General features: G+C 38.9%; 3 protein-coding genes across 9 annotated transcripts; 2 read left to right on the forward strand and 1 right to left on the reverse strand.

The window, feature by feature from the left end:
* The first annotated feature begins 9,610 nt into the window (after positions 1–9,610).
* DUSP16 (dual specificity phosphatase 16) lies at positions 9,611–104,240 on the forward strand. 2 transcript variants are annotated; one of them, XM_072653917.1, is made up of 7 exons: positions 9,611–10,066; positions 57,972–58,572; positions 60,104–60,242; positions 84,755–84,918; positions 92,700–92,859; positions 97,714–97,837; positions 100,426–104,240. In XM_072653917.1, exons 2-7 carry the CDS (start codon positions 58,345–58,347, stop codon positions 101,591–101,593), a joined length of 1,983 nt encoding a protein of 660 aa, XP_072510018.1. In that variant the 5' UTR covers positions 9,611–10,066; positions 57,972–58,344; the 3' UTR covers positions 101,594–104,240. The 2 variants fall into 2 exon arrangements, with proteins under 2 accessions (XP_072510018.1, XP_072510019.1); XM_072653918.1 differs by lacking the exon at positions 9,611–10,066 and adding an exon at positions 10,773–10,973.
* A 12,343-nt stretch (positions 104,241–116,583) lies between these two features.
* On the reverse strand, positions 116,584–206,140 carry BORCS5 (BLOC-1 related complex subunit 5). 6 transcript variants are annotated; one of them, XM_072653922.1, is made up of 5 exons: positions 205,814–205,921; positions 195,863–196,003; positions 158,923–159,092; positions 150,784–150,941; positions 116,584–117,333 (listed from the first exon to the last, which is right to left on the reverse strand). In XM_072653922.1, the coding sequence occupies exons 3-5, from the start codon at positions 159,023–159,025 to the stop codon at positions 117,103–117,105; spliced, it is 492 nt and encodes a 163-aa protein (XP_072510023.1). In that variant the 5' UTR covers positions 159,026–159,092; positions 195,863–196,003; positions 205,814–205,921; the 3' UTR covers positions 116,584–117,102. The 6 variants fall into 6 exon arrangements, with proteins under 6 accessions (XP_072510023.1, XP_072510024.1, XP_072510021.1 ...); XM_072653923.1 differs by lacking the exon at positions 205,814–205,921 and adding an exon at positions 203,784–203,858; XM_072653920.1 differs by lacking the exon at positions 158,923–159,092 and having other exon boundaries at positions 205,814–206,140.
* Positions 206,141–224,983: 18,843 nt separating this feature from the next.
* Positions 224,984–247,577, forward strand: MANSC1 (MANSC domain containing 1). Its single transcript, XM_072653925.1, has 4 exons — positions 224,984–225,420; positions 232,619–232,955; positions 238,680–238,820; positions 244,865–247,577. Exons 2-4 carry the CDS (start codon positions 232,733–232,735, stop codon positions 245,824–245,826), a joined length of 1,326 nt encoding a protein of 441 aa, XP_072510026.1. The 5' UTR covers positions 224,984–225,420; positions 232,619–232,732; the 3' UTR covers positions 245,827–247,577.
* The last annotated feature ends 40,781 nt before the right edge of the window (positions 247,578–288,358 follow it).

Raw genomic sequence — 288,358 nt, forward strand, 5'->3', positions numbered from 1 at the left:
TTAGCTTCCATCTGCTCCATTCTAATTTTTAAAGAAATCCCTTCTTCAGTGAGCTTTTGAACCTCCTTTTCCATTTGGTCCATTCTGCTTTTTGAAGTATTCTTCTCCTCTTTGCCCTTTGGGTTAGTCTATTTTTAAAAGTGTTATTTTCTTCAGCATTTTTTGGGATCTCCTTTAGCAAGCTGTTGACTTACTTTTCATGATTTTCTTGCATTGCTCTCATTTCTCTTCCCAGTTTTTCCTCCACATCTCTTACTTTACTCCTATAAAATCCTTTTTGAGCTCTTCCATGGCCTGAGACCATGGCATATTTTTTTTGGAGGTTTTGAATGTAGAGCTTTGACTTTGATGTCTTTCTCTGATGGTAAGCTTTGTTCTTCTGCATCCAAAAGAATGGAAGAAAATACCTGTTCACCAAGAAAGTAACCTTCTATAGTCTTATTTTTTTCCCTCTTTTGGGGCATTTTTCTAGTCAGTTACTTGATTTTTGAGTCCTTTGTCAAGTGTAGGGTATACTCCAGGGATCTGTAAGTTCTAAGTTCCTCCAAAGTGGCACAATCAAGGGAGAGGCATTTCCTCCTCTCCTGGCCCACTGTGCTCTGCTCTCTGAGCAACTACAAGCATTCTTTTCTGCCCTGGATCTGTGAGTAGGATTCCTTCTCCACAGTCACCACTAGTTCCACCATGCCAGTGCTCTTCCTCACCCCAGGACTGCCTCTTAGAACTGAGATCTAGATCAGCTGCTTGATTCCCCCAGGGTCTTTACCTGAGGGCTCCAAAAGTGGATGCTGCTGCCACAGTGACTGCTGGCCACCCTGGGGCCAGGACCAGACAGCATTCCCCTCTCACCCAGACGAAGGAGCTTTCTTACTGACCTTTGAAGCTTTCTTTGGTGTTTGTGGGTTGAGAAATCTGGGAACTACAGCTACTACCCATGATTCCATGCCCTGAGGTCTGCTCCAGTTCTGGCAGTGTTGCATGCCAAGGTTGGGTTGCATTCTGCTCTGAGTCTGGTACAACAGACCTTTCCTGTTGGCCTTCCAGGCTGTCTTGGGCTGGAAATCTCTTTCACTCTGTTGTTTTGTGGCTTATGCTACTTGAGAATTTGTTTAGAGTCATTTTTTTACAGGTATTTTATGGGCTATGAGGGGAGAGCTAGAGTAGGTCCATCTTTCTACTCTACCATCTTGGCTCTGCCCCCCTAATTCCTCTTTTTTCTTTAATTTATTTACTTTTACTTTTTCAATTAAGAAGCATTTATTTTCTCTTCCTCCCACTCACTGTTAGTTTAAAAGAAAAAGAAAACTCTAGTAACAAATATGCATAGACAAGCAAAACAAATTTTCACATTGTCTATATCTAAAAATGTATGTCTGTATCTTGAATCTACTACCTTTCTGTTAGGAAGGTGGGAGCATGGATCATCATTAGTCATCTGTAATCATAGTCATTGCATCGATCAGAGTTCTTAACTCTTTCAAAATTGTTGGTGTCTGTAATTATTGTGATATAAATTGTTCTAGTTCTGTTCACTTCACTTTGCATCCGTTCATAGAGGTCTTCCTGGGTTTCTCTGAATCCATCAGACTCAAAGCCTAGATGTCATCCCCAACTCTTTCCTCCCTCATCCCCTCCCAAAGCCAAATGTTGCTAAATGTTGCTAAGATCTGTTATTGGTACCTTTGCAACATATCTTGCATATATCCTTGTGATAAGATTAATAGTTACTTACATTTTCCCTTGCATTAGGAGACTCACCATGAATTGCAAAGATTTACCATCATTGCCATCATCTACCACATGGATGTTGAGACTTGATTCTTTTATAGGTAAGGGGAGGGGATATTTGCTTTGGTTCTCCTCCATAGTCTTCTTCTTCTTTTACTTTTCCTCCTCTTCTTATTATGGTGATTCCTTGGGAGAAGTAGCTACAATTTTTCCCCCTATTTTATCCCCCCCTCCTTTTTTTTTTTCACCTGCCATGCCAGGAGGACTGCCAAGTAAAAACCCTATAAACATTTAATTGGTTGAAAGTCCTCGAGAAGATCCTTAGGACCTTGCTACCAAGGGGTGACATGTAATGGAACCAGTTGTTCTTTTCTCACACACTCTTCACTTACCTGAGGAGGCAAAGGGTCCTCCTCCTTCTTTAATAGTTAGGGATTAGCTTAGCCTAAAAGGAGACAAAGCTGTCCCAGAACCTAATTGGTTCCAGCTTCCCCGAAGCAGCTTCATGGCCTCCTAAAAGCTTAAAAAATACTATCTGTGGACAATTGGGGCTAATCCAACTTGAATTTCTGAAGACTACACAAGTCACCATGTCCTTCAACTGATGACCACAAACATTTCCATATCAAGAGAAACTGAGAGTCCCAAATACTATTGTATTCTTGTTGAATTGCAGTTTTAAGACCAGTCAAATTTTGTTTTTTGCCTTTGTTGATTGTTTAGTGATCATGTTCTATGATCTACCAATAATGACCTTCTTGCTGTTCTTAAACATGACATACCATTTTACTGACTCTGTACCTTTTTACTGACTGTTCCTCATACCTAGAATGCTCCTTCTCATCATGGTGGCCTCCTATTTTCCCTGACTCACCTCATATCAGATCTTCTGCAAGAAGCTTTTCCAGATGACCCCCAACATAAGTGCTTCCCTTCTGAGATTGTCTCCAATTTCTCTTGTATTTTGTATGTACATAGTTTCTGGTATACAAGGATTGTGTTTTTCCTTTTCTTTGTATCCTTAGCTCTACAATGTCTAGCACATAGAGAGTACTTAATAAATGCTTGTTGGCTTGGCCTGTCATTCCTTATGTCACAATAGTATTACATTACATTCCTATACAGTAATTTGTTTAGCTGTTCCTCAATTGATGGTTTATCTCCTTAGTTTCCTTCTACAAGAGAGTATTAATCTAAATCATGGATATCGTACAGATCTCTGGGGGACAGGTTTTTGTTTGTTTGTTTGTTTTTACTGAAGGCTATCGTTCCTTTCTGTGGTCTTGAATGCAAGTTCTTTTCAGACTAACTTGATTTTTTTAAAGACAATTTTTTAAAATGGCTATTTTATTTTTTGATACATTGCCAATAAACTATAAAAACTCCCTCCCCCAAGTACCTTCTCATGAAAAGCATTTATTCCAATAGATTGCATTAATTTGATTGCAACTGACAATATGTTTTCATTCATTTGAAAAGAAAATGACTCATGTTTTGAACTTTATGAACCTGTTGGCTTGTGAGGGTTGTGGTAGCTATCTTTGGGGAGTGTCAGATGCTCAGCTTTATCAATCATATGGGTAGGGATAATGAAACAGAAAAGTTAGAGGTCTCCAAAGTAGGCCTGAGATATTTCATGTAAGGCAGGGACTTTTATATGAGCTACCCTTCTAGTTCTAAGGTGTTATCATGGGGTCATATGGGGCCACTTAAGTGGCACAAGGTTGTCCCAGTGGAAGGCACTTAAGTGATAGGCCCTGTTTCGTGCCTCAATAGCTCTAAATATTTGTGAATTGCAAAGATGTTGAAACTCATATTTTGTAATTAATAAATGGCAAAAGAATCCTTCCTTTGAGTTAGGAGCTCCAAGATTAAAAACTATGCCATTTTTACGGACATTCAGTAACTTTTGTTGATGATCAGTCAGTTCAGAGGTTCCCAAACTTACTTGGCCTACCTCCCACTTTAAAAAAAAAATTACTCAGTAACTCCCCCCTTCCCTGAGAATCTACTTTCTTTAACTCTTTAACAGTTTTTTAAAAATTGCATCATTTAAAAAAATAGAAAATATATTTTTAAATGAGATATCTTAAATTTAATAATTTATTCTAAATTTGAGGTTTTTTCCCGCATTGAAATTTTGATGATAATATTGCTTCATGTAATCATATAGCATCATATTGTAAACAAATCATTACGTGCACATATTCCTGCTGTGGCCAGTTGCACTTCCTGACAACATGCAACAGGCTTGCCTCCCAATACTTGCTTATAAAGACCTATCCTAGGACTTGGCCATTGATGTCTTATAACTTGCATTTTGTGCAGTTATTTGGAAAATAATGTAATCATTCTGACTTTAATAATGTATTAATTGTGTAATATTTAATAATATTGTAATATTATTTAATAATAAAATAAAATAATAATGTAATCAGTCTGTTATACAATGGATGAAATACATACAAATGATTTTTCAAAATTTTCTTCTTTCTTTATGCTTCTACCATCCCTTATATTTATTCGATGCCCCCCAATTGCACCCAAAGCTACTGCTGACCCCCTGGATCATTCCAGCACCCCCCCAAGGGGTAGTACCACCCACTTTGGGAAACTATGTCAGTCAGTTACTCAAAAAGCATTGATTAAGTGCTTACCAAGTGCCATGAGAGATGCAAAGTACTGGAAATGTAAATACAAACGAAAAGAAAGAGCTTCTGTCCCTTACGCAACTCACATCTCATGGAGGAAGATGACATAACATAGAAGGGGGTGAAGAGGAGGCTGCCTGGAGAAGTCTAGATTATGGCCTGGTGAGAGATGAAGGGACCTTTGGCTTGAAAGCCTTCCTTAAGTGGAGGCTCTGGGTGGAGTCATTCAATGAGACAGGGACTGATGATGCTTCAGGAGAGAGGGTACTTCAGAGTGGTGGAGTTCCAAGGCTGAAGTGTTCTTCCCATGATGAAAAGGTTTCTGGGGTGTGGTGGAGAAATCCAGAGTTCAGTCTAATGAGAAATGAAAAGATAGCTGTCCTGGGCTCCCTCCATAAATGATGACACCAAGGAGAAGTAGAATTTGTTAACTGAGTAAAAACATTCCATGGCTCTAGAGGATAAAGTACAAACTTCCCATTTGATAGTCAAATCCTCCATAATGTATCTTTACAATCTTATCTTCCATGGTTCCCTAATACAAATATACCTCTCCATGCTGGCTATCCTCCTACTGTCCATTAAAATTGCCATACTTTCTTTAGTGACCTTTAATCCCTTATGCCAGTTAAGTCTGGAGAATGGGTCCAATATATTTTAAGGAAGAATTAGCCTAGCCTGCAGTGGCAGGATAGCCTAGCCTCTGTGGCAAGGTATGGTGAGATATTGTTTCTACTACAACATTTAATTAGGTATTACCTAGTATTGTTATTTAATTTTTAATGTGTATCTTTTTTAAATGACCAACTAGATTATGAGCTCCTGGAGGGTGGGATGGGGGAAATCATAGGATTACAGGTGTCCATTGGGAAGAACTGAAGTTTTGAATGCTGTGGATAAATTCATTTAACCTTGGTAGTGTACTTTCCAAGGATGTAAGCATTGACAATGAAATTGACGCACATACTGCCAGAACTAGCTCAGTATTCAGGAGGCTCTGAAGGAAAGTGTGGGTCAGAAAAGGTCAGAAGACTGACCACCAAGCTGAAGGTCTGCAAAGCCATTGTGCTGATCTCGTTGTATGCCTGTGACACCTGGACAGTACACCAGTGCCCTGCCAGGAAACTGAATTGCTTCTATTTGAATTGTCTTAGGAAGATTCTGAAGATCACCTCACAGGATAAGATATCAGACACTGAGGTCCTTTCTCAAACTAAACTGTCAAGCATTCACACTCTACTACAGAGAGTGTGGGCTGGCCATGTTTGAATGCAAAAAGTACATTTGCCAATTCACACATGGCAAGCACTTCCATTGTGGTCAGAAGAAGTGATACAAAGATACTCTTATGGTCTCTATTAAGAACTTCAGGTATTGATTGTGTGACATGGGAGACACTGGCATAGGACTGCACAGCATGGTGTGCCCTCATCAGAGAAGGTGCTGTGCTCCATGAGGAGAGCAGAATTGAAGTAGCTCAAAAACAAAAACAAAAACGCGAGATGCCTAAATTTATAGAATCCACCCCAAATGGGCTATCTGTGCCTGATCTGTGGTAGAACATTCTGAGCTCATGTTGGTCTGATCAGCCATGGTAGGGCACACTGTAACTTGACTCTAGCATAGTGATGTCATTTTGATCCTCTTTGAGAATGAAACAACCAACCAAGAGATCATCTAGTCTGATACCCTCATTTTACAGATAAGGAAACTGAAACAAGTGAGGTTAAATGATTTTCCCAAGGTCAAACAGGTTACAAGTGGCAAAGCCAGAACTTGAAAACAGGTCCTCTGTTTAGCATTCTAAGATTTAGCATTCTTTCCATCAATAATCATGGCCTACATCTTATATTTCTTGGCATTGGCTTGATAGCATCTCTAATTATTTGTTGAATGAATGAGGTATAAGGTTTAGGGTTCCAAGGAGTGAGCCAGTTAATGTAGGAGAGTCAGACCACAACCTATGAAGAGTGCTCCATTAATTTGTCCTGGCTCTTCCCCACATACTGCTTTCTTAGCTTTGAATGTTGTTCATCTACCTTAAGTTTATCAAGTGTTTGTCTTTTTCTGTTTCTGGACCAGACCTGTAGAAGTGGTGGGATGGCTCAAGTGCTATACTGGACAAGTCATTTAATGTCTTTCAGTCTCATTTTCCTTATCTGTAAAGTGGGGACAATAACATCTACTTAACTGAATTGTTGTAAGACTCAAAAGAGAATACATATATGTATATTTATTCACATATGTATATGTTTATATATATATTTTTATGGCACAACATTATTCTATTACATTCATATACCACAATTTGTTTAGCCATTTCTTAAGTGATATATGTGTATGTGTATATATGTATATATAGTATGTAAATAAAGATGTAGATACACATATGTAAAATATGCTTTGCAAATTTAGATCATGCTTCACAAACCTTGAAAGTGCTACATAAATGTTGGTTATTATTATCAGCACTTGCTTTGCAACTTCTATATAATTTTAGAGTTGCTTAGAGCACAGAGTTTCAGGGACTTGCATAGGGTCCCACAGCTAGTATGTACCAGAAAAGCGTTTTGACACCCATCTCTACACCTGAAACCCCCCATTTTCCATAGATCCTTACTTAACCTTTGTTATTACTGTTCAGTCCTGTCTGACTCTTCCTAACCTCATTTGAGGTTTTCTTCGTAAAGATATTGGAGTGGTCTGCCATTTCCTTCTCCAGATCATTTGACAGATGAGGAAATTGAGGCAAATAGGGTTAAGGGACTTGCCCAGGGTCACCCAGCTAGTGTCTGAGGTCAGATTTGAACTTAGTAAGATGAGGTTTCCTGACTTTTGTCTGGCACTCTATCCACTGCCCACTTCTTTAATCTAATGGATTTGAAATACATCTGTTTTCCAACCACTTTGTGCTGATGCTTGGAAATGAACAGGGCTGAAGAAATTCTGAACCAGCCTTTAGATCTGAGAGCTCCACAAGGTTCTCTATGGTGTACCTTTATTTCCACTTAAGTGAGGCTGAAGAGGCTACAGTGACATCTTCTGGCCACCAGGGGCCATGGACATGTCAGTCAACTTGATGGTCTTCTTCTCTTCCCCTAGCCCTGCTCCCCCTTTAAGTTAAGTTTTTTTTCACTTCCTGCCTAGGGAAGGACCAGGCCTTAAACCCAAATCCCTCTGGCTCTCACTGACTGGCCCAATAAGTTCCAGCCCAAGCCTCACTTGGTCCCTGGGTTTTGATGGCTCAGAATGAGTGTAAAGAGCAATTGTTCCTGTTTTGGCCAGAAGCTCTGAGGGTCTTCCCCTCTCAGACTGATTAAAATAAAAAAACTAGGTAAAATAGGCCATTGTCCCCTCTCCTCCCCTTTCCTTACCTAGCCTTAATCACTGAATGGGTGTTCTGTCAGACAAACTGAGACTTCAGAAAGACCTTAGCTTAAAAAGGTCAAGGTCTCCCCACTGCTCTGGAGCCATCTCCACTTGTCCTGGATGACGGCTCTGGAGCAAACAGTGAGGCTGGTGACTTTGCACAACCCCTCCCTCACTTAAATCCAATTTACTGCCAAGTCAAGACATCACCTTCCTAAGGTCATCCGTCCCCTTTGAGAGGTGACAAACACTAACACCACCGCCTAGGAAAGACAGTTTTGATGTTCCCCCAGGGACTGGCTCAGTTGTTAAGGACTAATAGTAACCATCTAGTCGGTGAGTTTATAAAAACAAACCTTTCCTTACTCCTTTGTCAGCCTAGTAAGTTTCTCAGTCCTTTCTCCCATTGAAAAAAGTCCTTTAGGGAGTTATGCCTAGGAATATCACATAACCAAAGATGTGCTTGAGGGCCATTATAAAGGCAAATATGTTCTATGAGCCGGATTTTCCCAGTATATAAATTCTTTGGGAATACAGTTGGCTTGCCTGGAATCCCCCGTGTGTCCTGGGGCACCCCTTAAGGCGCTAAAATGATACTCTGGGGGTCCGACAGCATTGCCGCACCTTCCCGAAAGTGCCTCACGTAGTCCTCGGGACGACTTTCCACGCCCGGCAGGACCTGGCTCCCGGAGCGGAGCGTCTCCACTCGCAGTGCGCTTCCCAGCCGTCCATCGCATCTCTGTCACTCGAGATCCAGGCGAGGACTCCGAAGTGCGCCGAGGTAAAGCGCAGATTGACCGACTGAGCGGTCCTCAGCCCGGGTCTGTGCCGCCCCGGCGGGTCTCCAGCTGTCCGAGGATCGTCGCAGACAGAAGGCAAGACAAGCCCATTTGGACTTGGTTGTCCTTTTTAAAAAGCCTGTTCTGGGGCGCTTTTGGAGGAGTCTGTGTGCGCGGCGCCCTCCGCCCGGAGACGGCACACCACCGGTGTCCTTGACGTTGTCAGGTGTATGCTTACTGCCTGAGGATCATTAAAATGTGTTACTTGCTTCTGCCCCGTGAAGGACAGCAGCTTGGGAAACCTGGGCTGGGGGTCTTTCACCTTACAAACAGCGGTGGTTTGAGAAGTTTGGCCGGGGGGGTCCGCAAATAAGAAAACTCGAACGGGAAGCAGTAACATGTTTGTTTTAAAGAAACCTTTGGGATTTATGGGTTTTTTTGGGGAAAAAAAGATCTGGCTCCCAAACGTAAACTTCCTTGGCGTTAAAGAACCCACTGAAAACACCCCTGGAAAACGAGGAGGGCAGGGGAACATCCGGGGACCATCCGTCCTCAGGGCAGGAAAGCCTAGGGGGCACGGAGGGCGCCGGGACGGAAAGGAGGAAAGAGAAAGGGAGGAAAGGAGAGAGGGAGGGAAAGAAGACAGAAAGAGGCGGGAACTAGAGGGAGAGAGAAGGAAGGAGAGAGGAGCGACGGATTTGAATAGCGCCTCATTGTGCAGACAGGCTCCTCCCCGCTGCCGCTTCGGAACCGAGCGGGGAAGGACGGGGCCCGTCGCCGCGCCCAGCCCGGTGCCGCAGGGGAGACGCGCCGCTCTCCTCGAAGCGCCGAGCCTCAGCCCTCAGCCCGGGCTCGGGCCGCGGCACGGGGGAGCCGGGGGAGCCGGGGCGGCCGTGTCCGCGCCGCGCTGCGGGCTCTTCCTCCGCCTGTCCCCTCCTTTCCCCCGGGCTCTGCTGAGTTCATTCACTGGGATTGGTTTCAAGTGACGCCATCGCTTTATTTTTAAACCAATGACCTCATCCTCGCTTGAAGTTTCCTGACCAGCGACTCTTTCTCTTTGCCCCTGGCCCTTCCCCTCCCCCTGCCTTTCTCCCCCACTTCTGGGTATCACCGTGTTTTTTTCTGGGGGAGGGAGATTTAATTATTTTAGGGAAACACTCTCATTGCCCACCGCCCCCTCCCCGGACTTTCTCCGCGAGTCTCCTTGGGCTCCCGAAGTTTTCACCCTCTCGGACTTCCCTCTGAACTCCGGGCAGGTTGGGGGGTGGGAGAAGAGGAGCTGCACGTTTCCTCCCTTTTCCCCCCTCCCCTCGCCGAGCTCGCGGAGGAGAAGATAATAAGGGAGAGGAGGAGGGGGGGAGGAGGAGGAGGAGGAGGAGGAGGAGGAGGAGGAGGAGGAGAGGAGAGGAGAGGAGCGGAGCCGGGCCGGCGTTGGCGGCGGCTCCTCGGAAGGGGAAGAGCCCCCGGGACACGGACGGGTGACAACTTTCGTTTCTTCCCCGGCGAGCGAGGGGAGCGCCAAAGAGAGGCGGGGGAAAAGTAAGTGGGGTGCCGGGGCAGACGGCCGAGGGGGAGCGGAGGGGGCCGGGCGGGGGGCCCCGGGCGCAGCCGTGCGCCCGGCGGGCGGCGCGGGCCCAGCCTGTGCGGCGCGGCGCGGCGTGGACCCCTCGGGGCGGGCGGCGCGGCGGCGGCTCTCGGGGTTTTCATTCACTTTTCCCCTCCCTCCCCCCCTTTTTTAGAGGTGTCGGGCCGGGGAGGGACCCGCAGGCCTCGCCGGGGGGTCCGCGGGGTGCTCGGCTCCCGGGGCTGGGCAGGGGCCGGGGAGGGGGGTCCCCTCGGAGCCCGCTGCCGGGAGGCGCCTCTGCTCATTTCCAGGCGCGCCTGTTTGCCCCGCGCTCCGGTCCGCGGGCGAGTCCCGCGTGGGTCCGGCCGGGGAGGACCGGAGGGAGGGCAGAGGCGGTCCGGATGGTCGCTCTGAGGGGACCCCCGGCTCAGGTGGCCGGCTTATGTAACAATAACCGTGACTCCCGTTTGTAGAACCCTTCGGAGATCGAGCTCCTTCCTCCCCTCCCTCCCCCCAGTCCTAGCCCTGGCTTTCCCCCCTCGGTCCATCGACCAGCCTAGAGTGAGGGCCTACTGTGTGCCAGGCACCCGGCGGGCTCTGGGGGGCGCCCTCGGGGAGCTCACGTTCCCCGGGGGTGTGTGGGGGGTGTGGGCACGCCAGAATATACAAAATATTTACCGTGTCAACACGAAGTAGTGGGGCTGCCCGGATGCAGGTCGGCTGCCCGTGATGGGGAGGGGGCGCGGTGGTGGAGCTGCGGGCATCGGCTTAGGCGCCCCGTAGGGGGTGGCATTTAAAGATTTAAAGCTAAACTTTGAAGGGAGGGAGCGATTCTGTAAGGCGGAGATGAAGAGTGCCTTTCGGCCGTAGGAGACCCACAGCGTGAGTAAAGACTCGGAGGTGGGAGATGGGTAATTTGGCCTGGAGCAAATAAATACGTGAAAGGGAGTAAGGTAATAATTCTGGAAAAGTAGCCCGGAACCAGGTGTTTTTGGAGAGATTCAGATGCTAAGTAGAGAAGTTTGTGTTCTAGAGGTGGATGTATTTGTAACTCTGACCAATGAAGAAGCAGAGGTGTTTGGTTTATTCTTAATGGAGGCTAGTAACTTTGGAAAAATAAGACTGAGTAGTCTAAAATATTTTGTTTTAGCAAGATGAACGGTTAATGAAAATCTTTTTTAAACAATCTATAACCTGGTCCTCACAGAATTTTGTGAGTTAGGTAGTGTAATAGTCCATTCATTTTTTTAACTGGCCAGGGGCAAACATCCTGGTGTTTTGAAGTCATCAGATGGGAATCCCTAATTTATTTTTTAAAGAAATCTCTGGAGCGGAGAACAACCTGTTGTACAACCTGGTTTGGAGAGAGTTCTGGGCTACACCAACCTTGAGTCTAAGGGGTATAAGAAAGTGCAGGATGTAACCTTTGAAACCTTTTGCCTCTCCAGGATTCTGTTTGTGATGATTTTTCACTTTGCCCTTAAAAATGAAGAAAACTCATTCAGAAAATGGTCAGACATTTTGTCTTACTGATTTTTATTTTAGTAGAACTTCATTTTCTAGAGGCACTTACACTGGGAAAACATGCTGGGAGAAGAATGCCTGCTTATATGTTGGAATTTATAGGGTTGATTGTGTGTATCATAGAAATACAACCTTTTCTTGAAAGTATGTAACAATGCCTCATCTTAGGTCAAAAAACCAGTCATTTTCCCATTCAAGTTCTAATTGAATTAACCACATTAGCAAATGGACACTAATCCAGACTTACAGGTCAGTTGATGTGACATCTGTGGATGCACAATTTAAGTAGTCATGATTAAGAGAAACTTACTGATTGTGTAATTGGCAGAAATGGTAGTCGGAAATAATTGAATTTCATTGTAAAGTGACTTAGCCGGAGGACTGCACTTTTTTGTTTTTCATAAAAGCATTTTTTCCTAAGTCGAGAAATTTATCAAGTACAAAGACTTTATATGAAATGTTAGTATTTTTGCATTTTTATTACATTTAATTTTGAGTTGCAGCAAAGCTTAAAATACAGTCCCTAAATGGAGTTTATAGATAAACCAGTCAGTGCTTACTGAATTGACCAAAAGTTCACAAAGGAAAAAAATAATTTGAAACTGAGGTCCTTATTTCTGTTGATAAAATAAGTAAATATAAATAAAGGAAAAAGTGATTACTGTACATTGACAAAGTCAACCCAAATATCAGCAGTATACATTCAGAGCTTAACTTATTATGATCATACTAATATAGTGTAGAAAAGTCTTCAGACTCTGGGCAGTGAGACAGTAACTAAAAGTTGAATGTATTGTCTTTTATTCTTGACAATATATATGTTTCATTTGGGTGTTTCTCTTCTAACTATTGGAATATCGCTATTCCAACAAAGTATTATTGGATAGGGAGAGGGAGAACAGAAGAGTAAAGTTTCACAGTTCTACCATCCTGGACTGAACCTTGGCATATCCTTGTTCTTTGGTGTAAAGATTCAATTCAATTCAGTAATCACTTATTAAGCATCTATTATAAGTCTTTGTACTAGATGCTGGGGATAGTAGACAAAACCGAAACAGACCTTGCCCTCAGGGAGTTTATATTCTGATTGGGGGATGGAACAGGTACAGATAAGTAAGTACTGGATAATTTCTGTCAGTACCTGATCTGAGGCTTGAAGGAATTCTAGGAATTCTGAGAGCTGGAGGTGAGGAGTGGGTGCATTTTAGACATGGCTTCTAGACATGGAGGCTAACTGGTAAAAAAGGATGGAATAATGTCTATTAAATTTATCTTACGTAAAGCCAGGAGTTTGAGAATTGGTCCTTTAAAAATCTTCCTGGAAGTATCTGGGGAAAGTCTGTGGAGCCCTCTTTACTATTTACCTTACTACCTTGGTTCTTTTGACTGTCAGTTTTTCCTCTTAAGTTCTAAAACTGTGTCTAACTACAGTACTGGGTTTGAGTTGAAGCCAAGGTCTGTATTTAAGAACAGAGTGGTTGCTGGCCTTGGTGAGTGACTGGGGGCAGAGTCAGAAGGGGTGTTTTGGGTTTCTTCTGCAGTAGTGATATCTTCCTCTTCTCTTTTCCTTCATTTTAAAAAATTGCTTATGCTGAGAATTTCATTGAACTTGAACAGGTATGTAATATGGGATGGTCTTGATCAAATAAATTTAAGGAGATTTCTAGCATTCAACTTATTTAACCACTAATAATTTCAGCTCAGGGTTATATAATTGATCCTTGGTAAAATGTAATTTTTGTTTTTTTAAAAAAAAAAATCATGTTTTTCCTGAACTATTTGGTAAATTTTTTTTTCTAACTTAGGTTCTCCATACTATTGTATTGGAGAACATCTGGCATACAGAAGTATGAGTTTTAGTGTTTACATGCTTGGGCTTGGATGAAAAATTTTTGACAATAAAACTGTAAATCAGTATAACAAAATGATTGAGATAAAAACACCCAGAAAAAGAGCTTAAAAAGACAAGCACAAGAGAAAAATGACATTTTAAGAAAGATTTATAAAATGACAAGATTGTTTTCTGTCTCTTCTGTTCTAACTTCCTATGATCATATTAAACAGATGGAGGGAACTAGGCAAAAAGACTTTATAATGTAAAGATTATAGTCAGCTCTTATTTTCCACTAATTTGATTATGTACAACAGATTGGATCCCATGTTACATTCTTTTCGCCAAACATGCTTCTGGACAACCTCCTCTTTCCATTAACTTGAATACTTGTTAATGGTAACCGACTCAGAACATGTGTAAGAATAGGTAAATATGTTAAGGAGAAAAATACTAAACTTCAAATCTATTACATTACATAAGCAGATTAAGGAGATTGTAAGATAGCCCCTAGCTACCTTTTATGACTTCAAGACACCAGGCTCCTATGAACTACAGATGAATCTTGCTTTGCAGAAGTGGACTAGACCTCCATGTAAATCACTTTTCTGTGTAATTTGAATTTGTCCTGGATGTGGGGAAGGGAGAGAGGAAGGCAGGAAGGGAGGCCTGCACACCATTCAAGGACATGTGAGGGTTGGGGACAGAGAAGGGACAACCCTGGCTGAGGGCCAGCAATGTGGGGGCCTGACCTGAACCGAGAGGTGGGAATGAGGGAGGTAGAGACATGTGAGGGCCAGACAGGTGAGGAGGGGTAATAAACATGTGGGAAGCTGGGACAGACACTGGGTACCAGAGCAGTGACTGAGGAAAGACATCCAGGGGCCAGCAGGCAGTTGGGTGGGCAGAGCGGGCAAAGTTCTCTCTGAACATGTGAGATCTCAAGCCAAGTCCCTCATTTGGCAGAACTATGAAGCTCTGTGCCCAAGTTCACTTGAGTTTGTTTTTGTTTTTGGTTGGGGGAGTAGTAGAAAGTACATAGTAAAGTTAACATTTTTTAAATTCAGACTTCTTTCAGAATTCTTTAATCATCAAATTGGCATTTATATATGGAGAACTGCACAATCCAGTGTGCTGAAGGAACTGTTGCATTTAATGTCCAAGCAATTGTCAGTGATTTGAAAGATCATGGAAAAGGGGAAGGAAAAAAGTTCAACTTGAGTCAACAATATAACATGGTAGCCAGAATAGCTAATGTTGATCATAGGTTTCATTTAAAGGAAGGATGACCATTGATAGAGTTCGTTAGTTAATCACCATAAGTTCCATGGGAGTTGGAACTGTCTTCTGCCTTTCTTTGTGTCTCACTCGATCAGTTAACATTATTAATTGATTACTGTGTGCCAAGTGCTGGAAAGGAAAAAAGCAGTCCCTGCCTTCAGGGAACTCACAATCTAAATGGGAGAGACACATGCAAGCAAATATGTGGAAAGAAAATAATATACAAGGTAAATAATAGTTAACAGAGGGAAGGAACTAGAATTAAGAAGCTTCCAGAAAAAGATAGGATTTAGGTTGGAACCTAAAAGAATCCCACCAGAGAGGTCTGTAGATGGAGAGAAGGAGGGATAATTTATGTTCCAGTCATCAGTGAAAGAGAAAATGCCTGAAGATAAAGAAGACAAGCTGTCTTGTTTCTGGAAGGCTTAGGTGGTTGTCTCCGTATCTCCAGCCCTTAGCATAGGACCAGACACGTAGTAGGTGCTTAATAAATTCTTGTTGAATGGACAAGCATCCCAGATTTACAGTACTGGGAATGAATGGGCATGAATTAAGTGCTTACCATATACTATGCACTGTGCAAATACAGAAGTGAGACAGTCACTGTTCTCAATGAACATTCTAATACAAGAGACTCTATCTAGGTGAATGATGACTAGGAAAGGATGTTTTGGTCTGGGAAAATGCAGGGACAAAGTGAGTGGAATAATTGGGCAGTCAGATAGAGTGAGGTGTTACCAATAAGTATAGCCCAACACCAGATCAGGATTTCCATAGCAGGGTCTCTGTAAATTCAGTGGGAGGGTGTAAGAGCCATGGTGGCAGGTTGGGAAATGCCTGCAGTGGAGGAGTCTGGTCACATCTGGAGTTTAACAGAGAAGTTAATGTTTACAGGCCACCTAAAAACAGTGTAATTTTTAACAGCCTTTGTCCCTTTTTCCTTACTCCATCACAGCAGAAGCAGAAAAAATTCCTTAGGATAGAAACCCTTTTCTTTTTTTCTTTTTCTTTTCTTTTGTTTTTTTCTTTCTGGAGTATTCCATGTTCAAAGAGTTCTTCACTAAGTGGCCAGCCTGCTAGGGGATGAGCCGGTGGGTACTTAGCCAGGCTGGTCCTTGGAAAGCAGATGAAATTGGTTGCCAGGACCATACTTGAAATTGCAATAGCCTCTTAATTGGCCACTCTACTGTAAGTCACTCCCCACTCCAATCGGGCCTTTACAAAGCTGCCAAAGACATTTTCCCCAAAATCAGGTCTGGCAATTTCACTCCCCCTGAATGCTTCATGTGACATCTAGGATCAAAGACAATCTCTTCTTTTGACCTTTTAGGCTCTTTGCAACTCAGCCTCTTCCCTGATGTTGGTCTTCTTGCATCTTTCTCTGTTCTTGCACTCTACCATACGGTTCCTTCATGGTGGCTTATTTGATGTTCTTCACACTCAGTGCTCTATCCACCCATTTCTGTGTCTTGGCATTATCAGTTCCCCATGCTTAGAATGCTTTTTCTCTCTTTACCTCTGCTTTTTTACCTCCCTGCTCTGGTTTCCTTCAAGAAACAACTCATGTGCACTTTCTGCAAGAGGCTTTTTCTAATCCTTCACCCCCAGCTCTCAGTGTTTTCTCCTCTAAGGCTACCAGGTATCTACTTTATATGTCTCCTGCATATATCTGTTTATACACTAGTGATCTCTTCCCTTAGAAGGTAAGCTTTAGGGCAAGTTTTTTTTCTTTTCCCACTTTGTTTTTGTATCTTCAGTACCTGACACAGAAAGTTCCTAAATGCTTATGGGTTTGAGAACCCAAAACCAGACACTTGATGTAGTGAAGCACTGAGAGGAACACTTTGCAGAGAATCTGTAGCTGAATGGAAGGGTGGTTCACTTCCTCTTGGAAAAGGGAGTTGGCTTTATCATGCATCTAAATGCAACAAGAAATATCATTTTCTGGAACATTTGGTCATCTCATGTTGCAATGCTCGTTGTACGCTTTTTCAGAGTGATCACCACAAAGATAATTTCGGCTGGGACATCAACATAGGTAGTGGAGGATGATGAGATAGAGAAATTTCCTGAAGACTTTTATAGGACTTTAAAAATTAAATCAGCTTATGCTTTTGTACTTAGTATACTTGTGTGGGCTTAGAGGAGGAGGATGAAAATGTTATGAAGCATGGTTAAGGAATAAGAAATGAGATTCTTTGATCCTGTGTCATGTGATACAAGAGACCAGAGGCTTAGAGACTACATGCAGAAGCCTCCTCAAATATACATACATACACATATATGATGATTTATAGATATATATACACATATGTGTATATATATAAACACACACATACATAGATATATACATTATTATGTATATATTATATGTAAAATGATTTCTTCAAGAAGAATCAGGAGGTGTTAGGTATGCTGAGTATCCATTAACACCACCAAAATTACTGATTACAAATGGAGTTATTTTTGAGTCAGTTGTCTGTACAGTTATCTCTTCCACATTGCAAGGGGTAGGGAGGGACTGTTAGGGGCTCAGCCAGAGATCTGGAAAAGCCATGTTAAAGTTTTTGGCCCTCCCTTCATACCAGAGTGGAAATCTAAAATATGGTGTTAAATATATATATCCATATATATATATGTTGATAGAATACAATACTTTACATACGTTTTGTGCATTTCTGAGTTTCTAAGCTTTTTCTGTGTTGTCTGCTGGCCTTTGTGTGTCATCTGTAGCTTCTGCAAAACTTCCCCAAAATTCCCATTTAATTTCTTATGCCAAACTGCAATATATCAAAACCATGATGAGGACCGTTGTGATGGGGAAGGAACAAATGTATATGGTAAAGACACCGTCCTGTTAGAGGAAAGAAGAAAAAATTACTAAATTAGGAGAAAGAATAAAAATGAGAAACTGTGTTGTGCAATTGAGGTATCTCCAGCCTGACCTATTTAAATGAGTAATTGTTACTGAAGAATGGGAAATGGGTAAATAAACAGGCATTGACAGTCTATCACTGTTTCATTAGGAAATTTAATTAATGTAAATTAAATGCCATAGTAAGGAGAAAAAAAGAGCTCCAAAACTACTTTAATCAGCAAATACTTGCATCTCCTTGCTAAGCAAAGAAAATTGGCAGCCAAGGGCAAGAATAGTTTAGAATATAAACTCATTGGGACAATGTCATGGATAACTACGTGTGGAACATTATGAGCAATATTGCCTCATGAAACCGTGTGAAGGGAAAAGTTTACTGACAATTTGACAGGGAACCCAGTTAATCCAGGTCATCTCCAAGATGTGTCAGGATAGAATTATTAGGGAAACAGACAAAAAAAAATGGCTGTTTTAATAATAATTTTTATAGCTGATAACTTTCTCTTCGACTCTTGACATCCCTTTCATGAGAAGGGAAAGGAAAAGATGGAAATTGCTTTTGGACCAGACCAGTATGCATATTGGTCTGTATGGAGGCAAAATGTGGGTATTGAAGAATGTATTCTTAAGCTATCTGAAAGAGGAGAGAATGCCATGTGTGGAAAAATATTGGGTGTTATTACTGAAAAAAATACAGCAGACAAAATCTTTTTAGCTAATAAGCCATGACTACTTTGCTTTCTCTACAAGATTTTTATCAGAATAATCTAGCAATCAATTAACAAGGATTCATTAAGCTTACTATTTACCAGTGTGCTAAATGTTGGACATACATGTAAGTGAAGCCATGTCAACATGCTTTCATTAAATGCCTACTATGTGCTAGGCACTGAGGATATTTAGGGGAAAAAAAGACCTGTTCCTAAGTAACTTTGTACCAACAAGATATAGATAGGATCAACTGGAGATAATCCTAGAAGGAAGACACCAATATTAAGAACTGGGAAAGATTTCTTGTAGAAGGTGGGATTTTAGCTGATACTTTAAGAAAGGCAAGGGAGACCAGGAGATAGTGATTAATGAAGACCTGCACCAAGGTTGAAACTGTTATCAGAGGAGAGAAGGGGATGTATAAGAGAGATGGAATCAACAGGACTCGGCAAGAGATTGGATATTGGTGTTGAATGATCTTGAGAAGTAGAGGAGACCCCCTAGGTTGTGAACCCAAGTGACTGGGGGAATAGTGCTACAAGATTCAAGATTGGGAGAAAGGTTATGGCTGGATGAAGATCTGAGAATCATCTGCATAGCAGTGGTAATTGAATCGTTGAGGACTGATGGGACTACCAAGTGAGATAGTTGGTAGCTTATAGGGAGTAGACCAGAGGGTCCATCAGAGACCCTTCGAGGACATCCAGAGTAAATCAGCGTGAACTGAATGAAGATCCAGCAAAGGAGACCGAACAGGAAGAGGTAAGAGAGATAAGAGGAGAGATAAGAGAGAATGAGGAATATTTAAGAGAGAAGAGGGTGATTGACAGTGGCCAATATTACCAAAAAGTCAAGAAGGATGAGGACTGAGAAGAGGCCATTAGGTCTGGCAATTAAGGGATCCTGGTAACTTTGGAGGGAGCAATTCCAGGTGAATGAGGTTGAAAGCCAAACTGCAGAGAGTTTTTGGTTTCTCTTGTTACCCTTTGACTCTTCCTCTAGCCATTGCTGCACAGATATCCTGAGACTAAGTGTCTTCAGTCTCTTCCAGCACTGTGGGATTTGGGGAATCTGGTCTAGGTCTCTGCCCAGAGTAAGTACTGGGGGAGGGGAATGGTGCCAGCTGGGTTACCATTCCTTCCCTTTGGGCATGATCTTTCCTCCCAAAGGGTTTATTGTTATTATTTATTTATTTATTTATTATTATAATTTAGTTGCTTTCCCTTTTTATTTCTACATGGATTGACCGAAACCATATCTGCTGCCTCTTGTGGGAGTTGGTGGCATCCTTGAGTTACTACCATGGGAGTCGTGGAAGGGGATTCCCGCAGCTGAACCCTAAATCATAGACCTTCGAGGTTGCTGGCAGTGGCCAAGCCCACCATGCTGCATGGTTTGGAGGCTGAGGATTCCAAATGGGAAGTGGAAGCATTACAGTTGTCTTGTGTTATTTTGTGAGGTTTTTACCTTGTGTGGAATTTCTGTTTACCAAATTATTTCCATCTGCTTATCTTGTGGTTTTTGCTTTAGTTATTCTGTATCTGGTGCATAATGACCATTTCTGAGGTTTCTGGTTTGAAGACATTTGCAGAAAGCAACTTGACACTCAGGCAATTCCTAATCCCTCATTTTATAAGGAATGGTACCTATAAACCCCTGATAGAAATGAACTCATTGTTAAATTATTTCCAAATATTATGTTTCTCCATGTACTTAGACTTCAACGAAGTCTGACTATTCACTAGTTCAAGGTACTGTATCAGACTATGGGAATACAAAGTAAAAATTAATAATCCCATTTTCTTAAGTAGGTGATGGGTACAGTAGATATAGTGCTGGTCCTGGAGTCAGGAAGGCCTGAGTTCAAATCCAGCCTCAGATGCGTATTTAGCTATGTGATCTGGAGCAGGTCACTTAACCTTTGTCCACCTCATCTCTAAAATGGGGATAATAATCGCACCTACCTTCCCAGGGTTGTGAGATAATAAATAATAATGATAAAAATGAGAAATAAAAAATAAATGAGATCATAAACTGCAAAGCCCTTAGCACAGTGCCTGGCACAAAAGTAGGTACTTAATAAATTCTTGCTTCCTCTTCCCTTCCCTCAAGGAACTTAGATTCCTTGTATTGGTGGGATTTCACCTGTACACAGGTAAGTAAATGCAAGGTAATTTGAGGAGAAATAGAAGACTAAAACATGAAGGGATTCAAGGAAGGCTTCCCAGTTGGTATCTGAACAGAGCCCTGAAGGAAAATAAGGATTCAGAGAAAGATAGAAAGGGAGGGGGAAGGAGAGAGACAAAAAGAGGCGGAGGAGGGATAGGGAAAGAAAGACGAAGAGAATGGAGGGAGAGAGAAAGCTCGCATTCTGGGCATTCTGAGACGTGAGTGAATACACAGAGACAGGAGATGACATGTCAGGTTTGGAGAACAGTTAGTTGTCTGTTTGACTACAATGCCGAGCTCTTGTGAAATCAGGCTGGAAAGGTAGATTGGAGCCAGATTGTATAGGGCCTTAAATGCCAGGCGGAGGAGTTTGTGTTTTATCTTGGAGGCAATAGGAGGCCTCTCAAAGTTTTGACCAGGGAGAATGACCTGGTTAAACTTGTACCTTAGGAATATATTGTGTGGGTATTTCTGTGGAGGGTGGATTGAGGAAGGCCTGATGTTGAAAGGAAGAAGAATGTGAAGCAGGACGTCAGTCAGGCAGGGGTTCATTAGAACTTGAATTATATTGACCTGTGCTGGTGAAGAGTAACAGGACAGATGTGAGATGTTGTAGAGACAAATTGATGGGATCAGCCTAATGGCTGGCTCTATCAGGGGAGAGAGGATGAAAACTTGAGGATGAGTCTAAGGTTATGAACCTGGATGATTGAGGAGGATGGTGATGCCTTGATAAGAAATAGAGAGATTCAGGCAGGTTTAGAGGCAAAGAAGATGAATCCCTTTTGGATATGGGGAGTTTGAAATAAAAATAGACGAAGAGTTAGAGGACATAAATTCAAATCTAGCCTTATTCATAATATTTGTGACATCAAAAAATTATTTAACCCTTCAGGTCCTCGTTTTCCTAATCTGTAAAATGGAGGTAGGAAGAGAATTGGACTAATGTCCCTTTTGGCCCTAAGTCTATTGCCCTGTGAATCTGTGACTTATTTCATAATAATCCTCTTCACAATCTCCTTTGAGGCAGCATTTATTAAGCACCTATTATGTTTCAGGTACTGCTGGGTATTGGCAATACAGATACAAAAGCCAAATGACTTTTGACCTTGGTAATCTTAGATTTTTGTCATAAGAAACAACCCTAAATAAGTGCAAAATGTATTTTAAAAAGTGGAAAGTATTTATACAGTGGCAGAGTGGGGTAGTAGATAGAGAGTTAGCCTTGGTCAAGAACTTAGTCCAGATTCTGGCTCTGTGACCCTGGGTAGGTCATTTAACCTTGAAGTGCTCTAGGTAACTGTCTCAGACTTTTACTGGAAGAGAAGGTGCCCAGTCTACACAGGCAAGAGGGATTGTCCTCATTTGGGAGTCCCCTAGATCAGTGAAATTCCAGGTCCAATTCCTAGCCCCATGGACTTCCTATTCCAGCCAAACTGACCTGCTAATGCTTTCTTGAATTCTTTCTTTGCACAGTTTTTTCCTCAAGCTTAGAATGATCTTCCTTCCAAGCTCAGCTTGGGACATCATCTCCTGTGTGATGTCTTTTCTGATCCATTCCCCTGCCCCCTCAATTACTATGTACTTAAAAAAAGACAACTCCCTCTCCTCCCTCTGCACACACCCCAAACCCTAGTCCTGTGGTCTCTTCAGCTTAGGGAAAACATGGTGAGAAGCATCTAGCCTTGTAAAACTAATTTTTGGTAACTTAAAGTCTTAGAGATTTACTTAGATTACTACTGAGAAGTTAAGTAACTTGCCCAAGAAGACTGTATAAGAAACTGGAAATAAATAGATGCCCATCCATTGGTGAATGGCTCAACAAATTATGGCATATGAATGGAATGGAATGTTACTGTGTGATTAGATGTGGTCACCATGAGGAATGCCGCAAAGCATGGGAGTACATAGGAATTGATGAAAAGCAACATATAGTCAACCCAACAAAATATGCACAATGATTGCCACAATGTAAATGGAAAGGACAACAGAAATGGAATATTGTGCAGTGATCAGGATCTTGATCTCAGAGAATACCTCGCTTATTTTATGTGTGCAAATAAAATAGTTATTATATTTTAATATGGCATAGTAAATCAATATATTTTGATATTTTATATATATGTATTCATACATATATATTTTGTTGTTGTTGAATTATATCTGGCTTTTTGTAACTCCATTTTGGGGTTTTCTTGGCAAAGATTCTGGAGTGGTTTTCCATTTTCCTCTGTACTTCATTTTTACAAATGAGGAAGCTGAGCATACAGGGTCAGGTGACTTGCCCGGGGTCACACAGCTAGTGTCTGAAACCAGATTTGAACTTAGGAAAATGAGTCTTCCTGATTCTAAGCACAGCACTGCATCACCTAGCTACATATATATATTTACACGTACAGTACATTTTTGATTCTGTGAATTGAATAAGTCATCAATAATGTAAATATTTGTTTGATAACATTAAACATTAAAGATCTTGTACAGGAAAACCTTCAACCCATTTCCCTCATAAATCATCAAAAATGTTGAAATAAAAAGAACCAAACTACTGTTGATTCAGTTGAAAGATTTGAGTTTCATGATCATTGTTAGTGGCAGTTTTAACAGAGGTCTAATTGTAATGTTGGAAAATGCATTAGTTTAAAGAGATATGTTTGGGAAATTTCTGTTTATTGAGTGTTGAGAAGGAATGAAATCCGTTTGCCAGAAAAAAAGCAACAAACAACTTTTATAGCCCTCTTTAGTCAAAAGGATTATGAAGGAATTAATGGAAACTTTTGTTACGGAAAGGACCTTTTAATTCTTTCATTAAAATAAGCCGGTCAACTCTGAAATTTTTAAGGATATATGTCCTATATTTTTCTAAACAAATTCCCATTTTTGAAAAGAAGTTATCAAAATCAAGAAATAGGCAACTGTGTGGGATAAACATTGTAAGGGATTCAAAGAAACATCTACAGCCCTCCAGCCCTTTATGGTCTTCAGCATCATTGGTCACTTTGCTTTTGGTATTAAAATAGCTGAACTGAAGCCCCCAGTCAGATATTTGCTTCCTCTATACCATCTTAAAAATAGGGACAGTAGTAATTTGCCTGTTGGGCTTCAGAGGGCAGAACCAGCAGCAAGTTGTAAAGAGGCAGATTTGGCCTGGATGTTAGGAAAACCTTGCTTACACTTAGATCTATTCAAAAGTGAATGAACTGCCTCATTGCTTTTTAAGGAGAAGCAAGAGGACTGTTTATCGGTGTGCTGTAGAGGGACAGGGATTCTTTTAGGGTTATGAGTTCATGTTGTTGTCGTTAGTTGTGTCTGATTTTGTGATGTCATGGACTGTAGGTTCATGGGATTTTTTTTTGGCAAAGATACTTGGAGAGGTGTGCCATTTCCTTCTCCAGTAAGTAGATTAAGGTAGAGGCTGCTGGAACCAGCTTCAGTTGGCCCATTTATTAAATTTTCAGTTATAAGTAATTATTCCTCAGAAATCAGCAGATCCAACAAATCAGGGCTTGATTTATTGTTTTTTTGATTGTCTAGACTTAGGAAAGTGATGAGGAAAATGTTGACAAGGCCAGTTAAATTTAAAAGTGTGTCATGAATACAGGTTCTCCACCTAAAGCCAGTTGTTAGACATTTGCTCTGTTGGATCTTTCCCACCCAGATTGATTCTTTTATGAAGGCAAACTAAGCCATCTTTTGCCTCAATTCTTACCTTACCTTTAATTACTGAATGGGCGTTGTCTCAGACAAACTGAGACCTGGGAAAGACCTTAACTGAAAAATTAGGCCAAGGTCTACCACTATGTCAGAGGCCTCCGCCAGTCATCTTTGACCTATGTCTTGCCACTGGACTCTGATGAGTCTGATGACTTGGCATAACACTGCCTCGCTTAAATCCAATTCATTTACAAGTCCTGACATCCTCCTCGTGTCCTTGGTCCACCTTGAGAGCAAAGGATGAACAACTGCAGCTTGATGGATATGAAATGTGTCTCAGGATTGCTTTTTCATTATCCTGATAATTAGTGATTTGGGAAATTTTTCTTAGGTTAGTCTCATTTTATTGATGAGGAAGTTGAAAGTCCTTAGAGGTTGTAACTTTGTCCTACAGCTATCAATGACAGATTCAGTATTCGAACCCAGATCCACTTTCTTCAAATCCAGAGTGTGGTTTTCTTTTCACTTTTTATTTATCATGATTGTTATTTGTTACTTAATTTTTATGGTCTACTACAAGACACTGGGTCTGACTTTTTGTTCTCAATCCCAGGTATTGTCAGACTGAAGATCTTGCCTATCAGTCTCTACCTTCCTAAAGTAAACTTCTTTTAGGAATATATCTGTTACCTACATGTGTCCCAAGATATGGTAACAAGAGATGGTGGCTTGTCCCCAAGAGAGTTCCTGGGCCCTAAGGTGTTCCTGGAGAGGCAGTAGCATAACCTCTTACTCCAAGAGATTACAATGAAAAGGGGAACTATTTTTGTACCCCAGTCTTCTAGAGGAGTTTTCTAGAATCCAGTTTACTGGAAAGACTAGCATGGGATTTCTTGCATAATGCCACATTATTTTCACAGGTTCAGATCTCAAAAGTTTTAGGCCCCCTGAACCTAGTGTTCCAGAGAGAGAAGGGATATTTCCTGGACAGCAGCAAATAGTTGGGGAGAGAAGGGTACTGTGCACATACCTGGCCCTTCAGCCATGATATTGAAGAGCAAAGACTTGGTTCACTTTGACTGCTGTTGGAAGCTATTTGGATGATATCTGTCCAGTAGGAAAGGAAATTGTCTCTCTTACAACCCCAAGTTCATTTTCTTTTTTGAGGAGTCTAAAATCACTGGACAATAGCCTGAATCCAAAAGCCTGAGTATATTACCTGAATATCTTGGGATTGTCTTTGCCATAATCCAAAGGTTGTTTTTGTTCTGAGACCAGTCCAAACCACAGGGTGGCACTATGAGTCTGGATAATCATATAGGTCCTTGGGGGGGTTGTGGGGGGGTGAGGTTTATTAGAGAGGGAAGAAAATTGTATTGATTATTTATGGGCCCTTCCAAGCCCTTCTATTTTCTTCTTTCTGTCTGAGGGGTAAAATAAAGACTATCCTCTACTTGACAGCTTACCTGGGAACCCCCTCATCCATGTCTATGGAAACCTATATTCCGAGTTTCCCAAAAGAAAGTAGGGTCAAAATAAACAGGAGGACCTCTGATATTGAACCCAAACTGTATAAAGCCAGAGAGCTTTGGAGGAGGGGAGTAGGAAGTGTATTATAGATTTACTGATTTAGGGTTGGATAGGACCTTTGGCCTTATCTAGGCTGAGGTTCTTATTTTAACAGATGAGGAAATGACTCAGATTTAGAAGTGACATGCCCAAACTCACTGAGTAGTAAGTTTCAACTGGGATTCAAACCCAAGTCTTCTGATTGCAAATCCAGTGCTTGTTCTGTTACCTTATTATGTATAATTTTATATGTTTGATGTAAGGCATCTAGCGTAGTGCTCTAGATAGAGTTGTAGGTTATTAATGTTGGTTGATTTTTCTTTTTTGTTTACTCCAAACTTTTGGCTCCTTTTCAAACACAATAGACAGTATGAACTCGATTCTTTCTAATTTAACTTGATTCAGTTTAACAAATATTTATTAAGCACTTGCTATGTTCGGGCACTGTTTCAGGCGGTATGGAATACAAAGATAAGATCAGACACAGTCTGTATCTTGAGGCAATTTATAATATAGTAAATGCCCTTGATGATAGAGGGACAGTCTTTCTTTTAAGCAAAACCTGTGTTGAAGTACTGCTTCAGCTTACATATCTTTTTCCATGGGCAAATCATATAACAATGATAGATAACTTTCTAGGATGAAAAATTACTGGAAAGCTAATGACCAGCACTGGTGGAAAAGATTCTTAAAAATAAATACGACTCTTATTATTAAGTACAAAGGATAGGTCCATATAAAATATTGTGACACATCCAAGGAAAGAAAGTTTGTGTTGAGTGGGGATAGAACATTATTACTTTTTAAATTAATTTATTTTTAGTTTTCAACATTCACTTCCATAAGATTTTGAGTTTCAAATTTTCTCCCCCTCCCTCTCCTCCACCTTCCCAAGACAGCATTCAGTCTGATAGAGGCTCTATATATACATTCATATTAAACATATTTTCACATTAGTCATGTTGTAAAGAAGAATTAGAACCAATGAGAGGAACCTCAAGAAAGGAGAAACAAAACATCAGAAGAAAAGGAGAGCAAATAGTGTGCTTCCATCTGCATTCAGATTCCAAAGTTCTTTCTCTGAATGTGGATAGCATTTTCCAACATGAGTCATTTGGAATTGCCTTAGATCCTAGCATTGCTAAGAAGAGCGAAGTCCATCAAAGTCAGTCATCACACACTGTGGCTGTTACTGTGTACAGTGTTTTTCTGGTTCTGCTCATTCCACTCAGCATCAGTTCAGGTAAGTCTTTCCAGGTGTTTCTGAAGTCTGCCTGCTCATCATGTCTTATAGCACAATAGTATTCCATTTTATTCATATACCACAACTTCTTTGGTGATTCCCCTGATTGATGGGCATTTCTTCAATTTCCAATTCTTTGCTACCACAAAAAGAGCTGCTATAAATATTTTTGTACATGTGGGTCCTTTCCCCATTTTTATGATCTCTACGGGATACAGACCTAGAACTGGTATTGCTGGGTCAAAGGATATGTTTGTTATGCAGTTTTATAGCCCTTTGGGCATAGTTCCAAATTGCTCTCCAAAATGGTTGGATCAGTTCACAGCTCTACCAACAATGCATTAGTATTGGGATAGAAAATTATTAAAGATCTCTGAGAAAAGAAGAGGTTATTTCAGTCTTTGCATTCTATTCCCCAGTGTTTGGCACATAGTAGGCACATTAGTAAATGCTTATTGATTGGCCCAGGGAGGCTGAATGAACAGGCCTACCAGTTTTAGTCATACTGGCCTACTTGCCATTTTTCCAATTTGCTATTCCCGTCATTTGTTTCTTTGCCTTTGCGTGTTCGGAATGAATTCTTTTCTTCCTTTTGGAATTTCTAGCTTCTTCAAGCCTTGGGTCAGGTACCAGCTCCTCTGAAGAACCATTCCTGATCCCCTTATTTGTGATTGCTTTCTCCCTCAGGTGCATATATATTCCATCCATTTCCCCACTCCTTATGTAATGTCTTTGAAGACAAGAAATTTATCGTTTTATCTCTGAATCTCTAGAATCTAGCACAGTGTCTTACAAATAGTGGATTCTTGTCAAATTGCATTGAAATAAATGAATGAGTGAGTGAAGGAATGAATGAATGAAATCCAACCTCACTTGCTAGGGCATCTAGGTGGTGCAATGGGTAGACCACCAGCCTTAGAATCCGGAGGACCTGAGTTCAAATGTGGCTTCAGACACTTAATTGTGTTGTTATCCTGAGCAAGTAACTTAATCCTGTTAGCCTCACTTCCTCATCTGTCAAATGAGTTGGAGAAGAAAATGGCAAAGTACTTCATTATCTTTGCCAAGAGAACCCTAAATAGGGTCATGGAGATTCAGACACGACTGAAGCAACAAAATCAACCTTGTTGGATTTTGAAGGAAGAGAAGAATTCTACCTGGCACAGATGGAAGGGATAGATTATTATGTTCTAGGGATAGAGGATAGCATGAAGAAAGACTTGGAAATGGGAGAGGGTAGCAGGGTGGAACGAAATTGGAGCTTTTTGGGTGTGGAGGGAGGATTGTCTTCATACCTTTTGATTTATATAGACAAGAAGGGAATCCACCAGCTATCCTACTCTTACTCCTCATACACTTTTAGCTCAAATGAATATGGCATGTGCTACCTGACAGGGTCCTTTTGTTCAATTTTACTTAACTGTTTCTCTTTTTTAGAAATTGGGGTTTGATGGGGTGTATATCTGGAAATGAGCGTGATGTAAAAGACAAAAGGCATCAATAAAAAACTTATTTTAAGTGGTTCAGGAAGCAACCATTGCTTTGGAGACAGGAAGACCAAGCAAAGTTGCTGTTGCTGAAAGACTCTTGGGAAATGGAATTAGCCACACCATCTCTGAATTTTCCTACAGCTGCAAGGAGAGATAGGCAGGTGAATGGGGAAAGAAGAATTCGCAGGTGTCTGGGTTGGGGAATGTGATTGCATGTTTGGGAGGATAGTAGATTACATGGGCAAGATGGTGAGGAGGGAAGGGAGTGGTAGTTGTTTACTGGATTTGAAATCAGAGGACCTATGGTGCATTCCAGCCAGTCTGCGACTTATTAGCTGAATGATCTTGGACAAGTAATTTAATCTTTCTGAGCCTTGGTTTCCTTACTTCTGAAATGAATAGATTGGACTAAATGATGTTTAAGATTTCTTCATGCTATAAATTCTGTGTCTCTTAGGTCCTTTACAGCTCTTAAATGATGATATTTATCAGAATAAAGTCTCTAGATCTCATGTTACTTTTGTTATCCTGATTAAGAAATTGGTATAAAGTGTTACCTTAATTATCCTCTGAGTTTTGTAATTTTTCCTGAATTACAGTATACCAATGGCACCTCACCTTGAGCATAAAAAGAGACCAAATTCTTCCACTGTATCATGTGTCATCCCTGTAGTGCTGACCTGTATCTTGCCTTTAGACCCAGATATCTCTGAAGGAGAGTGAGGCTGGTGACTGCACAGCCCTGCCTCACTTAAATCCAGTTCATTCACAAGTCATGGCATCACCTTCCTGATGTCATGGCTCTCTTAGAGAAGGAAGGACAAACACCGACAACAACCTTGAGCACACAGTTCATTTGTTTTAACTCTTGTTAGAGATGAGTCATTTAGGAAGGTGTGCTGTAGTTAAAGAGACCTGTACTTTACCCTGGAGATGAAGAACAGGTTGATTTTTTTCTTTTTTTTTTTTGGCCTACGTACAGGCCAGTAAAGTAAAAGCCAAAGTCCACTATGTCATGTTAGAGGGCTTGGTGTGCTGGTTTTCCTTTGATTTTTAAAAGTGGTTTAGACCAGTTGGTTTAGTTTGGAGTCCCCTTAGACTAGATATGTTCCTAATTCTTAAAACCAGCTTCTTAAAATTTTCATTGATTTTTTAAAAAAAATTATTCCACCAATTCCTGATATAGCTCCTCCCCTATTCTTTCCCCTAGTGAGCCAGAACTTTGAAAAAGAAAGCAGAAATAGATGACGTATACAGAGGTCTACATCCAAAGAAGGAAGGAAAGATAATTTTCTCATATCTTTTTTGGGGCTAGTTTTGGTTATTATCATTACACAACATGTTGTTTTGTGTTTCTTTTTGTTTGTTGTTTCTGTTGACATTGTTTAGTCATTGTATAGGTTGTTTTCCTGGTATTATTGACTTTATATTGGTTCATATAATAAGGTTGCCCATGCTTCTCTGTGTTGTTCAAATTGTTTCTTATGGTACAATAATATTATTCCATTACATTCATATACCATAATTTTTTGGTTATTCCTCAGTCATTGAACTTAAATTCTTGTTTTTTGTTAGCACAAAAAATTTCTATGAGTATTTGAATCTACATGGTACTTTTCTGAATTTGAACTTCTTGGGGTATTATAACAGTTGGATTTCTGGGTCAGAGAGTATGGATATTTTAATCCTATATTTAGCACAATTCCAAGTTGCTTTTGACAGTTATTGGATCAATTCACAGCTAGACCAACAATATGTTACTTAAAATAAACTTTTCTTTTTTTAATTTTAATTTTTTATATTTTAATTTTTTATTTCCATATAGGTTTATTTTTTTTCTAGATACACACAGATACATAGTGGCTAGAGAAAATGCTGAGTACTCTGGTATGATACCCACAGAATGATTTTTAATTGTTAAAATTTAGAATTTAGTTTTACTTTTTTGATGGAATTTGTACCCCAGGTACCACCAAGGAACCTAGACTAATATGGCCCTAGGGGTTGAGGGGGGAGTGGAAGCATCCCATTGTCCTTTTGGGGAGATTTGGGGGTTGTCAATGGGTTGTGAGGGCACATGAATGTGTGTATGTGTGTGCGCGCGTGCACATGTATGTGTATTTTTCCCTTCTCCCTTAGAAAAATGCTTCTCACCAAACTCAGCTACCACCCCACACCCATTTCAGTAGTATTTTTGCCCAGCTTTTCTCTCCTTCATGATCACCCCAAGTGGTTCCATTTTTGTTTCTTTGGCTCGTTGCCACCACTTGGAGTTACTTCAGGAAACTCCTAATAGACTTAGGGTAACTCTTCTCTGTAGGTTTCCCTAAGTGTGAACAAAAAGTTCCTTAGTTCCTAGGCTAGCATTCAAGGTACAGTGTAGATAATTAGGTCCGGGACAGCCTTTATTTCAATGATACAAAAAATGTTTGAAAGGTGCAGAAGACTTTCTGGAGTTCATACGCAAGAAACAGAAAACAAAGCACATCAGCTCTCCTTGGAATGAAACTGAACTTGGGCTTGCTATCAGATAGCCCTTTTAAGATACTGCTGAGTCTCTCTTTCCCACAGAGCCCTACACAGGCTCTCTAAGACTCATAGTATCACTGTGTGGTTTAGCCTCCTCCCGGAAGGTAAACATATTTTGAGGGCTGCTAAATAAGCAATTCCCTTCCCATATGACCCACACTTTGAATAATTCCCTGGTTCTCATCTCCAAGTAGGATGCTATGTAGTTATGATGTGAACTGCCCTCTTATTTCTCCAAGGAACATGCTGCATCAGGAAATTTACTTCTTTCTCTAGAAGGTGCAATCCCTGCACTCTTGACCTTGGGCTGAGTGGACATGTGTGTGTTTGACTCTGCAGGAATTCTGTCATGGCCCTGGCTGCCAACCATGGCTTAGACTGGGGAAGTCTGCTCTCAGTTCTCCTTTCTCTGGCTTGTGCTTTTGTGAGGATGTACCCTTTCTAAATTTTAGTGAAATTGAAGGTTGAATTCTCATCATTTTTAAAAGCCCTCTATATTCTTAGCATTCTCCACTTCATGATCTTAAACAGTTTCATAGAGAATTAACAGATCTTTATGGTGTGTCTATTAATTTATGTCATAGATCCAAAAAGTCTCTCAACACTCATAGTATTCAGCAAATTCAAACAGAAGTGGCAGAAAGGGGAAGTCATGGGCCACATCCCCTCGTTGTCAAGTACTGATTAAAGTCTTAAAAATGCCCCTGAGTAGAGATTGCTGAGGAAACAGAACAACTTGACTAAGAACTATGGTTATTGAGAGCATTTTACAAATATGATAGATAAAGGAAATAGACCTCTTAAATCCAAAAGCTGAAGAAAATAGCTAAAAAAGAATTAAGCAGCAGGTATATAAATGATTCAAACATTGGTTTCATTTGTGGTCAAGTCAATTCAGGTTGTTGTCCTTCCTTCATATTTGAGTCTGAGACTGGCCAATTTCTTCATAACATGTGAGGGTATGTCATCATCGACCAACACCCTTTTTTTACCCTGTAACCTGTGGTGTTTGTGGTTGTAAGCTACTATTTGCAGAATCAAGTGCTATTTTGGATTTTAGATTTGATTTTAATTGACTGTCCCCAAACCGTTGCTCATCACGTGGCATATGGTAAGCACCAGACTGGGAATCAGAAATCAGTTCAGGAGACCTGAATTTTAGTTCTGATTTTTCCACTGGCTTCCATTTCCATTGAGTTGCTGTGTGACTTGAACCTTATTTTCTTCCCCGTTTGGACTCAGTGAACTCTAAGGTCTGTCCAATTCTGTCATTCTCTGACATTGTGATCCTTTAAAGTCATAATGTACAGGGTAAGACTGAATAAGAGACAGAAGATGTTAGTGATATTTGTTGAGACTCCTCATGACTTGGTTGGCATCTTTAAGACAGACGTTCGCTCCCGTGGTTGCATGGTTTTGGATATGTGTGCATTCTCTCGGCTTTCCATCTGAGCTCTGTTAGTTTTTGGTCAGGTGCCAGCCCCCGAAGTTACTCTCCATTCCTTCCTCTTCCACACATGACCAAATACAGCTGTTTGTGGGAGTAGGGAAGTTAATGAAGGGATAAGAGAATGGTTCAGAGAGCCTCTTGGGGAGTTGCCAAGATATTCAGAGCTGCCATTGGCCATTTTCAACTTAGATAATACAGTCAGGTTAGGGGCTGATACACTATTTGGCTAACTTTTTAGTGCCTTAGCAAAAGATTCCATGGGCAAGGGATTACCTAAATCCTTTGCATCACTTCCTCATTCTCCTTCTGACTACTGGTTTCTTGCCATTTTAACAATTTAACATTTTAACAATCCTCTCTTGTGCTTTACTTTTCTTGGAAGTAAAAAGATGAAACTGTAGCCAGCAGTCACTAATGTGGTTATGGGTAGATAATGAAATTGATCACACTCATAATTTCTCTTCTCCAAAAAATAATGTGATTCATTAGTTATATTGATAAATTCTTGTTATTTACACTTTAATAGTTTTTTATGCATTCGTTTGTATGGGAAATCTATTATTTCTATTGTGTAATATTTTAGGGTTTTCAAAAGATTTGATAATTCCAGTTATAGCATCATTACAATATATAACTTTGTTTTGGTTCATACTTGCTGCAAAGATAACACAACCGCTTCATTTTTCACATGGGGAAAATGAGGCCTTCATGTGATGGACTTATTTTTACAAGGACACACAGGTAACAGGTAAGGTTCAAATCTTGTCTTCTTACTTCAGTTTGAGGGCTTTTTCCACGCTGCCCTTCCATTTGTGAGTAGAGAGACTTGATTGCTGTGGCAGGGGTAGAGGTGAAGACATTATCCCTATCATAAATACAGCCTTTCCTGACGATATTCTAGCTAAAATTGATTTAAGCTGAATTCCTATAGTACTTTGTATCTCTCTTGGGGCAACACAGACTTCTTGGTACTGCAGTTGTTTCCTAACATCTCTTACCTCTCCCTATAAACTGAGGTCTTCGAGGTGAGGAGGGCCTATCCCTTTATATGCCCTGTTATCCAGGCATGTGCTGGAACCAGCTTCAGGTGGCCCATTTGTTATCTTTTCAGTTATGAGTAGTTACACCTCAGAAATCAGCAGACTCAACAAATCAGGGCTTGATTTATTATTTTGTCCAGACTTAAGAAAATGATGAGGAAAATGTTGATAATGCCAATTAAATTTAAAAGTGTGTCATGAATACAAGTTCTTTACCCAGAGCCAGTTAGATATTCACCCTATTATTATATCTTATGGTGTCTTACACATAGCAGGCACTCAGTGAATTTTTGAATGATTGAGACATATACACACACACATAGACACTCTCATGTATAGGGAGAATTGAGCTTAATAAGCATTTTCTACTTTGATGATTCTAAATTAATCTTCAAGATGAGAAAATACTTGGCTCTTAGAATGCTATCTTTTATATTTATAGCCCCAGGATTGGCCTGGGGCCCATTTTATTTTCCGGTGTCACTACTTATCTCTGTTGAAGTTTCAAACAATTATTTTTGAGGGAGAAATTCTAAAGGAACTGTATGTCTTTTGGATGCTAATTCATCCTTAAAAAAATTCAGTCCCTAGCCATGGCATTACTATAAACTTCTTTTAAAATGAGATGAATGCCTTCTTTCAACATTTTATTTTCTTAACAGTTTCATCTTTTCTAGATTCTCTTTTTGGCAAAGACTTGACTTGGTGTAGACTCTTAAGGAATCTTTAGAATAAGTGCTTTTAAGAGATTGGCTCAGGGAGAAGAGACAGAGAAGCCTGACCTTGAGTTTTTGGGAAAGGAAGGAAGTTTTGATATTATAAGTTTTTCTTTCTTTTTAAGTCCTTGGCTATTTTTGAATTATTATATGACCAAGAGTCATAGGATCCTGCTTGCATATTTTTAGGAACTAGAAGTTAGGGATACAAGAAATAAATGTTCTTCAGATGTTATTATACCTACTTGGAAAGTAAAAAGGTTCCTCAACAACTCTCCTGTTTTGTTAAACAACAATAAAAGACAAATTAATCTCTTATTATTATACTCTCTGGTTGTAAGCAGTTGTCCAAAGAATATTCCAACGCTTTCTACTTGGAACAAAAATTCTGAGAAGAATTTTTCTTTTAACTACTCTTTTGAAAATGTTGACTGACAGATAAAGGGCTACGGTTTTTAGTGCATGAATTTGATCCATTATCTAAGATGCATTAGACTTGAAGTCTGTCTTGGCAGTGTGGTGAAATGTATGAACATCTTCTAAGAAAAGAAAATTTTTTTGCCTATGTTCATAATAAAAAATAAAATTTTAGTTAAAGGTTAGTAAAAATGAATATGTAACTTCCCCCCTCCCCCATCTGAGTTCATGGATCCCCTTCCCTGAAATCTGTCCATCCACCCCTTGGTGTTTCACGAACCTCAGGCTAAGGACCTGTTTTAGAATTTTGTAATAGTGGGTGCTTGGTATGTTAGTATATACTGATGATACAGGAATAGGTAGGAACTTGCTATTTTCAGATTTTCCTAGACTATATTTTAAGCAAGGAAGGAAATAGGCATTTATTAAGCACTTCCTAGTGCCAGGCACTGTGTTAAGCACTGGGGATAGTGTTGTTGTTCAGTCAGGTCCAACTCTTCATGACCCCATGGACCACAACATGCCAGGCCCTCTGTCCTCCATTATCCTATCTGTCAAAGTCTGTCAAAATTCATACTGGGAAGACAAATACAAGCAAAAAAAAAATACCCTTGCCCTCAGTGGAGGACATCACGTAATAAGGGGTAGATAGGATAAAGGTATCCAATGCCTGGCATGCTTTTGAAGTCTGAAAGTTATGAACAAGGCTGGGAGAGAAGTGAAAGTCCACAAAATGGCAGGCCTAGGAGCTCACCAGTGGGAGAAGGGGGCAGGTTTTGCATATTCCAGGTTAAGAAGGCCTTTGGGGAAGGAGGTTGGATGTTCCTGGGTGAGGAAGGAGGCCCTCGGTGCCAAGGGAAGTTCCAGAACAAGACAGTAGCTTAGGAGCATGGTTTTAAAGCCCAAAGTTAGGAATTGGGCCCAGATTGGGGATTAAAGTGGTGGTTTCCTGTATCTCTTAACATTAGCTTCAGAAAAAGAATCCAAAAGCTACTGGAGGGCATATGCATCTAGAGGGTGGGTGGGGAAAGCTTGGAAAACTGAGTTGCTTTAATTGCTAAGTGTATTTGGTAAAATCATAACCTGTCCCCCAAACACGCACACCCACTTGTTTAGCGTTAGTAGTATTGAGTAGTCCTATTTCTTTGTTAAAGGAGCTTCAGAGGTGGTCTTAGCACTGAGAACCAAATGCATGGCCTGAGAGATAATTCTGTTTATCTACTTATGGCTAATCCATAATAGATAGGACCTAATCTTGACTGCATCTAGAACTTGAAATGTCTAACAAAGATAATAAACTACTCTTCCTAATAAAACCTTAAAACAATAAAATGAATTGAATCACTGTTCTCTAAGCCGTATTTGCTCTTAAAAGTTAACTGTGCTTGTTAGCCTTTTCCTTCATACTTTGACAGTGGTCTGGCCTTTGTGACTTCTTGGGAGAAAGGAGGGGGAAAAGTCCCAACAAACTTCCATCTGAATGCTCATTAAGCCATTGCTAATACCTTCTTACCCCTGTGAACCACATTAAACTGACCTGTTTGTTGACATAATGAAATAAAGAGATAGTCTATATAAGGATTGAGAGGTCCAGGGTAGGCCCTTCCAGAACGCCTTCAGGGGTAAGAGGAGGAAATAAGCCATTATATAGTGCCTGCTGTGCGCCAGGCACAGATATTAGTGCTGGAAATACAAAGAAAGGTAAAAAACGGTCCCTGCCTTTGAGGAGCTTACATGGGAGAGACAATATGCAAACAACTATGTACCAAGAAGTTATATATAGAATAAACTGCAAATAACCACAAGAGAGAATGCACTAGAGTTAAGAGGAATAGTCAGATATAGGACTTGAACCCAGGTATTCTGTACTTGGAGGCCAGATCCCTGTCCATCATGTCATGCTGTCTCTCTAGTCTCTGGGACTAAAAAGGCATAAATAAAGCAACTTGCTCTCAGAAAGCTTACTTTCTTCTGGAAGGGGTAAGCAGATTAGTGGGGAACAATTTTAAGGGGTGGGGGCCTGGGAGAAGCAGAACCACAGGGTAGTCAACAAAGGTTTGATGTAGGCAATGACTTTTGAGCTGAGCCTTGGACAAGGCTAGGAATTCCAAAGAGCTGATGTGAAGAGAGAGAGAACATTCCAGGTATGGGCAACAGTGCCAAGGCTTGGAGATAGGAGATGGAATGTGTGTGAAGCATCAGTGATGCTCTAGTCTGGCTGTGGTGTAAAGTGTAGGATGGGAGGTAATGTGCACATAGTCTAGAAAGAGAAGATTGAAAAGGATTTGAAAAGTCTGAGAGGAGTTTGCCTTTTATCCCAGAAACAGGAGGGAGGTGTAGGGGCTTTAAAGCAGGTTAGTGACATAATCATACTGAAGGTTGAAACATAACAGAAATTGGACAACTCTGTGGAAGATGAATTGGAGAGAATCGGCTGGGAAGCCAATTAGGAGGCTATTGAATTGTCCAGGGAGAGAGGTAATAAAGGCTTGAACTGGAGTAGGGGATGACGACGACACGTGATTGGGGAGATGGGGACAAATGTGAGATATGTAGAGGAATATTGGGGTGGAAGGGGAAGCTTCATAGAGACAGAAGAAGTCATCAGTCTCCCCTGTTGATTTCCCCCACCATTTGGAAGCAAATGCATCTGCATGGGTGATTTTTACTGGAAGTCAGCAATCACATCAGGAGGATAAGAGGCAGCCCGTGTATTTAACATGGATCTGGAGTCAGATGTATTGGAATGAAATTATGAAGTGCACTTGACTGGTTTTTTGATTAGAAATGTGTCAGAGATCAGGATGTTCTTAGCTTTGGTTGGCATCCCAGTGGGAGAAGAGAATGATTTCCTCACTGTACACTTTTCCTACATGTGGCCTACATGATGTGACTATATACCTTTAAAATGAAAAAAAATTTTTTTTTAAATTTTGGATCTTTTTTTAAAGTAAAATTTAGTTTTTAAATTTTAAAATTAAGTTTAGTTAAGTTTTTTTATTTGACAAATAATAACAGTGTCCTTAACGATTGTGTCGTCAATAAAGTTTCACTTTAAATTAAATAAATACAATTCTCCAGGCATGTACCCTGGTGAAAGTGTTACACATGTCTATGACCATATTCTGTTCCTTTCTTTTCTTTCTATCCTATGATGGATAGATTTGGTACCTAGCTTTTGATTATGATCATAATTTGTTTCTATGCTTTTTTCAATTGTTTTTCAGTCACATCCAACACTTTGTGACACCATGTGGGGTTTTCTTGACAAAGATACTGAAGTGGTTTGCCATTTTCTTCTCCAGCTCGTTTTATAGATAAGGAAACTGAGGCAAACAGGGTTAAGTGACTTGCCAGGGTCATATAGCCAGTAAGTATCTGAGGCCAGATTTGAACTCAGGAAGATGAGTCTTCCTGGAAGGCCTGGCACTCTGTCTACTTTGCTGTCTAGCTGCCCTAGGTTACCAACCTGTAAAGCATGTGAATTAGGGCCAGGTCTTCTCAGCTTTTTACAGGTAAAACTTGTTTGTCCCTTTTGTTGAGTAGGAGTTCATTCTTTTGTGTTTGTATTTTGATACTAATTTTCTCCTTATATTCTTTATTCTTCTACCTAATGATAAAGTTGCTTATTCTACTGCATTCCAGATGTTCTTTTAAATAGTGTTTTAATGATGTCTTTTTTCCTTCCATTGTCATAGTTTTATCCCTAGGAACCTTCCCTCTCCTGCTCCCAGAAAGCTGTCCTGTATAACAGAGTATATTTTTAAAGAAGAACAAAAATCAGCACAACTGATCAGTACAGTGAAAGGGGCTGAAAACATGCAGTGTGTACCACCCGAGGACCTTCCATCTCCACAAAGGGATGGGTTGAGGATGTCCTCTCATGTCTCTTAATTTGAGTCATGCTTGATCTTTATAATTTTGTTAAATTCATTTTTGAATTGTTGGTGTGTAGTTTTCCTTATTGTAATCATTGCATATATTGTTTCCTGGCTCTGCTCATTTCACTTTGCATCAGTTCATGTAGATCTTCCCACTGTTTCTTACAGCGTAGTAATACTCTGTGACATTCATGTATCATAATTTGCCATTCCCTGATCAATGGGCATCTGCTTTGATTGCCCATTACATGTTCTTTTTTAAAAATAATCTTTCTTCCCTCTAAATGAAGGTCTATCTGTATTTACCTCAAATATCACCTTTCAAAATCAGTGGGACAGCTATTGCCATAGTCTGACATGTTTCTTCTCATAGGGTTTCTTCTTTTTCACTTTCTTTTCATTTTCTAGAACTGAAATTGAGGTAATTTTCAGGCTTTTTGGTCATCTTTTCTTCGCACCAGATCATAGTAGCTGTGTGGTTAAGCAAAGTTGTTGTGAAACATCTATGACAAGTTTCTAAACCCCACAGTTTTCCTTCTGCTCTTTTGCTTTTATTTGGGGCTCAGCCTCCCCGTACAGTCACTAGGTGTTATGCTCAAGAAGCTCAAACTCTTTTTTTAAATACTGAGCTAGTAATTGAGAGGAAAAAAAATATTAAAAAATAATGCTTCTCAAGGCATGTTGTTGGCCTAACACACTTTTACTATCTGTGATGTTCTTGCATTAATATTGACTAGGGACACCTAAGTGGCACGTTGGATACAGCACCAGCCCTGGAGTCAAGAGGACCTGAGTTCAAATTTGACCTCAGACTCTTGATACTTACTAGCTGTATGAGCCTAGACAAGTAATTTTACCCCAATTGTCTTGCCCTCCCCCTGAAAAATAAATCAAAATTTTTTGAAAAAAATATTGAGCTAATACTTTTCCTCCAAAGTCATAGAATGCAGGCCATAACCACATATGTATTTATAAAATGACAATTAGATCATCAGCAGTTTTGAATTACTTCTGTTATTGCATCCATTGTATGTGTCTTGATGGTAGGCTGTGAAACATTTTCTTCAAATTTTGCTTCTTTGGGATGCTTCTGAGGGCCTTCTTCCCTCATTCTGCCTTCCTTATCCCTTCCAGGCTTAAGTGATTTAAATACACTGATTTAACTTGTTATTTTTTCATCTGGATTGCAAATATTGTCATCCATCTAAATATCCTCAAAAGAAAGAGCCAAGACTGCTAGGCCTCTTTGCTCTTCTTGCTTTTCTCTTTTACTTTAAATTACTTCTTAAAATTCTCAGTATTCAGAATTTTTAATCTATCTATCCCTCTATACGCTCATTCATTTAACTCATTCAGTTTTTGTCTGTGACTTGCAACCTCTGCATCATACTCATTTCTTTACTTGTTTTAACCCCACAAATCTAATCTGTTGACAGACATTGTTGTTTGTACCTTCACAGTATCTTTCCACTTAAAAGAGCCAGTTCCGTAGTCTAGGCCTTCATCACCTCTCACTTAGACAAACTTTTTTTTTCATTCCCACCATAAGTGCTTCATTTTTGCACAATCTTTGCTCCTTTTTTTTTTTGTCCCCTTTAGTGAATACACCTCAAAGTCATCTTTTGACACCCTCCTCTCCCTCAATGACACATTTGTCCTCAGAATCTGATGGTGATAGGCCAGGACACTGAACCTTGCAAATAGCAATGGTTCTAACCCAATGTCCTTAACCATCATCCTTGGTGGTGCTCTCTATGAAACTGTTCCTATCACAAGACACAGATACTGAAGACCCAGAAAGGAAAGTTCTTACCATCAGAGACACTTGACATTGTCCAGTGGCTTAACATCAGAAAATGGTATTTTTTTTCAGCAGAAATGACATCAAAGAAGAGGCATTAACATCTATTTTGCTAATGCACCCCTAAGGATCATGGGACCTTTCCATCTGACTTGCAGCTGAAACCTTCCATCTGTATTGTCTCCCCATAAGAATATGGGCTGCTGGAAGTTTGCTATCTTTCTATTTGTATCCCTAGTACTTCACATAGGGCTTTTCTCGTAGTAAGAGCTTAATAAATGCTTCATGCAGTTTGCGGACATTTTCAGGTACTGCTCCAGCTGCACCAAGAACTCATCTTACCCTTGGGTCAGCAAAACACAAATTTGAATAAATTTTTGTTTCAACCCAGTTAAGGTCTCTAGGAACAGCAAAGTGAAAATCATTCTATGATTCAAAAAGTGCCACAATTATGGGGAGTGAGTTTACTTTCCTTATTTTGGGATACAATTCCAGATCTGTCCTCTTAACTCCTGATCCATCTTCAATACTCCTTTTAGAATATAACCACCAGCCATACCATTCTTAAACATCATCTATTTTACAGCTATACTTATTGACATCAAGGACTTAATAGAATAATTCTAGGTGCTGAAGTGGTGTTGTAAGAGTCGTGAAGTTTTCTTTACTATATACTCACAAATAATTTCAGTTTTAATGCTTCAACTGAACAGAAATTTGGGAGATCTCTGTATCTGCACATTGCACAGATACAAAGAGTTGTCCATCCTGTTCCTTACTCTAACTCTGTTCCACCAAATCTCCCTTGTTCTGTAACATCAGAATGCTTGAATTCAGTTGGTAATTGAGAAGTCCTAGCCTGAGGACAAGGCTAATTGCTGTCTATCAATAGCTCAGTCATCATGCATCACTGCGCCAACAATCAGCATGGTAGCCCTTAAAATATAATTGCGAGAACAAACTGCAAAGAGGCACGTGTTTGACTAATTTGAACATTTCTGTAGTTCTTGAAATGTCTGTGGGAAACTCACCTGCTGTTCTACTTCTACAAGACGTGTTCATATTCTTGCATAGAACAAGTCAGGTCATCGCATTTGTGAATCTTAGCATTTTTGGATTGGACCGTCCAAACTCCAAAAGCAGTTTTTACCTCTGTTGACTTTTCATGTGCTACCTGGCCATATGCATATATGTTGTTGTTGGCTCATTTGCTGATAACTTTATGTGAAATCAGAGTCAACTGAATGTCATCTCGTGTGATCAGCTCTTGTGGAGACATTTGTCTGCTGCAGAACCAGTCCCCCTGCCATCCTTTTTATTTCCAACCCCCATACAATTCAGTCTTCACTCTTCGTTTCATTTCCCTTTCTTCTCTGACATTTGTTCCTCTTTTCAACCTCTTTTCAGTTTTACATTTTTAAAGCTATTGCCCATGCTTGGAACACTTGTACTTTACATATGTTCTATTTCTTTTTCCATGTTAGGCTTCCTCTCCTTTTTTACCCTTTCACGTTTTCCTTATTCATGGCAGGTGTTCATTGAACATCTGTCTTTTGAATGGGTGAGCCAATGAATACCTCTTTCATCTTAGTAGTTTAATTTTATATATATTTTTTGTTATGCAAGTTAGTAAGGGTCTGTATTTCCAGGGCTTGGAAAAATAAACATCCCAGTATTTAAAAACGGTTTCCCATAAAAATGAATTCTGTGGATACTTAGCGTTATTGATATTATGATAGGGTCAAAAGAAATCTGCCATGCTTTACTATATTAAAATCTGTGCTATATTGCTAGAGGACTTTGCTATAAAGGCTATTATCTTTCTCCTCTTTCAGGTTGACATCTTTGAATTATCATCAAGTTTTCAGTCTTTATTCCCATTCTCGAGTCAGTTGTCTCATGTTGTTGATTTTTCCTCTGCAGTATCTCATATCTATTCCCGACTTTACGCTTACATGACTATGACCTTGGTTCCGGCCCTCCTCCCTTCTCACCCACACTATTACAGCGGCCCCCTAACTTGTCTCCCTGTATCTAGTCTCTCACTTGCCTCCACAAAGCTATCAAAAAACTTCTTTTTTCAAGCACTCATGTGACCTCCTTATTCAGGAAACCCCAGATAAGTCTCCATCTTGTCTCTCCTCTTTGCCCTCTGCTTCTGTTTCCAGGTTTCTTGAAGATTAATTACTCTCCTTGAGATGCACACTCTCCCCCTTCTCTGCCTCCTACAATGCCTAGCATCCTTCAAAACACAGTAATGCTTATCTACACAGGAAGCCTAGTCTCCTAGGAACCTAGTCCCCATTTCCCTAAATTTACTTTTTATCTACTTTGTATGTATTTTTATTTTTTTCTAAATGCTTACTGTTTCCCAGATAAAAAGCTTCTTGAGGGGAGACTGTTGTGCTTCTGATTTTGTTTTTGCATCCGCAGTGCCTAAGAGGCAGTGTGGTGCAGTGGATAGGGAGCTGTCTTCAGAATTAGGAAGACCTGGTTCCAAGCCCTGCCCCTGACACACAATAGTTGTGTGTTTCACAGACAGGTATATAAGACAGTTGTCAAGAAGTTGCCAATGCTGTATAGCATTGGTACTCCTTAATTCAACAAACATGTAGTAAGTAGCTGTTTACAAAGTACAGAGGATAGAGGGTCAGCCTTTAAGTCAGAAAGACATGTTCAAATCAGGGTAGTTGTGTGACTGACCAGTTCATTCAGCTTCTCTTTGCCCAATTTTTTTTAAAGAATCTAAGTTACTCGGGAGTTGTAGATATGTGGAAGGTGTTCCCCTATCAGTTGTTCTCCATACTAATGAAATCAGAGGTCTGGACCACAAAAAAAAAACATTAAAATATCTTTAGGACACTGTGTCTGTTTTCTGGGAATACTCAAGCCAAAGTTGAGTGCTCCCTGCCTTCAGGAAGCTTTTTTTTCAACTGGGAGAAATTCAAAATATACAAAAATATGTACATAGGATGTAATGCAAAATTATGGCATATTATGAGTATAGACATTTTATTTTTATCATTGGGTATGTGCTTCATAGTTTGAAGGCTCCGCTTGGGTCAGGGATGTTATTTTGTAAATTGCAGTATTAGTAAGTATTGGGTAAAAAATAGAAAGGAGCATAGAAGAATTTCAAGAAGATGCTTGAAAACAGTGAATTAGATTTTTGATTTCCATGTCTTTTCCCCTGCTGCTGAAATTGGGGGTAATAATAAATTGTAACCCTGTTGATGTGGTAATAATTTCCACCTGTCTTGTTAAGAGACTAGGTTTAATTAGTCCTCTACCTTCCTCTTCTCCTGGGTGATTTTAGTGATAAATCCGCATGAGCCGTGGCTGTTCTCTTTTTAAACAGTAACCTGACCACAAATCTTGGCAGCTGGATGGCGTATATTTTCTGTTGTAGCAATGTGAGCTGATAGAAATTAGGCAGTTTGCTTAATTTAACCTCATCTGAGAGGAGTGGGTATAGGGGGTTGACAAACTTTAAGGGCTATCATGTTGGGATAATTTAAAGAGCCTAGTCAGGAAAGTCCTGTTCATTAACATCGTTTGGAGTTTTTAAAACAGCCACATCCACAGGTACTTTGTCAGTCACCAAATCTCTTGGATTTATGAATTCTTTTTTAGGTTTCACAGCCACCAAGACCATCCCTAGACAACTGTAGCCATCTGTGGCTTGGTCCTGGTTTTCTTTCCTCTGTTATTTCCCTTTTCTAATTAATTTTCTATAGAACCAAGAGTGCATTTTCCCTCAATCATATTTTTTCTGTCATTCTTCTGATCAAGTACCTGTAGGGACTGACTCCCTTAGCTTGACTTTCAGGATGCACCCATCTGACCACCTCACTCTCTCCCATGACTTTTACCTTTTCAACCTAACTTCTCCCTATTTATCCCCCTCCCCAGCCCAGGTTACATCAACCAAGCAATTCTGGCATCTTCTGTATACAGTTTGCTGGCTTCTACCTTCATACCTCCATTTCTCTCCTCTGGAATTCTGTCTTCCTCTCAGGTGATCAATCTGTTAGTCAGTCAGCAAGCACTTATTATTAAGTGCTTGCTATTTACCAGTGACTGTGCTTGATGCTACAGATACAAAAATAAAAATGAAGCTATCTCAGCACTTAAGGAATATAGATTTTCTCAGTTTCAGGGGAGGGTGGGGGGCTATATATGTGTGTGTGCACATATTCATATATACATGTGTACTTCATGTATGTATATGTGCATATTCTTATGTTTAAAAAATCCTTAAACTCCTTTTAAAGGAAACCTTGCATATTAACCTGCTCTATAATCCTTTTTTATTCATTTTGCTGATTTTGCATAATATTTTATGTAGAATATAATATAAAATATATAAGTATATGTTATATTTATATGTATATAATGTCAATGCATATTATATTTATATCACGTATAGAAATGCTATGTTTATATTATATGGCATATAACATATTTCTATTTCTGTAGTATAGCATATGTACAAGTATATAGTATAAATATATACTATCTATCCTTGAAGTATACTTCCTTCCTAATTGCTTCTTTAATCTATTTTCCATAATAGTTGTTCCATACCTTCTGTTCTTTCCTTAGGTGTACCATAGTAGACCTCACCCTCCCACTCACTTGTCTCCAGACTCCTTAACCTCATATTTTACTGAAAAAAAAAATCAACACCATTTAATAAAAGCTTCCCCTTCCGCTCTCTACATTTTCTCCTCTTCATCTTATAACCCCTTTGATATTATCTCTCCCAGTTTCCTCCTTTTTTCCAGACTCTGATGATGAAAAGACCCTTTCTCCTGGGCCAGCCTCTCTACATGTACCCTTCCTGCCGTCTCCTTCCTCTTCTGTTCTTTTTTTCTAGCAAATAACCCCTATGATCACCCCCCTCTCCAATCACCAATTAATTCCTATCTGTTTCCTGGCTCCTTCCTTGCTGTTTACAAATACTCTCTAGGTACAGCTAGGTGGTGCAGTGGATAGAGCACCAGTGTAGGAGTCAGGAGGACCTGAGTTCAAATCTCACCTCAGACACTTGACACTCACTAGCTGTGTGACCTTGGGCAAGTCACTTAACCCCAGTTGCCTCATCCTGGGTCATCTCCAGTCATCCTGATGAATATCTGGTCACTGGATTCAGATGGCTTTGGAGGAGAAGTGAGGCTGGTGACCTGCGCAGCCTTCCCTCACTCAAAACAAAGTCAAGTGCAAGTCATGTCATTATTTCTCTGATGGCATGGTCTTCTTTGGCAACGAAGGACCAACACACACACACACACACACACACACACACACACACACACACACACACAACCCAGTTTCCTCATCCTTAAAAATCCAGACTTTATTCCTCAGCCCCCAGTTGTTATGTGTCTTCTCCCATTTTCCGTCAAACTCTTAGAAAAAGTTGCCTTCACATGATACTCCCAAGAAGCAGGTAGGTAAGTGTTATATTGGATAGAATGCTGGACTTGGAGTTCGAAAGACCTAAGTTCAAATGTGGCCTCAGATAGTTCACTTGCTGTGATTCTGGGCAAGTCATGGTACTTCTATTTGCCTCAGTTTACTCAGTTTTTCATCTCTCTCAAATAGAGTTTAAAAGCATGTTCTCCCAGTGTTGTTGTAAAGATAAAATGAGATATTTGTAAGATTTTGTATAAAATTTGTATAAATTCTAGCTGTCACCATCGTTATTACTATTTTTCTTCCTTTCCTCTCATTCTCTTCTGCACTGTGCAGTATGACTTCTGATTCCATCATTCAACTGAAACTGTTTTTCACAAAGACAGAAATGATTTTCATAAATGGCCAAAGCCAATGGCTCAGTGCAGTATTGATCAGAAATGACAAAATATTATCTAATTTTTTAAAAAAAGTAACATTTTATAACCTCCTATTTTCCCATACTTCATTTTCTTTTCTTCCTCCCACCCCCCATCAAAAAACCCCCAACTTCTTACTTAGGTACAGGAAGTGGTTTGGGGAGTGATAATTTCCACCACTTTACCTGTATATAAATTAAGCATCGGATTAACTTTAAAAGATTTTTTTCTCTACCCTGCCTTCTTTCATTTCCTTTTGATGTTTCTGGTTTGATCCTATTCTCAATTAAAGAGGTAAATAATAACTCAGTGGAGCCCCGAGGGTGGAAGGATGAACACTGTATAAGCTGTTGAGCCTCCTGGCATGGGTGGCATTTTCAACTCTTCAAAACTATAGAGGAAGGAACTCAGATTCTTGATGAAGCCAGCTTTCCCCACCTCCATACTTTCTGTTTCAAAATATCTGAAGGTTAAAATGTAAGCTTTTCAGCAAATGGATGTAGCATGAAAAAGCAAGAGAAATTATTCTTTTCCCAAAATACAGGAAGGCGCTTGGTAAGATGGGTCCAGAATCCTTCCAGGGTGTCCTTAATGAGGTAGGAAATTCCAGCTAATTACTTGTTAATAAGGTTGTCCTGACCTTAATGATGCCTCTGCTAACTCAACCTTGATTTTTCTAAGAAAAATGTTTTGTTGATATCTTCTGTTTTTTATAATTATTTGTAAAAATTGCAATTTTTACAAATTGTTTCACAATTTATCCCTCTGCCTTCCTCTTCCAGAGAATCTTTTTAAAATAAGAAATAATGAGAGGAAAAAAAAAACAGTTCAGTGAAACTAATCTAAACCTAAAATCTAATTTAAAACTAAACTAAACAAGTGTGACATTATATAGTGCCCTCACCCATAGATGGGTCTCCATCTCTACGAAGACGTAGTGGAGAAATGTTTTTTCCTATGTCTCCTTGGGTCCAGACTTGCTTTTTATAATTTTGGAGCATTCTGTTTTCATTGTGATGTTCTGTATATTTCTATTGTTACAGCCATCGTGTATATTGTTTTAATTTTTGAGACAAAGATAGCCCTCTCTATAAAAAGTAAAATACTAACTGTAATGAGGATAGGATAGGATGATGCAGAGAAAAGAGAGGGTAGAGTAAGAAAATAACCAATATGGAGCAAAAGGAATATAAAGAATGAGAGAAATACTCGGACATAAAAATCATCAGGTCTGATTTGCCAGTACCATTTGCCACTGGGCAAAAAAAAAAATTCCAAGGGATGATCAGAGGACAAGGGGAAGCAATTTTTCTACTATAGAGGCTTCCCCTTGTTAACAGAAGAGTATCATGGTGCCTAGCAGAACCATTTTAGGGCCAACTGGATTTTCTTCTGCAAAAGCAATGGAGGTTGGGAGGGTTGAGAGGTACTACAAAGGACCACTGCTTGAATACCAATCTAGTTTCTATAATTCTGCCTTTGATGATTGGGATTCCTCTAACCCTAAAAATATCATGAAAGGTGATAACTAAGTGTTGGGAAATTTTACAAACTGTGTTTCCTAGTTGTATCTCTGGAGTTTATAGATTATCTTATAGCAAAAATGTGAGTATGTGTTGCATTTGGGGACCACTTAGCAAAATTCTGTGATGTTACCACTTTTCCCATCTCTGATTTGAAGACAGTGAAAGAATTTTAATAATGAGACAAACCTTGGAGATAATATAGTCCAACCTATTCACTTGATAGATGAATGGCTCTAAGGCTCTCCATGAAGGGTCCATTTAAGTCAACAAGCATTTATTAAATGCTTACTATGTGCCAGGCCCTGGGAATATATATACAATCAAAAATAAAGACAGCACCTGCTCTCAGGGAGCCTGCCTTATACTAGAGAAAGGCAGCAAATAAAAGGGAGCAGAAAAGTTTGAGGGGGAAGGAACAAACATGAGGGGCTTGGAGCTGAAGCCAGGAGAGGAGTGAGCAAGTGACCTTGAGGGTTGCCCTTCAGAATGGAGGGTCAACTCTAAGAGGCACTCATCAGTTAAGAGGGTGGGGTGATGGAAAGGAGGAAAGCCAGGAGAGGACCAAGTTGTGGAGAACTCTGTGGGGAGGGGTTATTGAGCCAAAGTCTCTAGCAATCCACTTTGAGAGCCTAGAACTTGTTTTTAGCCATAAGGAGCTCAGCGTCTGGAAATGGAATGAGGCTTGGGGGGTTGGGGTGAGGTCTGAGATCAGTTGTAGAATTTCCTGTCATTTTTTTTTTTTTAAAGCACAAAGGCTTTTAAAAGTTAAGTAGTTGTCACCTTTGCCTCTGGCCAGTGTCCCACTTTTAAAACCCCAGCGCTATTTTGGTCTCTACGGCCTTGGAAGCAGGTGTGGTCCTCACAAGTAGGCCATGAGTAGATTGTATTCAGGTCTGGCTGTACATGTCTGCGTTGGACCAGAATGAGATGAGTCCCCTGTATATGTGAATGGAAGCAGCTTGGTCCCTGTGGCTGTTTGGGACAGGGACAGGAGGGTTGAGGGAGGTGCCAAGTGTTCTCCGTGGTCCATGCATTGTTTTTAATTTGCTAGATACTGTGCTGTTCGTTTGTTCCTTTTAGACTCTCTCTGATCCCATTTTGAGGTTTTCTTGGCAATGATACTAGAGTGGTTTGCCATTTCCTTTTCCAGGTAATTTGACAGATGGAGATACTGAGGCAAACAAGGTTAAGTACTTGCCCAGGGTCACAGAGCTACTAAGTGTCCCAGGCTGGATTTGATGAATCTTAATTCCAAGCCCAGTGTGCTGTCCACTCTGCCACCTTCGCTAGACACATTTACTTGTGCCCTGTATTCCTGAAAAAGTTCTAACTTGAATTTAAAAAAAAATTAAAATGTTATTTAAAATGCACTAGTAAATTCATACTAAAGAAACGCAGCAATTTAACATTGAATCTTTTTTTAGGATATTTTTGCAATTGGAATAGTCACACCTTCATTCAGCTGTTTTTTCCAAGCTTATATTTAAACCCACAGGTGTGCCTTTATAGAGCAGGACACACCTTTATGTAGTAGAACACTCATAGTGAATATCATACTGAGTAGAAGGCTGTTTGTAAATCTGATCACACTTCACGTGCACTAGGATGGGTTATGTCTAAAGGGGCGCTGGTGTGAAGTGTGTGACAGCTGGAATTTATGTAGTGCTTGAAGATTTTCAAAGCATTTTCTGCAGATTATCTCATTTGCCCCTCCTGGCAGCCTTGTGAAGTAGGCGCTATTGTTACCCCCTGTTCTTGGATAAGGAAATTGAGACTGAGAGATGAAGTCTCTTGCCCAGGGTCACACAGCCAGTTAAGTGTCTGAGGTAGGATTTGAACTTGGTTCCAACTTTCCTCAACACCTCAGAACCTTTTAGTGAAGTCAGAATGTTCTCCCATGTAGCTTCAGCATAAATCCAGATTTTTTAGTCAACCTGAATTTACTTAAAGTGAAGTATACATGTTCTATATTTTCTGTTATAGTGTAGGTCTAACTGCATTGTTAGGGAAATTCTCTTGATACTTAAAACAGAAAATGAAGTCAATTCTCTGAGTCTTTCAGTAGTAGCCATGGTCCATTCTAGGCCCCCTTTGCCGCATCCTCCCACACTCACCAACCACAGGTGGAAAGTTTTCTGCTACTTTTACTACCTTAGCCCTGGCCCCTAGGAACTGTGACAACCACCCACATTTCTTACCTATTCACTAAGGGGTTTTTGTTTTGTTTTAAATGTGGTACTGGTAGGGGAGGGCAATGAAAAAAATACTGAGCCTGGAGTAAGAGCATTAGCAGTCTTATGAGACATGAATGGTGAGAATTTTAAACTGCCTTATATTTCTATTCCTGGGCCCTGCTGCTGCCCTCATGGGGAAATAAAGTTCTATGTACCCTTTGCATATAATTCTGAACACTCAAAGAGAAGCCATGCTGTTGAGGACGACATGGGGGAACTGTCCAGTTGTCTAAAGACTGATGTGGCACAGTGGATGGAGAGATGGCTTCATGTCATCAGTGATAAGTCACTTAGCTCCTCAGATCCCCTGGAAAACTGTAAGACCATAAATGGCTAATCAGTCTTAGCAAGAGGCACTTTCCCCATCCAGGGACACCAGTGAAATCACAGGTCCAGTTCAAAAATAAAGACTGATGGGGGAGCCCTGGGCCAGTTTTTTAAAAGACATGTCCAAAATTTGGAGGGCAACTAGATGGCTCAGTGGATAGAGCATCAGACCTGGAGTCAGGAAGACTTGAGTTAAAATTCAGCCTCAGGCACTTATTAGCTGTGTGACCCTGGGCAAGTCACTTAACCTTGTTTGCTTCAGTTTCCTCATTTGTATAATGACCTGCAAAAAGGAAATGGTAAACCAGTAGTATCTGTGCCAAGAAAAGAAAGTGGGGTCAGGGAGAGTTGGACACGACTAAAAGTGACATTTCTGCAAAAATTTGGAAGAAAGGTCAAGTGATGGAAGGTGAATACAAAAGTGTGGCATGATTCTGTAAAGTTTATCAAGAGTGCTAAAGCTCAGAACTGAAAGCTAAGGGGAAAAAAGCATTAAATTATAGTAAGGAAAGAGGAGTTTACAGAGTGGGATAGGACTTCTGTACTTCCAGGGCGGTTTGAGCCAAAAGAGCTAGTGCCCTCTTAGTCAGCATCAAGAGGAGTAGTATCCAGGACCTGTGTCCTCATTGTCCTCTGCCCTGGTCAGAACACAACTCAAGTTTTGCTTTCTGTTTTCTGGGTGCCACTGTTTAAGAAGGCCATCTCCAAGCAGGATGGGTAAGGGCCTCAAGACCATGTTAGATGGGGGCCTGTTGAAGGAACTGGGAATGTTTAGCCTGCAAAAAAAAAGAATTAGAATACTGTCCTGTGGAAAGAGGATTAGAATTGTTTTGTTTGGCTCTGGAGTGCAGCACTAAGAAACTGTGAGTGAAAAAAATGTCCCAAAGTCTATAGTCTTCTTGAAGGTAAATACAGTAGTACTGGAATGGTGATACTGTCCTTAAATGTTTTAAGTCTTAAAATATTTTAATTTAAAATTATTTACTTAAAATAAAAAAAATTTTTTACTTTTTTTAAAATTTGGGGCGGGGGGAAGAACATGGTCTGTCCTACTACCGTATCTGGATGAAGTCTTCATGAGCAGGCTAGATAATTATTTAGAGGAGATTCCTAGGTTGGGTTAGTGTAGATGGCCTGTGTGGGACCAGCCATCTTTTAAAATAATACATCTTTATTTTCTTAAATATTTCATGTAGAAAAAACTTAATATTCATTTTTAAAAATTTTGATTTCCAGATTACCTTTTTTTAAGGAGATTCAATGATTCTTTAGTTTAGGTCACAACAGGAAGAGAGAATTTTCCAGTCGTGGGTCTTATGCCATAAAATCTGATTGATCCCAGTGAAGTCAAATTTGCTTCCATCTTCTAGGATCCCTAGCTTATCTGCAGATTAGCCATATTTTGTGCATTTGTAAGTTTTTGTTTGCTTGGGACCAGTGGTAAAATAGGTCCTGGAGTCCAATTCTTTTTCCGATGCTCCTAATGCCAGATTCAGTCATTTGGCTTATATAAGTATCTTATTCATCATTATTGGAAATTCAGACAAACTTAGAATAGGAAAAGGCATAGAAACTGAGCGTGTGGAACACAGTGGTGAAAAATAATAGGAATTGTAGGTAGTCTCTAGCTTTCCATCTGAGATTACCTTTTACAAATTAAACAAGGTTCTTTTAACAACAGTGACACCCAGTAATCAATCATTCCCCTAATTCTGAAATGCTTACGTGGAAATAGGAGGGGAAGTATGAGAATCGGTTTTGTGTGGTCAGTTAGCAGGATAGCCAGGTGGTTCAGTGTAGTGGGCCTGGACTAAGGAAGATCTGAGATGAAATGTGGCCTCAGATACTTTTTGTGTGATCCTGGGCAAGTCACTTAACGACCGTTTGCCCTGGTTTCCTCATCTGTAAAAATGAGCTGGAGAAGAAAATGGAAAAGACGAGTAATGAGGACCCTGAGGTTGTCTTCTAGATACCGTACTTACAACCCCTGGCTAATCCTTTTTTTTTTATACTGATTTTGTCCTCTTAAAAGAAACACATTTACATTGAAGAGTGCCTTTTAGAAGGGTGGTCACATGCTTACTCAATCTGGAAGCCCAGTTGCTAGAACTTAATCTCTTGCAATATCTCTAGGGATGAGATTTGTGTCTAGTAAAAAATAACTATGACTAAATTATACCAGTTTCTTTTTTTTTATGTGCTTGGTATCCAGTGTCACTGTGATATAGGGGCCAGTTTCGTGCCAAAGTTTAGAGAAATTGGGAAGGAGAATTTATCATCTGACCTCTCTGGGAAACAGAGGAGAATATAGGATATAAATATTTTAATGCAATTAAGTTATAAATGTCTTGCTACAAGCTTGGGAAGCTTAGAGAGAATAATGTTTTATTTTTTCTTTAGGATGAAAAAGCAAAGTATGGATCAATGGCTTTGGAGTCAGAGGACCTGACCCCTGACCCTTGCTCCTTGTGTGTTTTTAGGCCAATCATTGGACTGACCCATTTTCCTTGGGTGTAGATTGAGAGTAGGACTCGATGTTTAAAGTTCTTGCAGCACTATAGTGCTGTGATTCTTTGATAATTATTAATTTCTCCGTTTGATAGAAATAACAAGATTTTTGGACTCTTTGAAGCTTTTCAGGGAAGTAGGAAGGGTGACAATCAGTTACCAATATAAAGTTTCAAATTTGGAAGAAAAGCTAAAAATTTGTATAAATAATACTCTCCCTTCCTTGCACTTTTAAACTACACAGTATGGGCTCCACACAAATACACACACATACACACATACACACTTAACATGCTAAGATGAAAAAACTGATTTTTCTTCTTCCTATCAGTGACAATGATAAAGGCATTTATCTCATGTTTTCAAAATATATTTTACCTCATTCTGAGTCACCACACACTTTAATATGTGGTGGCTTAGTTTTTTTTTTTTTTTTAATAACTTGACCTAGGACAGTTGCTTAACGTATATTGGCTAGAAATTCAGAATTTTGACTTGGCTTTTATTTTTTTCTGGAAAGTAAAATTTACTTTAAAAATATAGATAATGTTGAGTTCTTTCCTGAGGTTTAAGTAATGTACTCCCATTCTTATAATAGAAGCTGATTATTTTGTTCACTTTAGTGTTTTATGAAGTGGTATCTTATACAAATGCAAACACAACTCACTTTACTAAAGAAATCAGTCTACTTTTTAAACATACAGATCACGTGTGAATGCATATGTACCTCACTTGATGGACTAGATTCATTACTAAAAGTTTACTATAAAGTGAATTTCAGTAAATGAAATCAGATTGTCTCACAAACTTTACAAATAATGTTACAGGTGGTTTTCCATGGAATGAAGAGGGTGTAAGTGACCCCAAATACAAAAGTCTCACTTTATGCGATAGTAAACATTTTACAATTTCACATTTAAAGGAGAAAATGATAAGTTTTCTCATAAATCTGATGATATATGAAGGAACTGTGATTTCATTAATGGGAACTCCTTCAGTTAGGTGGCAGCAGATTCAGGAAGACCTGAGTTCAAATCCTGCCTTTGACACTTACTGCCTGTGTGACTCTGGGCAAGTCACTTGTAACCTCTGCTTCTTTCAGTTTTCTTGCTACCTCCCAGGGTTGTGGTGAGGATCAAGTGAGAGACAGTATTTGTAAATCACTTAGCATAGTGGCACATTGTAGATGCTTAATAAATCCCGCTCTCCATCCTTCTGTCTTTCCCTCCCTCACTCCCTTCCTTCCTTCCTTCCTTCCTTCCCTCCTCCCCCGCTCTCCCCCATGGAGATCCCCCAGTTGTATCTAAGTTAGAGAGTTGCCTAAGGCCCTAAGATGTGATAGAATTTTCTGTCTGTCATAGCTAGTCTCAGAAGTGGGACATGATCCCAGGTCTTTCACATTCCAAGTTCAGTCCTCTGTTCTAGTGGTTCTCCAAGTGTGGTCTGAGACCTTTTCAGGGGCTCCACAAGCTCAAAACCATTTTTATAATAATTCAAGATGTTTTTCTAATATGGTAAATATTGAAAGATATAACCCATAGAAATGAAGGCTCTTTGTGGAGGCTAAGTAATTTTTAAGAATGTAAAGGGGTCCTGAGAACCGTTGATCTATCCTATTGTGTGATTGCTGCCTCTTATATCTCATAATACTAATAATTCCATCATTCAGGCATCTATGATTTTGTTTGGATGGGAACTCTCCACTCATGTACATTTCCGTCCCTCTCATGTCTTAGTAGGTAGATGATCTTCACAAGTGCTGTGGCTGGAAAAAAAAAAAGATTTCACACAGGTGCCCACACTTTGGTCATGAGCTTCTTAGGATGATCTTAATCAGATCTTGGCAGCTTGGTGGCACAGTGGATAGCGTGCTGAACCTGGAGTCAGGAAGACCCGACTTCAAATGTGGCCTCAGACACTTACTAGCTGTATGACCCTGGGCAAGTCACTCAGTTTGCCTCAGTTTCCTTATCTGTAAAATGGGCTAGAGAAGGAAATGGAAAAACCATTCTAGTATTTTTGCCAAACAAAACCCCAAATGGGGTCACGAAGAGTTGGACACAACTGAAACTACTCAGCAATAGCAATCAGATCTTAATACTGAGCTGGTTACCGAATATATTCATTTAAAAGATGACTGGGAATCTGACTCTTTATGTTAATTTTAGTAATGAAATACTAATAATAGTAATTTAGTAATAAAATATTAAATCTCTGCCTAAACATATAATTTTTAAAAATGTTAGCTATTACTGATTAATAGCAAGTGATCAGTAGACATTTATTAGGTGTGAGCCAGGCATTATGCTAAATGCTGGATAGGAATTGTATTTAGTTTCATTTTTCCTTCTCTGTTCCCTGTTTTCTCTGCCCCTGCCTTACCCCACATCTGTTTCAGTGGTTCAGGGTTGTGAGTTTAGCCAAAACCAGATGAATTTGACAGTTTCATAATTCACCTTTTATAGATTGACTTCCTTCTTCCACTTGTATTTCCTCAGTCTGCTGACCTATTCTGGTTCTCAGCATCAGTCATTTTAGACCGTGGGAGAAGCACCAACTTATTGTCCTTCAATTCCTCCTTTCTTTGTCTTCCTGATGCTAGTGGACTGATTGTCACCATCAGCACAGCAGCAGAAGCAGTATTTATTTAGTGCCTTAAGGTTTGTAAATATCTCATGGTACCTTCACAATAATCCTCGGAGTTAGGGGTAAGTTATTGTTCCCATTTAAAGATGGGGAAACTGAGGCAAAGAGAGGTTAAGTGACTTCCCAGGCTCACATAGCTAGTAGGTATCTGAGCCCAAATTGGAACTCAGGTCTTCCAGACTCTAAAACCAGGGCTTCGTCCACTTTACTCTCTAGTCATGTGGGATAGTTTCAGTCTGATTTAGGGAATAACATATCCTTTTAGAAAAAGCCTTGGTTTGAAAGTGAGAAGTTCTAACCCCAGTTATCACACCCAGGGTCTAGAACCGTTATTATGACCACTGTTGGAACGCAGTACATTTTGATTGACTGGATAGGAAACAACTGTTTTGTGTGGCCCCTCCACTCCCATTTCACCATCTTTCCCTTATTGCTCCACTGAGATTCTAAAAACATGAGATATAACACAGGTTTGGTATCTCAGAAGTCCAGAAACATGTCAGTAATGAATTGTTCTTTAAGCTGTATCTGAGAAAAACTGCTATTAGAGTACAAGAGGATTTAACTGCTTTTGTGTAGGAGCATTCAGATGTCTTGGAGACTTTCAACATGCCAGTTTTCATGCCTTTGTTCAGTTTGAACATCTTAAAAGGATTTTCCCCTTTTGAGATGAGTCTGGACCTGTAATTTCCTTGGTGTGGGAAACAGTAGGTGTAGAAACTCCCTCCACCATGAGGATCCACCTTACTCCTTTGTTGGTTTATTGTGTTAGAGGTGCTGACAGTTAAAATGACTTCTCTTTGGCCACAGAGCTAGCATATGAAGACGTTTAACACTGGGGCAACAGATCTGGACTTGGATTCAGAAAGACCTGAATTTGAATCTTACTTCTAACCCTAGAGAAATGTAAAATCCTGGGGGAAGTCAGGTGACCTTTTCCTGCCCCAGTATCATTATCTGTAAAATGGGGATAGCAACAGCACCCACCTCCCAGGGTTTTTGTGAAAATCAAATGCATGATGTATGTAAAATGCTTTGCCAGCCTGCAAGTGTTGTATAAATACTAGCTGTTATTACGAATCATGGTCTTCTTCGTCAGTGAAGGACGAACACACACACACACACACACGTGTCAGAACGAGACTCTTGTCTCCAGTGACCTGCTCCTCATACATGATAGTTTGCTACTTTTCTCATGTTTTCTTCCACGATTTTGTTTTAGAAATGTTATGTCCCCCTTTTCCTCTGGATGAGGTGTGGTAGTTCTTTGTCTCTCATGCTGGGGCTAATGTATTGTGGCAAAAATGAGTTTACACTTATGTAAAACTTCTATAAAACTGATAAAGCCTCCATGCATGTAATTAAAACCAAAGTTAAGAAAAAGACCAGGGATGGTTGTGGAGCAACCTTCCAGCCTCCTGACTTGGTGGCTGGGATGGAGAGATCACTGGACTTGGAGTCAGGAAGACCTGAGTTTGAGTCCTGCTTCAGAAGGACTAGCTGTGTGCTCCTATGCAAATCACTTGGTTTGTCTTACCCTCAGCTCCCTCATCTGTAAAATGGGGATAATATTAGACCCTACTGCACAGGGTTATTTTGGGGATAAAATGATATACACAGAGTTATTTGCAAACTTTTGGTAGTTATTATTCCATTTAATTATCTCTACAACCACAGGGGGCAGAGAGGGTAGGCATCACCGAATTTTAAAATGAGGAAATAAAGACCCTTTCATTGAATCAAAATCCACGTTTGTTCGTCCAGAAAATGCCTCAGGACATATCCATTATCTGTCTCTGGTCCTCCTAATTTGTAGTTGTTCACTAATTTTTCAGACCTGTCCAACTCTTTGTGGGGTTTTCTTGGCCAAGGTACTGGAGTGGTTTACCATTTCCTTCTCCAGCTTATTTTATCAATGAGAAAACTGAGGCAAATAGGGATAAGTGACTTGCCCAGAGTCACACAGATAGTAAGTATCTGAGGACAGATTTGAAATCAGGAACTCCAGACTGGGCACTCTATCCACTGGGACACCTAAGCTGTCCTAATAGCTGAATGGCAGAAGTAATTTAAAATCCTAGGTTCTCATCTTTGCCTACCTGCCTTTTCCCATTTAATGAAAATGCTACTGCTTGATCCTTCCCCCTTGTATGCTCTTTTATATACTGTCTTATTTTTTCTGTTTCTTTGTGTCTTCCTGTTTGTCTTTCCTGTCTGCGTTTGTCTGTCTGTCTCTCGAGGTACAAAATCTTTCCTATTCCTGCTCTAGAGGGTTTTCTGCCCTGGAACTGGAGAGTCATTCTTTGGGATATTGCCAGATAGTAAGTAAATGTGATGGAGTTAGTCATTTCTCTTCCCAGAGTAACCTGGTCACTGTCCTCGTAAGGACATACATTCATGGAGATACCTTTGTTGGCCCACACTGCCATTTTACATTTTAAGTGAGGCATGAGTCTGCCTCTACCACCTGAGTTTTCTCTGGGGGGTAAACCCATTGCTTTCTTTTTATTTAAATGAAAAAAGCCCCAAATGTAATTATATAAATATTAATTGCCCAAACCAAGTAATTTAATATTGCTTCTGTCTTTTTTGTGTGTGTCTCCCGTGTTTTTTTCATATAGGCTCTCTATCCATCGTAAAGCTCTTGGTGAGAGGGTGCCAAGGTAAAAGATGATGTAATGCAGGGGGCGCCCTAAAGCATCTTTTGTTGGCATTGTGAAATGGTTACTCCAGTCATTTCTTTATGAATCTAATGTGAGGGGCCGCTTTGTGGAATGAGTCTTTTGTAACAGCGAATCCACAGGAAAGAGAAAGAGACATTCACTTGGAGGACTCTTGCTGCAAATGGGTTTAAATTTCATTTTGCCAGTCGCTACCAGGCTGACCTCATACATCTTGGGTACAATGGAGTGGCTAAGCCTTTGAGTACACAACCATTACATCATCGGTGCCAATTTTAAGAAAGGAGGTAATAAAAGAGGACTTATTGTTGACATGGCTGATGAGATGACTGGGACTCAAATTGTTACTGAGAGGTTGGTGGCTCTGCTTGAAAGTGGAACAGAGAAAGTACTCCTAATTGATAGCCGGCCCTTTGTGGAATACAATACATCTCACATTTTGGAAGCCATTAATATCAACTGCTCCAAGCTTATGAAGCGGAGGCTGCAACAGGACAAAGTGTTCATTACAGAACTGATCCAGCACTCTGCAAAACATAAGGTAACTTCTCTCGCTTTTTCTCGTAAATGGATACATTGAATGAGGAATAATTCAAACTAAAACATTTCTCCATCCAGCTGGAAAAAGGAAATTCGTGAAAGCTGAAAATTCTTTAACTTTGGTACATCAGGTACTTATCATTTAATAAGGCGTTACTGTTAGAGTTAAGAATATTTCTCAAACACAAGTTTACATTTTAAAAAATAATTTTTTTTATTTGATCCCCACCAGTATGCCCTTTGAGTAACTTTTATTCATTTAATTTAAACATCATTCTCTGCATTTTACAAATGGACCTAAAGGTTCTTGGACAAATACGCTTAAAGTTGGAAGAGACCCATAGGAGTCATCTGATCCACTCCCACCCCCAAGTGGAAGAGACCCATAGGAGTCATCTGATCCACTCCCACCCCCAGTTTACAAAATAAAGAAGCTGAGCCCTAGAAAACTGACTTGCCCAAGGTCATACAAGTAGTAAGTGGTAGGGCTTGGGTTCAAACCCAGCATGCTTTCTTCTCTCCTGTATTGCCTCCCTAAACACATTTTTCAAAGGCATGTGGGAAAAAATAAAACAGTATACATTTTAGAAGGACAAATAATACTGATATTATAGAGAGAAACAAAACTTTGCCCCATTCCAATCTTATGGTTAAAAGTTTATTCTTTTTTTCTCATAACCATTTTTCATTAAATCAAGTTTAAAAGTTTTCCTGAAATAGTTTCCTGCCAACAACTGGTTTCTTATGTTATAGGAAACATTTTTTAAAAATATGCTTGGTAGTTCAGGGTCCGTATGTGTCAGTTTTCTCTCTGTTTTGTTTTCTGACCCTGTTTTCTTTCTGTGGTAGTTTTACAAGGAGACTTATAATTGTCTAGATGAAATGAATTCAGATGGAAATGGCATCATTATTTTTCCCTCTAAATTGGTCCTTATACATAGAATGAACATTTGTGAGATTCTCTGTCCAGTTATTTAGCCACATCACCTTTTTATTCTAACTACAAACAGAAGAATGGGAGACATCAAATACCATGAAAAAGATTAAAGTGAATATGGACTACAGATGCAAACAGCGATAGTAAAAATGATGAATAACGCAGGGGAGGGGAACCAGTGGCTTCAAGGCCACATGCGGCCCTCTAGGTCCTCAAGTGCAGAGATTAAATTGAATATGCAAGCAGCAATAATAAAAATGATGGGTAACACTGGGGCTAATATTTATATAGTGCCTACTATGTGCTACGCACTGTGCTAAGCGCTTTATAATTATTATTTTATTTTATCCTCACAACAACCCTAGGAGGTAGGTGCTGTTAGTACACCCATTTTACAGATGAGGAAACTGAAGCAAAGATATTAAGTGACTTGCCCAGGGTTACACAGCTACTGAATATTGGGCCAGATTTGAATTCAGGCCTTCCTAATTTCAGAACGCCATCCACTGTACCACCTACTTGCCTAGACAACTGCATTAGGGTAATGTCTTGCTTCATTTTGTTCTTGCAAACATCCCACTTACTTGCATTTCAGGTTGACATTGATTGCAATCCGAAGGTGGTGGTGTATGATCAGAGCTCTCAAGATGTCTCTTCTCTGGCTTCAGACTCTTTTCTGACTGTGCTCCTGGGTAAACTGGAGAAGACCTTCACCTCTGTGCACTTACTTGCAGGTAAGAATTTGAGTAGATGCCAGAGACACCAAGTCTTCCAGGAGGGATGTGCACACCTACCATAGTTCTTCTGAAAGCTGTGGGAAAACTAATTTTTGTCATAGATGTTCTGTTAAAAAAAAAATTGTTTTCTTGTAATGACCAAGTTTGGACCTGGAGAAAAATTGAGAAAATATATCTCCCTTCTTTGCACAGGTCGGTACTATGCATGGATATGAAGTATTGCACATCCTTTCAGGCATGGTTGATGTATTAATTGTTGATGATAACCTGCTTTTTAAAAACCTTTGTTACAAGGGATGGCTCAGTGAGTAGGACATGTGTGTGATATATCCAGAAATCAATGTGATTAAAAACAAAAGATATAAAGAAAAGCAAGCTATTTTCAAAGCGATTTATTTATGCCTTCAAGGTATACTTTAAACCAATATGATTGCTTTATGTAAACTGAATATTGTCATTCGCCCAAATGGGTTCTTTTTGGCTCATCAGCTGTGTGCTGAAATATATAATAGCCGCATTGATCAAATTGAAGACCCCATGTTATCTGCTCCAAGCTATGTTCCTATACTCATAAATTTACTTCTACAATATGCTCTGAGACTCCGTCTCAGCTGCTCCATATTATAATACCTCACTCATGGTCTCCCAGCCATGGATCTGTACAGGTCTAAGAATACACTAAAAATCAGAAAATATTTTATATGTTTGTAGTTGAGAATAGATCCAAGGTAACTTTAATACCAGCTGTAGAAACAAAAGGGAAAGTATCCAGAGGAGGGTTGTGTGTCTGTCTCTGTGTGTTGTATGTCTGTGTGTCTATTTCTCCTATATAATTTTGAGGACTGATTTTCACTTTATTATATGGACTGACTTCGTGTGTGTGTGTTTCTCTTGTATAATTTTGAGGAACTGACTTTCTCACTTTATTTTATAGACTGATTCTTATTAAGCTTGGCCATTTACTACCTGTGTGACGCTAGGTGAGCCACTTAACTTCTGAGACCCAGTTTCCCCATCTATAATTGGACTAGACTGGGTTTAGACTGGATGAACTCTTAATTCCTTTCTCACTCTAAATCTGTGAGCCTGTAAACTGCCAAATACTCTCCATATTTCATGGAAGGACGGACTTCTTTGAGAAGAAGGATGGACTTCTTTGAGAAGAAGAATCTCCTTTCATCTACCTCCAAAACAGATTTCCATCCCTTTATGTAGGAGCACTGTCATCTTCACAGACATCATAACCACAGATCTTTTCCTGATACCCACAAAGACAATACGAGAATTAGATGTCCGGAGACCAATCACCCAGAGTTCTGATGAGAGGTCTGATCGGTTGAGCTCGTTCCTTGTTGCACATGTAAATTTTGATTCTTTGGAGACTGAGGCTCCAGGATGACATGGTGGGTAGAGGGCTGGGGTTGGAGCTCAGAAGACCCGAGTTTGAATCCTGCCTCACCAATTTACTAGCCATGTGAACCTAGGCAATCATATAACTTCTCTCAGTCTCAGTTATCTCATCTGAAAGAGAGTACCTACCTCACAGAGTTGCTGTAGGGATCAAATGAGGTGATACATAAATTATATAGGTGATACATGCACACACATTATATATTATATATATATGTGTATATATATATATGTATATATAAACTTTGCAAACCTCAAAGTGGTATATAAATGTTAAACATCATAGTTTTTTAAGTATTTCATAATTCAAAAGAATTTATATTTTAAAGATGTTTTTCTTGTTTCTGGAAGCAGCTGGGGATGGTTATAAAGAAAACTGCACAATTTCTTAGATGTAATCCACCCAGTCTCTTATTATTCAAATTAGTAAAATGCTTTGCAAACCTTAACTTGCTATACTAATCCTAGCTATTCTGAGGCCAGCATGTTGCCTGCCTATCTGTAGAACTTGTCCAAGTTGGTTGGTCCATTCAGATTTATATCAAAGTCTAGACAGTCTCCAAAGGCAGTACTGTGGACTCCAGTGGGTGTATGTTGGACCCTGAGATCACTGCTAACTGGACTCTCACTGGTAAGGTGCTTGAGTACCTTTGCTTAGACCCCAATTCTAAACTCACATTGCTTTTTAAAAATCACATTTTTCCCTAGCCTCAAAACACTGTCTCAGGCAGTTTCTGTCCAGCCCATGGACAGCCTGCCGTAGCAAAACCTTTATCTCTCTTCCTGATACAATAGCCAGCTACACCTATAGGATTAATTAGTTTGAACCAGTTGTGTACTGGTTGAACTGGCTGTGTCCTGGTTCATAAAGACATTTACTACTCACTGACCAATCATATGTATCACACATTCTCCCTCATTTTTATCTCTTCTAACAAAACATAGATGAGAGCAGTCTGGGCATTACTTAGTCCTGACGGTTAGTTGACTTTTCAGTGATGTTGCAGGCCTAAAACCATACCTCCATGTAGACCCCCTCCACCCCCTTGGGCTATTTCCCGATGAACTCTGGGTAATATACCTGCACAGTAGATACCAAAAGTGTATGTTCCTTTAAGAACTAATCTTTTCTTAACTACTCCCTAATCCCTCCCTGAATCACCTAGGCAGCATGTTTGGCACATGTCTTACAATAGAATATACTATATAAACTTTAACTGTTCCCCTCTAAGATTGCAGGTTCCCTAAAAACTCTTGCCCTCTGAAAAGCGTAGTAGATCTTTACCACCTTGACCTCAAGAATGCTTGAGTCCATGAATTCTTTTCCAGATGACCCAAGCAGGCAACTCCAGTCTTGGGGTTCCTTTATCTTTTCAGTTCTCATCACCACCACCGCAGCTAGTCAGGGCCATTGGGAACATCTACCCTGCCCAGAACCTACAATGATTCCCTGTCCCCGAGATCACCTTGTAGCTGTGGCAGAAATTAGGCTGCATCCTGTGGGGCACTGACCAATGAGTAAGAGTTCTGTTGTTTGTTGTTTAGTCAAGTCTGTTCGTTTTTATCAGTGGTGTCTGACTCTCTGTGACCTCACTTGGAGTTTTCTTAGCAAAGATACTGAAGTGGTTTACCATATCCTTCTCCAGCCCATTTTATAGATGAGGAAACTGAGGCAAACATGGTTAAATGACTTGTCCTGGGGTCACATAGCCAATAAGTGAATGAGACAGGATTTGAACTCAAGAAGATGAGTCTTCCTGACTCCAAGCCCAGTGCTCTATCCACTGTGCCACCTAGCTGCCCATTTTTAGAATATACAAGTTTTCAATTTTGAATCATGCCTGATGTTACCAAAGGCAATGGAAAAGCATGTGTTAGGTATAAATAGGCTTTCGTGTGTTTTCAGTGACAACTTGCAAACAAAAAATGACATGAAGACTATCCAAGAGATGTATGATTGGAAATGAAGGTGAGTCAGTCATGGAGTGATAGAGCAGGATTAACAGATGAAGAGTAGCCTGAGACCTACACTGGTACCCACAGAAGGAGTAGATCTCCAGTGGAGGATGTGTGGGAAGACGTAGGTAGGAGTGTGTGTTCGTCCTTCATTCGTTGCCAAAGAAGACCATGCCATCAGAGAAATGATGACATGACTTGCACTTGACTTTGTTTTGAGTGAGGGAGGGCTATGCAGGTCACCAGCCTCACTTCTCCTCCACAGTCATCTGAATGCAGTGACCAAATATTAATCATGATGACTGAAGATGACCCAGGATGAGGCATTTGGGGTTAAGTGACTTGGCCAAGGTCACACAGCTAGTGAATGTCAAGTGTCTGAGGTGAGATTTAAACTCAGGTCCTCCTGACTCCTGCACTGGTGCTCTATCCACTGCACCACCTGGCTGCCCCACATAGGTAGGAGTAGCTTGAAATAGAAAGAGGGATGGATTGTGATCAACATATTTTTGGGGGGAAGGAGGTTGCTCAAATTGGTGCTAATAATAATAGCTAGCACTTGTTCAGGGCTTAAGGCTTGCAAAATGGTTTTTATTTGTTATCTTACTTGATCCTCAACAACCCTGTGAGGTTGGTGCTGTTATTGTCCCAGTTTTATAGATGAAGAAACTGAGACTGAAAGAGACTAAATTGTTGTATACATCCAAGGTTACATGACTAGTAAGTGTTTGAGGGAGGATTTGAACTCATATCTTTTGGATTCCAAATCCAGCATTTTACCTGTTGTACGAACTAACTGCCTCATCCATGAAAGTATTGTAGAATACAATTGATGTAATAAAATTGTTGGGAGAATCTTAGTTTTGAACTTTTTATTTTACTTCTTTAGAGGCAGCTATCGCAAATTGGATAAAGAGCTAGCCTTGGAGCCAGAAAGACCTGGGTTCATGTTGCATATCTGATGCAGTATTTACTGTGTGACCCTGGGCACATATATCTCTTCCCCTCTGATTATTCTGGGCAACTTTCTGAGTCACAGAGAAGGTACTAACTTGCATTGGTATAGGGACTTTCCTTACATGGGACCAATCTGTATTAATGAAATCACAAGTTTAATCCTGTTCCCTGTCCTATTAGAAAGTAAGGATTTAAAGCCAGTGCAGTTATTTGATTCCTAAATATTCAAGCCTTCAGTTTTCAAAGAACGAAGATTAATCATAAACATTTATGTAAAAACTGTTAAATTGATAGTAAGTAAGCTTGAATAACTTCTCTGTTCTCAAGTTCTCTGAAAAACAACTTTTTTATTTTATCCTGTTCGGTGAGAGTCTTCTGTCCCTTCCTTCCTTATTGGCAGAGAGAGAAGAGTTTTGTTTCATTTTGTTTTCTCCTTGGGCCGACGCTCATGCCTGCTGCTTACACTATGATCTCATCTTGTTTCCGTATCAGTTTAGCAAACTGTTTAAAAATCCCGAGCTAAGAGATGATTATAGTATCCAAATCCCTCTCCACTGATGGTGAGGCAGTAGACCGCTAGGGTGCAGAGGACCATTGTACTGCCAGAACTTTCTAAGATAATAATAAAGATTAATGAGCCCTTTTAGGCAGATGTGGTTAAAACTAGCTGACATCCAACATTATACTGCATATGGATTGTTCTCTGTTTCATATTGTTTCGTATGTGAAACCTTCTGTGGCATCTCCTGGTATCCAATTTGTAGGAAATATTCCTTTAAATGAGCAGACTCAGACATTTTCCTAAATGTACTCTGATTCTTGTCTGGAATCTTTACTTTATAGTATGTGTGACTGATTTAACAGCTTCTTAACCAGTCACCTACCTCTTCAGAGCAAACACCAAGCCCTGAACACACTGAGGCAATTTGGGCACAAGTTTATTTGTGATATCTCCATCTCAGCATCTCTTAATGACTAGCATTCCTTTCCTTTTCAGGGACAGTTGCAGCATCCATAAACAGACAGAAGCTTTCATCTGTTTACAATTATAAGGAGTATCTTTGACTGATCATGTCTCTGACCAGTCAAAGGCAGCCAGGTAGAATAGTGGATAGAGTGCTGGCCGTGGAGTCAGGAAGATTCATCTTCATGAGTTCAAATCTAGCCTCAGACACTTAGTAGCAGTGTGACCCTGGGCAAGTCACATAACCCTGTTTGCCTTAGTTTCCTTGGCTGTCAAATTAGCTGAAGAAGGAAATGGCAAACTGCTCCAGTATCTTTGCCAAGAAAACCCCAAATGGGGTCATGGAGTGTCACACACAACTGAAAAACAGCTAAATACATCTTTCCTTCAGAGAAGTGGGATAGATGGGAAGGCATGCTGTGAAAGATGTGTGTGGTAACTGCGGACAATCTATTCATGTGCCAAGATTGGGCCAATTAGATCACCTGCTAAGGAGTTAGGGCACAAGATCTCAAGTGTTCAAGTTGGTACTATCTTTTTGGGGTAGAAAAGTAAATGGATCAGAATGGAAAAAATAGCTAGAGGAAATAGCATGGTGTTTGGAGATGATCCGTGTTTAAGCCATCATTTTAAAAGCCTTCTTTGCTTTTGTTTTTATTTTGACATTAAGAACTTGTCTTTCCATAAGAAATTTCGTTGTTCTTTCATCATTTTCAGGCACGTCCAACTCTTTGTGACCCATCTAAGATTTTCTTGGTAACGATACTGGAGTGGTTTACCATTCTTTCTCCAGCTCATTTTACAGATGACGAAACTGAGGCAGACAGGGTAAATGACTTGCTCAGTCACACAACTAGTGTCTGAGGCTGAATTTGAACTCAGAAAGACGAGACTTCCTGACTCCAGGCCCTGCACTCTATCCACTATATTACCTAGTTGTTCACCAAATACTGAAACAGACTTCCTCACACAATATGTTCTCTTAAAACAGTTAAGAAAAACCATCTACTAATGTGATGGCATTTCTTCATTGCTTTTAGTAGGTAAAGTGTTCCTTTTGCGTAATTTGCATGTTAATTTACATTTGTAAAGTACTTTGAGATTCTTTAGGACAAAAGGTGCTAGATACATGAGATAGTCATTGTCTGCATGCAGGAAAAGTATGCTATAAATTGTAAAAATATAGAGGAAAAAAGAGGCACAAATGAAGAGCAGTTTAATAGAACAAAGAATAATGTACTTCATAGAATGAAAATAATACTTTATTATCAGGGTATTTGCATTTGATTCATAGTTTGCTATGGTCCAAAAAATCATTTCCAGATGCTAATCCTATTGGTAATATCTACTCCCGGATGTCCCACAGACATCAAAAACTCTATATATCTAGAATTGAACTTAGCATCTTTCCACCTCAGTCTGTACACCCCTCCCCAACTTTACTGTTTCTCTCAAAGGCATGATCACCTTTACAGTTGTACAGGTTTCTAACCTAAGGATGTTCTCACCTCCTTACTCTCATTCTCCCCCTCCATCAGTAAATCAGTTGCCAGGTCTTACAGATTCTATTTCTTCCACATCTTTTATATCTGCTTCTTTCTCATTATTTGCTCGTAACCCACCCTACTTCAGTCCCACATCACCTCTGGCCTGAACCACTACAATAACCTCCTAACTGGTCTTCCTGCATCCTGTTTCTCCTGTCTAATCCATCTTCCTCACAACTGTCAAATTTGATATCAACCAATCCATTAGCAAACATTTATTAAGTACCTATTATGTAGATACAAATATGCAAAAAAAAAAAAAAAAGACAGTCCCTGGCCCCAGTTGGTTTATAATCTAATGGGAGAAGACAGAACACAAAATGAAACAGGAGAATGGGCTTGGGAGGGAGGAGTCTTGGGGGAAGATACCATCATGTTTGGAGTGCGTGGCCCCAGCCCTCCAGTCAGAGTGGCTGAGGAAGTGATGAGGTGAGAAATCAAGGCTGATAAGGTCTTACAGGATGATGAGGTTACCCCAATGGGTACTCAACGTAGTGCATTTCTCACCTGGATATATCTAAACTATGACTCTCACCACATCCCTCTTCTGTTTGAGACATACTGGTGGCTTCCTGTTGCCTCTCTCAGAAAATAGACTCTTTCACTTGGCAATTAAGTCTTTCACAGTTTGGGTCTAGCATTTCTAGTTTGATTGTAATTATTCCTCCAGGCTGCAGCCAAATTGACTTAATTGCAGTTCCCCTGTACACACCTTCCCCCTGCCTAGAAGAGTGTTCTCTTCACCTTTGCTTTTCAGAGCTCCCTGCCTCCATTCCAGGCTCAGCTCAATGCTACTTGATTCAAGAGGCCATTCCTGATTTCCCCAGTTGACATTCCCTTGTCCTGCATCCTTTTCTTTCCCACCAAATCACTCTGTATTTATTTTGTATTTTCTGTTGTATCATTGTAGTATAGAATATAAGCTGCATGAGATCAAGAACTGTATTTTTGTACTTTTTATTTGTGTAAAAATACAAAAAATACTGTATTTTTATCTCCAGTACCTAACACAGTGCCTGACACATAGAAGGCATCTAATACTTATCGATTGATGAAAATGAGTTCCCAGATCCATTAAGATAGTCAAGTCATGTAGCAATTTATTTTGATGCATCTAGTGAGTAGGAAATCCTACCACAATATCAACAAGTCTAGTCTTGTTAGTCAAGTTAGTCAAGTCAAGTTAGTCAACTAGTCAAGTCTAGTTTAAAAGTTTTGAGAAACAGGAATTTGTTAAGTGATTTAAGACTTGGAAGTTTCTTTTGTATAAAAAGGGCAAACATAATATCTTATGGGAAAGTACCCAGTATCAAAATATGAAGTAAATGCCCTGAAGAAATTTAATGTTAGCTCATACTGGCCTTAAAATCATCCATTTGAGCCAACAAAAAGTGTATGGGGTGGGGGGGAATAAGCCAGTAACTTCATATTCAAGGGATGATGAAAGGACATGAACATACGTATGTTACACAAAGCCCAAATAAGTTGCCCCAAGAACTTGTTTTTCAATGGCAAGGAAAAAAAGAATTCCATGTAGTCATCAGTAGTTTGCTCTGTAAGCACTGTTCCATTATAGTAAACAAGCCTGTATTTCTTCCCAAAAGATAGTTGATGTAATTATCTATACAATGCTGTCTTAATGAGGAGAATAAATGCAGTTCTGTTTGGAAACTTTAACACTGTAGTGTGTTGCCAGACTTTTTTTTTTAATTGTCATTAATAATCCATGAGGTCAATTCCTTTCCCATTTTTATTGTGCCCCAAGAACTAACTCATAAAGTGCAGCAATTTGGTGAAATTAGTGTTTTCACCTTCAGTGTAAAACTTGTGTGATGGAAAAATGGCAAAGAGGAATGCCTGCACTGCAATGATCTTAGAGCTGGTGTTTACGTAGTCAGGGAAGGTATAATAGAGTTGTTGTGAACTTGATCCAGAAGTATTTATGTAGGTCACTTTAGATGGAAAGATACGGAGGGACTGAGTTGGAATAGGGAATATATACTTAAGAACAGGGAGTATTTCCTATTTGAATCCCCAACACTTAGCACATAGTAGGCTCTTAATAAATGTTTGCTTATTGATTGATTGTCACTGGCATATCTAAGGCAGGGGAAAGGAGTGAAAACATAGTACAGATGTGATAACCACAACAATGGCATTTATATAGTGGTTGAAGGTTTGCAAAACACTACAGATACCTCATTTTAGTGCTACTACTAGGTAGTTGCTGTTATCATCTCCATTTTACAGAAGAGGAAACCGAGGCATGTAGTGGTGAAATGACTTGCCCGCCTATCAAATGCCTGGGCCTGGGTTTGAACTCAAGTATTCCTGACTCCAAGCCCAGAACTCTGTCCATTGCACCCTCAAGCTGTCATTATGGGAAAAACATGAAAGTAGTGAGGGGTGGGAATTAAAGATTACCAGGAATTAAATAGGTTTAGGAGGAATCAGCTATAGGTAATGTAATACTAGTAAACTTTGAAACCCAAGATTTCATGGCAACCACGTAATTTATTTTAACCAAAGAGAAAAAATAGCCAAAGAAATTGAAATAAAAACCACAGATTGAATTAGCAATTCCAATGACTCTTCTCTCCTTTAAACAACTCCCTGGCTTCTTTAAATAGTCATAGTAAATGGGTTATAAATATTTATGCCTCATCTGTGGTTCAGAACCACAACTTTAGGTTTATAGAGATCAATTTAAATCTTAAAAGCATTAAAAAACCCCTCTGGCTAATAATTGCCCTACCTAGGGAAACCCTGGGGACATCTGATTTTGGCTTGCTTTTAGCTCTCCACCACAGGTCTTTAGTTCCCCTTCAAGTGTTGGTATTTTGTTTGTTGTCAAGTCATTTCAGTGGAGTCTGACTCTTCTGACCCCAGTTGGCAAAAAAACTGGAGTGGCTTGCCATTTACTTCTCCAGCTCATTTGAAAATTGAGGAAACTGAGGCAAACAGGATTAAGTGACTTGTCCAAGGTCGTACAGCTGCTAAGTGTCTGAGAATGGGTTTGAAATCAGGAAAAGGAGCCTTCCTGCTTCCAAGCCCAGTGCTCTATCCATTGTACCCCCTGGCTAAATTTAAACACAGAACAATTTTTTATCAAAATTATCATAAAGAACAGGAAAAAGACTCACTTGGAAATCTGGTTAGCAGAGGAATAGTTAGAAGCCCTCCTTTTGGGAGTGACATTCCTTAGGAGCCCAGTTGTGATCCCTACAAAACTCATGATACTAACAAGGCATATCACTGTCTCTTGTGCTATTTCTTGGCACTCGGTGCCAGTTAGGTATCACTTACCAATATGCATCTTTCCCTCCTCCCTTCAGTGTTGTGGTCTTATAGAAAGAGCACTGGATTTGAAGACAGAAAACCCTGGGTTTGAATCCCAAGTTTGCTGCTTCTCTCCTATGTGACCTTGGACAGCTCATGTTACCCTGTTTTCCTCAGCTCTAAAATAAAGGAATTGGGCTGCATGGTCTATGATGTCTCTTCCAGCTCCAAATCTGTGGCTTTTATTGAAACTAACTCGCTCATTTCTTTATTCCATCTGCAGATCTAGGCTTGGTCCACTTGACCACTCCTGTTGCTCAAGGTCACAAAACCCAGAAGCTGCTCCTTTTTCCTGTTGGATGACATTTCAGGCCTATAGCTTAAAGGATCAAGATGCTATACCTACAGATTAGTCCCTAAGAAATAACAAATAATGTTACAAGACTGATGATGATTTACTAAGAATTTATTTGTAAATTGTACCAGCACAGCTCACTTTTATGGCCTTCCCAACCAAGGCAAAAACGTTCTCCCATTTTATTCTTCTATTACATCATTATTCAACTTATACTCCATTGTCGGATTAACGATCTTAAAATGTCATTTTCATAATGTCACTGACCCAAGGATTTATAGTGACTCTTTATTGCCTACCCCATCAATTCCAAGTTCCTTTCCTGACTTTGGGCAGCTAGGTGGCACAGTGGATAGAGTGCTGGGCCTGGAGTCTGGAAGACTCCTTTTCCTGAGTTCAAAGCCAGCCTCAGATTGGAAGTAACTCTGGCCCAGTGGCTAGCCTGTCTATTTGTCTGTCTCTGTCTGTCTGTCTCTTTATCTGTTTGTCTCTTTCCCTCTCTTTAATTAATTCCTCTAGAATTTCTATTTTAAGGCAGATGCCTGGATCAACAATGTCTTTTTTTTCTTTCTATAACATAGTATAATAAAAAAGATGGGTCTTCATCAGGGCCTTAGCTTCCAGTGCAGTCCATCCTCCGTACAGCACAGCCAGGAGAGGGATTTCCCTAAATCTCAGATCTGACCATGTCACCCTTCCTCCCACTCACTAAACTCCAGTGGCTCTTTCTTTCTTCCTTTAGGATCTAATATAAATTCCTCTATTTGGCATTTGAATTCTTTACAGCCTGGCCCTATCCTGCCTTTCCAGCCTTCTTTACCCACTCCTCCCTTCCATGTACTACTTCATGGGCCAGCCTTATTCTTCCTCAAAGTATGGTTCCCATCTCCTGTTGCTGTGCCTTCGGCCGACCCCTACATCAGAAATGCTTTCCCTCCGTCCTTTCTTAAATCTGTCTTGTCCTTCAAGCCTCAGCTCCAGCACCCTCTTCTGCTTGGGGCCTTTCCTGGTTCCCCACTGCTCCAACCTCCCTTTGTATTATTTTTGTATGCACTTCATATATACCTAAAATAAACATGTTGTCTCCTCCATCAGAATGTAAATTGCTTGAATTCAGAAGCTGTTTTGCCATGGTCTTTGTACCCTCAGTGCCTAGCACAGGGCTAGGCACCCAGTGAAGTGCCTGCTTGATAACAAGCTAATGGGAGAATATAATTCATTCATAGGTAAGTCTTAGCAAGTTCTATCTAATAGATAGGCAGTCTCTTCTATTCTGCTGTTGTATATGCAAATGTGCATTCTAGTTTGTTTTTTGTTAAGTCGAGGCTAAAAATAAAAACTAATTTTTAAAAAGGAAAGAGTGATGGAGCAAAAGTAGATCGAGGTTAAATTCTTTATTAACATTTCTGGTGAGAAGGATAAATAAATCACCTTATTTTCTCTGCTAACCAGAGTGTATATGTATCTTTTTTAGCTGGATTTCTGGAGGTTTGACTGTAGTTTATATTTTGTCCCTGCATCCTGCTGACTTCCTCTGATGGAATCTACAGAAGTCAGGGTGCATCTTTTGGTGTGAGCGTATGAAAACATACAGTGGATAGACCACCACGCCTGGACTCAGGAAGACGAGAGTTCAGATCTGGCACTAGATACTGGCTAGCGGTACAATCCTCAGCAAGTCATTTAACTCTGGTTGCGTCACTTTATTCATCTGGGGTTAATAATAGCACTTTGCTCCCAGAGTTGTTGTGAGGATGAAATAAGATAATACCTGTTAAGTGCTTAGCAAAGTGCCTGGTACGTAGTGTTATGGAAATGTTAGCTACTGCTACTATTTTTTAATCTCTCCTTGCCTCGATTTCCTTTTCTGTAAAATAAGGGTAATACCTCTTAGGTTGCAGTGGGGATCAGATGAGGTCATGATTATAAAGCAACCATTAGTCCAGCATGTGACACATAGTAGGCACTTTATGAATGTTAGCTATTATTTTTATTAATTTCCCTAAGAAAACAAACAACTGCAACAGGCATGGTCTTGTAAAAGAACACTTGATCTGGAGACAGGGGCCTGGTTTTGAATGCAGGCTCAGACCTTGCTGTAAATAGTAATTACAATAACCATTTGCATTACTCTCCAGGGGACGTTGGACAAGTTCTCCCTGGGCCTCAGATTTCTCATCTCTGGAATGAGGGCACCAGGCCGGATGATCTCTTTCAGTTTTACATCTTGTGGTCCAGTGACATTGTTTTAGTGGATATTACCATTCATAGATCTCCAGGGAAGGCACATACTGTTTGGCCCAAGTGTCTAGCTGGCATATAAGGGGAATTTAGGGCAAGTGAGGGGTAAATTCAGTGTGGGGGGAGTTTTGTCATCATTTAAGCAGCTGTTTAGTACCTTGACATGGAAAACAGTGGATTATAAAGCATGACATAATACTGGAATTATCCAATTATAGATTTAGAACTGGAAGTGACCTTAGAAATCATTGAATCTAATCTCCTCATTTTAGAGGTGATGAGAAGCCCAGTACTTTGCCCAAGGTCACAGAGATTTACAAATTTAAGTTTGCAATTTTCAAAGCAGAACCAAAATTCAAGCAATCAGATCTTCTGACCACCACTGTCTGACTTCCCTGAGTCTCAGTCTCTCATCTTTAAAATAAGGGATTTGGATTAGATGGCTTCTCATTTCCCTCCCAGTTCTAAGTGTGTGACCCTGTGATTCTGGGGCTCCATATCCATCATTCTTTCCACAGAACCATCTTCCTGTGATTCCAAATCCAATGTTGTTTCAACTTCAGGAATGCCGGTGATGAGTTCTTTCTGGAATAGAAACTAATTTGGGGTTGTTACGGCAGAGAGTTATGGTCTGGTCCAAGAAAATTATTCTGCATTCTAAATTATAAATTTTTATATAAGTGAATATATAAAAAATATTCTATTATAAATTCTGAACAAATTGCCTCAATCTGCTTGTCAGAAGAGCTAAATGTTGTTTGTCTAGGAGGGGGATGGGAGTATATTTGAGAGGCAGATAAAAATTCAGTGGAGCTGCAGCTATTTAAATAGGCAGTCTCATTGGCAAATGATTAACAGAATGCGCCATGAGATACATATAGCAATAAATGAAAGGTCAGTGAATGGAAAAAAATCGTCATTGAAGGAGGATGTCCTAAGAATGGAACATTGTCATGGATAAAGATCAAGGAAAATGTAGTTAGTTATTCCTGAGATAGTGTCTTTCCTAGGAAGTTACATCAGTCCATTGCGAGGGGCATTTAAAGGTAGACTTTGAACACTCACTGAGGCTTGGTGTAGAAAACAGTGGTGCCCTGATTCCTTCAGAATGTTAGGTTACCTAACATTATTTCAGATATTACACCATTTTTTGACTAAGTAAAATTTTCCTTAAAACTTTTTTCATTAAGATTTCGAGAAAATAACATTCATTTCAGTTTTGTCCTTGTAAACCTATTTGAATTTCATTTCTTCCAAAAGTAATAATGTCTAGTAGAGGGAATTAAAAAAAAAATCCACCTCCTTTCAGGCCTGACACTGACTTACAGTTAGGTAGTACAGTAGATTGATCACTGTTCTTGGAGTCAGGACCTGAGTTCAAATGTGGCCTCAGACATCTACTAGCTGTGTCACTCATCCTCTGTTTGCCACAATTTCTTCATCTGTCAAATGGGAATAATAATAGCACCTGCTTCCCGGGGCTGTTGTTAGGATCAAATGACAGTAATCATTTTAGGGCATTTAGCACAGTGCCTGGCACATAGCACTGTATAAATATTAGCTATCATAATTATTGTTGTGTTATATTTCTGTAAGGTACTTTGTAAACCTTGAAACACTATATATAATATGAATATGTATATGTATATATGCTAGCTATTATTACAAATAAGCTAGGCAACCCACAAAAAAATTGATTGTCTGTAAACCTGAGTCCACTGATGAATTGTCTTTGTCATTAATTTTAAGTACCCCTGGTCAGAGACCCCGTAGAGTTCCCTCATGTGTCTAATATTTACAGACCTGGTAGAAAGCCAAAACTTTGGGGAGGATGGCATATGAGTTTCTCAAGTCTTTGAAAAAGGGGAAGACATTTTTAGGAATTTCTCCATTCTGCACCCAAGTAGGGAATTCCAGAAACTTAAAAATTGAAAGAGACCATCTCATCCAGCGTGCACCTGACCAAAATGACTTTTATATGCTCCCCAAGGCTGCGTTTGAAGGCCTTCAGTGAGGAGGAATCCATTGCCCCCTCAGGAACCCTTTTTAGCTTTGGGATCGGGAGACCTGATTATTAAATTCTGTTTCTTTTAATTCTTGCCTCCCTTGGGTCAAGCAGAAAAAGTCTGCCCAATTCTTCTATTTCACAGTCTTAACAGCCCCAGGTACTTCAACTGATTGTCATATGTTCCAGTCTCCTTTCCATCTTCATTGTCATCTTCTCAATATTTTCCACCTTATTTAACTATGACCTTCCTTTTTTTAAAAGAATCATTATAAGATTTATTTTTAAAGTTGACCATGATAGTACCCAGAGTGGTTTGCTTATCTGTATCCCCATCTACAACTTTTTCTTGTGCTTGTCTGTGTATTTTTTAATGTTGCATTCATAGGCAGGGTAAGAAGGTAGATTATAAAGTGACCAAAGTGAGTGTGCCAGCTAGATTTAATGAGGGCTGGCGTGCCAAGTTCTGCATTTTGTTTGGACACAACATACTTTTCCCAACAAACACCCAAACAATACCCCACCCCCACCCCAACCACCAAATTCATTCTCTGAAAACAGTTTTAACAAAGGTACTTAACAGAGTGAGTATGACTAATGTCACTTCTCACTTTCCATTTTGCTGTTTACCAACTATTAACAGATAGGAAGGATGTGTGCTTTAACTTTGATGGTATCATACAGTAATTGTTCCTTGTAGTAGACCTGAGTTTTGTTGGCTCTCCTGGAGCTGTTTTCATAGGAACTATTTTCAGTCCTTGTCTCCCTGTTGTATCTGTGAAGCTGAATTTTGGAAGCACATACATAACTTTACATTTATCCATATTAGAAGATGTAGACGAACTGATGAAAAGTGAAGAAAGCAGATCAGGCAAACAGCAAACATAATTACCACAACAGTGTCAGTGGGGAGGATAGAAGTAACAAAATAATGGAATGGAATGGGATGGAAAATAATGAAATGGAATGCATCAAAACTGTAAGGGCAAGCCTTGGGCCCAAAGAAGAGCTTGGCCATCCTTCCACTAACACTGTGTAGAATATCAGACCTATTTGATAGGTTGTTTAGTTTTGTTGAATGTTTGTTTCCCCCTCTCTTTTTATAAGGGATAGTTTTCTGGGAGACTGAGGGAGGAGGGATGCCTTGGGAGCTGCAGGTGATGAAAACAGCAGATTTCTTGACTTGTAAGATGGCAATATGAAAGGTCAGAGAGAGGCCCGTTTGTCCCCTAATAAATATTGGGAAAAGACTCTAGAAAGACCAAAGACAAAGAAAACTTAAAAGAACTGGCAAATGCCTCCAAACAGTCCAGAGTGGCACAAAAAGATATCCAGAAGCCAGCATAGACCAGTAGAGGGATCTCTTCTGGCAAGGCAGCATGAGCATAGATATTTCTGGAAGCTTGCAGAGTATGCGAGGAGAGTGGTGAAGTCAGCTCAACTCCTATAGCTGGATGGGGATGGGATAGAGCCACCCCAGGGAAGTTATCGTGAGCCCAGGTAAGTGACTGAGAAGCTGCTAGAGGCAGGTGTCCCAGGGAAGCCAAAACATACTTCACAAATGGACCTAAGACTAGGCAGTGCTTTAAACAGAGGCCTTGCAAGACAGCACCAGCCTGCAGAATGGATGCCTGAGATAGAATCACTCCTGATGGGTCAATGTCTATGGAGACAGGGCAAAAAAAATAGTCAAAAGAAATCTAGAAAGGTTTGAGCAGTGGAAAGGAGCCAAATGAAATGCTCCCATTCTAATGGGGGAAAGAAATAAATTTTCCTTCAGAGTCATAGTATTCTAAAAAGTTAGAGGAGGTAGTAAGACCAACCTTTGCCTGTTTTGTTGATTGATTAACTTTGTTGGTTTTGTGAGAGGAAAAAAAAACGTAAGGAGGAACATATTATTTCGTATACATGGGACATGTCAGAAGAATGGTGGTTACTTCTCAACCATCATTCTCAGAAACCATATGCTGGAGTTGTTTAAATAAACACTCCCCTCTCCAGAATTTTCTCCATGGGACCCCTATTATCCTGGTGGATGATTTCCTGACCCACTATTCCTTTTTTTTGGAGAGGGAAAGCAAGGCAATTGGGGTTAAGTGACTTACCCAAGGTCACACAGTTAGTAAGTTTGAAGTGTCTGACGTCTGGATTTGATCTCAGGTCCTCCTGACTCCAGGGCTGGTGCTTTATTCATCGTGCCACCTAACTGCTCCCTGGCCCTTTATTTCAGTCAGACTTAGCTTCAGTCATGCATTATGTTACTCTCTCTTCATTTACCATCTTCTGAACAGCTTTACCAGGAGCCTTGCTGCTATGTACTTACCCATTTCCCTATTCTCTATTTCCGGAACCCTTATCAAATTGAAAGTGGCATCGTTTCTAGAAAAAGTATATCAATCTACTCTCATATGGCCCCACTCACTATTCCTACAACATTTTGGACCTCCTGCCTCCCTCCTCTTCCCCCCCAACACCACTAACTCCCTTCTGTTAGAAGGTAAACTCTTTTAAAACCAAGCCTTAGTGTTTATCCCTAGGCATTTAGCACAGTGTCTATCGCAAGTAAGTGCTTAATAAAAACTTGTTGATTGACTGACTAGCAGGGACCATCTTTGCTTTGTTTTATATCTACAGTGCTTGGCCCCTAGTATATGCTAAGTAAATGCTTTTTCTTTCTTTCATCCAAGAATATGCAAATAAATCTGCTTGCAACTACCAAGTTGAAACTACTTGGGTTGTTACTTCTCTTTTTTCATTTGTAACTTTCTTCTGCCTTTTCTTTTACTGAGTTTTAAAAAGAGGTTGTCTTGTGAAATCTTTTGGAGCCAGTTAGGAAATGATGAAAAAAATGTGTTGGGAGAAGACATCAAAGACATAGAATTGGAAAAGTTAAATACCAAACAAATTAAATTAAGTTATAATTGAAGGAGCTGAGATCTGACTGTGGGATTTATGAAAAGGGCCAGGCAGAAGCTGGGAAAGTTTGCTCACTTAATTGATTCTAAGACAGCCAGTCAGTGCTCAAGGAGGAATCTTAACACTTTAGTACAAAAAATCAGCTTCATAAACACAGGATGAGGTAGGCATGGTTGGAGAGCCATTCGTTTGAAAAAAGATTTGGGGATTTTAGCATATTAAAAGTTCAGGTTAAATCAACTTTGTGACATAATTAGTTAGCATTTATATCATGATAGCTAGCTAATGTCTGTGTAATCCCTTAAGGTTTGCAAAGTGCCTTACATATGTCATCATTTAGGATCCTCACAACAACTCTACAAGATAAGTGCTGTTATTCCCATTGTACAGAGGAGGAAACCGAGGCCATGAGAGATGACGATGTCTAGGGTCATACAGCTATTAAATGGCTGAGGTAAGATTTGAAGTCTTTTCCTCCTGTCTTCCAAGCCCAGAAGTCTGTTCACTCTACCACCCAGCTGCCCATAAATATGGCAGCCCAGAACAGCCTGTGCAGACTCGTGCAGCTGGGTGGTAAAGTCCCTCTGTGCTCTGGGCCTTGCAGTTTAAGAAGGACATGGAGAAACTTTGAAGTATTCATAGTGGGGCAACCAGGGTGGATGGTGAAGGATATGAATTTCATTGGAGTATCCTTGGAAGGAACTGGTGATGTTCAGTGGAAAAATAGAAGATTCTGGGGGAGCATGAGAGCTTATCAGGTATTTGAAGGCCTGTCATGTGAAGGAGTGATTAGGTTTGTTTTGTTTGACTTTAGAGGGCAGAACCCTGGAGCAAAGAGGCCAGTTTGGGCTTGATATCCAGAAGAAAATTCCTAACAATTAGAGCTGTCCAGAAGTGGAATGGGCTACTGAGAGAAAGGGAGGGAGTGCTCCTCCTTCCTATAGGTCTTTGGGTGGAGGTTGGATGACCATTGGTGAAGTATGTGGCAGTGGGAAAATTTCTTTTGTGTATAGTTTGGACTAAGACGGCCACTGAGGTCCCTTAAACTATCAAATTCTGTGATTTTGTGAACTACTCACCTTTGGAATGGTTGAGCATACGTTAAACACTTCTGTTCATAGAACTGTGGTAGGCACAGAGGGGAAGATCTAAAAATGGTGTCATTTTAGATAAGACTCGTCAGTTGAGTACTAAGGCCCAGACAGAGATAACACACTCTGTAGGATTGAGAGCTGGATGAGATCTTGTCTCATAGGTAGAGAAACCTGAGCACAGAAAAGTTGAGATGATTTACACAAGACCATTCATTTGCCCTGCTAGGATCTGAACTCTCCTTCTTATGCTACACAAATTCCAAAAGGGAAAAACTTGTTACTGACTGAGGTGGGGTTGTGTTGGTCTGTATGAATTTGATGAGGAGAGGAATTGGGGAAAGTTTCGTAGGAGAGATAGCATTTAAATAGCTCTTTAAGTGATCAAAAGGAATTCACCAGGAGAAAAAGGAAGGATTCCAGGCATTGTAGAAAACATAGAATATTCAGAGTTTGTGGCTATCAGGAATTCATTTGGGCTACATCTGGTGAATTGAATCCTTAGTTTTACTTCATATTTGTTACATATATAGAACCACAACAAAAGTATTTCTTAGATTCTCTACTAAGTGCTAGCAATTGCACCAGGTATTGAAGACTGAAAGGCAAAATGAAACTGGTTCTTCTCTCTCTCTTTCCCCGCCAAGAACTTACATTCTGTTGGGTAGATTTGTTATTTATTGTTTGGTCACTTTTCCCTTGTGTCTGACTCTTGGTGACTCAGTTTGAGGTTTTCTTGACAGAGGTAGTAGAAAGTTTTGTCATTTCCTTCTCCAGCTCATTTTACAGATGAGGAACTGAGGCTGACAGAGTCAAGTGACTTGCTCAGCTAGTAAGTGTCAGAAGTTGGATTTGAACTCATGAAGATGAATCTTTGTGACTCCAGGCATGTCACTTTGTCCATTGTGAGATAACATGCAATCAGTAAGCACATATAAAATAAATAAAGCATAATTTGGAGGAGGGAGGGCACTAACAGGTAGGGGTGATCAGGAAAAGCTTCATGGAAAAGGTGTAGTTCGAGCAGTTTTAAAGGAAGTGAGGAATTCCAAGAATTAGAGGCAAGGGAGGATGCGTTCCAGGTGTGAGAGGATAACCGGTACAGAGGTTTATATACAGCAGATGGGATATCATGTGTGAGCATCAGTCAGTCATTAAACATCGATGAAGCACCAGCCCATTATGCACCAGGCACTGTACAGAGGGCCAGGGATATGAAAAGAGGCATAGGACAGTCCCTGTCCTCAAGGAACTTAAAATATACGGGAGACAACATGTGAGCAAATATATGGAAAGCAAGTGTATTCTTTCTCTTCTGTCTCTAATATATGTGTGTATATATCTATGTATGTGTGTGTGTGTGTATATACATATATATGTGTATGTGTACACACATAGATATATATACACATGTATATGCGTGTGTATATATATGTGTATATATATTTATGAAACAAAGATAAATAGGAAATAATTAATAGAGAGAAGGTCCTAGAATTAAGAAGAATTGACTGGGGAAGTTTTCCTATAGAAGGTAAGATTTTCTTTGGACTTAAAGGAAGCCCGGGAGGTCAGTAATTGGATTAAGGCAAGGAGAGTGTCCCAGGCACAAGGGGACAGCCAAGGCAGAGGATCAGATATAGCCAATGGAACGTCATGTCATATGTGAGCAACCTAGCAAACAGAGAGGCCAGTTTGGCTGGACTAGAACATGTACAAAAGGGAGTGATAATATATGAGGATAATAGATGGAGGATGGAAAAGGATGTCGAGGCAGGTTGTGATAGGCTTTAAAATCTAAACAAAGGAATTTCTATTTGAATGGAGAGTCATTGGACTTCATTGAGGTCAGACCTGCACCTGAAGAAAATCACATTTGACAAGTGTGAATAGGGTGGAATGGATTGGGGAGAGTTTGTAGTAGTACTAACATTAATACTCTTTACAAACTGATGAGCTCTAGCTGCCTTGTGCTTCAGAGAGAATCTGAGAATCTCACAGGTGACACAGTTTGTCAGCAGAATTGTCCAATCTACAATTTTACACATAATAAAAATCACATTCATATGGTACTTTAAGGTCTGCAAAGCACTTTCATAACAGCCCTCTCAGGTCATAGTACAAATGTTATTCTTATTTAGAAGACAGGGAAACTGATGCTTGCCTAGCCAATAAGTGTGTGAAGCAAGGTTTCTGACAGTAAATGTAGAGCTCTATCCATTATACAGTATTGCCTTTCAAGAGGAAAATCAAGCCCATTTCTGTATACCTTATTTCCAGAAGAGCATACTTTGTGTAAACTAGGCTAACAAGTCAGAATCGACTGCTAGACGCTTATTTGGTTGTATGGTATCTGCCCAGCTGAGGTGTGGGTTTACACACCTACATTAATAATGTGGCTAGTACTGAACCACTTTTGTCACTGTTTTCCAGGAATGTGAATTGAATGTTGTGTTATTTAGTATGTCAAACATATTAAGGAAAGGGGTTCCTAATTATGAAGACTAGCAGACTGCATCCCTTGGAGAGGAGAAGATCCAAACTTTTATGGGATAAATAGCACCTAATTTCTGAGGAATGCTTTCAGAAAACACAATGAAAAGGCATAGCTTTTCTGATCATTCGCCATATAACTCACATATTTATGGTTTAGACTTTTCAGAACATAATGTTACATCCAGAAACTCAAGGAAGACCTTGCCCACCTTTATCATCTGATATAGCTGAGAATGCTTCTGAAATATAGTTTATTTTCTTAGCAGTCAGCTATGGTATTTAGTGAGCTGGCATCGTTAGCTCTTCTTGGTAGATGAGGAACAAAACAAGCCCCAGAACACTTCCTAACCAAGGTCACATAGCAGATCACTTCAGAGACTGAATTAGAAAGATTTCCATTTTCCTGCTTTCTAGTCTGCAAACCTTCCCAGAAGGCTACTGTGTACTTTTAAATAATTAGGATCTGTCAACACTCTTCTGAAGTACCTTGCAATGTGAATACAAGAGCAAGGTATCAGTGGTGATTATGGTAATCTTGACGGACTGCCAGGGGAATCCCAAATACTTAACTTTCTGTTTTCTTCTGTCTTCCCACTCCTTTCCCCTCCACACACTCTCTTTAGATTTGAGGGTGGAAACAAGTTTATGGAAGTAGGATCCAAGTATATCTACCTGCGTCTTTGAAATATGAAATTTAATGTTATAGTGGGGAAATTTTTGTTTTCTAGAACTAGATTTTATTCACATTTTCTTCTGAAGAAGCAACAGAATTGGCTATAAATTCAGATTGTGTGTGTGTGTGTGTATGTGTGTATGTGATTTTAGCTTCATTACTTGCTTTTGATTTTTGACTCTACTTAGGGTTTCCTCTTGATCCCATAAAAAAATATGATTAGAGGGAAAGGAGAGTAAGTATGTAAGTCGGGAGTATTATAGAGGGACTTCCTGCCAGTATGGTCCCCTGAACTGAAGGCAGGCTGAGTGGTTACCCACCTATATCTACTCTGGTAAAACCTTAAAGTTCTCATCAGACCAAATAACCAACAAGTGGTCTAATAAGGAACTTCAGCAAGGGACATTTTACACCCTAGCCCTACATAAACAGTCAGTGACAAGTCCAAAGGTAATAATAGGAGAGGTCCTATTTCCTTGTCCCTCACCCCAGTCCTTTCCCTCCTGCACTTAGTAGTAGGACCAGCCCACATTGTGCAGAATAGCTGGGTGACACAGTACTCAGGTCTGGACAGCCCAGATTCTAGGGTTTTGAGGTAATGTCAGACGTAACGTAATGTCCTGAGTACTCTGTCCTGAAATGCCAGAGAGAGCCCTGAAGGTGAGACCTAACCCTGGGAAGAGGAAATCATCACAGAAACCTAAGGGACGTGGAGTGAGATGAAGGAGGGCCAACCACCCCTTCTGAAGGTGCTGTCGTGGGTGGAGAATTACCTAGGCACCTAGCCCCAATGCAGAATCTAAAGATGAGGAAATTGAAGAAAACACCAACCGGTATTAAAATTTATTTAATATCTAATTCTGTAATATCTCTAAACTCAAATCACCCCTGTACCCTCCCCAAACCCCTATATTTCTACAAGGACTACATGAATACCTAGAATAAAAGTAGTCAGACATTTTTAAAAAATGAAATAAAAGCTTTTGAGAAAAGAATTGGAAGGAGAATAAGTACCCTAGAACAATTGTGGTAAACCTTACCCAAGAAATGAACTTCCTGAACCAAAATGAAATCATTGACTCCATGAGACAAACAAGAAATATTAGAACAAAATAAAAAAAAATGTAAGCTATTTGATATATATTTTTTAAAGTGACCAGGAAAATGAATCAAGGAGAGATCAGAGAGATCATTTAAGAATCCTTGGACTCTGAAAATGATCGTTTAACACCCCCCCCCCCTCCAAAAGCCTGGATGTTGTATTTATTTCCAGTAATCATAAATGCAGACTACCCAGGAAAATTAACAATAGGAAGAATCCAGAGCTACTATATTTAAAAACAAAATACTATATTTTTTCTAGTTATTAAAAGGATGGATAACATAGGGGAGTGAATAGTCACAAAGGAAATTAACTTCCTAATTCTGAAAGGTTGAAGAGGAAGAACTAAAATCTAAGACATTGCCTTGGATAGTCTTTTAGACAGTTGGGGAATGGCTGAACAAATTGAATACAGTAGAATATTATTAAAGTGTAAAAAAGGACACAAGAGGATTTTGGGGAATCTTGGGTAAGGTGGAGAGAGCAGAACCAGGAGGACAATTTATATAGAAAACAACATTGTAAAGGAAAGTATCTTTGAAAGACTTAAGAACTCTGGTTAAAGTAATGATCAACCATATCTTCGGAAGATCTATGACGATGCGTGTTACCCATCTTCTGACAGAAATGTGACATGCACAAAGTGCAGAGACGGAGACATACATTTTTGGAAATGGCCATTTTCCTTTGACTATGGTAATTTGTTACAAAGGTTTTCCACCTTCTTTTATTTTTCTTGGTCAATGATGGGTGCGAAGGTAACTATAGAGATGACCTTCAGAAAAGGAGGGCCATAGAACATTTATTAACACTAGAAGAACTGGAATTTAAGAACATCTCAAAGAACCAAGCTATGTCTGTCAGTTGATAAAGAAAAGAGAGATAGTGTGATAAACATTTCATTTCAAAGTAAAAAATTTTGCATTGACTGATGCACTTGGTCTTTTTAGTGTTTATTTAAAGTACGGGGGGGGAAAAAGAACAAATTCAAGACAAATAGGACAGTTTTGAAAGTAAAGGTAGACTATATCTGATTGATTATTTACCATCTCAGAGAGTGAGAGAGGAAAGGATAGAATTTGAAACTCAAAACTTAAAAAAAATTTTTTTTAATGGTTTTAGCATGTAATTTGGGGAAAAATTTTTTAGAAAGGTGGAATTTATTATGTACTTTTAAAAATTGTGTAGTGTGAAATGAGTCAGTTTCTTGTAGGATCCCCCTTTTTTGACATTCTGTGTGTATGGAAATGCCTTTTTTTGTGGGAGTTTGTTTAGTATAAAAAAAAAAGTCTGATACTGTCTTTCTTCATATACTTAAATGTAAACATGCTCGACCTGGTATCAGTTCACAGGTTAAATTTAGCAGCACTAGAAAAGGAAATAAATTCAGTAAATTAACTCTCATCTGTGATTTTTTTTCTTTTCAAAACAGTTTTAGTGTAATGGTTCCCAGAAGACAGACTTCACTTTTGTGCGTGGCATAACCATTGTATGACGAAACAAATGTTTGTTCCCAGGTGGGTTTGATGAATTCTCGCGTTGCTTCCCTGACCTCTGTGAAGGAAAATCTTCCTTAGTCCCTACCTGCATTTCCCAGCCCTGCCTACCTGTCACCAACACTGGGCCAACCCGAATTCTTCCGAATCTTTATCTTGGCTGCCAGCGAGATGTCCTCAACAAGGTGGGTACTTTGAGATTCTCCTTTGGTAGCTGTTAAAGACAATTTTTGGTCATTGACTTACTATTATAGGCAGCTAGGTGGTGCCAGGAGACTTGGGTTCAGATGCTGCCTTAGACACTTTCCTAGTTGTGTGACCCTGGCCAAGTCACTTAACCTCTCTCTGCTTCAGTTTTCTCATCTGTAAAATGAGGATGATAGTAGCCCCAGCCTCCCAGGGTTGCTGTAGGGATCAGGTGACGTAATAATTGTAAAGCAGTTAGCACCGCATCCGGCATATGGTAAGCTCTGCAGAAATGGGAGCGATCATTATCATTGACTGAAATTTCAGGGAGCTTCACAATGTATTCCTGAAACCCACAGAGGACATGTAGACACTCATGATTATTTTTCATGATCTTTTTGGGATGTTGGATCTTTTGATGTCATGTCAAGGTATAGGATAATTCCACCCTCTCAAGTTTAGTCGCGTTCTTTCAGTCCATTTTTTTCCCCCTGGAAGTAAATTGTACACCCTTTACTGCCATTTAAGAGGAGGAGGAGGACAAAGGGAAAGCCAGGCATTTAGCCGTTTTGCTGGAGTAGTTTTGCTTAAAGAGTGACACTTTCAAAAAGAAAAGAAAGTGCCACTTTTTTCTGCACCCTGCTAAGGGAATCTTTGTGCTAAAGAGAACTTGATACTGCTTTAGCCAGTGAAAGTAGTTGAAAAGCAGAGTAGTAGGAGAACTGTGAGGACTGGAACAGGAGAAGCTAGAGCAGTTTGCCTAGTGATTAGTGTGTGAAACAAACTATTTTCTAAAAAGATCACGGATGTTAAAACTTATAGTCCAGAGCAGCCAGTTGCTCTGGGATATGGTTTTCCCGACTTATATGTCTGTCTGTTAGGGGGTGTGAGAGTGTGTGTGTATGTGTGGGTGTGTGTGTGTGTGGGTGTGTGGGGGGTGTGTGGGTGTGTGTATGTATATATGTATGTATGTATAATATCACCTAGGTATTTTTTTTGCCTTCTCATTTAGTATTTTATGCCTAAGAGCCATTGGTGGTGTTATGACTGATTTTGTGTAAATGCGAAGCACATCACTGGGGGTAAAGGACCTACAGTGGTGAGGACTACTCTCCTGGAACCTGCGAGTTGAGTAGTAGCCACATGGTCCTTCCTGTGAGGACACCATCCCAGCCTATCAGGAATGAATACAGTTGGGCTAGGCAAGCCAGCCCTAGCTTAGGGAGAGAGACCCTGGAGGGGAGCTGGTGCCATGCTAGGGCTCCATATCTGTTGTCTCATTTGGTCATCTCTAGCTATCATGCCATTAGCATACATGTACCCCCATTCTGAAGCTTTAGGCTGCTGCTATAAACAGGCCAGATTTTCCCCAACCAAAATTCAGAAAAGGCTAGATTGATATCTTTCTCTTGTACTCTCTTAGTTTGCTTGGAAGACTCCTGATTCAAAGAAATAACATATTTATTGCAGAGCATTAAAAAGATACTCATAGAGATATTGTTTTTAAAAAATGCTGCTAAAAGTTGCCTACGTGGTCTGGGTCCACTACAGATTGAGATTTTCTTAACTTGAATTAGGTCCTCACTGCTGTGTCAGTCCTCATAACCACCTGCCAATCTGAATCGGAAGAACTCACAGAAACCAACTTGTCCAATCTGTTTGTGCCTCCCTAAGATTTCTTCCCCTCTACTTTCTACCTGAAAAGTAACTATTCAGCCTTTTCTCGATGATATCCAACCGAGGCAGAGTCCTTTCCGCTCTTGGATGGGGGTCATTTTTCCTTAATATCAAACCTGCACTTATTTCTTTGCAAGTACTCACTGCTTCTGCTCCTGCCTGCTGGGATATCCCTTGTATTTCTATACCCCCCTCTCCCCCCAGGCATCTCTTCTGAACTTTCTGAATTTTATTCCAGTCTTCAAATTCAACCTCCATCTTTTTCCCTATTAACAGATGACTTCGCCTCCTATTTTCCTGAGATGGGTGAGGCCATCTGTCATCCACTCTCCCCATATATCAAACTCCTGCACTCCCTCTCTTTTTTTGGTTCCAGTCTTGTGCTGTGATGAGGCCCTTCTCCTTCGTAAAGAAGAAACTTGACTCTGCCTTTGATCCTAACCCCTTCCACCATACAGCTTGCCCCCTTATCTTCAGCCTCTCCCTGTTTACCACTGCCTCCTTTTCTACAAACCCCCTTGGTCTTCCCTTACCTTCCCCTGACCCTCTCTGTTTTACATTTCCAGCCTCCCACTCTTACAGTCCTGATGGATGATTACCCTAAGACAATGCCTGCTTTTTTGGTCCTTAGGCACGTATTTGTTTGCATAAGGAGATGCTGATACAATATCAGATGCTCAATAATCATCAGATATATTTTTGAGTTCAATGTCCCCTATCAGGAAGAGCTTGTTAATATCCATCTCTGAGTAGGACCCAGGAAAGGCATTGTGGAGTAGTGAGTGGAGCCTTGCCCCTGAAGTCAGGGAGACTCAGGTTGGCATCTTGCCCTGACACATCCCTCTTTGTGACCACAGGCCAATTCATTCATCATTCCATGCACCAGTCAGCTCTTCTTAAAACTACAATCTGTAGACACATTGTTGATGTCTGTGGAAGCAGTGGGAATTTCCTCCATGGACAAGATCCTGCCTAGCTCAAGACCAGAGAATAGTAAAGGAAGAGGAAGGAGGGGAGGGAGAAGACACGTTGATAGAGTACTTTATGTGGCACTTGAATTCTTTAAGAATATTATCTCATTTTACCCTCATTACGGCCCTGAGAGGTATATACTGCTATTGTTACCTACATTTGCATATGGAGGGAAATAAGGGACTTGCTCAGGGCATGCAGATAGTAAGTGTCTGAAGTGAGATTTGAATTCAGGGCTTCCTGACCGAGCTCCCACACCCTTTCCATTCTGTCACCATCCGTCTTTCCATAGTCACATAAAGTAAATCACACTAAGCTCCTTCCTGGTTCTGTCTCTGGCTCCCGAATCATAAACCACTAGCATACATACACACATACCCACACCTCCATACATACGTGCATGCAAATATATGCATACAGACAGCTGCCTAGCTAGATGAACAGATTCACAGAGATACAGCCACAAGAGTAGATGGACAGACTTTTAAGGGGGAAGGGACTTGTCAGACCTGTGATTTCATCGGTGCAAGGAAGTCATGGTATGGAAACTGTCTACCAGTACAGGTCAGCACCTTCTCTGTGACTCAGTCTTAGAGAATTTCCTAGGACTCTGAAGGAGTGAGTTGGAGACATAGTCACACAGGTTTGACCTTAGAAATTGCCACTCCAAGGGCAGACCTGTGTCAGCTATGCCACTTTTCCTGTCTTGGAGGAATGGAAAGATGATGATAACTGCCCTTTTAGATAGCCTTTTAAAGCTTATGAAAAGCCTTATTTAGAAAAACCTCATGATGGAGGTACAAATTCATTATCCCCATTTTACAGATGAGGAAACTGAGGCTCTGAGAGGTTACATGATGGTCATGCAACTCATACTTATTAGTTGTTAATAGTTAGAGCCAGAATTCTAAGGTAGGTCTCTCAGAGATCATTGTTCTTTTCCCTCTGCTGTGCTGCTGAGATCACATATTGAGACCAAGACATATTTAATTGTAAGTAGTGATTTTTCAGTCACTTTAAATTGTCTGTGTGTGTGTGTGTGTGTATGTATGTACACACTCACACACACGTTTCTCATTTTACGTAACAAATATAAAATAAATCATTTTATAAATTAGATTCCATCTCCTAAATTACATTGTGATTTCAGAGATGCTTTATTATTTGCTAATCTTCGGAAAGTTAATTTTAGCCTCTCATTCTCCCTCTTCGCCTGTCTAGCCCTGCTGCTGCCAAGCACTTAGTAATTCAAGGAGGTAAGCATTTAAATATAACTGAGGAGCTATGTTTGAAGGTGAATGTTTTTGTAAATCAAAAAATTCTGTTGTGAAACAAATAACCTCTTTCTCATTGATTTGTTTTGTAAATTGAGAATTTTGTTTATTGGATCTTGACTCAGGATGTACCTGCATACATTTAAGATTTGCTTCATATAAAGAAAGAGTGATGTTACCATGGAAAGGGAAATGGCCACAGTATTAAGAATAGGGGTCTGAGACTAAGCCTTTTTACATATGTACAGGCAGCATCAGTGATGTGTGTTTTTTGTCTCTGGGTCCCCACTACTTAGTGGTTTGCATTTAGTAGTGGAGTAATAAATTCTAGTTGATTGATAAACCTCTCTTATTACTTACATTTGTAGCACTTGGCACATGCCTAATGACAGGTCACCCAGACTATTTTGATAGGCTGATCATGAACAAAAGTAGGAACAAATAATTTGACTTTTGCCACTAATTTATTAAAGAAAAATTTTCTGTAAGAAAAAATTGGCATCAAAATAAATGTCCCTCGATAATTTTCTAAGCAGGCTATCAATTTGTTTTATTTCCCCATCTTCTCAAAGATGTCTCTTAAAATATCCTCAGAGTGCTTGTGAATTTTATCATCCAGATTAGAGTGAGGCTTTGCCTTTTGATTTATTGGAATGAAAATGTGAATTACAAGAAATTTGCAAAGAGATCTTCATTATGCCAAGAAGAATAGAATTTTCTGATATAAAAATATATTTATGAAAATTAATATTTAAAAGTTTTAGAATGGTGCTGTTTCAGTATTCACAGTTATTTGGTATTGCTGGGAGAACATTTGTGTTAAAAAATATCCAGGAAGAGAAGGTGGTCATCATTATTGAAGGGAGAAGAATGAGGTTGAAAAAAGATCCATCAGATTTGGCAATTAAGAGATCATTAGTTTGAACATGGTTAGTGAGAGAATTCGTTTCACTTGTCTGTACATCTTTTTCACAAGGGTCTTATTTTTCTCTTTTAGTCCAAGGTCTGGAGAGGGAGAGAATAAGTATTTCCTTAATTGAAAAATTAAATATTTTTAAAAAGATCATTGGTAACTTTGGAAAGAACAATTTCAGTTGAATTATGAAGTCAAAAGTGAGAGTGCAAAGGATTGAACAGTTAGAACAGACAAAGTGGAGATAGTATATCCATAGATAAGTTTTTCTAGGAGTTTGCTTGAGAAAGGGAAGTGAGACAGGGAAGGTTGAGTCTATTAAAAATTATTTTTTAAGGATGAAAGAGAGAGACTTGGGCACCTTTGAAGGCAGAGAGGAAACTAGTTGAAAAGAAACTGAAGTTTAGAGAGAGGAGGAGATGATAGTGGGAACAGTCTATTGAAGTAAACAGGAGGGGATAGTGATCAAGGGCATACATAAGAGGGGCTGACCTTGGTAAGGAGAAGGAGCACCTCATTATTAGCTAAGAGTGGGAGAGTATATCAGAGAATCTTGACCTCATTTCTCTCAGAAAAGAGGATTTTAAAAGCTCATTCTGTTTTATACAACATTAAGAAAGGTGTTACCACCAGGATCGGGGAGATGTGATGTATCCTGTGTACATCCTGACCTTAGACCACATCTTAATTCAGCTCTGGGCACCACTGTTTTCAAAGGACATTGATCAATTGGAAAGTGACCAGAGGAGGACAGCCTAGGCTGATTAAGAGCTGTGACTTTGTGCTCCAAGGGTAACAGTTGAAAGCACGGGTGTGCTGGAACCAGCTCAAACTGCTGAGAGCTAATTGTTAAATTTTCAGTGTGCACCATGTCACATGTCACCAATCACGATTGATACAAATCATGGTCCATTAATTGTTTTGTTCATAATGGTCTAAACTTAAGAAAATGATGGAGAAAAAGCGAAAATAATGTGAATTAAGCTTAAAAGCATGATGCATGAATTTTGGGGAGTAGGGAGAAGGGACTTAGAGTGAGAAGGATGATAACTGTCTTCAAGTATTGAAGGTCTATCATGGAAAAAAGCGTTTAAGATTCATTCTACTTTGTCCTTGAAGATAGAACTAAGAGCATTGAGTAGATGTTGGAAAAATGTTTTTAGGCTTGATCTAAAGAACAATTTCCTATCACTTAGAGCTATGATAAGGTGGACTGGGCTGCCTTGGAAGAAGTGGGTTGTCTCTGCTCTGCTGATGTTCAAAGTGATTTGTTTGTTATGTTGTAGAGGGGATTCCTTTTCATAGACTGGTTGACCAGATGGCCTTTGAGGCCTCTGCCAACAAGGGGATTTTGTGATTTTAAGAATTTGGATAGGTTATGGTCTTCATTAGTGGATGGACTGCCCATACTAAAGTGTTTTTTAAAAATGGTCCTCATTGTTCCTTTCCACCACCCACCTTACATGATAAATACCCTAAAGAGTTACCAACCTTCAGTACCAATACATATTGCTCTGATCAGTAACATAAGACCCTCTTATAATGTTTCTATGGGAAAATCAGATTCAACTTTACATCATTTTAGTTCATCTAGGAAAATATTAATAATAACGGACATTTCTATGTCAAAGCATTTTACATCCATTACCTCGTTGTTCATTTGTTTTCAGTCATGTCCAACTATTTTTGTCCCCCTTTGGGATTTTCTTCACAAAGATACTGGAATGGTTTGCCATTTTCTTCTCCAGATCATTTTTACAGATGAGGAAACTGAGGCAAAGAGGGTTAAGCTACTTGCCCGAGGTCACATAGCTAGTTGGTGTCTGAGGCCAAATTTGAACTCAGGTTCTCTTGATTCCAGGGTTGGTGCTCTATCCACTGTACCATCTAGCTGTCCTTCTATTGCCTCATGATGTGTTTTAAATGCAAAGGATACCTAGAGTCTATTGATGAAGTAGGTGATAATTATTTCCTACAGAGTGTATCATTGTACTTCCTTATAGTAAGTACTTAATAACTGCCTGATGACATGCCTTTCTTTTGTTCATAGACTCTAAGTACCTTATTGGTCAGTTTACTCTTCTCAAACATCTATGCTAGTTCCTATTATGTGGGTGCTTATAGTACCATGAAAATGAGAGCAAAGAGTTTAATTTATCCTGGGCAGGCACCTACTTCAGCTTAACCTGCAGTAAATATTTGGCACCTGTCTTCATTTTGTTTCTCTGTGCACATTTGCCCCTATAATTCTGCATTAGCATTGATTCCAGCCTAAGGATTTTTGTATTTAATCCTGGAGAAAATAGGAAGCAAATGGAAGCTTTGAGTAAAATAAATGGCATGGTGAGATTTATGCTTTGGGGAGGATCAGTTTGGCAGTTTTATAGGAGCTGGATTGAGGTACTTAGAATATGTCTGAATAACCTCTATCATGACTATAAGAGCTTACTAAAAATCCAGGCCAGGGGACTTGGGAAGATCACTCTGACCTGGAAGGTTACATGGAAACGGAGGATGGAAGACCCTACCTCGATATTTGGTTTGTATCTTTCTATCCCTGGAAGTGTCCATTCAGCCTGCCACCACGATGGTCAGACTGGGAGCAGGAGAGAATGTCTGTTTCAAGGTCTGTGGATGTACCTGTCTGAATATAATGGAATACTTTGAGGACATATTTGTTTAAGTACTTGTTACGTGTTCAGTGAAAATAATACACATAACAGTAATGGTGTTTAACTTGAAAACATCATTACAACCAATGCTCCGGTCTTTTAAGGGTCATTTTTCCAGGTTTGAGATTTCACTAATTGAACGAACTGTTTCAATTACAGACTACAGATATAATTCTAAAATCTTTCTAAGGATAATTGTAATCATTGCTTTGAACAACCCTCTCTGGAGCGGATCACGTCAGTGAATGTCTTTAATTGACGTCCTTATGCAGGAGCTGATGCAACAGAATGGGATTGGTTATGTATTAAATGCCAGCAATACCTGCCCAAAGCCTGACTTCATCCCTGAATCTCACTTCCTCCGAGTGCCTGTGAATGACAGCTTTTGTGAGAAGATTTTGCCGTGGTTAGACAAATCCGTCGATTTCATTGGTAAGTAGCTCAGCTAATATCAGCAGCCCTTTGGCATAGTTTTTAAATGGTGGTTGTCTTTCAAAAGGAAAACCAGAAGGAAAAGCAGCCTATTCTAGGGATTCACAAAGCCTAAAAACCACATGATGCTGCTTACCTCATTCGTGGTCAAAGGTTAAATGTGTGTGTGCCACGCAAATCCTAGGGGATTGGCCTTGTGATGTGATAGCTAGCTTCCCGCTCCCATCAGTGAGAACACTGTGATATGGCTTTTCCAAGTATTTTTGAAAGTAAGGCTTTGGGGATTGAATTTTTTTTTTTTTTGATACTCTTAAAAATTATCTTGGGGAACTTAAAAAAGAAACTGGTGGTAGATAAAAAGAATATATATATATGTATATATATAATTACCTTTTAAATTTAATTTACGAATTTAATTAATTAAATTATAAATATTTAATTTTTCATTTAATTTAGCTTTTTTTTTTTCAGAACAGGTCAGATCCTAAGAAAGTATGTTATGACAGAAATCACTGTGTAACAAGGTTTCTAGCCCCTACCTTTTTCAGGCAGTTTTAGAAACAATAAAATTCCAGTTCAGTCAAAGAATGTAATTGGTCCCTTTTAGAGATTTTTTTTAAGGGATTTTTTTTTCCACCTGTGCTGTATTCTTTCCCACTGAGACAAGTGCGGTTTCAGAGCTTTTGTTGTCTGTGAAACTTTACTTGCTGACAGGACATTTCTAGAATTGTACTTAGCCTAGGGGGTCTAGTTGTTAATAGGCATGGTGAGTCATGTCTAGAATATGGTCTAGGACTTCTTTAACCTTAAAGCCATCACAAATCAGTTAGAATTAGTTTCTGTAGATTGAGAATTATTTTCTTTTTTAAAAAAAAATATGTTTTATTTTTCCCCAGTTACGTTAAAACCTTTTTTTTAAACATTTTTTAAAAGTTTTGAGTTCCAAATTCTGTTCCCCTCTTTTCCCCTCCTCCCTCCCTGAGACAGTAAACAATCAGAAGTGAAATCATGTAAAACATTTCCAAAAGCACAGCAGTAAACTTTAAAAAGCAACAAACTGAACAATGTCCATTTTAAATGAGTTCAAAATAAGCTCAAAAAAATAAAATAAAATGAGTTGAAAGACATCATGTTAAAAATATCTGATTTAGGGATAGTTCAGTTCCTTGAAACTCAACAATTAGATAATTTTCAGACAATTTAAAGGTAAAAACAAGCAAACTAAAACCTGACACACCACTAGTGTGCCTAAGCAGCACTCATCAGGGTGTTAACGCTTTTTGTTAATTTTTAAAAGCCACTAATTACCTAATGTGGTTCAGGATCCCATTTCATAACACATTGCTTCAGGAGCATTTGACCTTAATTTCAATTTCAGCTCTGGTTTTAGGTCCCCCTTTAATTAAATCTATCTAAATCCTAGTATATTTTAAAGTTTTGAGTGGCTGGTAGAATGAAAACAGTAGTATACTTTTTTCTTCCCCTCAAATTGTTATTCCTTTCTCCTTTATATTCTTACAAAGAAGAAATTGTATTGCTATGAGGAAGTTTTTTTTTCAGCCTTGAGCCAAAAACTTCCATCCATCAATCAAAAAGGATGTATTAAACACCCACTGCTGTACCCTAAGAATTCAAATAACTAAGAAACAATCTGCTATCTCTTGGTAGATTTTCCTTGTTTTGTGTGACACTAATCTTACTTTCACCTCCTATATGTAATTCATGACCAAAAAAATCCAGTCTTTTAAAAATCCAGCTTGAATTCACTGAATAATTGCTCACCCTCCTCTCTAATTTGTAGCGGTCAGTTACGTCCACAGAGTGAGTATATATGATTCCGGGGTGGGGCCATACATCCGTGGCCTTCTAACCATAATAATAACAAACCCCATTGCTCTTTCTTACTTTATGAAATTTAAGTGTTTGTTGAGGGAAGCTTAGAATCTGGGTCATGTTAGCTGATGATCTCAAAGTAAAAGGTGGAAAAATCTGGTGGAAAGCAGTATTCAAATATAGGGTGTCATTACTTTTCATTATGCCTCCTTGGAAGACTGTGTAGACCACAGGTAGTGGAAAGAACATTGGGAATTAGGTGACCCAGATTTCTGGCCTACTTCAGCCACTAGCTAGCTACGTTATCTCCCCTCCCTGCATGCAGCTTTCTCATCTATGAGATGATGGGTTTGAGCCGACATGGGCTCTGAGCTAACTGAAACTTGCAGCTGGAATTCTGTGATTCTGTAACGGAAGTCATTAACATATGTGTGTCTAAGTATGTATATGTATCTCTTTACATTCACGTAAATACATACTTAACATTTATCTATATGTACGTGTATATAGGAAAAGTATGATTTTATTATTATAATCTATAACTTTATAATTAAGTTTATAATTTTATAATTTTGTAATTATTATAAAGTATAATTTTAAAGTTGTTTCACTGAGAAAGTTGAAATCTGGCACATGCCCCCTCCGCTTTTCACGTAAGATATCCTGACCATACTCTTTCCTACCAGCTACTTTATCCTTTTTAGCTTCCTTTTTATGCCTGAATTCTCCAATTAATTTTCTCTTCCTTCCACCTTCATTTTTTTTCCTGTTTTCATCAAGAAAGGAGAGAACTCAAGAACGTCACATGACTCCCTACTACCTAGCATATAGAATCCATAGTTCTCAGCTTAATATTAAGTTCAAGGGCTTTTGACAAGCTGCTCCACACCTTTGTATATATGCTCTTTGGTTTCTTCCCAACACAGCCTTTTTGCACCAGCCAAACCTATCCTTTTGAGCTCTGCCTGTTCCCCCAGTTATTATGTATACCCTTTACACTGACCTCTCCCTTATCTGATAATCTGTGTTGACCACTTCCCTGAGACCTCTCTTAAAATGTTTTTTGAAGCCTTTCTCCAATAACCCCAGTTTTACTCTGATTTAATTTTCAATGACTATCAACCAGTTAATCAGTAGGTATTTTACTGCGCACCCTGATACCTGCACCTTCAATTAGGCTCTTTATCAGTACAAGAGAAGTTTAAGAGACAGCCTCTAATCCACAAGGAGTTTATAATCTGGACATGGAATCAGACTTCAGAGCCCAAAAGGGACCATAGAGGTTTGCTCTTTAAAACTCCTTACTTCACAGATGGGGCAACTAGATGGCACAGTGGATAGAGTGTCGGACTTGAAGTCAGGATGACTCATCTTCCTGAGTTCAAAACTGGCCTCAGACACTTACTAGCTAAGTAACTCACCCAGTTTGTCTCCGTTTCCTCCTCTGTAAAATGAACTGGAGAAGGAAATGGCAAACCATCCCATTAGCTTTGCCAAGAAAACCGCAAATGGGGTCATGAAGTGTTAGATGTAACCAAAAGGACTAAAGATGAAGGGACTGAGGTCCTGAGAAATAAAGTGATTTGTCCAAGGTCACACAGATTGGGAAAATGAGAGTTAAACACAAGAAGCAAGGAAAAAACAATTTTAAGAAAAGTGTAATATGAATGATAAGTGTTGAGAAGGAAAAGAGGAATATTATCTGAAAGAGTATGAGAAGGTATCATGGCCGGGGGGCTGGGTGTGGAGGAGTTGGGATGTTTCTACATACATGTTACATTGCACTTGCTTTACGTTGCTTTATCATCATTTTCTAATTGTTTTATACATGTAAGTTTGGTATCTACAATCAAATTGTAAACTTCTTAAGGATCTTCTATTTCTTCTCACTATCCAGATGGAATGTAATATTTTATACTCATGAAGGACTTGGTGCTTTGTTGAGTAATGAATGAACTACTTTTAAGACTGTGATTGAGGTGCTTTATCTGTTTATCTGTAGATAAACAGTCAGAGTGGATTTTTTGTCATTTAGCCTCATGTGCATAGCCAAATTTACCACCTGTCAACTCTTTATGTCATTCAGTGTCATGCAGACCTGGTCTATGGGACTTTTAAAATTCAAGATGATCACCCATTGGGTATAGTATCAATTAAAACCTAAGTAAAGGAGGAACAATTTTATTCCTTGGAAACCAACACTGGAAATGAAACCTGCTTTTAACTTTATTGAATTGGCGTTGTTTCTAGTACTTTCCACAAAATGTAAATTGCTTTGTATCATTCATAATGTCCATAGATATGTCTTCCTCATGAAAGCATGGTTTCATATTCATGATTTACCTGGAGAAAGGCTTTGAGGCATATATATTCCAACAAAAACAAAATAGTTCAAGCCTATTGGCCCCTGATACTTCAGAACAAAGAGAAGACGGTTATGATGAAGCAATAATTTTACTTTTAGTTTTCTACTAAACTTGCAAGGAGGGGCATTTCTTTAGTTTCCACTTATTGTTACCAGTGACATGTACTATATTTTTTTTAAATTAAAATTGTAAAACAGAGCAGGACTTTAAAATACTATGGAAAAGTAGGTGAACTGACTTAATAAAGATGGATTGTTTTTAAATTTTCAAACATTGTACTACTTAGCCTAATGAAGTGATTCTCAAAACCAGTCTTTTTAGGATTGTGTCAAAATATTCAAGTTGACGACCTTAATTTATGATATAAACATGGTATATGCTTCCTTAAAATTATAGGATATTTAAATGGATTTTGGGAGAATTTCATAATGATCATTTGAGATTATGGGGGTTGGGAGGATAGGAGGGTATGGGGACAAAAAGTAGGATTGAGAACCATTGGGTAAAAGCACTGTGAAATAGGGAATTGGGTAAATTGGATTGTAAATCAAATCACTTAACTCTTCTGAGGTCTTATGTTTTCTTATTAAAGTGATGCTTGCCTATTGCAAAAAGCCTTTATGAGTGACATTTCTTGAATGTGATTCTTGTCTAGAGAAAGCAAAAGCCTCTAACGGATGCGTGTTGGTGCACTGCTTAGCTGGAATTTCTCGCTCTGCCACAATTGCCATTGCATACATCATGAAGAGGATGGATATGTCCTTAGATGAAGCCTACAGGTAAGGATACAGAAATGACTTCATCTGGGGCGGAGGGGAGGGAAAGGAAATCAACATTTGTTAAGTGCCTACTGTGTGCTAGGGACAGTGCAAGGCACTTTTTGCACATATCTCATTTGATCCTTACAACAACACTGGGATACAGATGCTGTTAATATCCCTTCTTTACAGTTGAGGAAACTGAGGCAAATAGAGGTTAAGTGATTCATCCAGGGTCACGCAGCTGATAAGTGTCTAAGGCTGGATTTAAATGCAGGTCTTCCTGATTCCAGACCAGTGCTCTATCCATAGTACTACCAGCTACCTCTCTTATGGATTCTTGTGGTGCTGGTCTATGAGAAATAGGAGAATGAAGTAGAAAGAGAAGAAAGTTTTGGAGCCAAAAGCCCAAGCTACCACTCAGTAACTGTGTGATCTTCATCACATCACAATCTATTACCTCAGGGACTGATTGGAAACATAAAAGCACTGTACAAAGAGGAGTGGTGATTACTTGTAGTGAAATAACAAATATTTATATGTCCATCATACTTAATTGGATCTGTAATCTCAGTGATATGTGTTATTTCTCTATTAGTACAGAGCATCCACAGCTTCTGAACATCTGGTACAACTCATGACCATGACCTTCTATCGAGTCTCCCTGGGTGACTGTCCAACATGATGGGAGCCTTCCTTTCAGATCACTTTGTTATTTGAGTACCACTGCAACAAATATGAGCCTTGATCTTTCCTTTCAGCAATGCTCTTTACTAGTTGCTGTGGATTTAAATGTGATCCTTCAAAAACTGGGAAAGATGTCATTTTTGTTACTTAGCATTTATTCAGCATTAACTCATTTCCAATTAAAATTAATAAATATCAGACGTATTAAACCATCCACTGTTACTCCAGTTTATTTCTTACTCAAATCAAGGGAAGATAATTGTGTTTTTTTCATCCATTAAAATCAACATCTGACTTGTACTTGATAGATGGTTTATGAGATGCCCTTTTCTTGACGTCTGATGTGACTCCCTTTCTATAAGGGATGAGAAAGCAACTTTTAGGCAGTGTTAGAGGTTAGAGATTGAATAATACACCTGAATGCTGAACCCTGCAGTTATCACTGAGGGGCACAAACGCCAGTTTTTGCTAGCAGCACAGTGGTTGTTCAAAGCTTGTTTAGTGATAAATTATCTTCTTGGTCTGCTGCCTACTACTTCATTCAAGATGTAGGGCAAGGAAGTGAAGACATAGCCAGTCTCCATTTAGGGAGTGAGTAGTGGGCGGAGTTGGAAGGTATTATCCCAGAGAACCTTCATTGAGACTATGGTTGGGCTTTGGTATATAAGGGTTTTCCAGGAGAATAGCCAATTTGACAAATGGCAGGAACTATGGGAATTACCTACCAGACAGGTGGGCATAGGCTGATGGCAGTTCAGTTCTTTCTTGTCATGCTGATAAACATGAAGGTGAAAAATTACATATTTAAATAGCCACTGATGGAGAAAAGCACAGTGTGAATGTCCGCTATTTGTTTCTGTCCTACTTTGAGGTCCCTTTATGAAAGAGAAGAAAATAAATTCTGTTATCTCACAAGAGCCACTAAATTATTTGGATTTCTCTATTCATCCTTAAGTTAATGTTCAACCAATTGCTTGGATCTCTTCTTTTGTTTTAAATTATTTTATTTCCAAGGGATTGTTTTTCCTTAGTTTTCTCTATTCAGATGACGAGCTGTTTCTATATCTATGTTAACTTTTGAAGAAACTGCACCTCCTCTGACATAAAAAAGGCCACAGAAAGGTTTTGGTATCTTCTTGGTTCTTGTACTGTTGTGAATCCTTCTTTTCCTTTCCTTCTCACTGGTTTTATCCTTTGACAAACTTGGTGTCAGTGAGGATTCCTGGTCTAAAGGCTTAGACTTAGCAGTAACTCACAAGCTTTTTGATCAAGTCACTTTGAGTGCCAAGATGAGTTGGGAAATGTGCCCTTTGAGGCCTCAGACATTTAATGCTTTCTTTTTCTTTAATTAAAATTCTGAACGTTGAAATGCCTTGAAGACATGATTACAAGCCCCCCTGATGAGTCACATGGGGAAACGGAAGGACCAGTGAGCCACTGCCCCAGCCAAATGTGTCGACGCTGTGTGTAGGCTCTCTGAACCTTTCTGGTGCTCCTAATCATGGCAGGAGGGCCTTGCTGGTGAGACTGATTCCTACATCTTTAACATCAGTTACAGTGTTAAACTATCATTTCTTAAAAATAATTCTTCTAGTACAGTAGCTTAAAGCGACTGGGTATTCTTTTCCTGTTCCTTAGGAAGGGACCATGATGTCCAGTGTCACCCACAGGTGTTCATCCAAAGGCCTTGCTATAGCTACTAATGTGTTGAAGATTTTCCCATGAAGAGGAATGCTCTTTATGCTAAGGTTTCTCAATGTTTAATACATTTTAGCTTCCAAAGTTGTCATCCAGAGAGTATCGTGTTGATGTGGCTGAAGGCTTTTGCAAGATTTCCATTCTTGCTTCTATGTTTACAAGAAAAAAAAAAGCTTAAATCATGTGTAGTTTGAGTTTTTAACATTTTTCCTTCTATCCATCAGATTTGTGAAAGAAAAAAGACCAACTATTTCTCCAAACTTCAATTTTCTGGGCCAACTACTAGACTATGAGAAAAAGATTAAGAACCAAACTGGAGCATTGGGTACAAAAAGCAAGCTTAAACTTCTGCACCTAGAGAAAGCTAGTGAATTTGTTGCCACCGCTTCAGAAGGAACACAAAACAGTGAAACCTCCATTAGTACCAACTCTGCTACCTCAGATACAGTGGGGCAGAGGTCCATGCACCCTGTGAGTCTTCCAGGCATGCAGCTAACATCATTTGAGGACAGTCCACTGGTACAGGGAATCAATGGACTCCACATGTCTTCAGACACGCTAGAAGACAGCAACAAACTCAAGCGTTCATTCTCTCTAGACATCAAATCGATTTCATACTCCACGAGCATGGCGGCATCTTTACATAGCTTTCCCTCATCAGAGGATGCTCTGGAATACTACAAACCATCTACTGCTTTAGATGGAGGCAGTAAGCTGTGCCAGTTCTCTCCAGTTCAGGAAGTATCTGAACAGACTCCAGAGAGCAGTCCGGATAAAGAGGAAACTACCATCCCTGAGAAGGTCCAGTCTACTTGGCAGTCGGAAAGCCAGACCAAGAGGTTGCACCCTGGAAGAGGCAACAACAGCAGCATGGCCCAAAGGCCCCTCCTGTCCCCACTACACCGAAGTGGGAGTGTGGAGGACAACTACCGCACCAATTTCCTGTTTGGCCTTTCTACAAGCCAGCAGCATCTGGCCAAGTCTGCTGCTGGGCTGGGCCTCAAGGGCTGGCACTCGGACATCTTGGCTCCCCAGGCTTCTGCCCCTTCCTTGACCAATAGTTGGTACTTTGCCACTGAGTCTTCTCACTTCTACTCTACTTCCGCCATCTATGGGGGCAGTTCTAGGTACTCCGCCTATAGCTGTAGCCAGCTTCCTACTTGCAGCGACCAGGCCTTTTCAGTACGCAGGCGGCAGAAGCCAAGTGACCGCGCTGACTCGAGGCGGAGTTGGCATGAGGAGAGCCCTTTTGAAAAGCAGCTGAAACGCAGAAGCTGCCAGATGGAATTTGGAGAGAGCATAATGTCAGAGAATAGGTCACGAGAAGAACTAGGAAAAGTAGGCAGCCAGTCAAGCTTTTCAGGTAGTATGGAAATTATTGAAGTATCCTGAGAAAACATGGACATATGGACTTTTGGAGATTTTTTTTATCTTGTTTAATGAAAAAAAGAAATTCCCTGTAAATCTGAAATATATGTATGGACATAGATATTTTTGGAAAGTGGGGCTTTGGTGTAAAAGCTGTTTTCTTTTACTCTGATGTCTACATGTGGGAGAGCAGCTAATTTTTCTCCCGGTTAAAAGTGGGAGGGCAGATGTTTAAGATTTTTTTTTTCCTGGACAGATGAAGCAGTCGTATGCGATAAATTGCACATCCTCTTATTCTTGTAAAAGAAAGCTTTATTGGTGATAGAGGACAGCACCATTTCCAAGTTGTGCTACTAATAATTCTCAAAAGTTAGTCCTTACCCAATTCTTTCACAGTGCACCTTAGCCCTGAAACTGAGCCAGCTTATGGGTCAGGCGGGTAGACCCTGTTAGGGAGGGAAACAGTCATGAATCCAAAAGAAATAACTCACTGCAGCAGAGGCCCATCTGAACATCAGAGCACATTCAGTAAAACCAGTAACATGAAATATTGTTCTAATGGATAGACCATTAGGTGATTTCGAAGAGCTGCTTTATAAAGAGCAAAAACCAAGTACCTCAGATAACACAATTAGGGCTTTTACTGCTACCCATTTCTGGTAGCTGGTTGTGTAAGCATTGTGAATAGTTAGCTAGTCATACTTCTAAGGGCAATTTAAGCTGTCTATGCACAAATTTCCAGGTGGGGCCTAGATATAAGTGGGTTAAAAAAAGGTTTTATTCTCTGGCTTGGGAAGGAAAAGACTGAAAACCATTTTGTAGTTCATTTAAATAGCTAGCAATCAGGCAGTCTGCTGATTTAAACAGCAATTGGGTGGTTAGGCAAATCAACTTCCATCCAGCAGTTCAAAGTGGAATTTTAAAAAGTGAGATCACACTAACCATTGTGTTTTCTTTAAAACCAAATGTGTGTTTGGTGGTAACAGCAACAGCTCAGGTGTTCTTGGCCTAGCAGCATGTTTTCCACTGCTCCTAATACGGGTTTAGTCAAAGTGCAACCCGAAGGCATTTTTTTTTTTAACAGGAAAACTTAAAGCTGAAGAGAGAAAAAAAATTACGAGAGGATTTACGGGGAGGAAAAGAGCTGAAGGAAAAGGAGAATGTATCTCCTTCCGCGGCAGCGTTTCTTTTGGTATATGGTTCCTGTGGTGGTGTCTAAACTTTTCTCAGTTAGATTCTCAGACTTACCAGTAACATAGGGGCTGGAGAGAGCAGGGTGCAAACATCAAGTAAGTTTAGGAACATCTGGGGAATGTCGTAGTCTTCTCCTGACAGTGACGCCATAGCTGACGGTCACCCCAAGCCATTCTCAAAAGCAAATACCCTTGGTTTTTTGGTAGCTGGGGCAAGAAGAAAGAGCACTTGGTCCTGAGCTGTAATCACTGTATGGCCAATCACTCCAGGCAGCTGAAAATATAAAGTGACTGTGGCAAGTATGTGAGGGATATTACTTTTAAACTTTTTAAGCTTGAGTCTCGTCAACTACAATGTGGTCCTCATTGAAGCCTTAATTCATGTCAGCGACTTGGTAATTTTCTTGTTTGTTTGTTTTGTTCTGTTTGTTCTTTTTATCCTCTTTAAGGGTAGCTAGTTGCTGACTCAAATCTCAGGTTTTTTGTATGGTGAGAAATGAACAGGTCTTTTTTGACCAGGATGTGACTTACATTTCCTGTGGTGACTGCAAAAATCCAGCACAGAGCGGCGTGATTCAAAGATGATGCAACTTGATCTTAATGAGTGTGAGGTCTTCCTAAGTGGAAGTGGTGACCCAGGTGTTGTACGGGGAGGAGATGCAGGTAGAGATGGGATAAATTGCTCGGTGTACCACTACTTGGTTCCCATATGTGCAGAGTTTGAATGTTTGACATTGACCCATTCTCAAGGTTTTACACAGACAGACATTCTGAATGTTCTCTCGATACATATCAACTATTCAGTTGTTCATTATTCAAGTTAATGAATGGATGGGAATCATTCATTGATGTGAATAATATGTACGTGGACAATCAGGTGTCCAAATCCCAGTCTCAACTGTCAGACTTCTTAAATGTTAACGGTAGTTTCAACCTTATGGACTTTTCATGGAGGTTTGTAGGACTTTGTATTTTAACACAATGCAAATGTATCAGCCAAAACCCAAATCACACACCTCTCCCTGGGGTTTCTCTTCATGCAGCTCTGATCTGGTATCACACCATAACCTACAGGCCTGATAGCTAATGTCAGATCATCAGTCCTTCAGCGTTGAACGTATGGCCTTTTGAATCACTTGGACAACTCTAGGTGGCATGGTTGGTACTCACACTCAAGAATCCATTCTTAGGGGAACCCTTAGAGCCTATTTAGTGCTATACAGGATGGTGATTCAAAACAAAACAAAATCAAAACAGCGGCAACAACAAAAACTAAAATTCTGTGAGAAATGCTGGAAATGGTTTTAGGACATTTGTAAAAAGTTAAGTGGACTGATAATGTACATGTTGAATATGAATATAATGTTCTTTGGGTGTAAGGCAAGCTACATGGTTAAAAATTGTGCATTTCTCACTTTGTGTCATGAGCATTATTGTATGTTAATATGATGAATAAAATCAGAATTGGTACCTGTTTATATGTAAAGTCAAAGAAAGTTGTTCTTTTTCCAGCGATATTTTCTGTGTGTTGTACAACAAAGGCTGAGTCATATCATGTGACTTTAAGCCTTTCCAGCAGCCTCAAGGTCAGTGCTTTTGAGATTTGCCTTCAAACAGCTGCTATCTACTATTAATTTGCATGTGAATGAGAATAAGCTTTCTTCAAATGTAAAGGGACAGTGTTTGTTTGTTTTTTAATGTTGGTGTCATTAAATATGTTTGATTCATTGATATGCTATACTTCTCACAAGTAACAATGACTAGATCTCTGATCTAGTAATAGATGTAGTGATCTAGATCTTTAACATGTTAAATTGAAAGCTTGGAGAGAGGGACCATGTTGATTTTTCAGGATGCAGACCCATTGCCTTGTACAGTAATGTATACCATGTAGACATTGAATAAATATTGGTGACAGCCCTCATTACACACAGGAAGAAAAGGAAGTTAAAAGATCCAATTACTCAGTCAGCTAGCATTTATTAAACATCTGATATGTGCTAGGCAACTGTGCTAAGTGCTGAAAATAAGGCAAAAGACAGTCCCTGCTCTCAAGGAGGACAGCGATAACATGGAAACAGCTACACACCAATAGGCTGTGCACAGGGTAAGTTGTAGATAATCTCTGAGGGAAGGCACAGAGATAAAAGAAGGATGGGAAAGGCACTTTTTTTAGAAGATAGAACTTTAGCTAAGACTTCAGGGAAGCTAAAAGGTATAGATGAGGAGGAAGAAATCGGGACAGCCAGTGGAGTCAGGAGATGGTGTGTCATGTGTGAGGGAGAACAAAAGAGGGCAGTGTCACTGGTAACACAGGGTACATGGGTGGTGTGAGGTAGGAGGCCAGCTAATGGAGTTGTCTCTTGCATCAACATCTGTTTCTCCATGTTCTTTAGGAAGTATGTTCTTTTGGGGGAGGGAGGAGAAGAAGGATGAAGAAGTCTGAGATGCAGTTTGGCTAAGCGTGTGGGATGAACAGATGAAGGAAGGCTCATCTAACTTGAGAGCTGGGAAGTAGCCTTAGAGATCATCTGGTCCAGCAATCTGGGTTGATGGAGGAGGAAATTGAGGTTCAGAGAAATTAAGTGGATTTATTCAAGGTCATACAACTAGTCGCTACCATTACTTGAACAAACATTCAGATTTCCTGACTCCTGATGCTCAATCCCAGTGCCATGTTGGATTTTAGTACTGTCACATCTCTTCCTCCCTTTCCCCAGTAAGTAATAATAGCTTGCATGCGTTCAGCACTTTTTAGGACTTGCAAAGCACTTTCCAAACTTTGAGGTGGTGGACATTATCCCTGTTTTGTAGATGAGGAAACCTGTGCTGGGAAAGGGTAAGTGACTTGCCCAGAGTCACCGTCTCGAGGTTGTATTTGAATTCTTGACCAGTTCTGGGTGCAGCACTCTATCCTCTGCTGCCAATGATAAAAGTTTAAAGAATATTGAATAGAAGAGACAGGCAAGGACGAGTATAGTAGGAAGAACAGAAGGGGAGGTTAGAAGAGGCATCAGTGAAGGGACCTTGTGCTCAAAGCTTGTATAAAAAGACAAGAGAAGGCAGGTGTTGGACGTGGAGTCTGACACCTACTAACTATAAGTCACTTAACATCTCAGACATAGTGACTTCCTCTGTAACAGGGATAATAGAACCTGAAGTCACCATCTCATAGGGCATTTTTGAAGATCAAATGCACTTTATAAGCCTTAAAAGATCTATAAAAGATGTTAGCTATTTACTGTCATGATAGAGGCAAAGGCAGAGATGGGAAACACCCACTCACACTGGTTGGGTAGGGCATTACAGAACATCAGTGTTGGAAGGAGCTTTAGAGCTCATTTTAGATCAGCCCCTTTGTGTTCCAGATGAGTAAGGAAGATTCAAATTAACGCAACAAGTTTGAACCTAATTACAGAAACTAAGACCTTAGAGGTCATCTGGTACAACTTATACCTGAATAAGAATCATCAAGCCTTTGTTGGAAGACCTCTGGTGAAGGGCAGCCTCCCAGGCCAGCAGCCTGGTCCCCTCTGGGGATGGTTCTCATTGGCAGGAAGGTTTTCCTTAACATGGAAGCTTAAGCTCCCCTCTTTACAATTTTCACTCATTGCTTCTGGGACTGGTTTCTGAGGACAAAGCAGAAAAAGCTGAAAACACCCTGTCTGACCTTTGCCCAGCTCCTCACTTCTAGAAAAATATCCCCAGTTCATTCAGCCAGTTCTCACGTAGAATGAACTCAAGGTCCTTCACCATTCTAACACTGTCCTTCCTACAATGTGATTCCCAGAATGGCCTGCCCTGCTCCAGATGAGGCCTGACCAGGGCAGAGGACAGTGAAATGTTGCCTCCCTTGTCCTGTGCATTATGCCTGTCTTTATGCTGCCTGAGATGGCATTAGCTCTCTCGTAGGCCAAATTACTGATTTGCATTTTAATAATAACAGCATTTATATAATACCTACTATGTGTCAGGCATTGTACCAAGCAATTTACAAATTTTTTATTAGATCTTGACAACTTTGTGAGGTAGATGCTATTATCCCCACTTTACAGTTGAGGAAACTGAGGGAAAGGTTAAGTGGTCAAATAGGTAGCTAGTGTCTGAGGCTAGATTTGAACTTAGGTCTCCTTGAGGCTAGGCCTAGCACTTTATCCACTCCACTCTACCACCTAGCCTAGGAGCGTCTGAGCTTGCATTGCACTAAAACATTTGAATCTTTTTCAGATGAACCAATGTCTAGGCACAGTTTTTGCCATCTTGTACTTGTGAGATTTTAATTAATTAGAAATTTTAATTTAATTTAAATTAACTGGACATTAATACCTAAGTTGACTTGACATTTATCCCTGTGATATTTCATCTTGAAAGGAAGAGAGCTGAGCTTAAAGTCAGAAGGGCCTGGGTTGAGGAAGTCCTTCCTGACGTATGTTAGCCATGTGACCCTGGGCAAGTCACCTTCTCAGTGACCCAGACAGTTCTGGAAGACCAAATTGTAGAGCAAGTACTGATCTGTATGGGGAAAGTTCCTCCTCCACACCAATGAAATCACAGGTCTAGTAAAAACAAAAGAATTTGTTAATTTGGTCCAGTAATGTATTCTGTTAGAATCTTTCTCCACTCTGACTCTTCCATCTAGTAGTAAAGAGATCCCTGGGGCACACCACTGGAGGCCTTTTACCAGACCAATAATATTCTTTCCTGTACCAAATTACTTCTGGGGTGGAGTCATGAAAGAGATATTAGCCCATGGCTTAAGCTAAAGCTAGATTGTTAGGAATGGTTAGTTTCAGATATAGGAAACAAACCCTGCACTGTGCTTTTGCTTTCAGCTGTTAGGACTTTTCTAGGGATACACTATGCTGATACTGAGGATAGTCATGTTTTAGTCCACTCAGTTCTGGGGGCCGATTGTCTTGATTGGTTGGTGCTGATGGCAGTGGCCAACTCAAGAAACCCATTGTATCTGGTTGACCCCAGACCAAGCTTCATATTTCAATCCATTGTTAACCCTGGCCATCTTGCCATTCTTTTCTTTCTTCCCAGCCCTTCTGACTTGGTGCTTTTGGCACAGTATCAAAACAATACTTCTGTTTTTGTAGTGTTGTTTCAGTCATGTCTGACTCTTTGTGACCCCATTTGGGGTTTTCTGGGTAGAGATACTGGAGTGGTTTGTCATTTTCTTCTTTAGCTCATTTCACAGATGAGGAAACTGAGGCAAACAGGGTTAAGTGATTTACCATGGGTCACAGAGCTAGTATCTAAGGCCAGATTTGAATTCAAGAAGATGAGACTTTCTGACTATCCACTGCACAACCTAGCTACCCCCAAAGTAACACTACCATGCCATCGTTGTTCTGGGAAAGGGACTCCCTATTCCTGTGATATCGGGCCTCCCCTTCCCTTCCCTTCCCTTGCCCATTCTCCTATGTATCTTCCCCTAGAATATAAGCTCTTTGAGAGCTAGGATTGTTTCAATTGTGTATTTATAATCTCCAGTGGTTAGCACTGCCTGGTACAGAGTAAATGCTTTCTCAATGCTTTTTCATTTGTTAGCAGAAGAAAAATATTTTCTGGGTACCTTTGAATGTTAAACTCATTGCTGCTTCTGCCATTTAAAGAATTCTGTGAATCCCACCTGGCTCCCTTTATGTTAAATGTGTGTGCAGAATAATTATATGTGTTTACATATTTAAAGTAATATATTAACATATTAAAAGACAAATTAACAGCTGATCTGGAAGAATACAATGTTAGGTCAATTTGATCCTTACAGTTTTGATATGGATGATTATACATGATGTGTACACACTTAAATCAATTTGATTACAATTTTGATATGGACAGTTATACATTATGTGTACACATAAGTCAATTTGATCAGTTTTGATATGGATGATTATACATGATGTGAACACAAGTCAATTTGATCATTACAATTTCGATATGGACACACATACATACACACACACACGGTTGGATTTTGGTTTCGTTGTTCAGTCATTTATATGAAGTCATTTGCCATTTCTTTCTCCAGTGTGTCCACATTTTATCATTGAGAAACCAAGGCAAATGAAGCAGGACCTGAACTCAGATCTTTTGGACTTCAGGCTCAGTGCTCTATCCACCGTATCACCTGGCTGGTTGGGTTTGCAGAAATCGAAATTTCCTTACCTCTAGTTCTAAGAAGAATCTCCAGTAAAAAAAAAAATGTTAAAGAGAATGCATGGCATCATAGATTTTGAGCTAGAAGGGTCCTGGGAGTTAAATGAGTTGGCCATGGTCATACCCAGCCAGTAGATGTTAGAAGTGGAATTTGAACCAAAGTTGTCATATCCACTACACCACACTAACATTTGTATTGTGTTCAAAACTTCTAAGATCAAAAAAGTATCTTCCTCCCAGCAACCCAATGAAGCAGTTAGGGCAGGCAGGTTTCATGAGCTTTATTTCACCCTTCAGAAAACGAGATTGGGGAATAACCCAGTGTGCCTGGGGCCCTGAGTTTCCTGACAACCAGAATTTGAATATGGGTCTCCTAAGAGCAGTATCTTTCCAATATCCTGTCCTTGCTGGCTGGGGTATAGCACAGCTCTGGTCTAGATTCTGTCTTGTCAGAGTGAAGACAATTTTTGTCTGGTCAGAGGGGAGAGAATTCCATTGGCAGGATCAGAATCACTGGGATCACGAAGGTTTTGTATACAGATCACATCTCATTCACTGGTTCATAATTATCATTACAAAGCCCCAAAGTGGAGAAAAATAACTGGGAAATAAATATTTTCCTTTGAAATCGCTGGCATTGAAGATTTTAGAGAATTTGCCGACCAAAGGTAACACCCACATACCAGCTTAAAAGGCTGACCAGGTACGAGGGGAAAAAGATGTTGAATGTATTATTGGAAAAGTAAATTTACAAAACAAATTTTGCATTTCCATTATGTGACTAATTGAGAGGTTGAGTTACGAGTTCTCCTTTGTGACCATGAAATGTGAATGGGAGGTACCATATATGTCAGAAACTATGAGACATTCAACCCTGTCATAAAATGGAAATGAACCTTTTTTACCCTGTCTGAACAAGGCTGAGGGACCTGGCTGAACCAGCCATTGACCTAATTTCTCTTTGCACTACCTTGGGAGAATGTCACAAAGGGAGACTTATTGTCTGAATGGGGCAGTAAAATAGACCAGGCAAAGGAGCAGATAGAAAATGGGTGGGAAGTTCCATCGAGAAAGGAGCAGCAAGCCAGCTCAGAAAGCTGATTGCTTTTTTTAAGTTGAATGTGTCTGAAGAATAGGAGAAAGAAAAACCAGCTAAATGCAAATGAATTCCAGGGTATTCTGTTTCTCCTGTCCTCTGTTAGAGGCAGCCAACCAGTCATTCACGCCTTATTGCAAACTCTTGGTGCATAGGTGGTGTGGTAAGCCTGAACCTCCATTGACCCAGGTTCGAATCCTGCTTCACAATAGCTATGTGATCCTGAGCAGTCACTTAACTACTGACACGTGATGTCCTCTCCCTCTCCCAGCTTCTAAGGAGCCACTGAGGTAATATCTGTTGTGTGCTGTGCAAACCTTAAAGCAAAGTAGTGCAGTGGACTGAGAGTGCTGAGGCTAGCGTCAGGAACACCTGAGTCAGATACTCGTTAGCTGGGTGACCCTGAGCAAATCGTAGCAAATTACTATGAGCACCGTGCCTGGCACAAAGTAAATGCTATATGAATGTTTATTATCATTACTGTTACGACCACCAGGTTCTTTCAACTTTCAGAAGGGTGCAAGTGCTATAGTACTTAAAAAAGGAAGCAAGCATTTATTAAAATACCTACTTGGCACAAGGCACTTTATAAATATCTCATCTGATCCTCTCAACAAACCAGGAAGATGGTTTTCCCAATTTTACAGATGAGGAAACCAAGGCAGAGGTTAAGTGACTTGCCCAGGATCACGCAGTTTGTAAAGTGTCTGAGGCTGGATTTGAACTCAGGTCTTTCTGACTGCAGGCCCTGCTGCTCTATATCCTTTCTTCACTCTGCTGAATTGAAGCCCTTACTTAAAGAATGAAAGGAAATGCAGAATGTCTGAAGCCCAGTGTATACCAACATCTGTTCCAACTCTGCTGTGTGTACTCTCTGCTTCATACCCTCTTTCTGCCACGAGTGTAGAGTGGCAGGGACAGGGCTAGCTGAGGAAATAGGATATTATCCAGCATTCCTGTGTGCCTATAGCTGGTGCAGCTCTGCCTTTGTTCCCCTTTGGTAACCAACAGATCCATTATGTTTGAGCCACACTTGTTTCTCCAGCCTCAGTTAGGAGGCACTGTGACCTAATGGACAGAATTTGCCTGTGAGTTATGAAGATTCCCATCTCTCTCCCAGCACTACCTTTGTGACCCTGGGCATGTCTTAGCGTCCCAGATAACTCTTAAAGACTGTACGTTGTATAGCAGGTGCCAAATTGCATTGAAGGTGATCCCTGTCCCAATGAAATCCCAGGTCCAGACCAAAACAAAACTCAAAAGCAGAAATGCAGTCTGTTGTTGGCAGCCCTCAAGTACCTTCTAGACAAGGGTTCTTGGGGTAGACTTTTGTCAGTTTTTTTTTTTTTAAAGAATGACAGGTTGTCTAAATACCTTTCTATAAAAACACAACTCTTCAGTTGTCCTCCAAACAAGAGAGGGTAGAATTAAGGCTAGGGACTGAATCCTGGCTCTGCCAACTACTAATTGTGTGACTTCATGCAGATTACTTGATGTCTGGACCCTTTTAATTTTTTTTTTGAATGATTTGTAATTTATTGGATCCCAGATTTAGAGCTAGATGGAATAATTTATTTAGTCTTATTCCTCCGTCTCATTTCACAAATGAAAGCCCAGAGAGAGAAATGACTTGTCAGTAGTCACACATCAAGTACCAGAATTCAGAGTTGCTCTTCTAACTCAAAGTTTGGGCTTCTTTCCAGTAAGACAAGGGCAGCTAGGTGGTGCAGTAGATAGAGAGCTGAGCCTAGAGTCTGGAAGATTCATCTTGATGAATTCTGATCTGGCCTCAAACACTAGTTATATGACCGTAGGCAATTTAACCTTCTCTGCCTCAGTTTCCTTAGCTGTAAAATTAGCTAGGGAAGGAAATAGCAAATCACTGCAGTATCTTTGCCAAGAAAACCCCAAATGGGGCCATGAAGAGTCAAACACAACTTAAATAACTCAACCATAGCTAATGACAGTCTACCTCCCACATTTCATGTATAAAATGAGTTGGTTGAACTGATAACCTTTGATTATCTCTAAAACCCTTTCTTGCTGATAGTTTGTGCTTGATCACAAGATCATCTGTCTACAACTCCCTCATTTTACAGATGAGGAAGCAGACCCAGAAAGGGTCTTGACTTGCCCAAGGTCATAGAGCTCAAAAAATGGCCGCCTGCATAGGAACCCAGGGTCTCTGACATCAAATCCAGCACTTTCCAATGCACCATCATGCTGCCTCCATACGAACCTTAACTCTTTCAAGCTAAAACATTAAGCTCTAGGTCTGTAATGTGTATTTTTATATATTTATATATTTGCAAAATGTTATATTTTATGTTTTATAAATATATATATTTTATAATATATATCACATGTAATGTGTATTTATATATTTATAAAATAATGTTATATTTTATAAGGTAGGACATACTTACAGCTTGCCTGGAACACGTCTTTTCAAAATTAGACCTTAATTTTGAATTTTTCTTAGACTTTGATAAGAAAAAAATGTTCCAAATCTCCAGCTTTACCATCAGTAAAATTACTAAATTTAGACTAGTGATGGTAGACAGTTAGCTCCCTTATATCCTTAAAAATCCTTTCTTCACTGGGAATCCATTTTTTTTAAAACTAATTGAAGAAGACTCTCCCTATTGGGTATCTACCACGATTGTCAGACTTACCGTCTATAGGTTTCCTAAAACAGCTAGGGAAAGACTGTCCTTGTTACTGGGCAACAAGGCAGGCGTGTTATTTCCTAAAATAACTAAACCTATAACTAGCCAGGCACAAGGAGACCTAACACAATTGGCATACGAGAGCATCCAGTTTCTACAGATAAAGATTCAAAAAAACCACCCTAAATATCCATAGGGGTGGGGAGGAAAGATTTAAGGCTCACAGTCTCCATGAAGATTAACGTTGTCCCAGCATTTGGCAAGAGGGAATTATTTCTGGCTGCGTGGCCTTGGGTCATAACTTTTCTAAACGTCTTTTTGTTTTGTTTGTTTTATCAGTACTGTAAAATGAAAGAATTTAGATCAGCTGGGCTCCAAGGTCCCTTCCAACACAGTACTCTGAATTCTCTAGGAAATGAAAGGGTCAAAATTCATTCTCTCCCAAACAGGCACCAAATAGAATTTGTTTGTCCAGCCTTTTTGCTATTTGAGCTTCCCTTTATCCAGCACTAGAAAAGGCTGTTGGTTCACAGATCCCAGATTCTGAGCTCTTACAAGAGACCTTAGAGAGTGTTAGTTACTTTGGTTAGTTGTATTTTTTCATATACGCTTCTGGGAATAAACTCCATTAGAGAAATTTCTGGCCAAGAATTTTTTAGGTATTTGGCTAGACATAGCTATATTAGGTAGATTTAACCTTCCCCATGCCCCAGATCATTAAAGCTGTTGAAATTAAGTGAGAAAATCCATTCTTATTGCCTTGCTAACAGTGGTAGGCTTTGTTATAATATACATCCTACTTTTTATATTTGTAAAATACCTCTCTTGGCCTTAGTTTCCTTATTTGTATGATTTGATTAGATGACTTATAAGGTCCCTTATTGCTCTTAATCTAGAATCTTATATTCCTAAGAACATCAGAATCCCTGACATGGTGGTGCATCGCTTGGGTCCGTGCTACTGGGGAGGCTGAGTATCTCTTAAGTTTGGAAATTATAAGCTGCAGTAGGTGTAGTAGGGCTCCACACCAAGTCAGCACCAATGTGGTTGTTGTTTGTCCTTCATTTTTGAAGAGGATCAGTGACATCACAGGTGATATCTCTACTTGTGGGTGAATTGGATTTAAGTGAGGCAGAGTTGCACAAAGTCATCAGCCTCACTCTCTCTTCCAGAATCATCCAAGCCTACTGGCAAGACAAAAGCCAATATGGTGAACTTCTGGGAGGAGAGAAGGGGGCAAACTGGCCCAGGTCAGAAACAGTAGGTCAAAGCTTCATGCCCATCATCAGTGGGGTTGGGTTTATGAGTGGCTGCTGCACTTCCAGCCTGAGTGAGATAGAGAAACCTAATCCCTCTCCCCTCCCTGCCCCAAAAAAGGCAATCAAATGTATACCAAAGTTAGAGCAAGGAAACCACTCACCAGAGGGTTGTATTTGTAAAATACATACAGTGAGGATATTGATACCTGACCCGTGCGACCATTTTCAAGCTTCAGTTCTTAGTTGGTAGAGGGTGGAATACAAAGGTTTGATTTCATAGGTAAACAAAAAGTAAATGATGATTAAATTTCAAAAAAATGTAATTCCTCAGCCTACACTAGCTATTAAATTCTCTGGGTCAGGCTACTGAATCAGAGAAGTTCTTGAGAACTTGCTTCAAGAGGGAATATGCTCTAGAGACCCTGCTTCAGATTCCAGCTCTGCCCCCCCAGGTGTGGGAAGACACTTCATTTCTTCAGACCTCCATTTCTTTATAAAGGGATGAGGAAGTTGGACTAGAACTTCTTTCATCTATTTAGAGGTAGTGGTTCTATGATAGTCTTTCTCCATGCTTTTCTTGAGAAATTACATTTTAAAAGTCCTTGTGAAACCTCTCATGCTCAGAGATCATGCACCCTTGAAAATTGCTTTTTCCCTTTTGCCAGAGTGGCCTCTTGAAAATCTGTGGCCCTAGCCAGGCTAATGGGCAGCAAGGTGGCACAGTAGATAGAGTGCCAGGCCTTAAGTTAGGAAGATTTCTCTTCCTGAGTTCAAATCTAGCCTCAGGTACTTCCTAGCTGAGTGACCCTGGGCAAGTCACTTAGCCCTGTTTGCCTTAGTTCCTCATCTGTAAAAGGAGCTGAGAAAAGAATTGGCAAACCACTCCAGTAACTTTACCAAGAAAACCCCAAATGGGGTCACAAAGAGTTGTATGTGATGGAAAAGCCACTGAACAATAAGAACAAACCAGGCTAATAGGACTGAGGGGCCTCTCAGGGCTCCTAGTCCCAACCTGGTTGGCTTCTGATCTCATCCACCTTGGCTGGCTACCTGCTTCTCTTCTACTGATCAGTTGATCTTGAATTCTGTTACATTGTGGGGAATAAGAGCTAGTTGCCCTCAACTCAGATAGCAACAGCTGCCTAAATGAACTTCTTACTCGGTTCCCTTTGGCTGGCACTGACTTACTAGGAGCCTTTTCTCACTGGGAGTAACAGAATCAGTATCCCAGCTTCTCACTGGTCTTAGCAAGCCTATATATGCAGCTGCTATTTAACTCAGTTTTTGAAACCACATTTTAAAATTGGAACTGAAACATCCTCTTCTCCCTTTGGTTATTTTATGCATTTAACTGAAATCCAAGTTCCATGAATTTCACAATAGGGATCTGGTTAAAATCTAGCAAGAGATGTTAATTCACCCAAGAGATCACATTTTAAAAGAGACCACTTGAAATTTTAAATTCTTGAAAACTACCCTTTTTCATCTTAAAACACATTTTGCTACCTTTAGACCCCATGCCTGAAATGTCCTCCTTTCTCAAGTCTGCCTCCTGACTTCCTTTTATCCATTCAGTCAGTCAGCCAGGACTCACTGAATGCTTAGGAGGTACACAGTACTGTCCTAGACACTGAGCAGGCCTTTTGTTTCAAGTAAAATTATTATATTTACCAAATACTCCATAATTAGTCAGCAGCACTGAAAGCAGCTTTTCTTTATGAAAGAAAAATGTCCTGTGTGTGGTGGTGCACATCTATAATCCCGGCTATGAGGAATGGCAGACTTCTTGAGCTCAGGAATTCTGAGTTGTAGTGGGCTAAGCCAACTGAGTCTGCACTAAATTCAGCATTAACATGGTGAAATCCACATGCTTATCAAAGTGGAACTGGACCCATGAGTAACCCCTACATTTCCAGCCTGGGGGAGAGAAAAGGACAGGAGAGAAATATAGAGGGAAAGAGGAAGGGAAAGGGCAGAAAGGAAGGAAAGAAGACTACTGGACACACACCCTCAACACACACATATACATATATGTGCATATGTATATGTTTGATTCATCAGGGTGTTGTAACATACATTTCTGGGTCCAGTATGGTACCAAAACAACTAAGAACGTTTTACTTCTAACTCTGCTACTTACCATCTGTGTGACTCCAAATAGATCATTTATCTCTGCGTCTTAATCATCTGTAAAATGAAGGGGTTGGACTTCATGATACAGTGGAAAGACTGCTGGATTTGAAGTCATAGGACTCAAATCCTACCTGTGTTCACTGCCTGTATGACCTTGAGCAAGTCACAACCTCTTTGGGCCTCAATTTTCTCTTTTATAAAATCAGCTGGTTGGACTAAATGCCCTCTGAGGTGCCTTCTAGCTCTCAATCTATAATCCTATGACTCCAATAATGACAGAACCAAACCTATACTATAGCTAGGTCAAGGATACCAATCACTTAAAGTGATATGCACCAGCTAGATGGTGCCCAAAGAAAGTGTTCTGTGCATATGGATCCTCACAAAAGATGGGTGCAACATAACTAAACCAAAATGTATCCAGGTTTAGTCAAAGAAGGCACCCCAGCCCAAGGACTTGACATGACTAATGTAGGAACAGTAAGAACACAGACACATATGGATTCAAGTTTTTCATTTATAACCCTACAAATCAAAGGGCCTTTTAACAGCCATTTACTGACAAACACATAAAGTCATGAAAAGATCCTCTCTAGTCCTCTTCCTGCTTTAACTGGACCAGCTTATCTGCAAATAGGCTGCACATGTATAACTCAAATGATGACAATAACAACAACAGAGAATTTCTAGGGCAGAGTTCTCTGCAGAGTTGACAAGGACTGAATGGCTTATGTTTCAGCAGCATTGTTGAGGCTGGTCTTCAAGACTTCCAGACTGGTGAGATGAAAGAATTTGGTTCACATCAAGTAGCAACAATCCCCATGACTCGGGATTGGGGAGTCATATCCTGATCTGGACCGCTTCTCTTCCCATCACAGAGAACGGGAAACCAAACAAAAAGCCAACTCTTGCCTGCTAGTGGTATAACGGCTCCAAATACTCTCTGGGCATTATTGGTTTCTATCACTCCATGGAGAAAAGTCTCGCTGGCCAGTCCTGGGAAAGGGTTTGTAAACAACTATGACTTGAGCTCACGCTCTGGCTTCATGCTAAAGGGCTCCAGCCTCTCGTTCTCAGGAAGCAGGCTGTTCAGTCTCTCCATCAGAGGTACAGTCTGGTCAATGCCCATCTGGATGCGGCGGAGAATGGAGGATATCTCATTGACCTTCTGGATCTGTTCGGCGTACTTTGAGTACCTCTTCTGCCGCTCCTGCATGAAGCCAAAGAGGGTCTCCACAGTGAGGTCCATCTAATGGAAGGGAAAAACACCAAGCTCATTAGGCATCCAAATTCTCTTAACAAGTCACTCAATGTAAGATGGAGAGACCCATCTGCTGCATGGTTGTAGAAAAAAACATCAACTATAAAGCAAGGGTGGGAGGAACATTGCCCCATCAACCTCTGAGGCAGTGTAATTTAGTAGGAAGAGTACTGATTTTGCGTCAAAGGACCTGGATTTTAATCCAAGTTCTGTGACTTGGACTTGCTACTTGTACCTTTGGTCAGACTTTGTTACTCTAGGTAAGATACAACTTTTTGTGGGCATTTACTTCCTTAACAAAAATGACAGGATTAGACCAGAAGCTCTCTAAGGCCCCCTTTTAGGAACCTATAATCTCAGTAAGTAAGCAAGCTTCGTGCATAACGGTACTACAGATGGACAGTAACTCAAAAAAATAGGCAATGGGCCTTTTCCGACTCATATTTAAAAAAAAAGATCTGCACTTCCTAGTCACAACTGGTCTATCATCAATAAAGCAAAATGGATAGAACTGCCCCTTCTATTCTGCCCACATATCTGCATGCCGTTCACTATAGGAGAGAGATGGGTACTGGATCCTGACTTCACTGGTAGAAGGAATTCCCAGAGGAGAGCACTCCTAACTAAGAGTGCCAGCAGGCACCTTCTCTGCAACTTGCAGACATGGAGAACCGCCTAAAATGCTGAGAAGGCAAGTGTCAGCTAGAACAAATCCAAGGTAGTATCTGCCACAGTCAGCTTTCCACCCACTATGCTAGAATTTCTTTTCTCCTTCAAGTCTGCCCTTGAGGTTAATTCTCAATAAAAATGTATAGGAACCTCAGAGTATGGATCTGCCTCGTATCTTCCTTGGGCCTTATTATATTATTTTAATATATATTATTTTAATACTGGAAAAAACACTTTTCTTCCCTGGCACTTAGGAATATATTCTGCAATGAATAGGTACTTAATAAGTATTTACTGAATTGAATCAAAAACACAACACTCCAGTGCTATGAAAAACACAAAGATTATATAAAACACAGCTCATGCCCTTATGGAGCATGTGGTCCAGCAGGAGAATGAAATGTAACCATGTGATTGTAATCCAAAATGTTATAGGATGTTTGTGCCCTTCAGTGGTACTTTTTAAGGCCTAAGGAAGGTCTGTTGATTTCCACATGCATGACCATGGACAGATCATTTAACCTCTCTGATCAGGTGTTGGCAAAGTAGAGCCCAGTTTTTTAATTGCTCTTGGGCTAAGAATGATTTGCAAATAAAGTTTGGGGTTTTTTTTTTTTTTTGTATTTTAAAATGTGAAAACCACTCAGCCCAAGGGACTGTACAAAAACAGTCAGCAGGCCAGATCTGTCTTTTGGGCTGTAGTTTGGTAACCTTTGAACAAGATGATTTCCTAAGGTCCCTTCCTACTATTCTTACAAAAGGAAGAATTATCACAGGTTAGGAGGTGGTGGAACTAGGATTGCATGTAAAATGAGTTATTCTTCCTAAAGTAAAAACTAGACCCAATATAGAAACAGCTTCATCCAAGTACTCCTGACTTTGTCATGCTGCTTGACTACTTTTCATGTGCTCCATTCAATATGGTTTACATGGCACCCTGCAAACTGCTGGAGTTCAGTCCATTACTAGTAAATGCCAACACTAACAATGCTTCTGAGGAAGACACACACAGAGCTGGCCCCAAGAAAATAATGCTAACTTCTATTTCTGTATGCTGAGGCAGGAAGAGGGAAGGAATAAAGGTAGCCATTTTTCTTACTACAATGTTTTTCCTATACTATTTCCACCCTCATTTGTTTGGACACTGTGGGAATAAGAGCTGGAGTAGGTGAAGAGAGGGAAAAATGAAACTCACAAATTCAATCTACATAAGAAACTCCAATAAGGCAAAAAGTGATGTACACTTTCACAGAATATTTCAATTCTAACTTAATAATGCACTTCCTGTGGTAAATGACAGTATTTATGGAATAGGCAACCATCAAGTCTACAAAGGATAGAAAGATATTCAACCCACTCAATCTAATGGGAGTCAGTGACACATCATGCAAGCCGGTTTGGAATCCTCATAACAAGCTTAATAAACGGAATATTAAGAAATCATATCTATATGGACAATCAAGCATATGGACAAAGAAAGAAAGAATATAATTTCAGGCGATTCTGGCTGGCATCCTAGTCAATCAATGAGCCTGATGTGAATATGAGATGTATAAATTAGAGCTATTTACTGCAGCAATTTAAATTCAAGGAGTTTAAAAAGTAAGAATCTTTTTATTCCCAGTTCCTCCTTCCTGATTCAGTTTCTTCCTTTGGTACCAAATATCTTTCCAGATGACTGACTGGGTGGACCAGACTGGGAAGGAGGGAAAAAGAAAAGCCTATGAACAAAGCAGATTTATTCAAAGATAATCTTTATAGTTGGGTGGAATGGAAGTGGGATGTTGAGAATCTCCAAATCTGCATTGGGAATGGGGCAAATGGTGTATAGTGGGGTCAAATTCTAATGGAAATGGATCCCTACAGGCCACACGTTGCCTTTGAAAAGCACGAATTAACATAATCTAGGATGGACTGTATCATTTATTAAAAATTTCCCATTTTCATTTTAATCTGGTTTAGGCTGCATTTAAGAGTTTTATGGCCACAAGTCTTTCACCTATGGTGTAGCAGATTAGGGAAGTGTGGCAGGTCTAAAAGTGGATTCCCAGTTTTCTTTCATTTATAGGAAAATTCCCACCACTGTGTGTTAGACATGCTCCTTCCTTTTGGAAGGTACAGAATAGTGATTGTTGGGGAGCAAAGTGTTGCCTCTTACCTCTGACTCAAGATTTTTGCATTGAGATCTTTGAGGCTAGCAACTGGCTAAGAGGTAGGACAGTGTGGAACTAGAATGTTTCTCAATTTACTCAAGTTAGATAACAAAGGAAGAATACTCGGGGTCTTATCTATGCTGACAGATGCTATAGAACTGTCTGCCCAGAAAGGATATTTTATCTGTGTTGTCAAAAGAGGAAGAGATCTTAGCTTCTTAGCTGATTTTAGGGACAAAATTAAAAAGCAAGGGACCTAAATCACTTTTGATTAGACAGATACAAATCAAAACAACTCTGAGGTACCACATCACATCTATCAGATTGGCTAACATGACAGAACAGGAAAATGATAAATGTTGGAGAGTATGTGGGAGCATTGGAACACTAATACATTGTTGGTGGAGCTGTGAGCTGATCCAACCATTCTGGACAGCAATTTGGAACTATGCCCAAAGGGCTACAAAAATATGCATACACTTTGACCCAGCAATATCACTTCTAGGACTGTATCCCCAAGGGATCATAAAAATGGGAAAGGGTCCCACATGTACAAAAATATTTATAGCAGCACTCTTTGTGGTGGCCAAAAACTGGAAATCAAGGGGATGCCCAACAATAGGGGAATAGCTGAATAAATTATGGTATATGAATGTAATGGAATAACTATTGGGCTATAAGAAATGATGAACAGGAAGACTTCAGAGAGGCCTGGCAAGACTTATATGATCTGATACTGAGTGGAAGGAGCAGAACCAGGAGAACTCTGTGCACAGCAATCACCATAGTGTGCGAGAGTTTTTTCTAGTAGACTTGGAACTTTATTGCAATGCAAAGACTTAAAAAAAATTCCCAATGGTCTTCTAAGGCAAATGCCTTCCACATCCAGAGAAAGATCTATGGAATTCAATTGCAGATTACAGCAGATAATTGTTGTGTGTGTGTATTGTGTTTTGGTTTGTTGAATGATTTCTCCCATTCATTTTAATTCTTCTACACGGCATGACTATAGTAAAAATGTATTTAATAGGAATGTATGTGTAGAACCTCTAAAAAATTGTATGCCATCTCGTGGAGGGGGGGGGGGGGTTAGGAGGGAGGGAGGGAAAATAATAATCTAAGTTATATGGTAGTGATTGTAGAACAATGAAAATAAATAAAATTAATTAAAAAAAAAAGTAAGGGACACAAACACTTATAGGATACTGACCAATTATCTGCTAAGTGCTGCCACTGGTCTTGAGTTGTTCTTTAGGGTGAGGAATCAAAGGCCTAAAAGAGGTGCTTCTGTTTCCCTAGCTCCTCACTCTTGGGATTCCTCATGTGAAATGCTAACTCAAATTCCACAGGGAGGGAGAATCAATTTCCAATAAAAGATCTTAACAAGGCTTTACTGTCATTAAGAGTAGGTAGCAGTAGACATATGTATTATATATATATATATCCTACAGCAAACAATGTTGATTCCTTCCCATTTTTCAGTGACATTCTTGCATTTGCCATTACAAGATTCAAGGAATAAAAATTGTATCATTATACACATAAGAAGCAGGAGATAATTACAGATACCAGACATCAGGGAAAGCATTAAAGCAGAAAATGTTGACCCTGACACAATGGAAAACATGAATTTGCCATTCCCTAAGTTGGTCTCAGTTCCCAAACAATTCTAGAATTTCCTTTATTCCTAATGACAGTCTACTCCTTCTGCTTAGGCTGGCAGAGTTAAAGAGTGGCCTTCCTAGAAGTTTTGGTCACCTAGAAGGTTAAGTCAAAATAAGTTAACAAGCATTTATTAAGTGCCTACTATGTACAGACACTGTGCTAAGCACTGGGGATACAAGGAAAGGCAAAACCAGTTCCTACCCTCAAAGAATTTAAGCTGTTGGGGAGAGACAACATGCAAACAACTGTGTCCAAACAAGATATATTCACAAATAAACTAGAGATAATCACAGAAAGCAATAGCATTAAAGGTATCAGGAAAGACTCCTTGCAGAAGGGAAAATTTTAATTGAGTCAGAAATAAGGAGGGAGAGAATTCGAAGCACAAGGAACAGCCAATAAAAAGGCATATGGAATATATATATGCCAGGAACAGCCAGGAAGTGAGTATTATTGAACTGTATGTAGAAGAAAGTAAAGTTGAAAACTTAGCAAGAAGACGGGTTATGAAGAGTTTCAAAAGCTAAACAAAGGATTTTATATTTGATCCTTTAAGTAATGGAGAGTCATTGGCGTTAGGGCTGGCTGAATAAGGAGTGAGAAGGTCAGACTGTTTTTTCAGGAAGATCACTTTGACAGTTGAGTGGAGAATGGATTGGAGTGGGGAGAGACTTGAGGCAGACAGCCCAAACAGAAGGCAGATTCAATAGTCCAGGCCAGAAGTGACAAGGGCCTACATCATCGGGGTGGCTAACGTGTTCCCTCTAAGTTCTTCATGTACCTTCTTGCCTCACAGTGAAATAGGAAGAAGAAGCATTTACAATGGATCGACTAGTTTCTTAATCCGGGACCTCAGCCCACATACTAAAGGAATTCCCATTATAACAAACCCAAGACATGGGCACTTAACCTCTGCTTGAAGATCTACATTTCTGGAGGAATCCCACCACTCCTTCAGGCAGCCTTGTCTTCTTTTTGGATAACGCTAATTGTTAGGAAGTATTTCCTGATATTTAGCCAAAATCTTTCTCTTTGCAACTTCTACCCACTGTTCCTGGTCTTGCCCTTTGAGGCCAAACACAACATGTCTGATCCCTCCACATGTCAGCCCTTCAAATACTCAGAGACACTTCTCATAACAACCTCTCCCCCACAATTTCTCCCATCCAGGTCCCAAATGCCCAGTTCTTTCAACTGAGTCTCATATGAGATGGACTCAAAAGTCTTTCAACATTCTGTTCACTGTCTCTGGACAGTCTTAAGCTTCTCAATGTCCTTCTTAAACTGTTATCCCCAGTGCTCCAGATGAGATCTAGATCAGAGTACAGTGAGACTATCTCTTCTTTATTCGTTACAGCCATTTTTCTCTGCAGGCAGCCTGAAATTGCTTTAGATTTTCTACCTGTCATATCATACCCTGACTCACACTGAGTCTGCAGTTCACTAAAATCTCAGATCCTTTTCAGAACTGCTGTCTAACCTTGCCTTCCTCATCTGGTTCTTATGGAATTCATTTCTTGTACCCAAGTCTAAGACATTACATTATCCTTCTGGAATTTCATCTTATTTAGATTCAGACCGGATTTGGCTCTTGGGCTACAGTTTGCTGACCCTTGGAGGAGAGGATTTCCTAAAGTCCCTTCCTATGCACTGAATGGGTTAAAGGAAAAAATGGTTGAAGAAAGCTTAACCATCAAGGATATAAATACCAGCAAGAAAAATGTGCCTTCCTCCAGTAAAACTGCTTCATGCTTGCTGAAGATGCACTCAGTGTTACCCAGAGGCTACAGATTGAATCAGGGATTGAAGAAAGAGAAACCCAAGAGGAGGGGAGCCTTGGGTGGGCCAAGCCAGCCTGCCCTTGCAGTACAATCACCTTTAATGTCAGAAGGCATGTATATGACAATACAGCAGCTATATAATGCACATATTATTCTGCTGTTTTCATAAAAGGTCTAATACAAGTGAAACGCACATGTTTTCCTCTTTTCTTGATCTTTTAGCTTATTTCAGCACCAGTTACCACCTTTGTCTGATGTGTCAGTTATATTTTGAATCGCGTGACTTGTGAAAATTACCTTGTCCAATTGCACAAAACAGAAAGTAAAAGTGATAACCTACAATTCACCATAGGGGTGAATTACATTAAACAAACATCAAACTAGCCCTGTGTTGGTTTGGAGGTAAGAGTTACTATTACAGATCACCTTGGTATAAATTTTGATAGAACCAGTTATTGTTCATAAAACAGATCTGCATATGTAACATAATAAAATGCACACAAGTACTCATCTCATAAAGAGTGAAAGAAATTAAGAAAGAAGGAAGGAAAGGAAAAAAAAAGAAAGGAAGAAAATCACCAGAGCAGTAGTTCAAAGAAAGGATATGAGGTAGGGAGATCAATTAGGATGCTATTACCATAGTCTAGGCAAGAGGTGGTAAGAGGTTGAACCAGGATGGTGACTGTGGGAGTGGAAAGAAGGGCATATATACATGAAAGATGTTGTGGATATAGAAATAAGAACTGGCAATTGACTGGACATGTAGATGAGAGTGACAAGTAATGGGTGATAACAAAGTTTTCACACCCAGGTGACTGCTAAAATACAATTTAGAGGAAATCTAATCTAAGCCCTTCATTTTAACATGATGAAACTTGAATCCCAGAAAGATTACTGACTCACCTAAGAAGGTACCTAGCAGAATCAGGTTTTGATCCCAAGTCTTCTGAATGCAAATGCAATATTCTTTCCAATACACTGGAGGTGTCCAACACATGGCCCACAAACTCCAATGTGACCTGAACCATACTGAAATGTAATTCTTGATTAGCTTATATATGTTGATGTATTAATAAGAAAAAAGTACATAAATATATGTGGCTCTCTAAGTCAACATGCACGCTATAGGGAACCTCATGTATGGTTTAGTGACCCCATTTGAGTTTTATACCACTAAGGCTGTCTTGTATCCCTCCTTCAAAGGAATATAGCTTTCTCCCTTTCCATGGAACTGCCCAGCAGCCCTAACACTAGGTAGGAAAAAGGCCATGGCCTCAGCTATGGGTAGCATGCACAGTTATGGACTGGCCCATTTCATTACTAATCAGAGGTCAGTTATGGTTAGGATACCTTTATCCATTACCATATTACACCCCATATGAAAAACACCGGACCCTCAAGACTTGATAATAGCATTGTCCTCTCATAAAAAGGGAAGGATCATGCTAATTATACTAAATCATACTAATGGAAAAATGACACCTTAATATCCACAGATGCAATTTTTTAAAAAAAAGGCAAAAATTTTAAAAGTCAAATGATTTTATTGTAAGTGGAAGTTCAGACAAAATAACAAAACATAATGAAAAATTGAGTCAGGCTGAGAGAAGACAGTTGGTCCCACCTGGGAGTCTGTTCCCAAGCCCAGCTCCCCTCACAGCTGCTTCTCTTACTCCACTTTTGAACTGAAAGATTCTCTAAAAACTTACAAACTTTTTCATAACAGTTTCTATTCTTGGCAGCCATAGCAGGAGCTCCAGCTGCAGATGTATGTGTGGTAAGAGAAGAAGATCAGCTGTCCAAGCAAGGGTCATGTTAAAGTGTCTATAGATCAGGGGCCAACTTTTAGGAGAATTTAAGGTGTCTTTGGTAAGCCTCATGTCAGCTGCACTCACAGACCATGAGGAACTGGATACACTTTGGTGGGGCTCTCATGTTCTCTGGATCACCAGATAATCTGAAAATGTCCACCACCCAGTGGGCACTCTCCTTGAAAACACATGGTCCATGGTTCACAATACTCAAAGGATGAAGAGAAAACACAAATAGGGTTTGTATTACAGTCAACAGAAAACAAAACAAAACTGCAATACTAGCTAGTTACCATCACCATCAATACCAAGTGTATTTTATGTGTATTGTCAGTTCCATACAGTGTTGTTCCAGCAGGGGGTGCTCTCACTTGCTCAGACATACTGCTACTCTTTCCGTCACACTCTCCTGAGCTGCCAAAAGATATTGCCAGTTGCTGTTCTCTCCCTGCTTTCCATCGTTGCCCTCCCCAATGAACTGCAAAGCCTGCATGCCTTTCTGCTGCTTCCCCAGTAACTCCCTGCTCCTCCACTCTGCATCTTGCACTGCATGTCACTCCACCTGCAGCTTTCATCTCCCAACAGACAGCAGATTTCCCTTTCCCAGGAAACCAACTATTTACCATGGCCTCACAGGGAAAGAGCACACTACCATCTTGGCCATGGTGGGGAATGTTAACAGCTCAAAACAGCACCAGAACAGAGGGTCTCCAGTTCTGAAACCTTCCCGTATACTACATTCCAGCAACCTGATCAAAAGTGTGCCCTATGGTCAGGAACACCTCACCTCTCACACCTCCTTCTAGCTGTATGACATGAATATCGTGCTGAATTTGCCCCCTCCCACTTGTATCAGCCCTTCCCACAGATTAAGTAGCTCAGGAGAACACACCTCTCTATCCCAAATTGTCTCTTGGTCCTCCACAATTAGCTGTAGGGTTGTTTAAATTACTTAATACTGATTCCCAAAATATGGAGGGAACATTGGGAAAAGTAGGCATTGTTGAATGTCCCCGAGAGTGAAAAAATTTTCAGTCCTTCAAATCACACTAGATAGATATTTATATACATGAACAGAGAAAATAATGATCATGTTACAAAGCATATAGTGGGCGTGCATTAATAACAGACCTTACAAACACTACTATTTGTGTGTCATGCTCCCTAGAAGGTATTATGTGGTCCTGTACCTGTTAATGTGGGTAGTGTCTTTACTCATTATCTCCATGGCAGCTTACTCACTGGCTGGAGAATCCAGGAACCTCTGCTATGAATTGTTGCCACCATGGAATGCTCTGGTTATCTATCCTCTGGAGTCAAAGAATGAGTGTCACGTGCCTACAGGTATCAAAAATCTTCAGTGCCTTCAAATTATATCAGATACACATTTATGTATGTTGACAGATTCAGTATAGCATATGATCTTTGGACAGACTGGCTTTCGGTCTAAGTTCTGTGAATATGGACAACAGAGGGAGGTTGGGCACTGACCACTATCCCTAGGTGGTTAGCCATACATAGTCATAATGATAACAATAACCAAGAATTATATAACACTTTAAGGTTGGAAAAGTTCTTTACATATACTATCTCATTTGCTTCTCAAAACAATCCTGAGAGGTAGATGCTATTATTAGCCCCATTTTACAAATAAGGAAATTGAGGGTGAGAGAAGTTGTGATTTGCCATGGATCAAATATCTAGTAATGTCTGAGGCAGGATCTGAACCAGGTATTTTGATTCCAAATCCAGTGCCCTACTCACTAGATGCTTACCCCGAGATCTCCAATGACTAGAGCAGGCTGTAAAGAAGCTGCTGTCACATTTAATAGCTCATTCCTCTGCCCAGTCAGTGATTGCCCAGGGGCTGACACAGCTTTGACAGTCCTCTACAGTGTTCCAAATTCAAGTTTCCTCTTATTCAAGATCTTGGCTCAATTCATCTCCATATGAACCCTTCCTTGGAGGCAGCTGTCCTGTAGCAAGTGAATAGGTTCTACTAACGTGTAATGCACAGAAAAGGCTGCCAGAAAGGATCACAGACAAGTAGAATAGCTTTGACAGTAACCTGCTGAATGTCACAGCAGGGTCACTGTAAGTACTACTTATTATTGTTTTTATGTTTAAAAAGAAAAGCAAGCTATACATAACAGATGTGCAGTTTCATGAACATCTTTGTGTTTTTCTATGTAGATGGAGATGCCTATTTTGTTTACTGTTTATTATGTTCAGAATTTTAAAAAATGTATAAACAAGTTTTACTTATATACGCACACATGCTTGTGTACCTCGTGCAGCCCAAATCCTCAAGTCTCTCCTTCACGTGGTATTCCTACTAGTTCTTCATAGGTTACAAGCATCATCTTCAAAGGATCTTGACCACTGTTTATTCTATAGAACACTTACTCAATTAACTGTAGTGGGATAGTTGTCTACTGGTCCTTTATCTGAAATGTCCCAGAGGCACCAAGATTTTGTAGGAAGACAATCTGTTCTGTGGACAGATGTCCTGAAAGCAATCTCAAGTGTCATCACTTCTTGTTCCTCCATGTTTTCTGGGCTAAAGAGATATCTAGACAGGAGGCCCCTTTCAACTGCTCTCCCAGGTGGGTGACACTGGTCACTGTGTCCTCTATAGAGCTCTGCAGGCCATTCTCTCCCCAAATTATCAGAATCACCAAAGTTTAGCATTGCTAGGGACTCCTGAGTCTCCGACTGAGCTGTCAGATTCGTTGGCTTTTGTTAAGTTTTGTACCTAATCTCTTCTAACTAGTACCAGGTCATTCTGATGATTATTGCTTTATAACATTAATCTGAAGTCTTTCCACTTTTTTTTTCATCATTTCCCTTGAGATTCCTCCAAATGACTTTTGTTATTATTTTTTCTATCTCTATTAAGTAATCCTTTGGTAGTTTGCTACAGCAATGAATATATAATTTAAGTAGTATTGCCTTTTTTAAATATTGATTCATCCCACCCAGGAGGGACTTATATTTCTTTAATTATTTAGGTCTGTATTTCTTTAAATAGTGTTTTATAGTTATATTCATGTAGTTCATTGACTATAAGACTAGTTAAGGAAACTGAGGCAAACAGGTTAAGCGACCAGCCCAGGTTCACATAGCTGGTAAATTTCTAAGACCTAATCTGAAGTCAGGTTCTTCCTGACTCGAGGTCAAGAACTTCATCCATTGGACCACCTAGTTCTCAAAGAAGAGACAAGGGCTGGGCATAGAAATCTGGGAGTCATCAACACAGAGATGATAATTAACTCATTACAGTCAATGAGGTAACCAAGAGAAAAGAATATATACAGAGAAAAAAAAGGAGGCCTGTCCGAAAGGCTTAGGAAACCTTCTCATTAAGGGAACGTGATGTAGATGATGGAGTTTACGTAGGAATGGTAAGATAAATAGGGAGAGAATCATGAGAAGCAGAGAAAAAAAAGACTATCCCAGGAAAAGAATCAGTAGTATTGAGAGGGATAGGAACTGAGAAAAGAGCAGCAGACTTGGCCAGTAAGAGGTCACTGATAAATTTGGAGAGAGTAGTTTCAGTCACACAATGAGGTAAGAAGTGAGATTACGCTCAGACTCTGTCTAGCTGGGACTGTGTCTGGCCCGCTTGTGAATACAAGCGTTACAGATGCTTAGGCTCCTTAAGAGGCAACCCAATTAGGTGAATCCTTAATAAACTTTGTTTTCTTTGGCTTTAAGAAGTGAGATTACAAAGGCCTGAGAAGAGAAAGAGAGGAGTGGGGGGAAAGACAACATTTTCTAGTAGTTTGACTGAAAAAGAATGGAGATACAGGGCAATAGCTTGGGGGGGGGGTGGTAATTTGTAAGGATGGGGAGATGAATGAAGGCAGGAAGGAAAAAATCAGAGACCATATATTACTGAAGTTCCCATATGCTGGAGAAGAGGAGAGGAGATGGATTCAAAGGCACACGTATAGGGGTTGGTGACAGCAAGAAGAGTTACCTCACTGCCAAGCAGAAGAGGAAAATAAAATAAGTCAGGTAATTAATATAATTAAAATGGCAAATAAAATAATAGAAGAAAATAAAAAGAGGGGGAGAGATGTCATGTCAAGGAGTTTTGACAGGAAAAGAAGGGGAGAAAAAGGAGTTAATATCCAATGACCTTCATTTTCTCAGTAGAGTAAGAAGAGAGTTCCTCACCTTGGGGGAAGGGGAGCAGAAGTGTGGGAGACTTGAAGAGAGGAGGCTTAGAAAAGCTTTTACAGGGGACAGGGAACCTTTTCTGCAATTAGGGCTCAACTGAAGTTACACAGCATGAAGTTTATTTCCTGTTCTTTTATTTTTAGCATTCTTTTAAAAAAATTTAAAACATTTTATTTCATTAAATACTTCCCAATTACATTTAAAAATTTTTTTAACATTATTTTTTTTAAATTCTGAGTTCCAAATTCCCTTCCTCTCTCCTGCCCTTCCCCCACCCCTTAAGAAGGAAAACAATGTAATGTCAAATATATGTGTGAAGCCACGTGAAACATATTACCAGATTAGCCATGCTGCAAAAAGACCCCAAAACACAAAGACACACAAAAATAAGACAAATAAAGTGAAAAAAGTATACTTCAATCTGCCCTCAGAGTTAATCAGTTCTCTCTCCGGAGGTAGATAGCATTTTTCCTCATGGATCCTTTGGAATTGCCTTGATCAAGTGGATCGTTGATCAATATCGCTGTGACCGTGTACAGTGTTCTCCTGGTTCTGCTCACTTCGCTTTGCATCAGTTCGTCTAAGTCTTGCCTCCTGCTCATCATTTCTCATAGCATAGTGATATTCCCTGACAATCACATACCACAATGTGTTCAGTCATTCTCTAACTGATGGGTATCCACTCAATTTTCAAGTCTTTGCCTCCACATGAAGAGCTGTACAGCATGAAGTTCTAAGGTGCCGTCCTCTAACTTTGTTCAGCAGCACATAAATGAGTGGAGAAGACAGACATTGAGAGTAATCTAATACTAAAGCCTGGCAAGGTATGGATGGCAACAGGACGAGGAGGCACGGGATTGCAGGAGAGGACCAGCGTAGAGGTGAACTGGGAATGGAAGGTAAGTCAGGGCAGGAGGGAACAGCCCGACAAAACGCTGGGAGAGAACAATGCTCTCCTTCCTAACTTGTGACAACCCCCACTCGAGGTGTCCCTGATCCCCTCACCTGCCAGTGCTCCCCCCTCACCAGTGACTTGGTATGTATTGTGCATTTATTTCTCTGTTTCCCCCAGCAGAAAGTGAACTCCTTGAGAACACAGACTATTTACATTGTTGAATCTATGCCCTCAACGCCTCCTGAAGTGCTGGGGAATGGGCAACAAATGCTTCTTACGCTAGACTGAATGAAGGCTGTAATGACAGAAAAGGAAGCAGAGGAAACTCTAACACATGAAGTGTACAAATTGTGACAGTACATCTTTAACAAAAAAAGACAGGAAATTTAGGGTTATGCCATGTTAAATTTGTTTATCTAACCAAAAATTTTCCAGTATTGCACAACTGCTCAAGTAACAATTTATCGTAATTTTTTTTGCTGACCATATTTCATTTTTGTGCTTAACTTTGACTACTTAAAAACTTACAGAAGAGTTATATTACTCATTCCAAAATTCCCCAGCTGGAGTATTCTACCCATATATCTTTATTTACGTACATGCCCTTCCTATTTCCTCCTGACATGTTTTTTTTAGCATATATGTAGATGATTTGCCTCTGGAAACCAGCATCGTTCCTACCACTTGGAATCAATTAAACTTTTAACCTGATGAAACTCACAAGTAACTTAAGTAGTAAATTTGTATTTTTGACTCATCAGATGGTCCATTTTGTCTGCAAAGGTTCAATTTTTAAATCTTACTTCACTATCTGGACAGCCCAGACACTCAGGAAGTAGAACTGAAGAGCCCAGGGCATGAGGACTATGTGTATGAAAGGAAAGAGAATTCAAAGTCCACAGTCTCAATAGGTTGGCTGAATCAGGAGGCAGCGTGGTAGACTTGTCCAATAACCATGTGCCCCGATGACCACATGGCCTGTGACCATGCTTATAAACCAAAGTAACCAGGGAGTAGCTGCCATAATAGCACAAAATGTCTGAGAGACAGATTTCTGACAGCCATTTCGTCAGTACTCTGAGAAGAAAGCTTGCTCATCCCAAGGAAATCTCCTTGATTTACAATCTCTGCTCTGGCCTCTGGCTTTTCCATCTTTATCTCAGCCCCTTGGATTGTTAGAATATTAAATACGGCTTCTGTTGTCTCCAGATTACACTAATTAATTCATTATGATTTAAACCTCATCATTTTTTTTTTTTCCAGAAGGAAAGTTTTCCCTTCACCCCAGTAACTGCACTAATCCTTAAGTGCAGATTGACTTTCCTGGCCAAGATAAAACAACATCCTCTAATGGGAATCAAACTTCTTTCCCCAGGCCTCAGTTCAGACAGTAATGTAACTGCTTCTGCCAGTAGACTTCAAGCTCTTCAAGGGCAGGCAGGTATCCCCAGTGTATCTTCCTACACCCAAGTACAGTACCTGGCACCTAACAGGTTCTTAAATAAATGCTTATGAATTGATTGATTACCCTACTAGCCCCCCAGCAGGGGGCTCCAAAGACCTAGTGACAACTGGAACAAATCTTGGGAAATTACACTTCAAAGAGGATTTGCAACGATGTGAGAAGTGAACTCTTGACTCTACCCAAAGCCCTGCTTACTGTAAGTCATTGTCTCCGCCCCCCCTCCCTTTCTTTCAGGAGGTGAGATAATTAATTTCTACAGTTCCCAGCCTAATAAATGTTGTTCATGGACTTCTAATCCCAGAGATTGCCTGGGCTAAAATGGTCTTCATTTCGTCCTACTTAGAAGGGTTAACTGCCCACTGGTTATCATGGGGAATAGTTTCCTAATCAATGAAGGGTTTCCCTTAGGAAGTGATAATCCCTCTCCCTGCTAACATCAGACATTGGCAACCAACAGAATCTCCACAGGGACAAGGTTACTTAATAGAATATACCACCTATTCCTGAACCTAAATCAAAATTTTGGCCCAGAATATTCCAGTTCTGATGAGAAAGTTTTTGGAAGGATGGGCTGTGTTCATATGCAATAAATGAATAAGCTTGGGTGGACCTGGCTACCAAACTATGAGCACTCTTGTAGCAGTATATGGATATCAAATTCTACCTTTGATTACAGCAAAAATTGTAGCAGACACTTCTGTGGTCTAGCAGCCCACCTACTGAGGGATTCCTGGAAGAGAATGAAGCAGAAGAGGAAGAGTAATTCAAAGTTCAGAAAACAAAAAAATAGGAAGTTGGCTGTAGGGTGAGGGCAGAGAACAGTTCCAGACATGAAGATCAGCAAGGCAGATGAACAGGCCTGTTCAATAGAAAGTTTGGCACAGAAGTTCATCATGAAAGTTAGCCAGATGAGGCACAAAGTGAAGATATTGCTTCCAGCAGATAAGAAAAGCAAGAATTTTCTAATGATCTGCACAGTGTGTGGTTTGCCTTTCTCTACCACAGCCAAGTAATTACTCAAAGTGCAAGCTGGTCTCCCTCTTAAAAACAGAGGACAAAAGGGCAGATGCCTCAGTTCTCTTTCTACTGCAATCCATCCTCCACATAGATGCCAAAGTCCTTTTCCTAAAGCACAGGTCTATGTCACCTGCTACTCAATAAACTCTAGTGGCTCCCTGTCATCTCATGATCAAACAGAGCCCTTTATAACTTGGCCCTTACAATACCTTTCCAACCAAATGATTCATTACTCCTTTGTACACATTCTACAGTGTAGCTAAACAGGATTTTTTTCTGTTTTCTGCTATTCCTCCATCTCTGTTTCAACAATTTGCCTCATCTTCCAATCAATTAACCTGCTAATTGTTCCACTTTTTTTTTTTTACTTACCTTGCCAACTATCTTCTCCTTTTCTTTCTTGAGGTTTCCTCCTCAGGTTCTACCCCCTAATCTCCCTTGATCACAACTTGATGCTTTTTTATACCTTTCTTGCCCTGCCTCCTGCTTCTTTTTCAATCTGGAAGTAAAATCTGGACCAGCACCTAGGCCTGGAGACTGTTCTTCAAATTTCTTCAAAATACTGCCAAATTTCTCCCAAAATGTAACTCCTGACCCAGTTTAGTATGCCAAACCACGCTAAGGCACCTACAGGAATGGTTTCCTTCACATTATTTGTTTCAAGTCCTTTTTTCTCCTACTCCTTCCACAACCTCCCACAGAAGCTGGAAGAACATAACTCTAAAAACCAGATTTAGGAATAAGAAAACCTCTGAAGACATACGGAATTAAGGTAGGACGACCTATGAGTAGATGGTTTTTATAGTGAGCTATACCTCTACCATAGATAGCACAGCTACAATGCAGAAAGCGTGTGAAATACACACGTAAGGGATATTTTAAGGGAATCAAAAGATAAGAGTCAATTTTGGATCTGGCATCCCAAGAAGAAAGTAGAGTTCAATGGAAGCAGTTGGCAAGGGCAAAATATCAGGGGAAAAGAGCCAGTCAGAAAGGTGTGGCAAATAGGAAATAGGAAGATGGCACAAAGGTGATTTTTTGGTAGGTAGAACAGTTGTTGAGTAAATGGGGGCCTATAGAGAAAGGAAGGTCTACAAAAAAAAGTTAAAGATATTTGGTAGTTCAAGAATAGTAGAAGTAAGACTCATCTTAAGGAAGTAAAAAACAGGGATCAATGAGTCAGTCGAAAAGTGGGAGTTTGGGGACATGCACTGAAGAAATGAGGATGGTCAGAGTATAGTCAGTTCAGTTATTTTTATCAAGAGTCTGAAAGGAATGGCTCACGTAAGAAGTTGTGAAAACAAATTTTCATTTTGCAGAGATATTACATATCTCACATACTAATGACTATATAAACTCACTACTGTATCTGAATATGCAGTAGTACTTGAAGAGTTCTTGAGATATAAAGTTGTCACTACTTGTAAAACTTTTAAAATGTCTGCCCTGTTTTCCAACTGCTATGTGACTAAAGAACTAAATTACTTTAATTTGTACTGTCTGGAAGAATTAAACCAAGCAAAGTATACAACAGGATGTTGGTGTTATTATAAGCTGGTGAAATCCAGTTTTATTGGTTTGGCCCCAGCCCACAGGAAGTGTGGCTTGACCTAATGTCTCTTCTGTCCCAGCCATTTTTATGTTGTGGCACAGCTAGTGTTAAATTCCCCAGCTCCTCGCTCCTCATTCCTTATTCTTTATTAGATAATCTGGAGAATACCCCCATTGCCTTGTGTTACTGGGGACAGGGCTGTCTCCTGTTAGTGCCATGTCATCTTTGGCTAAAAATTCTACATATGTTTCATCTGAGAAGTTTTGGGCCTTCAAATCCTGGTGCATGTCCAAACTATGGAACTAGAGACAATAGGCATCTACATCTATCTATGCTGTTTCTCACTGGCATCTGTTCAAATGTAACTGGCATCCTTATAGGGCAATATCACTATTCAAGAGCAACTCTCTCCTCCTTTGAAGTGCAATTATACTGAGACAAATATTTATCATTATCAAGTTCAGTAGTTCTTTTGGTACCCCAAAAGCTTTATTATAGTTTTAAGCTTTAATAGTTAAAACTATCAGATTTTTGGAACAGTCTGTGAATATAATGGAAAGTAATCAGTAAAGCTCCTTTGATCTGTGGAACCCTGGGCCAGTATGAAGGGAGAGACAACTTAGATATATCAATAAGGGAAGAATTTAGAACCAAACAAGAGATAGAGAGCATTACAAAATGTAAGATGGATAATTTTGATTTTGTTAAATTTAAAAGGTTTTGTACAAACAAAACCAATGCAACCAAGGTTAGAAGGAAAGGAGAAACCTGGGAAAAATTTTTTAAGAGCAAGTTTCTCTAATAAAGGCTTCATTTCTCAAATATATAGAGGACAGAGTCAAACTTATAAGAATATATGTCACTCTCCAATTGATAAATGGTCAAAAGATATGAACAGGTAGTTTTCACATGAAGATATCAAAGATATGTATGAGTCACATAAAAATGCTCTAAATCACTGTTGATTAGGGAAATGCAAATTAAAACAACCTCACACTTGTCAGACTAGATAATATAACAGAGAAGGAAAATAAATGTTGGAAGGGATGTGGGAAAATAGAAACACTAATGCACTGTTTGTGGAATTGTGAGCTGATCCAATCATTCTGGAGAGCAATTTGGAACCATGCCCAAAAGGCAATCAAACTGTACATATTCTTTTATCCAGTAATACCATTACTAGATACGTATTCCCAAAAGATCAATAAAAATTTTTTTTAAAGGAATAGGACCTATTTGTACAAAAATATTTCTAGCAGTTCTTTTTGTGGTGACAAAGAATTGAAAATTAAAGGGAGGCCCATCAATAGAATATTACTGTGCCATAAGAAATGATGAATAGGATGATTTCAGAAAAATGCAGAAAGACTTATATGAACTGATGCAAAGTGCAGGGAACAGAACCAGGAGAACACTGTACACAGCAACAGCAATATTGTTCGATGAACATTCTTTTCAGTGAATAACTTAGCTCTTCTCAGCAATACAATGATCCAAAACAATCCCAAAGGCCTCATGATGAAAAATGCTGTTTGCTTACAGAGAAAGAAATGATGAAGTCTGAATGCAGACCAAAGCATTCTATTTTTCACTGTATTTTTTTTTGTTTTGAGTTTTCTTCTACAAAATGACTAATATGGAAATGTATTACATGATTGTACATATATAACCCATATCAGATTGCTTACCATCTTAGGGAGAATTTGGAACTCTACATTTTAAAAAGTGAATGTTAAAAATCATTTTCATATGTAATTGAAGAAAAAATAAAATATTTTTTAAAAGATGCATAAGTACTAATGGGAAAAACAAGTGAAAATAACTGATATCAAAATAACTGAATTCACATAGTAATTAGTTTCTTATAAGTCTGGGTAATAAAACATGAATAAATGAGAAAGAGAAAGAGAAAGAGAGAGTGAAAGGGAGAGCACAAGTACACACTTCTACTCTCACTCTCTATCTCTTCTTCCCCTCTCCCTCTCCTGAATGTGTAGCTTGGAGCTCCTAGAGAGCTAGGATTTCCTATAAGGAGGAAGGAAGGGGCAGCCTCCTTAACTCTGGCATTTATTAAGGGTCTGTCAGCTAGTAGGCAGTTATTAAACACTTACCACATGCCAGGCACTGTGCTAAATGATGAGAATACAAAGAAAGGCAAAAAGATGGCCTGGACCCTCAAAGAGTTCATAAAGCACAAGGCCACTAAAGCAAGAGCTTCTCCAAGTGATCCCTGAGATGTGCTATCAAGCCCCTGGCTGCCTAGCCTGCCTTGTGTTTCTCTGCCTGAGCACAGTGGCCCTCAAACAACAATCAAGACACAGATTTTGAGGGGTGTGGCTACTTGGGAGCACCTGTGTCCCTAAGCTGATGCTGTTTCAGGCTACAATACTGGAGATGTCCCCGACAGTCTAGATAGTGCCTCCTGGGGAAGCTGATCATTGACAGGGGGATGCATAAGGTTCCTTGCCTGACCAGCCAGAAGACATGAACTTTGAAATAGTTGTTCTGAGTACAGACCCAAGGAAGTGACATGTCAGTTTAACAATTCCACTAAGTATTAATGTTTCATGTCTTAATATTTTAAATATCAACCTCAAAGGAGAGTATGATAGTCATTTTAATTTGCCTTTTTAATGTTTAAATTTGTCCCATGAGTCTTTTATTTGTTAAACATTTCTTTTGTGTGGATGAAATAAATAGCTGTCCTACATCTGATCTATGTTATACATTGAGTGTTTCCCTATTCCATTTTGGAGAGACCTTGGACATGAGCTAAACCAAAGTTTTAAGTGATTCTCTCTAAGGATCTGGGATGGGGTTGTAAAGAGTCATAGAATAGAAGGAAAAGAAACTGACTCCTCTTTTTAGGAGCCAGGTTTCACCAGAACTAAACCCAGTCTATATGTGTGGGTCCAGGGCTAAGTAGCCCCATTAGAACAAGAAGAAAAGCACCCCAACCAGCCCCTCAATGCAGTAGGGAGTTTTTAGAGTTATGTCAGGAAGAAGCAAAAAGTAAGTCATAGGGCTACTTTTTAAAAGTTTTTCAGGGGCACAAATTAAAACATGATAGAGATTTTCAAAATGTGGTGTACTATTCTTCCAAAACACATTTTCTTCAGACAGGATGAGGATATTGGTTAGTTATTAGAATAAATATCTAGAGTTAGTTGGTGATAATAATGAAAAACAATGTGTTCATATTTCTAGAATAAACTATTTTGAAGCTATGCTTAAATTTACTTCAATCAGTGACTCACAAGAAGAACAAGGCAGCAGACATCTCGGCAAACCTATACCCTCACCTGCTTGACTGCCTATGGTAGATGTTCTGAAACTGTTTATGAGAAAAGGCCAATGAACAGGCCCTGTAGCAGCCCTTTTTGGCAGACTCAAAGGAACAGAGTTAGGTCAGGGAAAAACCCTTGGAAACAAGTTCTGAAGGGCCAGTGCCTACAGGGTCACCCATTGACTAAAAGCAGAGTAGGGTGGAGCTAAGGAAGCTGGTAGGGCGATTTCAGGGCAGATGGACTACAGGGAAAATGGGCCTGTTATTCGTAACTGCTGAGACGTCTGTAGAGCCCAGAACCTAATGGGACCAAATCCCACAGAAGTTAAACAAAAGAGGAGGGGGGCAGGGTGTGAGCTCACACTCAGCTAATAATCACAAACTTAAATTCACAACAAGCAGGTAATAAATCAGGCTGACCCCCTTCTAGAATTTCAACCCCTCCAGCAAAACAGAGCTACTATAGAGGAAGTATGAGATCAGAATGGAGAAGGCACACAATAAGTCTTACAGCCAGGCAGATTTAACTGAGTCCAATTTTACCTGTGCATGCTACAGATGAGGCACCAGTTAGGTTTCTCACTGACCGTACTTTACCATACAAGGACATAGCAAAGAGAAAAGGATAAATTACACAGGGTAATAAGTCAACCTGACACTTTAAAATCCAAAACGAGTAGGCAGAGATTATTTAATACACACACACACACACACACACATACACACACACACACAAAGTACCAAGCTTGTGTTTGATGTTACACTGCGGCATTTACTTTGTGTTGACAGTTCCTGTCTTGTATGTGTTAAAGATTTTAAAGTACTTCAAGAAAGTAGAGAATTGCCAATAATTTAACTGTAATCAAATAACAGTCCTATACTTTCATTCACATGTGGAAGTTTACCAACTGGAGGTATAAGTTCATCAAACTAAGCAAGAGTATAGTGGCTGCTACGCATGGTGGTACACATCTGTAATTCCTGTTCCTGAGGAGGCTGAGACTGATGGACTTCTTGAGCTCAGGAGTTCTAAGCTGCAGAAGGCCTCTCCAAACTAAGTTTGGCATCAATATGATGAGCACCCCAGGAGTGGGAGAGGGGGAGGAAAAAGTTGAGGAAGGGGGAAGAGAGCACCAAGAGGGACAAACCAGGCCAGTGTGGAAAAAGGGCAGATCAAAACTTCAATATCCTTCAGTAAAGGTCTGAATGGTGGCTGTACTTTTAGCCTGGGCAAAATAGGGAGGCTCAGTCTCAAATGTGTTGTATAGACATGTGCTGTAACTTAAGATTAATAAACTACATTATACATCGGTATATGCACATATACAGGTTATGAATCTTAATCCTAGCCCAGATGGTGATTCTCTATCAGATACAATCAGGTGATTATACAAATATAATATAAATTATGCATATATAATTTATATAGATATAAATCAAGGTCAACTAAATATTAATCGCCACAAAACATTCTGTAATGTCTGGTTTGTTATAGTCATAATCATTTTCATGTGTATCAATAAACATTTATTAAGTATCAACTATGTGCCACTGTGCTAAGGGTATGGTTATTATTTAGGACTTTTCTTACCACTGTGGCCATCCTGCCTTTGTGAATGAATTGGCACTGCTTGCTAGAAAATGTACCACCTATGAACTCACTACGCAGAACTCTCATGTTTTCACCAGAGTATGCCTGAAGACCATTTCCCACTATTATCCCCACTCTTTTCTATCTTCAATCTCTCCCTTACTAGTGATTTGGGGCCTTTTTTCATATGGTTGTTGATAGTTTGGATTTCTTCCCTTGAGAATTGTGTTCACATCTTTTGTTCATGCATCTATTTGGGAATGGCTCCAGGATAATTGTTTTTAATAATAAATACCTTATATTCTTCTAATTTTTAAGTCTTTTGACTTCTAATATTTCTTGTTATATTCTGAAGTCATAGAGCATTTTTTCCTCCTTTCTCTTTTCTAGGTAATATACTGTTGGGTAAGGTTTTCTACCTTCTGTTTAAAAGTACTTATTCTTCTTTGATTTTTTCCTCCCACCTTCTAACTTCATTTATAATTTAATTTTTTTAACTCTAGTTCTAGTCACTTATAGTCCTTATGACCAAGCCATTTTCCCCCTCTAAAGCTGCTGTGAATGTACTCTTCTGAGTTTATTATTTCTTGGTTTCTCTTAACCTATATTGTTTCTTCCCTGTGTTTGTTATTTTCAACTGTTTACTCATATTTTTAGTCTCATTTCTTGGATTGAGATTTTGTGCTTGGGTCAGTTTCTTCTTGCACTGATTGATGGGTCAGCAAGGTATGCTTAGTCCTGTCCCTTCTTTCCCTTCAGTAATCTGGATATCACTACCAATGCTAGATATGTAAAATAGCTACCTTTTGCCTCAATTCCTGACTTTTGCCTCATTCTTCTGGTGGTGCACATGTATTTTGGCCTCAGTTTCTGTCTCCTCTTTCTACAATCTCCAATTAGGAGTTGGTCTTATATCCTTGCTGTGTGACGTGTCCCAGTGAGATTTTAGAGATCATACTTGCCTCAGCTCCCTCAGGCACTGAGTTGGTCCCATTTCCTGCTGCTGTACTCTGCTCCCCAAGTAGTGTTACAGGGATTACTCTGTCAACCACTCTTGCTTCTTCTGCCTTATGTCCCTGCTCTCCCATCCATATCAATTACCAGAAGGTGATGCAGAAGATGAACCAGAAGGGCTCAGGCTTGCTTGATGGAACTTGTGCTAGCTTCCCTGGCAGAGATCTCCATCTTGCGGCCCATTTACCTGATCTCCTACCTCTCCCAGAGTGATTTATCTATTTATTTTTTCTTTTCTATCAAAGGGGCCACCCCCCTGACTACCTTTTAAAGAGGCCTATTCACTGAATGGGCATTACCTCATTTTAAGTGAGTACCTGAAAAAGTCCTAGCCTAAAAGGCCAAGGTCTCCCATTGCATCCTGGGCCATCTCCAGTCATCCTGATGAATATCTGGCACTGGATCCAGATGGCTCAGGAGGAGAAAAATGAGGCTATTGACCTTGCACAGTCCTCCCTCCCTCAAAACAAAGTCAAGTGCAAGTCATGTCATCATTTCTCTGATGTCATGGTCTTCTTCAAAAACAAAAGATGAACACAGCTGGTTCCTAGAGCAACCTCTGTCTACCAGCTTCTGATAGTTTCTATCTTTTGATGAAGTTATATGCTGGATAAGGAAGTTTACTTGTGTTTCTCCTCAGGTTTATCATTAGGCTTCCTGCAACCCTTTTCTGATAGTTGCTGGGGCTTATGTAGGAGAGCTGGGTTTCTCTATGACCTACTTTACTGCCATCTTACCACTAAGTCCCATAAGTAGTCTTTGGATTATTCCTTCTTCCTGAATCAAGCTTTCATATATATAGTTCTCCCAATCAACTTTTTATAAACTTTGCATTTAAAGTCATCAAGTAATCATCCACAGAAATCCATCTTGGTAAATGAGATACAATTACTTTCATGGTTATCTTTTTGCAAATACTTGATATTAGTACATGATGATTCAATAGTCCATGAAAGAATGTTTCTTGTTTCCTTTGTGTATATGATAAAACCCATTTCACAGATTTCTTTTTTTTTTTTATGCCTCTTTTGGGAGCCATATATCTACGTAACAGAAATTTTATTCTTTCTTTTTGTTTTGTTTATAACAAGAATTTCAAGATTGATGATTCACTTCCTCCAGCGCTATCTATGTCTACTTGCTAGTCACTGGACAAGGATCTAATACCAACAAAGTTTAAATATGGTCCACAAATTGTGTGTTTCTTAGAACTCTCTTCCCTCTCTTTCTTACCTTCTCCACCACCCTCACCATAAAAGTAGAAGGGGATGGGGATGACCATACAGTATTCAGGGACATCTTTTATTTGTCTTTGTTTCAGGAACTTCCATAGGAAAAAAATCATCACTACATAGGTGGCCAGCCTACTAAACTAGTGATGCACTGTTACCAAGTTCATCAGGTTGGTTCTCAGAAAACTGCTAAGTGCTTTTATAAAAATTATCTCATTTGATCCTCACAACAACCCTGTGAGGTAGGTGCTATTATCATCCCCATTTTATGGTTGAGAAAACTGAGGCAGAGATTAAGTGACTTGCCCAGGGTCATCACACAGCTAGTAAATGTCTGAGGCTGCATGTGAACTTAGGTCTTCCCGATTTCAGGCCCAGTACTCTATCCACTAAGCCACCTAGCCAATTCTGGAGTTAAGATCAAATTTACCATTTCTACACCAATAGCACTGGAATCAATTAGCTTATTACTTTATGTCACAGCAATGGACTGTAACTACAATTCTGGCCAATCATTTCACTGCCATGGAATAATTTAAAGCTTCGCCTGCTATATATGGTTCAGGAGTATCACCTTCATGTATGAAGGATGTTATGTTACTCACCAAGGTATATTTTGTTTCAGGAAATTGTCTTCCTGCCTAAAGAAAACATGAAATCACACTGACAGGAAATTTTATTTATAAATGATCTATATATACTTTCTGCTGCAAGACACATGGAAATTTCAATATATTCAGAGTTTAAAGTAGAGAGCCAGAACCTAATTATTCAGATTAAATCCCATAATCATAAGATTTGTCACATTACTATAATGATACTTTATATGTACAAAATTAGTCACTACAATATCTGGAAGTATCTTCTGAATAAAAAAAGGTAATCTATTCTCAAGTTGTTGGGTTTTGTTTTTGTTTTTTTTTTAGCAAAAAATCTATTAAGATAAGAGTGGGTGAGAACAAAATTAGACTAAATTGAGACTGTTATAGTTTTACAGACAGAAAAATAGGATAATTCCTCATAATCCAACTTTCTAAAAATAGCTAGATATAATAGTTACCAAAACACTTCTTCTTCAGCCATTCCCCATATATATTAATTGACTTTATATGTGTACTTTTAGACCACTATCATGAACAATAGAGGGGTACGTATATGGCCACTAGGATGGAAGGAACCTTTAAAAATGATGGTGGCTGAAAAGAGTTATGTGAACCAATCTCCAAGGTGCTCAAAATAACAAGACTAATTTCTTCAGTCTCCTACTATCCCATGCTAGTTTCCAGCTCCAGGCCTTTATTCATTTCTGTCTCTTGGCTAGAATGCCCTCTCTCCTACTCTTTGAGGACCTCACTTAACTGCCACATCTTCTTTACGCCAGTGATGTATCTAATGTCTACAGTACCTTGAACTATATAAATTAGCCAGTCAGTCAATAAACATTTATTAAGGGCCTACTATGTGCCAGGTACTACGCTAGTAAGTGCTAATAAGGACACAAAGAGAGGCAAAGGACCATGCCTGTCCTCAAGAGGCTCACAATCTAAGGGGCAAGTCAATATCTAAGTAACAGTACAGGCAAGCTATAGACGCGATAAATACTTTACAAAATCTTTTTTATTTGCTTTATATGTTCATCTTATCTCCCCAAATCAACCATTAACTTCCTGAGGATAGCGGGTTTTGTCTCTTTCCTCCTTTCTCCTCCACAATGTTTGGTGCTGGGCAAGCATTTAATAAACACAAGCTAGATGACAGGCCATATCGAAGCACCCACGAACACTAATTATAACTGTCAGTTGATTATGAAGGGAATAAAAATGAAAATTCACAAATCTGAAAATACTAACAACGGAACTCTCTCTCAGAAGCATGAAACTAATTTAATCACAAAAAAGCTTATCTAATACTTGAGTTTTTATTTGCAACAGTAATTATTCCAGTCACATTTCCTTTAGATCTAAATGCAGGTACTATAAGTTTATGTGTTTTTATTTGTCCACATATTGAACTTCTATTAATACATACTCTCCTTAGTAATTCATTTCCTCCCCCTTTTCAACACATGTAGCATTAAGTTACTTCCTTGCACCTCGTTAGCCAAATTGCCAGGAAACATCTGGAAAAATGGAGTGAGCTCATGTTCAATCAGAGCTATTCCTTCTGCTCTGTTCGTTTTGGAAGTGACTAATTTCAACACTTGGTTTTGGAATGAGAAGAAACAGGTACATGGTTTTATATATGCATTCCAGGAGTTTGCTTATGCATAAGAAAACAGGAAAAATAAATCACCATTGGGGAAAAAAAAACCCCCACAATAATGTAAGCTTTCTTAGCCCTCCCAGAGCTATTTCAGAAATGACTTCCAATCCTGGTTTTACAACAACCCAGGGGAACCTGACTTATTTCAAAGAGTGTTACAAAACTCTCAAAAACAAAACTAATTTTAGACTCAGTTAAATTTCAATAATGAATATTAAAAGGACATGTGTAGAGCTGCCCTGGCAGCTTTTCTGGCCAACTTAGTGTGTTAGCTCAGAGTTTGGGTACTTTGGGGATGATGAAATCTCTACACACTGATAGGCTGGCCACTTCTGACTCAGCACTGAAGGATTTGCTTGCAAGAAGATAACTTCAGAGAGAAAAAGGCAAGTAGGTTAGAAGGGTGGAGAGGAGCCCCGAGAGAAAGCAATCATGGTAAATAGGGAGTTGGAGTGGTCTCCCTCACCCGGGCAGAGGCTTTAGTAGCCTGAGGCACATTTCCTCCCTAAGGTCCCATTTCTCAGAGCAGGTTTAAGTAACCTGCCTCCTCCCTTCCCCCACCAATTTGGGTGTAGGTTAGGGTGTCTACTAGAGAAATCACCGGTGAGGAGAAGAAAAAGACTCCACCCATATTTAAGCTAACCACCTTCAACTCCAGTCATAATTACAAGTAGAATCTTGCCTTAGGAAAAACAAATTATTTTTTAGAAGTTCTTATATTTCCTCTACTTGGTAGTTTAAATTCTACTTTATTTCCTTCTTCTTGATATTTTTCAAAGCAGAATTTTCCTTTATTAGTGGTACAAGATTAGAAATAAGTATACTTTGAACACTTTATTTTTTTCTTAGATTTTCCTTTTTTTTAATCTTTGTTTTACTTCCTTTTTCCTTTAATTCTCTTGAGTTTAGAGCTGAATTCACTGGTCTTGATATTATTTGGCTATCTATTTCTTGTGGAATTTTATAATTTTGACAGGCAGATTTGTTCCTTTGAAATACACTTTTTATCCTATTTTGTTTTCTTTTTCTCTCTCACTGAGGTTTTTCAGTTTGATGTTGTTTTGAATACTGTTTCTAATTTTGTACTTCATTTGTTTTATTTCTGCTTTTTTTTCTTCTTCCTCTCTTTACGCTCTGTCTCATTTCACCTGTTCTAATAGACCCCATTGTTGCATTTGCCTGTGAAGGTCTGGTTATTTGACAGTGCTAACTGGAACACTCTTATTCTCCTACCTGGGGATGTGCAAATAGAATGCTGTTGTCACTAACGTGCATATGCTCTACAATTTCTAGCTAAACACCAATTGTTTAGAATATAGTTTTAAAGTCTCACTGTGGTAAAAGACTTTTTAGTAGGTAGTGATGCAGGCAGGGAATTACCAATCTTTGGAGCTGGCCATAAAGATGAAGCTACAGATATTATAAAAATATCAAACGCCACAATAACTGAGTTCGTGAGACTGATGCATAAGCATCTCACAATGCCCTGTCCTCCTCAAGATAGATGTCTTTTGGTAAACCAGGCCAAGAAATGAGCTCATCCTCTTGCTGTTATGCTCTCCGGTGCAGCAACTCCCACCTGATACCAATTAGTTCCATCCAACTAAGGGACCCAAAATCTCCAACCCCTCCAACTCATGAAGTTGCTTCCAAGACTGGACATATACATCTCAGAATCACTGTCCAATCACCTATGATCAGGCAAAGAAAGACATAACAAAAGAGGCAGCCAGAGGCCCAACGCTCTAGCACCACATGGGAACAGTAACTGTTTAAACAAGGTTGGGAAAGGCTAAGCCTCCTTCCCCAACCAGCCAGTCCTGACTTAATGGATGGTCACAGGGAAAGAGAAGAGGTTGACAGCAGTGCAGAAAATGTAGTTGGGGATGTTGCTTCTGCACATCACTCATCAGGATGTGGATATCTACCTATCAGCACACTTGAGAATGATAATCATTTAAGAGCAGATATGCCCTTCTTTGTTCTCTGAATAAACCCAGAGAATGCCTAAAAAGTACTTAAGGTTTGTCATTCTTTTGCCAAATAAGGCATAAAGAAAATAGAGGAAGGGGCCCCTGAAATGTGGGGGAATAGGAGATGTAAGCAGGGCCAGAGAATCACACAGCTTATTTAGGCATTCCAAATAGGCTGTAAACCCTACAGTACTCACCTAATGGGGAATAGGAGAGGGAAATTTAAATTGGGGATAGAGATAAAAAGCCCTATATTTGTCTTAAATGGGTGTGGGTCACCTGTTCTTGGAACATTAAATAAAAGTCCTTCCTGAATTCACTAATGGCCATGTGGAATTCTTAGTAAAACTCTAGTTTCTTACAGCAGGGTCCACTAAATCAGTGGCTCTTCCTGCTTGGCAGCCAATAAGAGAATGACTTCATCCTACCCAAAGTGCCTTAGTCTTTCAGGACTGAATCATACATGGTTGTCCAGAAGCAAACAGGAGCTTCAGCATTCCCAAAGCGGCCAAGCCCTGAGTTAGCACACACAGACGGCAAGGAATAGGCAGGATGACTCTGCTCATGCCCTGTAACAAATGTAATACTGTCCAAGGAGGTATCAATGCCATAAGACTGAATAATAAAGTGAATATACTTATTAGGTACATCCAGCAATAAACTCTTTAAATACCTTGTGACACTGGGCAAGACCTTTCCTCAAATTTTCCCCTGGACTTTGCTTGTACCTCTTTCATATATTTAGTATGTTCTATTTTAGCTATGTGTAACTGTATTACAGTGTACCAACTATTAAGTCCCATGAAGGCATTCTGGTGCACATTATAGTAGTCGTAGTAATAATCATCATAATAAACAGTAGTCAGCATTTACAGAATCCTTTAAGGTCTATAAAGCACTTTAGAAACAGTATTTCATTCTGTTCTCGCAACAATTCTAGAAGGTAGATGCCGTCATCATCCTCATTTTACACATGAAGAAAGGGAAGCAAACAGTTAAGAGCCTTGACTTAGGGTCACACAGAGAGTAGGAGGTTGGATTTAAATTCAGGTTTTCCAGGCTGAGTGCTGTGCCATCTAGATCCCTGCTTCATGTTTAACACACAGTAGGCACTTAATAATGGTTTGTTGACTTAAGGTAACAACCGTATAGGACAAATTTTGGAGCAAAACAAAGGAAGGCTAGCCTATTTTCATACCAAAAAAAGGATGTATATTTGATACCTATATAGATCATATTTAATATTTTAGAAAAAACCAAAAAGCTATCATTGAAATTTATGCAGAGCACATCAGGCTTCCTGAAGTATGGTAAGGAAGCACTTTACTAGACAAGGACTCTTCAAACTAAGTATCTAAATGTGGCGCTTTGTAGAAGAAATCAATCAATCCACAAGCATTAACAGTCTATTAGAAGCAAGGCACTGTGCTATTCTCTAGGGATCAAAAACAAAAAATAAAACAGTTCCTGCCCGCAGGGAGCTTCTAAGAGGATAACATGTTTATATGTTGGTAAATACAAGATACATAGTAACATCCTATACCAATTTCCCTTTTTTGGAAGAAAAAATACTCCCTCCCACTTAAGAGAGAGTGTGTCCCAGAAATCTGGGGAGGATATTGTACTTCAGTCCTTGCTATTCTTCCTTAGTAAATACCTCTTTGTAAAAGTTAATTGGTTTGTTGATACTGGGGGGAGATACAGGGTATTTACTACTAAATCTATATTGGGGAACAAGGAAAACAAAAAAATCAATGTTTTCTTTCAAAATATGAAATATGCATGCATCAAATATACTTATAATATATGAAACATGCAGAATACATCAGGTTTCCTAAAATACATTTAAACAGTTACTTAGACCTTACCTCTTTCAAGCTTTCTAAGTATCTAAACGTGGCCCTTTGTAGGAAAAATATACAAGCTTACAAAAGAAACCAATCATGTTGAAATACAGTTATCAAAACACTTTTTTAAAAAGTTCATGGACCATAGGTTAAAAACCACTTGTCTAGACTATCTTAGGGATTAAGTGAATCCTTGATGGCTGAATGACCAAAAATGATTATTAATGTCAGTCTTATTAACTAAGGAGGATATCATGAATGGCAAATATTGTTGGGCATATTTTATTTATTTATTAATCTATGATTTAGATTAAAAAGCATACAAGAATAAAGGCATACTTCATTTTACATAATTAAGGAAGCTTTTAAAAAAATAGGGTAAGGGGAAGAGGTAAATCAAGAATAAACCTAATTTTGTAGTATCTCATTGGTTAAAATGTTTAAAACCATGAAGACACTTTATGCTAATTTCTAATTGATCTTCAATTAGCAGTGAATTTTACCTCAGACCCATACTGGTGAAAACTCCTACAAATCTACCCACCAACAACCATAAATTGAGTGGTTATAATGAACCAAGAACAATGCTAGCCTGTGGCAGAGAAAATAAGAGAAGGATAAAGGGAAGTATCTGCTTTAAAGGAACTTCCCACCAGTTGTGCATAGACAAAATAGTTAATAACAGCTACACCAGCAGTTTTCAAAGTGTAGTTCTGCACATCTGTGGGACTTCCATGAAACTCTTTCAGGGGATCCTGGAAATCAAAATAATTTTCCTAATAATTGTCGTTCTATTGTTTCAGTTTTGTCTAACTCTTTGTGGCCCCATTTGGGATTTTCTTGGCAAAGAAACTGAAGTGATTTGTTATATCCTTCTCCAGGTCATTTTACAGATGAGAAAAGTAACATAAATGTGGTAAAGTGACTTGACCAAGGTCACACATCTAGTAAGTGTCTGAGGTCACATGTGAATTCAGGTCTTGCTGACTCTAGGCCTAGTGTTCTATCCACAATGTCACCGGTGAGTGCAAGGAAGGAGGAATTTTGTTGTTGGTTTTTTTTCTGGAGTTCAGTTTCCCAGGCTCATGCTAAATTGTAATCATCTGAAGGGTGAATCTTCTTTGAACCCTGCTAATTCACAGCTGTGCAGAGTCACATAGGTTTCATGCCTTCTGGCTCTGAGCTTCTTAGTTGAAAGTGTATAAATAAATAAATGAATGAATGAATAAGTAAACAAACAAATATATGTATGTTCTGAGGTGAGACATTGCCTTGGGGCTCACGCATGGGAAGAGAGCTTTGCCTGAGGCTTTTTTAAAAATTATTTCGCAGATGAGGCTGGACAGCAGTTGTTAAGGGGCCTCCAGCTATAAAGAAGAACCCAGATGTCGGTGGTCTCTCGCTCGGATGATGTTTCTATTTCTCTGTTTAAACAGCTGGAACCCTGTCTATTGGATCTTTACTCACTTCTTTACCTTTACCTTCTACTTATCCCAGTTACTATATTATTTTGCTGTAGTCAGAGGCCGGACTGGAGCGGCCCCTCCCCATGTAAGGCTGGGGGAGGATAAGCTGCCCCAGAGTTGGGGTGGTTCAGCCTGAGATGAAGTGGCTGTGGGTAGGAGCCTGCTGTGCCTCGGCTTGGGCAGGAGCAGGGAGAGCTTGGAACAGGGCAGTCCCTCCCCTATGAGGTGGGACATGGAGCAGTAGCAGTCAGTCCCTGGACCTGCAGGAGAAGGAAACCTGGAGCTTGGGAATCAGCCCCAAGTCAATATGGAGGCTTTGCAGCAGGGCAGGAGCAGTGTGTGCTTTCCTGCTGCATCCTCCTAGGATGAGTTGGGGCCCAAGGGAGGAGTTGTCTGTGGTGGGAGGGGGGAAGTGCCATAACCCCTGGGGACCCACCCTATTGGCTTTGTTGACTAGCCGCCCCTGAGGATTTGGAAGCGGGGGCTGCAGAAACGTTAGAACTTGGACTCTGATTCAACAGAGCATGCATGCACCTGAGAGTGCAGGTAGCAGCTTGCAACAGCAGCATGGGGAGACATACCTCCAAAAGGACTTTACGTGGACACTTTGTTTTTAAGTAAGGGGATTATAACCTACTGTGACCTAGGGCTGAAGGGTGTTGTTTTTTCTGCTACCCCTGGGGATGTACTATGTAAGCAAAGACCCCTGGCCTGGGATCTTCTGATTGTATAAACAAGTATTTCGGAACAGTCTGTTATGTTATATACTTTTGTGTCTGTTTAAAGCCATGTGGCCATCCTTGTAATAAGCTGTTGTGTTGTTATGAATTGTGAATGCTTTAGTTTCTTGAATAAGATTTAGTTTTGAATAGAGGGCTTATACTGTGTGATTCAACCCTAAATATATAAAAATATCTACACATACGTATATGTGCATATACATTCACAGCAGCAGCACTCAGGTATGCTGTGTTGCTTGGCGTTACACCACCTAGCTGTCCGTTCCTAACAATACTAAATTAATACTATTTCATAATTTCTATATTCTTAATTCCTAATCCTAAATTTCCTAATAATGCTAAAATAAAACAAATATTAAAATGCTCTTTTCTTTTCCAACTTCATATCTACATGAGGCCAGTTTTTCTTCAAACAAAATAATAGATCGTAACAGACTGAATGCAGAAGCAGGTACAATACAGATATCACCAAGTCAAATTAACTCATTGTACAAATGAAGAAACTGACACCCAGAAGGGTGAAATAACTTCCCCCGGTCCCTTAGGTCCGTTGACACCCAGGTCAGTGTTCTGTTCTACTGTGTCATTCTGCTACATATACATAGATTGCATACAAATAATAATGATAAATGATAGGGACATGGTCTATCAAAAACCTGGTGAAATTCAATAGGAACACATAAATTCTTATGAAGAAAAAACAAACATCAGTCATGGCACTCCAAGATCTCTGGTTAAGTATAGGTGCTAAAGAAAAGACTAAGAATTCAAAGTGCACAAGTCAGCAATTTTACTTTAAGGGACAAAAAAAAAAAAAAGGGAATGACAATTTACCTCTTTAATTCGCTTGACCAAAGCGTTCTGATCAAAGGAAACAGCTTCTGCACATTGATGAAGATGATCTTGATATCGGAGACAGAGCTGGAGAACTTGTTGAGAATCTAGTTTTTCCAATTTGGTATTTGTGGGAGATGTCTGGCCACTCAAAAGCCCTAAAAAACAGGGGAAAGAATGAATTGTACCAACAACAGGTTCATGGATCAGGCAGTTGTTGAATGTCTGTAAAAGGAGAAAAAGTTTGATTTATTATTGCTTCTAGAATCAGATAATTCAGTTACCTCTGGATTCAAAACCAAAAGTTTTGGCAGTTGGGGATTTGTTGGTTTTCTTGCTTTTAATTTGATTTTTAATGATAAAATGATTACTGTAACTAATACAAAGGAATAAATTATACAAGAAGTTGTAAGATGATATTAAAAACAAATTAGTAAAGAAATAAACTCTCCTGAAGTTCCATCACAGAATTTCTGGGTAAGGGAAGAGACCCCAGCATCTCTACTGTAACATAATCACCAAGGGTTAGTCCAGTCTCTGCTTAAAGACTTCCAAGGAGGGAGAGCCCACCATCTCTCAAGTGGCCCATTTCACTCCCAAACAGCTCTCATTGTTGGGAAGTTCCTAAATCTGCCTCTTTCAGCTTCCACCCATTGTCCCTGTCCTTATTTTGTACTCTGGGGACAAAAAGAGCAAGCCTAATCCCTCTTCCAAGTGAAAGCCTTTCAGATATTTGCAACACAGAGACCACATCTACCCCTTCTCTTTGCCAGGCTAAACATCCCCAGTTTTCCAACCATTTGTCATGATATGTGTTCAAGGTCCTTCACCATCCTGGTTGTCCTTCTTGGAATTTTTTCAAGCTTATCAATGTTCTTCTTAAAAATTGGTACCTAGAATTGACCATGACATTTCAAGTTAGTACTGACAAAGGAAGAGAGAGTACAAGAGGACCATCACTTCCCTATTCCTGGAAGCTATGCTTCTAAAGGCAGCTTGTGGTAGAAGTGATACACTAACCTAACCAGAAGCCCTTTACAGGTTAGGCTAGTTTTAACCATCACAGAGACTTGATTAGCTCAGGCGACTAAAGACTCAGACTCCCCCCATCAGTAACAGGTAGCCAAAAGAAGCTCCAGGGCCATGCTTTGTTTGGCCAGGGGTCCCAAACAGCAACTTAGGACTTTACTCAGCTAAATCAACCTGTGATGTCTTACTTACAAATCCTTGTTAAATAGCCTTCTCATGCTAAGTAAATATCTTTTTGTTAACTATTACCTAAAAGTGTCTCATTTCATTCTAATATTGAATGTGAACTACAAAGTCATAGACCTAGGTCAGGTTCAGCTCAGAACAATTGGTTTAGTTGTGCAAGAAGTGGAGGATGGGCAATGTAGAGAAACATAACCTCAGACTGGCTTTAAGGTTTCTGGGGCTTCTGGCTTTTGGCTATGCCTATACAGAAAGTGGTTACTTACCATGAGGTCTCCTCCACCCCTGGGAGATCAGAAAAGTAAAGTGTATATGGCAATGCAGCAAATAGAGAGCAATAGAAATATATTCTTTGTCCTTAAGAATTGTACCTCAAAGATAATTTCAGTAAATTCTATTTTAGATCCTGTGTTGTCCAGGGCCTTCCAACCTGATAATTTACACCTCCTCCAAAGTTATATTACGGGATTTTCTCAAAACTTAGTTTACTTTCAAAGCAACCAGTAGGGGCTGAGTTTTTTGGGATTGAAAGCAACTTTCTCCCTAGTAGAAAAGGAAAAATGAATGAGATGTGCCCTGCTCTAGCAAGGAACAGATGCGTCCATATTGCTAATGGTCACCACCAAATTGCCTCAGAGGAGGTCAATATAAAGATGTTATCCTGGAGTGTGAATGCTTTGTTTTTCTGAACAAGCAGTCTTCAGTCCTATAATTGTATCTAGACATAGCAAACTAGTTTGAGGGGTGACATGACAGACTCCAATAGTAAGACAATGCAAAACAAGCAAGATTTCTGGAACTTCAGGACTGTCTAATAACTTTGCTGAAGAAACTATTTGAGTTTTTGGTTGCTGTTTCTTTGTTTTTAATTTGGCATTTGAGAGGACAAACAGAATTGTGCTAGGGGACTTTGTTATAATTCTTTGACATAAGCCACTAGAGGAAGCACTTAAAAGGGCAATGCTTAATTCTCTCCAGGAGCCCAGAGACCTTTCTGAAATTGTCAATCTAGAATCTGAGCTCCATCAGTTTAAACATTTTTTAAAAGAGAATTTCCACTCTCACTTCCAAACTGTGAACTAAGAACTCAACTACTTCTGTCTCCCTCTCTGGAACTTCCAGTGAGGGATGCCTACAGATCTTAGGGCCTACACCTACTCTCCTATTCTTTCAGAAAGAACTACTGCTTATACACAGTGGATAGTGCACATGTACTAGCACAGAGGAATCTCTGGCTTTGTATCTTTTCATTTTACTTTGTGTCTTTCTCTTGCTTAGGAAGGCAGATGACCCTGAGCTGGATATTCTCAGTCCTGATGGCAATTGTGGGCGATGCAGCTATCAGGAACTCCTAGGTCCTTCAAAGGAATCTCCTGCACTGGGGAGGATGACCACTGGCAGGAAAGGGAATCCCTGACCTTATACTATGGTGGACCAGACATGGCCACGATGCTATACAGACTGTAGCACCTGACCCCAGCACAGGAGAGCAGTCAGGTACGCAGCAGCAGAAGCACCTCCAGAACTCCTGACAGTCACAGAAAGACAGTGGCAATACAGGCCTGCAAGAATGTTCTACAAAGTAGCCTCCATCACAGGGCTCAGCATAAGGGAACAAAGTCGGACTACAGCATGAGAAAAGGTTCGGTCCAGCACTGGGCCTGAAAATGGCACAGGTGATAGCAGTTAGCTCTGGCAGAGTAGACAATGTGATGAGACCCATGGCAATGGCAGCCAGCATGCAGAGAAGCATGCTCCAGAAGCATTGGCTACCAGGTCCAAGTGGGCATAGGCACAGGTACAGACATACCCAGCATTAGCTGGGTAATGGCAGAATCAAGTCGACTGTAGTCTATCGCTATAATCTATGGCTGACTGGCCCCTCCCCATTGCTGCTAGTATAACACCTCCAAGGAGGGTTTGGAGTACCAAGAAGTAGCATCATCGGGAAGTGGTTTGTTTTCAGGCACAAAGGAGAGCTATCTACACAAATCCTACAGAGGGGAAAAAGCCCCTCAAATGGGAAAAGACTTAGCATCCTCCTCTTTTACAAATATTGTTTCATTTTCTCCTTGAAACAACTCTGGGAAATCGGTGCTGTAATTATCCCCATTTTACAAATAAGGAAACTGACACAGAAAGCAGCTAAGTGATTTGTCCAGGATCACACAGCTAGTGTCTGAGGCTGGATTTGAACTCAGATCTTCCTGACTTCTGGTTCAGCATTTTCTCATCTGTACTACCTAGTTGCCTCTAGGTACATACTGATGGTTGGTTGGAGAACCACAAAGGGAAACAAAGGCAAGGGAGCTTTAATCAGCTGAAATATTCCCATGCAATCCTTATTAAATATGCTTCTCTAGTCAGTGAGTCCATTAGTAAATATTTATTAAGAGGCACAGGTAAAGACATATACTTATCAAAATTTGAGAGGAATAGCTAGTACATTCAATGACAGAGTTGGGATGAAAAGACATTTTGAGAGTACTGAACTGAATCTGATAAGATTCAATAGAATAGGAATAAATGTAAAGATTCACATTTTGGTCCAAAAAAATCAAATTTTACAAGTACAAGATGGAGGAGGCACGGATAGGCAACAGTTTGTTATAAAAGGATCTGGGGGTTTAAGTGGTCTGCAAGCTCAATGCATCAGTAGAGTAGGATGCTTACCAAAAAAACTAACACAATCTCGGACAGCATTAAGAGACCCAGCTTCCAGGAGGGAGAAGGTGATGGTCCCTCTGCACCCTGCCATCCTCAGCCCACACCTGGAATGTAATGTTTAGTACCACCAATGTCCTTCAATATTTAACAGAGTATTGTAGGAGAAGGCAGTGAAGTACCGTGGAAAGAGTCCTGGACTGGGAGGGAATAAGGATGCCAAGGAAGTCATTTGGTCTCTGCCACCCACTAATTTGTGTAAACTTCTTTTGGGGGCCTTGATTTACCATCTGTAAAGCAGAGATGTTACTAGCACCAGGGACAGGGTTATGGTGTAGAATGAAATGAAATCATGTATGTATGCTAAAAATGCTGTTAATCATAGAGCATGTTACTTTTGTAATGATTCCTATTTTTGCAAAAAGGAATTATCTCCCCCTAAATACACTGTAAGCTTCTGACAATGTCTTTGTCTTCTAGTTCTTTTGTCCCCTTAGAATAATATAGGACTATGGAAAATGTTGGCATTCAAATATTTGTACAATGTTGAATTTAAAGTCTGTTCTAATAGATCCTGAATGTTTAGGATAAGAATTTATATAGTCTATATATTTAGTAAAAACCTCTTGAAACCACTGTGTTTATAGAGTAATAGAGAAGTGGGGGGGGGGGGGAGGCAGAGAGAGGGTAGGGAACTAAAGATAAATATTCTACAAATTCAGTAAGCCACAATTTGTACCTACCTCTTTGTGTAAAGTGTTGGATGGAAAAATCATCAGGGTTAGTCAGATTCTGGAAAATATTTTGCTGACCAGTTCTTCCCCTCTGAAATGTCAGGTAGAAAAAACTCTATAGTTATTCTAATACAAAGTACAGAGCCATATATGTGCTAAGCCTGGCTCTTACTGAGCACAGTTCCTTGACTCTAGGAGGCCTATCCAATTTCTGGGCTGGGACTGTATTTTAAAAGTGGTAGGACTTACATTTTGCAGTATAATAAGCATCACTTCTTTCCAAAATAGAATCAATCTCATTTTGGAAAAAAGTTATTATAAAGAAATAGACAAAAACACTGTAAAAAACATACTTACTGAGTGTCCAATGTGCTATTCCATGGTCAATTTTACTTAAAAGAGAAACACACACACACACAAAGGAACATTCTATATATCTTGATGCCTTGGAGAAGCATTGGGGAGGGGAGTTCTGGAATTCTGATTTCATTAGTGTAAAAAAACTTCCTCTATTAAGGCAGATCAACAACTGTACTGGACCTCGAGGAGTCTGAGAGTGGCCAGGGCAATAAGTCAAATGATTTGACTGGGGTCACAAAGGCAGTCTAAGTCAGAGGCAGGACTTGAACCCAGCTACTCACTCACTATATCATGCTGCCTCTTCTACTTAGTGTTTTTTAAACTGGAAGAATGAAACTCTGAGCGCCTGTGTCTACCCTCCAATCCTAAATCTCCTAGGTCATTATTATCAGCCACAACATCAGGAAATACTTCAAAGAGGTCATGCCCCTGCAGCTCCATCAGTCTTATTTGTTCTCTGACTCTCCCCATCTGGACAGGCAGGATTCAGACCCCAGTAGAGTAGCTGTCCACAGAGTGACAACCAATTTCTAGTCTTCACCTTGGGTAAAGGACCACTTCCTGGCCTCATGATGAAGAAGTCACTCAAACAGCTACAGGAATATCAGTTAAGAAGCAGCCCTAATTTGCAGGTCACTCCTATTCTGGTAACCACCAGTGACTAAGTAAAATGCAGATGCGCTCTCTCAGAGGACCTGGGAGAGAAACTTGGGAGGATTTAACCCCTAAATCTAGGAAGTCACCATACCACTGCTACTGCCTTGTCTTAATAGCAGCTGGGGTAAGATAGGACAAAGTAGGCAGCAAATACATCTTTCTTTTACAGAATTGATCAAGTGTCTTCAGTGAGGTGTCTAAGTACCTTCAGCAAATCTTGCTCATGGACTGCATTAATACATTATGAAAAAAAAAATTACATTATAGGGGAAGGAAATCCTATACCGATCAATCCTTAATATGACAAGCAACATACCACTTATCACTCTTAATAGCACTTAATTTTTGTGGGCATAGATGGCTATGTCTATAACATATGTCTATAACAATCCTTCTCTCTCTGTCTATGACCTCTACATATATCAGAATTATAAGTATTATACACAATTCCAACACCAATAACACTTCTTACCCCTAAACTTTACTGAATAAAAAGAACCCCCATAGTAAGGTAAAATGTCTGAAAATATTATGGTTCTTTTCAAAAGTGTAAAATGCCATCACACAAACACACACACATTCTTTTCTTTTCCCATGGATATAAAAACATAGTCATAATCTCAGACTGATATGTTAACAACCACATGAAACTCTGTCTTATAAGAAACCAATTTATGGTTTCCAGTAGACCTGGAAAAACAGTTCATCAGCAGATATATTTCTTAATAATACAATATCCTGTGAGAGTCAGCCTAAAATAGGTGAACAGGTACCAAAATCCAGTCAAATTTAAAACAAGATTTTATAATGAATTATAATCCATTCCATACAGATGGCAAGTAGCATTTCTCCCAACTATCACTCCAAAAAGGAGAAGAAAGAAGCAGGCAGCTAGAGATTACAATGGGGAAAATTTCTGCTGAGCTGGGACAGAAAGTAGACTTAATAAATGCCATTAAGAAGAAATGCTAATATGCTGGGATGGAATACTCTGCCTCTCATTGAACTGTGATAAGAACTAAATTAATGTAAGAGTGACCCCAACTTTAAGAAAATCTAATGAAGCCAGTCTTTCAAATCAGATAAATTGGAGGTAATTACCAAAGAATGTTTTACTTTACAAAAAAGAAACACCAAAAGGCACCTTTAAGTGTTGAGTCCCTATTAAGATGGTAGAAAGCAAGATTTAACAGCACTCCTCTCAAACTTCTCAGTAAAGCTTTAAAAGGACACCAGATGGACCAATGAACAAGAAGCCAAAGAGAAACACCAATATATTCTCCCATTCATTCCAGGACTGAATATGAAGATGGCCAGAAATTTTAGGGCTCTGGAAAACAGATGTGCCAAGGAATTGAAAAGCCAGCACAAGATGAAGTAAATAAGGCCTGAAACCTCTTGAGCAAGGAACCATTAATGGATGGAAATTCAGCCCTACTTCCAACCTTAAGAATGAAGAATAATCATGATAGAGACAAGACCAGAAGACCTTGCATTATGACCAAGGACATGGAATGAGTCACACCCCATGACATTGCTTCCATTTTTACATCTTTTCCTTTATGAATTGATATGTGTAAGATTGAAATACAACAGAAAAACAGGAAGGAAAGCATAAGATTTACAGATACAAATAATACAGAAATGGAGTGAAAAAGGGAATTCAATTCTAGCACATTAAAGATACTGCCCTCATAAGGAAAACAGAAAAAAATAAATAACGAACAAGTCTATCAATTCAAGAAGATATTCAGAAGAGAATGGAAGGGAAGATGAATAATCAGGTGACAACGTTTAGGAAAAACTGGAAAAGGAAGTCACAAAAGAATGTCATGCAAAATAAGAAGTTAGAGGGAGAAAGGAGAGGGAAGATTCTGAATCCATCACTTAACTGGAAGGGGAAGGCAAAGGATCAAGGGGAGAAATAGAAATTTAGTGTGGTCCTGGGGACCCAACTGCCAATTCATTTGGAGGCTGTGACTTATAAAAGAAACATACCAGAAAAATAATGGCTATTGTGTAACTGCGGTCTAAAACAATAGAAGAAAAAAATCCAGTAAAAAAAAAAGTCCTGGGTGAAAAATCTCTCCAGTGGATCCCCACAAATGTGAGGGGTCTACTGTTTATTTCTTGACAAGTCCAGACATGTATTATATGTTCTGGATACTATACCAACTGCCACTTGAACTAAGAAGTCAAGTCCCCGGAAATTGGCTATTAGGTCTCTAGGGGTGGCTCTCAGAGATTGGATGACATCTTTCTAGTACTTTCTAGTACTATTAATCATAAACTATAAACACGAGAGTGTTCCTCCCCATGATTGTCATTAATATCAACTAATCAGTCAGATTTAATTAGTTTTTGGAAATGGGTATTTACTATGGTGGTATAAATGGTACAAAATATTCCCCCCCAAAGGAATATGACATACTCTCCCAACTGGTACACATAGAATTCAGGGTGAAGTGGGTGTTCAGACTTAGAGAGCATATATGGCACAGGAATAACTCACAGCTCCTAGAAGCCCCTTCTCTGGAATCCTCAAGATGTTCCCTTAGGTGTAGTATAGCATTTCTCCTGAGCTCTTTGTAGATCTTGAATCTGCTTTTCCTCATTTGTGCAGTCTGTCCTTGGCTCCTGATGCAGACACTTCCACCAGCCACCAATGTTCTGGGAACACTGCTAGGACACCAAACGAAAAGTTCAAATCCTTTGGACTTTCTGAAGCTCGTATGGTCCTTTTCTGGCAGACAGAGTGCCAAGGTAGAAAGGAGACCAAGGCTAAAATCAAGTTGTTCTCCTCTCTACCAAGTGGCTCCTCCTTGGCTGAAATGTTCTCTATTGGCTGGCTGCTTGCTGAAATGTCCTGGGTTCTAAGTTAAGGCTCCAGAGAACAAGAACAAATCCTTCATCTAATCCAAAGTGACCTCCTGTCATACCTAAGGAGCCATTCAGGCTTTATTCACACTTGGTGAACAGTCAAGATATACTCTTATCTGATAAATGTATCTAGGCATAGCATCTTATCACTTTACTCAACCAACCCCCATCCGCACAGAAAAATAAATAAACAGAAAGACAAATTCACACTTTAAGTAATTCAAGGAACTTAAGTGAAAGCAAGTAAATCAGAAGTGAGGAAAGCCTGTATGAAACTATGGGTATCAAAGGACTGCAATCAAAACAAAGTGAAAGGACAAAGTGCAGACTTAAGAGGTGACAAAAATCATTACAAAAGAAAGAGAGGAAAACAAAAGCCAGAAAATCATAACCTCAAATGTGAAAGGATTAAACAAGCCAACCAAATGAGGGTAGCAGAACTGATTAAAAGAAAAAAAAATTAACCCAACAAACATCTAAAAAAGTAACAAAGTAATTTGCATTCTTTCATGGAGAATTCAAATGAGAGGATGGAATAAAATTTAATATTCATCAGGTGATTTCAAAACAGCAAGAGTCACAATCACATTATTAGATATAGCAAAAAAAACCAACTTGTCAAGTCAAGAGATATAAAAAGTGAAACTACATAATGTTTTAAAAAATGCCACAGATAGGCAAAAAAAAACTGGAAGCAAAGTAGATGCCATCTGTTCCCTGAGTCCAAATAGAACACATGACAAACCTGAAAATATCTGAAATTATCATGTCCCAGAAAAGGTTTCTCTTCTTTAGGCTAAAAGTCCCTAGTTCTTCCAAAGAATGCTCACAGGGCATGACCTTAAGGTCTTTCCTAACTGTCCTCCGTACATCATTTCCAGCTTAACAAAGGCCTTTCTAAATGCAACACCAAGAACTCAATTCAATACTCTAGTGTAATGTCATCAGAGTAGAGCACAGCAAGATTCTCACTTCCATAATCCCAGTTAATATGCTGCTTTTAACATGGTCTAAGATCAAATTAACTTTTTAAAATGTCATATCACACTCCTCACTCATACTGGTCTTGCAATCCATCAAAATCCTTTGCATTTTAAAAGATTAGATGCTACAAATCTACCATATTATGCTTGTGGGGTTATTTTCAACTCAAGTTGAAACTTTTATTTAAATTTATTTACATTTATTCCTACTAAATTTCATTTTATTCTATTTGACCCAATTTTAATAATTTTTAAAATTCCTATTCTATCACTAAATATGTGAGCTATCCCTCATAACGAAATGTCATCTGCAAATCTGATGAACATGACATCTAGACCTTTATGGATAAAAATATCAGCCAAGCATATGTCCCATCACATATCCCTGGGGCACTCCACTACTTAATTCCAAGCTGATATTCATTCATTAATGACTTTTCTTTGAGTCTGGTCATTCAACCACTTAAAAATCCATATAACTGTAGAGCATAATGCTCATATAGGTACATCTTGTCCATAAGAATAACGTAACAGACTTTTATCAAATGCTTTACTAAAATCTAGGCAAACTATATATAATTTACCCCTAAATTCCCAATCTAGAAAGTCTATCATAAAAAGAAATAACTGTAGGGGAGTCAGCCTAACCTGTTTTGGTTTGTTTTTTTTAAATTCATGTGGACTCTTTGTGATTATCATTTCCTTTAGCACATGATGTGGCTAGATCAACTTCTAAGGGACGGAATAAAGATTAAGGGGATGATTTCAAAGAATTTTGAAATGCAAAAAAAAAGGAAGAAAAGGGAGTTCATGTTAAATGGTCTCCATTTTCTCAGGAAAATAAGAGGCAATATCCTCAGCTGATAGAGACAGAAGAGGGAGAGGAATGGAAGGCTTGAAGAAGGAAGAGAAAGCTTGGAATAGCTTCTGTGGGGAGTGATAAGGAATTAATCAGGGAAGAATAAAGGACTGCCTTGTGGTGGTGAAGGCCAAAGCAAAGTTAAATGACATGAATTTATCATGTACCTAAGTCAGCATTAGTGACTTAACCATTTTGATTTTTTTTGTTGGGGCCTTGCCTAAGATAAGATGATTTCTACACCTCCTTTTTAAAAATTTCACTAGAAACATGGCAGATGATCCTGATCTGAGCCCTATTTAATAATAATAAAAAAAAAGATCCTTCTTAGTAGTAACCCCTTATTCCTACTATGCTCTTTTGAGTTCTAATGGCAGTTTTTAAAATAAATTTCATGTTACCATCCTGGTCAAAGTACCATAATAATTTCTAGAAGGAAGTGATGATCAGAGGTTTCTGCAGTAAGGCTGTATTTTATTCTAAGATGTTCACTATCTCCTTATTAATATATTCCAAGATTATGTCAGGAACTAAAGTCAAGTTCACTGGTTTGGAGTTTGTAAATTATATTTTCTTCCTTTTTAGGGATAATTTTAGGAGAATATCTGTCCTAATGCTTCTGCCCTGTGGTATTTATGCCCCTCTATCTTTGATCTTTTAAAGATCAGCGACATATCTGCCAGCTATTTCAGGACTCTAGGATGTAGTTCATCAAGAGAAGATAAGTGCTCTGTTACATAAGAACTTCATTTTCTTGGATATCAAATTCCTAATTAACCCTTCTTGTTCACATTTCTCTTTTCCCCAATGTAGTTTTATTTTATTTATTTATTTATTTTTATTAAACTTTTAACATTTATTTTCACACAATTTTGGGTTACAAATTTTCTCCCCTTTTTTCCCCTCCCCCCCCCCCCAGACCCAAGCTTTCTAATTGCCCCTGTGACCTATCTGCTCTCTCCTCTATCCTCCCTCCCTGCCCTTGTCTCCGTTTTCTCTTTTGTCCTGTAGGGCCGGATAGCTTTCTTGACCCCTTAACCTGTATTTCTTGTTACCCAGTGGTAAGAACATTACATTTGGTCCTAACACTTTGAGTTCCGACTTCTTTAGCTCCCTCCCTCTCTACCCCTTCACCTTGGAAGACAGGCAGTTCAATATAGGCCATATCTGTTTAGTTTTGCAAATGATTTCCATACCAGTTGTGTTGTATAGGCCTAACTATATTTCCCTCCATCCTGTCCTGTCCCCCATTACTTCTATTTTCTTATGGTCCTTTCCCTCCCCATGAGTGTCGACCTCGGATTGCATTCTCCTCCCCATGCCCTCCCCTCCATCCTCCCCCCCATCCTGCTTGTGCCCCTGTTCCCCACTCTCCTGTATTATGAGATAGGTTTTCCTATCAAAATGAGTGTGCATTATATTCTTTCCTTTAGTGGAATGTGATGAGAGTAGACCTCGTGTTTTTCTCTTGCCTCCCCTCTTTATCCCACCACTAATAAGTCTTTTGCTTGCCTCTTTTATGAGAGATAATTTGCCCCATATAACTTCTCCCTTTCTCCTCCCAATATTTCTCTCTCACTGCTTGATTTCGTTTCTTTCTTTTTTTTTTTTTTTTAGTATATGATCCCATCCTCTTCATTTCACTCTGTGCACTCTGTCTCTATGTATGTGTACGTGTGTGCATGTGTGTGTGTGTGTGTACTCCCACCCAGTGCCCAGATACTGAAATGTTTCAAGAGTTATAAATATTGTCTTTCCATGTAGGAATGTAAACAGTTCAACTTTAGTAAGTCCCTTATGATTTCTCTTTGCTGTTCGCCTTTTCATGGTTCTCTTCATTCTTGTGTTAGAAAGTCAAATTTTCTTTCCAGCTCTGGTCTTTTCATCAGGAAAATTTGAAAGTCTTCTATTTCATTGAAAGACCATTTTTTCTCCTGAAGTATTATAGTCAGTTTTGCTGGGTAGGTGATTCTTGGCTTCAGTCCTAGTTCCTTTGACTTCTGGAATATCCTATTCCATTCCCTTCTATCCCTCAATGTAGAAGGTGCCAGGTCTTGTACTATCCTGATTGTATTTCCACAATACTTGAATTGTTTCTTTCTAGCTGCTTGCAATATTTTCTCTTTCACCTGGGAATTCTGTAATTTGGCCACAATGCTCCTAGGAGTTTCTCTTTTTGGATCTCTTTCATGCGGTGTTCTGCGGATTCCTTGAATATTTATTTTGCCTTCTGGTTCTAGAATCTCAGGGCAGTTTTCCTTGATAATTTCATGGAAGATAATGTCTAGGCTCTTCTTTTGATCATGGTTTTCAGGTAGTCCCAGAATTTTTACATTATCTCTCCTGATTCTATTTTCCAGGTCAGTTGTTTTTCCAATAAGATATTTCACATTATCTTCCATTTTTCGAATCTGCGCGGTATGTTCTGAGATATCTGTCTTTCTCGAAAAGTCCAAAGCTTTCATCTGTACCATTCCAGATTTGAAAGATCTATTTTCTTCAGTGAGCTTTTGAATCTCCTTTTCCATTTGGTTAATTCTGCTTTTGAAAGCATTCTTCTCCTCATTGGCCCCTTGCACCTCCCTTGCAAGCTGAGTTAGGCTAGTTCTCAAGGTGCCAATTTCTTCAAGATTTTTTTGGTTCTCCTTCAGCAGGGAGCTGATCTGTTTTTCATGCTTCTCCCTTATCCCTCTCATTTCCCTTCCCAGTCTTTCCTCCACTTCTCTAACTTGATTTTCAAAATTCCTCTTGAGCTCTTCCATGGCCCGAGCCCATTGGGTGGGCTGGGACACAGAGTCCTCGATTTCTGTGTCTTTGCCTGATGGCAAGCCTTGTTCCTCCCCATCAGAAAGGAAGGGAGGAAGTGTTTTTTCTCCGATAAAGTACCCTTCAATAGTTTTATTTCTTTTCCCTTTTCTTGGCATTTTCTCCACCTAGTGGCCTGACCTCTGAATGTTCTCCTCACACCCACCTCGCCTCCTGGTCCTTCCAGCCAGCCTTTGGGGACTGAGATTCAAACGCTGCTTCCCGCCTTAGGATTTTTGGCGGGGGCAGGGCTGTTATTCAGTGTTAAATTAGGCTCAGGTGCTGAGGTCAGGGGCAGGGCCGCCTCTCTGGCTCAATTCCCTCAGGGGGTTTATGCACAGACCTTCCACAATGGATCCAGGCTCCTGCCCGTTTGGGGAGCCCCCGTCCGCAGCCGCCTCTCAGCCCCCACCTCCCAGGGGGGGCCCGAGCCTTGGGGGCACCTCACTCCCCTCTCAACCCGCCAAAGAGACTCTCTCACCTACCCCCGTCAGTCACCTGTTGGTGGGGGGGCCCGTGCTGCCGCTGAAGATCCCGCCTCCGGAGCCCTTTCAGATCTGTGCCTCTCGGAGCCATTGCCGCCGCCGCTGCCGCAGGTCCGGGCTGGGCACCGCGTCTGCAGTGCGACAGACCTTTTGCGAGAGGTTTGCTGGTCCCTCTGTGGGTGGGGGGACCCGCGTGGCCGCTGGAGATCCCGTCCCGTAGCCCTCTCGGATCTTTTTCTCACGGTGTCGCTGCCGCAGTATGGTTGCTCTCTGCTACCCGCCCTGGAGCCCAGTCCACGGAGCGAAGGACCCCCCGTGAGAGGTTTGCAGCTCTCTCCGGAACAGAAATCTCCCTCGCTCCAATATTCCGTGGTCTCTGGGTGCAGAATTCGCCCTGGGTTAGTCCCCTCTGCCGTTCTGTGGTTTGTGGGTTCGGAGCTACGTGTATGTGCGTCTTTCTACTTCGCCATCTTGGCTCCGCCCCCCCAATGTAGTTTTAAAAAACAATGCCGTTTTGCTGTTCTTAGCTTTCACCCTCAGCTTCAGCTCATTCTGACCTCAGGCCACCCTAACACCATAACTAGAATATTGGGTCATATTTTTGTACACATTCTCCATTTTTTGTGTGTATCAATTGTCATTGACAACCTTATACTCACACACAGATAACAGAATATGGATTTTTTTTCCTCATCTGACTTGTTTCTTTTTGTATTTTCAGAATTTCATTCTTAAAAGGCTTCCCATCTCTTCTGGTTTAATTTAAACAGAAGACTTGTTAGTCCAGGGGCTCCTATCTATTCTTTTTTTGATCCCTTTAAAATCTGCCCTCCAAAAACTAGGTTATATGTTTGGCTATCTCAGACTTTTCTCTCCATCTCTATCACAAATTCTAAAATGGAACAGTTAATTTCTCCCAAGCTTTCCATCACTTCTACACCAGAAATAAGATTATTTATTGGTGAAAAGAGGCAAAATAGTTCCACTTATTATTGGTTCCTCCACATTTTAAGGATAAAATAACCATCAACAAAAACCAGATTATTAGCTGTTCTGCTTTTGAAAGAAAATGAGTACCAGAAGATGCCTGAATAACTGAAGTGCCCCATGACTACCATATAATGGCATCTTTTAACATGCACTCAAGCACCACCTTCTACATAAAGCCTTTCCTGTTCCCTTATTTGCTAGGATCTTCCCTCCAAACTACCTAGAGCAGGTATGGGGAACCTGTGGCCTCAAATGGCCGTCTGACTGAATCCAAACTTCACACAATAAATTTTCTTAATAAAGGGATTTGTTCTGTAAAACTTGGACTCGGTCAAAAGCCACACCAAATGACCTAGAAGGCCACATGTGGCTCGAGGCCAAAAGGTTCCCCACCCCAACCTAGTATTTAATGACTTTGTATGTATCTGTATTTGACTTTACATTTATACTGTATACACTTTTCTATTTACTTGGTATCACCCCTATTAACATATAAGCTCCTCATGAGCTGTGATTGTTTCCTTCCATGTACTTGTATCCCCTATGCATACTAGAATGCCTTGCCTTTAGTAAGTCCTTCTTAGTAGTAACCCCTTATTCCTACTATGGTCTTTTGAGATCTAGTGGCAGTTTTTTGAATAAATTTCATGTTACCCTTCTGGTCAAAGTACTCACTGATTCTCGGTTAGCAATGCTACTCTGCTCTGCCCCTCACCCTCTTACCTTTTATCTATCCCATTTTTTCTGTATAAGAATCATATCCTAGTCATAAGTCTCACCATTCCAGTGACACTAATTTATAAGAACAGGTTGACGTCTGAGTCCTGAGAACTGACTTTATAGGCAAATGTTACAATGTAAAATTAAATTTAAGTTAACTGATTTTAACTTTAACTCTTCAGCTGATTCACATTTAAGAAGGACAGGATTTTTAAAACATGTCTTTCTTTTTTTTTTTTTACACTGATGTCACTTCCTGATGACTCCAAACTACATCCCCATATAGAACTCTCCCTTGTAAGAAAGAAGTACAGTTAAATTAGTACAAATAGTACAATAGCCGCATCTAACAATGTCATTAATATCGATCATACCTAACAATGTCCATAGAAGTCTGCCACCTCTTTGAGGCAGGAAGCATTCTTTTAAAATCAGTCCTCTTGAGTCATGATTAGTCACTAATTGAGAAGAGTTCCAAACACTGTGCTTTACAGTATTGTGGTCACCACAGTTCTTCCTTCAAGAGCAATTTTATATGGAAGCTCTGGGATCTGTGAGCTGTTTGTGAATTGCTATGCCTCATAAAACTTTCATTCATCCTCTCTATTCCCTTCCTCCTTTTCCCTTTCTCATGACTCCACCTTTAAGGCTGTCTTTTCATTTTTTACTTTGTTCTTTCCTATTCCCATCTCCATCTTCCTTTCTTTCCACTCATGTTCCAACTTAAGTTATCTGCCTTAAAAATATCAACTGCAGAGCTAGAGGTGCTAAAAGATGTCACGATAAGACCCCAAACTGGATAATAAAGACATTCTTCACCTCTACTTTCTCCACCCTCCTGTCATTTCTGTCTTCCCAAATGCCTCAGTAGGTCAGTGTGACACTCCATCTTGATCAGAATGTTTATTACCAGTGGCACTTTTTCTAAAAATTTCAAGATCTTCAGAACAAAGCTGTTGTATTAACTAGATTTCTCTAGATAATTTCAACACTTCTCAAGTGTACCTGATACCTTTAGCTACAAGTTACCCAATAAATTCTCGGTACTAAATAGAATACTGTAAGATATTATAAAAGTGGAGAAAAGGTAGAAAGAAAACACATCACCTGGGAAAAAAAAACCACAAAAATGCCAACAATCCCTACCTGCAAACTCATATTCTACTGAAGAAATGACACATGCCTATAATAAACAGAAAATTGATGTAAATACAAGGTACTTTCAGGGGTGGGGAATTAAGATAGGCTTTGATGGTGCTTAAGCTAAATTTTGAAGGAAGCCAGGAATTTGAGGCAGCTAGGTGGCATGGTGGATAAGAGCACTGGCCCTGGAGTCAAGAGGCCCTGAGTTCAAAACCTGCCTCAGACACTTGACACTTACTAGCTGTGTGGTCCTGGGCAAGTCACTTAACCTCAACTGCCTTGCAAAAAAACCCCCCCAAAACAAACCCCAAGACAAACAAAAAAACCAACATCCACACATGTAAGTTCATATAAAATGCATACAAAGTAAATGCAGGATAATTTCAGGGGAGATGAGGCAGTAGCTACAAGGAAAAGTCTCATAGAGGAGGTAACCTCCAAGCTGCACAATGAAGGAAGTTGAAGATTCTAAGAGAGGGAGATGAGGAGGGAATGTATTTCAGGGAGTGGATGGCATATGCAAAGGCAGAGACAGAAGATGGAATGTCATGTATGAGTAACAATGAGACAAATCTAGCTCGACTTCCGAATACATAATGGAAAGTCATGTGTAGTCAATCAGGAAAAGGAAGCCAGAGACAAGTTATGAAGGGATTACTTCCCATGTCAAACAGAGGAGTTTGAATCTGAACATTAGGGGAATAGGGAGCCTCTGAAGTTTCCTAAAAAAAAGTAAGAATAGGAGGTGAGGAGCGCTTTACAAATACGAGTGGCATAGAGAAGAGAGACTACAACAGTCCAGGAGAGAGGTACTGAGGTGATAGCCATACCAGTAGAGAAGGAGATGGATGTGAGATGTGTTCTAGAAGTATAATCTATAAATTGTGGCAATTGAACAGATATGGGGACTGAGGGAGAGTGAGGAATCAGTGATAATGCTGAGGTTGTGAACCTGCGTGACTGGAAAGATAGGTAACAGTGACAGAAAGAGATAAGTTAGGGAGAGGGATGAGCCTAAGGAGAAGGTTGAGTTTTATTTTTGGGCATGTTTGGTTTGAGATGCCTAGGGGCCCATCTAGTTCAAAATATCCAACAGGCATTTGGTAGGTGATGTAGAAGAGGAGTTCAGAAGAGATACTTGGGCTAGATATTATAAATCTGGAAGTCATCTGAATAAGAAAGATCATTAAGCCCACGGGTACTGATGAAATCAGCAAGAAAGAGAGTAGAGAGAGAAGAGAGCCCAGGACAGAGTCAGGGAGTTTACCCATGGTAAAGGAATGGGACACACATGATGATCCAGGAAAGGAGACTGAAAAGGAACTGGTAGACAGGTAAGAGGTGAACCTTCTGAATTCTGATTCTCTGTAACTACCACATGAACTCAGTAGAATTTGTCCCTCCACCCCTCCAAAGCAACAGTAAAACAAAACTGCTAAATTGGCCATTGTTTTCCTGAGACAGAATCCAAGTTTATGCAGCCCCCCACTGGGACAATCATAAACAGCCCTTCAAGGCAGGACTGGTATAATGTTGTAAACGTCTTTGTTCTTCATCACTTTTTGTCCTAAAATTAAAACTTCTTTTAACAAATGTGCCTTTTATATTTTGACTAAATCTATTTATAGAGAGCAACTTTTGTTCACATTCCTTCCTCTGCCCATTTTACTCCCCTTGATTTTCTGCCCTTTGCCTTTCACCATCACGCCAACACTCAGCCCGGTCCCCAGAGATGTTGTACTGTTTATATGAGTGAAAAATGTAAGTTTCTTCTTGCCAACTATGACATCAACTCATTCTTATTTAGTGATATCCAGCAGGATCTTACTCTCAGAAATGTTTGCTCAGTTTTGAAGCAACAATGTTACAGGCTGCATTCTGTTTTTCCTATCCCTTCTTTCCTGACATGTTAATTTTTCTTTTGAAACATATAACGCTATGCAAGACTTCATTTCTGTGTCTCCAGGCACCATAAAATACTACAGATTTTCTACAACAAAATGATTAGTAACAATGAAGAGACAATGTGGAAAGAGGATACTTAAAATTTCTAACAGAAAGACTGTTCAGGGTTCAAAAATTAGAAAAAAGCAACAAAGTGGAAAAAAATTTTAAACCCAAAGGTTTTTTCTGGATGAAGGACCTCTTTTTGTTTAATTTTTTTAAATTTAGTTTTTTTAAATGAAGAAAAATATTTTTTCTCTCTCTCCTTAAAAAACCCTTGTGACAAATGTGCACAGTTAAGCAAAACAAATTCCCATTTTGGCCATGTTGAAAAAAATAAAGCTCATTCTATCAAGAGACAGGTAGTATTGTTAAAAGAAATCTTGGACCAGGCCTCGCCAAGGTCAAGGTAAACTCAAGAAAAGAAAGTTAAAATTTTTTATCAGCACACCAAAGCAGCAAGCAGTTGAGTGAGGCTGGCCCCTATTTCAGGCTGTTTTTATGGAGGGAAGTAAACAACTTTCATATAAGGGCAAAAGTATCTTGATTACTACAAATCTACTGAGGAAATGGGATTCGTGTGGCCTCAGCTCCTCTCTACCTGTCTAAGTGTGCATGAGCAAGGGTGTTTCCAGTCCATCAAATCCTGCAGGCTGGCTGTGCATTTACCTAAAGCTTAAACAAGATTTTAAATATGGGAACACTTCAGACAGACTGCAGAAGTGACTGACTCTGCCCAGCATTCTTCATGGGTCCTCTGGAATTGTAGTTGATCCCTGTGTTGATCAGAGTTCTCAAATTTTATCTTTACAATGTTGTTAATGGTATAAATCGTTTACTCTACATCCATATATACACTCTTCACGGTATCTCTGAAACTCTTTCATCATTTCTTGGGACATAATAGTATTCCATTACATTCATATACCATGATTTGTTCAGCCATTCTCCAACTGATGGACATGCCCCTTGCTTCTCTCCCTCCCCTCCCAATTTCAAGTTCTTTGCCACTACCAAAAGAGCTGCTATAAATATTTTTGTACATGAGTTCTTTCCATCCTTCTCTGATCTTTGGGATATGCACATAGTAATGATATTGCTGGATCAAAGAGTATGCAGAGCATAAGTAACTTTTGGAATATAGCTCTAAATTGCCCCCCTGAATGGCTGTCCCAAGTCATAGCTCCACATTTTCTCACTCTTCTAACATTAGTCCCTTTTTTTTTTTTGTCAACTTTGCCAGGCTGATGACTGTGAGGTGGAACCTTGGAGTTGCTTTAATGTGCATAATTATTAGTAATTTGGAGCATTTTTATATGGCTTTTGATAACCCAATTATAAGCAGCCAAAGACTATGAACAAATAGTTTGCAAAGAGAGAATCATGTCAGATACAACTCTTGATGAGCAAGACTCTTCAGAAACTCTTCAATTTAATTCACTAAAGGCAAAGAAGTTCATACTAGGCTCAGAGGAGCCTGATACAGCTCTATTCTAGCAGTTCCAAATGATTCGGGAATAGATAAGACTCGAGAAAAACTATGAGAAGGGCCAAGAACTGATCTATTTGCCCATGGATTTTCAAAGACCACAGTTGGCCTGAAACTAACAATAATCTTCAGGAGCAACCAAAGGCAAAAAAGCAATCCTCTAATTTTTGGTAAAGCTCAACAATTCTGGGTATACCATGAGCATGTCCCAAGCCCAAGCTGCTCTTACTTTGCCCATAACAAACAATGGCTTCCTTGTGTAGGTACAAAAAGTGCTGCCAATATAAGTTGCATTGCACATTTTCTTCTCCAATGCCTATAAGACTTAAGGGGACTTAGTGAGGGAGTGAAAGTAAGAACAGGCTTTTAATCACTCACTTATAGAGAGAGAACTCTTTGCTTAATACATTTCATAAATTCTTCTCTTATCTCAAGAAGTACCTTTGTAGTGATAAAGTTTTAAATTTTTAAGAGTTCTAAGAAGTCCTTAGATAGAAAGAATAAGAAGGGAGAAAGAAACACAAAGACTATGGCTTATGAAAAGCTGTTTCCAAACACTATGAAACTATTCTGTGATATCTGGACCATGAATCATCACTAGTTTAACATACCAACACAAGAAGAGAGCAAAACGTTACTTATAATTATCTCCCCACTTAAAGGAATAAGCAATTCTGAAAAGAACCATCACAGGCTTGTACCAATGGGAATATGAAAAGTACAAAATGAGGAACAAATAAGGAAAGGGAAAACTCCGGAAAGCTGTAATTACGGTAAATTACTCAGGTGACTTCATCCCACCCATATGCCTGTAATTTCCCAGGGTACATGACAAGTGCTCCTCTGGTTAGGTGTTCAGGAATAGGGGGCAGCTGTGTAGCATGGTCTCTGCTTTCTTAAAAGAGTCCCTTTTTTTTTTTTTAAACTAGATTATAGAATGGAGAAGAATGAGTTTTTAAATGAGGTAAAGTACTTTCATACATGCCAAATATTCATGTTATAGAGATTTCTTCTCATTTAAAGAGATCGTTAGTTCTGCAAAGATGACCTGATTTTTATCACTAACAGTTAAATATCATTGGCATTGAGTTCTCATTGCCTTTCCTCTTTATTTCCATTCTGCCTACACAAAATCCTACTCCAGTAACAGGATGTGACAGTACCTCTCAGTGGAACCTAATCTCTAACAAAGTGCACCATGCTCAGAAGTCCCAAAGACAGTTTGTGTCTGCTTTCCAAGGACTAGCCTATAAAAAAACTCACTACTAAAAAGCTGAAGAGTAAGAAATATCTTTGGCAATGGCACTGCAAGAAACAAAGAAAAACACAAAACTGACTTTTGGCTCTGCAGACAAAGAGAAGAGAGTAGCAGAAAAGGGGGGCACAAAGTGCTAAGGCCTATGTAGCTCACAATCAAAAACCACAATTCAAAAACTGCGAGATCCTGATCTAATGTTAGAAAATGCAACAAATAAGACAAAAAGACGCTGGAGCAAAATGGAAGGATGGCTCACAAGTTCTCCATGGGGAAGTAAATAAAGTGGGTGGGATTCATTTTGTCATGCAGTCAGAGGCAACCAGAATCACTGTTTTGGAGGACACTAGGCCATCTCACCTCAAAACTAACATAAGAAGAAAAACTATATGAAGATAATTCAAATATGTTCACCCTCATCTGCTACATAAAATAAGGAAACAGAGAAATTCTAGAAGAGATTTTGATAGGACCCTCTAAATCAGATTAATATATACTCTGAAACTTAAGTGCAAAGCTAGGTTGCACTGGCCAACAAAATGGTGGAAAATAGGACTTAGAGTAATGATCTAAATAGCTTCTAAAGAGAGGAAATAATTAAAAATAATTACATCAGCTCAAACATGACCTATTTAAACAATTAATGTCAAAAATGGGAAATGGATAAGAAATAAATATTGATAATCACCACTTCTGAAAGAAGTTTAACTGATATAAACCAATCAAATCAATAAACGTCAAGGAAACCAAAAGAGCCTAGAAACTGGTTTAGCCAAACACTTCATCTCCTTTACCAGGAAGTGAAATGTGGTAGTCAAGGGAAATATTGGCAATATAAATTTATTTGTAAAAAATCATACAGAGAAGGATGGTGGAAGATCATGATCTCTTATCACTTCATAAAACAGAAAAGAAGAAGTGGAGGGAAAAATGAATTTACAGAAAGCTTGGTGAGACATATAATTAGGCCAGATCACCCTAAGAACATGTAAGAACTAACTGGAAGGAAAATAAAGGTCCAAAAATGGAAAAGTCTATAAAGATTTGTTTTTCTCCATCAGTTACACTGGAGCCACCACAGCTGGACTCTAACATCAGAGGCTTTGATGTGCTACATGAAGAATTACAATGGTGCTAAAGAAAATGAAAATGAGAAGAGCCAGCTAGACTAGTTCAAGTACACAGAAGTCAGCCATGTTTTTCTGGAGGTAAAAATAATGTTGAGGCGATTGTGGGATAAATTCTCAACATTTCAGTGAAGGGTATATATTAAGTTCTTAAGGGAGTAAAGGGGAGTATCCAAATGTTACTAACATTGAAAAAGTGATCTAAAAACAGTCATCACAGAATTTCAATGTTGTCTTCTCAAAGGCCATCTAGTCCAATAAATATCTGAACAAGAATCCTTTCTCAAATATAACTGACAAATGACACCGGTCTCTTTGCTGTTCCTTGCAAAAGAAAACTTCGCTAAAAATCCTTTAGCATTCTAGTAAAACCTCACCTTCCACCAGAGGCCCATCCAGACTGTCCTACTAGTACCTTCCTTCCCAATTACCTCTCATTTGCATTTGCATTGTATATATTGTATATGCACCTGACATGCTGACTCCTCACTGAAGGGAAGCTCCTGAAAGGTAGTGACTTTTTTGTCTTTTGTTTTAAACACAGCTAAGTGGCACATTGGAGAGTGCTGAACCTGAAGTCAAGAACACCTGAGTTCAAATCATTTCAGACAGACACTTGCTAGCTAGTGACCCTAGGCAAGTCAATTAACCTCTGTTTGCCTCAGTTTTTTCAACTACAAGATGGAGATGATAATAGCTCCTCTCTCAAAGGGCTGTTGTAAGGATCAAATGAGATAATATTGCTAAAGCATTAAACACAATGTCTGGCACACAGTAAGCTCTTAATAAATGCTTATATCCTCCATTTCTTTTATAACCCTAACAGTAGGAGACCATCTCTAGTCATCCTGATCTTTATCTTGCCACTGGACCCAGATGGTTCTGACTTTGCACAGCCGTCCCTCACTTAAATCCAATTCACTTGCAAATCATGACATCATCTTCCTGGTGTCATGGTTCTCTTCAAGAACAAAGGACAAATAACGATCTATGAGGAATAGCAGCTGCCCCATTGGGGACGGACCCAACTGGCCAGTTCCACTTTAGCAACACAGCTAGCTTGCCTGCCTGCTTGCTTGCTTGCTTCCTTCCTCCCTCCCTCCCTCCCTTCCTTCCCTCCTCTCCCTCTACCCAAAACAATATAAATTTATATCACTGAAATTTCACAAGATACCTTGGCGCTTAAAGGCTAGACTTGTTTTTTAAGGACCATGCCTTAAACCCAAATCACTCAGGATCTCATTACTTGGCCAACAACAGGTCCCAGGCCAAGCCTCACTTGGTCACTGTTTGGGCTCCAATGGCTCACAGTGAGCATAAATAACAATTATTTCTGTTTTGGCTAGAAATCTGAGGGTCTTCTCCTCCCAGACTGATTTTGCAGGAGTTTTGTTGTTGTTGTCTTGACTGGTAAAAGAGGCCACTCTTTGCCTCATTTCTTCCCTAGCCTTAATCACTGAATGGGCGTTGCCTCAGTCAAACTGAGACCTGAGAAAGCCTTTAGTTTAAGGTCAAGGTCTCCCACTGCATCCTGGGTCATCTCCAGTCATCCTGATCCATATCTTGCCACTGGACCCAGATGGCTCCAGAGGAGAGGATATGGCGGGTGACTTCCAGAATGAAGGACAAATAATAAACAACGGAACCCTAGCACTAAGCACAGTCCTTGGCACACAGTAAGTACTCAATAAATGCTTGTTGATTACCTGACTACACATTATTCTATTACATTCATACAGCACAGGTTTTCAAATGTGCAATCTTTTAAAATATTGTAAGTTTTCTTCTTTCTTCTATAAACTACTTTCGGTTTTTCTTTCCTGATACTTCTCAATATATTTGAATCTATTTGTCAATGACGTCAAAATAAAATTTATATTTGAAAGACTAGCCTACCAACCTTTTTTAGTCTAATGACATCTAGTGGTACAAATTTATAAACACAACAGCAATGCAAATTTAAAAAGATTAAAAGGATGCCATCTTGAGAAAAAAATGACAAGAAGCATAATATAAAAGAAAGGTAACAGCTCTAAAGGTCTTTTAAAGCCAATCCCACTTGACAGCTAGACATTCACTGTTGAGATGATCTTTTTATTTATTTATTTTATTTATTTATATCTGCAAGGCAATAAAACAGACCAAGACAATATAATGTTGTGGATAAAGACATCTGAATATTTTCATTTTCTTAGCAGAGAGAAGTGTTCAATTTAAGGGATGAGGACAAAAATAATCCAATGGTTGTGATGTGTCTGATTTTCTCAAGACTTCAAGAAACGTCATTCAAAACTAGCAGTTAACCTATTTTCATCACTGTATCAGATTAAAAAAAGGCATTTTAACATTTAGTAAAAACATTTATACCATTCCTTTAAATATTTGTGGGGGGGATCTCAATCTATAATTTCATCATTACGGAGAATTTATAGTATTTGGAAACCAGACACAGATATGCACCTTTCCTGAACTTAGAGCCCGAGAATGTAAGTGACTTGCCTGTGGTTACACAGCCAGTATTCGGTATCTCAATGTCTCTACCACAGCCTTCTTTACTTGTAGGCTGCCCCACTATCAACTTTGCCTGTCACAGAATCATCCTAAAGCAAACAATCAATTAACCAATAAGCATATACTAAGAACCAATTAAGTGCCAGGTAAGTTAGGTTGGGAGACAAATATGAAGAATGAATTAATAGCTACTCTCAAGGAGCTTAGAGATGAATTTGAGTCATCATCTCAGTACTGTTGAAGAAATAACTTACCAAGGATGTGTGTGTACGTATTTATATATAAATATATAAAAATAAAACTGTTTGGATTCCAACAGCCAAAGATTTAATCACCCAGTGGCCAACCAACTAGTGGAGAGACTCTCAGGTCTTCCCTAAGGTTGGATCAGAGAGGAGCTCTGTGCAGACACTGTTTTAGAATGTATTCTTTAGTAAATTATAAAGATAATATATAGTAAGCATGCCTATCTGGTTGCTGCTGTGGCCAAGTGTGTTATGCCATGCTTATGTGATTATCATACACTGAAATAATCAATCAATAAAGGCCTATTAAATGCCAAGCTCTGTGCTAAGCACTGGGAATACAGAGACAAAAGACAGTTCCTGCCCTCAAGAACTTACTATCTAGTGACCACATGCAAACAAATATATATACGTAGCAAGCTACACACAAGATAAATAGGAAATAATTAAAAGAGAAAGCACTGGAATTAAGAAATATTAGGGAAGGCTTCCTGTAGAAGGTAAGATTTTTGGGGGGATTTGAAGAAAGCTAGGGAAGTAGCTGAAGAAGAGGAAGGAGAGAGTTCTGGGCCTGGGGACTGTATTGATAATACAATTTTTGCCTATTGTTAATATAATTTTGCTTCTTAATGGGAAGATCTTTCACATCCATCAACAGGTCCATGTGACCTGTTTAAGTCACATGGAAGCCTGGGTCACATGGAAGTCTGAGTCCCATGGAGCCTGTGGTGGGAGGAGCTTGCTGAATAGGTGGAAAAGGAAGAGGCAGAGTTGGGGCACAGCTGAGAGAAAACTGGTCAGCGTCTAGTCAGAGCTGGGAAGGATGCAAGCAAGAAGGCTTCTGGCTGGTGTGAGTGAAAGAGTTTGTTTGTGATTTTGTTTAAGACAGCCTGCTTCTGATTTGTTTAATGGAGCAGGTTTGTGGGAAGCCTAACAGGGGAAGGGTTGGGGCTGGTATTGCCCTCTGCATTGTTATTGTGTATAGATTTTTGTTACCATGATGGATGTGACTTTCTGGTGTCTGAATAAATGTTTTGGTTCTGTCTTCCATGTGGAGAGTCTGTTGTATTTCACAGTTTAGAATTGCACCAGGATATTCACGGCTGCCATAGGTGCTGTGAGTATCGCACTGGCGCTACAAATGGTGATGAGGATGGGATCATGAAACATCAGACCTCCATTTGGAGACAGAAAGGCAGAGGTGACAGAGAAAGAAATGGATGTCCCAGGGTGGGAGAATTTGCCTTATTTCTCCCTAGCAAGAGAATGGGCTAAAGGCACAGGGCTATGTGAAAACTGGGAACCAAAGCTACAGAAGGGAGAACCCAGATACTTAAAAAGATATTTGCAGGAAACACCAACAGAACCAGGGAAAGAAATGGCAAGGGTGTGTAAAAGAGGATGGCCATTGTTAACAAACTATTGAATTATATATAAAAACAGAGACAAGCTGCTGGAGAAGATAGGTCAGATGGAAAAGGAGTTAGTTGATTTGCAAGAGAAGCTTTGTATGCTGAACTCTCCCTCAGAAGAGCAAGCTAAAAGGTATCATGTGGTGCGGGGGGGGGGGGGGGGGGGGGGGAAGCTGTTGCTGGTTTGGCTCACAGGCAGAGCTAAAAAGTTAACAATAGGGGGTGTGGAGAGGAAACTCAGAAGTCAAGTCACTGGCTGGGAAAATGCCCAGAAAAGAGAAAAAAAAATAAGACCATAGAAGGTTACTTTCTTGGTGAACAGATATCTTCTCCCACCCTTTCAGATGAGGAAGAACAATGCTTACCGTCAGGGAAAGATATAAAAGTCAAGGCTTCTATATCCCAAACATCCAGAATAAATATTCAATGGGCTCAGGCCATAAAAGAGCTCAAAAAGGATTTTGAAAATCAAGTTAGAGAGGTGGGAGAAAAACCGGGAAGAGAAATGAGAAAGATGCAAGAAAAGCAAGAAAAGCAGGTCAACACCTTGCTAAAGGAGACCGAAAAAAATGAAGAAAAATAACACCTTGAAAAACAGGCTAACTCAATTGACAAAAGAGGTTCAAAAAGCCAATGAGGAGAAGAATGCTTTAAAAAGCAGGTTCAAAAGCTCACTGAAGAAAATAGTTCTTTAAAAATTAGAATGGAACAGATGGAGGCTAATGACTTTATGAGAAACCAAGAAATCACAAAACAAAACCAAAAGAATGAAAAAATGGAAGATAATGTGAAATATCTCATTGGAAAAACAACTGACCTGGAAAATAGATCCAAGAGAGACAATTTAAAAATTATGGGACTACCTGAAAGCCATGATCAAAAGAAGAGTCTAGACATCATCTTTCATGAAATTATCAAGGAAAACTGCCCTGAGATTCTAGAACCAGAGGGCAAAATAAGTATTCAAGGAATCCACATATCACCACCTGAAAGAGATCCAAAAAGAAAAACTCCTAGGAACATTGTGGCCAAATTCCAGAGTTCCCTGGTCAAGGAGAAAATATTTCAAGCAGCTAGAAAGAAACAATTCAAGTATTATGGAAATACAATCAGGATAACACAAGATCTAGCAGCTTCTACATTAAGGGATCAAAGGGAGTGGAATATGATATTCCAGAAGTCAAAGGAACTAGGACTAAAACCAAGAATCACCTACCCCGAAAAACTGAGTATAATACTTTGGAGGAAAAAATAGTCTTTCAATGAAATAGAGGACTTTCAAGCATTCTTGTTGAAAAGACCAGAGCTGAAAAGAAAATCTGACTTTCAAACACAAGAATGAAGAGAAGCTTGAAAAGGTAAACAGCAAAGAGAAGTCATAAGGGACTTACTAAAGTTGAACTGTTTACATTCCTACATGGAAAGACAATATTTGTAACTCTTGAAACTTTTCAGTATCTGGGTACTGGGTGGGATTACACACACACACACACACACACACACACACACACACACACACACACAGAGACAGAGAGCATAGAGTGAATTGAATAGGATGGGATCATATCTTAAAAAAATGAAATTAAGCAGTGAGAGAGAAATATATTGGGAGGAGAAAGGGAGGAATGGAATGGGGCAAATTATCTCTCATAAAAGAGGCAAGCAAAAGACTTTTTAGTGGAGGGAAAAAGAGGGGAGGTGAGAGAAAAACATGAAGATTACTCTCATCACATTCCACTAAAGGAAGGAATAAAATGCACACTCATTTTGGTATGAAAACCTATCTTACAATACAGGAAAGTGGGGGAGAAGGGGATAAGCAGGGTGGGGGGATGATGGAAGGGAGGACAATGGGAGGAGGGAGCAATTTGAAGTCAACACTCTTGGGAAGGGACAGGATCAAAAGACAGAAGAGAAGCAATGGGGGGCAGGATAGGGTAGAGGGAAATATAGTTAGTCTTACACAACACGACTATTATGGAAGTCATTTGCAAAACTACACAGATATGGCCTATATTGAATTGCTTGCCTTCCCAAAGGGAAAGGGTGGGGAGGGAGGGATGAAGAGAAGTTGGAACTCAAAGTTTTAGGAACAACTGTTGAGTACTGTTCTTGCTACTAGGAAATAAGAAATATAGGTAATGGGGTATAGAAAGTTATCTGGCCCTACAGGACAAAAGAGACAAGGGAAGGGAGGGATGATAGAAGACAGGGCAGATTGGAGATAGGGGCAATTAGAATGCTTGGTGTTTTGGGGTGGGGGGAGGGGACAAATGGGGAGAAAATGTGGAACCCAAAATTTTGTGAAAATGAATGTTAAAAGTTAAATAAATAAATTTAAAAAAAAGTTAACAATAGGAAAGTGAATGCAGCCCTTGCACAGGCTGGGCTTGACTGAAACCCAAACACATGCCAGGACCATGCATGGGAGGAGAATGAAACAAATGAGGAGGCTGAGGTTCTGCCAGTACTAAGAAGGAAGCAGGAGAATCAGGGCGCCCCCACAGTGCTTGGCAAGATAATTGAGGATTTTACTTAGTGGGACATCACAGATATTTTGAGTCAGTTCACCCAAAGGATGGGAGAATCCTTGGTACCTTGTTTGGTGAGAATCAGTGAAAAACATAAATTTCCTTGAGAAAGAAGAGTATATAGCCAGTGGATTCAAAGTGAGAAGAGATTGACATCCATCTATTTTACTGCTCTGTTGAGAGCAGGGGTACATTTTGGAAGAATAGACGGCATTTCAACTAATGAACTATATAAAATGTATCAAGGAAAAAAGCTTGATTTTAGACTGAGCAGGGAAGTGGGAGCTCAGTACCCTCCACCTGCAGATGCCTGATCACTTAAGCTAGATGTCACTCCCTGTCCACGACTGTGATGTGTCACCACTAGACTTGATGTCAACCAAGTTTAGGATGCCAGCTAAAGAACTGACCCCTCAAAAGGGACCTCTTAGGGCAGGGACAGCTTTGCATCCAATTTCAGAAGGAAGTAGCTATGGAAAGAGACTTTCACCCCTTACCCCAAGATTTTGAACCCCATTCATTTAAGGGCCGAATGAAGGGGTGCTTGTGCTCAAGTACCACCCTAAGATATCATTTTATATGCTCATTTTGTGTGATCCCTGCTAGATTGTTGTAAAGTTCTGTTGATAACCAGTTGCCTACAATATTGTTTTATATACTTATTTTCTGGTATCCCTGTTACAGTTCTGTTGATATCAGTTGCCCCACTGACCTATGTAATGAATACAAAAGGTCTTGGGGCTGCATGTAATGGTAATTTAAATGGGGAGAGCTTTCCCATTCATTAATAGGTGGAGACGAGCTTCCTGTTCGCACTCATTCAGCAAGCTCCTCCCACCACCTGTGACTTAGGTTTCTATGTGATTTAAGCTGGTTACATGGACCTCTTCTGTCTTCCACGTGGAAAGTCTGTTATATTTAGCGATTCAGAATTACGTGGGATATTCATGGCCACCATAGGCGCTGTGAATATCACACTGGCACTACAGAAACAGCCAGAGCAAATGTCCAAATCTGGGAGATGGAGTATCTTGTTTGTAGTACATCCATGAGGCCAATGTCACTGGATCAAAAAGTACCTGTTTGGGAGTAAGATGTAAAAAGACTGGAAAAGCAGAAGGGGGCTTAGAGTAGGAAGGGTTTGGAACACCAAACAGGACATTTTGTATATGCTCCTGGAGGCAACAGGAAGTCACTGGACTTTACCCAATAGGGAAGATGATGATTGGATTTGCATTTTAGGACAATCACTTTGGTGGCTGAAAGGAAAATGAAGAATGGATTGAAATGGAGAGAGGACTGGGGTAGGTCAACCCATCAGCAGTAATTTTTTGCAATAATCAAGATGGGAGGTGAGGAGGACCCGGCAATGTCAGGGAAGAGAAGGGGGCATATTAGAAAGTTGTTGCAAAGGTGAAATCTATAGGCTCTGACAACAGCTTGGATATGGGGAGTAAGATCCGGGAAGACTGCAAAGTCTCGAGGTTGAGGGACTAGGAGGATGATGCTCCTCTTACAGTAACAGAAAAGGTTTGGAGGGAGAAGATTTAGGGGGAAAGAGAGTGAGTTCTGTCTTGGACATATTGCGCCTAAGATGTCTCCTGAACATCCAAGATGTCTGAAAGGCAGTTGGAGATTTGAGACTGGAAATCAGGAGAGAGAATGGGGCAGCAAAGGTAGTTTTGAGAATCATCAGCATTAGCACAGAAAGCAACAGTATAGTAATTAAGTCTTTGGGAATTGATTAGAACCACCAAATGAAGTAGTATAGAGGGAAAAGAGAAGAGGGCCCAGGACAGAACTCTGAGTTAGAGGGCATGACCCGGAGGAGGATCCAGCAAATAAGACATTGAAGAAGAGATCAGAGAAGAAGGAGGAAAACCAAGAGAGAATGGCATCCTGAAACCCTGGAGAGAAGAGAGTATCAAGGAGAAGAGAGTAATCAGCAGTGTTAAAGGCTGAAGAAACAAGGAGAAAAAGTTATGGGATCTGGAGCTAAGAGATGATTACTATCTCTTGAGAAAGCAGTTTCAGTGTAAGGATAAGGTTGGAAGCCAGATTGTAAGGAATAAAGAAAAGAGGGAGAGGAGAAAAAGTATAGGCACTTCCTGTAGATGATCTTTTGAAGGAGGTTAGCTACAAAGGGCAGACGAGATACAGAATAATAATTTAGCAAACATGGCAGGATCAAGAGAAGGTTTCTCAGGACAGGGAAGACATGGGCATGTTTGTAGGCGAGTAGAAAGGAACAAATTGAAAACAAATGAAAAGATAGGGATTACAGAGGAGGTAATCTTTTGGAGCGCACAGTTATGAAGTATTAGTGAAGGAGTTAGCCTTGGTAAGGAGTAAGGCCTCTTCATCATGTGAGACAGGTGTGAAAGGAGAAAGTGGTAGAAGGCACCTGAGTGAAAGACGACAGGAATAAGGGAATAAGAAAGTTCACAGCAAATGGCCTCAATGATGTCTGTAAAATATGAAGCAAGATGCTGAGTGAAATGAGGAGAACCAGGAGAACATTATACACAGTAACAGCCATAGTGTGTGAGGACTATTTCTGATAGACTTAGCTCTCCACAAGAATGCAAGGACCTAAAACATTCCCAAAGGACTCGAGGGAAAATGCCATCCATATCCAGAGAAAGAACTATGGAACTGGAATGCAAAATGAAGCAGAATATTTTCTCGAGTTATGTTTTGTTTTGTTTTGGTTTTTCTCATGATTTCTCCCATTCATTTTAATTTTTCTTTGCAACAGGACTAATGTGAAAATGTGGTTGAGAAGAATGTATGCGTAGAACCCATATAAGATTACATGCCGTCTCGGGGAGGGAGAGAGCGAGGAGGAGGAAACCAAAGACTTATGGAAGTGATTGTAGGAAACTGAAAACAAATAAATTAATTTTTAAAAAAATAAAATATGAAGCAAGTTTCTCAGCTAGGAAAGTGAAGGGAGGGACAGTCACAAGAGGTTTGAGAAGAGATGAAAAAGTCTGCAAGAGCCAGTGGGGAGAGTGGGTAAAAAAGGTATGGTAGGACTACCTAGCAGCAGTGAGGGCCCAAGGTCAGTCATATATTTTTAGAGGGCCCACTCAGAACGGTTATGTGATTTTCTCCACTTTTATTCATCAGCCCACGTGTGATTCAAAGGCAACAAATGGTGGGAATAATCTAAGGCTGAAGCCTGGCTAGTGTAACTAGCAATATAACAAGGGGGCTGGGGATTCAAGAGACAAGGACAGTGTACAGTTGAACTGGTTCAGCAGAGTCAAGATGGACAGAAGAGGAAAGAGTGGCTATACAGGAGAAATGCCCTGGGAGAGAACTGAGGGGTCAAGGGATTAGAGGTCATGGTGCAGATAATGACTGTAGTTATATAAGAGAAGGCAGAGGAACATGTGAAAAGTCAGTGGATTATGGTCAAATAAGGGGATTTCAGAAATTTTGAATATGGAGATGGTACATTTGTGGGTGGTGGCAGGATCAGGAGTGTGACCATCTTTGGGTGGTTGGGTGGAAGAGTAGCTCATAGGAGGTGAGGAAGTTGATGAAGTGAATGGTTAGAGTATTTGAGAGAGAATCAATATGTTATGTTGAAGTCCTCTAGTGTGAGAGTAGGAGTTGGGAAGGAGAAAAAAACTGTAAGTCAATAAAACTCATTAAAGAAGGAAAGGGAATGATCTGGGGAGTCTGCAGAAAACAGGATTTTGATTGGGTGGTAAATATGAATAACACGAACCACAAAGGAAGAGAGGATGCTAAGTGATGGCGGAAGGGAGAGAACCTGGAAGTAGCAATGGGGAGCAAGTATTCTAACTCCCTCACTGTGGCGAGTGAGTTGAGGAGAATAAGTGAACATGCAGCCAGTATTGGAAAGGATGTCCAGGGAGGCTGTGTCAACACAGGAAAGACAGGTTTCAATAATAGCTAGGGGAAAGAAGAGTGGGAGAAGAATAGATTTAAGATGAAGGGAAATTTGTTGCCTATGGAACAGGCATTCCAAAAGGAGTTAAGATGAAATTTTGGGATGGGAGGAATGAAGGGGATGAGAATGAGGAATTGGGTGGTAGGGGATGTGGAACTGTATTTGGATGATGACCTACAGGAGTTCAGAGTCACTGAGATGTGAAGGGGATGACCAGGTAAAAACTTAGTCACTTTGCTAGGCAGACCCTCAGATGCAAGGCACAGAATATCACTAGGTTTGTATTTCAAGTCTTTCCAACTTCAGAGAGTCTACTACTTCTTGAAACACAAAGGTATAAGACCCAAAGGCCACCACAACCCTACAATGATAGGTTTTTTAAAAAAACTTATTTTTAAAAAATGGCATATAGTTACATCTATAGCTTTGAGACTTATTTTTCAGAAATATCAAATTTTCATTAAGAGACCAACTAGAATTCTTAATCCCCTGAAAGCAATTTTAACATACCAACAAGACAATCATAATATATTGCTTTTCAAATATTATCTGTTCAAATTATAATGTGATAACCAAAGTACATTTGAAAAACAAGATTCAGAAACCATCTAGTCCAATTCCTCACTTTACAGAAGAGGAAGTCCCAAAAGCTTTGCCCAAAGTCCCACAGTAATAGGTTCAATATACATAAGGAAGCATATTTTTGGAAATACAGGAATTTCTTTTGCCTAAAAATGCATATTTGGTTACAAAAGTTTTGTTTTTCTTTTTTTCTTTCTTAATGGTGGGTGGAGGGGCCAAGAGAGGAAGAACAAATAAATACTTGCTATTTGCAGGGGGGAGAAGTGTGTGGAGGGGGGGAATTTTAAAAAACCTAATTTTTTGCATTTCTGTGTTCCAAAAGTCAGACTAAAAAATCCTGAAATCATTTTCTTAACAACATTTTCTTTCATTAACTTAACTCTGTTGTTGTGCTTGTCCTTCATTCTCAAAGAAGACCATGACATCAAGATGATGACATGACTTGCAGATGACTACGATTTGAGTGAGGAAGGGCTGTGCAAGGTCACCAACCCCACTTTCTTCACCAACTGGGCCCAGTGGATTGATATTCATCAGGATGACTAGAGATGGCCCAGCATGCAATGTGAGACCCTGGCCTTTTCAGGGTAAGGTCTTAATGCATTCTTACTTTGAGTGAGATACACCCATTCAATGAATAGGTTTCTTTACAAAGTTACTCAAGGGATGGCCCCTTTAATTAAAAAAAAAAAAAATCAAACTGGGAGGGGAGGACCCTCAGGATTCCTGGGTAAAAGAGAAATAATTAACTATTTGGTAAGTACGTGAATATAATGGAACATCTGAAATGCTCAAGAGGGCTGAATGCATAAACACAATTTGCTATAGAAATACATCACACTCAACAATGGAAAAAACAAGGATGGGAAGAGGAGCAAATGTCCTGATCTTGAAGGGGAGATGATTAAAAGAGGGAAAAAAGAGAAGAACTAGTATCTAATTAGGTACTTCAGACTGTCTTACATTGTCTTCTTACACAAGTGGCTAATAGTCGAATAAACTGTAATATATAAAGTAGAATTTTGTTTATTACTTTATATATTAATAGTCAGTACATTAACTGGAAAACTCACACAGTGGGAATTTATTTGTATGGGTTGATTCCCCCCACTGCTCTCTCCCTCCTCTTCCTTTCTCTCCCTCTCTCTTTCTCTCCTTCCTCTTTCTCTCAACTGGTCTTGAGAGTCAGGAAGCCTTGGTTTCACATCTAACTTCTGACATATACCAGATATAACCACAGGTGAGTAATCTAACCTCTTAATACCCCTAAGCAACTCAAATACTATAAATTACAGAACAGGTGCCAATCTACATTTTGGGGGAAAGGAGTTTCCTCAGATGGAAGTTCCCTAGGCCACCGAAAAACCAAAGATGCAGTCTAAAAACACACAAAAACAGACAAAGATTTTGGTCTGCGCCCATGATTTCACTGTTGTGAAATTCTGGTCAGAAAACTCCCTACAGCAAAGCAGATAAATAAGCACCTGATCTGCATGTATAGGCTTAGAGAGTGGATGGAGGCACTGAAGGAACAGAGACTTAATTGTCCAGGGTCCCCCAGCCCCTCTCAAAGGCAAGGTTTAAGCCTAGATCATCCTGACTTTGAGGCTGGTTCTCTAACTATCACAGCACTTAGCCCCTTTCCACAGAATTTAAATATATAGAGATCTGTTTATAGTGATTTGTAAGCTCATCGATATGGACACTTTCTCCGACAATGCAGATCTCAAAACATCTTACCATTCTCTGTGACTCAAGTCCACGTCCTCCCATATATTCATCACAAAAGGGACGCTCAACTTGCTGGGGGCAAGTTATCAAGATATATTTCAAAGATATTTTGAAATATTTCAAAGACACTAATAGCATACGCAGGCTCTCCTTAACTGTCTCTCCTTCTTACCATATTATCCAGCCATCTTCCTTTTCCCTCTATTACCACTGTTCTGCAATGTATTATGTGTTATTGCTAATGTTTTTCTCCTTTCCTGCTTTTACAAATTATGTCACCATTTTCTCACTTGAAATTCATAAGCATGAATTTTCTCATCTTTAAGATTGGAATATTAACACTGGCTACATTACAGGATCACTGAAAGAGCTTTCAAAACCTCAAAGGTGAGCTATCAGTCCTTCCAATTATAATTTCTCGTAATCCTTCACATCAACAAGGTTTAATACTGTAAGGCTATTTACCAGGCTAATGCAGAGTCCCAGAGTCCCCATCATCTCTAATCTTCCCCTTTCCCCTTCAACATAATTGTTCTGCTAGAACAATGTCATTCTTCCCATCATTCCCTACATCAAATTTTCTCCACTTTCAACTCCACATATGCTGCCAAAATCTAAATAAGTGTAAGATTTCTTCTTATTCTTGAAGGGTTCCAATGATCAAATTTCACCAAGGACCTTCCCTTCCCATCTTGAGCAGTTTCTAGAAATTCTATCCTTTCCTTGGATGTTTTTCCTCAGTTGAAGTGGGATCTGAGCACAGGACATAAGACTGCAAGACAGTATAAAATTCCTTGTAGTTCAATTCTTATTTTACAGATAAGGAAACTGAGGCACAGAGCAGTGAAGTCACTTGACTAAGATTGCAAAACGTGGAACTGAAAGGCTCCAAATCTGGTGCTCTTTCCACTCACCTTCAAATTCTTGTTTCAACTGAACCACCTGATATTTTTTTCTAAGCTTTCTCTAAGTTCTCTAAGCATTTTATTTTTTATATTTTCCCCATGTCAAGCAATTGGCATTGATTTTTACAAGATTTTGAGTTTCAAATTTTTCTCCCTCCTTCCATTCTTCTGAAAATGGTAGGCAGTTTGATATAGTTCACACATGTGCAGTTATGTAAAAAATATTTCCATATTAGTCACAGTTGTGAAAGAAGAAACAGATCAAAAGGGGGAAAAAGCCACAAGAAAAAATATAGTAAAAAAAAAATATGCTTTGATCTGCATTCAGAGTTCATCAGTTCTTTATCTGGATATGGATAGTATTTTCCTTCATGTGTCCTTTGTACTTGTCTTGGATCATTGTGTTGCTGAGAAAAGCTGAGTCATTCATAGTTGATCATCACATAACGTTCCTGATACTGTGTACAATGTTTTTCTGGTTGTGCTCATTTCACTTTGCATCAGTACATACATATCTTTCCATTTTTTATTGCACAATAATATTTCATTACATTCATATAACACTGCTTGTTCAGACATTCCCCAATTGATGGACATCCCCTCAATTCCTCATATTTTGCCACCATGAAAAGGGATGCTATAAATATTTTTGTGCATGTTAGTCCTTTCCCCTCTTTTATGATCTAGTAGTGGTATTGCTGGATTAAAGGGTATGCACATCCCATGTATTTTTCTATTTTAATATATCTGTTCTTACATTTGGCCCTTATTTTTCTATTTCTTCATTTCATTATATATTTTCCAGGGGTTTTTTGGTACTTACTCATGTCAGTGGCAAATATTTAAAAACAATTCTATTTTACATAACTGGGTTTTAATACCATTTTACATTTATAGTTAATCAAATAACAAACATTTATATTAAGCACCTACTATGTACCAGGTACTGCGCTAGATCCTAGGGATACAAAAACAAAAGATCTTATAATCTATCAGGAGAAATGATACATAAACAGATATATAATATATACAAGATAATTTTAAGGTAACGGCACTAGCAACTGAGGGGAACTCAGGAAAGTCTCTTGTTTATAGGTGGTAGCCACACTGAGTTTTCAAGGTTTAATGATTCTAAGAAGCAGAGGTGAGATAGATGCATTCCAACTTTGGGAAGCAGGCCTGTGCAGAATAAGCAGCAGGCAGGCCGGTTTAGCTAGATTGTATATGAAGTGTGTAATATGGTATTCATATAACACATTTCAAAATACTTTCACATATGCCTCCTGGTTTTGATCCTTATGACCACCCTGTAAGCCAGGGAAGGCAGATATTACTAACTCCATTTTACAGATAAAGAAACTGAGTGACAAAGTGGTGACTTGATTTACCCAGATGACACAGACTGTCAGTGGCTAAGCCAAAGCTAAAACCCACATCTCCTCATGCCAAATCCAGAGTTGTTTCCACTACACCACACTGACTATAAATTTTGTAGGTTTATTATTTTTTTTAAATCCTAGGCTAGTTGCCCTTTACCACTAAGCAAGTTTCTGGGTGGCCTTTCCTACCATTAGTCAATATATTTTCAACAAATATAAATCACCCTAAATAACAGCTAAAGAAAAAAAATCACAAGAGCAGATCTTTTGGGAAAAAGCATAATAAATAGCAAAGTCATTTTTAAAAGCTCTTGGGTTATTTGATACTTGGGACCAACTACATCACTGCTCTCCACTATAAGAGTTGATACATATTAAAATTTTCCATTGGAATTCTTAGCTTCCTTCAGGGCTCAGTTATGACAGGACCTCCTCAATGTTCTGTGTCTCCATGCTAGTTGGATCCTCGACCCCTCCCACCCTCCTAAACAGGATATAAGCTCTCTGACCATAAAAACTGTTTTGCATTTTGACTTTTTGTCACCAATGCTTTGCCTACAGAAGAGCTTAATAGATGTTAAATTGGAAAAAAACAATACTTAAACTTCCATATCATAAGAGGTTTATTGTTGAAAGCTCTTCAGAATAACATTGAAATCTAGTATATTGCTATTAGAATATTAATATGACACAGAAGCACATAATAATTCAAAATCAGTTCAATCCAATTAAACAGGCAGTTATAAAAAGCCTGCTAAGTGCAAGGCACTGAAAATAAAAAGACAGAAATTCAACAGTTCCCACCTCAAAGGAGCTCATATTCTAGTGGGAAGCAGGGATAGAGGGGTAAGGTACAATACGTACAGAGGTGAATAAATATAAAATAAATACAAATGATTATGGCAAGCAGCACTAACAACTGGAAGAATCAGGAAAGGTCTCTGTAAGAAGTAGCATTTGAGCTAAGCCTTGAAATAAACTGACAGTAATAACGAGCTATGAGTGCCATGCTACAGGTGAACAGGAAGGATGATAAAGCCATGGGCGATGGAATTTCATTTATGGGAAACTGTAATTAGGCTGCACAATGGAGAATGTACAAATAATATGACAGAAAGGCAGACTGGCAAGAGATTATAAAAGGGTTTAAATGTCAGAGTCAAGGCAGATCAGCAGATCTCTCCTATGTTCCAGGAACTGTACTAAGGGCTGGGGATACAAAGAGAAGGGAAAAAACAGTCCCTGCTCTGAAAGAGCTCACAGTCTAATTGAGGGAGGCACACCACAAACAACTACACGCAAAGATGCTCTACACATGGGAAAAATGGAGATCATCCTCTGAGGGAAGGCACTAAGATTGAGGAGGATTGGGAAAGGCTTCTTATAGAAGATGGAAGTTAAGCTGGGACCTGAAGAAACTGTGGAAGTCAGGAGAGATGAGGAAGGAGAACATTGTAGGCATAGGGGTCAGATAGCGGAAAATGCCAGGGAGCTGGGAGATGGGGTCATATGTGAGGAGTGGTAAGGAGGCCAGTGATCAAAGAAGACACGGAGGGGAGTAAGATGTAAGAAGAAAGGAAAGAAGAGGCCCAGTGATGAAGGGCTTTAAAAAACAAAGGACTGTATATTTGATTCTGGAGGTAACAGGGAGCCACTGGAGTTGGATGAATTGGAAGGATGTGACATGGTCAGAGCAACTTTTATTTTATCCTAGAGGAAGTAAGGGACCATTGAAGCTTCTTGAGTAAGTAAATTACTTTTAAAATTAGCTTTAAAAAATAGGGGAAGAAAGGAAAACTGTTCAAATAAAAAAAAAATCCTCTTCTAATACATAATAGGTTGCTGTTGTTGAGTTGTTTCAGTCATGTCCAGTTCTCCATGGCCCCATTTTGGAGTCTTCTTGGCAAAGATACTAGAGTGATTGTCACATCCTTCCCCAGTTCATTTTAGAGATAATGAATCAAGAGCAAACAGCGTGAAGTGACTTGGCCAGGGTCACAGGACTACTAAGTGTCTGAGGCCACATCTGAAGAAAACACTGAAGCAGAAAAGATGTCTAATAACTGGGGGTCATGAAGGTCTTCACAAAGGATGTAGCACCTAAAGTTGACCCACAAAGGAAGTTAAGGATTCTAAGCAATGAGGAGGAAGGCAGACATTCCAAGTGCAACATATCTGTGAGCAAGCATCACACCTACCAACTCTCTGGACTCTGCCATCACTCCAGTCTACTCTCACAGTTACAGGTCTAAAAACTACCACTGGGTTACACTCAAATTCTTTCAGACCCTTCCAGTTGTCTTTTGAGTCCTTGCTGGTACACTTCCACTAACAGAAACCAGTCAATCTTAACTCTTTGGGCAAGGGAAGCATAACCAACTAGAACTTCACACCCACCATCTCTCTCAGAGATCTCAGTGGAAACTATCTTTTAATGGTGTTTCAATCTTTATTCAGTCAATCAGGAACTAGCAGCTGAAACCCTTGTTAGTTTACTGCTCCTTTAGCTGCTTTCTTCAAATGGCTAATACAAAGTTTGGGGGGACCCCAATAAGTCTTTGCCTCCTGCCACATTCTCCTCTCCGTTGCCCTCAGCCTCTGTCAGCAGACTTTACCTATTTCAATGGCTGGAATCAGTCTTCAGGTATTCAGCAACTCATCTTTCATTTGTGAGGTAACAACCAACTAAATCCCTTATGAAATCAACAGTTCATATTTAATTGCCCCTCAGTTTTCAAACAGTGCCATGGTTTTTTCATTTTGTGAGTTTTGCCCTCTTAAAACAACTGAAGGCAAATGAAGCAAGGGGTCATAATCTATCCTGTAGCTATGGCCATTAATCAGTTTTCAAAACAGAGTTCATTCTCACTCTGTATTCTTGAAAATTATTTCTTCATACTCTCATTTTATTAATTTAATAAAAAAAAGTTTTGTCTCTTTAAACCATCAAATTTTTACATACAAAAGAGGAATCACCCTATCTATATCTCTTATAAGATGATTTACGTTTTTGTATTTATGCGCTCCAGGATGTTTATTAGTTTTCCATTTATTCAGAGCTCAACTTTCTTTAGAGCTTTCAACATTCTTTTCAACTTTCATATACAAACATAATACTGTCCTCTTGGTTTGGCTTATTGCAACCTGCATCAATTCATATAAATCTTCTCTTTTTTTCTCTGAATTCCTCATATTCCTAGTTTCTTACTCTACAATATACTGACAAAGCATAGATTTTTTTGTTTTTCTGGAGAGGAAGCAAGGTTTAGGGGATAGAATGCAGATTTGGACACAGAAGGATCTGAGTTTAGATCTCACCAGGATCTTTAAGACTTCAGAGCTATGTGATTTGGGCAAGGCACTTAGCCTCTCTTGGTCTTAGTTATCTCACTGCTGAAATGAGGGGATTAGAAGAGATGGCCTCTGGGGTCCCCACTACTTCCAGATCTATATGAGACCTTAGATTTTTCCTGGGAGAGCCACAGAATTTCAGGGTATAATTTCCCTGAATTCTATTTACTATTTTGCTTGGAAAAAATGAATTTACTCACAAAAGGGGTAGAGGAGAATATGGGAAGTCAACTAGACAGATGTTATTCACTTGAAGGACCATAGATTCAATGTCCATTTCCCCCTATGCCAAGAAAGACAATGTGAGTAAACACTCCTGTGACTGGGTGGGGGGAGGGAAGACATCACCTTGTTGCCAAATGAATAATAAACTTCTCTGGATTAAGCTGAATTAGTGCTTGGACAATGGACTTAACACTCAGGTTATAGGGTATAAAACCTGCACTTATCAGTTTACTGAGACCCATCAGAGTTCCAGACTTTCAGAAGCCAGGGTCACATCTACACCACAATCCTGTCTTTTAAAAAGTCATACCTAGCTTTCAAGCCACAAGATGCTGACATCTGGTCTAGTCTAATTTGCCAGCAGAGGTTATCAAAACTTTCGCAAGAGGCTGATGTGGTGTCAGAATCCCCATTCCTAAACCACTCCCCTCCATAAGGTAAAGATGAGTAAAAACTCGTCTCTTTTACTATTAGGAGACACCCTGTTTTCCAGAGCTAAGGCTCAGCAAGCAAACTGTGTCCTGAGCTTGGCATAATAACAATTCTTTGCCCCTCACCCTCTGAATGAACTCAGCCATAGCAAAAGCCCAGAACTGTCTCATACCAGCGCCAGGTGGTCTCTGAGTTTGGACAAGCACGTTCTGGTCATGAAGTCCTACTGGAAAACAAACTTGTCTCACTGTGGCTGTTACCTCTCCATTGTCAGGGCTACAGCTATAAGTACATAGCCACAGGTATAAATACCGAGATTTGTCCACACTAAAGCAGGTTTCCTACGTGGGGGGTGGTGCACACCCTGGCAATATAGTTTCCATCCTCCAATAGAATAAAGAAAGCTTTTTGCTTATATTCACTGTGAGCTCTTTAGTTTTATTTCATTTTATTTTAGAATTATCTGTGGTTTTGATAACTTGTATGAGCTCTCTGGTTTTTTTTTTCTGAAAGTTAACAGGGATTGCATGACCTCTGTGACTCTTTGGTCATTTGGCCAGGTTGACAGCGGTAAGAAAGAAAAGTCCTTTAAAATATGCCTTGAGTTCAGTAACCAAGAAATTTATGATTTTTGTTTTTCTTTATCTCTGAAAGGCAAAAAAAGGGGAGGGGACACTCTACAAAGGAAACCTCATACAGTAAAGTTTCAATCAATCTAGCTAGTAGAAGAGAATAATACAGTTCGAATGAGAGTCCCAAGAGGTCTTCGAGTCCAACTCTTCAACTGACAGAGGAGGAACAAGAAGTATGGAAAAGTTTAATGATTTGCCCAGACTCACTAAGGCAGTGAGTGTAGAGCTAGGATTCCAACTTATGTCATCAGAAAGGAGTAAGCTAATCTGTAGGATTTATGATTTACACAGAACCACCCACATGTCCTTAAACAAAATGAACTATAAACGTAATCTCTGGGCACAATTTCGTTCAACAAATCAACATTTATTACATGCTACTATTTACAAAGCACTCTGTGTGCATTATGGGAAACACATAAAATTTAGATAAGCTCCTTGCCTTCAGAAAGTTTATAACTGAGTAGCAGGATATTATATGTAGAAAGAGAGAAACAATAAAAAATAATAATATATCAAAACATCAGAGGGGTATGTGCATCTGGGAAGAAAGGTCATACTTGGTAACATTATCTGTTCAGTCATTAAGTCTTGTCCACTCTTTGTGACCCCACAGAGCATATCAGGTCAGGACTTTCTATCCTCCACTATCTCTTCAAGTCTGTCCAAGTTCATGTTCATTGTTTCCATGATAATATCTATCTGTCTCATCCTACATCATCCCCTTTTGCCTTCAGTCTTTCCCAACATTGGGGTCTTTTCCAATGAGTCCTGTCTTCTCATTATGTGGTCAAAGCATTTAAGATTCAGTTTCAGTATTTAACCTTCTACTGAATAGTCTGAACAAATTTTTTAAACTACTGACTGATTTGATCTCCTTGCTGTCCAAAGGACTCAAGAAATCTTCTCTACCACTACAATTTAAAACTGTCATTTCTGTGGCACTCAGTTTTCCTTATAAATGCCTGCTCTTTTTTGCATAAGGGTCTCAACCCATTAATGCTCTAACCAATGGAGTACATCAGCCTATAGGGCAGATCAACCAAGACAGTGGATAACCCACTGAGGGAGGGAAATAACGAAGAAACAAAATTGAGAGAGGAAGAAAGCCAGCTGGATAAACCATAAAATCACAGATCTACAGCTAAAACTTAAGAGGTCATCTAATCCAAATGCCTCATTTTACAGATGAGAAAACTGAGGATCACAGAAATTGAGCAACTTGCCCAAGATCACAAAGGTAATAATGACTGGAAGTTGGACTACTGCCTTCTGCACATTCTCTACCTCTTCAGTGTGGATCATTAAATACGAAGGCATTTAGAATCAAATGCACCACTCATCCCCTCCTGTGTTCTGCACACTTTGCTGCTCTTAATTCAGCTTAAGATTAAAGGACCTCTTTTGGCCGCTATGTTGTTGACTCATACCAGGCTTGGAGTTTCAGATGGCATCTTACCCTTATGAAACTGATTTTTGGAACCAAACTTTTCATTTAGCCCAATCAAATATCATCGTCTTCTGTTCAACCCAGCATTCTCACCTGGTAAGAGCTTTTAGTACCCTGACTCATAGCAGCCACAGAATCAGCTTTGTGTTGTCCAAAGATCTGACAAGCATGCCATCTACACTTTTATCCTAGTCACTGATAAAAATACTGAAGAGTATGGGGCCAAGGACAGATCCTTGTGGACACTCCACTGCAGACTTCCTTTCAAATGAATGTGGAGCCATTTGAGACCAGGCATGCAATCAATTTTTATTTTATTTTATTAATTAGGTAAGTTTAGAATTGATCAGAAGGTAAACCCTCTGATTATCCCATATGAAGGTCAGATTTACCTTGGAGAAAAGAGGAATGCGGCCAGTGGGAAGGAGGGTGGAGAACATGATACCTGATTTGAAGTATGTGAAATGCTTTCATATGGAAGAAGAAAAAAGGATCATAGATCTAGATTTGAAAGGAACCTAAAGAAGGCATCTAGTCTGACCTCTACATTTTACAAATAAAGAGAGGAGCAAGGAGGTTAAAAGGCAGTTAGGTAAACACAGTAAAGAGAAAACAGGCTTAGGAATCTAAAGATCTGACTTCCAATCCTGTCTCAGGCACTCACTACCTGTGTGACCTTGGGCAAGTCACTTAACCTCTATCTTAGTTTCCTCATCTGTAAAATGAGGATAATAATAGCACCCACTTCCCAGGGTTGTTGTGAAGATCAAATGAGATAATATTATAAAGCATCCTGCAGACCTTAAAACACCAAATAAATGCTAGCTATTATTATCATTATAATTATTGTTAGCATTATAAGTAACTTGCCCAAAGTGACATGGTGTCAACCTAGGTCATAGCATTCTAGAGTTGGAATCAGGGTTAGATTACTCCTCCTTCCCCTATATTATGCTGGTCTGTGTGGACCCAGAAGGCAGAACTGGGAGCACTGAGTGAAAGTTACAAAGAACTAAATTTCAACTTGATTTAAGGTTAAACTTCTTAACATTTAGACCTGCCAAAAGCAGAACAGGCTGCCTCAAGGGGAAAGTAAGTTCCTTTTCACTAGATGTACTTTAATTCCAGTGAGCTTGGATGTCACCTATGTTGTAGAGGGAATATTCAGTTAGATACAAATTGAATGAGATGGCCTCTGGGAGCTCTTCCAGCCTTAAATTCTGTGGCTCTCCCAGGAAAATCTGAGGTCACAGGATTATAGCTCTAGAACTAAAAGGGACCCCAGAGGCCATCTACTCCAAACCCCTCATTTCAACAATGAGGTAATTGAGTCAAAGAGAGGTCAAATGCCTTGCTCAAGATCACATGGCTGAAACCAGGTCCTCCCCTCTGCAATGCCGAATTCTATCTCCTACACCTTGTTTCTTCTCCAGAAGCACAAAAGGAAACAAAAGCCCTTACCTTTCAAAAGGGGCTGGAAGGTTGGAATCTCCTGTAATTTGATGACATCTGGATCACTGCTGATACTCCGTGAGGCCTGGGTTCCTTGGGCAACTACAACAATGTCATCCATCTTGGCTTTCTGCTTAGTAGGAGGAGTCACTGAAAAAACAAAGACAAATTGCTAAGATATTGCAGGTGGGCCACTTCTGCGACACCAAGGATAGAGTCACGGATTCACAGACTTGGAGAGATGGGAAGGATCCTAGAGACAATTGAGTTTACTAGAAAAGAACATTGGTCTTGACATTAGAAAGTATGAGGCTGCGCCCAACTTCTATGAAGGGCATCAAGTTGTTTAGCTTTTCTGAGACTTTTTGTAAAAAATCTACAAAATATACTGCCTCACCATGTTGTTATAAGGGGAGTACATTGAGCGCTGGAGGGCCAAAGTGATCCATCAGCTTGAAGTCGCAAACGTGGTTAGCAGCAGGACTCAAATCCAGATTTCCTGACTCCCAGGACAAGGCTCTTTCCTCTACACCACACTAGTCACTACCGCTCTCAGTTTAGTAACCACGAAAACATTTTTATTATTCATTGCTCAAAGCACCATATTCTGGTTTTTATTCTTGCTTTCTCATAGCATCTCTCCACCATAAACAGGGATTACTATTTTCATTTTACCAGCAAGGAAACCAAGATATAAAGGTTGCGGTTTGTCCAAAGTCATCTGAGCTCTAGAAGGCTGGGACAGGAAAAGACTCTGGCGTCTTCAGACCCTTTATTCAATAGGGAAATTTTGGAACACTGTGCAATGGAGAGGATGCAATGGAGGATACCCCCTACAAAAAACAGGCCCCCAACATGCTGCCTCTGTGTTCATCATAACATGGCAGCAGGGGATGAGGCAGCGTCAGAAACACAGGCCTGGCCATTGCACTTCCTCAATAAGCTACAGGGACTCTAGTGACCTTCCAGGATCAAATATAAATTTCCCTGTTTGGCATTTTAGGCCCTTTACTGCAAGGCATCAACCTGTCATTCCAGCTATATTATATGTAATGTATAAAAATAATTTATCATATTTACATAAATAATTTATAGTAAGCATGCCTGTGCACATATATACATGTGACACATGTTACTTACATATGCCTATATAATCACACACATACATATGATACATACATTGCATACACACATGCATTTGCATGTAATGCGCTGCATACACATTTATAACATGTAGTCTACATGTGTGCTCATGCGTACGTGAGTGCTTGCACACATGTATTACTCCCCCTGACATACTGTACAATCCAGTCAAATTTACTGTTCCTGACTCACAACCACTTGATTATAAGCTCCTTGAGAGCGGGGACAGTTTCCCTCTTCTCTTTGTATCTCCAACACAGTGCATATAGCAGTTGTTTAATAAAGTTTATTGACTGGTTCAAAGCTTGGCTCAAACGCCACCTCCCACACAAGGCCTCTGCTCATCCCCCACTCTGCTGGTGCCTCCCAGCAAAAAATACATCGAAGGAGAGAACGAGATACACACACACACACACACACACACACACATATACACATACACATATGTATATAGTCTCCTGCAAGAAAACATAAAGCTCCATGAAGGAAGATGCTGCTTCATTTTGATCTTTGGGGGGAAGCCACTTTACTTCTCAGGGCAACTTTCTAAGATGTAAACTACAAAGAAGTTTCTGACTCGCATTTGTAGGAGTTTCCTCAACCAGGACATCTTCACATCAGTGAAGTCACTGGTCTGTCCCTATCCCTATTCTATCACTTGCATAATTCCTGGCACATGGTAAACATTTAATAAATGTTTATTGACTGAAACAAAGTTCTTTTTTCCCCCTCCAATCTCAAAGCCTCAAACAAACAAAAAAGGAATTCCATACCAATAACTAAAGCTGATTCTGTAAGATCTCAAAAATACTGCACAAGGGAAAAAGCCACTTTAAATAACATAGAAAACCTTCAATATAAATCAAAACACCAAAGACTGTAATGATTAAGCTTCACAATAACAAGAAATTTCAACAGCAGCCAGTAAAAAGACTTTCAAGTATGGAGGAAAGGCAATGTGAATAATCCAAGGGGACTCCTCAATCATGAGAAACTGGAAGAAGAAATGGAAAAAGGAACTTCAGCTAGAATCCAAAGTAAGAATCCCACAAAACTGAACCTAATCAATCACAAAACAGCATAAGGAATGAAGGTGAAGAGAGAGGACAGGGAGGAGAATGGAAAAGAGGGACAGAGGAAAAGAGAAATAAAGGAGACTTGATACAGGTAGAGAAGGGAGACTCAGACACATAGGAGGAAAACCAAGAGAGCAGAATCACAACCCAGAGAAGGCAACCAATCTTGTCAAATGCTACAGAGTGGTAGAAAAGAATGACAAATGCCAAACGGGAAAAGGTCATGGGATTTCAGCTTTGGAGAGAACAATTCTAGTTGAATGAGGTCAGAAGCCAGAAGGCAAAGGGTTAAGAAGTGCTGGGAGAAGAGAAAGTAGAAGTTACAAGTGTAACCAGTTTTCTCTAAGCCTTGGGCTTTGAAAGGAAAGAGACATAAAATGATACTGGATGATATAAGATGACACAGGATGATACAGAATGATGAGGGTGTGGTGAGGGCTTTTTTTCCTGGTTTGAAAGGCTCAAGCATATTTACAGGCAGCAAGCCAAGATTCAGCAGAGCCACGAAGAGATTGAAGATTGGGGTCTGGAGGGAAGGAGAATAGCTGGGGCAATCTGCTGGAGAGGATAAGAAGGGATGGGATGAAAAGTACATGGAGAGGGGTTGGTCTTGGTGAGTAAAAGAATCAACAAATCTTCAGAGAATGGAGTTAAAGGAGAAGTAAAGAGCTTGGAAATATAGAGAACGGGCAAGTGAGTGCTCATGAGGAGTGGTGAGTTTTTTTCCCCAGTAAAGTATGAGGCAAGGTCCTTGGCTGAAAAGGTGGGGGAGAATGAAAGGGGAGAGAAGAGAAAGTCTTAAAAAGCCTCTTTGAGGAAAGGAATAAAGAATCAATTTGGGAGGAGTAAAAAGATTGTTTTCCTGAAATGAGAGTTCAATTCAGTTCAGCTAACAGGAGAAAGAGAAAGAGGGAAAGAGAGAAATGAACAATTTAAGTAAATTCAATGAAGCTAGGTTAGGATAGGCAAATGATAATGGAATGAGACTGACAGAACAACCAGTGGGAACAGATAAGCACCAAAGTAATGTTAGCAAAATAACCACCAGCACAAAGGAATCATTTAAAAGAGAAGGGTGAAGAGGTCAGCTTGGCTGTGACTAAGGTAGAGAACTAGACATTTTCTCCAATTCTCGCTAAAATGAAAAAACAAACAAAAACTGAGAGGAATCATGGGAAAGAGTTAGAATACTTATCAATATTTCCACAGAACAAAAAAAGGAAAAAGCCCAAGAAAGTCAGGAAGACCTGAGTTCAAATACAACCTCAGATTCTTACTAGCTGGGACCAAGTCACTTTTCCTGTGCACTTCAGTTTCCTCAACCCTAAAATGGGGATAATAACAGTATCTGTCTCCCAGGGTTGTTACAAGGATTTGTAAAGGGTTTGCACAGTGCCTGACTCCTCGTAGGCAATTAATAAATGCTTGCTATTTATTTTATTTTCAGCAGTGGATTATGCTAATCCTTAACTAACTCACTTGGCATCCCTCCTCAACCCGTCTCTATGATCCAACAGGGTGTACCCAATGAATTTTACCTGTAGACCCACCCAGGAATTTCCCTCTTGCTTTAGACTCTGCTAGCACATGCTACCCTCTTCCCCAGCCTCCTGATACAACAGGGAGTGGACCTTAACTCTTGCAACAGAAAGAAAAGTATGGGGGAAGGTGAGGCTATATTTCCTCTCTGACTGAGGTAGCTCCCTACTTTAGAGAACCTTAAAGCTATCAAAAACTCCTTCCTATCTAACCTCCCTCAAGTGAGGGGCAGAGGAGAAAGTAGACATAGCCTGGGTGAAGCCAGAGAACTTAAGAATAGGGGGAACTGGGGCAGGGAGCCAACATATGTGGCTGCACCAGGCCTGAGATCCATCTGGGGCCAGCTCTGTTCCCCCAGAAAATATATGGGTCAGGGATGGAGGCATTATAGGAAAAGGGTCCAGCCTAAGACACAAGAGTATGTTACAACAGCAAAAACACCAAAGATATCAGAAAGAAGAAAATTCAATAAAACCTGGGGCATAAGCACATAAACCAATAGAGAAAACAACAAAATTAGAAGGCAAGTACCAAGACACTGAAAGATCGCAACTGTCTCTGAATAAACATTACAAAACAAAAGAAACTGAACCAACACCTGATGAAACAAGGAAGCTTGTGGCTTCCCAAGAGAACATGGAACCATTTGAAAATGGTTGAAGAGAAAAAATCAGAATCTTGAGAGAGTTTAGGATAAAATAATGACTTAAAGAGCAGAAATAATTAGCAAATTATTTTTTAAACTTGAACCCACAGTAGAAAACCTCACCAAAGAAGTCAAAGGGAGAAGAACAGATTGGAAATACAAATCTACTGAAGTGAAGGATAATTAAAGCTCATATGCTTCAAATTCCAAATTTCATTGTAAGTAGTTAAAATTAATAATTTTAATGATGAATTCTGCACGTGGCCAAGAGAAATACCATAAAGGGAAGGAAATATAAGACTTTTGCATCCACCAGTTACTACAGAAAGGATGGAATAATATATTCCAAAAAGCAAAGGAACTCAAGATGGAACCCAACATGACATGTAATCATCAATGAAAAGAAAGATGGACATACAATAAAAGAGGAATTTGAAGCGTTCTTCAAGGGCATTTTCAGTTTATTTGACTTGTGAATACCCCAAATGATGGAAGTGCAAGAGTGGCAAAAAAACAGCACTCTCAAGGAAAGCACAAATAACTAAATAAAATATCCCTTCTCTACAGTCTATTAAAAGGCTAGAAAGAGAAAGACACCTAGGGGGTTAAAAACAACAACAAAGGAACAATTGGGAGCAGAATGTAAAGTAAGAGGAAAAGTGATGGTGAAGAAGAACCATGAACTGAACCCCACAATCCCCACTACATGCCAAAGAATGTCGTTTGTGGGATTAAACTGCAGAATGGGCAGGTGCATAAAAGGAGAGAGGTGAAGCACTGAAAAGAACGTGTGATATATGCTAATAAAATCCATGGTTATCAAAGAAGAGCACTCTCAGTTAGAAAAGGGGGTACAGGAGAATAAGTGAGGTAACAGAGGGAGAACTTAAAATGAGAAAGAAAAGAGAAGATGTTGCTTCAACGAGGGAAAGGTCCCACTGAAGAACATTTGCATGGGGAGAGATATATATTCTCTAATGGCAGACTGGGGACTTTACCATGGATCTAATCTTTGGGGACATCACTTTCTCTGACAGAATGTTCTATCTCTATGGACAACAACTTGTCTTAGGGAAAGGAAATCTAAGCTCCAGAGAGTAAAGAGCTTCCAGAATGATGGGAGATCATGGACCCATTGAGGAGACTACACAGCAAATAGAAAAGAAAATGATCATGTGGAAGGCAGAGAGTAGAATTGGATCCAACAATTTAAGCACAGGGAAATTTCACTAATGGGCCAATACTCACTTCCTCTTTTAGGAAGCAATACTTCTAAGACTGAGGCATAATGGAAAAAGGGGTGAAGGATAAGACCTACATAAGAAAAAGATTAGAAGAGGGAACTCAAACCTGGTTCTTGAAAAGCTCAAATTCCATATGAAACACAAAGAGATTAAAGAAGTTATAAGTAACGTAAAGACTATGAATTAAATATACAAAAAAGGGAAGAAAATTAATAAAGAGACCAAGTTAATGAAATCTTTTTTTTTTTTTAAGATAAAGACATAGAAAAAGAAATTGGAGGGATGGGGAAGAAGGGAGGAAGGTTTGAATGAATCATTTAACTAGGAGGGTGGGGAGGTGGCAGGGCAGAGAATTAGAACACAAAACATAAGAATTAATAAGTTAACTGGGGCAAAACTAAGGAAGAGTTGATATAGGGAGGTGGTGATGGTTGGTCGTGAGGGGAAAAGGGCTTGTGGGCATGGGGTTAATTTAAAGTAGATTAAGGAAATTAATCATAAGACAAAGTACTCTCTTAAAAAAGGGAACAAGAAAGCTGATGAGAGGAAGTGAAGCAGACCAGACAGTGAGCTGGAAGTAAAGTGAGCACTGTGGATAAAGTTTCTTAAGATACAGCAATATTAGGCAGGAAATCACCAATTAAGGAAAATATAAACCTAACTCGTAACTAAATCTATGTAGTAATCTGACAAAATAAGTAACAGAGTGAATGAAAAACACAAAACCGCACAATTTGTTGCTTACATTTTAGTACATGTTCAAAGCAAAGATATATCAAGAACAAAAATGAGGACAAAATGTACTATGCATCAAATGAATCCAAAAAGTCAGGCGTTGCAATCCTGCTATTAGACAAAACTAAACCAAAAACTGACAATATAAACAAAGATAAAGAAGAAAATTACATTACGCTGAAAAGATGCACAGACAACAAACCAGTATCAATACTAAGTTCCAAATACTATGACCTATAAATTCATAAGGGAAAAATTTACTTAATTGCAAGAAAACATAAATAGTAATACAATAATAGCAGGAGGCATTAATAATGTTCATCTTTTAAGAGCTAGGCAAATATATCAAATAAAAACAGGAGAAAATATAGAACCGAAACATTATAGAAGAAATGTAATAGTATCTTTTAATTAATACTACCAAAAATATTCATCTTTCACATGGAACTTTTACAAAAATTGGCTCTGCTTTATGGAACCACGGTATTGCATATAAATGTAAGAAGGCAGAAACATTAAACACATCTTATACACCATAATGCTATTAAAAAGTTTAGTTCAGAAAGCACACAGACAGACATAAAAAGGAAACTTAATAGTGAAAACCCACCCCACCAAATCCTACCAGTTGCTAAGTTTTCAGCATTATCTGAACATCTTTCACACCCCTAAGAACTTCAGGGCCTTTCCATCAGCCCTAAAGTTGAACTTCTTTTTCATTTGGTCTTCCCTAATTAGAGAATGAGAATTAGTTAACATATTAACCCTGAGCAAGAACTGTCCTGCTTTTTCATACTTGTATGCCCTGTACTTAGCACTGCACTTGGCACATAACACCTAAATGCTTTTTCATTCTTCTTCCCTTTCTCTCCACTCATCACCACAAGCATCTCCCCTCATGCAGGCTAATTCAACAGCCTCCTAACTGGTCTCATTGCCTCCAAGTTCTATAGTCTCTAATGCATCTTCTACACAGCTGACAAACTTACATTTCTAAAGCACACATCCGACTATATTGTTCCCCTGATCAAAAAGTTTCAGGAGCTCCCTATTGCTATTATTGATCAATATCCGATATTAATAAAATATGAGCTCCTCCGTTTGGTATTTCAAGTCTTTCAAAATCTGGTTCCAACCAATTAGTCAATAAATATTTACTAAGGTCTACTATTTGTCAGGCACTCTACTAAGCAATGGAGATACAAAGAGAGGCCAAAGATAGTCCTTGCTCTTAAAGAGGTCACAGTCTAACAGGGGAGACAACATATTAACAAGTAACAGTAGGAGTAGCATAGTAGTAATAATATAATAACAACAATAGCTAGCATTTATATTATGTGTCAGGAACTGTGCAAAGCTCTTTACAATTATTTTCTCATTCCTTCTTCACAACAACTCTAGTGAAGAAGGTGTTATTATCCCCATTTTACAGATGAGAAAACTCAGGCAAACAGAGGTTAAGTGACTTGCCCAGGGACACATATCTAGTAAGTATCTGACAGGTCTTCCAGACTCCAGCCTAGCACTCTATCCACCCTGCCACTCACCGTTTCCAATTATGTCCAAACAAGGATATACAGGAGAAACAGGAAGCAGTCATCTTCATCATCATAGGGAAGGCACTAGAGTTAAGAGTGCATTGCACATTATTTCCCTCACACACTACACTGCAGGCAAACCAGCTCACTTGATGGTCCCCATACTCTATGCCTTTATGTAGTGTCTGCATGTTCCTTTTCCTCATCCCACCTTTGAAGCTTCTCCACTCAAGAATCAGCTTAAGTGTAATGCCCTCCACAAGGCCTTTAATGATCCCTCCAGTTTCTATTGCCTCCTAATCCCAAAATTACATTGTGAATATATTTTGTATGTAAGACACAGCATGTCGAGTAGATAGCCTATCTATCTGGGTGGGCTAGGTGACTCTTAGCTACTTAATCTTGGTGAGCCTCAATCAAAAAATGAGATAGTATTGCACTTCTTACTTCATAGAGTTTTTAATAAGCAAAGTATTTTGTAAATTGTAAAACTCTGAGAAACACTGCAGTATAGAACAGCAATGTCAAACAAAAAGCAATGAGGGCCATTAAGCCTCCCATTAGGATCCCTGCAGGTTGTATACTGACTTAGTTTTAAAATATAATATTTTAGGTTTTGCTTATTTTGTTAAATATTTCCCAATTACATTTTAATCTGGTTCCAACCATGTCGTGGGCTGGGTGTTTGACGACAGCTAGTCTTCCTAAGAAAAAGACCTGGATTCAAGTTCCACCTTTAGCAAACACTGGTTTGTTACCTCAGCAGGTCACCTTCTCAGGAAACCAGGCAACTCTCTAAGATTTGGTATCTAAGTTGCAACTTAGATTTTACTAACTACACTGCACCAACGACAGTCCAGACCCCCCAAAAGGTCCTCTACCATTGTAAACCACTGTTATTACTACAGGAACCTGAGACATTTTGGTTATCAGGGACATACTACATTTCTATGCAGGAGAAAGGGACAGAGTGGATACTCATCAAATAATCCCTGGAACCTCTAATACTCTTCTGAACTGGTAGGATATTTTTAGTGGTCGTATCTACAAATTCATGGGATCTCTGAGTTAGAAAGGGTCTTCAAAAGCTACCTGTCTAACCAACACTTACACAGATGCCTCCTGAAATATCTAGAAAAGGGTATTGTTAACCTGTTTCTAGGGATAGATTTCAAGAGGTCCTTCAACTTGGATGAAAAAAATACACCTTTATTTTCGTTAATCTCTAACTGAAATTTACCATTTCCTTCAATTATGAATTTAAGGGGGAATATTAATTAATAAAATTAAGGGGAAATATGACTCTGAGAAGGGATCTATAGGCTTCACCAGACAGCCAAAAGGGGCCATGATACAAAAAAAAAAAGGGTTAAGAATCTCCGATTTGATTGATACTTGTTTGCCACAGCTAGAAACTCATCTGGCCGTGTAAAAGAAATCAAGCCATGTTAGCGCCAAAAAAAAAAAAAAAAGTTTCGCTATGACCCCAGCACCAGGAACCGGAGGCGTGGTGGGAAAAGCAGGGGCTCTGAAGTCAAAGGGCCTGCGTTCAAATCCCAGCTCCGCCACTTGGTTCCCGAGAAAGCCAGTCACCGCCCGAGGTCCTCCTGCTAGGACATCCCGCAGTCACCCTCCGGCCACGCGCGCTCACGCCACCACGCGAGTGCCCGGGACAAAGCCAGTTCGCGAACCCCTCCCCAGCTCGCACGGACGGATGAGCTACAGGGTTACCTAGCAACCCCTTCCGCCTCCTCCCCGGGCGATGGGAGGTGACAGCGGCGACAAGCGCGAGGACACCGACCTGAGGCGCTCAGGTCGTGGGGTCTGCTCTCGGCTTCGGCGCTCTGATCATTCCCCATGGCGGCCTCGGACGCCGGGAGGGTGAAGACGGGCACGTGCGGGGGCGGCGGGGCCCGAGCTCCCCGGGCCGGGCGGGGAGCCGGGCCCGCCCTCAGACCGGGCGACGGCGGCGGCAGAGGAGGGCCCGAGCGGAGCTGCCGCGTCACCCCCCGGCTCAGGACGGGCGATCCTGCTCTTACCCCCAACCCTCGGCGAGGTGCGGCGGCAGCGGCGACCAATGGAGGAGCGGAGGCGACCGCGGAAACACCCCCAGAGGCAGCCCAGCAAGGGGCATGCGCCCGATTTCACTCAGTCTCTCTCACGCTCCTTCCGGGTTGAGAGGCGGCAGCACCGGCTTCAGGAAGGGTCAGTTCCGGCGGCTTAAGGAAGACCTCAGTGCATACGGGAAGAGACCCAGAGGCAAAAGGCACGGCGAGGCCGGCGCCACCTTAAGAGAGCAGCGCCGCCTTGGACCTGAGCAGCCTTAAATGGCCAGCGCCTCCTCGGAAGGCGAGGGCCGCCTAAAAGAACGAGAGCCGCTTTAAGGACCAGCCCCGCTTGGGAGGGCCAGAGCCTCCTTAAAGGGACCGAGTGCCGCCTTTAGGACCCACGCTCCGAGCGGGCTGGAAGCTTCCGGGAGTACTCTCCCGAGACGTCCGGAGCCAGAAGTCGTTCGAGGCGGGGCGGGAGAACTCAAAGAAGCTCTCGGAAAAAGCCGGCTGGGCAGAAAAGGTAGGGAGGTGGAACGTAGGGGAGCCAGGTGTCCGAGAGAAGACATCACAGCCCCAGATGACACAGATCCCAGGACCCACCCTGCGCAGCCTCTCGCCCTGCGTGCTCCAGCCTTGGCTCGAGAGAGAACTCCCCGGGTGCGCGGCCGCCCGTTCTCTTCTTGTCTCTGATTGCGCCTCTGCACCTTCCTCCTGTCGGGCCCATCTCCGTGGTCTGAGAGCAGCCAAGCTCCTTCAGGAAGACGGCAGTAAAGGTCACCTTTCCTATGTGAGCAGGCTGGCTGTTGAGAGGAGCTGAAGTGTTCAGAAATCAGCTTAGAAGGGTGTGAAGCATTGCCCCTTTAGAGGGTGGACTGGTTGGCAAAAGGCCGGTGTGCCCGGAGAAACAGAAGATCCACTTATTTTAGAGAAACACTTTTACCTTTCATGTGAGAGGAGAGAAAAGATCCTTAGCTGATAAGGAGCTGATGAATGGCCCTGAAGAAGGTGGTCTGAGAAACACTGCTGATGTAAGCCTGCTGGACAGGGTCATCTGGAGTGAAGTCACGGACTCAAGCATTCTTTTTAAGTCAAGGTGGCAAAGGTTTATTGTAGCCCAAATGTGGTGGGCAGAGCTTCTTAAGGAACTTGACACTAAACGGGAATAGTGCTAACGCTTCTATAGGAAAAGTAGTAGATTATCTGGCAGATATACTAATTAGGTATACTTACAACCTTGGTCCCAGACGGTCATTCGCTACTGGAAACCAGGGGAAGGGGTTTCTCAGGGGTGCATCTTTGGTCTGTTAGATTTATAGCAAGATAGCTTTGAGAGTCGCTGTCTATAGCTTGACCTCTGGATTGTATATGATAATTTTGAGAATCAATACATGATAATTCTATGGCTACAAGATTTTTACAAGAGCATTTCTTCAAAGGTCAGCTTGTTGTGATGGGGAAAGATAGTTTGTTTTACTGGGGTCCACTCATGAGTAATTGTAGGGGAAAGGTAGTTTTTCTTAACTGGAGCCCACTCATGAGCTACTGCTAGGCATAGTGTCCCTTGGGCTGGGGAGAAAACTATCAGGGATAGTGTTTTGAAGCTAGGAAGAAATGTGATCTTGGAATCAAGGTCCAAGCATTCCATCTCTGAGGCTTAGGGCCATTGTGGTCCCTCAGATCATTTGCATGTGACCTTTTAGAGACTGAAGAGTTGAAATTCACAAAGTGGTAATTCACATAACTCCAGATTATATGTTGTGGAGTTGAAAAAGTCATGTCGGACTCTTTGTGACCCCTTTTGGGGTTTTCTTGACAGAGATACTGGACTGGTTTGCCATTTCCTTCTCCAGCTCATTTTATAGAAGAATTGAGGCAGACAAAGTTAAGTGACTTACCCAGGGTCACACTGTTAGTAAGTGCCTGATGCTAGATTTGAACCCCCAAAGATGAGTCATCTTGACTCCAGGCCCAGCATTGCCACCTAGCTGCCTATTCAGATTATGAGAAGATTAAATAAAGTTTCAAAATTGACCAGAATTTCATGAGTGTTACCTCCTAAGGGAAAGATGAATCAATAATTTATATTAACTGATGCAGAATGAGTAAGAACAGAAAAAGAAAAAGAAAAGCCCATATCAATAATAGTATAAATGAAAAAAACAATAAAAGGAAACTAAATGCTATGTGATTATAGTGATCAAAACTTGGCCCTAGAATTGAAAAAACACTGCTTTTCCCTTCATTATATAGCTGAGGGAAGGGCATAGAATATTGTATTTCCTGTCACACATAGTGCATGTATCAATTGGTTTTGCTGAATTTTTCTTTTTTCAATCTTTGTCACATGAGAAGGCTTGAAGGACCATGAATCTACAGGTACACTAATCCAACCTTCTTATTTTTACAAATGAAGAAGCCAAGACCTGTAAAGGTTAAGTAACTTGCCCAAGGTGATATATGTAACAGAGCTGGGGTTTAGAATCAGGTCACATGACGTCAAGGTCAGTGTTCCACTTTGCAAACTCCACTATGCCATGCTGGCTCTATGAGGAAGGTAAAGAGATATCTTTGAAAATGAAAAAGAATGACGTTGATTGAATAAGTTAGTTTGATCATTATAAATACACAAATTAAAAATAAAAGGTATATGAAGAAAGGCACTATTTGCATGCAGATATAGAAACGAAAGTATGTATAGAATAATTTTACATATATACATATGTTTGTGTGTAATGGTAGCCATCTCTAAGGCTGAGGTGGGGAGGGAAGAAAAAATACATTTATGTGATAATTTTGTTGTATATTTGAAAAGAATAACAAGTTGTGCATGGTAGATTTGCAGTTTCATGTGCAGTCTTTTTTTATTGTACTCTGGTATGTAAATGCTTGTTTTATTCCATAAATTAAAAATAAAATGAGAGAAAAATAAAACAAAAAAATAAAATTAACAGAAAAATAAAAGTTATGAATAAAAAACAATGATACTCAGAAGTGAACACATACTCCATATATAGTCTGATCAGAGCAAAAGGACTTATTAATAGTTGTGTTCTGGACCCTGGCTTCTCTAAGTTTTAATTCGTCAGTTAAAGGTTGTGAGTTATTTTCATATCAGTGAATCACCAAAGGAAAGTACCTAGAGTGCTACTGTCCACTTTGAAATTTGATAATACTACAACTTTTTGAAGAGCACCAATGAGATTAGAAGAGGAGTTTCAGTCAATTGTAATCCAAGGCAACATAGATGGCATTGTGATGAATATATCCAAAGGAAAAGTTATCCTCAAAGAATTTCAGATCAGTAAGGAAACTGACAGATCATCAATGAGTGGAGTGGAAAGAGGCCTGGATTTGGAATCAAAGGACCTTAGTTCATATCCCAGTGCTATTGTTTATTACCTACGTGTGACCTTAGGCAAGACATTTCACATCTCTGGGCCTCTGTTTCCTCATCTGTAATACATTATAGTATTATAGTATAGTGTATTATAGTGTGGTATGGTATAGCTCTGGGCTCACTCTCCTGTGTTCTCATTTTAGTAGTTCGGGTTCCCCAAAGCAAAGCTGGCTACATCTCCTCAGGATTATAGAGACAATCAGGGAATTGTCTGACACTATTTTTCATGAACCCTACTTGGTATGTTCCCCTAAATATCAATCACCTCTTAATATCTCTCTGTAGCAATTTACCAGATAAAATCAATAATCAGTTTAAAAATACCCTTATATGCAATGAAGCCAGGAGGGGAAGAGTCTCTCCATCACACATTTCCAGAGGTAGGTTCACCAAGATTCCCATGAATTAGTACCTGGCAGAGCGTATTATATATGTTCTAAGGCATATGTAATCCCCACCCCTACCCCCATTACAATAAAATAAAGGAGAAGCTGATGTTCAATGTTCATTAAAGCTCATAATCCTATAACCCCCATACCTCATTTTACAGATAAGGAAATTGAGACCCAAAGTGATTATAGTGATAGGTTGAAGGTCACACAACAGAACCAAAACTAGAATCCTAGTGCTCTCACTTCCTGTCCTTTGATTTTCCATTACATTAGGCTGCCTTTGTCCTAATGGACTATAAAAATCAAAATGTATCATTCTTAGACTTTTAAGGTCTTTGAATGTCTTTTAGTTTAACATTGTATCACATATTGTAACATACACCAAATTTTCATTTGTTGCTTTTTTTATGCTATACATTAATATTTATTTAAAGAATATTGAATAAGAATTCCAAATAATAAAGCATTACAGAATCAAGAATTATTAGGTTATCTTGTTACCTAAAAGCACTTTGGTTGGGCTATACCAGGGGTTGGCAAATTAGAGCTGGCTGGTCAAATCTAACCCACTGCCTTTTTTTGTATAGGCCAAGAGCTGAGAATGATTTTTACATTTTTCTTGTTTTTAATCTTAATTTAATATTTTATTTCCCCCCATTTACATGTTAAAACAATTTTTTACATTTTTTAAAAAAGTTTTGAGATCCAAATTTCATTTGTTATTTTTAAAGACAATATAGGAGATGAGAATACAAATCCAGTGGAGTAGATTTTGAGGGAGGGTAGTGGAAACGAGAGAACGAAAGAGCTTAGAATCCATCCACATGTGATTTACATCTGCCAAATATTAATTCCACATGGGTTCTTCAGCCACATCAATGATGGCATTATATTTCTACTCATATCTCTCACATATTTTTCCACAACTACCCAGTCATACATTATAAGCCATGGCTTCCACCATTTAAAAAAAATTGCACACATAGCATAGAAAAGGATAATAAAACAACTTGTATTCATAAAACACTTCATTATTTCTGAAGACGTGTAAAAACACATCTAAATGTTACTTCATGATCAGATAAATACAGGATATATGCTCATTCTCTGTGAGTATTCATACAAGGTTAAATAGGCAAAATTTGATTTGGGCATCATCTCATCCCTAAGTGACCTCATCTTTGAGCAAGATCCTTCCAAGCTCCCCCCATTCCACAGATTCCCAGAATTTTAGAGCTAGAAGCCATCCATAGAGCAGAGACATGCTGGAGCCAGCTTAAATAGATTTGAGCTAACATATTGTTAAATTTTCAGAGTGCGTCTTTAATGCCTCAGAAATTGGTCAACGCCACATAATCAGGGCTTGGTTTATTGTGTTGATTGTCTCACCTTTGGAAAGTGATAAAGGAAATGCTAATGTTGCAGATTAAACTGAAAATACATTTTTCCTCAGAGAGCTAGTTGTTAAGCAATTACCAGCACAATTCTACGTTAGAGTTTGTTAAATCCAAACCCCTCAGTTTTATAGAAGAGGACACTAAAGCATAGGGAAATTAAGTTCACACATCAATGAAATTAAGTTGGTTATAGTTTTATCCAGAATCACAGTACTGTAATGAGAGTCTAATTTGAGACAGCTGGCCCAATACGATGGAAAGAGTATTGGATCTTGAGTTAAAAAATATATATATATTTGAATACCAGCTCTGTAATTCAATACTTCTGTGGCTTGGAGTAGGTCACTTAAACACTCTGGGCTTCATTTTCTTTCTTTACAAAGTGAAGAAGTTGGCTTAGATCCACCTCTTAAGTCTATTCACCATCCTAAAAGTCACATATATGCATGTGTGTATGAAGTAAATGTGTGTATGAAGTATACATATGTAAATATATATACATACATATGTGTATGAAGTAAAAATGTTTTCCTTTCCCTTACTTCTTATTTAGAGAAACAAGAACTAAATATACAGGATATTTCGTAAGTGTTTAAGCTATTAAGGCTTAAAATTGTAAAATTTTTGGGACACTATACATGAGTCATTGGTTGGATCAATGATTTTCCTTTGGAATAATCCTCTCGAGTGCTTTCCTTACACCTCCACAGCAAGAATATTCCTATTCCCATTGTACAAATAAAGAAACTGAGATTTAGAGAGGTTTGCATAGCCTAACTAGTGTCATAGATGGTACCCAAACCCAGTTCTTCTAACTGTAAGTCCAAGGCTCTTTGCATTACATCACAATATAATACATGATAATAAGATCTAACATGTATATAATGCTTACTGCATGCTGGACACTGTGCTAAGTGCTCTGCAATTATCATCTCTTCTGATCCTCACAAAACCCTTAGAGGTAGATGCTATGTTATCCTTACCTTACAAATGAGGAAATTGAGGCAAACAGAAGTTAAATGATATGTCCAGGATCGTAAAGCTAGTAATTATCTGAGGCTGGATTTGAACTCATATCTTCCTGACTCCAGGTCAAGGTCTTTATATACTGTGCTGCCTAGCTGCCTCATGATAAATGTACAAGAGACGTTCAAACAATTTGTTTTGTTTGTAAAAAAATCCAGTTCTACCATGGACTCAAGAATACCTAACCAGAGCCCACAGTATTACATTAGTGTTATTAATATTATGCATTAGACATGGTAGTAATACATGGAAATAATTCATGAAAAAGACTGTAGTTTCCAGAATGTTACTGATTAACAGTAATACCAGTTCTAAAGTGTCAAGCCACAGTGAATAAGTAGGAGCAAAAAAAAAAAAACCAGAAGGAAGGAGGATCAAAGATTTATCATAGTATGACAGAAGCAGTCAGTACCACATCTGGTAAAGTAGAACCAGAATCCATAAGAACCAGGTTTGAATAACAGCAGTCATAGTATCAGGAAACAGAAACCCCTAACGTAAGCTGGAGCTGCAGAGAATAAGCTGGAATAGATGAATAGTTGGATACAGACTTATGCTTGCCATAAGACCAGAGCAGTTACAGCCAGGCAGTTACAGGCTTTTAGGCATCTTGCTCAGTCTTTCCCAATTAGTATCATGAGTCTTTAGTATCTACTGAGTCAGAATCATTCTGAAAAAGATGCGTAGGGATTATTCTGGTGCTGTAGGTGACATGCTACAGGAAGGTGTACAATCACTTTTTCCCAATTGCTTTGACTTAAGGGGATACTGGCCCCTTCTGTGGTCAGTGCTGATATGAATGTGGCATTTTGGCTCAATGCTATTTCTTATAGCTATGCAGACAGATAGGAAGTCTGAGCTTTGAGTGCAATATCTGAGTTAGCCACCAGGTGGCAAGATACATGACCTTTTCTTTTAGTCTGGCCTCGTGTGTGACCTTACAGTGGACATGCACTGTGCCCTGATAGTTTGAGTTCTGGGATTCTGAACAAGCCTGATCCCCACCCCCAGCTAGTCAAACACTGTTTCCTCAGGTTTGGCTTGGTTCCAGCCAGGTTACAATTTAACTAAGGTGAAACAAAATACTTAAATATGAAATTTCTCAGATTCCCAATCCTTAGGGGTAACCCACTTTCTCAGGGCACGTCCAGTGACACTCATGGATTAATACATTGTCATCAAATAGCTTTTAACACTAAAATAAAATGTAAAAGACATGTAGACAATTTCACCTCTATTGCTGCAACCTCCCAGATCTTCAATATAGATGAAAAAGTTCCTAATCAAATTCACCCAAAACTCTTGAGAAGTAATGGGAGATGAAAGAATGTTCATTCCATCTATCTCATGGTTCAAGAGCAAGGCAAAGAAGATGATGTTTCCCTGAATTTACCAGCAGATCTCCTTGGTTGCTTCTGGGTGATGCTGATCATGGTCTCTGAATCTCAATGCTCTTTTCAGCCCTGCTCCAATATCCTGCCTATACTAGCCACTCATACCAGCATTGCCATCCCAGAAGAGAGGAAAGGGAAGAGGTTAAATAGAATGTCTTTATTTTTCTCTTGTGCTACCTACCATCTTACAAAAAAATCATTCTAATTCCATATGTGAAAATGGGAAATCCTTTTCACATACCAGGATATCAAAAAAATATGCTCTCACTCTCTCTCTCTCTCTCTCTTTCTCTCTCTCTCTCTCTGAATCATTTCCTTGGACCCAAAGAAAAGTCATAATTCAATGAGATAAAAAGATAAAGCAAATTCTCCTGGGTTGCATGCATAAATATTGCAAGTTTAAATGTTGAATAGAAACCTTGGTTGCTTAGAGGTGAGTTGGCATAAGTACCCTAGAGATAAGCCACATCTCTATGCTGCCACATTTATCAGGTAAAACAGGAGCTATTTGGAGGTATTGTTATTAATGTCTTTGAAATTAAACCCAGTCTATCTGTCCTCAGTCAATTCAGAAGTTACAATTATTTATTCCAAAAGGTAAATCCTGCAGAATTCCCAACCTCTTCAGATTTGAGGCTTTGCTAAACCAGATAATGTTTAACTCATAAACTTCCAAACTTTACTTACTAGGATATTTCTAATTACTTTGATGACTCTGTGATTTTATTCCCTCCACCAATATAGATCACAACCCTTCTATGACTTATCCTATGAGCCTCTTGTCCATGTTTTCCCATAAATCTTTCATAGCAGCTCTGTCCAGAGTGCTAGAGACCCTCCTCTTTTCTTTCAGTATGTCAAGGGTAGCAATGCATCACTCTAGCTATTCATCTTTTGTCTCTCACTCTTACTATATTGCCCTCCCTTCTCTCTTTCCAGTTATACATGTCCTTGTTTTCTTGTAGCCAATTGTTATTATAACATACTGTAACATATTTAGATTCACTGCTATATTTTCTTCTATTTCCTCTCGGATTAATTTTATTCTTCTGAGATCCTAATGACACGTGGTACGATGGCATGTAGCAGTACCAGAAGAATATTTGTGTTAAAAGGCTACTTAAAGAGTCAGGCGCCCACACTCCCACATACCTACTCTAGCAACAAACTGATAATAGCACCAAACTTAATACTAATCAAGAAATCCAATGAAGAGCTACATTAAATGACGTCACTCACCTTAAAACTTCAGTAAAAGTCAACTACAAGGCAATAACCAAGTCAACTACAGGCAATAACACAGGGGATCAAGAAAGAAAAACTAGCACCAATATAGCTTCCTGGCCAGACAGGTCAGACACCTGTAGCCTGTAAGTCTTTATCTAGCAGCATCAGGAGTAGAAGACCCTTTGCTAGAAGTCTTTTTCTCCCCTGAGTAGAGCCCTCATGAAGTTTCTCATGTATAGTATAGTGTTCTACTAGGTTCATCGTAGGATCCTGAAGTTGTATATCCTCAGTATTTCTAGTTTATGCTCAGCTCCTGATGCAGACACTGCTTTCAGTCAGTGTGGTTCAAGGAACTCTGTTAGGTTATCCATGGAAAGTATAAAATCTTTCAAACTTTTAAAATTCAAATGATCTTCCCCAGGTCAAAGATGAGAAAACAGGAAGGATTGAACAGAGATTCTTTCTTTATTTTTTCCCCTAATGATTCTCTCATGGGCATGGCTATTGATTTTTTGTGGCTTTATTTTGTGGCCTGCAATTTTGCTGAAGCAATTAATTGTCTCAATTAGTATCTTTTCTGATTCCCTAAGATTTTCCAAGTAAACCATTATGTCATCAAGCAAACGGGGGGAGTTTTGTCTGCACTTTACCCATATTTATGTCTTTAAATACTCTCATCTTATTGCAATTTGCTATTAATTTTGGAACTATATCAAACCTTGCTTTGCTCCTAGATTTATTGGGAGAGCTTCTGATGCTGAGCTTCTGGTGTTTTTTTTTTAAATTTATTTATTTATTTTTAGTTTTCAACATTCATTTCCACAAGATTTTGAGTTCCAAATTTTCCCCCCATCTCTCCCCTCCCTATCTTCTCTTTTCTTGTAGGGCAAGATAGATTTCTATACCCCATTAACTGTATTTCTTATTTCCCAGTTGCATGCAAAAACAATTCTCAATATTCATTCCTTAAACTTTGAATTCTAACTTCTCTCCCTCCCTCCCTCTCCACCCATCCCCACTGAGAAGGCAAGCAATTCAATATAGGCTATATATGTGTAGTTTGGCTAAGGACTTCCATAATAGTCATTTTGTGAAAGACTAATTATATTTCCCTCCATCCTATCCTGCCCCCATTTATTCTATTCTCTCTTTAGACCTTGTCCCTCCCCTAAAGTGATTACTTCTTATTACTCCCTCCTCCCATCTGCCCTCCCTTCTATCATTCCCCCTACCTCACTTATTCTCTTCTCCCCTACTTTCCTGTACTATAAGATAGATTTTCATACCAAATTGAGTATGCATGTTATTCCTTCCTTAAGCCAAATATGATGAGAGTAAGCTTCAATTTTTCTCTTATACCTCCCCCTTTTCCCTCTCCATTGAAAAAGCTTTTTCTTGCCTCTTTTATGAAAGATAATTTGCCCCATTCTATTTCTCCCTTCTATCCCTTCATATTCAACTCACCTTGGGCCCTCTGTCTATATATATGTGTGTGTGTATATATATATATACATATATATATACATATATATGTATATATATATACACAGTTCAACTTTAGTAAATCCTTTATGATTTCTCTTTCCTGTTTACCTTTTCATGCTTCTCTTGGTTCTTGTGTTTGAAAGTCAGATTTTCTTTTCAGCTCTGGTATTTTCATCAAGAATGGTTGAAAGTCCTCTATTTCATTGAATGACTATTTTTTCCCCTGAAGTATTATATTCAGTTTTGCTCAGTAGGTGATTCTTGGTTTTAATCCTGGTTCCTTTGACTTCTAGAATATTATATTCCAAGTCCTTCGATCCCTTAATGGAAGCTGCTAGATCTTGTGTTATCCTGATTGTATTTCCACAATACTTGAATTGTTTCTTTCTGGCTGCTTGCAATAATTTCTCCTTGACCTGGGAGCTCTGGAATTTGGCTACAATATTCCTAGGAGTTTCTCTTTTTGGATCTCTTTCAGGAGGGGATTGGTGGATTCTTTCAATAATTATTTTACCCTCTGGCTCTAGAATATCTGGGAAGTTTTCCTTGATAATTTCATGAAAGATGATGTCTAGGCTCTTTTTTTGATTATGGCTTTCAGGTAGTCCCATAATTTTTAAATTGTCTCTCCTGTATCTAATTTCCAGGTCAATTGTTTTTCCAATGAGATATTTCATATTGTCTTCAAGTTTTTCATTCTTTTGGTTTTGTTTTGTAATTTCTTGGTTTCTCATAAAGTTATTAGCTTCCATCTGCTCCATTCTAATTTTAAAGAACTATTTTCTTCACTGAGTTTTTGAACCTCCTTTTCCATTTGACTAATTCTGCTTTTTAAAGTATTCTTCTCCTCATTGGTTTTTTGGGCCTCTTTTGCCATTTGAGTTAGTCTATTTTTTTTTCCTCTTAAAGATGTTTTTATTTGAAGAAACATGTTGTCTCTTGCCAAGCACAAACAGAATTCAAATTCCAGAAGATTCAAGTCGAGTGTGAAACACAAAACACAAATTTGTGAGTTTTTGCACTGGGCCAAACGGATTTGCTTTTCTCCAATTAAGAAGATGTTTTTTCTCCTGGCAGTCTGCTTTCTTTGGTCATTTTCTTTCAGATGGAAAAAAGGGCCCCATTTGTCTTTGCAGATTAATTATAGTTACCGAAAGAGTGGTAGGTCTTCCAGTTTGAGCAGAAGAACTTGAGATTAGCAGCTTATCCGGATCAGGGAACCAAAAATGACGAGGTTGAGGGGTGATGGGGGACCCCAAAATATCGACAGTCCAGGTCATGCTCAAATGAATTCGACTCAAGCCTTCTTAGAGCCAAAGACAACAAAGTTTATTAAGGATTCGCCTAATTGGGTTGCCTCTTAAGGAACCTAAGCATTTGTAACGCTTGTATTAACAAGCGGGCCAGATAGAATCCCAGCTAGACAGAGTCTGAGCTGGATTTAATCTGAGCCAAGTTAGTCTATTTTTAAAGGTGCTATTTTCTTCAACTTTTTTGGGGGTCTCCTTTAGCAAGCTGTTGACTCTCTTTTCATGATTTTCTTGCATCACTCTCATTTGCATCTCTTCCTAATTTTTCCTCCACCTCTTTTACTTGATTTTCAAAATCCTTTTTGAGCTCTTCCATGGCCTAAGACCATTGCATATTTATTTTGGAGGTTTTGGATGCAGAAGCCTTGATTTTTAGGTCTTCCTCTGATGGTGTGCATTGTGCTTCTGAAAGGATGGAAGAAAATACCTGTTCACCAAGAAAGTAACCTTCTATAGTCATTTTTTCCCCCTTTTTGGGCATTTTTTCAGTCAGTTACTTGACTTTTGAGTCCTTTGTCAAGAGGAGGGTATACTCTGGGGACCTGTAAGTTCTCAGTTCCTCCAAGGTGGCACAATCAAAGAAGAGGAATTTACTCCTCTCCTGGCCTGCACTCTGGTGTGGGAGCCACCTGCCCAGGATCTGCAAGTAGAATTCCCTTTCCAGATCCTTCACCAACTTCACCCCGCCAGCACTCTTCCTCACTCCAGGACTGCCACTCAGGGCTGAGACCCAGATCAGCAGCTAAATTCCCCCAGGATCTTTAGGCCAAGGACTCCAGAAATGGTCCCTGCTGCTGCTACTGCTACCACCTGGGGCCGAGGCTAGGGGACGAACCTGCTCCCTTCTCACCCAAGTGAAAAAGCTTTCTCACTGACCTTGAAGGTGTCTTTGGTGTTTGTGGGTTGAGGGATCTGGGAACTGCTGCTGCTGCCAGGGATTCTGCCCCTGAGACCTGCTCCCCTCATGTTCCTGCTGGTACCACATGACCAAAGTTAGGCTAGGCTCTGTGGGCTGCACTCTGCTCCATGCCCTGTGTGTTAGCCCTTTCTTGTTGGCCTTTCAGGTTACCTTGGGCTGGAAATCTCATTCACTCTGTCGTTGTATGGCTTGTGTTGCTCTAGAATTTGTTTAGAGTCATTTTTTATAGGTATTTTATGGGCTGTGGGGGAAGAACTAGAATAGGTGCATCTTTTTACTTGTTATCTTGGCTGTGCCCCAATGCTGAGCTTCTTAAATTAAGGTTCATAGATTTTAGGAAGAGTCTGTGAATTTGAATGGGAAAGCAAAATTGCATCTTTATTCTTACTAATCTCTAACTGAAATATAGCATTTCCTTCAAGTATAAATATAGCCAACAAATATTATTCTGAGAAGGGACCCAGAGGCTTCTGCAGATTTCCAAAGGCATGCAAAAGGTTAAGAAACTTTGTTCTATCATATTCCCATTGCATATGATGCTTTTTTTGGTTTTAGATAGACCTTAAAAATCTAGACTATCAAGGGATAGTGATGAAAGAAATGAATTAAATGAAATTCTTGTTAGAATGTGTTTCTTGCAAATAGGGATTGAAATGAAAAAAGCAATGAAAAAATTAGGAATAAAGGGAGACCTCAGATCTGATCAGAGACCTCAGACCTTAGATCTAATGAAGGGGACCTTTACCTAGACTTACAATCTATAAAGGAGAAGTTGTCAATATCATTCCATATCATTTTAAAAATAAAAAAGTAAATCAATGTAAAAGAAGAAAGTATCAGAAATAAGAAATCTCAGTGACCAAGTGCTGAGTAAACTCCAAAGCATAAGTGATTTGTGAAAGAACTCATTTGATAAGAACTATAAGGGAAAACTGGAAGGTAGTCTAGAAGAAATTAGATTTAGACCAACAACTTGGACCATATTTCACAATAAATTCAAAATGGATCTATGATGTGTATATTAAAAATTATACCATAAGAAAATTAGAAGGGAAGCAGATCATATGCCTTTTACCACTATGGGCAGGAGATGAATTCTTTTAGTTCTCCCTTCCCCCTTCCCCTCCACAATAGAGTTTTAATTTTTGACCACTGCCTCCCTCAGTCTTCCCTCCCTTCTATCCCCTCCCTTTTATTCCCCCTTTCCCATACTACTTCTTCCCTCCCTTTTCTTTCCCCTTTCCACTCCTACTGTCTATAGGCAAGTTAGATGTCTATGCTTAACTGAGTTTGTTGTTCCCTCCTTGAACCAAATCAGATGACAGTAAATCTCAAACAGTGCTAATCTCCCTTCACTCTTTCCCTCTTCTGTAATATGTTTTTGTGCCTCTTCCTGTGATATAATTTACCTTTTCCTGCCTCCTCCTTTTTACATCTTCTGTTACAATCCATTCTTACCCTTAAATCACATTTTTTATGATCACATCAGTTAATTTATACCCATTCCCTCTTTCTATATTCCTTTTAAATATCATCATAAATATACAATTCTCAAAACTAACAAGTATCCATCCTCCCTTATAGGAGTGCAAACAATTTGCCCATATTGAATAACAAGTTTTTTTCCTCTGTTTACCTTTTTATGCCTCTCTTGAGACTTGTATTTGAAGATCAAATTTTCTATTGAGCTGTGGCCTTTTCATCAGGAAGGTCTGGAAAAAGGAAGGTCTATGAAAAGTTTTTGCATAAACAAAATTAATGTACCTAGAATAAGAAGGAAAGAGATCAAATAAAAAAAATTCTTTCTATCAAATATCTCTGACAAAGGTTTAATATCTAATATATCTATATAGAAAACTAATAGAAATGACTAAATGCCTTTTGCCAGTAGATATATGGTCAAGTGATTTAAAAAAACAGTTCTCAAAATAGGAATCATGAAGAAGACTCTGTCACTAAAAATAAGAAAAATACAAATTTTTTAAAAATTCTGATGTTTCACCCCCCCAGCAAATTGACAAAGATGACAAAAGATAAGAATAGTTAACACTGGCATGTTCATGAGAAAATTGGTGCACTATTGCATTGTTGATGGAGCTATGAAATAATAAAATCATTCTGGGAAGCAAATTGGAATTATGTAAGTAGAGTGGTTAAAACATCCATACTCTTTGGCCTGGAGATTTCATTGCCAAGCAAATATTCCAACAAGGCAACTGACGAAAAGGATTTATATCCCCAAATATTTATGGCAGCACTTTTTGTGGTAGCAAAGAACAAGCTATATAGTTATTGATTGAGCTTTATATGTCACATAGGACAGTTAGGTGACACAGTGGATAGAGTACTGGGCATGGAGTCAGGAAGATCTGAGTTCAAATCCCCATTCACTTAGTAGCTATGTGATCCTGGGCGAGTCATTAATCCCTATTTGCTTCAGTTTCCTCATCTGTAAAATGGGGGTAATAATAGTATCTACCTCCCAGGGTTGTTGGAACGATCATATGATAACTGTGAAGCATTTAGCACAGTGCCTGCCTGGCCTATAGATCTTGAACTTAGTCCCACATTTCCAACTGCCTACTTTTCATCTTCCCATGGATGTTTCATCAGCATATCAAACTTAATATCTCAAAACCAGAATTCATTATCTTTATCCCTGAACCTGTCCTCTCTCTAAATGTACTTATTTCTATTGATGGTTTTACTATAATCTATCTTTTTTACCCACATATTCATTCAGTTTCCAAGTTCTTTTGGTTCTATCCGCACAGCTCTGACCTCTGTCTCTTTTCCAATCACACTGATAAATATAAAGAAAATGAACACATATGAATATGAGTTCAGCTCCTTTCCACCTCTCACCTGGATATGATAATAACTTCCTGGTCTCTCCTTTCTCTCTTACATGTTCCACGTACCTGCCAAAATAGTCATTAGGAATAGGTTTAATCAAGTCATTTCCTGCTCAAAAATCTTTAAGAACTCCCTATTGACTATAGAATAAAATACAAACTCCTCATCCTGGATTTTTAAGGCCTCCCACAAACTGACTTGCATCTATCATTCTAGTCCTGTTTCATAATTCTCCCTGTCTGGAATTATTCATATGTTTAGGCCATGAGCCCCAAGGGTCTGATTAGGCTGCATGGCATTAATGATTTAAAATACAAGTATAATCCTTAGCCTTGGATACCTGAAATGGGATAGGCTAAATGCACTAAAGTCCACTTTGAATAGGGGTAAGAATCATATATTAACAAGTATGGAGAAGGAAGGGTAGCTCTTTGAATTTGACAAAATCTTTATTTTTCGCAAAATTTATTGTTGTAATTGGCTTAGGTTCATCTGGATAGGTGGAAAATCTGAAAAAATCTAATCCTATATAGCCTTGCTAAATGTGTTTATGTATATATATTTACTGGATATTTATTTATGTATTTAGCTAAAGGTTGTTGTGTCTTATTTTGTTCTTTTTATTTGCCTTATTGATTGAAATGCCCCATATTGAGAATTTTGCATTTAAAAACATCATGTACCTGAATGGAGATATTCTCCTTCATGCAAGAGCATGGTATTCTATTGTTAGCATTCTTTCGCTGACATGTGTTTCTTTTACATGAATTTTAAAAACATCATGAATTTGGAATATTTTAGTTTTGCCAACAGTACATTTTGGCAAATTTTATTCAGCAGCTCACTATCATAGTTCTCATTTATTAAATGCCTACTACATGTGAGGAACTAGTTAAGGGTTGAAGATACAAATACAAAAAAATGAAAATCCCTATTTGCAAGAAACACATTCTAGTACAAAAGATAAATACGTATATAATTACTTACAGAATAAATGTGGAGGAGAAACACAAATAAATACAAAATAGATACAAGGTAATTTGGGAGGGAGAGTACTAGCAGTTGCAGGCTTTAGGAAAGGCTTCATTCATGTAGAAGGTGGCACTTAAGCTGGGACTTGAAGGAAGAGAGGAATTCAATGAAGTCAAGAGGGAACACCAAGGTCTGGAAACAGAAGATGGAGTGTCGTCATCATCGTCATCATCATCAATAACAACAACAAGCATTTATTAAGCGCTTCCTCTGTTGAGTTTTTCCAGTTATCCTGTATGTAGCATGTATGTAGCTATTTGCATTTTATCTCCCCTATTACACTATGAGCTCCTTGAAATCAGGGACTTTCATCTTTCTTTGTATCCCCAGGGCTTAGCACAGTGACTGGCACATAGTAGGTGTTTAATAAATAACTAACTAGTTAAAGAAGATTTATTCACTAAACATTTACCGTGTGCCAGGCATCGTATTGAGTGCTGAGGATACACAGAGGCAAAAATCACTTCCCCCCAAGAAGTTCACACTCTAATGGAAAAGACAACATGCAGACAAATGTGTACATACAATCGCAAATATACAGTGTAAATGGGAGGTAATCTCAGAGGAAAGTCCCTAGCAGTGGAGGGTTTGAGCTGTTTTGAAGGGAGCTAAGGAAGCCAGGATGTGTAGGTAAGGGGGAAGAGTCTTCCAGGCATGAGAGACAACCAATGAAAAGCACAGTTAGTATAAGGAATCATAAGAAGACCAATAGATCTTAGAGGAGATTAAAGTATAAGAAGACTACAAAGGGAGAAAGGGACCCAGGATATAAAGAGCTTTAAAAGTCCAAAAGAGGATCTTATATTTTAGTGTGGGTGATAAACAGCCATTGGAGTTCATGGAGTAAGGAAGGGTGACATTCTCACATTGAAAGATCACTGGCAGCTGAGTGGAGAGATGGAATGGGGTAGAGAAGAGACTTGAGGCAAGAGAAACAACCACATGGCTTTTGCAATAGTACCGTCAGGAGGCTATGAGGATCTAAACCACAGAGAAAGGAGAGAAGGGAATGGACATGGGAGATTTGAAGGCACACTAGAAAAGAACTGGCAAATGGTTGGATATGTACAATGACTGAAAGGGAAGAAGTGAAGATGACACTGAGATTGCCAGCCTGGATAACTGGAGGATAGTGGTATCTTCAACGGTAATACTAAAGTTGGGAAAAGGAGAGAATTTGAGGGGGGGAGGTGGATAGGGAAGATGAACTGGATTGGGTAGAAATTTTGAATTCAATAAACTTTAAAGCAGGAGAGTTTGCTAAGCAATTGTGGTAAAAGGATAGTCTGGAGATGACAGTGGGAAGTAACAAATATTTCAACTCAGTCCAGAACCAGTATGTCAGGGGTGTGTGGGTGTTGAAGAGGATGCCTAGAGATACAGTTACATTAGGTGGAAGACAGTCTTATTGAAGGTTAGTAGATGAAAGGAATGTCAGAGCAAGAGGTCTGGAATTTTGTTTAATATATGGAACAGTATTTCCAGTCCATGTTGAAAGGAGTGAGTTGGAACAATATATATTTGCAAAAGGATTGATGGGGGTGGGGGGTGGGGTGACAAGAAAACAGGAGTTAGGGATTGAGGGTAAATTTGCTCTTATATATCTATAAGAGCAAATTGGTATATATCTATATATTTATATATCTATAAGAGCAAATTTACCCTCAGTAAACTCAGTGACTGAATAATATATGGTTGGGAAAGAAGCAAATGGTGGGAGATTGTTAGCTATAAAGGATAGAATTAGGTGGCAGATGAATAATAAGGCTTACAGATCTCAAGAGATGAAAAAGGAGTATACTGTAACAGTAAGTGGTGTGGTGAACTAGGTTGAAGAATGTCCTTTTCAAGAGAGGAAAACAACGGGGTTTTTAGAGAAGTCCTATCATGGCCTTCATGAGGTCATTATTCTGAGTCTTCCCACTGACCCTACAAGTTCACATCTGACCAGTTTAATATTTATTTATATCACTCAGAATTATGGTTAGCACTTTATCAGATCTTTCCTGAACCTTTGGTCAGTAGTTCTGCTAACAACATTCCGGGCAAACTAGCCTCTTTTCGAACTCAGCATTTTAGTTTCTGTCTCTGCATTTTCACTGGCCTGGAATTTACTCTCTAGACCCTTCCACCATTCAGAATCTTTATTTTCTTTCTGGTGCCATCTCTTGTCTCAGAAGAAGATATGAGAAAATGCTGGTCCTGCCAGGGCATATGGATATGAAACCCTGTATGTACTGTCGGAGTAGTTTGATGTGTTGGTTAGTTTGTTAAACTGCTTTTCTTTCTTTCTTTTTTTTTTGTTACAAAGGATAGATTGAATGAGTAAAATTGAGAGAGTTATTCAGAAATGAGGATGATGTCAAAACAAATAAATCAATAAAATTAAAATTTTTACAATGAAGTGATTGGATTAGATTTTTAAAATCTCTTCCATCTCTTAATTCTACGAGTCCATGATTGGGAGAGAGGGACAGGAGGGTGGGATAACAGAATCACGATAACAATTTTTTAAAATCCTTTTTCATTGATTCTCAATTGGCTGGAAATCACTGAAATTCAAACCCTCAGCACGAGCAGTGAGGTGCAAGGCACAGAGGGGGAATCACACTTGCAGTCCCAGAAGCCCGAGGCAGAACAAAAGGGAAATCCGGCATCCCGCCCATTCACTGAATACCACCTTTCCCTCCAGGATTTGAGGGCGGTACTTAGCCGCCCGCAGCCTCCAGTGGGGAGCCTAAGCCTCAGCCTTGGCCCTGGCCCAGCATCTCTCCCAGGTTTTTCCTGGCTCCCGAGAGACAGATCTGAGGCCAGTGGCCTTGGTCGCAAAGGCCCCCAGAGCACCCCAAGCCCCAGACTCAGCCTTGGCGCGGATAGGAAAGGGCTCGATTTTGGAGCTAAGCAGCTCCGGGTTGCAGGGGTAATCTTTCAGCTTTAGCCCTTCCCCCCTGCAAACTTTGGGCTGTTGTGACGGAAGCAGGAAGCAATTGCGTAGGATACAACCCCCCATCTCCTCTCCCCCTCCTACTTTGCAGGCAGTCTTCCGCAGGGAACTGTTTGGGGGACTTTGCCACCCTTCTCAGTGACCGTGGGCATTCCTGCAACTAAGTTCTTCGAGCATCAGGCAGCATCAGGCTTTCCCTGGAATCCTTGGGCAAAGGTAACTGCGTCTCCATTCCTGGCTTTACAAAACCGCGCCCCCTCCCATTCCCAATGACACCCACTGGGATCCGAAAAGGAAGCACACCCCCTCCCCCTCTTCCCTCGCACCTCTTTCTCCGATCAGGCACCTGTCAATTCCAGGGGACCTACCATCACATTCCATTAATTATTTATATTCTTAAGAGTTTTCACGTGGGGCCAGGAGGGATTGTTGTTTGAATATGTGTGTGGAGGTGGGGAGAGGGTGGGGTGGGTACGGTGAGGTGGGTAAGGTGGGGTGAAGACTCCTTTTGTTTGCCCTTAGAGCGTAAAGCTAAGAACTAGGGGTGGAAGCTGTTAAAAGGCTGATTTTTGCTCCATGTATGGAAAAACTTTTCTAAAAATTAAATCTGTCCAAAATATGTCTGGAAGATAGTGAGTTCCCCATCAATGGAAGTCTGCCAGCAGAATTAGATGATCACTTATTGTGGATGTCATGGGGAGGATTCCTGCTCTAATATAATTTATACTACAAAGTCTCTGAGGTCCCTTCTGACTAGATGCTTAGATTCTGCAAACTGCTCGGGCAAGTAATAGCATAGGATCAGAGGGTCAAAGATGATGACCTGGAAGAGACCTCTAATACAATGCCCAGATAAGGAACTGAGACCTAGAATGCTTGTGACCTTCTTAAGGTCATTACAGGTAGCAGCCTCTCAATGGGCATTTACTAAGCACCTATTAAGTGCCAGGCTATGCTAAGTATTGGGGATACAGAGAAAAGTAAATGGCAGTTGTTGCTCTCAAGCATCTCACAGTCTAATGGGGGAAGCAATATGCAAATAACCATATCCCAATAAGATACATATGGGATAAATTAGAGGTAATCAACAGAAGGAAGACATAAGAATTAAGGGGGACTGGACTTCTTGTAGAATGGGAAATTTTAGGTGGGACCTCAAGGAAGGGAGAAGATGGAGAGGAGGAGGGAGAGAATTCCATGTAAAGGGGACAGCCAGCCAGTGAACATTAGATGGAGTCTGCAGATGGGGAATCTTGTTTGAAGGAGAGCAGTGAGGTCAGTGTCACTGGATTGTAGAGTGGGCATTTGTCTGGGGGCGGAGTGAAGAATGATGTAAGATATAAAGGGCCAGGTTGTGGCGGGCTTCAAATGCCAATTTTCTATTTGATCTTAGAGATGATAGAGAACCACTGGAATTTATTGAATGGGAGAAGGGTGACATGGTTTATGTTTTAGAAAGATTAGTTTGACAGCTGAGTAGATAGAAGAGACTTGAGGCAGGGAGACCAACCAGTAGGCTATTGCTGTAGTCCATAGAGAAAATGAGGGTCTGCCCCAGGCTGATGACTGTGTCAGAGGACAGAAGGTGGAATGTATGTAAAGCAAAGAAAATGGACCCCATATGTAACAAGAGTAGGGCTCATAATATGGCTAGAAGAGAGGCAAAATAGACGTCTCTAACCTCTTCTCCCACCACCCTTCTCCGTAGAAGTCTTTCATTCTTGCCAGTAGGAGGCTGGGACCAAAGGCCACTCTGCTCTCTTCAGAGAGAAGTAGGTACCAGACTAGTATTGTATCTGTTTGATCATATCAAGGGCTATGATCAGGTTCCATCTAACTTCTGATAAGTGTCATTTGGAAAGAAGGGAGACCCTAAGCTCTATATCCAAAGTTTGAACCCTTTTATACCTACTACTGTTTTTATAATAAACACACATAGTGAATAACAAGGAACCCTATTTTCCAAATTGTAGCGAAACAGAAACCAGAGAAGATATACATAGGAGAATATAAACCAGACAGTAGAAAATGAAGGAGTCCTCCCCTTTGGATTGAGATAACTCAGCTCAGACAAGAGAAAGAGTCCTAGATCTCACTCAAGGGGGAAGTTCAATGAAGTCCCTAGTATAGCAAGCTAGGAATAGGGACATGGTGGAGATTACTAGCTCCTTTCATGTCTTCCCAATCTTTCCCTTCAGCAGCCTGAAGTGAGGTTGGTCTCTTCCATCTTCTGTCTTCAGTCTGGAAGCCAGGAATACCCAAAGTGATAAGTCCCAAAAAAGACTTGAAGCTTGACCAATCCCAAAGAGGACTGGCTGCCTAAAGCATCCTCAAAAAGAACTGGTAAAGGCTGGAGCTCTTTACCTTTCATGAATCCTGCTTCTCCCATTGGGCAAGGCATTCATCTCTACCAGTAAGGATGAGTCTCATACTAACAGGCATTGAGACAGATGTTATACTCACAGAAGATATTATAAAAATAAATTCAACCAGATTTGGCCAAATATTGGAATGGGGGAGAATAAGGAGTTCAGGATGACACCTAGCCAGGATTTAAATACCGTTCTGCTGAATCCATTCCAGTTTACTTTCTACTTTCTTCCTTCAGGGATTTCTCTTAAACCTCACAGCGTTGCATTGGTGTGTGCCTTTTCCCAAGAAGCTTTACAAAGAGATAGGTAAAGAGACTTTCTGGCTCCTCTTAGTGCATTGTCATCAAAGAAAAAAAAACTAAATGAAGGTCTGAGGTTAACAGGAAAATTTTAATAAGCATGTTTTTTCTTATCTAACTTTTAGCCTACCTCATCCATACAGAAGCTAATAACTAAGTTATTGTCTATAAAATGCTTATTAAAAGGATTTTTATATACTATGGGTTCTTATACTATGGATCTAGTCATACTTCTCACACCCTGTTATATTGTGGTATCCAGTGCATTACAGTAATTCAATTCTTCAAACATTTATTAAGCAGGTTCTGTATAAGGCTCTGTTTACAATCCAGTGGGAAAGAGAACAAATGCACAAATTTCTATGAGTACTAAGACCTTCCTTTTGGTTTGAGTTTTCATCTGCTAGTAAAAGGCAACAATTCTTTGGAGATCACACTGAAAATTAATTCATTCTAAGGTATAAGGATCCTTAGATCTTTTCTGAGTTCAGTTCTAATAGAGATGATAACAAAGAAGAAGGACACTGAGGGACACCAGAGGATCAATCTGGACTTGAACCATCATTCTGTTACCTAACATTTATGTGACTTTGGCTAGTTACCTAACCTCTCTGGGTTTCAATTTCCTGAGATGGAAAATAGATCTCTAAGTTTCCTTCACGATGGAAATCCTATGATCTGGAGCGGGGGCAGGGGGAGAGCATAGAAATCAGAGATTGGGGCACCAAAAACAGGTTTTTTCCCCATACTGCAAAGCTTGGCTCAGGTCAGTTTCTATCTCATATTTATCACTAGTGCTTGTTTTTAACAAGGAATAAATAACCAAGTAGGATCACTGGCAAAAGAGAAGCAAAAGAGACAAAATAAAAGGTTCATACCCCTATTAGAAAGAGGTGGCTTTGGCTGTATCTCAAAAGTAGTATGCAGAGTGGCACTGGGAAAGAAAAATTGCCAAAATTAAAACTTTACCTCCTCACCTCCAGAATGCTGTCATCATTATCATCATAATCACCTCCACTACCACCATCATCATCACCTTCATCATCATCATCATCTTTTATCTAGCACTTACTATGTGCCAGGCACTGTGATAAATTTTAAAATGAAGACAAATATTCATTTCTTCTTCCCTTTCTTCTAGTTAGGTGGAAGGAGAAACCAAAACGAAAAGTTTTCAATAATCAAAGTAGATAAATGTCTTTTCCAGTGCCTTTCTGCAATATCTTCCTTTGCTTTAAGCATTAATGAGATGTAACAATATATTTATTATGAAAGGCAGTGTAACAGAATGAATAGAAGGCCAGCCCTGTCAGTCTAGAAGATGTGGGTTCAAACTACCCAAACATAGAATAAGATACTTACCTCTCAGTGCCCCAGGGCAATTCCAATATAGAGATCATAGACAAATTGCCAATCTACAAAGGTGAAGGACATTTTCCCCACTGGGAGTCTTTTAACTGAAATATTAAAATACTCAGTTGGATCTGTGATCTCATTGATTGGATTTTTTCTTCCAATGAAATAAATTGAAATCCATTCATACCCACCGATTTTCTTTACTTATTTTTGTAAATATTTTATATAATATTGAATTAATTGTTTCTTGACTGTATGATAGAAGAAGTTTCTTCTAAATCCATATAATCCTGTTTTCCCCCTCTTTGGGAATTTCAATATGGCTTATTCAGTTTCATTTTCTGAGATTGGGTTATTTAAATTTTCTCTTATTCAGTCAATCTTGGTATTTTACATTTTTGTAAATATTCATCCTTTTATGTTATTTGTTTTATTAGCATATAATTACAAATAATTTCTAATAATTCCCTTTGTTTTCTTTTCATCTGTTGTGATTTTTTCATTTTTAAGCATGGTAAGTTGGTTTTCTTTTTCAAATCAAATTAGTTAGCAATTTATAAGACTTGCTAATTTCTTCAAAAAATCAGCTTCTGATTTTTTTTTTTGCTTATCAATTCAACATTTTTATTTTCTCAGTTTTATTTCTTCTTGGATTTCCAGAAATTATAGTTTTGTATTTAATTGAGCTTCCATTTGTTGCTTTTCTAGTTTATAAAGTTGTATACCCAATTTGTTGATGAGATATAATTTTCTCCTTAAGGACTGCTTTGGTTGCATCTCAAAAGTTTTTGTATGTTGACATTTCTTTGATGAAGTTATCAATTGTTGCTATGATTTATTCTTTGACCTACCATATAAGTTTGAATCTTTTTAAATGCCCTTTATTCATTAAAATTTTTTATTGTATTTTGGTCAGCAAATAGTGTATTCAGTATTTTTATTTTTCTGCTTATGTTTATGAGATTTTTGTGCCTGAGCACATGTTTTTTAATGTGGCATATAGAACTCATATTATGTGTATAGATATATGTATACACACACATACACACATGAATATACATAGACACATGTTCTTGTGTTTCCTATTCAGCAATCAGCAGAGATCTATTTCTCAAATATAACTTTTCTGAAATCCTGTTCAGTTACTTAATTTCTTTCATGTTTATCTTTTTGTTAGATTTGTCTAGATCTAAAGGAAGCATATTAAGATCCCCAACTATTTTAGTTTTGCTATCTGTTTTTCCCTATAATTTGATTAACTTTTTCCTTTAGGTACTTAAATGTTATACCATTCAGTGTGTGTGTGTATGTGTATTGTATTTATATTATTTCTTAATCTTTGATGTCTTTATGCATAATGTAGTTTTCCTGCTTATCTTTTTTTTTTTTTAAAAAAACCATGGCAGTTTTTACTGCTCCCTTGTTTGAGATCGTAATTGTCACTTCTGCTTTTAAAAATTTGCTTAAGGCATAATAAATTCTGCCTCAGCCTCTCATTTTAACTCTATGTGAATCTTTATGTCTCAAGTATATGCCTTACTAACAACATGTTGGTGGAGTCTGTTTTCTTATCCATTCTCCTTCCCCCAGTTCTATGAGTGTATTAATCCTATTCAAGCTCACAGTTATGACTGTTAATTGTTAGCCAAAATATTCTCTTTTACTTTATCCTCTGTTTCCTATTCCATTCTTTACAAAGAAGGTGACCCCCCCCAAAAAGAATATGATCAACACTAGTAATCTATAATTGAGGTGCTCTGCTCCTACTCCTCTGACCCTCCTTTCTTCCCCTAGTCAACACCATTATGACTGGTTATTCTACTTTTTCTCATTTTAATCCTCCCCTTGAAGCTGAAGTTTGCTTTTCTGTGACACTTCATTCCCTCACTCCACATTTTTGCATGGTATGAACTGGCCCTGTCTGGTCCTGTCCCTTTTATAGTCTGGCTGTCATTGTTGCTATCTGGCCAAAGTTCTGGATGATGAGACTGGGACCATGTCTGTCTCTCTCTTACAATCAATCACTATTTTTTGCCTTCTTTCCTATCAGCTCAATGCAGATATTTGCCTAAGCCTTTCTCTGTATCCTTCTCCTTGCATGATTTCCAATGGGAAGTTGTTTTCCTCTCCTCTTAGCCTCTTCTGTTCCTACTTGGATGTTGATTTCAAGTCTTCAATGAGGCCCTGGACAGTATGTCCAGTAATTGAGCTGGCATTTTCTCCTAATATGCTTCTGCTTAAGGGCCCCACCCTGAATCCATGGGCAGTGTCCTTCAGAAGCTTGTTCTGCCTCATCCTGCATATTCAACTTTCAGAGCTGAGATCCCATTGATTTCAGGCTCCAAATACTAGAGCTCACACTGACATCCTTCTCTCTTGTAGTAGCCCCAGCATCGGCATATTTAGGCCCCCTGGAAGGTTCTCACTCAGAGTGCCTGCAGCTTTCATGTCATCTACCAGAGCTATCTTCTGCCTCTCCTGTCCAACCTTTGCTCATCATATTGTGAGGTCCTGGACTGGGTAGAGATGCTTACTTCTATCTCTCTTTAGCTTTCTCGATCATTGCTATTTTTGGTCCCCTTTTGTCAGAGTTCATGTGGGAGAGCTGGGCTCCTCTACCTCCACATCAATATGTTAATGAGAATTTCTCTCAATACTTACGTGTTGCAACCTGCTCATATCCACCATGAACCTTTCCATTGCCCTCTATCTGATATTAATTATCAAGCCTTTTATCAAGTGTTGCATTCAATATTTCATAGCCATGTAGAAACACTGGCAGAATGATGATATGGGCCTTAGTTTCTAGGAGAATCTTGGTGTCATTAAATGTCCAGTTTCCTGAGGACAATCCAGCCTTCTCTTGTTCTGGACCCAATGGTGCATTTGTATGACCTATGCCAGATATACAGGAAACCAGAAGGTGAGGAGTTTTCTGCATCAGTAGTGTCAAACTCAAACAGAAATGGATCCCTGTCAGCTGCATAGTGACTTAGAAAACCACAAGTTAACATTATCTTTATTGTACTGTATTTTAAAATTTAGTCTGTTAAACATTTTCCAATTAGGGAAGTACTTGGCAGTTTTATAGACACCTACAGCCTAAGCTGACAGTTTGATCCCTCTGCAGGGCAACAGTGAAATAATGGACCCAAACCAACCTTAGAATCATGTGTTGGTGCTAAACATCTGCTAGGTTTTTATGACTAGTTTGTTTTTAGTACATTTCTTATCATCTAATAATCAGAATGGATGAACTTAACTATGTTCTGTCATGACCACCAATAAACTGATAATTTTTTCAAGTCTGAATTAAATGGAATTTTTCTTAGCTATATTTGTTAAAGGAACCCCCTTCTGATTCATTGTTCTTGACATTTGTTCCAGAGCTACAGAATTCCAGAGAATTCCATTGTCTGAGCGTTGCCTCTGAAGCAATAAGAAAGCCAGAGACCTCATCATCTTTGAATTTTGAAAGCTGAACCTTAGTTAAAATCATAAATGTCCTTCAGAGTAAAGTTGGGCCTGACTTATGCTTTTGTAATGATTTGTGCGCTGATGCCAACACAATCTATTAGTCTGAGCTGCCACACCAAGAGCCTAGAAGATGTCGTGATTGACATCCAGTCATCTCTTGCTAATGGAATCAGAGGCATTGAGCCCATACATACAGAAACTCAAGAAGATTGCATTAATTTTGGCTGTTTGACAAAAAACATAACAGGTAAAAAAGATTTACTTTGTTTTTGTTTCTTTTTTCTTTTGATGTAGTTTCCATCATATATTGTGTGATATAAGTGAATATTTGAGATTACAAAATAACAAGTGGTGCTTAAAAGGTTAGGCAGCTAGGTGGCATAGTGGATAGAATGCTGGCCCTGAAGTTAGGAAGACTCATCTTTCAGAGTTCAAATCTGGCCTCAGACACTTACTAAGCTGTGTGACCTCAAGTCACTTAACCCTATTTGCCTCAGTTTCTTATCTGTAAAATGAGCAGGAGAAGGAAATGGAAAACCATTCCAATGTCTTTGCCAAGAAAACCCCCAAATGGGGTCACAAAGAGTCAGACACAACTGAAAAAACGACTCAACACCAAAAAAGTTGAAAACTAAATTCTTTGCTAACTTAGACAATTCATTTCAATAGACAGTTTTTAGAATATCTCATTTTGTCATAAAGGAAAAAAAGTTTGGTGATACAGAAAACAAAATTGTAAACAGTATCCTCAACTAGAAAAAATATCTTTGAGTCTTAAATAAAAAAGAATAAACATTGTATCTTAAGGTGATATTTCTTGAGCTGCAAAGCAAAATCAGTAACACATTTACTACAGCTGTATAAAAAAAATAAAGTCAAAATTAGGGAACTTTAGAGAGACCTGGAAGGAGACAAAAGAAAAAAAGCAATTAAAAAAAAACTTCTGTCCCAAACTGTACAATGTGTACAATGTAGACTAGTGATCCTGACGTTTTTAGGATCTAGAGGAGTCTCAAGTCACTTAATTATCAAAGATTTGAAAAACTTTCAATCTGTTGAGAAGGAGGAAAGTAAAATATTATCTTGGGTTTGTTTGGCTGAGGAAAGGGGAGACATAGAATCATGTGATAATGTGAGGTGAGGTGGTAAACCTCATGGGGAGGTGTTAAATATATTTGTCTTGTTTGTTGAGTGACTAAGAGGGTGGGTTGAGCAGTCAACCATGACTGATTAGTAGAAACCTGACTGCCTATAGAATCACCCCTCAAATATTAATTCTGTAAATATTTATTCAATGCAGAATACACTTATTAAATATCTACTGTATATAAGACATCATGCTAGGTAAAAAGTAAAAAATACAACAATCCCTACTCTAGTGGAGTTTACATTTTACTGGGGAGAATACAACTCCTATACAAAGAGATACAATGTAATTTGAGAAGAGAGGTAAATCCACACTAGTATTACAGTTGGCTGTTGTCCTTCATTCTCAAAGAGGACCAAAATGACACCATTATGTTGGAGTCAAGGTACGGTGTATCCTACTGTGGCTGATCAGCTTGGAATGCTCCACCACAGGTCAGGCACAAATAGTCCACATAATAGTATTACAGTAATGTAAGAGAAAGCTTTGTATAGAAGAGGTAGCATATGAACTGAACCTTGAAGGAATCTAGGGATTATAAAGGATAGAGGTGAGGTGGGAGGACATTAAAGACATAGTTGACTGCTTGTACAAAGGCATGGAAATGGAGGTGGAATATTGAGTGTGGTGATCAGTTTGGCTGGAGTATAGGATGTAAGGAGAGTAGTATAAAGTTGGAAAGTTAAATTGTAGAGAGCCAGGCAGAAGAGTTTGTATTTTATCATGGTGGCAATAGGGAGCCATTATAGTAGAGAAATGGCATGGTCAGGGTAAGAGCACTGCACAAATCTTGGTCTCTCCACCTGTTCCACCAGGCTGGTTGCAAGATGTTACAGCCCAGCCCCACATTCAAAAGATGGCTGATGGCCAGGGCTTTAGTTGGCCCCATCTACTCTTCCAAGTTTTGTGGATGGGGGCAGAATGAGTGGTGCTCTAGTTAAGTTACCAGCTAGCACAGGCCACCTAATTGCCTATGGAAAGTGAGGAAGAGAAAGGAGTTGAGAATGATTCAAAGTTACAAGCTTGAGTAGAAACAATGCTACTTTTATTTCAACCAATTTGTTTTTCCCTCAAGGGGATAAAGGAGGCTGCCCTCTGTATTTGGTTTACCTGGAAGACTGGGTTTTAACTATTGGTTTGGCTTCTTTGCCCCCTGAAGCATTAAAAACTCCAGCCTGTGGATAATCAAGGCTCCAGAAGTTTTAATAGAACTCTCAATGATTACCTTATGAGGATGCCTTCCTGGATAAGTATTGCCAATTGGCATAGTGAACATGGAGGTGAAGGAGAGTAGTGTTTTATTTAAATTTCATAAGGAGTTGCATTCTTTTAAAAAATCTTATCACATTTTAAAGTTTTTGTATTGCATTATATTATTCCCAAATGGCTCATCCTAATCCTGAGCCTTAATCATTTGACTAGATCGAGCTAAGCCTGGACCAGAATATAGAGAACTGGAAGGATGGGGTATTCTCAACAGAAATAGGAAGGTAGATAATAAGTTCTTTTTTTGACATGTTGAGTTTGAGAGGCTGATGGGACAAACAGGTGGAGATGTCCAGCAAGCAATAGATGACATGACTAAAATTCAGGAGATAGATTAGGGAAAGATAAAAAATTTGGGAATAATTTGCATAGAAATAATAATGAAGCCCATGGGAGCTGATGAGACAACTTAGAGAGAGAAGAGGACCCTGGACAAAGCCTTGGGGAGATATCTCTATTTAGTGGATGTATTCAAAACAGAAAAACCTGAAAGAAGCAGACAAGACTATTACATAAAAGTGAAAGTAATAATAACTAACAAATATTTAACACTATGATAATGAATATTTAATCATTTAATTAAATAATTAAGTGTTTTAATTCAACAGTTAAATTATTAGATTATTAGTAATATGAGAAATGAATATATATAATATTAACAGGATAATTCAATGTTTAGAAAGGTAATAGAGAAATTATGTCTAAATTGCTTGTTTTTAAAACTCTAAATAACATATATTAGAGAATTAAATGGGAGAAAAGAACACTTTCTTTTCAAGTACACATAAAACCTTCACAAACCTGATCAAATAAGCTGTTTCCAAATTCAAAAAATCAGAAATTATGCCTACTGTATTTTCAAAGTACAGTGTAACAACATTAGAAATAAATTACAATAATTTGAGTATACTACATAGAACTACATGGAAACTAAAAACAATTAAAAACAATGTTATGTTGAAGAAAATAAAAATAATTGAGGATTTAAAAGACTGTCTTCAATAGTTTCACATGTCAAAATCTATGGAATACTGGCAAAAGAGTTCTTTGAAGCAAAGTTGTTTCTTTGAGTGCCTATATTCATAAGAGAAAAGGAAGAGATCAATTAATTAAACCTGTTCCTAGAGAAGGAAAAAAGCAACATTCTACAGGAGAGTTAAAAAGTTAAGAGTTAAAAAGATAGAGAATAAAGTTAAAAACAAAAGTGAATAAAATAGAAAATGAAAGAATAATTACAGTGATAAATAAAATCAGCTTTTTAAATAAATACCAGTGAAACTGACTAACTGTTAGCAAATTTAATTGTTCTAAAAAGGGAGAGGAAACAGAATTAATGGGGAAGTTGCAAAGAGACAGGTTTGGGTTTCATTTAAGGAAAAGCTTCTTAACAATTGAAGCTATGGAAAAGTATAAGGGATTGACTCAGGAAGTAGTGGGTTCCCCTTCAATGGAGCTCTTCAAGCCAAGTCTAAACAATCACTTACAGGGGATATTGTAATGAGAATTATATTTTAGCTAGAGCTTGTACAACCCATTCACTGAAGTCTCTTCCACCTCTGAAATTTTATAATGCTGTGCAGAAAAAGACAATGAAGTATCATGGAAAAAATAATGGATTTGCAGTTAGAAGACCTCAGTTCAAATTCTTTCTCTGAAATTTACTAATGTAACTTTGGACAAGTTATTTGTTCAACATTTCAGTTTCCTCATTTGTAAAATGAAGTGCTCATGTATTAAGTGCCTACTATGTGCCAGACACTGAACTACGTGCTTTACAAAGTATTATTTCACTGTGGTGAGATAAGTACTGTGATGATCCCCATTTTATAGTTTAGGAAACTGAAACAATCAGAGGTTAAATAATTTGTCCAGAGTCACATAGCTAGTAAGTTTGAGCTGAGGTCTTCCTGACTCCAGAGGTAGCCACTTAGCTACCTCTGTCTTACAACAGTCCTGCCAGTCCTGGATCCTCAGGCATTGACACCTGCCCTTTTGCTTGCTCACCCTAGATCCTCAAATATTGCCATTTGACTTGCCAGTACACTCTAAAGATCCCTAGGTCTTGCAATTTGTTCTGCTTTTGAACCTTCCAATTGATGTTGACTCCCTGAATTAATAATGAGAATTCCTTAAGAATAAGGACTCTCTTTTTTTATAGCACATGGTAAATGACTGGTAAAGCCTTTTTCCATTCATTTCTCAATCACTCAAAGATGACAAGAAGCATCATTTCATGAGATACTTCATCATTTTGCCTTGCAGTTCTCATTATAAGCATAAGTAAAAATATTATCATAATGACAATTGCTATATATCCCCCAAAAGTTGTTGCAAAGGACATAGAGGTAGAAAAATAATTGTAGAATACACCAAAGTTGCTCCCTGAAACAAAAGCATATCTATCTAACTTCAGTGTTCTGGTGATGCTATATGGGATATTATAACTCTGAGATATATAGGACAATGGAAGGACATATTCTGGGTCTTAAGTATGCTCCAGAATATTGTCAGTTATATCTTGCAAGCAAGAAGTGTTATAAATGATACAATCCCATCTAAGACATATATGATTAGAAAAGGAGATTGGCTAGTCATTTAGTGAGAGTGGGAGCTATCAGATACATAGCACAAGGGTTGCACTGTCACCTGCTGAACACTGAAGGAACTAAAAGAAGATCTCTAATATGTTGAATGGATCTTCTACAGAGCATTTACAGGCTGCCATGAAAAGGATGAGAAGGTTTAAATACAATGCAAACTTCAGGGAGTGCCAATATCCATGAGATCCCAGATTCCTGCCATGAGGAATGAGATATGTTTTATTGTCTATTTTTCAGAGCCATCACTGGTTGGTTTTTCAGTCAATCACTCTGGTTTCCATTTAGAAATAAACTCATTTACATTATTGTAGTCATTATGTATATTTTTTTTGGTTCTACATATTTCTGTTTCTACCAATTCTTGCAAATCTTCCCATGTTACCTACATATACAAGACCTTTTGTTCAATCACGTGCCACTGAATGAGTACTCATTTTGTTTCCAGTTTTTTGCTATCACAATTGAATAAAGTGTATTAACATACTAATATATCATAAATCAATTAAGATAGTTCAGTTTGAGAAGTATAAACAAATCTAGAAAGACCATTAAGAATTAGTTCAAAGGAAAAATAAATACACCATGAGAAGAGAGTACACACAAATTACAGCCATATAAAAGGACTAAGTGATTGAGAATAAATGGATAAGCAAAGCTGATGGAGACTTAGAGGAAATTACTGACACTCAAATCTAAGTGGTTGTAAATTTATTTAATTTTGCTGATATTTAGTTCTATATTTATAATAAATGATCTATGATAAAAATAAGCAACAAAATTCATTTTACTTTTGTAAAAGGAAAGGAAATGATTTAACTGTCTTGGTTGTGAACATAGATGATCATGTAAGAATATAAAATACTGTGCTTCTTCCTCCTCAGTCTGCCATAGTAATGTAAGAAATTACATATGTTTACTGACTTATGTAAAATATTTAATTTGCAGTATTTCATTGTAGGAAACAAAGAGTGTAATTTGATCATCTTTGATGCCCGAAAGGCAACTAAACAACCAAATTGCTACTTGTTTTACTGTCCCAGTGAAGAAGCTTGTCCATTGAAACCAGCAAAGGGAGTTATGACCTATAGGAAACTGAAAGGTAATGTAATTTTTAAAAACATTAAATAAACCATTTGTGTCTGTTACTTCTTTACTATTTATTTTTTATTTGATTTTGATATTTAGAATAATATAATGTTTAAATCCCCAATTATATGTATTCAATTGTCTTATTGCTTGATTCTTATAAATTGCCAGGTGGTACATATTTGTTGTTGATTTTTCCATTCATCAGTAGATAATATCCTTATGTCTCCTTCAATGTTTTCTAGTTTGAATTCTGTTTTATAAGATACCATTAGTACCACTTGTATTTTTTTGATTTGCATTTGTATATTCTATTTTACATCAAACTTTTAAATTTCAATCTAGCTGTATCCTTCCTATATAATTTTTTCTTTTAATGGGATAGCTTGGAATATTCACAATTATAAGTAATAATTTTGATTTGTCTTCTGATATTACCTTGTTGTTCTTGATGTTTTCTGGATATATTGAAATCTATTTTAATCTTCTATGTCTTTTCAAATATTATAACTAGTTAACAAAATACATTATGTTTATTTGTTTTTAGATGATTATTATAATTTCATGAAATTCAACTTTTCTATTATACATAGGCACTTTGACTTTGGGATTTTCAGTTTTCTCTTTTGCCACTTCTTTTTTATCATTGGTTTTTCTCATTTATGTTAAATGCTTTTTAGGAAATATAAATGTATTTTAGTGCACTTTATATTTTGTATCAATCATAATACTTAATTTGAACCCAATCTCTAATTTGACTATTTCTATTACAGTTAGAAAAATGTTATTTCCCTTATTACGTATGTAAATGTAAGCATGTATATGATGTACATGTATAAAATATTAACTATATATAAAAAAACTCAGCATTTTATTATTTTGTTAGGAGCTTATTTGGAGCTCTTCATTTACAGCTCTTGAAGATGTCTTTAAGTTATAAATTTTTGTTGGTAAATTCTTCTAAGTCCTGTTTTTCTAAGAAATATATTCTTTCATTTTCAAACATGATACTTATAGGCTATGTGTTTTAGGGATTAAATCCTATTCTCTAATATGATTTCTGCATATTTTGTTAAAGATTTATAGGGTTTTTTTGTGGGTTTTGAAAACTCCAATATTACTTTAATTTTTGAAATGTAATTTCTTTTTTTCCTTTTTTGATACATAAGTTTTTTTTTAATTTCTTGGTAATTCTGAAATCTAACATTTCTATATCTTACTTAAAATTACTCCATGTTAGGGGGACACCTGTATTCTTAATTGCAGTGTTGTTTGATCTTTTCTACCTGGAAAACTTTTTCTAATTAATAACAATAGCTAGTATTTCTATAGCTCCTTACTTAAAAAAAAAAAATTTAAATTTTCAGTTCCAAATTCTTTCCCATCTTCTTCCCCCTTTTCCACCCATTGAGAAGGCAAGAATTACAATATCAATTGTGCATATGAAACAATGCAAACCATATTTCCACATTAGTCATTTTCAGGGAAGATAAATAAGAAAAATAGAAAAAAATGGTTCAATTTATACTGAATTCACCAGTTCTCTCTCTGGAAATAGTATTTTTCATCATATTGGTCAGGATTACCGTTTTTCACAGTTGATTATCTTTACACTATTGCTGTTACTATGTAAATTGTTCTTCTGATCACCTCATTCTGCATCAGAATAGAGGTCCTTTCAGATTTTCATCATTTCATATAGCACAGTAGTATTACATTATATTCATATGCTATAACTTGTTTGGCCATTTCTCACGTGATGAACATCCCCAAAATTTCCAATTCTTTGCCAGCACAAAAGAACTTCTATAAAATTTTCGTACTGATTTGTTTCCTTTTCCTTTGTTGCTGTTGTTGTTTTACTGTTTTTTGTTTTTATTTTTGTTTTGTGAGTTTTTCTGGGGGAGGAGTATAGACCTAGTAAGGGTATGTACAGTTTTATAGCCCTTTGGACATAGTTTTGGACAGCTCTGCCAATAGTGCATTTGGGACTTATTTTTCCACATCCCTTCCAGCATTTGTCAATTTCTTTTTCTGTCCTGTTAGCCAAACTGATAGGTATGAAGTGGTACCTCAGAGTTGTTTTAATTTGCATGTCTCTAATTATTAGTCATTTTGAGCATTTTTCACTTGATTATTTATACTTTTGATTTCTTCCCCTGAAAAATACTTTTTCATAATCCTTGACCAGTTATCAGTTGGGGAATCTATAGCTCTTTAAAGTTTGCAAAGTACTTTACGTACATTATCTTATTAGATCCTCACAGCATCTCTGAGAGGTAGGTGCCATTATCGTCCCTATTTTACAGATGAAGAAGCAGGTTAAGTGACTTGTCCATGGTCACATGGATAGTAAATGTCTAAGGCTACATTTGAACTCAGGTCTTCTTCACTCTAGGTCCACCATGCTATCTACTTGTTCTACCCACTTGTCCATTAGTTAATTAATAGAATGTCTAGTTTTCTTTATCCTTATATTTTGGTAGTCCAAATAGTCTGATATTTACTTTTTCTTTATTTCCAAATCTATTACTTTATCCTCCACATCCATAGTTGATTTTTTCAAATTATTTTATCTAAGCTTGCCCTTAAGTTTAATTTTTGATACTTATTACTCTTTGCTTCACTTCCTTTATTCTGTTACTTTTCACTTACCCTGAGGTTTTTAGTTCTCAGGCATCACTTCACAGTTTCCTTTATTGTTTTTTCATCTCTTGTAATACGTTTCTTTTATTGAATTAGAGACTTCTTTTTACTTATTCTATACATTTGTGATCCAGTTTACTGAATTATTTTGTATTTTTTTCTATCCCTCCACTAAAGTTTCAACATGCATATCTGAAGAAATTTTATCTCTAGGATCTCTTATTTTATGGAATTTATTTGTTGTATAGCAGTTTTAAAACTTACAATTAAATATTTCTGTTCAGAGATGAGAGTGGTAAAAGGGGTAGAAGAAGGGTAAAACTTATTACTTAAATATGTTAAATATGATATTGAAGGGCTCTATGCCTTGGGGTGGGGAGCAGGGAATCCTCTCATTATGAATGGGGGGCCAGGAGGAATTTCAACATGTTTTACAGCAGGATGGGAAAATCAGTGCAGGAAGTCTATCTTATCCCCTTTTTACCAGCTGGACAAGAATCCTTTCAACATTAAGAAGGGAAAGGAATTCTTTTCACTTCATGGAGTATCAAAAGGGTAGCAACAGAAATTTCTCAAGTTGAAGTAGAAATGAGGAAGTAGCAGAGGAAAATGAAGATGGGGATTTCAGTATTAAGAGTTTAGGACAAAATCTGAGAGGAATTAGGGTCAGTAAATTTAGGTTTATGATTAGGGACATTATTTTAAGATGCGTTTAGGTTAAGGTTAGGGATAGGGTTAGAGTTAGATTTATTTGGGGGAGAATTAGAGCTAGGTTAGAATTAGATTTATTGAGAGACATAAGGAAAGGTGATAATGGAAATGAGGGAGACATAAGGAAAGGTGATAATGGAACTGAAGATTAAGAGGGCTAATTCCCTGATCAGAGTCCGTGGGGAACATTTCATGGCACCTCCTCTTATACTGGCTCTGTATTTGTTGACCTGATGTTATGTAGAGTATGAGAATGACCTTTCTAACACTATTGTTCTGTAAGAAATGATGAGCAGGCAGATTCCAGAAAAATCTGGAAAGACCTACATGAACTCTGGTGCTTGAGTGAAGAACCAGAAGAACACTGTACACAATAACAGCAACCATTGTGCAATGTCTCGCTTTGATGGACTCGGCTCTTCTCAGCAATACAATGATCTAAAGCGATTCCAAATGACTCATGATGGAAAATGCTGTCCACATCCTGAGAAAGAGCTATGGAGTCTGGTTACAGATCGAAACATAACATTCTCTCTTTTTGTTTTTCTTTTTCATGGTTTTCCCTTTTCATTCTGATTCTTCTTTCACAACATTTCTAATGTAGAAATATATTTAATATGACTGCGCATGTATAGCCTATTTCAGATTGCATGCCGTTTTGGGGAAGGGGGAGGAGAAAGAGGGAGAAAAAAATTTGGAACTCAAAATCTTATAAAAGTGAATGTTGAAAACAAATAAATGAATAAATTCTGCTTTCTATGAAAGGGGGCGGGGGGAGGGAATGACTAGATTGACCTTTCTAGCTCATGGCACTTTCCCCAAAATGGGTGGAGATATGGAAAGTAATGGATCATTCTGCTTGATGCATAAAGAGTGGTAACATACCTGAACTGTACAGTACAGTATAGATCCAAAGAAAAAACTATCATCAGGAAGCCAAATGGCATAGTGTCTATCATGGGACTTGGGGTCAGGAAGACATAAGTTCAAATGTAAACCATACCTAAAAGCTGTGAGAGCCTGGGCAAGTCACTTAAGCTCTCTTCCTCATTTTCCCCAACTATGAAATGGGTATAAAAGTAGCATCTCCCTCTCAGAGTTGTGTTGACTACTAAATTAGATAATATTTTAAGGCATTTATAAATCTTAAAAGTACCCTATAAATGTGTTATTATTATAATTATATTTCTCCTTCTTTGGGTAATTTTTACTTTGGGTAATTTCTCCCCTCTTTTCCTCTCTCTTTCCTTCCCTTTGTCCCTCCTCATCCTTCACTTCTCTCTTTTCCTCTTTTTCTACCCACTGTAGGATGGGGATGGAGTTAGTTGTTGCTTCTATTCCCTTTGTAGGATTTTGGCATAACTGGTTCCCTTATCTTCTCACTATTTAACCATCTGGCAGGAAATTTTTCTCAGGTTACTCTTTTTGTATTTCTTTAAAATATGTATTCAGGGGATTAAATTATGTAAAGATTTCCACAAAATCCAGATAAGTGGAGAACAGAAAAATCCTATTAATTGAAATCAAGTGAATTAGGAAACCATAGAAGAAAATTTTCTCACATAAGATTTTTGAATGGAATTTCATTTTCACTTTCCAAGAATATGCAGACACACACACACATATCTATTCCTTGATTAGAAACTCTTTAATGAAAACATTTCTGGAGCTCCTCTTTGAACAATAAGAGAATAATTAAAATTATTTCATAGCCTCTACACACATTTGGATACATTTGATATGTTTGATTTAAAAAAATCCATCACAACAGTACAGTCATATTTTGAGTCGTCTGACATCAAATTAACAAAACAAAACCCAGAGGTTTCTACTTATAGTGAATATTTACTGGATAATTTCATAAATAGGATACATTTATACCCTGAAAGTTTATGATCTCCAAACTAGTTCCTACCTCTTTCCACCTCTCCTCCCAAACAAAAATTGCTTGATTGTTTTTGGGTTTTTTCGTTTTGCTTTTTACATTAAAAGGAAGTAAAGTCAGAATAAGTGAAGTCAGGATTGTACTAGATGGCCTTTGAGGTCCTTTCTAATTCTGTGACTTAACAGGGACTGCTTTTGCTTTCTCTTTACATTTCTAGCACTTAGCACAGAGCTTGCCACATATGAAGCACACAAATGTTTGTTGATTGACTGATTTGGTGAAGGCAACGTGTAGCCAGCTGTATGTATAGGCTATTTGCAAGTAAGCTGTAAAAAGAATATTGGGAAATTGTATCCCTGATTCAAGGAAAGGGAACCATGAAATATCACTGTTCATACCTTATTTAGGAATGATTACTCTTCCCTTCACAGTCCATCCACATCTGCCATACAAATATTCAATGGCTTTTTGTAAGCATCATTTTAATGAAGTAAAAAAGTTGAGTCAGAACTAAAGTGCCATCAAATTTTAAAGACTCTCCAGTCATTTATCAGTGGGTTTGAATTATGTATTATGTCAATACTTCCTCCTACTGACATTAGTGAAAGATTTCCCCACTCTTTCTTCTAGCACTTTACCTACTCAGGTTAGCCCTATGGCGCTGGAAGGCAGGGCCACACTAATCCTCGTTCCCATGAAATCTCATTTTCACTCACCATCTGTGAATGTCTGTTTCATAAATTGATATATGGTTAACTTGTTAAACCTTTTTGCAAGAAAATTCTTAAATACTCTTATTTTCTGTATACTTTCAGATTTTTCTCCTTTGCACACAGCTGATTTACCACATCCAGATGCAACCCCAAAAAGTTTTTACTTAACTGGAAAATCTTCACAAGGAGTCAGAAATCCTGCCCAGTTGACAACTCAACTGAACCATACTAATATTTTGCCAAAAGCTACAGTTTTTCAGAAGTTTGAATTCCAGGATAATTTGGGTAAAGAAGTAAATAAGAGTAATAAACTAAGTTCACAGCTTCCTGCATACAAAAATAAAGGAGATCCTCAGAGCTCAGAAATTTCTTCAAAACAAAAAGTAGCTAATGTATTGTCTGAAAATGTAATTGTATTTCCGTCTAAGGCAGCTGCTACATCTCAATCCATTGTCCCCACTGCTGCAGTACCTGCTACTTTGCAATCTACTATCCCTCCTCTGATGCCTTCTTCAATTTCTCAGCAATTAGCTGTTTTTTCAAAAGTTACCACTGAGCCTCAGCCTGTTTCTTCTACTACTGCTGCTACTACCCCAAAGTCCCTCACTCTCGCAGTTTCTACAGCTTTTACAACCACTACAAGGCAGCCTTCCATAATGACAAAAACAGCTACAACTACAATGCCCAGGGAAGCTACAAGCATGAAAGTCACCTCAGAAACAGTGCAGTTTAATGAAACCATCAATTACCCAATTTCTAACAATGGTGATTTTAAGTACTCTTCTACATTTCCAACATCAAGTGTTGATTCCCTCGCTAAAAATAAAATTGTTTCCCACGAAAATGGGAGGCTTGGTTTAGGCAATTCCCCACTTGATACTGTTCCAAGAAATACATTTCATCTTCAGTTTGAAAAGTGGACACTCATAGGCACATTGTTCTGTGGACTGTTGTTTTTGGTAATAGGTCTCATACTACTGGGCAGAAAGCTGTCAGAATCCCTTCAGAGAAAAAAGTATTCCAGACTAGATTATTTGATCAATGGAATCTATGTTGATATTTAAAGAAAAAGAAAGGTGCCTTTGATTTTTATATAAGCAATTGGAAAACCCAAATTATTTCTTATATGTTAGCTTCCAGATTACATTTTAGAGACTAGCCCTTTGCCGCTAACAAAACAACAGAAACTGAATCAGTTAACTCCAGAAATTTGACTAAAGTATTGAGTATAAAGTGCTACTGAAATATCACAGAACAATTAATAGATTAAAAAAACTAGCTTATAGAAGAAAAATGCTGTGACTTTAGGATGCTAATAAAATATTTCTAGTTCCAGATAAGATTAACTTTGTCCTGAAGGTTCTTTGAATATAATTACATTTTTTGTATTAGCTTTTAAACACTACACAAAACATTTAAATATTTTACCACTCAGATTTGTTTCTAATCAGGAATCAAATGAATCTTTTGACCCTGAGAAGTATATCATCATGTCCAATTCTATATTTCTTAAAATTATCCCTATCAGCCAAGTTCTTAATTGATTAAAATTTGTATCATGTTTTAATGACAAATATACCTAATTGTACACTACAATATATTCTCAAGAGGTCAGTTTGCAGGCTTGTTCAGCTTAATTACTTTCCAGTAGAGCTTTTGGGGCCATTTTAATGTATAGTAGTCAATGGACTGCATAAGTTACTTCTAACTTACTTGAGTGTATTGTTTCATTAAGAAAATAAAATGTTTTCCAAATTTGTATATGATCTAACATCATTAATGTTTATGAATTTTTATGTAAACTTCACCAGTTGTCATAAAATGGTAGACTTAAATCTGGAAATGACTTTATAAATCTGGTCCAAACCCCTAAATTTGTAGGTGAGAAAAAAGTAGGTCTAGAAAATTTAATTGAATTGTCCAAAATAATATAGCCAGTAAATGGCAGAACTGGAATTAAAACAGAGATCTGACTCCAAATCCATTTCTTCTTTAACTATACCATACTGCCTCTCAATTTAAACTTTTAGAAAACTATGTGTCAAGAGTTAATTGTGTGATCTTAGAGTTGTGGCTTTATTTCTTTGGGTCTTATTTGTAGATTGAGGCAGTTGGACTACACTAGGGATTTCAAATTTCAAGATGGTGACCCTAAATTCATGTCATATGGCTCTTTATTTAGAGGAAATTTGATCAACGAATTTTTGTTTAGAAAAACAAAGATTTAGATACTTGAAATACTTTAGTGAAATAAGCTTGAAGCTTATGTATTTTGAATTTGAGACTGCCAGACTAGATAACTTCCAAATTTCTTTCTAGCTCTTCTTCTACATTAGAAATAATGTTCAGGGCTTAAAAAACCCTGATTCTTAATTTGTTGGCATGCTTTGATTCTTATGAATACAATAGTATATACTGCTGTTTATATAAAATGCTTAATCAAGAAAGATTTTAGTTATGTCTTGCCTATTTTTTTTAAATCTGTAAATACATATTTAAACTTTCAACCATGAACACTAGAGGACAGTAGTATAATAAGTACAGTTAAGAGCACAAGGAGGAAGTCACTCAAATGAAACCTATTCCTTTTCTTCTCTATATGGAGTTCACAGAGGAAGGAAAACTTGTTTACGGCTAAGACTCAATTACTGTGAATAATGAATCCCACAAAGTGATCACATTATTTGCATTCATGCTGTATTTCAAACAAAATTTTCCAACTATTTTTCAGCTGAATGACTTGATACAAATATTCACTGGCTTTTTGTAAACTTAAAGCAATTTTATGAAATAAAAAGTTGAATAAGAACCAAAATACCATTGAATTTTAGTCTCTTCTGTGATTTGTTTGTGGATTTGAAAAGTGTGATAAGTATAAATAAGTCCTGTTGCTGACATGAATGAAAAATTTCTTCACTATTTCTTGCAGCATCCTGGCTAGCCTGATCAGTTTTGTGCCATTGAAAGAAAGGATAGCCCATTACCTCTTATGATTTTTCTTTGCTTGGTATCACCACCTTAGATGCTGAGGTAACAGTCCTTGCTACTTCTCAGGGCAGGATTTCTGTGAATAGGTTCCAGAGGATTTGTAAACTGGATGGGGGGAAATATTTCTTTGGTCAATATGATTGTTTTTCTATGTAATTCTATGTGACTAGAGTGCTGGGTTTGGAATTGAGAAGACCTGAGTTCAAATTTTGCCTCAAACATTTATTAGCTGTGTGTCCTTGGGCAAGTCACTTAACCTCTATTTTCTCCAGTTTCCTCAACTGTAAAATGAAGATACTGACAGCTCTTACCTCCCCGGGTTGTTGTGAGGATCAAATGAGAGAATATTTGTAAATCATTTCGCATAGTGCCTGGCACATAATAAGTGCTTTAAAAATGCTAGATATGACTATTATTACTAAAAATGATTCTAAGGAGTAAATAAATTTCACCAGACTGCTTAAGGAATTTATGATACACTCAAGAAATGTTAAGAACCCCTGGCTTCGAGGCAGATGAAATAGGGAGTTGCTTTTTTTCTTTCGATACATGTTGACTAGATCCCATTAGATTTAAATGAAAGGTAGTATCATGGAAACAATGAACACAAACTTGGACAGACTTCAAGGAATAGTGGAGAACAGAAGGGCCTGATGTGCTATGGTCCATGGGGTCATGAAAGGTAAGACACGACTGAATGATAACAGTAACAGTTCAGAGGATCATAACTCTTACATAAATGAAAAACACCTCTCCAGCTCCTCTGTGTCAGAGAGCATTTGCAGTACACACACACGCGCGTGCACACATACACACACACACACATGCAGTGTGGTGAAATCGAGAGGATATTGGGTTTGAAGTCAGAAGACCTTGGATTCAAATCCCACCTCTGGTACTTATTACCTGTAGCGATTATGCGAAGTTGTTTCATTTTTCTAAATGTTAATTTCCTTATGATGTAAAATGAGGGAATTGTAGGACTTTCCTCAGCTCCCCAACCTCCTCTCCAAAAGGGGAACAGAAAAACCGAAGTAAAAAATTAACAAAAATTTTTTGATGATAAAATCATATCTCAGAAAACAAAACAGATTTCAGGGAAATGGAAAAGCAAAATAAATTTATAAAGTTCTCGACATATTATGTTTTAAAGGAACAGATGAGAAAACATCAAAGAAAAATAGTGGAACAACACCAACAAAAACTCTAGAAACAAAACTAGATCTATCTCATGACAATTCTACATGGATAAAAAGCTTACTAAGAAAAAACAAGAAAAATCTGACATTAGCAAAGATGAAATTTAGATAGATGGAGCAATTTATTAAATGTTTACTATGTATGAGATACTGTGCTAAGTGCTGGGAATATAAATATAAGCAAAAAAAAAAGGTAGTCCCTCCCTTCAAGGAGCTTACATTGTAAAGGGAGAAGACAACACATAAAAGAGAGCTGAAAAGCAGGGAGGAATAGCCACTTTCACAGGACAAGATCCATAAATGGTCTGGAGAGTCATGGGCTGAGACAGAGTTGAAGAGATCCTAGAGGTGGAGGGGTCATCACCATGAGAAATCAGTGAAGAAGGACCAAAAAAAATATAGCAGTGAAACCCAACAACTTCAAAACATGAGTGGAAAATATCAGTAGAACTATGATTCACTGAGAAATAGAGTTGTTATGATAGAGGACAGAAAACAAAACCAAACTAGAAGCAACAGGGAAAACAGCAAACCCAATTCAGCAATTAACACGACTGAAAGAGCGTATGACAATTCTATAAGCAAAAGTAACAGAACTGGAAGATAAAACCTGAAGAACTAATGTATGAGTGATTTGTCTCCCTGTCCCTTCTCCATCCTTGGAAAAAGAGAAATACCTTATTTCAGTAAATCCTTTAAGAAAATGTTCCATGATTATTGAAATCAAAGACCATAGTATAGATTGACAAAATGTACAGAACACCAGTTCTGCTTTCAATTTATCTAGACATGTCATCAAACTTTAAAATTAAAGTGAAAGAAGAAGGATTAAGCAAGCAAAGAGAAAAAGAAACATCACCGATCAAAAACACTGATCTGAACTGCATAGCATTTTCATCCAAAGTGAAAAACAGCTGAGTCAAGGGAAACTGGGTTTCTTTCCCAAACATCTTACATAACAACAACAATTTTTTAAAAGCCTTGAAAATTTTTTTTTTTTAATTTCAATGCAAGAAATGAAACCTAGCAAGAACCTTTGACATGTAAACCGACCATGAAGCAAAACTTTAATAAGGTGTTGTTCAGTTGTGTCTGACTCTTTGTGATCCCATCTGGGGTTTTCTTGTCAAAGATACTGGAGTACTTTGCCTTTTCCTTCTCCAACTCATTTTACAGATGAGGAAACACAGGTAAGTCGGGTTAAGTTCAGGATCACACAGCTAGTAAATCCCTGAGGTCAAATTTTAATTTAGATCTTCCTGACTCCAAGTGTGGCTCTCTATCCGCTGTATCACCTCACTGTTCATTTTAATAAGGTAAAACAATTTTAGCAGAATTGTAATAAGAATTGGCTGGAAGTAAATGCGATACAGGTGATATGGCAGTAATCAAGGACACTCCCCTATGTCCTGGCATAGAACATGTCCCATGGACCATTTCTGTGCCTAGGCCCCTTTAGGTGAGTGCCATATTTGGGTCACTTCCAGGGGCACATATGCTTGCTAAAAGACACGCACAAGCAGAGGTTCCTGATTGATCTCTTGGTCTCCATGACCAGGAGAGACAAATCATGATTAAAGAGGATTGGCTATGGAGCTAGGTGGAATTGACCATTCAGTGAGATTTAAAAAAGAGAAGCAATCTCTTTTTCTGTTTATTTATGTGTTTCACTGGGACACTGCCATCTCTTCCTTAGACTTCCAGTGGGTTGGGGGAGAAGAGGGTCTAGCAGTAAGAGTAAGTACATGTCTAGGTGAAGCTGAGATTGCATCTCAAGTCCCTGTTTTCCTCTTCTGCTTTGTGTTTCTTGCACTGACCAAACAGCAGTTCTAGGGCAAATGCCCCCACTTTGGTAGCTATCTCATAATTTCTCATCACTGAAAGGTCCAAGTGCTGATTACTAAGTTGGAGATGCTTCCTACAGGTATCCCCTTCTCAGAGGAGATTATCCCTGCTAGGACAATGAGCCATGCATGTGTGGCTGGATATGGACCTTGGGTGAATTATGGCTCAGATAGGGCAGAGTTAGGTGAAAGTGAAATCTGCCCAGCAATTTTACAAGTCTCCTGGGAATCTTTACTTCCCAGGAAGATTAATTGAGGGGCTATACTTCTTCAAGTTCCTCATTTCTTTTCTGTAACTGTTAATGGATTCCAACAATTCCTTTGTTATGGGTTACTGTTTCATTTTAAATATCTGTCAGTATGCACGTATTATTCCTTTTAAGTATTTTTTTTGTAATGCAGGAAATAAATAGTTGTCCTATGACTGATATCTACTCTTTGGTACACTAAGCAACTTTTCCAGAAAGGATTCTGTTAATATCTCTTAGATAAAGTTTAGGTGAGCCAAAGCCAAGTTGTGTTTAAAGAGCTTTTCTTAAAATAACTCCAGGTGGGCTCAAAATGAGCCAGAGAGACTGACCGACTTTACAGGGAAGGAGAGGGTAGGAGGAATGTCACACTCCTGTAGGATCAAACCTGGCCTGCTTAAGCTGAAAGCTGGGAGCCTTTGTGGGAAAGGTAACAAAAACATAGGAAAACAGAAGCAGTAGACATATAATTTATAAATTATGGAGAAAATCAGAAAAAAGGTAAAGTTGTACAAGTGAATGTATTCATGTTGTAACCAACAAAAGAGTGCATCTAAACAATAGTAACTGAAATTTGATTATAGTTTTTGTTGAGAGGAATCCCATCTTCCAACTCTAGGCATTTTCAGTGGTGGTCCCCCATGCCCATAATTCTGTCCCTCCTCATTTCTGAGTTTTGACTCACTTCCAGTCCTGGATAAAAACCTACCTCCTACAGGAAGCATGTCTCAATTCCCTTAACACTAGTGCCTTTCTTCTGCTCATTATTTCCAGTTTCTATTGTATACACCTAACATATGTATAGCTGTTTGCACATCCTCTCCTCCATTTGACTGAGAACAAGATGTTTTGGGTCTTTCTTTGTATTCTCCATTTTTAGCACAGTATCTAACATATAGTCTGTGCTTACTAAATATTGTTAACTGATAACTAGCAGACTTGATTGACAAATAATGCCTCAGAGTTCCTTGGAAGAAATATGAAATGTTATTTTACTTAGCAACCAGAGGAAACAAACATGTTGGGGGGAGGGCAAAGGGTAAAGAGAAGAACAACTTGATTGTGAAATAGAGTATGCCTGACAAGAGCTAATAAAAATGTATTTTCTTAACCAAAATAGCTGTAAACTGAGAGGGAAGGGAGAGGGGGAAATACTGCCTTTGTATGTCTACTGAAGCTCGATTCCAAAGAGAAAAAATGTAATGCCAGAACAATAGCAGTAGAGCTGCCCCCAAAGCGACAAGAGCCAGCAATGAAATCCATAATTTTAGGTATCTATGCACAGATGCAAAAATATAGGTTACAAGAAAAACTTAAAATCCTAATGCCAAGAGGCAGATTTTGACCTCATAAGTGCTACTGAGATGTCATGGGAACCAAAAGTGGAATATGGCTCTAAAAAGAGGATGTGTGGAGGAACACTGTACATTAAAAAGATCTATTCAGAAAGGAAACCCAGAAAGATATGGGGATGGTGTTAAGCATGGTGAAGACATTTGGAAGAACAAAGGACATCTTTTTGACAATAACTCTTATAAGCTCCTTAAATAGCAGAGAGAACTGAACCACACAGCTTGGAACCATTTGTCCTAAGCTACTAAGTCATGAAAAACCAAAATTCATGTGGCATTGAATAGTAAAACCTCCATGAAGCTTCTGGATTCTGAAGTGAGGAGCAGTATAGATATGTGCTCCAAGGACAGGTCGTGCCCCTTGGGGCACTTGGTAGAGGAACAGAGTCAGCTTTTGGGAGAAATGATCAAATCCCAAATTCCGAAGATGGGGGCTGCTCCCTCACTTATACAGCCAATAGACAATACAACCTGGTGGGCATAGTAAATGATGAGAACACTGATCTTGTTTAAATAAAATCTAAACTGGAGTTTCCCGTATTAGTTGCACAATGGAAATATGTCTTTGCCTTTCTGATTAGATTTACTGAAGAGAAGACGTTCTTGATTCTCTAGTAACCCTGAATACTTGCCATTTTTAGCCAGGGAGACCCACTTAGGATAGTACTATAAGACTGAAAAGGTGTTTCAGTCACTGTGGAGCTATGATGCAGTAGGACGAGTTATGGTTCTAAAGTTAGAAGACTTGGATTTAAATCTTACCTCTGCTACCTACTACTTGTGTGTGTGATCTTGGGTAAGTTACTTAACCTCTAGGCCTCAGTTGCTTTATCTGTAAAAGGAAGGAGTTGAACTGGATTACCTATAGGGTTCTTCTACTTCTAAATCTGTGGTATTACAATGTAGGGTTCATTGGTGAAAGAATGGATCTTAAGTAAGAAACCTCTGCCTTTTTTTTTCTGTTGAGTCTAAATAAAGCCTTCCACTTAGTCAGTATTTCATTAATCTGATGTGACCTGAAGATCCTTTTATATTTTTTTGTAGAGACCTAGATACAATTCAACTTCTGATGTTCCCAAGTAAAAGCCAAGATGGAGGAAATGAGACCAATTAGAGACTTACATGAGAACCCCTCAAGGTTGAATCTAGTTCATGTTAAAACAAAATGAAAATTCTAGGCCACTAGACTCTAAACTCCTTGTGGACCTCTTGTGTGTAAACTCCTTAAGGCTGTGTCTTAAATTTCTACTATCCCACAAAATGTGTAGCACCATACTTTGGGTTTGGTAAATAAGTAGGTAGGTCCTACTCTATAAATGTTTAACATAAGCAACATTCAGCGTTAGCAGTTTCTCACACCTGCTAATATTACTACTTAGCACTAAGGAATCAAATGCAATCAAAAGAGAGATTTGTGTGAGAAAGCTGAATATCGTCCATGATCTGGCAATGGAACATGTATATGGAGAAAAGAGCTGTTACAGCCAATAGGGTAACATAAAAGCTAAGACTGTTGGGTTCAGTCAGAGATCAGGCCCACTACTATCCACCTTTCAGCTTGTGAAACAGTAATTGCATCCTTCTTTCTTGTGTACAAAGTGCAGGTATTATTACTTCCATTTTGCAGATAAGGAAAGTGAGACTCAATAGTGAAATGACTTGCCCTAGGTCACACTGTTCAGAAACGTTAGAGGGGAGATTTAAATTCAGGTCTCAGGTTCATGTGAAGCTTGTTCTTCACCATTCCATGCTGCCTGTCAGCATAGAGAATCATCTAGTTATTCTTACCCTCACCTATTCTTAATAATCGCAGTCCTACCAAAGGGAACTACTTCCTTTTGGGTCCTCAGCTGTGCAGGTCTCTGCAGTTTTTTTTCCCTAAGTTCAACTGATTTACCTAAGTAAGAAGTGAGGGGACATACAGGACTGGACTCTTCTACTTTAGTTGCCCAGTATCTCAATTTTTTACCCTTGACAACACAATGGTCTCTCTTCTAATTCCACTGAAGAATCTACTAGTGAACCTCTTTCTTTGATTAAAAGAAAAAAAAAATACACCTACTAAATTCCACTTACCCCATTTCACACACACACACACTCACACACACACACACACACACACACACACACCCCCATGTAGTGACTACTACCCAATAATAGAAAGCCTAGTGGATATCAGCACACCTGCCTGTTCTCTTTCAGCATCTCAGGGCAACTGGTTGCCATTCACTACTTAGCTTTGCACCTACATGAGAGGTTCTTTCTAGATTCTCTTTCCTGTCTTAGAGGTATTTTTTAACAATCAAATTATTTGACTAGTGTACTCCTAACTTATTTAGCTACTGTCATTTCGTCACTTTGAGATATGCCTTATTACCTCTACTACTGCTATTATTTAGGAAAGGCATTTAATTCAAGAAGTTACTTAGCAGGCATATTCATATGTGCATTATAACTAAGATTTTCATTCAATCCCTGATCCAACACCTCAAGCAGAACAAATTCCCCTTCCCCATTCAGGTTGGCACCTAGATCCCTCAACCTCAATCTCCATCACCCATCCTGAGGTTTGGGTCATGGGACAGCAGTATCTGTTCAGAAATGTCTCATTTCCTTATAAAGCTGAAAGTGGAAATATGGTTAATTCCCAGGCTAGTCTAGAAAGGGACAGGAAAACTTGAAGGTATTTCTCATGGTTGTACCTACATGGGCTAACAGATCTTCAGAACTGAGACTTAGACTTAGACATTGCCACTTCCAATAATCTGAAACTTTTTGAACTTAGCCCATCTGTGAAAACTCCTAGCCCACCCATCTCCAGTCTCCAAAGACTCTGCTTCAATGGAGCATCCTGAATCTCATAAATCTGGTGCCATAGCAGCACAGCCAGTGCCACAGTCCCCCAAGAGTCTTCTCTTTCACATTTCCAACTTGATCTGTTCTTTGACATCACCTACACAGGCCCACTTTTAGCAAGGTATGCAAATTAATACCAGTCATGGTATTATCAGTAAAGATATAAAACTGCAATATCGCAACTAGGTCTATTTCCAAAGATGATTAGGGAAGAAGGAAAAGAACCTAAATGTTCTAAAATATTTATAGCAGTTCTCTTTGTGGTGACAAAGAACTGGAAATAGTAATGATGCCCGTCAACTGGGGAATGCCTGAACAAGTTGTGGTATATGATCATGATGCACTACTACTGTGTTATAAGAAACGATGAGCTCATTGATTTTTAGAAAACTATAGATAGACTTGCGTGAAATAATGAAGAGGGAAATGAGCAGAACCAGGAGAATGTTATAGACAGCAGCAGCAATAGTGTTTTAAGAACATCTTTGAGCGACTAAGTTATTTTGACTATTATAAATAGCCAAATTTACAACAAAGGACCTATGAAGGAATATGCTATCTGCATCCAGAGAAAGAACTGATAAACAGAAATATGTATAGAATAATTTTACATATACATACATACATACATACATACATACATATTTGTGTCTAATAGTAGCCATCTCCAGGGCTAGAGGGGAGAGAATAAAGAAAAAAGAAAAAAGTTACATGACAGCTTTGTTTATATTTAAAAAGAATAGTAAGTTATACATAATAGACTTTCAGTTTCACGTACGATTATCTTTTTAAAAATTCTACTCTGTTAGGGAAATTCTTGTTTAATTTCATAAATTAAAAATAAAGTAAAATAAAAAATAAACATGTAAAACTCATATATTTATTTTTCTGGAAAATATCATGAAAAAGTAGATTAAAAAACTGACCTTGAAGCCAGGAAGACCTGTTTCCAAATCTTGCTTCTTGCTACATAATCCTGGGCAAGCCATTTAAACTCTGAGTGTCCCAGAAAACTCTCTAACACTACGTTACAGAGAAGTGCAGATCTACATTGGTAGAGGGAATTTCCTTAGTAGGAGTTTCTTATGCCCATTAAATCACTGAATTGTTTTATACATATGTGTGTGTGTGTGTGTGTGTGTGTGTGTGTGTGGGCGAGTGTGTGTGTGTGTATCCTTTACTAAAGTCCCATACATTCTTCATCTTGGTGCAAACATGACAGTGGGCTCTCAAAGATTGTGCCAGCATTTACAAGCTCTAACTGATTCCTGCAAAGCAGAAAGGCTTCTAGAAAGAGCCTGGTGATGGTGATGTATTTGTTCTATGGTTTTTATCCAAAGGGCAAACAAGTAGACAAGATTTACCGAAGCATTTTTTGGCCACTCCATCTCTCAAAGAAAATTAACCCAGTTTCAGAGGGGCTGTGATTTGCACTAATAAGAGGCACCCAGACCAATGAAATTACAAAACCACAGAAACATTGCAATATATTTAAATACAATGTTGGTATAGACAGCCAGGTGCTGTCATAATGCACAAAAGTGCTGAACCCGGAGTAAGAAAAAAAACCCCTCAGTTCAAATCCAGCCTCAGACACAAGATAGTTGTGTGACCTTGGGCAAGTCACTTTACCTGCCTACCTCGGTTTACTAAAGTGTAAAATCAGGATAATAATAGCACTTACCTCATCGAGTTGTTGTATCAAATGAGATAATATTTGTAAAGCACTTGGCACAATGTCTGGCATGTAGCAGGTGCTTAATAAATTCTTATTCCCTTTTCCCCCCATATAAGAAATAAGAAAAGAAAACATGAGAACAATAAAAAAATCCAGAAAATGAAAACGTGGAGGCAATATACCAGTTGATGACAAAATGACAGATTTAAAGCTAGACAGGACCTCAGAGATCATCTAGTTCAATTGTGCCCCTTTCCTACACATACACACACACACACACACACACACACACACACATTTTATAGATAAGGAACTAAGGCTCATAGAGGTTAAAGGACTTGACCTTGGTCAAAAAGATAAAAAGTGGAAGAAGTGGAATTCAAACTTAAGTTCTCCAATTCCAAATTCTGCCCTCTTTCCACATTGTAGCAATCACATCATCTACTCTTTTTTCCCCCCTAGATAGTGGAAAACCCCATGTCAAGCCAAGTCAACAAGCATTTATTAGAGGTCTACTGTATGCCAGGCACTCTGCTTAGCACTGGGAATATAAATGCAAGCAGAAAGATGCTTCCTGGCTTCAAGTCTCTTACATTCTAATAGGGAGGACAACTCATGAAAGGAAGCTGAAGAAGTAGGTGGAGAAAGGGAAGAAGGTAGCAGAGCAGCCCTGGAGGAGAAGGTCTGAAGAGTCAGAAGCAGAACCTTGAGAGTTTGAATGCCAATAATTGCCTCAAGTTCCACAGATTGTTTTGTCTTTTTATAATAAGCTTTTTATTGATCATTCTAACTCCTCTCTCATCTGCTAATTCAATTTTAATAAATCTTTCCTTCCCTGATAGAATACTGCATCTTCCCCATTTTCCATTTGATAAACTGATAGCCTCATACCTACTCTTTCATCATAGCAATCCTTTGAACTTCCATATGAGTATTATCATCTCTTTGCCACACAAATTAGTAATACCCCATTAAAATTCTGTTCATTCTTTCTCTTTTACTCTATTAATGTGACAATAGTCTTTGAAATACTTCTTTGCAATTTGCTGTGAGTTAACACAAGAAAATTCTCTCATATTTTAAAGTATTCTACCTCATTCTAACTAGGTATTAATTGGCTACATTTTTTAATTCAACATAAGAACATAATTCTTACCTTCTTATGAAAGTTTCCTCTTCAACGTAGATATTAATCCTGTCAACTTATTTCAAAAGATCTGACTTTCCTCTGTACCTAAGCAGAGCAGTCTTCCTGGCATCTCCTTTCTTTCCCAGACCACATTATCTTTATGTATCTATATGCAATCTGGTCCATTCCTTTCCCCCTTCCACATACACTTTTTAAAATCCTTTACTCTATAGTACTAAATGAATATTAATTGTTCTCTGTGATATTTAAATTCTCTCCCACTCTTAGTTGTAAAAACTCCTACAGTCTTGAAACTTTCAAAGCATTTTCTTCAGTATTTCTTTGGGTCTCCGTTAGCAAGCTGTTGACTTGCTTTTCATGATTTTCTTGCATTGCTCTCATTTCTCTTCCCAATTTTTCCTCCACCTCTCTTACTTGATTTTCAGAATCCTTTTTGAGCTCTTCCATGGTCTGAGATCATTGCATATATTTTTTTTTTTTGAGGTTTTGGATATAGAAGCCTTGACTTTTAGGTCTTCCTCTGATGGTATGCTATGTCCTTCCTCATCTGAAAAGATTGAAGAAAATATCTTTTCACCAAGAAAATAACCTCCTATAGCCTTATTTTTTCCCCTTTTTTTGGCATTTTCCCAGCCAGTTGATTGACTTTTGAGTCCTTTGTCAAGGTGGAGGGTTTACTCTAGGGACCTATAAGTTCTCAGTTCCTCCAAGGTGGCACAATCAAGGGAAAGGAGTTTACTCCTCTCCTGGCCTGCACTCTGGTCTGTGAGCAACCATAAGCATTTTTTTTGGCCCTGGAACTGCGAGTAGGATTCCCTCTCCATGGATACCACCAGTTCCACCTTACCTATGCTCCTTCTTGCCCCAGGGTCACCACTCAGGGTTGAGATGCTGAGATCCAGATTAGCTGTTCCATTCCCCCAGGGTCTTTAGGTTGAGGGCTCCAAAAGTGGCTGCTGCTGCCCTGTAGCTGGGACCAGACCCAGGCCCCTCTCTCACCCAGGAGAAAAGCTTTCTTACTGACCTTTGAAGCTGTCTTTGGCATTGGTGGGTTGAGAAATTTGGGAACCACAGCTGCTACCCATGATTCCATGCCCTGAAGCCTGTTCCAGTCCTGTCCTTGCCTCATGGCCCAGGCGGAGCTATACTCCGCTCTAAGCTCTAAGCTTGGTGTGATAGACCCTTTCTGTTGGCCTTCCAGGCTGTCCTGGGCTGGAAATCTGTTTCACTCTGTCATTTTGTGGTTTCTACTTCTCTGGAATTCATTTAGAGTCATTTTTTACAGGTGTTTTTGGTGCGATGGGGGGAGAGCTAGAGGAGGTCTGTCCTTCTATTCCACCATCTTCTATCCCACTAGTCTTTAAGGTGGGTAAAGTGCTTTACAAAACAACCCTGGGAGATAGATGTTATTAGTATCACCATTGTACAGATGAGGAAACTGAGGCAGACAGAGGGAAAATGACTTACTCAGACATCATTAATTTATCCTTTAGCATTTTGTGAGCAGTAGGTAATGCTATCTATGAACCATGATTCAGAATAATGTGGGTAGATGCTTGTTGAGTTCAGTCATGTCTGATTGTTCATGGTGCCATAGGCCGTACTGTCCATGAGCTTTTCTTGGCAAAGATATTGGAGTGGCTTACTATTTCCTTCTCCTGTCAAACAGAGGTTAAGTGTCTTGCCCAGGGTCACACAGCTAATAAGTGTCTGAGGTTGTATTTGAACTCAGGTCTTTCTGATTCCAGATCCGGCACTCTACCCATTATACCACCTAGTTGTGTCATAAAGAGGAAATATCTAAGAGTACAAAATATGTGACCTTTCTTCAATCTGCTTTTACCTCGGTCTCAACCACAGTAATAATCCTATGGTTTGCTTAAGAAAAAACAAGCTCTAAGGGTTGGTAATATACACTTTAAAATGTTAAATTACATTTTTAATTGGAAAAGAAAATACCACCAAATATTACTACATTGTAAAGTTAATGGGGCCCATATGTTGTCTACTAAAACTTGCAAAACAGTCAAAACAATGAATTAGTGCTTGCCATTCTGAAATGTGATCTACTCCTTAATATTCCCTCAGGCAATGAAAAGAAATACTTGAAAAATGGTAACGTTTCTAAAATGCAGCTGGCTCACTGGATGAACCACAGATCTCCAACCCTGGGGACTTAATGATCTAATCCTAACTCCGAGCAAGTCACTTAACCTCTTGGTACTTTCTCAAATTTTCTTAGCTCTACATGAAGTGGTTATGAGACATAACAGAGATGATGGCATAGCTTCTGTGCCCTCCCTCCCCTGTTGGTAGCATGGGGTATAGACGGGTGCAGTGTGGGAGACCTGGGGTGAGGGACTTCAGGCTCAGCTCTTCTGAGCAAAGAAGAAAGCTTGAGGATGGGTCACACCAGGTATAAAGAGTCCTCAGTGGGACGGGACTGCACTGAGACCTGGGTGTGGGTAATGTGGTGGCCACCTCTGGAACTCTTTTCTGTCCCCCCACAGGCGAGGGCCCGGGAGGGCTGGGTTTAGATGCTGAAAATTCTCTGTTTAAAGTGTCCGTCTGTCTCAACAGCTGCACCACCAGTTTCTCAGCTCTCTCCCTGCATGAGGCTTATTTTCTCCTCAATAATTTGCTAGGACAATGACTGATTGTGATTTGAATGCAGTCTTTGTTTCCTTAAAAGAAAGGCCTGAAACTCTGACTCTTAACTCTCCTGCTTAGTTCTTGCCAAGGGGAGACAAAGGTTTCTGTTTCTTAAAGTGCAGAGCGCTCCTTATCCCAAATCTTACTTGGCTGGCATCATCAATCATACCAGACAAGGATTTAGGGGCTGGCTGATTTTTCCATTTGTATTAAAGGGCAATAGATCTGTAAGTAACAATAATAATGCTAAGTAACTGAACAAATCATTTGTAAGGAAACAGGGAAATAGCTGTGTAAACTGCCTGTGATGAGGCATAGAATTGGCTCCCTCCCCTGAGCTCAGTCCTCCTCCCAGGAGGGGAGAATAGGAATTGGATAGTTTTGACAGTTAATGGAGGACTGCTTTCCTGCCAGGAATGGAGGAGGGGCAAATGAAGTTGTCAGGGGTTCAGTGCATGTGTCATTCTCACCAGCCCACATGCTGAGCTCTTTGCAGGCTCTTTGGCTCCCCAGTTAGCTCCAATTGCCACCAGCAGCCCACAAAAATCTCAAGACGAGGGCCCCAAAAGATGCTTTGTAACTGGAAAATTGTTCAGTCTCCTTTCAAGCTCCCCTCTTCTAACTGCATGGGTCTGCAAGATGCAAGAATTTCTTCCTTCCTTCCAAGAAGTCTCTTTTATAACAAATTCCATGTCACCAAACCATTAAATATATTTGAAAGTATTTAAAAATAGAATCTATTTTTATCATATTGACCTTATAGTTTTGTTTTTTCCATTCAGGGGAAACTGTGACCTTTGTGTCAGTGAAATGTGCAAAGGGTCAGATTGTACCAGGAAGCAATAAAATATCTACCGACTAGTCTATGAGGTAATTCAGACTTTTTTTTTGTGGCTCCTATTAGAGTCACGGATGGAGACAGGCATGGTGGGTGACTATCCCAGGCAGCCTTTCCTGGGGTTCCTCAGGGAGTCCTGAGACTAGTTTGTTCTCTGATATCTGGTTTGGGGCTGTGAGGATGAGAGCAGAGGACAGAGCCAACTAACAGCTATTGATTGTACATGGAAGAAGAGATTGGGTTATGGTCAGCACCTAAATTGGGCCACTAAAAATCAGAAGCAAAAAGCCAGGGATTATGGCAAAGAGAGGGTCCTGGTCCCAACCCCGCCCTCCATTCAGAACTGTAGCAGGGCAGCCAAAGTATCATCCAGATAGGAGCAGGGGATGGGGGCAGGACCAGGCAGGGTCTGCAAAACACATTCAAGAGTGTGGGAGGGATTAAAGTCTGGCCCAGGCATAAAATTCCAGTGCAGGAAGGAAGCCTAGAAATTTGAATAAACAGATTAAAGCTCTGAATACATATATATTTAACAGGCAAGTATTTGTTGACAAAATTTGAAGCACAGATTTAACAAAACAAGAGAAATATAAAGATCTTTTAGCAAAACAGTAATATTCTGCAAAGTCCAGGGTGCAATAAACCATCCAAAACTCAAATGAGCTTGAGAGATTTAGTTAATCCAGGACTCCACAAGAAGAACTTCAAAAAAGAAGAATGACTTGGCCACTAGTCTGCAAGAGTGGATGGGAGAACTGAAGCAAGAGATAAAAAACAAAATGAGAGCTCTTGAGTAAATTATTGTTTAAATAGAATTGTAATAGTATATTACATAATTGTATATATGTGTATAACATATTATATAATTATATATATAATCATAATAATTAAATCAAATATAATTGTTTAGAATAGTTTAAAACAAAAGCTGGACTGCATATAACTTCACATTTTTTGATATGTTAATTGGCATTTGGAACTGTTTTTGTTCTTTATTATTAGGGATGTCATTATGGGAGGAGCTCAGGGAGGAACAGAGTAGGAAATAGGGATGTAAAAATAAAAACTACCAATAATGTTTTATGTAAAAAATGAATACAATAAAATAAGTAAGAGTCAATAGGTTGGAAAGCCTTACACAAGTAGAGGACTCCCAGAAAAATAGAATAAAGCAATCAAAACCCAATGATTCTGTGAAAGAATAAGAAATATTAGCATAAAGTCAAAACACTGAAAAAAAATTAGAACATATCTTCAATCAATAACAATTGACCTGGAAAAACAAGTTGAAGAGAGATCATTGAAGATACATGAGACTGCCCCCAAAACCAAGACCAAAGTATCTAGGAATCACAGTTAAAAATCACAAATGACTATGACACAACTATAAAGGAACAGAGATCTCAGAATATAATATTCCAAAAGTTAGACACAAAAGTCTTAAAAGTAAGAGTAACTTACTTTGCAACACTGAGTATAATCCCATAAAAGAAAAAAATTAGTCTTTAATAAAATTAAATAATAACAATAAAATGAAAGAGAGGCCAAGAAAATCAGCATTTATATAGTGTTTATATAGATGCTATGGTAAGTGCTTTACAAATATTATCTCATTTGATGCTCACAGCAACCTTGTTGACAATTGAGGAAACTGAGGCTAATGGGATGAACTGACTTGCCCAGGGTTACTCAGGTAGTAAGTGTCAGATATGGGATTTGATCTCAGGCCTTCCTGACTACAGGTCCAGCACTCTATCCATTATGCCATCTAGCTACCTAGAGGGCTTTTAAACATTTCTACTGAAAAGACCAAAGCTACATAGAATCTTTGTAATGAAAATGTAGAGGACAAGAGAAACTAAAACAGTAAATATGTGTGAGTAATTAGATAGGGGTAAATAATGATAAAGGGCCTACATTTTAATAGGGGAACCTTCTGGTCAGAATGGGAAACAAGTCTATCCTACTTCACATACTCACTTCAGAAAAATCCTGAATTTTACACTAGATAGAATGAATAAGAAATAAAATCAGAAACTAAAGTAAGTGATTTCTTCTACTCCAGACATGCACAGAAAGTCAGCCCATAGAAAACAGGAAAAAGAGTATACAGGCAAAACCAAGGCCATGGCAGGGTAGCCTCCCAAAGAGACCAGAAGTAAGGAGCACATTTAGCCTGTTAAACTCCACGTCCATAAGTCAGCAAGAGCAGAAAGATCTCCTGAGAAAGCCCTGGGATGGTCATAAAGACACGGGATAGGGACCTAGGAATCACCAGTGAGAAGTAACAAGTAGCTTAATCTGGGACACTCCAGGCCTAGATGCTCTGAGGTCACTAACACTCTGTTCTGAGATGCTTTAAAGTGTCCTGAAGATCCAGAACTCTGAACTCAAAGATCTGGGCTGGGGTTGGGGGAGTGTAGTGTATGAATACAGAATAAATAGGGAAAGCTCAAGCAGGGATGATTAACTTACCCCAAAGTGAATCAAGTGGTAGAGTCTGACAATTGCACAAAGTCCAAATTCAGAAATTAATGTTGCAGAGATGAGTAAATCAAAGAAAATGCCAACTGATATAAAAATTATTGCAAATCTAACTCCATAACAATTTCAAGCAGAAATTCAAAGGAAAAACTGGATTTTCCACAAAAATTAAGTGGAATGTCTAGAAGAAATGAAGTGAGTTAAAAATTTAAAAGCAAAGTCTTGATGAAAAAGAATAGATCTAGACTAGAATGTCTAAGTAGAATGTCTAGAAGAAATAAAGTGAGAGTCAAAAATTTAAATGCAAAGTCTTGATGAAAAAGAATAGATCTAGACTAGATCAAATCAAAAAATTATTAACTAAATGAGAATGAAACACTATGACAAAATCAAATTATTGGGAAAAAAGAAAACATGAAATATCTGATACAAAAAAATAACTGTTCTGAAAAGATCAAGGAGAGGTCATTTTAGAATCGTTGGACTTCCTGGAAAAATCATGACTTTAAAAAAAATAGAAATTGCATATTTTTATTTAAATATTATTTTTTCAATGATCAAGCATCCATTTTGTCTCCCTCCCATCTTCTCTATTCATTGAAGAAAGAAAAAAAGAAAGAAGAAATGTTTCAAGAATCCAGAAAAAAGCAGTTCAAGTACCAACAAATCACAATACGGATCACCAAAGAACAAGAGGAGATCTTAGAATGAACTATTACAAAAGGCAAAAGACATGGGTTTACAACCAAAAAAAAAAACTTACCCTGAATGCTAAGCATGATTCTATAAGGAGGGAAAATGGATTTAAAATGGAATAAGGGACTCTCAAGTTTTTCTAATGAAAAGCCCAGAGCTAAATAGGACAATTTAAATACAAACAAAAATGTGAACAAGAATGCAGAGATCTAAAAATGTTAATTTATTTGAGCAATTGGAAAAAGCTGCATGATGATATGATGCTAACATTCTACTGTTGTTTGTCCTTCATTCTCGAAGAGGACCATGACATCAGGAAAATGATGCCATGACTTGCAAGTGAATTGGATTCAAGTGAGGGAGAACTGTGCAAGGTCTCCAGCCTCACAGTCTGCTTTGGAGCCATATGGGTGCAATGACAAGATATATGACCCTTTCTAACATTTTAATAGGGAGAGAAATAATACATGTGCCTTCATAGTCTTAATGTCTTGAAAGGATGTTGAGGAAATAAAATAAGAAAAATAGAGGATCTAAGGGTGGATTGGTCCTCTTCAGAGAATTTTAAGAAAAAAGAGAGAAGGGAATGTAAAAGGAACACACTAATTTAAAAAAATCTGAATTGGCCATCATAATCTCAGACAAAGCAACAGCAAGAAAGGGGCACGATTAAAGGATAAAAAGAGAAATTACATTATGCCTCAAGAAACAATAGAAAATGAAACACTAGTATTCAATATGTATGCACTGAATGGCATAACATGTAAGTATGTAAAAGAAAAAATTAATAGAATTTCAGGGAGAAATTGACCACAAAATATAGGGATTTTGGTGTGCTCTTTTAAGAACTAGAGAATTCTAACTAAAAGATAAAGCAGAAAAAGGGTAAGGACCTGAATAGAATTTCAAAAATTTGCAGATGATTCCCAGATATCCAGCCCTAGTCTGTCTCCTGAGCTACTATCCTATGTCACCTTTTGGACATTTCCAACTAGCTGTCCCATAGTCATCACATTAACATGTGCAAAACAGAATTTATTTTCCTTCCCCTCAACTTTCCAGTTACTATTACAACACCAATAATAATTATCATTTACATGTCACTTCAAGTTTTGCAAAGCATTTCACATTTCACTTAATCCTACAACAACCCTATGATTACACTGATATTGAAGGTAGTTGCTATTATTTTCCCCATTTTAAAATGGAAGAAACTGAAGCAGAAAGAAGCTGAGTGACTTGCCCAGAGTCCCACTAGTAAATGTTTTAACTCAGATTCTAGCATTCTATCTACTATGACAACTAGCCACTACTACCATCTTCTCAGTAACTCAGGTTTCATTATCTTGAATCATCTTCCACTCCTTACTCTCACACATTTTATTTATTGCCAAATCTTGTCATTTTTACCTTCACAACATTGCTCATATATGCTCACTTCTTTCTACTTATACAGCCACAACTCCAGTCTAGGTTCTCATCATTTCTCTCTTGGACTTTTTTTAATAGGCTTATAATTGGTTTTCCCACCTCAAGTTTCTCCCTACTCCAATCCATCTTCCACTCATATGCATAAGTGATTTTTCCAATGTGTAAGTATTGCTATGTCATTCTTCAATTCATTAGACCTCAGTGATTTTCTGTTTTCTTCAGGATTAAATATAAAGTGAGGTCTTTGGCATTTAGATTCTTCATTATATTGGACCTTCTTATTTTTCAAGTCTTCTTATACTCTACTCCTCTGTACCCTCTATATGATTCAGTTACACTGACTGTTTGCTGTTCTTGTATATAATTCTCTCAATCTCCCATCTCCTTACCCTCACATTGGCTGTCATCCATTCTGGGAATCCTCTCTCTCTTCATTTCTTCCTCTTAGTTTTACTAGCTTCCTTCATGACTCAGCTCAAATCCCACCTGCAGGAGGACATACCAAGTTTATCTACTCTGTGTATATCTGGTATGTACCCATTTTTAAACCAGTTTTCCTTTGATTCCAAATCCAGAACTCTAAAGGATATTTGAAGAAAGGATTCAAACTTAAAATGGAGAAGAAACAAACTGATCCTGAAAATCTGGTGTGTGAAAGAACAAATCAAAGAAACAATAAATAATTTCATAAAAGAAAATGGTGAAGACAAGTTTTTTTTAATGTTTTTCCCCTCATCAGAATGTTTACTTTTCTTTGTATCCCTATCACCTAGCATAGTTCCTACTAGCACATAGTAAATAAGTACTTCATAAATACTTGTTGACTGACTGACAAAAATTTCGGATGCAGCCAAATTAATCCATAGGAGAAACTTTATATCTTTAAAAATTCTCATCAACAAAAAAAGAGTGAATAATCTAATGAAATGGGTATGAAATTTTAAAAATACTAGAAAAGCTACAAATCAGAAAGCCAAACTTCATGTTAAACACAAAACTAGAAATTCTGAAAATCAAAGAAGATGTAAATAAAACTAAGAATAAAAAAGCAATTAAATTGATAAAGCTATGAGTTTCTTTTTTTAAACAAGTAAAACTTGAAACTAGTAAAAAAAAGACGCACTTAGGTAATTTGATTTTTGAAAAGGGGGGAAATCAAGTGTTCATACTCAAAAATAAAAAGGAATTTATCATACATGAAGAAAAAATAAAGGAAAGTATCAGAAATTATTTTATCTAATTATATACCACCAAAAATGGTAATAAATGATAGGGATAAATATTTATAAAAATGTAAAATGCCTATCTTAACAGAATAAGAAACAGAAAATTTAATAACCCAATCTGGAAATAAGAAATTGAACAAGACCTAAAGGAACTTCCAAAGGTGGGGGAAAACCCAGGATCAAATGTACTTACAAGTGAATTTTAATAATCAATTAAAGAACAATTACCTTTAATATTATATAATTTTTTTGCAAAAGAAAAGAAAAGAAGGATCCTACTAACCTTTCTCTATGAGACAAATATAATCCTAACACCTAATCCAGGAACATATAAAGCAGAGAAAGAAAAACTATAAAACTATATCTAATGAATCTCAAAGGAAAAAAGATTAAATAAAATATTAGCAAAGAAGCTGCTGCAAAATATTGAAAAAACTATATACCATGTTCAGGTTGAATTTATACCAGGAAGCAGGACTGGAGCATTAGTAACAAAACAATAAAAATAATAGATGATGTTTAAAAAAATTAAAATCACATGATTATAGTAATAGATGCAAGAAGTGTTGTTTTTTTTTTTTTACAAAATACAATACCCATTTATGTTCAAAATATTCAAAAGCATGCTAATAAATTGATCTTTTCTTAATATGGTAAGTTATATTTTAAATCCAAGAGTTAGCATTATCTGTAACGGAGAACCATTTTAGAGGCTTTTTCATTAAGATTAGTAGTATAATAAGGAGGTTCTCTGTTCCCACTATCTGATATCATTCTAGAAATTCTAGTTATGGAAATAAAATGAAAAAAAGAAATAGAGGGGAAAGTCTTATTCCAGGAAGAAAGAAAGTATTGGTTTTTGTAGATGATATAACAATTTACATAAAGAATTCTAAAGATCCAAATGAAAATGAAACAATAGCTTTGGTAAAATAGCAAGATATAAAATAAATCCACACAAATCATCAGTTGTCCTTTATATTATCAATGAAACCTAAAAGGAAGAGAGAAAAAGAAATTCCATTCAAAATAACTACAGGATAGATGAATCCAGCCATTAAGACACATAGATAGGAATTATATGAATACAACCACAAAATACTTTTTACAGAAATAAAAGAAGATAAAAATAAAAGTAGAGTGATATAGTTAGGCTGTGCCAATATAATAGGGGCAGCTAGGTGATGCAGTGGATAGAGCACCAGTGCAGGAGTCAGGAAGACCCCAGTTCAAATATCACCTCAGACACTTGACACTCACTAGCTGTGTGACCTTGGGCAAGTCACTTAACCCCAATTGCCTCATTCTGGGTCATCTCCAGTCATCCTGATGAATATCTGGTCACTGGAGTCAGATGGCTCTGGAGGAGAAGTGAGGCTGGTGACCTGCACAGCCCTCCCTCACTCAAAACAAAGTCAAGTGCAAGTCATGTCATTATTTCTCTGATGGCATGGTCTTCTTCAGCAACGAAGGACAAACACATACATGCCAATATAATAAAAATGAGAATGCTACCTAAATTATTTATAGATTTAGTTCCATAGCAATCAAACTCACCAGAGAGTTACTTCATAGAATTAGAAATTTAATAACAAAATTCACTGGAGGAATAAAAAATAAAAAATAAATGAAAAAGAGGGGAAGGAAGGGGACTCAGAAGAGCCAAATCTTAAACTATACTAGAAAGCAGCAATCACCAAAATTGTTACTGATCTAAAAATAGAAAAGTTAACCATTGGGACATAATAGGTTTGTAAGACCTAAGTAATCCGTCTAACACTATAGCCTAGTACTCAATATAGGGGAAATATACTCTGACCTCACACTTTCAAAGTCAGGCCTGTTATATTTCCCCTTCAGGATTCTTAAGAGATCCTGGGGAGTTTTTTATCTCTCTAGCTTTTGACTTAATCCTCCACTGAATATGTTCCCCTTACACTTATGTGCCAATGATTAATTTCCCTGGTCAATTAAACACTTAATATTAATTAGGTCTTCCAAAGGAGTATTTACTTTAAAGATATCAAAAGATCGAAAGCACAAACATTTTCCTGTAGCACCTTGAAACTACAATCTTCTTATCCCACCTTATTCTCTGGGAAGAATGGGCTCATTTTTAGACTTGTTTCTAATTGGATTGGTCCAACCAAGTCATATCCAAATGGGGCATCATTGTCAGATAAGTTATTATCTCAAGTACCACTGGGCTGGATCCCAAAGGTTATTCTTCAAGGTCATTTCTTGCTCCTCAGTTCATTGATACTGATCTGGCTACTGTTAACAAGACTTTTTACTGAGTCAGTCTCTAACCTGAGAATGCTTGGACCTGCACAAAGCATACCTAGAGAAGGGAATTCCAGTAATCAAGTAGTTTAATTAATCAGTTTCAGAGTGAGGAATGTTGTCTTAGCTGAAGTAAAAGCACAGGTTATATACTTAAATCACAGGTGGGGAAGGACTAGGGGAAGGTGGATTACCAACAATTGTTTAGTGGTTTCCTGTGGGAAACCCACAAATCCCACAATACAACAATTTCAGAGTCAAGCTTTTCAGGGTCATGACCACTTCCTCTAGGATACAGAACAGAGTTCTGTGACTAGAACAGGTTCTACAGTCTTTGATTCACTTAAGGTTCAATGATTGTGAGCATTGTCAAGGTTTTGATTAATCATTTTAAGCTGCATTATGTGCTCTGATTCCTGAGCCAGAGAGGCAGCTCTTGAGAAAACTAAATTGTTCGTATATTCATTACACACATTATATCAGTTAATAGGGAAATGAACATTTTTACCTCATGATGTGAGGTGAAAGGTACCATCAGATATGGCTCCCCTTTCAGTTTTCAGTTACAATACAGAAGAACAGATGCTGAGTCGGTCAAAGAACCCGGGTCTGTATTTACAGAGCTACCACATGGTCTTAGAAGGAAAAAAGATATGAATGCCTTTCCCCTTCTAGCATTGTTTCTCAGAGGATGCTGTGATCAAAGCTCTCACAGGGATCCACTGAAGCAAGCAGTTGAAGAGGAACAGCTCTCATTTTGCTGCTAAAGATCACACTACTTGGAGCTGTTTCTGGTCTCAAGGGCTTGTCTCACTTTGCACACATTTTTCTGGAGAGTATCTCTGGTCCTCTGTGCCTCAAACTCTTTCAGACTGATTTGCCATCTTCTGGATAGAGTTTCTCCTTTGTGACAAGAGACTCTGCTGCTAAACACTACGATGGAGGTGAGGGAAAGGATGACATTAATGCTCTCTTCCTCCTTTTCAGGCATCACACTTTATAGAATGTTCTAAGCATGGACAATTCAAACTTCCTGGCTGCCAACTATTGGCAGGCTTGGTTATTTAAAACTTCCAGGGGCATGGCCAATTTTCAGCCCATTACTTCTTCTAAACAGTGTCTATGTTATTGCCTTGTAGATCTTACCTCAGCTCCCTTTTTTCTGTTGTATCTCATTCTTAGAAATATCAGTTCCAGCAGATGATAGAGAGGATATTGCCCCATGGTAGAAATTTTCCCATGTCTCTGATTGTGCAGCTCATTGTTGACCTCTGCCCTCCTCCTGGTCATTTTTTCCTATTTCCAATGGTTTTCTTAATTTCAGTTTTATTGATCTCTCCTTTGGTTTTCAGTATTTCTAATTTGGTATTTACTTGGGGATTTTCAATTTGTTCTTTTTCTAGCTTTTTCAGCTACATGCCCAAGTCATTGATCTCCTCTTTCTCTATTTTATTCATGTAGGCATTCAAAGATATAAACTTCCCCTAAGAACTGCTTTTGCAGTATCCCATAAGATTTGGTAGGCTGTCTTATTATTGTCATTCTCTTGAATGAACTTGTTGATTGTTTCTATGATTTGTTGTTTCACCCATTCCTTCTTGAAGATTAGATTATTTAGTTTCCAATTAATTTTTGGTTTATCTTTCCATGGCCTTTTATTACATATAATTTTTATTGTATTATGATCTGAGAAGGATGCATTGACTATCTCTGCTTTTCTGCACAGGATTGTGAGGTTTTTATGCCCTAGAACATAGTCAATTTTTGTATATATGCCATGTGCCACTGAGAAAAAGGTATATTCCTTTCTATGCCCATTCAGTTTTCTCCAGACATCTATCATATCTACCTTATCCACAGTTTCATTTACCTCCTTAACTTCTTTCTTGTTCATTTTAAGGTTAGATTTATCAAGTTCAAAGAAGGGAGGTTGAGGTCCCCTACTAATATAGTTTTCCTGTCTATTTCTTCCTGCAACTCCCTCAACCTCTCCTCTAAGAATTTGGATGCTATACCATTTGGAGCATACATGTTTAGTAATGATATTGATTCATTGTCTATGGTGCCTTTTAGCAGGATATAGTTTCCTTCCTTATCTCTTTTGATTAGATCTATTTCTGCTTTTGCTTAGTCTGAGATTAGGATTGCTATCCCTGCTTTTCTTATATCAGCTGAAGCACAATATATTCTGTTTCAACTTTTTACTTTTACCCTGTGTGTATCCCCCGGCCATTTCAAATGTGTTTCTTGTAAACAGCTTATTGTTGAATTATGGCTTTTGATCCATTCTGCTATCCATCTCCGTTTTATGGGAGAGTTCATTCCATTCACATTCACAGTTATGATTACAATCTGTGTCTTTCCCTCCATCCTCTTTCCCATCGTTTGTGCTTTTAGTTCTCCTGTCTCTCTTCCCCTCCTGAATAGAGTTTTCATTTTTGACCACCACCTCTCACAATCTTCCCTTCCTTCTTTCTTCCCCCCTCCCTTTTACTCCCCTTTACCCTTACTACTTCTTCCCCCCTCTTTTAGCTTCCCCTTCCTTCTCCTCCCCTTTCCCATCCTACTGCCTATAGAACTAGTTTGATTTATATACTTAATTAAGTTTATTGTTCTCTCCTTGAATCAAATCAGATGAGAGTATCTCTCAAACAATGCTCCTCTTCCTTCCCTCTTTTCCTCTACTATAGTATAATTATGTACTTCTTCCTGTGATGTAATTTATCACTTTCTGCTTCCTCCTTTTTACATCTCCTGTTACAATCCTTTTGCATGCTTGAATCACATTTTTATCATCACATCATTTACTTTATACCTGTTCTCTCTATCTATGTATATCCCTTTTATACTTCATAATAGATGTACAATTCTCAAGACTAACAAGTATCATCTTCCCTTATAGGGATGTAAACAGTTTGCCCAAATTGAGTAACAAGTTTTTCTTTTCCCCTTTTTTACCTTTTTATTCCTTTCTTGAGACCTACATTTGAAGATTGAGTTTTCTATTGAGTTCTGGCATTTTTGTCAGGAAGGCCTGGAAATCTCTTATTTCGTTGAATGTCCATCTGCTTGCCTGAAGTGTTATGCTGAACTTTGCTGGGTAATTGATCCTTGGTTGTAGTCCCAGCTCCTTTGCCTTATAGAATAACAGATTCCAGTTCCTTTGATTTTTCAATGTAGAAGCTGCAAGGTCTTGTGTGATCCTGACTGTAGCTACTCGATATTTGAATGGCTTCTTTCTGGCTGCCTGCAGTATTTTCTCCTTCACTTGATAACTCTGGAATTTTGCAGTAATATTTCTTGGTGTTTTTAGTTTGGGATCCCTTTTGGAAGGTGAACAGTGGATCCTCTCAATGACTATTTTGCCCTCTGGATCCAACATTTCTGGGCAGTTTTCCTTGATGATTTCTTGGAAGATATTATTCAGACTCTTTTTTTCATCATGGCTTTCTGGTAGGCCAATAATTCTTAAGTTTTCTCTCCTGGTTCTATTTTCCAGGTCAGTTATTTTTCTAATTAGATATTTTACATTTTTTCTATCTTTTCATTCTTTAGATTTTATTTGACTGATTCTTAATGTCTCATACAGTCATTAGCCTTTACTTGTCCAATTCTAATTTTCATCAAATTGTTTTCTTCAGTTAACTTTTGCATCTCCTTTTCCATCTGTCCAATTATTCCTTTTAAGGAATTATTTTCTCCGGTAAGTTTTTGTACTTCCTTTTCCATTTGTCCAATTTTCCCAGTTAGGTTTTGTGCTTCATTTTTTCATTTATTCAATTTTCCTTTTTAAATATCTATTCTCTTCAGTGAATTCTTTTTTCATACTTTTAAGATCATGGGCCAATTTTTCCTCTATTTCCTTCCTCATCTGTTCCAGGAGAGCTGTTTGTGCATGCAAGCAGTTCATAGTCTCTTCTGAAGTTTCAAATGGGAGTATAGTTTCAATATTGACTTCTTTGGTATTCGTGTTTTGGTCCTTGTCCCCATAGAAAGATTCAATGGTCTTTTCCTTCTGGCTTTGCTTCTTCTTGCTCATGATGGTGAGGCTTTGTGTGTTGTGGCCTCTGGTTCTTTCAGTTAGAAGCTGGAGAATTTGTTGTTGAGCTGCTGGAGTGGGAAAACTAAGGGCAGCTGCTTTTGTTTTCCCTTTTGTTTTGTGTTTCCCAGTCTAGCCCTGGGGCTAGCTTGTTAAGTGCGAGGGAGGGGTGATCTGGTCATGGGAGATCGTTTCAGCTGAGCTAGAGCAAAGGCAAGCTCAGCTCATACCAGGGTCCTAGTGCAAGCTTCCACCTCCCCTGGAGTTCCTCTCCTAGCACTGAGGCACACCCGGGTCCTAGTGAAAGTTTCCACCTGCCCTGGAGCTCCTCTCCTTGCCCTGAGGCATGCCAGGGTCCTAGTGCAAGTTTCCACCGCCTCTGTGGCTCCTCTTCTAGTGCTGAGGCAAGCCATTTTTTCCTATTTTCCTTGAAATCTCTCTGGGTCTGTGCCCTTCTACTTTATCTGGGTGTCAGTTACCCCTGGATTCCCCTTCACCTGAAGCATTGTTAATGATAACTCTAAGAACCAAATTCCTGCAGATTATACCCACTTAAGGTCTCCATCTCTCTTTATATAATATCATTGTTCTGCCACTGGAGAATGCCTTTCACTCTTAATCAGTAGTCCTCACTCCCACCACTCAACAAGATTTTTCCCTTTCTTTCTTCCTTTTTCAATTTTTTGCTTTGCCTTCTCACCCATTCTCCTATAGATTTTCTTCTTTCTAAGAGGCTACAGGAGTTATTCTTCTTTCATTTTTAGCTTTGATTGGGGTATAATCATATATTTCCCTCTATCTTCTTCCTCTTCTACCCCCTTTTATTCACCCTTCCATCTAGTATCACAATAAATAGTGAGGTCTTCTGAGGTTTGGTCCATGATGTTTAAGTCCTGATTCTCCACCATCACTTCTATCTGTCTTCTGCTTTTGTGTTCTTGTGTACATTTAGAAAGAAATCTCTTACTGGCCTTCCCTTTGTTATTTTGTTGTTTTTTTCCTTGGTTGCTGTATTTTTTTTTTACCCTTCTTATATTTCCATTGTATAAGGTGTTGAGCTGATTTTCTTTCTTAAAATGTTTCAAATGCCTCTTTTTACCTCATCATTCTTTTTTTCATTAATGATTAGGTTCAGATTTGCAGGGTAGGTCACGTCAGACAGCATCTTGAGCTCCTTCTCCTTTTAGAACTTTTTTCTTTTGCATCTTTTAGTGGATGCAGAATAGTCTTTTGTTTTGTTTTTCTCAAGGTGATGAGGTTGATTTAGGGTCACACACACATGGTCACACAGCTAGTAAGTGTCAAGTGTTGGAGCCTGTATTTGAACTCAGTTACTCCTGACTATGGAGCCAATGTTCTATCTACTGTGCCACCTAGCTGCCCCAGAATAGTCTTATGCAGGGGTGAGGAACCTGTTGCCTCAAGGCCACATGTGGCCTTCTAGGTCCTTATGTGTATTATTTTAACTGGGTCTAAATTTTACAGAACAAATTCTTTTATTAAAGTGATTTGTTTAGTGAAGTTTAGATTTGATCAAAGGGCCACACCTGAGGACCTAGAAGGCTACATGTGTCCTTGCAGCTCCAGGTTCTCCATGGCTAAACGCTTATGTATTCAAATTTTCTTATGTTTATATCTGAAGAACTTCTTCCTGGTTACTTGAAGAATTTGTTGTTTGTCATTAGTATTACTAAATTTAACCACTATATGTCCTCAAGTTTGCAGCTTGGGGTGTTTTTTTCCTTGAGATGATCTGTTGGTTCTTTTGATTGGTGCTTTTTTTTCTGTTTAGAAATTCAGGGAAGTTTTATTATGTTATTTCTTGCATTATGATGTTCATGGGCTTTGTTTTTTTTGTTTTTGTTTTTGTTGTTGTTGTTACTGTTTTTCTTCTGAGGAAAAAGGGAACAAGCATCTATATAGCATCTACTATGGGCAAGATACTTTGCTAAGTGCTAAAGTTACCTCATGCATCTTGTCTTCAAGATCAATGTGTTTAGCTTGTATGGAGATCATGCTTTCTTTTAATAACATTTTGCTTCTCTTCATCCAGATTGTTTTACTTCTGTGGTTTTTCATTTTCAGTTATTCCCTCTTTTGTTTCTTTGGTAAGATGTCATTGTGGATTCAAGTTTTTCTATTCTTCCAGTTATTTTGCTGTGTGGGTCATAAATTCTGCTTTTATAATTCTAATTTACTTTTTAAACTATTCAGGAGAATCCATCTGTGCTTCTGTACTCTCCTAAGCATTTACAGGGTCCTCTGCCTTATCAGGTATTGACTTGTTGCCCTTTGGCCTGCAATATTTATTCATCTATGCTTGGATTCTTTTGCCTGTTCTAGAGGCCATCTACTGTTATTAATGTCTTCCCTTTTGATTTATCTGGTTAGGCTGTAGGTCTTTAATTGAATTTTTTTTTACTCCTGAGATCTTTGGTTATTTTAGTCCTTCTCCCTTTCTCATATTTCCCTACTGTTCACTTCTTTCTTACTCTTAACCTTTGGATGGTGGTTTTTCTGGGGTCTGAAAATCAAAACCTTCTCAGCCTCTTCACAAGTTGGGCAATTCACTATTCATAGGACTCAGTCTTCTGTTCCAAATGACTTCTGGTAGAACAAAACTGGCTCTTTCTTTTTTTCTATTTAGCATTTTATTTTTCTTCAGTTACAAGTAAAAACAGTTTTAATGTTCATTTTTAAAACTTTGAGTTTCAAATTCTCTTCCTTCCACCCCCTCCTCCTTTCTCCCCTCATTGAGAAGGCAAGAAATTCAATACAGGTTATACTTGTGTAGTCATGCAAAACACTTCCATAATTGTCATGTTGTGAAAGACTGTTTCCCTCCATCTTATCCCTCCATTTATTCTATTTTTCTCTCTCCTTTTACCCTGTACCTCCTCAAAAGTATTTTGCTTCTGAATGTTTACTTCTTCTCCAATTTACCCTCCCTTCTATCACCCCTCCTCTTCTCTTATCCCATTCTCCCCTAATTTCTTGTAGGGTAAGACAGATTTCTATACCCAATTGAGTGTGCGTGTTATTCCCTCCTTGAGCTAGTTCTGATGAGAGTAAGGTTTATTCACTCTTCCTCACCTCCTCTTCTTTCTTCTCCCTCTACTGTAAAAGCTTTTTTCTTGCCTCTTTTAGGTGAGATAATTTACTCCATTCTACCTCTCCTTTTCTTTTTCTCCCAGGACATTCCTCTCTAACACATTAATTTTATTTTTTAGATATCATTCCTTCATATTCAACTCACTCTTGTGACACCTGTCTATATATACTCTTTCTAACTACCCTAATAATGAGAAAAGTCATATGAGTTACAAATATCATCTTTCCATGTAGGAATATAAATACTTTAACATTAATAAGTCCTTTAAGATTTCTCTGTCCTGTTTACCTTTTTTAATGCTTCTTCTGAGTCTTGTATTTGGAAGTCAAATTTTCTGTTTAGCTCTGGTCTTTTCTTAAGAATGTTATTCCTCTGTCTTAATGAATATCCATTTTCTTTCCTGAAGAATTATACTCAGTTTTGTCGGGTAGTTGATTCTTGGTGTAATTATAGCTCCTTTGCCCTCCAGAATATCATATTCCAAACTTTCTGATTCTTTAATGTAGAAGTTGCTAGATCTTGTGTTATCTTGACTGTGGCTCCATGATACTTGCATTGTTTCTTTCTGGCTACTTGTAATATTTTCTCCTTGACCTGGGAACTCTGGAATTTGGATATAATATTCCTGTCAGTTTTCATTTTGGAATCTCATTTAGGAGGTGGTCTGTAGATTCTTTCCGTTTCTATTTGACCCTCTGGTTCTAGCATAGCAGGGTGGTTTTCCTTGATAATTTCTTGAAAGAGGATGTCTAGGCTCTTTTTTTTTAACCATGATTTTCAGGTAGTCCAGCTATTTTTAAATTATCTCTCCTGGATTTATTTTCCAGATCACTTGTTTTTCCAATGAGATATTTCACATTGTCTTCTATTTTTTCATTCCTATGGTTTTGTTTTATTGTTTCTTGATTTCTCATAAAGTCCTTAGTTTCCATTTGCTCCATTCTAAATTTTAAGTAAGGATTTTCTTCAGTGAGTTTTTGGACCTCCTTTTCCATTTGGCCAATTCTGCTTTTTAAGGCATTCTTCTCCTCACTGGTTTTTTGGTCCTCTTTTATCATTTGGTCTAGTCTGTTTTTTAAGGTATTATTTTCTTCAGTGTTTTTTTTGTGTCTTCTTTACCAAGCTGATGACTCATTTTTCATGGTTTTTTGGTGTCACTCTCATTTCTCTTCACAATTTTTCCTTTACTCCTCTTCATTTTCAAATGAAGTTTGAGTTCTTCCATGGCCTGAGACCAATTGATATTTTTCTTGGAGGTTTGGGATATAGGAGCTTTGACTTTGTTATCTTCTTCTGAGTCTGTGTTTTGATCTTTCTTGTCACCAAAGTAAGTTTCTATAGTCAGATGTTTTTTCCCCATTGTTTGCTCATTTTCCCAGTCTATTACTTGAATTTTTCACTCTGTGTTAAGGTAGGGCTCTGTTTCCAGTGTGGAGTTCAAACTTTCCCAAGCTTCAGGGCTTTTGTGCAGTTTTGTGTATAAACATATCAGTCCCATCTTCATCAGATGTGCAGATTCTTAAAATCTGTTTCCAGAGATACTTCCAGGGACCTGTAAGTTTTCAGTTCTTCCAAGGTGGTGTCATCTAAGGAGGGGTGTTTACTTTTCTCCTGGCCTGTGCTCTGGTCTGTGAGTGATCACAAGCACTCTTTTCTGCCCTGGAACTGTGAGAAGGGTCCCCCTCTTCACTACTGCCTCAAGCTGTGCTGTACTAGTACTCCTCCTTTCCCTAGAACTGCCACCTAAGACCATGATCTAAATCCAAGTATGAGCAAAACAACAGAGTCCTGCCTCTGTGCTAGCAAAAGGAACCCTGAAATCTCCTTCTGACCAGTTGTTCAACCCCCTTATCCCCTTACAGAGAGCTATGTAAGCAGCTGCTGCTGTTTCTGATTCAGTCATTTCCAAAGTGTCCTCCTGCTTTCCTGGGACCAGGGCTATTCTGGCATGGCCCACACTGGATTGTATTCCACTCTCACCCAGGTGTGATGGACCTTTCCTGTCAACCTTCCAGGTTGTCTGGGGCTGGAAATTTTTGTATCTTTTTGTGGGTTCTGCTGCTCTAGAATTTATGTAAAATCAGTTTTCATGGTATTTGAAGGGGTTTGAGGGAGAACTCAGGCAACTCCCTGACTTTACTTAGCCATCTTGTCTCCCAATCCTATTGATGGGGATGGAATCTGAACCCCTAAAAGGAAAAGACCATGTCTTTGGGACCTGGACCTCTAAAAGGAAAAGTCCTTGAACTTTCCCACAAATTTCAGCAGCCCAGATCCCTGGTGTTTTCCTGAAGCATACAATCCATCCTAGTCAATCTTTTGGCTGCTCTTTTACTGGGACCCTCCTCCCAATTAACTCCTTCCATTGTCCATACCTGGCCCTGCCCCGGGCTACTTTCCTCTCCTTGATCCCTTCCAGATTTTCTCAAAGTCTTTCTCTGTATAAAAATATCAGTTACTTCCTCATCAAATGTGCAGATTCTTAAAATCTGGCCCCTTGTATTAGTGTCACAAATATCACAGACTCACTAGATGTTTAATAAACTTGCTACTTCAAGAAGGCTTAAGTGGTTGAATTCTTTCAAGGTAGACCCCCACCTTGTATCCTTGTATTTCTAGGTTCTTAGCATACTCTAGACCTCAACACAACTACCAATATTTGGCGATTTTCTTCAGAATTAGAGGAGTGCCACATACAAATAGCCATGCCACAGGATGTGTGCCAGTTCTCTGACTGATCTCTGTTGTGGCATCGAGACTGGTATACTTCTATCCCAGCCCAGACAAGCTTCTGTGACTTGGATTTCCACTGCATTGCAGGGATGGGGGTGAAAAAGAAATCAGCTGTTTTTGAGTACTTTGATTTATTTTCACTTTGATTATAGGACTAAACTCCCCTCTTTAGGAAGAGCTAGCCTAAGCTGAGCCAGGCTAACATAGATAGTCTCTTAAGTCTAGGCTACTGATAGATTTACTTACTAGATTGAGAATACTTTATCATTTAGTAGAAGATAATTTAGAAAAATAAAATCATCATAAGGCTATAAGGTTTTTCAAAAGGCTGACTTTCCTTTTCTAGCAGAAAGGAGAATGGGTTGACCAAAGACTAAGCAGAAAGTTAGGTTGACCAGTTCCCCTTTCTGGCAGCTGTAGAAAAGTTAACCAAAGGTTAAACTAAACCCCCTTTATTCTGCTAAGGAAGATGGGGAGGGGTGACTGCTAAATACTGACCACAAGTGCTTCTTTCCCAGTACACTTTCTGGATACAAAATGTATATTCTGGAGAAAAAGATGTTTAACATAGGATTAAGAAAGTCTGAGAGAAGTTAACTAGTCAGATGACTTGCCTTACTACTTGAATTATGTTCCAAACAAGTTTCTGTCATTTTTTTATTCCTCTTTTGTTTTAATAATCATTTCTGTAAAGCATTCCTTGTCTTTGACCTCTGAGGAGTCAGGTGGTCTAGTTTAATATACAAATGCTAGCTTTGCAAATTAAATCATAGATGACTCTAACTTTGTCCTCAATTTTCTTTTTATTTCACGTAATCAATTTTAACAGGGGGAGGTGTCAGAAATTGAGTTGTGTTGCAAGTCTGTGGGTCAATTTGTGCAGTCCTGCTGTTGGAGCATGGTGAACAGTGAGAAAAAGGGTGCTGAGTGTATAATTAAGAGATTATGGATAATTAGCCTTTTGTGTTGTTAGCTCATAAATTTTTTTTTTACGTTGTTTGGCTTCTTAATGTCCTATACCATGGAGACAGATGAATTTGTCTTATCTCTTGCACCTATTTCCTGTTTCGCAGAGGTTTGTCAGGTTGGGAGGATCAGAACAAAGTCTAGTTTTAGGTTGTCATTTGTCAATCAATATGTCTTATAAAACTTTCTTTGGGGTCAGTCTTTTATAGGAAGCAATGGAATGAAGGCTTCTTATTAATACATAGGCAAGTCACAATCCCCCTGTGCCTCAGTTCCCTTACCTGTAAAATAAAGGATTTGAACTAGGTGACTTTTAAAGTTCTTTTCAGTTCTATGCTTTAGCACTGACTTTTTTTTGCACAACCACTTCCTCTCTTTCCCTACTCGCATGCAAAGTTTAGCTCATCTGGATCCTCACCACTGAGTCTTAAAACTCCTTTATTGGCTATATAAAGCCTTTCATTACACAATTACAAAATGTAAATTATCTTGGGAGAGGAGAAAAGAAAGAGTACAGAAAGTATGGGGTCAGATCAATATAAACATTATCTTAATCCATTACTTTACAGTATTGCCTAGGATCCACTCTTACAGGAGCACTGAAAAATACCTAGGAATTCAACTAGATCATTTATCTGGGAATTCCAAGAAATGCACTAGAATGGAGGCAGATATTGGCTCAACATAAGGAAAAATTTCCTAAAAATAGATCTATTCATAATTGGAATGATCTGCCTCTGGGGACATAAGTTTTCCATCACAGGAAGCCTTCACTCAGAGGCTAAATAACCATTTATTTGATGGTGGTATTATAGATGTGATTCATATCTGGCTATGATTGGACTATTTGACCTGTGAGACCTATCTAATTTTAAATCTAATATTCTATGATATAGTATAGCTAACACCTATAAAGACAGAGCTAGTAAAGAATCTGAGGGAGTTTTCTGAACAAACTCTTCTCACTTATGATGTCAATGAGCTTCTAAGCACAGAAGAAAAAAAATCAGGTTTGTTGTGATCTTCTAGTGATTATTCCCTAATAGCTAAGCTAATAGCTTTTTCCCCTATTGAATTTATCATAGTTACATAAGTTTGCATAAATACAGTTTGGTTATTGAAGTAGGTTTGAGAGGCTAGCTACAAAGGTTGAAAGGAGTTTCTTCCAACCATTCACCAAAATTTAGTTTTTCTCTTAAAATATTAATTTTATCCAATTGACAAAAAAATCTGTCTTGAACTTCTTTCCCCTATTGAAAAAGAAAAGAAAATCAGAATTCTTGTAATAAATATATGTAATCAAGCAAAGTCAAAGCCATGTCCAAAAATGTATGTCTCATTTTGCATCTTGAGTCCATTACTTCTCTGTCAGGAAGTGGGTTGCATGTTTCATCATCCATCAGGCCTGTGAAATAGGAAAAACAATGTCAAACCATGGATCAGAGTTTCTAAGTCTTTCATAGTTGTCTGTCTCCAAAATATTGCTGATATTGTATAAATTGTTCTCCTGGTTCAGCTCTCTTCACTCTGCATCAGTTCATACAAGGCTTCCCAGGTTTCAAGGAAACTGTTGCTTTGATCATTTCTTATTGCTTAATATGATTCCATTACATTCATGTGCCATAATTTGTTCAAACATGGATGGGCATCCCCTTAGTTTCTAGCTCTTTGCCACTACAAAAAGAACTGCTACCAATATTTTTGTACATGTAGGCTCTTTTCCTCTTTTTTTTTTTTTTATCTCTTTGGAGTCAGTAAAGGTATCAGTGGGTAAAAGGATATGCTCTCTTTAGCAACTTCTTGGGCATAATTCCAAACCACTTTTTGGGATGGCTATACCAATTCACAGCTCCACCAATAGTGCATGAATGTGTCTATTTTCTCTATGCTCCTCCAACAACTGTCATTTCCCCCTTTTTTTGGCCAATTTTGCCAAACTGATGGGTATGAGGTAGAGTCTCAGAGTTGTTTTCATTTGCATTTCTCTAATGATTAGTGGTTTCCAGCTTATTTTTGGAACCCAAATTTCCAGTCCAACCTGGAGTGTTTTATTCACATAATTGGTGGAGAGAATGATGATTTGATGCTAAGTAGTTACATGATGGTTGGAATTGGTATAAAAGTTTGAAGAGGAGAGACATGCTTTATTCCTGCTTTGAGAAAGGATACATGCAGTTCCAATTTCTATTCTAGATTGACTCCAGGAAAGAGAGAAAAAGACTTTGGAAGGCAGACATGTAGAAGAAGCCAGAATCTCTGTCTCTGATTTCAATCAATAAACATTTACTTAAGCTCCTACTATTTGTACCAGGTACTGTGCTAAATATATAACAAAAGAGAAAAGACTGATCCCTACTCACAAGGCACTCACAGTCTAATGATGGAGACAACATGAAAGTGACTATGTACAAACAAAATATATACAGGATAAATTGGAGTTAACCTCAAAGGGGAGGCCTGAGAATGAAAGAGGAATCAGGAAAGGCTTCTTCTGGAAGGTAGAATTGTAATTGGGATTTGAAAGAAGCCAAGGAAGCCAGGAGGCAGAGATGAGGAGGGAGAGTGTTCTAGGCATAGGGAAAAGTGAGTGAAAATGTCTTAGATGGAGTGTCTTCTTTCAGGAACAGCAAAGAGGCTCCAGCATTTCTGGATCAGAGAATATGTGGGCAGAGATATGGGGAAATTTTTCCTTGGGTAAGATTGTCACCTCTCTCTTGGTTGAGAGACATTTCAGCTTGTTGCTTTCTACCATACTCATTTACTCTTGTATATTTTCTGGCATATTCTAATCTGAAAAACTCTAACATCTTCTTGCTCTTTGACTGGAAAAATGGATTAATTTGATAGTCACTATTTTGATGGTCTTTTACGTAATTAGCATTTTATAGAAAGGAGTCAAGCCTGTGAGTATAAACTTGGGTTACCTTTCTCCTTTAAGAGGTAGTAGTCAGGAAGGAGGCTTGAACCTAAATATTGTGCCTGAAGACCATCAATATTAGAGGGGCAAATAGATGTAATTATAATTTAGAACCTTTCCTTGTCAAAGAAGAACAGAGTGGCCAGCCTTGTGGCCCCTTCTCCCACTTCCCTGAAGTTAGAAAACCCAATGTTCTTTGGAAAGGAGCGGATAAGCTTTCATAAACAATTTTTCATGCCTCTTTTTGAGTTGCCTGTTTAGAAATTTCAGACAAATATTTGAATTAATTCCTTATATATCTCTGAAACAGGGATTTTCTCAGTGAAACTTGCTACAAAGATTTTTTTTCCTCAGTTAATTCTATCCTAATTTTAGCTAATTTAGTATATAGTTAATTTTAGCATTGGTTTTATTTCAGCAAAAACTTTTTAATTTTATGTAAGCAAAATCGTCCATTTTGTCTTCTGAGATTTTATTCTTTTGTTTAGTGATAAACTCTTTTCCTACCTGTAAATCCGAAAGAAAACTTCTTCCTACAATTTGTATATAATGTGATCTTTTATATGTATCATGTACTATTTGGAATTTTATATGTGGTATAATGTGTTAGTCTAAATCTAATTTCTTCTAGACTGCTTTTAAGAATTCACAACTATTTTTGTCAAATATTGAGTATTTATTCCAGTATTTATGGTATTTATGTATCCAGTATTTATGAGTATTTGTGGGATCATTGAGTTTATCAAATATGAGGCTACTACATTTTGTTTGCTTCTGTATGTTGTATACCTAATCTATTTCACTGATCAATCTTTGTATTTTTTAACTAGTATCACATGATTTTGAAGATTACTGTTTATAGTATAGTTTGTGATATGGTACTATTAGGTCCCTTTCCTTCTCACTTTTTTCATTATTTTCTTTGACATTCTTGGCTTTATATTTTTCCAGATGAATTTTACTGAAAATTTTTTTTATAAAGTTATACATTAGTAGTTTGATTGGTATAACATGGAATAAGTTAATTAATTTGGATAGTATTGTCATTTTATCATATTGGCTCAGCCTATCCATAAATACTTATTAGTTCTCCAATTATATAGGTCTATCTTTATTTCTCTAAATAAAGACTTTGCATTTGTATTCATTTGATTTGTATATGTGTCTTGGTCATCTATCAATATTTAGCAATAAATATGCTGTAAATAGATAGTCATATGGTAAGTCTTATTCACTGCACCACTAAAAGGTGAAAGAAAAACCCAAAGCATAATTCACATATATTATAGCAGGATTTACTGAATATTGTGGCATCATGGCTTGTTGATGGTTATCTTCTTCAAGTGACATCATAGTAGATGCAAGGAGAACCTCTCTCAGGGCAGCCAGCTAACAGAGAAAATCCTGTTCTCCCTAGGTATCACTTGACTTGAAAAGTTGATCTCTCAGGATTGCTATTTGGTCACCTGTGCTTATGGAGAGAACAACAAAGCAGAAGAAGCTGCTATGGCTTGTAAAGACAATGCCAGGCTCACCCAGATGAACAAATAGGGTTATTGTTATGTGCCATCAGTTGCCATTGATGCTGGGGGAGGAGAAGGTAAATCATCTCCCCACGCTTCCAAAGGAAAACTGTCAGTGTTACAAGGTACGTGTTTGGACAAGAGTGAGAGCAAAAGTTGTCTTTCCCTTTAAAATCTACTGAATTGGAAGCTATTGCTACTCAGTGGCCTACCTGCTTTGATGCAGCATCACATCATGCTGTTAGGAGGAAGTAGCATATGAGGACTGACAAGGATTGTCTTGTTGTGCGCATCCTTTGTAAAGGGATTTGTCTACCAGAAGGGCTATAATGCAATACTATACCCCAAATTTCTCCATAGGATGACCACTGTTTTAAAAAAAGTAAAAGAGATAATAATTATTGCTATCATTTTCTTTAATGTTCACAGTAATGGATTTCATATAAATTCAATCAAATATTAAATTAGGGTAAAAGAATATGATTCAGATTGTGGGGTAGATATCTTACTTCCAGTATCCTGGTATTTTCACCTTTACCTTACAATTATTTCCTTAGGAAACTGCCATAGCAGGCAAGAAGAAACTGCCAGAAAATAGATTCAGGCCAGAATTTTGCTTGGTTATATAGTGTAATATGTGATACAATAAGCTCCAAATGGACATGTAATCTACATATAAAAGGTGATACTACAATATTAGAGGTAGCCAGGTGGTACAGTGGAGAGAGTGCTAGCTCTGGAGTCAAGAAGACCAGAGTTCAAATGTGACCTCAGAAACTTCCTAGTTATATGACCCTGGGCAAGTCGATAACCAGTCTCAGTTTCTTCATTTTTAAAATGGTGATAATAATAACACCCACCCTCTGGGATTGTTGTAAAGATAAAATTTATATATATATATATGTGTGTGTGTGTGTGTGTGTGTGTGTGTGTACACATATACACACATATTTTATATATACAAACATTTTATATATATATATATACATACGCATACGTGTGTGTGCATATGTGGTTAAAGCATTTTGTAAATCTTAAAAGTGCTATTTGTTGTTGTTCTTTAATCATTTTCAGTTGTGTCTGACTCTTAGTGACCCCATTTGGGATTTTCTTGGGAAAGATACTGAAGTGGTTTGTCATTTGCATCTCCAGTTTATTTCACAGATGAAGAAACTGAGTCAAATAGGATTAAGTGACTTAACCTAACTTGCCAGAAAATGTCTAAGGAGAAACATGATCTCAGGCTTTCCTGACCTGAGACCCAACATGCCATCTACTATGCTACCTAGCTACCTGTAGAAATGTTATCTTCGTTAGCATCAGCATCACCATTGCAAAATACAAGGAGGTACTTTAGCCAATAACCAAAGGTAGGTGAAGAATTCATTACTAAATATGGGAAGAGACCATCACAAATGAAAAACTTAAACATCTCAAATTACATAAAATTAACTAGCTTTTGCCTGAATATATTAATACAGCTAAAATAAGAAGAGAAGCTGTCAAGTAAAAAAAAAAAATCTTTGCATTAAACATCTCATAAAAGTCTACTGTTCAAGAACATAGAGAACTGACATAAATATGTATGACTAAGGACCATTTCCCAACAGGCAAGTTGTCCATGGATATGAACAAATTGTTAACAACTAAATGAAAAAATCCAAAACATTAATCAGAAAACAGAAAATTAAATCAACCATGAATTCATATATACATATAAACATACATATGTACAGATATAACCAGTTTTGGAGGGGCTATGGGAAAACAGGAGCTATGGTATAGCTGTGAACAGTTCCAATTCAGGAAACCATTTGGTATTATTTAAGAGAAGTCACCAAATTATTCATACCGCTTTATCCAGGGATACTAACAAAGATAGAAAGGTCTCTTATATGCCAAAATATTAATAGTAGCTTTTTGTGATTGTTGTGAGAGTTATACCCCAAAATGTAGAATGGAAGTGTCCTTGTGTGGTTCAAAGGCAGAATAGACATCTCTAGCCTCTTCTCCTCCCACCATTCTCTGAGGGAGACTTTAATTCCTACCAAGAGAAGGAGTGGGAAATTGGGGCCAAAGGTCACTCTCCTCTCCTCAGAGAGGAGGGCGGTGCCAGATTAAGATTATATCTGTTTGTTTCCTTAAATATTATTAGTCTAGAGGATATGATCAAATTCAAGCTAACTTCTGATTTCTTTGACATTATCAGAGGAAAGGGAGATCCCAAGCTGTATATCCAAGACTTGACCCCCTTTCCACCAAATACCAGTTTTATAATGAACACATGTAGTGAATATCAAAGAAATATCATATTTTCCAAAAATGCCATTTCTCCAAATTCCAGCAAAACAGAAATCAGAGAAGGTATACATAGGAGGTTCTATATAAGACAATAGAGAGTAAAGAAGCTCTCTCATTGGGAGTGAGGTAGTTCTACTCTATCCTGAGAGAGTTCTAGATCTCACCTAATGAGGAAGTTCCTTGAAGTCTCTAGAGTAGTAAAACTAGGGACAGTGACATGATGGAGACTTCCAGATCCTCTCATATCTTCCCAGAGTCTTCTCCTTCAGCAACCTGAAATGGGATTGGTTTCTTCCATATTCCTTCTAAAAGCTTGAAGTCAGAAGCACCTGAAGTCAATGAGTCTGGAAGAAAACGGATACTTGAAGAATTCTAAAGAGGACTTGGAGCTTGAGAAGTCTGCAAAAGGATTCTGACTTTCACTACTAGCTCAAACCCACCCTTCACACAGAGCAGAGAAGTCATCTCTACCAATAAGGAGAAAGTTCGATCCTTTTCTATAAGTGAGACTAGTATAAACAAAAGACATCATTAAAACTTGAAAATGGAAACAATGAATAAAAAGAATACAGAGAAACCTGAGAAGACTTGTACTAACAAACAAAGCAAAGAAAGCAGAATCAAAAAATCAATATATACAATGAGTATGATAATATAAATGAAAAAAAAAACCAAACCAGAATCAGAATTCAGATTAAGTGCAACAGCCAAACCCCCTCCTTTTGGGGGCACAGAGAAATTTCAGATTAGAGGTGCAGAATGATCTCATACTCCATCAGATGGTGTGACTATGGCAATTTTCTTTACTCAACTGTTTCTTTGTGATAAGTGAGGATTATAATGTAGGGCAGTATTGAGTAGTGACAGTATAAAAAGCAATAAACAAAAATAAAATGTTTTTAAAAAATAAACTTCCAAAGTTAATGGAATCATCATCTGGACCCACGGATTAGATATAGCAGAGGGTAAGATAATCAGTTATAAACATCAGTCAGTCAATAAACTGTCAATAAACTTTTATTAAATGCCACTATGTGCAAGGTATTGTGCTAGTTCTGGGGATATGAAAAAGAAGAAAAA

Source organism: Notamacropus eugenii, chromosome 3, assembly GCF_028372415.1.
Source record: "Notamacropus eugenii isolate mMacEug1 chromosome 3, mMacEug1.pri_v2, whole genome shotgun sequence".
NCBI lineage: Eukaryota > Metazoa > Chordata > Mammalia > Diprotodontia > Macropodidae > Notamacropus > Notamacropus eugenii.

Bases quoted from the DNA above. Each gene is read 5' to 3' on its own strand.
- DUSP16 (XM_072653917.1), top strand. From the start codon at position 58,345: ATGGCTGATGAGATGACTGGGACTCAAATTGTTACTGAGAGGTTGGTG. The intron at 58,573-60,103 runs GTAACTTCTCTC...CTTGCATTTCAG, and splicing joins AGCACTCTGCAAAACATAAG to GTTGACATTGATTGCAATCC. The intron at 97,838-100,425 runs GTAAGGATACAG...TCTATCCATCAG, and splicing joins TCCTTAGATGAAGCCTACAG to ATTTGTGAAAGAAAAAAGAC.
- BORCS5 (XM_072653919.1), bottom strand. From the start codon at position 205,633: ATGGGGAATGATCAGAGCGCCGAAGCCGAGAGCAGACCCCACGACCTG. The intron at 196,004-205,575 runs GTCGGTGTCCTC...TTGTTTTTTCAG, and splicing joins CCACGACCTGAGCGCCTCAG to TGACTCCTCCTACTAAGCAG. The intron at 117,334-150,783 runs GTAAATTGTCAT...CCCTTCCATTAG, and splicing joins TGGTCAAGCGAATTAAAGAG to ATGGACCTCACTGTGGAGAC.
- MANSC1 (XM_072653925.1), top strand. From the start codon at position 232,733: ATGTCCTTCAGAGTAAAGTTGGGCCTGACTTATGCTTTTGTAATGATT. The intron at 232,956-238,679 runs GTAAAAAAGATT...ATTTCATTGTAG, and splicing joins TTTGACAAAAAACATAACAG to GAAACAAAGAGTGTAATTTG. The intron at 238,821-244,864 runs GTAATGTAATTT...GTATACTTTCAG, and splicing joins GACCTATAGGAAACTGAAAG to ATTTTTCTCCTTTGCACACA.